Source organism: Platalea leucorodia (genome assembly GCF_965183815.1).
Source record: "Platalea leucorodia genome assembly, chromosome: Z".
NCBI classification, from domain to species: domain Eukaryota; kingdom Metazoa; phylum Chordata; class Aves; order Pelecaniformes; family Threskiornithidae; genus Platalea; species Platalea leucorodia.
The window spans coordinates 71129027-71415982 of NC_138858.1; the positions used below are offsets into that span (position 1 = coordinate 71129027).

Consider the following 286956-nt stretch of genomic DNA (forward strand, 5'->3'; position numbering starts at 1 on the left):
AGGCACAACCATCTCCCCGCCATGGAGAGGGTCCTGCTTTGTCACACCCTGTCGGGTGCAGAGACAAGTGCTGGAGGGGGCAAGGTTCTAGCTCATCCCAACTCCTTTCATTGAGCACCAGCGGAGAGCAGGGGTGATGCCCAGTTGGGTCCCCACTGGACCTGCAGCAAAACCAGCTTCCCTCCTGCCCGCTCTGTCCTCGAGGGGCTCCGGGAGCCCATGCCCGCGCCCCCGGTCAGGCTGGTGCCACCCAGAGTGGGGCGTGGGGAGCCGGGAGAGGCACCAGGGGAAGGGGGAGAAAGCAGCACCCAGAGACCATGTCAGGCAAAGAGCAATTTATTTCCTTTTTCTTGAATGAAGGCTTGCTGCAGCCCTGCTAGTGCCGCCGGCGGGGTGGCCGCTTGCAGGGCTGGGGAGAGTCCTGGGGGCCGGGGGCCCTCCTCTTTGGGGGTCGCCGAGGCACCCCACGCCAGCGGTCCCTGCCCCAGCCGGCAGCGGAGGGGCTGCGGCTGCAGCCCTGGGCAGAGGGACCTGCCGCCGCCGCCTGCCCCGGCTCCTCCTGGGGCTGCTCCTGCTCTGCAGGCACAGGTGCGGATGCGGGGCGGCCGGGACCCCCGCGGAGGGCGGCCTCCGACGTGCCGGCTTCTTCCTCCACGTCGGAGCCTGCAGGGCTGCTGGAGGAGGCCAGGCTGGAGTCGGGCGTCAGCCCCCGGGAGGCGCTGGCGCTGGGGCTGGCTGCAGGGCTGGCGTCCTCCCCGCCGGCAGCGCGGGGGTCCTGCTGGCCCAGGTGCCGGCGCAGCTCCCTGCCACACAGGCGCACGGCGGTGGCGATGAGCCGGCGGATGAATGTGCCTGTGTTTTCCGGCAGGCAGTTCTGCAGCTTCTGCACCAGCACCGCCTCGTCCAGCCCCCAGAGGCACAGGTGGCCCACAAAGATTCCCTCCATCACAGCCACCTGCCACCACTGGTCCTCGAAGAGCACCTCGAGCTCCTGTCGCAGCCACGGCAGCAGGGGCCTGATGCTATCTGGGTGGCTCTTGAAAAAGTCCGCCCAGACCTCGGGAGGGAAGTCGCCCACCTGAGCGCGGGGCACTGCCCCCACAGCCCCCTGCTCGTCCTGCTGGTCTCCAGCTGGTGCTGCTGCGGGGCCCGGGACGTCGAACGTCAAATAATCGTCCTCCGACCACACTGAGAACACGATGGCCGTCGTCCCCGACTTGCACAGGGGGCAGTTTGGCTTCTGCCGTGCCCAGCGCTGGGCACAGCCTAAGCAAAATTGGTGGAGGCAAGGTGACATGTAGGCGATGCCGTCTTGATCGTCGAGGCAGATGGGGCAGCTCCACTTGCTCTCGGCAGCCATGCTCTCTGCGCGCTGCAGCAAGCTGGGAAGCACCGACGATGAGCAGCTGCTCCCTCTCGCTGGCGCCACAGCAGCGGGTGTTGCACGCTGCAAAATGGAAAGAGGCCACGGTCACTCGCTGTCCCGGGGAGGGAAGGGGAGGGGAGGGGAGGAAGAAATGCTCACGTCCCTCGAGAAGGACACCCTCCCGGCTCCCCGAGCCCCATCGCCCACCCCACGGGCACCCCGGGGGGGACGTTCCCCCGCACGGCTCACCTCCGCTGCTGCAAGCACGCCCCGCGGTGCCCGGCTGCCTGAAGCAGGCAGGGCCGGGGAAACACAGGCGATGGCTCCGGGACAGGCACCGAGAGCTGACAACGGCAGCCCCCAAAGCACCAGCCGGCACCAGGAGAAGCCTCGCTCAACCTTCCACACCTCGCAGGCACGCTCGGCAGGAGTCCAGGCACGAGCCAGGCCGGTCCAGGCCATGCCGGTGCCCGAATATAAGCAGCGAGGGACATGAGGTCACAGTCCATCGCCCGCTGACGTCACAGTCCAACGCTTGGTGATGTCGCCCTCCACCACGCGGTGATGTCACAGCAGGCCTTCCGCCCCCACAGGCACATGGCATGAAGAGAAAAAAGAAAATAGCGTTTCTTGTTTTCCTCTCCTACATTTCTGTGTTGCTCCAGCTTGGTCACCTGCAACACGCGGCCGTGACTGTGTGTCTCGTCCCCACTCCTGGCGCCCTGCAGAGGTTTCCTGCGCGGGGGAGCGTGGTGAGACCAGTCAGCGTGGGCTGCCTGCGGCTGGATGATGCCTCCCCCGGCTGGCTGCCTTTCCCTGTGCAATGCCGGGATTTGCAGGGGAGCCTGGCTGGTCAGTGGCGAGCCCCGGCTGAGAGTCTCCCACCCTGCTGGGTCCTGCCCCCCGCCGGCAGGGAGAAGCCTGAAGGGCCATTTTGCTCTGGCCCCATCCACTCCCGCTGGCATTCACCCACAGTGCCAGGTCCCTCTCCACTTACCACGTTTGCCGTGTTTCTGGTAGCGGGTGCTGCAGGCCACCTTTTGCATTAGTGGTCCTCAAAAGCACCAGCCATGGAGGCTGATACTATATGCGCAGGAAGGAGTTGTAGTTGCTGTCCCTCATAGTCCCTATTCAGGAAACCACGCCTGATTAGGGACCATGCTTAGCCTTGTTTGCAAGCAGCAAACATCTGCTGTGTTGTGTTGGGGAATTTTCATGGTAAGGCTAATTAAACTCATGTTTGTGCTTTAATAGAAAAGAAAAATTGAGTGAACAGTGCATTGGGCAGAGTCCTACCAGCATGAGCAGTTCTACATGGAGTCTGCAAAGATGCATCTGGAGATGATTCCTTATGTATGCTTGCACCAGCAACCATCCTGAGAGCAGTTGCGTGGGGCACCTCAGCCCCGCCGTTGGTCCGTCCCCCAGCCCAGCTCTGCTGCCCAAAGGTGGCCCCTGAGCGCTCCCCTACCAGGATGGCCACAAGACAATGCTGCGGCTGTTTCTCATCACCGAGGGGAACTTCACTCCCTTGCAGGGAGTCCTTCTGTCTCTGGCATTCCTGCTTGCGGCCAGTTCAGGCCCTTCTGCAGCTGGGCCGCCTTGCCCTCTGTGCCAGATTGTGCCACTGCTGAGCACTTACTTACAATTTGAATTTCCCCTTCACCGTGAAAGACGACAGCAACATAAATGATGTGCAAGTGCAATTACTGCTGTAGAACTAGCACAGCAGAATGTGGTTTTAACTGTGTGACAACTTTAGTTGGGTAACTTGCAGTTTTAATGTCAAAAACGGTGATGGCTGGGGATGTCTTACGCTGTTAATGCACTTGGTGAAGTCAGACCTTAAAATTCAAGCAAAAAATGAATGGTAATCTTGGGACAAAGTTTTTTCAGATCTTTTGGTTCTTTTCATAAACAGAACCAGAACAGAGTTATCCTGGAGGCTGCTAAAGAAAAAAGAGAGAGAGAGAGAGAGAGAAAGAGCTAATGAGGAAGACGACTTGCCTATCTTTGAGTAGGAGAAACTATGGCCATAAGGGAAGAGCAACCTCATGAATTTTAGCAATTAATATACTATAAAATGCAAAAGCATTCTCTGAACAATGCACACACAGAATGATATCTAGGTGCGTAATGCCTTATTATGGGACCAGAAAGCTGCAGAGCTCTCTGTGTGCTAGAAGGCTGGTGGTTGAGATGGCAAAATGAGAGTATCGGAGCTGCAGAATGCACAAACGAAAAACATTTACACTTGAACATAACGTAGGCTAAAATTAAGACATCGATTCAAAGAGGATTAATACGACACACTGTAATATATATTCACTTTGCCTTTTTTACGATTTTGATGCAATCTGGTGTCATCTTTCTGGTTCAGAGGCATACCTAATACTCCAGGTGCTCTGCCTTGGACTGCCAGGGACCAGTGACAATGAGCAGCTCCTGGTCTTCGGAGGCTGTTGGAGAGGCACCCCTGGACATGCAGAGGAGCAGCTAATCCCAGGGAGAGAGAAATTCGGCCACTTTCTTCTTTCCTGAAGCCACAGCTCCAGCTTGCAGTGCTGGCAAGTGGGCTCGGGCGCAGTGCTGCTGGGGAATATTTTGCTATCTCATGGCAGTTCGCAGGAAAAGCAGCTCTGGGTGATCAGGAGCACTCAGCTACCCAGAAGGAACAAAGCTGGGATGTATGATTTCTGTTGCAGTAACTGCAAAATGGCACCTGGAAGGTTTGCAGCAGAACAGAGCAACCCAAACCCCTGCAGAAACCATTATCTGCCCACCTGCAGCTCCAGCATGGTCTCTGCATGCCAGTGGTGGCATCTGAGGTGAAGGCAGAGAAGCTGACCGTGATGTATTTGTGGGATGCTGGAGCTAACTTGGGATATGCTAAAAAAAAATCCCACAAATGGAATGGGCTGAGCCTCCTGCTGAGCTCCTTCCCCAAAGGGAAGTTGCTGCCGTGCCTGAGAGGGACTCCTCCCCAGCCCACGGCCTCGTGCTCCCAGCGTGTGCACAGCTGCCCCTCTCCAAGGCACCTGTAGCGGTCACCATCACAAACTGTGAGGGTTACCCAAGCTGTCCCACTGCGGTGGGAGGGTGGTGGTGCAAGTGACAGCCCTGTGTGTGGCACGCGGTGAGGAAAGGGCAGGAGTTTGGTGTGCAAATACATCCCGAAGTCATGTTTTGGGGAGCCAGGCAGCGATCTAGCCATCACCTCTTCCCTCCGTGCCGTGGACGCACGTTTTCCTCGCTCGGCTTAAGCAACAGCCGGTCCCGGGGACCGGGGAGGGCACTCCGGGCACTTCACACCAGGGGCTTCCCAAAACCCCGATCCCTCAACTGCTCCTTGGGACAGAGATGTTGAAGCCGGAGCATCCGTCAGTGCCTCGGCCGGCAAGGCAGAAGCGAGAGAGCTGTGGAAGAAGCTCTGAGCCTCAGGTCTTGCCTATGCTGAAGCCAGTCATTCCTGCATTCCTGAAAACACAGCAAGAAGCTGTTTCCCACGCAGTTCAGGGCACCGAGGGAGGGTGAGGATGCGTTCACGGGCAAATAGAGGACGACGTTAACAAAATCCTTCCTCTGTCAGAACCAATCCCATCCTCTTGATTTCAGGTCACCCCTCTCCTAAACTAAAGCATCTCAGAGACACAGGCAGAAAGCTGGCAAAGCGTTTCCCAGGTGCTAAACACCACTTCGCCTCGGGAACTGCTTCTCTGCACCGTGCTGGGATGAGACCTCTTCCCAGGCACGTTCTGTGCATTTCTGTCTGTTCTCCCACCTGCCGTGAAAGCAGCTGGGCTCCTCTGGATGCCAGGACACAGCCAAAGGAGGAAGGGATCTGTGTTCTACAGCAGTGTTCCAAATGCTGTTTTCTGGGAGAGAACCAACCAGAGGCGTACAAAGGAGCACGCTGCCGTGATTCCTGCTGCCACGTAACACGCCAGCTGCTGAAACCAGCAGTAGAAAGAGATCAGCTCTCTGCACCCTCTTGGGAAAGTTCTCCACAATTACACCGTCGCAAATCCACAGGCCATCTGCGGCAGGGAAAACGGCTGTGGTACTCGCTCCTCCAATCCCCTAGCACACCAGGCGCAAGCGCTGAAGAACTGGTGCTGTCAGCAGCTGTTGAACACGAGAAGCATTAGAAACAGGGGAACTCACTGGGGGATTGAGCCCGTTCCTTGGCAGGTCACTGCCTTCCACACCTGGCTTCTTCCCTGCTTCCAAAGACGCCTGAAACTGAGCTCTGCACGCACGTGCACGAACCCCCGGCACAGGCACAAACATCTCCCCGCCATGGAGAGGGTCCTGCTTTGTCACACCCTGTCGGGTGCAGAGACAAGTGCTGGAGGGGGCAAGGTTCTAGCTCATCCCAACTCCTTTCATTGAGCACCAGCGGAGAGCAGGGGTGATGCCCAGTTGGGTCCCCACTGGACCTGCAGCAAAACCAGCTTCCCTCCTGCCCGCTCTGTCCTCGAGGGGCTCCGGGAGCCCATGCCCGCGCCCCCGGTCAGGCTGGTGCCACCCAGAGTGGGGCGTGGGGAGCCGGGAGAGGCACCAGGGGAAGGGGGAGAAAGCAGCACCCAGAGACCATGTCAGGCAAAGAGCAATTTATTTCCTTTTTCTTGAATGAAGGCTTGCTGCAGCCCTGCTAGTGCCGCCGGCGGGGTGGCCGCTTGCAGGGCTGGGGAGAGTCCTGGGGGCCGGGGGCCCTCCTCTTTGGGGGTCGCCGAGGCACCCCACGCCAGCGGTCCCTGCCCCAGCCGGCAGCGGAGGGGCTGCGGCTGCAGCCCTGGGCAGAGGGACCTGCCGCCGCCGCCTGCCCCGGCTCCTCCTGGGGCTGCTCCTGCTCTGCAGGCACGGGTGCGGATGCGGGGCGGCCAGGACCCCCGCGGAGGGCGGCCTCCGACGTGCCGGCTTCTTCCTCCACGTCGGAGCCTGCAGGGCTGCTGGAGGAGGCCAGGCTGGAGTCGGGCGTCAGCCCCCGGGAGGCGCTGGCGCTGGGGCTGGCTGCAGGGCTGGCGTCCTCCCCGCCGGCAGCGCGGGGGTCCTGCTGGCCCAGGTGCCGGCGCAGCTCCCTGCCACACAGGCGCACGGCGGTGGCGATGAGCCGGCGGATGAATGTGCCTGTGTTTTCCGGCAGGCAGTTCTGCAGCTTCTGCACCAGCACCGCCTCGTCCAGCCCCCAGAGGCACAGGTGGCCCACAAAGATTCCCTCCATCACAGCCACCTGCCACCACTGGTCCTCGAAGAGCACCTCGAGCTCCTGTCGCAGCCACGGCAGCAGGGGCCTGATGCTATCTGGGTGGCTCTTGAAAAAGTCCGCCCAGACCTCGGGAGGGAAGTCGCCCACCTGAGCGCGGGGCACTGCCCCCACAGCCCCCTGCTCGTCCTGCTGGTCTCCAGCTGGTGCTGCTGCGGGGCCCGGGACGTCGAACGTCAAATAATCGTCCTCCGACCACACTGAGAACACGATGGCCGTCGTCCCCGACTTGCACAGGGGGCAGTTTGGCTTCTGCCGTGCCCAGCGCTGGGCACAGCCTAAGCAAAATTGGTGGAGGCAAGGTGACATGTAGGCGATGCCGTCTTGATCGTCGAGGCAGATGGGGCAGCTCCACTTGCTCTCGGCAGCCATGCTCTCTGCGCGCTGCAGCAAGCTGGGAAGCACCGACGATGAGCAGCTGCTCCCTCTCGCTGGCGCCACAGCAGCGGGTGTTGCACGCTGCAAAATGGAAAGAGGCCACGGTCACTCGCTGTCCCGGGGAGGGAAGGGAAAGGGAGGGGAGGAAGAAATGCTCACGTCCCTCGAGAAGGACACCCTCCCGGCTCCCCGAGCCCCATCGCCCACCCCACGGGCACCCCGGGGGGGACGTTCCCCCGCACGGCTCACCTCCGCTGCTGCAAGCACGCCCCGCGGTGCCCGGCTGCCTGAAGCAGGCAGGGCCGGGGAAACACAGGCGATGGCTCCGGGACAGGCACCGAGAGCTGACAACGGCAGCCCCCAAAGCACCAGCCGGCACCAGGAGAAGCCTCGCTCAACCTTCCACACCTCGCAGGCACGCTCGGCAGGAGTCCAGGCACGAGCCAGGCCGGTCCAGGCCATGCCGGTGCCCGAATATAAGCAGCGAGGGACATGAGGTCACAGTCCATCGCCCGCTGACGTCACAGTCCAACGCTTGGTGATGTCGCCCTCCACCACGCGGTGATGTCACAGCAGGCCTTCCGCCCCCACAGGCACATGGCATGAAGAGAAAAAAGAAAATAGCGTTTCTTGTTTTCCTCTCCTACATTTCTGTGTTGCTCCAGCTTGGTCACCTGCAACACGCGGCCGTGACTGTGTGTCTCGTCCCCACTCCTGGCGCCCTGCAGAGGTTTCCTGCGCGGGGGAGCGTGGTGAGACCAGTCAGCGTGGGCTGCCTGCGGCTGGATGATGCCTCCCCCGGCTGGCTGCCTTTCCCTGTGCAATGCCGGGATTTGCAGGGGAGCCTGGCTGGTCAGTGGCGAGCCCCGGCTGAGAGTCTCCCACCCTGCTGGGTCCTGCCCCCCGCCGGCAGGGAGAAGCCTGAAGGGCCATTTTGCTCTGGCCCCATCCACTCCCGCTGGCATTCACCCACAGTGCCAGGTCCCTCTCCACTTACCACGTTTGCCGTGTTTCTGGTAGCGGGTGCTGCAGGCCACCTTTTGCATTAGTGGTCCTCAAAAGCACCAGCCATGGAGGCTGATACTATATGCGCAGGAAGGAGTTGTAGTTGCTGTCCCTCATAGTCCCTATTCAGGAAACCACGCCTGATTAGGGACCATGCTTAGCCTTGTTTGCAAGCAGCAAACATCTGCTGTGTTGTGTTGGGGAATTTTCATGGTAAGGCTAATTAAACTCATGTTTGTGCTTTAATAGAAAAGAAAAATTGAGTGAACAGTGCATTGGGCAGAGTCCTACCAGCATGAGCAGTTCTACATGGAGTCTGCAAAGATGCATCTGGAGGTGATTCCTTATGTATGCTTGCACCAGCAACCATCCTGAGAGCAGTTGCGTGGGGCACCTCAGCCCCACCGTTGGTCCGTCCCCCAGCCCAGCTCTGCTGCCCAAAGGTGGCCCCTGAGCGCTCCCCTACCAGGATGGCCACAAGACAATGCTGCGGCTGTTTCTCATCACCGAGGGGAACTTCACTCCCTTGCAGGGAGTCCTTCTGTCTCTGGCATTCCTGCTTGCGGCCAGTTCAGGCCCTTCTGCAGCTGGGCCGCCTTGCCCTCTGTGCCAGATTGTGCCACTGCTGAGCACTTACTTACAATTTGAATTTCCCCTTCACCGTGAAAGACGACAGCAACATAAATGATGTGCAAGTGCAATTACTGCTGTAGAACTAGCACAGCAGAATGTGGTTTTAACTGTGTGACAACTTTAGTTGGGTAACTTGCAGTTTTAATGTCAAAAACGGTGATGGCTGGGGATGTCTTACGCTGTTAATGCACTTGGTGAAGTCAGACCTTAAAATTCAAGCAAAAAATGAATGGTAATCTTGGGACAAAGTTTTTTCAGATCTTTTGGTTCTTTTCATAAACAGAACCAGAACAGAGTTATCCTGGAGGCTGCTAAAGAAAAAAGAGAGAGAGAGAGAGAGAGAAAGAGCTAATGAGGAAGACGACTTGCCTATCTTTGAGTAGGAGAAACTATGGCCATAAGGGAAGAGCAACCTCATGAATTTTAGCAATTAATATACTATAAAATGCAAAAGCATTCTCTGAACAATGCACACACAGAATGATATCTAGGTGCGTAATGCCTTATTATGGGACCAGAAAGCTGCAGAGCTCTCTGTGTGCTAGAAGGCTGGTGGTTGAGATGGCAAAATGAGAGTATCGGAGCTGCAGAATGCACAAACGAAAAACATTTACACTTGAACATAACGTAGGCTAAAATTAAGACATCGATTCAAAGAGGATTAATACGACACACTGTAATATATATTCACTTTGCCTTTTTTACGATTTTGATGCAATCTGGTGTCATCTTTCTGGTTCAGAGGCATACCTAATACTCCAGGTGCTCTGCCTTGGACTGCCAGGGACCAGTGACAATGAGCAGCTCCTGGTCTTCGGAGGCTGTTGGAGAGGCACCCCTGGACATGCAGAGGAGCAGCTAATCCCAGGGAGAGAGAAATTCGGCCACTTTCTTCTTTCCTGAAGCCACAGCTCCAGCTTGCAGTGCTGGCAAGCGGGCTCGGGCGCAGTGCTGCTGGGGAATACTTTGCCATCTCATGGCAGTTCGCAGGAAAAGCAGCTCTGGGTGATGAGGAACACTCAGCTACCCAGAAGGAACAAAGCTGGGATGTATGATTTCTGTTGCAGTAACTGCAAAATGGCACTTGGAAGGTTTGCAGCAGAACAGAGCAACCCAAACCCCTGCAGAAACCATTATCTGCCCACCTGCAGCTCCAGCATGGTCTCTGCATGCCAGTGGTGGCATCTGAGGTGAAGGCAGAGAAGCTGACCGTGATGTATTTGTGGGATGCTGGAGCTAACTTGGGATATGCTAAAAAAAAATCCCACAAATGGAATGGGCTGAGCCTCCTGCTGAGCTCCTTCCCCAAAGGGAAGTTGCTGCCGTGCCTGAGAGGGACTCCTCCCCAGCCCACGGCCTCGTGCTCCCAGCGTGTGCACAGCTGCCCCTCTCCAAGGCACCTGTAGCGGTCACCATCACAAACTGTGAGGGTTACCCAAGCTGTCCCAGTGCGGTGGGAGGGTGGTGGTGCAAGTGACAGCCCTGTGTGTGGCACGCGGTGAGGAAAGGGCAGGAGTTTGGTGTGCAAATACATCCCGAAGTCATGTTTTGGGGAGCCAGGCAGCGATCTAGCCATCACCTCTTCCCTCCGTGCCGTGGACGCACGTTTTCCTCGCTCGGCTTAAGCAACAGCCGGTCCCGGGGACCGGGGAGGGCACTCCGGGCACTTCACACCAGGGGCTTCCCAAAACCCCGATCCCTCAACTGCTCCTTGGGACAGAGATGTTGAAGCCGGAGCATCCGTCAGTGCCTCGGCCGGCAAGGCAGAAGCGAGAGAGCTGTGGAAGAAGCTCTGAGCCTCAGGTCTTGCCTATGCTGAAGCCAGTCATTCCTGCATTCCTGAAAACACAGCAAGAAGCTGTTTCCCACGCAGTTCAGGGCACCGAGGGAGGGTGAGGATGCGTTCACGGGCAAATAGAGGACGACGTTAACAAAGTCCTTCCTCTGTCAGAACCAATCCCATCCTCTTGATTTCAGGTCACCCCTCTCCTAAACTAAAGCATCTCAGAGACACAGGCAGAAAGCTGGCAAAGCGTTTCCCAGGTGCTAAACACCACTTCGCCTCGGGAACTGCTTCTCTGCACCGTGCTGGGATGAGACCTCTTCCCAGGCACGTTCTGTGCATTTCTGTCTGTTCTCCCACCTGCCGTGAAAGCAGCTGGGCTCCTCTGGATGCCAGGACACAGCCAAAGGAGGAAGGGATCTGTGTTCTACAGCAGTGTTCCAAATGCTGTTTTCTGGGAGAGAACCAACCAGAGGCGTACAAAGGAGCACGCTGCCGTGATTCCTGCTGCCACGTAACACGCCAGCTGCTGAAACCAGCAGTAGAAAGAGATCAGCTCTCTGCACCCTCTTGGGAAAGTTCTCCACAATTACACCGTCGCAAATCCACAGGCCATCTGCGGCAGGGAAAATGGCTGTGGTACTCGCTCCTCCAATCCCCTAGCACACCAGGCGCAAGCGCTGAAGAACTGGTGCTGTCAGCAGCTGTTGAACACGAGAAGCATTAGAAACAGGGGAACTCACTGGGGGATTGAGCCCGTTCCTTGGCAGGTCACTGCCTTCCACACCTGGCTTCTTCCCTGCTTCCAAAGACGCCTGAAACTGAGCTCTGCACGCACGTGCACGAACCCCCGGCACAGGCACAAACATCTCCCCGCCATGGAGAGGGTCCTGCTTTGTCACACCCTGTCGGGTGCAGAGACAAGTGCTGGAGGGGGCAAGGTTCTAGCTCATCCCAACTCCTTTCATTGAGCACCAGCGGAGAGCAGGGGTGATGCCCAGTTGGGTCCCCACTGGACCTGCAGCAAAACCAGCTTCCCTCCTGCCCGCTCTGTCCTCGAGGGGCTCCGGGAGCCCATGCCCGCGCCCCCGGTCAGGCTGGTGCCACCCAGAGTGGGGCGTGGGGAGCCGGGAGAGGCACCAGGGGAAGGGGGAGAAAGCAGCACCCAGAGACCATGTCAGGCAAAGAGCAATTTATTTCCTTTTTCTTGAATGAAGGCTTGCTGCAGCCCTGCTAGTGCCGCCGGCGGGGTGGCCGCTTGCAGGGCTGGGGAGAGTCCTGGGGGCCGGGGGCCCTCCTCTTTGGGGGTCGCCGAGGCACCCCACGCCAGCGGTCCCTGCCCCAGCCGGCAGCGGAGGGGCTGCGGCTGCAGCCCTGGGCAGAGGGACCTGCCGCCGCCGCCTGCCCCGGCTCCTCCTGGGGCTGCTCCTGCTCTGCAGGCACGGGTGCGGATGCGGGGCGGCCAGGACCCCCGCGGAGGGCGGCCTCCGACGTGCCGGCTTCTTCCTCCACGTCGGAGCCTGCAGGGCTGCTGGAGGAGGCCAGGCTGGAGTCGGGCGTCAGCCCCCGGGAGGCGCTGGCGCTGGGGCTGGCTGCAGGGCTGGCGTCCTCCCCGCCGGCAGCGCGGGGGTCCTGCTGGCCCAGGTGCCGGCGCAGCTCCCTGCCACACAGGCGCACGGCGGTGGCGATGAGCCGGCGGATGAATGTGCCTGTGTTTTCCGGCAGGCAGTTCTGCAGCTTCTGCACCAGCACCGCCTCGTCCAGCCCCCAGAGGCACAGGTGGCCCACAAAGATTCCCTCCATCACAGCCACCTGCCACCACTGGTCCTCGAAGAGCACCTCGAGCTCCTGTCGCAGCCACGGCAGCAGGGGCCTGATGCTATCTGGGTGGCTCTTGAAAAAGTCCGCCCAGACCTCGGGAGGGAAGTCGCCCACCTGAGCGCGGGGCACTGCCCCCACAGCCCCCTGCTCGTCCTGCTGGTCTCCAGCTGGTGCTGCTGCGGGGCCCGGGACGTCGAACGTCAAATAATCGTCCTCCGACCACACTGAGAACACGATGGCCGTCGTCCCCGACTTGCACAGGGGGCAGTTTGGCTTCTGCCGTGCCCAGCGCTGGGCACAGCCTAAGCAAAATTGGTGGAGGCAAGGTGACATGTAGGCGATGCCGTCTTGATCGTCGAGGCAGATGGGGCAGCTCCACTTGCTCTCGGCAGCCATGCTCTCTGCGCGCTGCAGCAAGCTGGGAAGCACCGACGATGAGCAGCTGCTCCCTCTCGCTGGCGCCACAGCAGCGGGTGTTGCACGCTGCAAAATGGAAAGAGGCCACGGTCACTCGCTGTCCCGGGGAGGGAAGGGAAAGGGAGGGGAGGAAGAAATGCTCACGTCCCTCGAGAAGGACACCCTCCCGGCTCCCTGAGCCCCATCGCCCACCCCACGGGCACCCCGGGGGGGACGTTCCCCCGCACGGCTCACCTCCGCTGCTGCAAGCACGCCCCGCGGTGCCCGGCTGCCTGAAGCAGGCAGGGCCGGGGAAACACAGGCGATGGCTCCGGGACAGGCACCGAGAGCTGACAACGGCAGCCCCCAAAGCACCAGCCGGCACCAGGAGAAGCCTCGCTCAACCTTCCACACCTCGCAGGCACGCTCGGCAGGAGTCCAGGCACGAGCCAGGCCGGTCCAGGCCATGCCGGTGCCCGAATATAAGCAGCGAGGGACATGAGGTCACAGTCCATCGCCCGCTGACGTCACAGTCCAACGCTTGGTGATGTCGCCCTCCACCACGCGGTGATGTCACAGCAGGCCTTCCGCCCCCACAGGCACATGGCATGAAGAGAAAAAAGAAAATAGCGTTTCTTGTTTTCCTCTCCTACATTTCTGTGTTGCTCCAGCTTGGTCACCTGCAACACGCGGCCGTGACTGTGTGTCTCGTCCCCACTCCTGGCGCCCTGCAGAGGTTTCCTGCGCGGGGGAGCGTGGTGAGACCAGTCAGCGTGGGCTGCCTGCGGCTGGATGATGCCTCCCCCGGCTGGCTGCCTTTCCCTGTGCAATGCCGGGATTTGCAGGGGAGCCTGGCTGGTCAGTGGCGAGCCCCGGCTGAGAGTCTCCCACCCTGCTGGGTCCTGCCCCCCGCCGGCAGGGAGAAGCCTGAAGGGCCATTTTGCTCTGGCCCCATCCACTCCCGCTGGCATTCACCCACAGTGCCAGGTCCCTCTCCACTTACCACGTTTGCCGTGTTTCTGGTAGCGGGTGCTGCAGGCCACCTTTTGCATTAGTGGTCCTCAAAAGCACCAGCCATGGAGGCTGATACTATATGCGCAGGAAGGAGTTGTAGTTGCTGTCCCTCATAGTCCCTATTCAGGAAACCACGCCTGATTAGGGACCATGCTTAGCCTTGTTTGCAAGCAGCAAACATCTGCTGTGTTGTGTTGGGGAATTTTCATGGTAAGGCTAATTAAACTCATGTTTGTGCTTTAATAGAAAAGAAAAATTGAGTGAACAGTGCATTGGGCAGAGTCCTACCAGCATGAGCAGTTCTACATGGAGTCTGCAAAGATGCATCTGGAGGTGATTCCTTATGTATGCTTGCACCAGCAACCATCCTGAGAGCAGTTGCGTGGGGCACCTCAGCCCCGCCGTTGGTCCGTCCCCCAGCCCAGCTCTGCTGCCCAAAGGCGGCCCCTGAGCGCTCCCCTACCAGGATGGCCACAAGACAATGCTGCGGCTGTTTCTCATCACCGAGGGGAACTTCACTCCCTTGCAGGGAGTCCTTCTGTCTCTGGCATTCCTGCTTGCGGCCAGTTCAGGCCCTTCTGCAGCTGGGCCGCCTTGCCCTCTGTGCCAGATTGTGCCACTGCTGAGCACTTACTTACAATTTGAATTTCCCCTTCACCGTGAAAGACGACAGCAACATAAATGATGTGCAAGTGCAATTACTGCTGTAGAACTAGCACAGCAGAATGTGGTTTTAACTGTGTGACAACTTTAGTTGGGTAACTTGCAGTTTTAATGTCAAAAACGGTGATGGCTGGGGATGTCTTACGCTGTTAATGCACTTGGTGAAGTCAGACCTTAAAATTCAAGCAAAAAATGAATGGTAATCTTGGGACAAAGTTTTTTCAGATCTTTTGGTTCTTTTCATAAACAGAACCAGAACAGAGTTATCCTGGAGGCTGCTAAAGAAAAAAGAGAGAGAGAGAGAGAGAGAAAGAGCTAATGAGGAAGACGACTTGCCTATCTTTGAGTAGGAGAAACTATGGCCATAAGGGAAGAGCAACCTCATGAATTTTAGCAATTAATATACTATAAAATGCAAAAGCATTCTCTGAACAATGCACACACAGAATGATATCTAGGTGCGTAATGCCTTATTATGGGACCAGAAAGCTGCAGAGCTCTCTGTGTGCTAGAAGGCTGGTGGTTGAGATGGCAAAATGAGAGTATCGGAGCTGCAGAATGCACAAACGAAAAACATTTATACTTGAACATAACGTAGGCTAAAATTAAGACATCGATTCAAAGAGGATTAATACGACACACTGTAATATATATTCACTTTGCCTTTTTTACGATTTTGATGCAATCTGGTGTCATCTTTCTGGTTCAGAGGCATACCTAATACTCCAGGTGCTCTGCCTTGGACTGCCAGGGACCAGTGACAATGAGCAGCTCCTGGTCTTCGGAGGCTGTTGGAGAGGCACCCCTGGACATGCAGAGGAGCAGCTAATCCCAGGGAGAGAGAAATTCGGCCACTTTCTTCTTTCCTGAAGCCACAGCTCCAGCTTGCAGTGCTGGCAAGCGGGCTCGGGCGCAGTGCTGCTGGGGAATATTTTGCTATCTCATGGCAGTTCGCAGGAAAAGCAGCTCTGGGTGATCAGGAGCACTCAGCTACCCAGAAGGAACAAAGCTGGGATGTATGATTTCTGTTGCAGTAACTGCAAAATGGCACCTGGAAGGTTTGCAGCAGAACAGAGCAACCCAAACCCCTGCAGAAACCATTATCTGCCCACCTGCAGCTCCAGGATGGTCTCTGCATGCCAGTGGTGGCATCTGAGGTGAAGGCAGAGAAGCTGACCGTGATGTATTTGTGGGATGCTGGAGCTAACTTGGGATATGCTAAAAAAAAATCCCACAAATGGAATGGGCTGAGCCTCCTGCTGAGCTCCTTCCCCAAAGGGAAGTTGCTGCCGTGCCTGAGAGGGACTCCTCCCCAGCCCACGGCCTCGTGCTCCCAGCGTGTGCACAGCTGCCCCTCTCCAAGGCACCTGTAGCGGTCACCATCACAAACTGTGAGGGTTACCCAAGCTGTCCCAGTGCGGTGGGAGGGTGGTGGTGCAAGTGACAGCCCTGTGTGTGGCACGCGGTGAGGAAAGGGCAGGAGTTTGGTGTGCAAATACATCCCGAAGTCATGTTTTGGGGAGCCAGGCAGCGATCTAGCCATCACCTCTTCCCTCCGTGCCGTGGACGCACGTTTTCCTCGCTCGGCTTAAGCAACAGCTGGTCCCGGGGACCGGGGAGGGCACTCCGGGCACTTCACACCAGGGGCTTCCCAAAACCCCGATCCCTCAACTGCTCCTTGGGACAGAGATGTTGAAGCCGGAGCATCCGTCAGTGCCTCGGCCGGCAAGGCAGAAGCGAGAGAGCTGTGGAAGAAGCTCTGAGCCTCAGGTCTTGCCTATGCTGAAGCCAGTCATTCCTGCATTCCTGAAAACACAGCAAGAAGCTGTTTCCCACGCAGTTCAGGGCACCGAGGGAGGGTGAGGATGCGTTCACGGGCAAATAGAGGACGACGTTAACAAAGTCCTTCCTCTGTCAGAACCAATCCCATCCTCTTGATTTCAGGTCACCCCTCTCCTAAACTAAAGCATCTCAGAGACACAGGCAGAAAGCTGGCAAAGCGTTTCCCAGGTGCTAAACACCACTTCGCCTCGGGAACTGCTTCTCTGCACCGTGCTGGGATGAGACCTCTTCCCAGGCACGTTCTGTGCATTTCTGTCTGTTCTCCCACCTGCCGTGAAAGCAGCTGGGCTCCTCTGGATGCCAGGACACAGCCAAAGGAGGAAGGGATCTGTGTTCTACAGCAGTGTTCCAAATGCTGTTTTCTGGGAGAGAACCAACCAGAGGCGTACAAAGGAGCACGCTGCCGTGATTCCTGCTGCCACGTAACACGCCAGCTGCTGAAACCAGCAGTAGAAAGAGATCAGCTCTCTGCACCCTCTTGGGAAAGTTCTCCACAATTACACCGTCGCAAATCCACAGGCCATCTGCGGCAGGGAAAATGGCTGTGGTACTCGCTCCTCCAATCCCCTGGCACACCAGGCGCAAGCGCTGAAGAACTGGTGCTGTCAGCAGCTGTTGAACACGAGAAGCATTAGAAACAGGGGAACTCACTGGGGGATTGAGCCCGTTCCTTGGCAGGTCACTGCCTTCCACACCTGGCTTCTTCCCTGCTTCCAAAGACGCCTGAAACTGAGCTCTGCACGCACGTGCACGAACCCCCGGCACAGGCACAACCATCTCCCCGCCATGGAGAGGGTCCTGCTTTGTCACACCCTGTCGGGTGCAGAGACAAGTGCTGGAGGGGGCAAGGTTCTAGCTCATCCCAACTCCTTTCATTGAGCACCAGCGGAGAGCAGGGGTGATGCCCAGTTGGGTCCCCACTGGACCTGCAGCAAAACCAGCTTCCCTCCTGCCCGCTCTGTCCTCGAGGGGCTCCGGGAGCCCATGCCCGCGCCCCCGGTCAGGCTGGTGCCACCCAGAGTGGGGCGTGGGGAGCCGGGAGAGGCACCAGGGGAAGGGGGAGAAAGCAGCACCCAGAGACCATGTCAGGCAAAGAGCAATTTATTTCCTTTTTCTTGAATGAAGGCTTGCTGCAGCCCTGCTAGTGCCGCCGGCGGGGTGGCCGCTTGCAGGGCTGGGGAGAGTCCTGGGGGCCGGGGGCCCTCCTCTTTGGGGGTCGCCGAGGCACCCCACGCCAGCGGTCCCTGCCCCAGCCGGCAGCGGAGGGGCTGCGGCTGCAGCCCTGGGCAGAGGGACCTGCCGCCGCCGCCTGCCCCGGCTCCTCCTGGGGCTGCTCCTGCTCTGCAGGCACGGGTGCGGATGCGGGGCGGCCGGGACCCCCGCGGAGGGCGGCCTCCGACGTGCCGGCTTCTTCCTCCACGTCGGAGCCTGCAGGGCTGCTGGAGGAGGCCAGGCTGGAGTCGGGCGTCAGCCCCCGGGAGGCGCTGGCGCTGGGGCTGGCTGCAGGGCTGGCGTCCTCCCCGCCGGCAGCGCGGGGGTCCTGCTGGCCCAGGTGCCGGCGCAGCTCCCTGCCACACAGGCGCACGGCGGTGGCGATGAGCCGGCGGATGAATGTGCCTGTGTTTTCCGGCAGGCAGTTCTGCAGCTTCTGCACCAGCACCGCCTCGTCCAGCCCCCAGAGGCACAGGTGGCCCACAAAGATTCCCTCCATCACAGCCACCTGCCACCACTGGTCCTCGAAGAGCACCTCGAGCTCCTGTCGCAGCCACGGCAGCAGGGGCCTGATGCTATCTGGGTGGCTCTTGAAAAAGTCCGCCCAGACCTCGGGAGGGAAGTCGCCCACCTGAGCGCGGGGCACTGCCCCCACAGCCCCCTGCTCGTCCTGCTGGTCTCCAGCTGGTGCTGCTGCGGGGCCCGGGACGTCGAACGTCAAATAATCGTCCTCCGACCACACTGAGAACACGATGGCCGTCGTCCCCGACTTGCACAGGGGGCAGTTTGGCTTCTGCCGTGCCCAGCGCTGGGCACAGCCTAAGCAAAATTGGTGGAGGCAAGGTGACATGTAGGCGATGCCGTCTTGATCGTCGAGGCAGATGGGGCAGCTCCACTTGCTCTCGGCAGCCATGCTCTCTGCGCACTGCAGCAAGCTGGGAAGCACCGACGATGAGCAGCTGCTCCCTCTCGCTGGCGCCACAGCAGCGGGTGTTGCACGCTGCAAAATGGAAAGAGGCCACGGTCACTCGCTGTCCCGGGGAGGGAAGGGAAAGGGAGGGGAGGAAGAAATGCTCACGTCCCTCGAGAAGGACACCCTCCCGGCTCCCCGAGCCCCATCGCCCACCCCACGGGCACCCCGGGGGGGACGTTCCCCCGCACGGCTCACCTCCGCTGCTGCAAGCACGCCCCGCGGTGCCCGGCTGCCTGAAGCAGGCAGGGCCGGGGAAACACAGGCGATGGCTCCGGGACAGGCACCGAGAGCTGACAACGGCAGCCCCCAAAGCACCAGCCGGCACCAGGAGAAGCCTCGCTCAACCTTCCACACCTCGCAGGCACGCTCGGCAGGAGTCCAGGCACGAGCCAGGCCGGTCCAGGCCATGCCGGTGCCCGAATATAAGCAGCGAGGGACATGAGGTCACAGTCCATCGCCCGCTGACGTCACAGTCCAACGCTTGGTGATGTCGCCCTCCACCACGCGGTGATGTCACAGCAGGCCTTCCGCCCCCACAGGCACATGGCATGAAGAGAAAAAAGAAAATAGCGTTTCTTGTTTTCCTCTCCTACATTTCTGTGTTGCTCCAGCTTGGTCACCTGCAACACGCGGCCGTGACTGTGTGTCTCGTCCCCACTCCTGGCGCCCTGCAGAGGTTTCCTGCGCGGGGGAGCGTGGTGAGACCAGTCAGCGTGGGCTGCCTGCGGCTGGATGATGCCTCCCCCGGCTGGCTGCCTTTCCCTGTGCAATGCCGGGATTTGCAGGGGAGCCTGGCTGGTCAGTGGCGAGCCCCGGCTGAGAGTCTCCCACCCTGCTGGGTCCTGCCCCCCGCCGGCAGGGAGAAGCCTGAAGGGCCATTTTGCTCTGGCCCCATCCACTCCCGCTGGCATTCACCCACAGTGCCAGGTCCCTCTCCACTTACCACGTTTGCCGTGTTTCTGGTAGCGGGTGCTGCAGGCCACCTTTTGCATTAGTGGTCCTCAAAAGCACCAGCCATGGAGGCTGATACTATATGCGCAGGAAGGAGTTGTAGTTGCTGTCCCTCATAGTCCCTATTCAGGAAACCACGCCTGATTAGGGACCATGCTTAGCCTTGTTTGCAAGCAGCAAACATCTGCTGTGTTGTGTTGGGGAATTTTCATGGTAAGGCTAATTAAACTCATGTTTGTGCTTTAATAGAAAAGAAAAATTGAGTGAACAGTGCATTGGGCAGAGTCCTACCAGCATGAGCAGTTCTACATGGAGTCTGCAAAGATGCATCTGGAGGTGATTCCTTATGTATGCTTGCACCAGCAACCATCCTGAGAGCAGTTGCGTGGGGCACCTCAGCCCCGCCGTTGGTCCGTCCCCCAGCCCAGCTCTGCTGCCCAAAGGCGGCCCCTGAGCGCTCCCCTACCAGGATGGCCACAAGACAATGCTGCGGCTGTTTCTCATCACCGAGGGGAACTTCACTCCCTTGCAGGGAGTCCTTCTGTCTCTGGCATTCCTGCTTGCGGCCAGTTCAGGCCCTTCTGCAGCTGGGCCGCCTTGCCCTCTGTGCCAGATTGTGCCACTGCTGAGCACTTACTTACAATTTGAATTTCCCCTTCACCGTGAAAGACGACAGCAACATAAATGATGTGCAAGTGCAATTACTGCTGTAGAACTAGCACAGCAGAATGTGGTTTTAACTGTGTGACAACTTTAGTTGGGTAACTTGCAGTTTTAATGTCAAAAACGGTGATGGCTGGGGATGTCTTACGCTGTTAATGCACTTGGTGAAGTCAGACCTTAAAATTCAAGCAAAAAATGAATGGTAATCTTGGGACAAAGTTTTTTCAGATCTTTTGGTTCTTTTCATAAACAGAACCAGAACAGAGTTATCCTGGAGGCTGCTAAAGAAAAAAGAGAGAGAGAGAGAGAGAGAAAGAGCTAATGAGGAAGACGACTTGCCTATCTTTGAGTAGGAGAAACTATGGCCATAAGGGAAGAGCAACCTCATGAATTTTAGCAATTAATATACTATAAAATGCAAAAGCATTCTCTGAACAATGCACACACAGAATGATATCTAGGTGCGTAATGCCTTATTATGGGACCAGAAAGCTGCAGAGCTCTCTGTGTGCTAGAAGGCTGGTGGTTGAGATGGCAAAATGAGAGTATCGGAGCTGCAGAATGCACAAACGAAAAACATTTACACTTGAACATAACGTAGGCTAAAATTAAGACATCGATTCAAAGAGGATTAATACGACACACTGTAATATATATTCACTTTGCCTTTTTTACGATTTTGATGCAATCTGGTGTCATCTTTCTGGTTCAGAGGCATACCTAATACTCCAGGTGCTCTGCCTTGGACTGCCAGGGACCAGTGACAATGAGCAGCTCCTGGTCTTCGGAGGCTGTTGGAGAGGCACCCCTGGACATGCAGAGGAGCAGCTAATCCCAGGGAGAGAGAAATTCGGCCACTTTCTTCTTTCCTGAAGCCACAGCTCCAGCTTGCAGTGCTGGCAAGCGGGCTCGGGCGCAGTGCTGCTGGGGAATACTTTGCCATCTCATGGCAGTTCGCAGGAAAAGCAGCTCTGGGTGATGAGGAACACTCAGCTACCCAGAAGGAACAAAGCTGGGATGTATGATTTCTGTTGCAGTAACTGCAAAATGGCACCTGGAAGGTTTGCAGCAGAACAGAGCAACCCAAACCCCTGCAGAAACCATTATCTGCCCACCTGCAGCTCCAGGATGGTCTCTGCATGCCAGTGGTGGCATCTGAGGTGAAGGCAGAGAAGCTGACCGTGATGTATTTGTGGGATGCTGGAGCTAACTTGGGATATGCTAAAAAAAAATCCCACAAATGGAATGGGCTGAGCCTCCTGCTGAGCTCCTTCCCCAAAGGGAAGTTGCTGCCGTGCCTGAGAGGGACTCCTCCCCAGCCCACGGCCTCGTGCTCCCAGCGTGTGCACAGCTGCCCCTCTCCAAGGCACCTGTAGCGGTCACCATCACAAACTGTGAGGGTTACCCAAGCTGTCCCACTGCGGTGGGAGGGTGGTGGTGCAAGTGACAGCCCTGTGTGTGGCACGCGGTGAGGAAAGGGCAGGAGTTTGGTGTGCAAATACATCCCGAAGTCATGTTTTGGGGAGCCAGGCAGCGATCTAGCCATCACCTCTTCCCTCCGTGCCGTGGACGCACGTTTTCCTCGCTCGGCTTAAGCAACAGCCGGTCCCGGGGACCGGGGAGGGCACTCCGGGCACTTCACACCAGGGGCTTCCCAAAACCCCGATCCCTCAACTGCTCCTTGGGACAGAGATGTTGAAGCCGGAGCATCCGTCAGTGCCTCGGCCGGCAAGGCAGAAGCGAGAGAGCTGTGGAAGAAGCTCTGAGCCTCAGGTCTTGCCTATGCTGAAGCCAGTCATTCCTGCATTCCTGAAGACACAGCAAGAAGCTGTTTCCCACGCAGTTCAGGGCACCGAGGGAGGGTGAGGATGCGTTCACGGGCAAATAGAGGACGACGTTAACAAAGTCCTTCCTCTGTCAGAACCAATCCCATCCTCTTGATTTCAGGTCACCCCTCTCCTAAACTAAAGCATCTCAGAGGCACAGGCAGAGAGCTGGCAAAGCGTTTCCCAGGTGCTAAACACCACTTCGCCTCGGGAACTGCTTCTCTGCACCGTGCTGGGATGAGACCTCTTCCCAGGCACGTTCTGTGCATTTCTGTCTGTTCTCCCACCTGCCGTGAAAGCAGCTGGGCTCCTCTGGATGCCAGGACACAGCCAAAGGAGGAAGGGATCTGTGTTCTACAGCAGTGTTCCAAATGCTGTTTTCTGGGAGAGAACCAACCAGAGGCGTACAAAGGAGCACGCTGCCGTGATTCCTGCTGCCACGTAACACGCCAGCTGCTGAAACCAGCAGTAGAAAGAGATCAGCTCTCTGCACCCTCTTGGGAAAGTTCTCCACAATTACACCGTCGCAAATCCACAGGCCATCTGCGGCAGGGAAAATGGCTGTGGTACTCGCTCCTCCAATCCCCTAGCACACCAGGCGCAAGCGCTGAAGAACTGGTGCTGTCAGCAGCTGTTGAACACGAGAAGCATTAGAAACAGGGGAACTCACTGGGGGATTGAGCCCGTTCCTTGGCAGGTCACTGCCTTCCACACCTGGCTTCTTCCCTGCTTCCAAAGACGCCTGAAACTGAGCTCTGCACGCACGTGCACGAACCCCCGGCACAGGCACAAACATCTCCCCGCCATGGAGAGGGTCCTGCTTTGTCACACCCTGTCGGGTGCAGAGACAAGTGCTGGAGGGGGCAAGGTTCTAGCTCATCCCAACTCCTTTCATTGAGCACCAGCGGAGAGCAGGGGTGATGCCCAGTTGGGTCCCCACTGGACCTGCAGCAAAACCAGCTTCCCTCCTGCCCGCTCTGTCCTCGAGGGGCTCCGGGAGCCCATGCCCGCGCCCCCGGTCAGGCTGGTGCCACCCAGAGTGGGGCGTGGGGAGCCGGGAGAGGCACCAGGGGAAGGGGGAGAAAGCAGCACCCAGAGACCATGTCAGGCAAAGAGCAATTTATTTCCTTTTTCTTGAATGAAGGCTTGCTGCAGCCCTGCTAGTGCCGCCGGCGGGGTGGCCGCTTGCAGGGCTGGGGAGAGTCCTGGGGGCCGGGGGCCCTCCTCTTTGGGGGTCGCCGAGGCACCCCACGCCAGCGGTCCCTGCCCCAGCCGGGAGCGGAGGGGCTGCGGCTGCAGCCCTGGGCAGAGGGACCTGCCGCCGCCGCCGCCTGCCCCGGCTCCTCCTGGGGCTGCTCCTGCTCTGCAGGCACGGGTGCGGATGCGGGGCGGCCGGGACCCCCGCGGAGGGCGGCCTCCGACGTGCCGGCTTCTTCCTCCACGTCGGAGCCTGCAGGGCTGCTGGAGGAGGCCAGGCTGGAGTCGGGCGTCAGCCCCCGGGAGGCGCTGGCGCTGGGGCTGGCTGCAGGGCTGGCGTCCTCCCCGCCGGCAGCGCGGGGGTCCTGCTGGCCCAGGTGCCGGCGCAGCTCCCTGCCACACAGGCGCACGGCGGTGGCGATGAGCCGGCGGATGAATGTGCCTGTGTTTTCCGGCAGGCAGTTCTGCAGCTTCTGCACCAGCACCGCCTCGTCCAGCCCCCAGAGGCACAGGTGGCCCACAAAGATTCCCTCCATCACAGCCACCTGCCACCACTGGTCCTCGAAGAGCACCTCGAGCTCCTGTCGCAGCCACGGCAGCAGGGGCCTGATGCTATCTGGGTGGCTCTTGAAAAAGTCCGCCCAGACCTCGGGAGGGAAGTCGCCCACCTGAGCGCGGGGCACTGCCCCCACAGCCCCCTGCTCGTCCTGCTGGTCTCCAGCTGGTGCTGCTGCGGGGCCCGGGACGTCGAACGTCAAATAATCGTCCTCCGACCACACTGAGAACACGATGGCCGTCGTCCCCGACTTGCACAGGGGGCAGTTTGGCTTCTGCCGTGCCCAGCGCTGGGCACAGCCTAAGCAAAATTGGTGGAGGCAAGGTGACATGTAGGCGATGCCGTCTTGATCGTCGAGGCAGATGGGGCAGCTCCACTTGCTCTCGGCAGCCATGCTCTCTGCGCGCTGCAGCAAGCTGGGAAGCACCGACGATGAGCAGCTGCTCCCTCTCGCTGGCGCCACAGCAGCGGGTGTTGCACGCTGCAAAATGGAAAGAGGCCACGGTCACTCGCTGTCCCGGGGAGGGAAGGGAAAGGGAGGGGAGGAAGAAATGCTCACGTCCCTCGAGAAGGACACCCTCCCGGCTCCCCGAGCCCCATCGCCCACCCCACGGGCACCCCGGGGGGGACGTTCCCCCGCACGGCTCACCTCCGCTGCTGCAAGCACGCCCCGCGGTGCCCGGCTGCCTGAAGCAGGCAGGGCCGGGGAAACACAGGCGATGGCTCCGGGACAGGCACCGAGAGCTGACAACGGCAGCCCCCAAAGCACCAGCCGGCACCAGGAGAAGCCTCGCTCAACCTTCCACACCTCGCAGGCACGCTCGGCAGGAGTCCAGGCACGAGCCAGGCCGGTCCAGGCCATGCCGGTGCCCGAATATAAGCAGCGAGGGACATGAGGTCACAGTCCATCGCCCGCTGACGTCACAGTCCAACGCTTGGTGATGTCGCCCTCCACCACGCGGTGATGTCACAGCAGGCCTTCCGCCCCCACAGGCACATGGCATGAAGAGAAAAAAGAAAATAGCGTTTCTTGTTTTCCTCTCCTACATTTCTGTGTTGCTCCAGCTTGGTCACCTGCAACACGCGGCCGTGACTGTGTGTCTCGTCCCCACTCCTGGCGCCCTGCAGAGGTTTCCTGCGCGGGGGAGCGTGGTGAGACCAGTCAGCGTGGGCTGCCTGCGGCTGGATGATGCCTCCCCCGGCTGGCTGCCTTTCCCTGTGCAATGCCGGGATTTGCAGGGGAGCCTGGCTGGTCAGTGGCGAGCCCCGGCTGAGAGTCTCCCACCCTGCTGGGTCCTGCCCCCCGCCGGCAGGGAGAAGCCTGAAGGGCCATTTTGCTCTGGCCCCATCCACTCCCGCTGGCATTCACCCACAGTGCCAGGTCCCTCTCCACTTACCACGTTTGCCGTGTTTCTGGTAGCGGGTGCTGCAGGCCACCTTTTGCATTAGTGGTCCTCAAAAGCACCAGCCATGGAGGCTGATACTATATGCGCAGGAAGGAGTTGTAGTTGCTGTCCCTCATAGTCCCTATTCAGGAAACCACGCCTGATTAGGGACCATGCTTAGCCTTGTTTGCAAGCAGCAAACATCTGCTGTGTTGTGTTGGGGAATTTTCATGGTAAGGCTAATTAAACTCATGTTTGTGCTTTAATAGAAAAGAAAAATTGAGTGAACAGTGCATTGGGCAGAGTCCTACCAGCATGAGCAGTTCTACATGGAGTCTGCAAAGATGCATCTGGAGGTGATTCCTTATGTATGCTTGCACCAGCAACCATCCTGAGAGCAGTTGCGTGGGGCACCTCAGCCCCGCCGTTGGTCCGTCCCCCAGCCCAGCTCTGCTGCCCAAAGGCGGCCCCTGAGCGCTCCCCTACCAGGATGGCCACAAGACAATGCTGCGGCTGTTTCTCATCACCGAGGGGAACTTCACTCCCTTGCAGGGAGTCCTTCTGTCTCTGGCATTCCTGCTTGCGGCCAGTTCAGGCCCTTCTGCAGCTGGGCCGCCTTGCCCTCTGTGCCAGATTGTGCCACTGCTGAGCACTTACTTACAATTTGAATTTCCCCTTCACCGTGAAAGACGACAGCAACATAAATGATGTGCAAGTGCAATTACTGCTGTAGAACTAGCACAGCAGAATGTGGTTTTAACTGTGTGACAACTTTAGTTGGGTAACTTGCAGTTTTAATGTCAAAAACGGTGATGGCTGGGGATGTCTTACGCTGTTAATGCACTTGGTGAAGTCAGACCTTAAAATTCAAGCAAAAAATGAATGGGAATCTTGGGACAAAGTTTTTTCAGATCTTTTGGTTCTTTTCATAAACAGAACCAGAACAGAGTTATCCTGGAGGCTGCTAAAGAAAAAAGAGAGAGAGAGAGAGAGAGAAAGAGCTAATGAGGAAGACGACTTGCCTATCTTTGAGTAGGAGAAACTATGGCCATAAGGGAAGAGCAACCTCATGAATTTTAGCAATTAATATACTATAAAATGCAAAAGCATTCTCTGAACAATGCACACACAGAATGATATCTAGGTGCGTAATGCCTTATTATGGGACCAGAAAGCTGCAGAGCTCTCTGTGTGCTAGAAGGCTGGTGGTTGAGATGGCAAAATGAGAGTATCGGAGCTGCAGAATGCACAAACGAAAAACATTTACACTTGAACATAACGTAGGCTAAAATTAAGACATCGATTCAAAGAGGATTAATACGACACACTGTAATATATATTCACTTTGCCTTTTTTACGATTTTGATGCAATCTGGTGTCATCTTTCTGGTTCAGAGGCATACCTAATACTCCAGGTGCTCTGCCTTGGACTGCCAGGGACCAGTGACAATGAGCAGCTCCTGGTCTTCGGAGGCTGTTGGAGAGGCACCCCTGGACATGCAGAGGAGCAGCTAATCCCAGGGAGAGAGAAATTCGGCCACTTTCTTCTTTCCTGAAGCCACAGCTCCAGCTTGCAGTGCTGGCAAGCGGGCTCGGGCGCAGTGCTGCTGGGGAATACTTTGCCATCTCATGGCAGTTCGCAGGAAAAGCAGCTCTGGGTGATGAGGAACACTCAGCTACCCAGAAGGAACAAAGCTGGGATGTATGATTTCTGTTGCAGTAACTGCAAAATGGCACCTGGAAGGTTTGCAGCAGAACAGAGCAACCCAAACCCCTGCAGAAACCATTATCTGCCCACCTGCAGCTCCAGGATGGTCTCTGCATGCCAGTGGTGGCATCTGAGGTGAAGGCAGAGAAGCTGACCGTGATGTATTTGTGGGATGCTGGAGCTAACTTGGGATATGCTAAAAAAAAATCCCACAAATGGAATGGGCTGAGCCTCCTGCTGAGCTCCTTCCCCAAAGGGAAGTTGCTGCCGTGCCTGAGAGGGACTCCTCCCCAGCCCACGGCCTCGTGCTCCCAGCGTGTGCACAGCTGCCCCTCTCCAAGGCACCTGTAGCGGTCACCATCACAAACTGTGAGGGTTACCCAAGCTGTCCCACTGCGGTGGGAGGGTGGTGGTGCAAGTGACAGCCCTGTGTGTGGCACGCGGTGAGGAAAGGGCAGGAGTTTGGTGTGCAAATACATCCCGAAGTCATGTTTTGGGGAGCCAGGCAGCGATCTAGCCATCACCTCTTCCCTCCGTGCCGTGGACGCACGTTTTCCTCGCTCGGCTTAAGCAACAGCCGGTCCCGGGGACCGGGGAGGGCACTCCGGGCACTTCACACCAGGGGCTTCCCAAAACCCCGATCCCTCAACTGCTCCTTGGGACAGAGATGTTGAAGCCGGAGCATCCGTCAGTGCCTCGGCCGGCAAGGCAGAAGCGAGAGAGCTGTGGAAGAAGCTCTGAGCCTCAGGTCTTGCCTATGCTGAAGCCAGTCATTCCTGCATTCCTGAAGACACAGCAAGAAGCTGTTTCCCACGCAGTTCAGGGCACCGAGGGAGGGTGAGGATGCGTTCACGGGCAAATAGAGGACGATGTTAACAAAGTCCTTCCTCTGTCAGAACCAATCCCATCCTCTTGATTTCAGGTCACCCCTCTCCTAAACTAAAGCATCTCAGAGGCACAGGCAGAGAGCTGGCAAAGCGTTTCCCAGGTGCTAAACACCACTTCGCCTCGGGAACTGCTTCTCTGCACCGTGCTGGGATGAGACCTCTTCCCAGGCACGTTCTGTGCATTTCTGTCTGTTCTCCCACCTGCCGTGAAAGCAGCTGGGCTCCTCTGGATGCCAGGACACAGCCAAAGGAGGAAGGGATCTGTGTTCTACAGCAGTGTTCCAAATGCTGTTTTCTGGGAGAGAACCAACCAGAGGCGTACAAAGGAGCACGCTGCCGTGATTCCTGCTGCCACGTAACACGCCAGCTGCTGAAACCAGCAGTAGAAAGAGATCAGCTCTCTGCACCCTCTTGGGAAAGTTCTCCACAATTACACCGTCGCAAATCCACAGGCCATCTGCGGCAGGGAAAATGGCTGTGGTACTCGCTCCTCCAATCCCCTGGCACACCAGGCGCAAGCGCTGAAGAACTGGTGCTGTCAGCAGCTGTTGAACACGAGAAGCATTAGAAACAGGGGAACTCACTGGGGGATTGAGCCCGTTCCTTGGCAGGTCACTGCCTTCCACACCTGGCTTCTTCCCTGCTTCCAAAGACGCCTGAAACTGAGCTCTGCATGCACGTGCACGAACCCCCGGCACAGGCACAAACATCTCCCCGCCATGGAGAGGGTCCTGCTTTGTCACACCCTGTCGGGTGCAGAGACAAGTGCTGGAGGGGGCAAGGTTCTAGCTCATCCCAACTCCTTTCATTGAGCACCAGCGGAGAGCAGGGGTGATGCCCAGTTGGGTCCCCACTGGACCTGCAGCAAAACCAGCTTCCCTCCTGCCCGCTCTGTCCTCGAGGGGCTCCGGGAGCCCATGCCCGCGCCCCCGGTCAGGCTGGTGCCACCCAGAGTGGGGCGTGGGGAGCCGGGAGAGGCACCAGGGGAAGGGGGAGAAAGCAGCACCCAGAGACCATGTCAGGCAAAGAGCAATTTATTTCCTTTTTCTTGAATGAAGGCTTGCTGCAGCCCTGCTAGTGCCGCCGGCGGGGTGGCCGCTTGCAGGGCTGGGGAGAGTCCTGGGGGCCGGGGGCCCTCCTCTTTGGGGGTCGCCGAGGCACCCCACGCCAGCGGTCCCTGCCCCAGCCGGCAGCGGAGGGGCTGCGGCTGCAGCCCTGGGCAGAGGGACCTGCCGCCGCCGCCTGCCCCGGCTCCTCCTGGGGCTGCTCCTGCTCTGCAGGCACGGGTGCGGATGCGGGGCGGCCAGGACCCCCGCGGAGGGCGGCCTCCGACGTGCCGGCTTCTTCCTCCACGTCGGAGCCTGCAGGGCTGCTGGAGGAGGCCAGGCTGGAGTCGGGCGTCAGCCCCCGGGAGGCGCTGGCGCTGGGGCTGGCTGCAGGGCTGGCGTCCTCCCCGCCGGCAGCGCGGGGGTCCTGCTGGCCCAGGTGCCGGCGCAGCTCCCTGCCACACAGGCGCACGGCGGTGGCGATGAGCCGGCGGATGAATGTGCCTGTGTTTTCCGGCAGGCAGTTCTGCAGCTTCTGCACCAGCACCGCCTCGTCCAGCCCCCAGAGGCACAGGTGGCCCACAAAGATTCCCTCCATCACAGCCACCTGCCACCACTGGTCCTCGAAGAGCACCTCGAGCTCCTGTCGCAGCCACGGCAGCAGGGGCCTGATGCTATCTGGGTGGCTCTTGAAAAAGTCCGCCCAGACCTCGGGAGGGAAGTCGCCCACCTGAGCGCGGGGCACTGCCCCCACAGCCCCCTGCTCGTCCTGCTGGTCTCCAGCTGGTGCTGCTGCGGGGCCCGGGACGTCGAACGTCAAATAATCGTCCTCCGACCACACTGAGAACACGATGGCCGTCGTCCCCGACTTGCACAGGGGGCAGTTTGGCTTCTGCCGTGCCCAGCGCTGGGCACAGCCTAAGCAAAATTGGTGGAGGCAAGGTGACATGTAGGCGATGCCGTCTTGATCGTCGAGGCAGATGGGGCAGCTCCACTTGCTCTCGGCAGCCATGCTCTCTGCGCGCTGCAGCAAGCTGGGAAGCACCGACGATGAGCAGCTGCTCCCTCTCGCTGGCGCCACAGCAGCGGGTGTTGCACGCTGCAAAATGGAAAGAGGCCACGGTCACTCGCTGTCCCGGGGAGGGAAGGGAAAGGGAGGGGAGGAAGAAATGCTCACGTCCCTCGAGAAGGACACCCTCCCGGCTCCCCGAGCCCCATCGCCCACCCCACGGGCACCCCGGGGGGGACGTTCCCCCGCACGGCTCACCTCCGCTGCTGCAAGCACGCCCCGCGGTGCCCGGCTGCCTGAAGCAGGCAGGGCCGGGGAAACACAGGCGATGGCTCCGGGACAGGCACCGAGAGCTGACAACGGCAGCCCCCAAAGCACCAGCCGGCACCAGGAGAAGCCTCGCTCAACCTTCCACACCTCGCAGGCACGCTCGGCAGGAGTCCAGGCACGAGCCAGGCCGGTCCAGGCCATGCCGGTGCCCGAATATAAGCAGCGAGGGACATGAGGTCACAGTCCATCGCCCGCTGACGTCACAGTCCAACGCTTGGTGATGTCGCCCTCCACCACGCGGTGATGTCACAGCAGGCCTTCCGCCCCCACAGGCACATGGCATGAAGAGAAAAAAGAAAATAGCGTTTCTTGTTTTCCTCTCCTACATTTCTGTGTTGCTCCAGCTTGGTCACCTGCAACACGCGGCCGTGACTGTGTGTCTCGTCCCCACTCCTGGCGCCCTGCAGAGGTTTCCTGCGCGGGGGAGCGTGGTGAGACCAGTCAGCGTGGGCTGCCTGCGGCTGGATGATGCCTCCCCCGGCTGGCTGCCTTTCCCTGTGCAATGCCGGGATTTGCAGGGGAGCCTGGCTGGTCAGTGGCGAGCCCCGGCTGAGAGTCTCCCACCCTGCTGGGTCCTGCCCCCCGCCGGCAGGGAGAAGCCTGAAGGGCCATTTTGCTCTGGCCCCATCCACTCCCGCTGGCATTCACCCACAGTGCCAGGTCCCTCTCCACTTACCACGTTTGCCGTGTTTCTGGTAGCGGGTGCTGCAGGCCACCTTTTGCATTAGTGGTCCTCAAAAGCACCAGCCATGGAGGCTGATACTATATGCGCAGGAAGGAGTTGTAGTTGCTGTCCCTCATAGTCCCTATTCAGGAAACCACGCCTGATTAGGGACCATGCTTAGCCTTGTTTGCAAGCAGCAAACATCTGCTGTGTTGTGTTGGGGAATTTTCATGGTAAGGCTAATTAAACTCATGTTTGTGCTTTAATAGAAAAGAAAAATTGAGTGAACAGTGCATTGGGCAGAGTCCTACCAGCATGAGCAGTTCTACATGGAGTCTGCAAAGATGCATCTGGAGGTGATTCCTTATGTATGCTTGCACCAGCAACCATCCTGAGAGCAGTTGCGTGGGGCACCTCAGCCCCGCCGTTGGTCCGTCCCCCAGCCCAGCTCTGCTGCCCAAAGGCGGCCCCTGAGCGCTCCCCTACCAGGATGGCCACAAGACAATGCTGCGGCTGTTTCTCATCACCGAGGGGAACTTCACTCCCTTGCAGGGAGTCCTTCTGTCTCTGGCATTCCTGCTTGCGGCCAGTTCAGGCCCTTCTGCAGCTGGGCCGCCTTGCCCTCTGTGCCAGATTGTGCCACTGCTGAGCACTTACTTACAATTTGAATTTCCCCTTCACCGTGAAAGACGACAGCAACATAAATGATGTGCAAGTGCAATTACTGCTGTAGAACTAGCACAGCAGAATGTGGTTTTAACTGTGTGACAACTTTAGTTGGGTAACTTGCAGTTTTAATGTCAAAAACGGTGATGGCTGGGGATGTCTTACGCTGTTAATGCACTTGGTGAAGTCAGACCTTAAAATTCAAGCAAAAAATGAATGGGAATCTTGGGACAAAGTTTTTTCAGATCTTTTGGTTCTTTTCATAAACAGAACCAGAACAGAGTTATCCTGGAGGCTGCTAAAGAAAAAAGAGAGAGAGAGAGAGAGAGAAAGAGCTAATGAGGAAGACGACTTGCCTATCTTTGAGTAGGAGAAACTATGGCCATAAGGGAAGAGCAACCTCATGAATTTTAGCAATTAATATACTATAAAATGCAAAAGCATTCTCTGAACAATGCACACACAGAATGATATCTAGGTGCGTAATGCCTTATTATGGGACCAGAAAGCTGCAGAGCTCTCTGTGTGCTAGAAGGCTGGTGGTTGAGATGGCAAAATGAGAGTATCGGAGCTGCAGAATGCACAAACGAAAAACATTTACACTTGAACATAACGTAGGCTAAAATTAAGACATCGATTCAAAGAGGATTAATACGACACACTGTAATATATATTCACTTTGCCTTTTTTACGATTTTGATGCAATCTGGTGTCATCTTTCTGGTTCAGAGGCATACCTAATACTCCAGGTGCTCTGCCTTGGACTGCCAGGGACCAGTGACAATGAGCAGCTCCTGGTCTTCGGAGGCTGTTGGAGAGGCACCCCTGGACATGCAGAGGAGCAGCTAATCCCAGGGAGAGAGAAATTCGGCCACTTTCTTCTTTCCTGAAGCCACAGCTCCAGCTTGCAGTGCTGGCAAGCGGGCTCGGGCGCAGTGCTGCTGGGGAATACTTTGCCATCTCATGGCAGTTCGCAGGAAAAGCAGCTCTGGGTGATGAGGAACACTCAGCTACCCAGAAGGAACAAAGCTGGGATGTATGATTTCTGTTGCAGTAACTGCAAAATGGCACCTGGAAGGTTTGCAGCAGAACAGAGCAACCCAAAACCCTGCAGAAACCATTATCTGCCCACCTGCAGCTCCAGCATGGTCTCTGCATGCCAGTGGTGGCATCTGAGGTGAAGGCAGAGAAGCTGACCGTGATGTATTTGTGGGATGCTGGAGCTAACTTGGGATATGCTAAAAAAAAATCCCACAAATGGAATGGGCTGAGCCTCCTGCTGAGCTCCTTCCCCAAAGGGAAGTTGCTGCCGTGCCTGAGAGGGACTCCTCCCCAGCCCACGGCCTCGTGCTCCCAGCGTGTGCACAGCTGCCCCTCTCCAAGGCACCTGTAGCGGTCACCATCACAAACTGTGAGGGTTACCCAAGCTGTCCCACTGCGGTGGGAGGGTGGTGGTGCAAGTGACAGCCCTGTGTGTGGCACGCGGTGAGGAAAGGGCAGGAGTTTGGTGTGCAAATACATCCCGAAGTCATGTTTTGGGGAGCCAGGCAGCGATCTAGCCATCACCTCTTCCCTCCGTGCCGTGGACGCACGTTTTCCTCGCTCGGCTTAAGCAACAGCCGGTCCCGGGGACCGGGGAGGGCACTCCGGGCACTTCACACCAGGGGCTTCCCAAAACCCCGATCCCTCAACTGCTCCTTGGGACAGAGATGTTGAAGCCGGAGCATCCGTCAGTGCCTCGGCCGGCAAGGCAGAAGCGAGAGAGCTGTGGAAGAAGCTCTGAGCCTCAGGTCTTGCCTATGCTGAAGCCAGTCATTCCTGCATTCCTGAAGACACAGCAAGAAGCTGTTTCCCACGCAGTTCAGGGCACCGAGGGAGGGTGAGGATGCGTTCACGGGCAAATAGAGGACGACGTTAACAAAGTCCTTCCTCTGTCAGAACCAATCCCATCCTCTTGATTTCAGGTCACCCCTCTCCTAAACTAAAGCATCTCAGAGGCACAGGCAGAGAGCTGGCAAAGCGTTTCCCAGGTGCTAAACACCACTTCGCCTCGGGAACTGCTTCTCTGCACCGTGCTGGGATGAGACCTCTTCCCAGGCACGTTCTGTGCATTTCTGTCTGTTCTCCCACCTGCCGTGAAAGCAGCTGGGCTCCTCTGGATGCCAGGACACAGCCAAAGGAGGAAGGGATCTGTGTTCTACAGCAGTGTTCCAAATGCTGTTTTCTGGGAGAGAACCAACCAGAGGCGTACAAAGGAGCACGCTGCCGTGATTCCTGCTGCCACGTAACACGCCAGCTGCTGAAACCAGCAGTAGAAAGAGATCAGCTCTCTGCACCCTCTTGGGAAAGTTCTCCACAATTACACCGTCGCAAATCCACAGGCCATCTGCGGCAGGGAAAATGGCTGTGGTACTCGCTCCTCCAATTCCCTAGCACACCAGGCGCAAGCGCTGAAGAACTGGTGCTGTCAGCAGCTGTTGAACACGAGAAGCATTAGAAACAGGGGAACTCACTGGGGGATTGAGCCCGTTCCTTGGCAGGTCACTGCCTTCCACACCTGGCTTCTTCCCTGCTTCCAAAGACGCCTGAAACTGAGCTCTGCACGCACGTGCACGAACCCCCGGCACAGGCACAAACATCTCCCCGCCATGGAGAGGGTCCTGCTTTGTCACACCCTGTCGGGTGCAGAGACAAGTGCTGGAGGGGGCAAGGTTCTAGCTCATCCCAACTCCCTTCATTGAGCACCAGCGGAGAGCAGGGGTGATGCCCAGTTGGGTCCCCACTGGACCTGCAGCAAAACCAGCTTCCCTCCTGCCCGCTCTGTCCTCGGGGGGCTCCGGGAGCCCATGCCCGCGCCCCCCGTCAGGCTGGTGCCACCCAGAGTGGGGCGTGGGGAGCCGGGAGAGGCACCAGGGGAAGGGGGAGAAAGCAGCACCCAGAGACCATGTCAGGCAAAGAGCAATTTATTTCCTTTTTCTTGAATGAAGGCTTGCTGCAGCCCTGCTAGTGCCGCCGGCGGGGTGGCCGCTTGCAGGGCTGGGGAGAGTCCTGGGGGCCGGGGGCCCTCCTCTTTGGGGGTCGCCGAGGCACCCCACGCCAGCGGTCCCTGCCCCAGCCGGCAGCGGAGGGGCTGCGGCTGCAGCCCTGGGCAGAGGGACCTGCCGCCGCCGCCGCCTGCCCCGGCTCCTCCTGGGGCTGCTCCTGCTCTGCAGGCACGGGTGCGGATGCGGGGCGGCCGGGACCCCCGCGGAGGGCGGCCTCCGACGTGCCGGCTTCTTCCTCCACGTCGGAGCCTGCAGGGCTGCTGGAGGAGGCCAGGCTGGAGTCGGGCGTCAGCCCCCGGGAGGCGCTGGCGCTGGGGCTGGCTGCAGGGCTGGCGTCCTCCCCGCCGGCAGCGCGGGGGTCCTGCTGGCCCAGGTGCCGGCGCAGCTCCCTGCCACACAGGCGCACGGCGGTGGCGATGAGCCGGCGGATGAATGTGCCTGTGTTTTCCGGCAGGCAGTTCTGCAGCTTCTGCACCAGCACCGCCTCGTCCAGCCCCCAGAGGCACAGGTGGCCCACAAAGATTCCCTCCATCACAGCCACCTGCCACCACTGGTCCTCGAAGAGCACCTCGAGCTCCTGTCGCAGCCACGGCAGCAGGGGCCTGATGCTATCTGGGTGGCTCTTGAAAAAGTCCGCCCAGACCTCGGGAGGGAAGTCGCCCACCTGAGCGCGGGGCACTGCCCCCACAGCCCCCTGCTCGTCCTGCTGGTCTCCAGCTGGTGCTGCTGCGGGGCCCGGGACGTCGAACGTCAAATAATCGTCCTCCGACCACACTGAGAACACGATGGCCGTCGTCCCCGACTTGCACAGGGGGCAGTTTGGCTTCTGCCGTGCCCAGCGCTGGGCACAGCCTAAGCAAAATTGGTGGAGGCAAGGTGACATGTAGGCGATGCCGTCTTGATCGTCGAGGCAGATGGGGCAGCTCCACTTGCTCTCGGCAGCCATGCTCTCTGCGCGCTGCAGCAAGCTGGGAAGCACCGACGATGAGCAGCTGCTCCCTCTCGCTGGCGCCACAGCAGCGGGTGTTGCACGCTGCAAAATGGAAAGAGGCCACGGTCACTCGCTGTCCCGGGGAGGGAAGGGGAGGGGAGGGGAGGAAGAAATGCTCACGTCCCTCGAGAAGGACACCCTCCCGGCTCCCCGAGCCCCATCGCCCACCCCACGGGCACCCCGGGGGGGACGTTCCCCCGCACGGCTCACCTCCGCTGCTGCAAGCACGCCCCGCGGTGCCCGGCTGCCTGAAGCAGGCAGGGCCGGGGAAACACAGGCGATGGCTCCGGGACAGGCACCGAGAGCTGACAACGGCAGCCCCCAAAGCACCAGCCGGCACCAGGAGAAGCCTCGCTCAACCTTCCACACCTCGCAGGCACGCTCGGCAGGAGTCCAGGCACGAGCCAGGCTGGTCCAGGCCATGCCGGTGCCCGAATATAAGCAGCGAGGGACATGAGGTCACAGTCCATCGCCCGCTGACGTCACAGTCCAACGCTTGGTGATGTCGCCCTCCACCACGCGGTGATGTCACAGCAGGCCTTCCGCCCCCACAGGCACATGGCATGAAGAGAAAAAAGAAAATAGCGTTTCTTGTTTTCGTCTCCTACATTTCTGTGTTGCTCCAGCCTGGTCACCTGCAACACGCGGCCGTGACTGTGTGTCTCGTCCCCACTCCTGACGCCCTGCAGAGGTTTCCTGCGTGGGGGAGCGTGGTGAGACCAGTCAGCGTGGGCTGCCTGCGGCTGGATGATGCCTCCCCCGGCTGGCTGCCTTTCCCTGTGCAATGCCGGGATTTGCAGGGGAGCCTGGCTGGTCAGTGGCGAGCCCCGGCTGAGAGTCTCCCACCCTGCTGGGTCCTGCCCCCCGCCGGCAGGGAGAAGCCTGAAGGGCCATTTTGCTCTGGCCCCATCCACTCCCGCTGGCATTCACCCACAGTGCCAGGTCCCTCTCCACTTACCACGTTTGCCGTGTTTCTGGTAGCGGGTGCTGCAGGCCACCTTTTGCATTAGTGGTCCTCAAAAGCACCAGCCATGGAGGCTGATACTATATGCGCAGGAAGGAGTTGTAGTTGCTGTCCCTCATAGTCCCTATTCAGGAAACCACGCCTGATTAGGGACCATGCTTAGCCTTGTTTGCAAGCAGCAAACATCTGCTGTGTTGTGTTGGGGAATTTTCATGGTAAGGCTAATTAAACTCATGTTTGTGCTTTAATAGAAAAGAAAAATTGAGTGAACAGTGCATTGGGCAGAGTCCTACCACCATGAGCAGTTCTACATGGCGTCTGCAAAGATGCATCTGGAGGTGATTCCTTATGTATGCTTGCACCAGCAACCATCCTGAGAGCAGTTGCGTGGGGCACCTCAGCCCCGCCGTTGGTCCGTCCCCCAGCCCAGCTCTGCTGCCCAAAGGCGGCCCCTGAGCGCTCCCCTACCAGGATGGCCACAAGACAATGCTGCGGCTGTTTCTCATCACCGAGGGGAACTTCACTCCCTTGCAGGGAGTCCTTCTGTCTCTGGCATTCCTGCTTGCGGCCAGTTCAGGCCCTTCTGCAGCTGGGCCGCCTTGCCCTCTGTGCCAGATTGTGCCACTGCTGAGCACTTACTTACAATTTGAATTTCCCCTTCACCGTGAAAGACGACAGCAACATAAATGATGTGCAAGTGCAATTACTGCTGTAGAACTAGCACAGCAGAATGTGGTTTTAACTGTGTGACAACTTTAGTTGGGTAACTTGCAGTTTTAATGTCAAAAACGGTGATGGCTGGGGATGTCTTACGCTGTTAATGCACTTGGTGAAGTCAGACCTTAAAATTCAAGCAAAAAATGAATGGGAATCTTGGGACAAAGTTTTTTCAGATCTTTTGGTTCTTTTCATAAACAGAACCAGAACAGAGTTATCCTGGAGGCTGCTAAAGAAAAAAGAGAGAGAGAGAGAGAGAGAAAGAGCTAATGAGGAAGACGACTTGCCTATCTTTGAGTAGGAGAAACTATGGCCATAAGGGAAGAGCAACCTCATGAATTTTAGCAATTAATATACTATAAAATGCAAAAGCATTCTCTGAACAATGCACACACAGAATGATATCTAGGTGTGTAACGCTTTATGATGGGACCAGAAAGCTGCAGAGCTCTCTGTGTGCTAGAAGGCTGGTGGTTGAGATGGCAAAATGAGAGTATCGGAGCTGCAGAATGCACAAACGAAAAACATTTACACTTGAACATAACGTAGGCTAAAATTAAGACATCGATTCAAAGAGGATTAATACGACACACTGTAATATATATTCACTTTGCCTTTTTTACGATTTTGATGCAATCTGGTGTCATCTTTCTGGTTCAGAGGCATACCTAATACTCCAGGTGCTCTGCCTTGGACTGCCAGGGACCAGTGACAATGAGCAGCTCCTGGTCTTCGGAGGCTGTTGGAGAGGCACCCCTGGACATGCAGAGGAGCAGCTAATCCCAGGGAGAGAGAAATTCGGCCACTTTCTTCTTTCCTGAAGCCACAGCTCCAGCTTGCAGTGCTGGCAAGCAGGCTCGGGCGCAGTGCTGCTGGGGAATATTTTGCTATCTCATGGCAGTTCGCAGGAAAAGCAGCTCTGGGTGATGAGGAACACTCAGCTACCCAGAAGGAACAAAGCTGGGATGTATGATTTCTGTTGCAGTAACTGCAAAATGGCACTTGGAAGGTTTGCAGCAGAACAGAGCAACCCAAAACCCTGCAGAAACCATTATCTGCCCACCTGCAGCTCCAGGATGGTCTCTGCATGCCAGTGGTGGCATCTGAGGTGAAGGCAGAGAAGCTGACCGTGATGTATTTGTGGGATGCTGGAGCTAACTTGGGATATGCTAAAAAAAAATCCCACAAATGGAATGGGCTGAGCCTCCTGCTGAGCTCCTTCCCCAAAGGGAAGTTGCTGCCGTGCCTGAGAGGGACTCCTCCCCAGCCCACGGCCTCGTGCTCCCAGCGTGTGCACAGCTGCCCCTCTCCAAGGCACCTGTAGCGGTCACCATCACAAACTGTGAGGGTTACCCAAGCTGTGGGTGTGTAGAGATTGTGACCGTTGGGTTCTCAGGATTCTGCAATACACAAGGACATGGATATCTGGGTTTCTGAAAATGTCTTTATTGCAAATTAGTACAAAACCACTGTCAGTAAAAACGAATATATATATATATAAATATATATACACACAGACACACACAAAAATATATACTACAAGTCACTGCAAAATTATCACTAGGAAAGCAAGTGTATATATATATTTTACAACAGTAAAACAAATATATGTGATTACAAGTTATTACAGAATTCCAGCTAGGGAAGCAAGTATTTATTTATGAACACTTAACTGTGCATGTGCCTATAAATATATTATAGGAGGTGTTACTGATATGACACTCACCAAACCGCTGCCAGGAGTGGGGCTAGTTGCTCACAGAAAACGTCTCACTTCAAAGATGATCCACATCACAGAGTCCAGAGTCAGCCAGGCGTCCCCAGCGAGGGCCTGGCCTGTCCAGGAGAGCTCATGCAGAGAAGCTCTTGCAGAGCTGTTCTTGCAGGGAAGCTCATTTTGGGTGGGTAACAAGTTACTTTTATACCTGTTTGGTGTAGATACCTATGTGGGCACAGGACATCAGTTCCTGGAACAGTTGTTGCTGACTCTTGTTTTCTGGTAGAGTCACTTTGTTATCACAGTTTCTTTGACCTGCACTCATCAGGGTTTCTTTGTGCCGCCAACTACTCATCATCAAGGAGATTTCAGCTCCGAGAAGTCTGTGGGTGGAATGAGGTGGAGCAGGTCTGTGAAGTTTCTGGCAGAGGAGCCACAGGCTTCTACTCTTCCCCAGCTGTGTGGAAAAACAACACCCAGAAAGATCCCTTTAAGTTCCAGAATTGTTTCTTTTCAGCTCATGAATAAAAATACAGATAGCCAGTGTCGATCAGCTGCTCTTAGTAAGACTAAAGTTCAGGTCGTGTGTATCGGATTAGCTACTCCCCCGACATGACATCTGTGAGGAGATGCCACAGGTCCAAGTCCAGGCTGCCTGCAGCCACTGAAAACCCCAGGCTGCCTTTTGCTGGCCCTTTTGGGCTGACTGCTGCCTCAGGATTTATGTTTTTTCCTAGTAAAAGACTGAAGCTAACTAAGGGTATTCTTCAGTAGCTGATGCCTATTTGTGAGAGCACGTCTACAGGCGAGCAGCTGCAGAGAAAGAGCTCCTTGGACAGTGGCCCTGCCGCTGGGACGTGATGAAGAGCGTTGTGGAGGTCAGGCCCACCGAGGCCTGGGGAAAAGCCAGCCTATTTGCTGTTCCCCAGCTCCGTCGCCCTCCCCCAATTTGCTGTTCCCCAGCTGCGCTGCCTTCCCCTGCAGACCTTGGCTGTGTGTCAGCCCTCCTCCCGGTGCTCCAGCATCCGTCCTCTCATCCTGAATCGCAGTGGGATGCAAGACATGAGAACGGGATAAGAGGCCCAAATCACTGAAGTGCTGGTGAGTGCCCCATTAAAGCCAACAGCAAATTAACATTCAAACCCTTCCCCAGGCAAACTAAAGGGGAGCACAGATGTTACACTTGTGCAGCTGCAAGCAGGTGCAAGAAGAAATGCCAGTGCTACAGCCCACCCTCCTTCCTCTCTTCAGGGGGGAGAAGAGTCAGTTTTGGCTCTGTCAACAACGTTATCTCAAGTACAAGTATAGGAAGAAGAAAAGCACCCTTCAAATACAGCAAGTGACATATTTCCTTGGTTGTTGGATTTTTTAAATTATTTTAAACACAACTTTGAAATATTCTGTGGATATATTTAACATACAATGAGAATACCAGATGGCTTCATGAAATTACAGCTTCCAAACATTCCTCTGAGAAACCTTAAAAGTTACATACCAGCAATACTCTACCTTCTTCACTTTTCAGAAGCGCTCAGTGTAAAAGATGCTACTTTTTTTTTCTGGGGAGTCAAGCCAACATGACCTGTTGACCAGTCTCTTTGGTAGCATTAGTGTTGATGGTGGTGGTGGTGGTCTTTCTAGATGCTCTAGGAAGGATGTCCTGGGAGAAGGCAATTGACTGGAGGCTGCTGCTTGTTGTCCTTGACTGAGGCTGGTTACAGTTCCCATGTGAAGGGTGTTGCTGCTGGTATCCGCTATGGCTGGACTCTGGTCAGCTGCTGTTTCTTGAAGCCCAACATCAGCATTTCTAACGTCGCCACCTAAGTCCCATCTGCTGGTAGTAATACTATAATTTTTGGCTGCTCCTCCAGTTTCCTTGCTGGCTCTATAAAAATCTTTACATCCTATCATTCCCAGAAAAGAAGATGGAAACTTGTTTTCCCTCTCATTTATCTGAGCTGTGCCTATCCAAGTAATGCTGCTGTTGTACTCAGTACTCTGTCTCCTTGTCACTACTACTGTCAGTTTTAATCACCACTGGAGATAAATGTACTGAGTTATTCATGTGATGTTTCCAGTGTTTCTTCTGTTGCTTTTTCCTTTTGAGGGACCAACAACAGCCTTGTTGTGCTGATTACTTTTCCTTTACAGATTATCTCCACACTTGGACTCCTCATCCTTTTTTCTCACGCTTTGTTTCACTACTTGCTGGATAGCCTGAAAGGCTGTCTTCACCGGTGTAGCAGTCACTGAATTCTGGTTAAGTTTTCTCAGGGTTATTTTCTCTTGCTAGACTTGTATGCTACTCAACTGTGCTCTCCAGGTTCAGTTTTGTACTTTTTCCACCAAGCTTTTCACTTTTCCTTCTGTTCATCCCTCAAGAAGAGGTCCTTGGTCTGTTGCTTGATCAGCCTCTTGACCTGCATCTTTCGTAAGAGCAGTAGCACCTGCTGTGGGGTCTTGGCATCATCAGCAAAGTAGCAACTTTGCTCACTCTTCACCCCCTTTTGTCACAGGGTTACATTTAGGAATGTCCTGGGTGGCCCAGCTCCTAGTACTGATCTCTGCAGAACTGTATTGGCAACTTTCCTCCATCGCAGGAGTTAACTATTAACCCGTACTCCCCTCGCCCATCTCCTATCTGTTAATTATTTATCAGACTTTACTATTAAGTCATTCTTTTAGGCTTAAGGCTTCTTTTAAGGCTTAAGGTTTCTTTTAAAAGCGTTGAGGGGACTTGGTGAGAGGCCTTTTGGAAATCCTGTAGACTATATTAACTAGATCTTCATTGCTTACTGATCCCTTTAAAGTAACGCCAACAGACTCAAAAGGCTTTAATAAGCCTTTCCCAGATAAAGTAAACAAAACCAAAGCTTGCAGTGCATTTAAAAAATTTGTGTAACATGAGGCAATCCAGTAGCAGGTGGTTACTCTGTCTGGTATGTAATCCAAAAATCACTGTTCAGACAGCTGTGTCACCTATGCTATGTTAATTACTTCTAATAAAGGGTTTTATGACTTAACTAAGGCTTTACCACCTAGATTAATTAATTTTGCAGGCGATGTAATAATAAGTCTACATAATAAATACAGAGTTGATGGACAGTAGGGATTTATTGTTCTGTGGAGGCAATCTGTAAATATGTTATGGTAACGTGATAAACATTTCAAATATATATAAACTGTTTTGGTATCCAAAATAATGCAAATATATACAGGACCACTTAACTAAACTTATGAATTCTTTCTTTTCCAGTGTCTTTAATGCTATTGTGATCTACCCAACATGACGCTGCTAATAATTTTTCTCGGCTCTGATTGCTTTTATCCAAGATGTTCGGAAGCTACCACTGAAAAGATGTTTGGGGAGGTAAACTTGACATGTACTTTCTTTAAGAACACCTTCTTTCTTAATAAATTAAAGAAAAGAATACTTTCATACGGAAACATCTTTAGTGTACATTTCCCCTCACTTGCAGGCTTATAATTTCATATTTTGCCTCTTACAACTTTTTTCAGTTCAAATCTACTTAGAATTACAATGTTAGTAGAAACATTTGAACTACAATCTTGTTTTTAATCCTCAGGTAGCTTTCTCTTCCATTGGATCAAATATGAGTCCTCTGACCTAGGCATAGGTCTGTTTGTTCAGTGCATGATCTGAATAAAATCTTTGGTTTTGCAAACAAAAAGATTTAAGTGAGAATAAAATTGAACTGATACAAAGGGTGTGGTGTGCTTTGCCCGTTGTTTATCGTGACACAAAACATTCATCTGGAACTGTGATAGAATGTTCTCTATTTACATGTAGTGTTAGTGAGAGGTGTAATAAAGAAGGTACAGTGAGAGATTATTCTTCTTTCCTTTGAAGCAGTTGTACACCTATGGAACTACAAAAATATTTTAACGAGTGCTTCTTTGGAAATTAGATAGCAGCACTGATTTTTATTTTGTGGAATTTTTGCCCATCAGACTACTTAGAGTACAACTCTGTTTAGAATGAAGTTTTTTACAAAACTACAGCTACTGAAGTGCCCCTGTCCTAGACGTTAGAATGCTGAAAAAATACTAATTTTGTTCAGTTGAGAGGCTGGAGTGCTCTGCTTATGGACTGTGTAACGCTAATGGGGTGACACAGAATGACATGCTGTGCTGTGACTCTAGTGAGCCTTCTGAACCATCGGGATCGTTTATACCAGGAGAGCCTCAGTTACATTTCTGTAACCTTGATATCTCTGAAATCGAAAAAGAGACTTAATTGTGATGGTCTTTTCTAATAAAGGACTGTGATCACAATTAAGTGAAATGAGACTAACTTTTCCTTTTCTTAGCCAAGAGACAGAGTTTGTCAGGGCATCCGACAAAGTATTTCGCATTTATCACTGTACTATTGCCATCTGAGTTTAACTATGAAATACCAGCCTGTGAGGTTAATGCTGTATTACGCAAGAACCACCCTATTCCCCAGCAGATGTATTAAACGCCATTTTGGTTGCTAGTCAGGAAGAAAGGAAGGTATCCCAAACCGGTGTGTTTCTTTGCAATCTCCCTAGTCTAAGCCAAAATGTTTATAACTTTACAAATTAACTGTAGACTTCCTTAAGCCATTAATTTTGTGCGCAGCAGACATTTGAATCCCGGTAAACCTTTTGTATCTGCATTAGTAAGTTGGGTGTGTATCATTTCAAGTTTTATCTGAGAGGAATTTCAGTTGTTCTGAGGGTTCTCATGTAAGTTATGCAGTGTTGAGTTCTGGGGACAAATACCTATAATTGGAAGATGTGCACAGAGCCATAATACTCGTAATACTGACGGTAGCGAGGTAAGACAAGAATGTGTAAGGCTTGAATTAATGGTGGTGAATAGAGGTTATCACTGCCAGAAGATCTGAGAGAGGTTATTCACTGCCAGAAAATTTGAGCATCAGCGAAGGACAGAGACTTGTGTAGTGTGTGGGCAGTCCTTTACACTGCAGTTTCTCTGCCGAGAGAGCAGGAAACAATTTTTTTTCTGCAGTAACTTACCGTTGGTATGATAATTTTACAGGTTAAAGTCTGAAACACTTACTGATAACGATCGTGGCACGCCAGAATTATTTGTCAGTTACGAGGGGGACCCTGCTGATGTGAATGCTACGGAGATGGCTGTGCAGATGTGGAAAAGCAGAACAAATGAGAATGAATGGGATGGATTCCTTCTTACTTCCAGCCAATGCAGTGGAAATTAACTGCCTTGCAGTCAGCCTCTGCCTGCTGCAGCTCAAGCGAACATGGAGGAAGACAAATTAAAAGGAGAAGAATAGGATAGTGACTGAATGTAACAAAATATCAACCACTAACTCACCAGAATAGATTAATGTGCTACAAAGACCCTTGCTAAAGAGGGCACAGTCTGCACAGAAGTACTCCTTTAGCTATGCAGGTGGGCTAGAAGGCCAGGTCATCATCAAGACAAGTTTCCTCAGCTTCCCCTTAGCTTTGCAGGATCAGACCTGAGCTGAGTACTAAATCATAAGCCATTCCCTGGCTGGTCTGAGCCGCGAGAGTTATCCATATTTATAAAAAGAGGTAGCAATAAATTAAGACTAATAGAGTTAGACTAATAGGTAGTGTCACTCTTGTACAAACTGGATCCCCTTGGCCCCCTCCCAGTACAGGCTGGGCCCTGCCCCAGTACATAACTGGATCCCCTTGGCCCCATCCCAGTACAAACTGAGGATGACAGGGAGCGTGCTGGTGTTTGGTGTAGTGTTAGGCAGTGCTGCGAGGAGCGGGGAGTTGGACTCAATGATCCTTATGGGTCCCTCCTAACTCGAGATCTTCTTCTATGATTTTTATATATAACGCATTTTTATTTACTTTGCATTTGTACGGCGTGTTTCTGGAGTCTACATTTGATAAGTTGTCAGCATTTGAGTGTTTTATTAAAATGTATACCTTCAAAAAAATTTTTGTTTGGAAGGTTGAACCTTCTGAAGGAAGAGACTGTAGCGTGCATGTAAAAAGTTTAGTATCCCATACTGATGATGTATATAAAACTCCTACTGTATTAATGCTGTTTTGTACTTTGCCGATGAAATTCTACGTGAAGACAAAATATAAATAAAATGTAAATAACATATAAATAAAACATAAATAAAACATTAAAAAATATAAGTTGAGTACATGTTGTATGACAGATTACTATGGACTCCATGTTTGAAAATGCTTCCGTAATTTCCCAGGGGGAAAATCCAACCACCAAGCAGAGGTCCTCCTCCCCTTGGCACGCTGTAGGGGCTAGGGGCGTGGCGTGCCGGTTTTCTCTTTAACCGCAGTCGTGCGGGGGGAAGGAACGACCCCGCGCCCGGTAACCGACACGGGAGCGGCCCCTGCTCTGCCCGCACCGGCTGCTCGGCGCCGCCGCGGCCCAGCCCCGCTCTTCAGCCGCCCCGCCCACCGACGCCGCCGGCCCCCCGCTCCCCCGCCGACCCGCACCGGCGCTGCCCGGTCCCGGCTCGGGAAGGGCCGCCGCCGCCCGCCGCCGCCCCCCGGAAGCTCCCGCCTGCCCGGGCCACGGCGGCTCGGCCGCCGCAGGTGAGGCCGCCTGGGCGGGGCGGCGCAGGTGCAGGTGCCGAGGGCGGCCGGGCGCGGAGCGGGGCGCAGCGCCGGGTGCTGCCGGGCCCGGTCCTCACGCACTCTCCGGCGGGACCGTCCCTTTTCCTCCGCCCGGTGCCCGCCGCCCTTTGGACTGCGCGGCGGCTTCCTCCCGTCGGGTGAATGCCAGGCGGCCGAGCGCGGCCCGGGAGCTCCTGACGCCGGGCCGAGCGCCAGCCATGTCGCGGAGCGCCGGCTCGGAGGGCGGGCGGCCCGGCGGGTCCCTGCTGCCCCGTAGGGCCGGCCCGGGCTCCCCGCTCGCCGGGGACGCGCAGCCGGGGTCCGCCGCCCCCTTGCCGCCGCCCCCGCTCCCGCTGCAGCCCCCCTTCGGCCCCGAGGCCTGCCCCGGGGAGGGCAGCCCCGGCGCCAGCGGGCCGGCCGAACTCAAGCCGGTCCGGCGCTTCATCCCGGACTCGTGGAAGAACTTCTTCAGAGGGAGGCGCAACGACGGCTCCAGCTGGGACGGCACGGCCTCCGACATCAGGTACATCTCGGACGGGGTGGAGTGCTCGCCGCCGCCCTCCCCGGCCCCTCTGCGGCCGGGGCCCCGGTCGGTGCCCGGCTCCTACAAGGATCCTTACGGAGGCTCGGGCGGGAGCTACAACTCGCGGAAGGAGGCCGAAGCCATGCTGCCCGGGGACCCCCTCGGGTCGCTGGAGCGCCGCGCCGCCAGCGGCCAGACGTACGGCGAGCGGCTGGAGGCCTACAACCAGCGCTACGCCTACATGAAGTCCTGGGCCGGCCTGCTCAGGATCCTCTGCGCGGCCGAGCTGCTGCTGGGCGCCGCCGTCTTCGCCTGCGTCACGGCTTACGTGCACAAGGACAACGAGTGGTACAACATGTTCGGGTACTCGCAGCCCTACGGCTACGGGGTGGGCAGCGCCTACGGAGGCTACTCCTACAGCGGACCCAAAACACCGTTCATCCTGGTGGTGGCGGGCATGGCGTGGATAGTCACGATAGTGCTGCTGGTGCTGGGCATGTCGATGTACTACCGGACCATCCTCCTCGATTCCAGCTGGTGGCCTCTGACCGAGTTCGGAATTAACGTGGCCTTGTTCTTGCTGTACATGTCGGCTGCCATAGTGTACGTAAACGACACCAACCGCGGTGGGCTCTGCTATTACCCCTTGTTTAAGACGCCGATAAATGCATCCTTTTGCCGCGTAGAGGGAGGTCAGACAGCAGCGATCATCTTCTTGTTTGTCACAGTGATCATCTATCTAATTAGCGCGGTGGTTTCTCTAAAGTTATGGCGGCATGAAGGAGCTAGGAGGCACCGGGAATTAATGGAGCGAGAGGTAAGTCGTTAATTAGCGGTTTGTATCTACTGGGCATGGAGCGGTGGGGAGCAGCTGTAAGATCTCTCTGTGCCACAGATGGGGTCGGATCAGGTGTCCTCTCTGCAGCAGGTCCCTGGCCTTTGAGGGTGGACTTTCACCAGTCTTAACAGTATTTGAGATTGCCAAATGAAAGGCTTTTTTTTAAGATGTCTGATGCAAATTCTTGGAGGTTTTGGGGTTTGATTTTTTTAATTCGCTTTGGTAAGGAGCTGGCTCTGTTCTCCTTGTAATGCTCAGCTCTCTTCCTGCGTCAGCCGAGGAACTGCTTCCTGGTGTGTGTTTTCCAAACAAAGGAAGGAATGAACAATGTACTTGTTCAGCTCTTCAGCGGGGTTAGGCTTAAAGCCACCTCACATCTATATGAAGACTGTGCTTTCAGCAGGTTCAGTGCTAGCGTGAAGAACGTGAAATACTTACTTTTACTTTGCAAGCAAAACTCCAGGCTACTTCTTTATGTCTTTTCAGTTTTCCTTACAATAGGTATCGGAAAATAATAGTAATAACAGAGTTGGCGAGATTTTAATCAACTTCATCTTTTTCACATCAAGTATGTTGCGTTGCTGCACTTACCCTTACTAGATCGCATTCAGTACTCGCCTGGTTAATGATAAGATGTAATATAGAGACTTACCACTATCAACTAGAGAATTCAAAGTCATTTGTGTAAAACCTCTTTCCCGTGAAACCACCACCAAAGAAAACCTTTAAAAAATTAATAAAACTTAACATAGCATAAAAAAATTAATGTACGTGAAGCCTATGTAAGCCTAACTGAAGGAGGGGTCGCATTTTAGTGATCTTGGTAGGAGAGAGTGAGCTTAAAGTTGCTTTTCCTCTGCTCTGTGACTGCAGTCTCATTCGCAGCATTTTCATTTAATGCTGGTTTCCATTCCACCATCTTGCATAAAACTGAGACTCCCCGTTTGAAGAGTACATTGCAGCTCTTTGATAAAAGTTTTTTAACCAACTTGTAGTATGTCCTGCAAGAATGAGGTGGTGGCTGGAATGATACAGAAGGTGTTCAATCACTCTTCCCTGTGACTGTCCACGTTCTTTTATTCCTGTTGCTTAATACTTCTAAAGGGAATACTTTTATAATATAGGTTAGGCTTTAGAGAGTGCTGTGCAAAACAGCTGCTGGTTGAGCTACCAGTCAGTGCGCTGTCATGTTTTCTAGGCAATGAATTAGGCTGCAGAGTGTCAGTGAGTTAATACCAGCTGGAATGTGAAATAATAAAGGAGACTGGGAACTGGATGGAGTATTTCCTGCAAGCTGTTCCTTACAGCTATGCCCTGGGAGATCCTGTCATTGTTCTGGGTTTTGGGTGGTTGTTTTCATTCCACTGTTCTTAAACAGTCTCTAAATCAACTTATCTGAAAATATTGCTTATGATAAATTTCATCATACATAAATATAAATGTGATTCTCTGTACAGCGTGATTTTGAAAAAGTTTACATTTTAAGAGTCTGTGCTTTTGCGTACTATTTTTGCTGAAAATAAAACTTACAGTTCTTTCTGTTTTTTCATAGATGAAAACACAGTCCTCTTTTCCAGAAAAGAAGGTAGGAAATGGGAATTTATTCTTCTGTTTAGTGGTATTTCCAAATGGTTGTTCTTTTTCTTGTGACTATTTTGATTGACCTATCTTATTTACTCATTTGGCTTGGAAGAGGTTAGATTTAATGCTTTAAGGTAGTCTGGACAACATTCTCCTACCTAGAAGATTCGGAAGAAGCTTGTAAAGGAGTTACTCCTCGTTAGGCTGGGTTATAAAGTTTACTGTAAATAGCAAATCTGATGACTGCCTCTGTGTGTGCTTTTACCCTCTTTTGTGAAGTGACAAGTTCTGTAGCATTTATCACAGAGTTGGCAGGCGTGGCTAGAACAGTAGGTCATCAGATGGGTTGTAGGTTTTAGAGACTCTCTTTCCTCCTGGCTGGTTGCTTAATTTGGAGGATAGCCAGTGGAAGCACAGTGGTAGGTGCTCTGTGAGTTCCGCTTATTCCTGTGTCTCTGAGACTGCCCCAAGGACCTCCTTGCCGGTTTTGAAGTATCAGCAATTTTAGTGCTTCTGCCACACAAAGATGTGGTTGCATACACTACAAAGATTGTATAGGGTCTTAACAGCAGATGTTGATGATTTCCAGAGAATTTATAGTGTACTTATTTCAGTCTTAAATGTCTCCTGTTTAAGATACTGTGAATTTCCTACCACTGTTTTCTCTGTTGCTTCAGTACTGGATCAGGATCCTTTTTTATGTGTTCCAACAAGACTCCATGTGCTTTTATTTCTGGATCAAGGGATAAATTGTGCAATAGGAAACCGGGGAAAAAGGGAGCTCCAGAGAACTGAGTGATTCCTGTTCTTTCACAAATTAAGTGGATATCCAAGGAAACTTCCTTAAATTATTTTTTTAAGACATACAAGACAAATCTTTCCAAGCCCCGAGAAGTATTTATCTGTCACTGGTACCGCTGTTAGGACAAACTGAAGATGGATACTGTGTGAGAAATGTTACTGTAACTCTTTACTAATCTTCTAATTACAATAAGGGTTGTAAGAAATATCTATGATTTGCTTCCACTGCTGCTCAATACTTGTATCTCTGTCTTCAAATGAGTTGGGTGTTTTGTAGTTTATGCATATTGCATTTGAAGTAAAACTGACTTCATTAAGAACTACTTATTTTTCTTTTAAAACAGTATGAAAGTGATGACAGACCAAGAGAAGAGGTCACTTACAGGCAGCTTAAATCAGTGGAAAGAAAACCGGAACTACTTAATGGTCATATACCTGCAGGCCACATTCCTAAACCTATAGTGATGCCAGACTACCTAGCGTAAGTGACTTGACTTTGATGAACAGACTTAGTGGAAAATACTTGAATGATGTTTTTCACTCAGCATTTCTCATACGTACACTCATGGATTCTCTGCCGTGCATGTGCTATGGGAACTCATAATTCTTTATTAAGTTAATGTTAAAAATAGAGAGGATGGGGGCTGGTATCAATGATATAGAGCCACTAATACACATAAAGAATCTTAAATTTAAAAGAAACAACCGAAACCTCAAATATTAAAGCAGAACGTTATAATCTAGCAAGTACAATAACTGCCAAAGGAACAGAAGACCATCACACAGACAACTGGGGGGGAAAGGGGGGACCAAAACAAACCATGGGAAATTACTTGGCTTTTTAGGCCCTGAAATTTGACTACCCTTGTACTGTCTCAGTGCTAAATCTATAACATGCTCCCTTGTAAAGGGCAGGCCTTTTCATGGTGAAGCATGAGATCATGGATTAATTTTTATACTATTTGCCATAGACTAGGGCACAAACTGAAACACAGGAGGTTCCACCTGAATATTAGGAAAATCTGTTTCATTCTGAGGGTTAGCACAGGTTGCCCAGAGAGGTGATGGAGTCTCCGTCCTTGGAGATATTCAAAAGCTGTCTGGACATAGTCCTGGGCAACCAGTTCTAGGTGGCCCTGCTTGAGCAGGGGGCTTGGACCAGATGACCTCTGGACTTCCCTTCCAATCTCAACCATTCTGTCATTCTGTGATTTCAGTGCTTTACATACATGCAAATTGCGGCAGGTTATGAGATTAGCAAACAATACAGAAATACACTATCAAGGTGAAGGGTCCATGTGTTTGTCAAAGTCCTATCTCTAAAACTAGTCCTTGAATTATTTTTTTTTTAAGGAAATACCCAGCAATTCAAACAAATGAAATGCGAGACCGGTACAAAGCAGTATTCAATGACCAGTTTGCTGAGTATAAAGAACTGTCTGTGGAAGTACATGCTGTATTAAAAAAGTTTGATGAGCTGGATGCATTGATGAGACAGCTTCCTCACCATCCTGAAAGCATATATGTAAGTACCTATGAAATTGCATCATGGAAAACAGGTGTGGTATTAGGCGGTTTCTGACTGTCTTTAGCAAGGGCACCATGTCTTGTAATGCTGGCGGTGACCTGGTAGGAGACCAAGTTTCCCCAAATATGTTATTTCTTGTTTGGTCATCAGTCGAGGATACCAAGTTGCAATTAAGTTGTATACATGTTTTTCTGGGTTGTTTTTTTTCATGCTAGTAGCTTTCAAGTTCGAGTGAGTTACAGTTAATGTACTTTCACTAGTTCTCAAGTACAAGATTTGCAACTAAAATGTTACAACTAGAATGGATTGATCAAATGAGAATTTTACTTCTGACGAGTATTTTGTAGAATTTATACGAAGACATGGAGCACACTCCAAGTGTTTAAAAATGTGTGGTCTCTCTCCTTAGGAACAGGAAAGGATATCAAAAGTTCTGCAAGAATACAAGAAGAAGAAAAATGTGAGTGTTTTCAGCTTTACATTGCTAGTGAATCTAATGAATAGCAAAGAGAGTGTAAATAGCCAATATGTCTGATACTAGGTACAATTCAGTAGCTCAGGGTATTCGTAGCTACTACAGGGCTTTGTATATTTTGTCTTTTAAAACTTTGGCAAAGTTAGGACACAACCCACTCCACTCATGCCAACAACCTCTTTTGAGAATAATGGTTCCATTAGGCAGCTGTCAGAAAAACCCAACCACAACAATTAAGTGTTTTCATCTTCTGAGAGTATGTCTCATCTCTTAGCATTCTGCATTCAAAAGATTGGTTATTTTTTTGGGATCCAGTTCATTTATATTCACTGACTGACAGCCAACAGATGAGTTAACAACAGAAAACATAGTCTTACCCTTGAAAAGAAGTTTTGTCTAAGTTCCATGCCACAACAAAAATACAGACTTTCAAAGCGTAATTTTCAGTGTAATCCAAGAGGTTTCACTTTGTCATTTTTAAATGAAGGCAGTAAATGTGTACCTGTGTTCCCTTAAAAACATAATACATTACAAATACCTTCCCCCCTCCATGGAATTGAAATTTTGTGTCCATGTTAGTTAAACTTCATTGCTTTTTTGGGGGGAGGGGTTTATCAGACATACCACAACACACCTATAAAATCTAAATGATGTAGTAGGATATCATTTATATTTGCAGATTTCTGTTTAAAAACTGCTCTGTTTACTAAGTAACTACAGCATATAAAAGCAGAACCTATTTTTCCAGCCTTTCATGAAGGAAGGGGAAGCAGGAAATAAGAAATCATGGCCAAGGAAAAAGAGTGTGATTTTCAAGAATGTTTATATACTGTCCTTAATCAAGAACATAATTGATAACAGACTATTCTTGGAAAAGTCTGGAAGTGCAATATATTAATGTAAAGGTTTTTGTATTTTTGGCAGGATCCTGCATTTCTGGAGAAAAAGGAGCGTTGTGAATACCTAAAGAATAAGCTTTCTCACATAAAACAACGAATTCAGGACTATGATAAAGTTATGAATTGGAACGTAGAAACTTAGCTATGCCTTCATGTTGTGGATACTATTTTTTAAATCGATATATGTATTTTAAACTATTTATTTACTCTCAGAGGAGTACACCTATGGGGATTGCTTAATCACTTTGTCACTTATTTAGATGTTGTACATTACGTAGGTTTTGTATGGAGATCCAATTTTAAATCAATGTAAGGAAGTTATCAGATAAGTTTAGAAAGCCCGTGCTAACATTCTGCTTTTATTAGACAGTGCACAGCCTGGCCTCTTAAATATGAATACTGTATTTGAAAATACTGTATTAGCAAACTTGTGAAGCCCACCAGAGAAAGCAGTTCTAAATACCATGTCAAAAGTTTGCACAGAAATGCTGTTAACAATTTCAGATTTTATTTATAGGTGACATCTTAATGATATCAGAAAGAGTTGAGCCGTTCTTTCTGGCTGGGGTTTGGTGGAGTGCTTAATCATATTGAATAGTTTTGGCAGGTCAGAAATTAGTTTAATAAGACTTTTTGTACTGTATTTCCAAATGCTCTGCTGTATGTCAGAACTTACCTGGAATTTCACCCCAAAGATGCAAAATAACTTCCTATTTAAGCAACCACGGGGGGTGGGGGTGGGGAGTGGTGTAGGTTTTTTGTTTGGGTTTTTTTTTTTATTCCCCTCTTTAGAGGTGATGCAACAAATTTATACGTGGCCTTAAGGAATAGAGGTACAGGATAAGACTCATGTTAGTGTTCCATTAGTGTTGCTATAGGCCAGTATGCTCTGCATACCTTTTCTGGGTCATTTTAGTAGGAATCCATGGGTTTAAAGGCAAAATACTTCGTTCTTCATCAGCAAGTAACAGGACTTTTTGTCTAGGCAGCAGCTGCTTGTGAACTTGGCATTCAAAGAGCAAGCATGGCAAAATTAATCCTCATTCAAAGTATAAATTATTAGTATCCTTTATAAGGCCAGGTAAAACGTTTTAATAGACATGCTTTCCAGAGCACATCTGCATAAATTCAATATATATTTTTATATTTTATCTTGGGGATAACTTTGTATATGCAAATGTTTTCATAAGCCAGTAAATTTTCTCTTTGTATCCTTTTTCACATCTTTGTTTACTTTTTTAACTTACTAAAATTGTTAGAAGCATTGATAGTTTCTTTGTACAGTTTTCCACAACTGCAATTTGTCTGCTCTGAAATATATTTTAATTTGAAAACAAAACAAAACACCAGTGAAGCTATGTTATTCTATTGCTTATAAAGGCATTTTGTTAGAAAAAGGTGCTCTGGTTACGGTTATTTCAAATTTTTGTTAGCAATCGTTTTTTCTTTAAAAGAAAGTTTTCAACTTCTGCCTTAATTTAAAGGCAAGACATTACGAAAGCTGTTTCCAGTTAAGAACAGTGATGTTAGTACCACCTGTGTTCTTCAGTACTGGAAATGCATTAATATACCTCACTCTGGTAGTTATATCCCTTCTGAATTTTGAGGCCTTATCGTTCACACTGCAATCCTGATGGCTATACACCCACTTTCATATTTATAAAGTTGACATTCCAATTTTATCAGCCACTTCATTCCAAGAGTTTTAGTGGATGAAGTAAATAACACAAGACACCATGGGAACACAGAGAATTTGAAAACTTGGCACCTCTTCATTTAAAAGCCTTCAGTCTCATCTACCTGGAAGGTGTCCCAATACTTTCATCACTCTGAAATCAGATGCCAGTCAGTGCTATCCCTTGTTCTCCCTCTCTTTTCAGGTGCCTCTCTCTCTGGTTCAGGTTTCTAGTCTTTTCAAAGACGAGGAAGCCTCTCTACCTTATAAAGGAGCTGGGCCAAGTGTTTTATACCTATTGTGCTGTATACTTGTTAAACTTTTCTTTCTAAGAGAGGTCCTTGTCCAAGTCCCTGCAATCTAAATGACCTCTCACTGTTCACCCAGGTTTCTCATTTTTTCTCAGTGGAAGTTCTGGGCATTGCATCAGTACCAGGAGAAGAAGATTAATCCAATTTTAAGGATCAACTGATGTTTATAAGTGCTAAAAAGAAGCTGACTCTGATGTTTTCTTTGAAAGATGCACAGTCCATACCCTTAATAGGTCTTCCTCCCATAGGACACTGAGACCCAGCTCCTTGCTCCCTTTGGCAGTGGTCTGAGTTTCAGTCTCTGAGAAGCTGGCTCCTGGGCCCCCAGACAGTGCCTGTATAGCCTCTGCAGAACCATCGTGCTTCTCCTTTCCTGCAAAGTTTCCAACAAATGGGTTGTGAAAAGGGGATGCTGTGCCTGTGGCTGGAACGAGGAAATAAACCAAGCAGAGACAGCTGTGTGTGGATCGCTCCACCTTTCCCAGCAAGGTGCAGCCGAGTGGATTTTCCAAAAGCTGGGGAGACAAGATATGTAGGAATACTCCCTCCTGCCAGCCTTTTGGGTTTCAAATAGGATTAGTGCAGTGGATAGCAGTGGGGCATGCTAAGCACGGAGCCCTAGGAGGTGGCATTTACTTTGCGGCTTAGGAAGTCCAGCAGGGCAACACATCGCAACCGTTCCAGTAAATGACTTGCTCAGTCCTGGATCTGTTACAGACCTCAACACTGCTAAGCCGGCACTTCGGTGTGTACAACTGCTGAGGCAGTTTTGCTCTAGCCTATTGCAGGACTGAAAAGGGTCTTGTCGACAGTGCTCTGAATGTGCCAAAGAAAAAATACTAGTCTAGGAAACATTTTTATCGTTCAGAGAAACTGAGATTAATGAAATAAGAATTAATGGCTGGGAGTTGAAGCCAGTCAAATGCACGACAGAAGTTAGGAGGAAACTGAGTGAGAATTAGATACAATCAGAACTATCAGGGAAAGTGGTCTCTTGATATCCTTAAAGAATAGAAGGTATACTTCAGACAAAAATAAAGTTATTAGATGATTATCACCTCGGTCTCTCTATGCAGCCTCTCAAGTCTCAACTCTGTGAATTTACATTGTTGCATGCACATGTAAACCGCCTGCTATGTGATCTTACCCGTGTGACTGCGTTTTTGCAGAAGGTAGTTAACATTTATTTGAATCCTATCAAGTAATATTGCCCTACATCAATGGGCATACAGCATCCACTTTCAATTACAGCCTGCCCTCAGGCACTGAAGGGTACAAGTTCTTGTTATATATGCTCAGTCTTCCTCTTAGAAAATGCCTGTCTGGCTCCACAGATCTACAAAGGGAAATGTCCAAGAGACTACCAGTTTCCAGGAATAGAATAGTTTTCAAAGTGGACTTGAATGAATCAATGAAAGGGGTTTTTTTTTGTCTTAATAAACAGCTGGATATCCTTGATCAAGATAACTGTGGCATACTCTTTACTAATCGGTACATTTTTGCAGGGCAGATAAAGCAGTGCCTAACAAATGTAACCAAAAGTTTGTATCACGTAGTAGGGTGGACTAGCTTTCGTGACAGCATATCAATTAAAAATACTTGTGGCAATGAAAAACCTAATGGATTTGAAATTGTAGAAGAAGCTATCCAGTATTTAGCTAACTAATCTCAAAATTGTGGTGGGATTTGAAGTATTCGGACAATTATAATCTACAAAATGATTGTATATTGTGCATTCCCATCCAGCATTGAAATTCTTGGCCTTGACAATAAAAAATACTGTTTTTCTGAAAGAAGTCTCATTTCTCTCTTCTTCTATGAAAATTGTCAGCTTGCAGCCATTTTTCCATTTCAACGTTTTATAAATTGGATTTTTTCTTTCTTAAGAAAGGATGGCATGTGATCTAATGGGAGTAGATCAAACTACAACTTTATTTCAGTTCCTAGAAGCGAATCTTGACTTCGTAAACTAAAGAATTCCCCTTTTTCCATCTTCAGTAGTTTTCATTGCTTTCCTTCAAAATATCTTGGATTTTTCCCAGGTATGGTTTAATTGAAAGCGAATTCATTTCTCCTCTGTTTCCCCTATATTTATAAATTGCTCCTAATAAATGCAGCAGGCTGACGCATACCGAAGCAGTAAGCTTTTCCCCACTCCTATTTAAGGAAATGTTACTCCTGTTTAAATGTTTTCTTCCTCATTTATTGTCTTACTGGGATGCAGAGTGACACCCCTTAGAAACGGATGCTCGGCAACTTTCCTGTAATTCAAGAGGTCAAACCCAGTCTTGGCACACTTCCACTGTATCCAGTAAAGTTATGATTGCTCTGCAGAGAAATTGGCTAAAACTACCTCTAGCTTTATTGGGCTGATCCTCACTGTGATGCTTATGAAATGTAAACTCTTGGTGACATGAGAGGGATCAGTGCTGCTCGGAATTACTTTAGGTAGAAGCAAAACATAATCACGTAACATCAAAATACCTGAAACTAATTTGTTACCTCTTTTTGTATTTTGATGTTTATCTGAAAAGATCTCAGACTCTTTCTGTACGTGAAAGAGTATACTCTTGCGTAACTGCATTTTCTTTTTGCTTGTGTTGTGGGAAAGCAAACATTTGCAAGCTTTTAAAACGACATATGACTTTTCACCCTAACAAAATAAATAATTTGAGACATTTGTACAGTTCTAGAACCTGCCCTGTAATTCTGTTTAAATATAAAGACCCTGTGGAATTACCAGAACTTGTAAAATGGCTATGATGTATTCTTTCATCCTGAAAGATTGCTTATTGCCTACTATTCCTAAAATATATGCACTCTGTAGATGTCATTGAGTTTCTTCCTCTCTACCTATAATTGAGTAGTTACAGTAATTTTCCTTTTCTACCTCTGTGTGTAGTATTCTGTTCTGGAGCTACATGAAAATTATATGTATGCATGTGTAAATTATATGTAAGTATTTTTTTTCTTTTTTACAGCAGAATGTTTCATAGTTCTGATCCTGTTTTTCTGTTAGCGAGTTTGTTCTGCTAACAAATCTGTCCTTCTGTTCCCTTGTACTCTTGTATTTGTCTTTTTTCCCTGCTGCCTCATTCTCACAAAGGCCAATCCATCCTATAGCAACATCTTGTCACTGTGTCTTCTTCTCAAGTACTCTGACATTAATCCATACAACTGAAAATGCTTTTCTTGTATTTAAACAGACCATCCTCTAGATTTAACAACATGAACTAGTTGCTGTTGTAAACTCCTGAATGTAGGGACCACGCTGTGCTTCATTTGGCATCAACTGGTATGGTATTACTGCAGAATTGTTTGTCAATTTCTGGGCATAGCGAAGTAAGGGTAATAGAAGAAAGTTACGTTTCCATAGTTAAACGTAGCTTTATAATCTTTACTACAGTAGTTGTGAAAAGTGTTTAGTTAACATCTATAAATATAACAGTGCGTTTTCAGTGTGAGATGCACAACCTGTTTTCTGCCTGCATATGACGATAATCACTATAACAAGTGCTTCAGATTTCTTCTTTGGAGAGAACAATAAAAGCCCCCCCCGGACCTATGTACCAGCTGAAAAAACAGTTATTTCTACTGGGTATTAAAACTGTAACTGGTTTTCTTCTTGATACCTTCTTTTAGTGTCTAGTCAGAGTTTTCTGTGTGCAAACAAAACAGCCTGTTGCCCTATTTTGAAAAGCAAGTGAAAAGGAAAAGCTGTAGCTTCAGGAAGTTTTCATCTCTAAGAAATCCCTACATTACAACATCTTCTAGTCTAGACTTGTACTATTTTATAGACCAAAAGTAAACTTTTTCAAAGTTGCATTGGCATGTATGGTTAGAACTCATCCAGCCCAACCACTCTACTACATTAATCAATATTTCAAAATCTGTCTGCTGTAATTTGTAATGCCAAGAGCTGCTGGATATGAACTAGCGTCCTTCTTATATCTGTCTGCCTACCTTTAAAAGTAAATTGTATGCTTGCAAAGGAGACAAAACAGTAAATATAAAGGTATCTAAAAAATGGAACGTACACAACATTTAGTGAAAAATTACATTTCTTTTGGTCAGAGCAATTAGCACACTCACTCAATGGAATAGAAAGCATCCCAACCTACTTTTTAAATGCAATTGCCAGTTAACTGTTCACAGCTTTGTAGTGGTGGTTTATTAAAAGAAATCCCCAAAGAAAGCTATCGCACTGAAACAAGAACCCAGCCTGAAAGGGGTGATTCTGAATACGGTGAGATCGCTCTGCGTGTCTGCAAAAACTTGTGTTACTCCACTACTTAGTTTGCTCCTGTGAGCACACTAAAATCACAGAAAATATACCTAAACTTTGCAGCAATGAATGAATTCCAAGTTCTGTATTTTAGAATAGAGTTAAAGCAGTGCTTTTGCTACCGGGATAATAGGCAGCTATTTTCATTAAGTAACTGATGAGCGTAATTATGCATTAAAATTCAGTGCTACAGTATATGTAAATAACGGCCTTTTTTCCAGACTCTCGGATTCTTCTGTTAATTGCTGAAATCACTCCAGTTAATTACAGAAACACCGTGTAAACCCCGCCAGCGCCTTGATGCCGTTAACCGGCGGGTGAGAGGGGCGGGGGCCGGTTTGACCTGACAGAAACTCACCGCCGGCTGCGTGCCCACACGAGTGATGGATCCGCGACGCGTTTTCGCTACGCTACCGCCCTTTTAATAATTTAATTGGAGTATTTTGACGTTGTTGTGGAAAATATCCTGTATTTAACCGTAGCGGCAGCAATATTTTCGTCAGTTTGAGATGCCGAGGGTCGCCCGTTCACCGGAGCCGCTGAGAGGCCGGACGGCTTCGCTCCCGCCTTCCCCGAGGGTCCGTTTCCCGCCTGGCGGTAAGGCTGGGCTGGGCGGGTGCGGCCTCAGAGCATTTTGAAGCTCCGGGCAAGTTAAACCCGGCATCACCCGTGACAGCCACCGGCTCTCCCCTCACTCACTCCTGCGAGGTGCCGCCCCCGCTCCGGGGCCTCTCCTCCCCGGAACGATCGCTGCGCGGCCCGGGCGGCAGCCGGGAGGGGCTGGCGGTGCACCGAGGCGGAAGAAGGCGGGCGCTGGCGTTTCCGGTTCGGCGCGGTGGGGCGGCTGGGCCTGACGGTAGGCAGGGCCGGAGCGCGGGCCCGGTTCCCCTCAGCTCCCCGGGTGGCTCGCCTGGGGCCGGTCCCTCCTCGCAGCCCCTTCGCCCGCCGTGCGGCACCGTAACGGGGCTTCCCGTCAGGCGGGAGTTGCGCCTCTCCGGCCGGGGCCAGCGGCTCTCCGCCTGCCCCGAAGCGCGGCCGTCGTTGCCCTCCGCAGCGGCAGAGCGAAGTCGCGGAGATGGATGAGGAACCTGAACGGACCAAGCGCTGGGAAGGAGGCTACGAAAGAACATGGTAGGCTTTCCTTTTCCTTCCTCACCTCCTTGTTGGTGAAAGACGAGAAAAATCTCCCTTCGGCTCAATAACGATCTGTTTTGCGTAGGGAAATTCTTAAAGAAGATGAATCTGGATCGCTGAAAGCCACCATCGAGGACATTCTTTTCAAGGCAAAGAGGAAAAGGTATTATGTGTTGCCACCAGCCTGCTAATAATACCGGTTTGCTCAGTTAGAGGGACTTAACCATTCTGAAACTGGGTCCTTGAGGGTCAGCAATAGCTTTGTGTCCTTACCCCTGCAGAGCTCCAGATGTATGCTTCTTGCCTGCTACTTACTAATTGTGGCAGAAAAAATAGTACTATTTATTTTTATTTTTAATCTCAAGACTGAATGTATACAGGCTAGATAGCCCAGATGTATTCTAGCTAAAGAGGTAGGTCTTGGTCTGATGAAACACGGTGCAAAGCACTGCAATTGCAGATTGCACTGCTTAGAGAAAATTCTTCAACATTTTTTCAATATACAAATCGTGCTTCAAGCTGGGTTTTGGTATCATGGCACGAGAATTGTGTTTTAAATTGCCAGAAAAATTGCTGGATAAAATCTAGATTGGTTTTATTTCAGGTCATGTTAAAATATTCAAATTTGGATAAAATTTTAAAGTTCCATTAAACCTGATAATAAGAAATAGCTTTTGGGTTTTTGAGAGACATGAAATCTGTTTGTAACTGAATTGTCTTTTTTTCAGTGTAAATAAGTGCCTGTGGTTTGTTATTGCTTCAGATTTGCCAAAAGTCTAGTATTGGATTTGTTCCAGCCTTTTGTTTTAGGAACGATTCATTCATTTGCAACTTACTTAAATCCTTTTGTGTTTTGTTAGACTCTATGAACACCATGGACAAGTTCGACTGGGAATGGTATGTTAATTTCTTAACCCTTGTCTGTCCTGAGTCCAAGACTACTTGAATAGAGGTAGTATGCCTCATCTGAAATATACTTTTGCTAACTTAATGTGCTTGAGACCAAAGCCTGAGTTTTCCACCAAGCTTTTTTTTTTTTTTAAAAAAAAACCATTTTTTGTTCATTGGTGGTGTGGAATGTGAAGCACAAGTATTCAGAGGGGCAGGTTTGGCACGTTCACTGCATTGGGGAGTGTTTTGCATCAGCAGTCAGATCACATGCACTTGCACTGTTGATATTTCTTCATGTGAAAAATGGGCATAATTTAAATGAGTTGTAAATAATAACATACAACACTGAGCTTTTCGGATGAAGAGGTGAAGGTGCAAACTATGCGTATTTTGTAGTTTATCATGATAGGAAAAGAACAGTGTGCATTTTTCAATATAGTTTTTTTTTTTTTCATTTTGAAGGAAAAGTGGAAAAAATGCATTACTTTTCCAGTTGTTGTTGATTGCATAGGTCAGTATACTGAATTTTTGCTGTTTGAGGGAGGAAGTAGTTGCTTTTTTAACTAAATGGAATAATAAACAGTTCATTTAAATATCTGTTCTGTGAGTGATTATCACTTATGGTGAAAATGCAGATGCGTCACCTTTACGTGGTTGTTGATGGATCAAGAACTATGGAGGACCAAGATTTAAAACCGAATAGACTTACTTGCACTTTGAAGGTATTTCTGTACTCAAAAGTTTTCTCTTATTAATCCACTATTTTTCTGTAAACCAGTTCCATTTTGCATTTAAAAGAATGGCAGTCTCCTATGACTAAATTATGTGCGTAGTCTCGTCTCTTCTCTCATCCCAACTTTTTTTCCCTTGTTTCTGGTCTGTGATTATCCTGGCTTTTGAATAGTAAAATCTGTGTGACATTAGTTTGCCTTGCACGAGTACTTCTGTATGGTAAAAACACTTTGTAAGGACATATTGTGGAAAGACACATTATGAAAACTATGTGGAAATTAAGCTGAAGTGTTGCCTGTAATAAGGGATGAAAGAACAAACATGCTTTCATTGCACATCTAGAATTTTTTTTTTTTTTATAGTTGTGGTTTGATGAATTGTGGTTTGAATGGATGCTAGACAGGAGTTGAACTGGATTGCTGCTTCAGACTGTGGAGGACTTGAACTATACATCTTGTACTATATGGTCTTCTCTAACAACACTAAACATTGAAATCTTCGGGTTTCATGATTTTTGTATGGATTAGTGCTTTTTGGTGTATCGTAAACCTCCATTTGAAACAACAGTAATCCGGAACTTTAACATATGAAGTGAATAAAATAAGGGGTGGGTGGTTTCTGAAATTTATATTGTATGGGTAACGCGGAAGGAAGGAGAAGGACGGAAGGGCTAGGATGAAAGGAGAATGGAAAGGAACAGCTCATTCTCCCCCTTTTTTTTTTTTCCCCAACATTTTTTTAAGTGATAGTGGATGTTTTGCAAGTACCACCTACTTAATGCATGTGGAATAAAACTGTCTTTAGTTTTCAACGGTGTTAACTTTTCTTTGTAGTTACTGGAATATTTTGTTGAAGAGTACTTTGACCAAAATCCTATTAGTCAGGTATGTACAACCATGCAAGAAACAAGTAACTGAAAACTATTTTAAAGGTTAGTTTTAGTTTTAACACTAGCTAGTAAACTGTTCCTAATTGATGTGTTCCTTCCCTCCCTTCCTCATCAGTCTGGTGAAATTCTTGTTTCTGCCTGAACTAATGAAAATAAGAACCCATATATTCCCTTTTTCCTAAACATAAATTCTAACACAGAAGATCTGATTGTATTTTTTTTCAGGCATTTAGAATTTGAGATTTCTTTTTGTACCTTGTGGCAAAAGTACGGGAAATACAGGAATGTACGTTAACTGATGCATAGTGTTGTGCTGCTTTTGTTAAACTTACAAGAAAACTTGTATAGTTAAGTAATTCTGATCCATAAAGATGTGTTAGGCAAAACATAGCAAAAATGTAAATCAACTTATTTTTAAACTTGCTAAGAAAAGTTTTGCCTTTTTTTTTTTTCCCTTCTCCAGATTGGCTTAATTGTAACCAAGAGTAAAAGAGCTGAAAAAATGACAGAACTTTCAGGTAGGGAGGTAGTATATATTTTTTTTAATTGGAGACGTTTTCATCTCTTGTGTTGATGTTATGAGTTCTACCTGGATGACACTTCTGAAAGTGAAGTAGTGTTAACATAGTATTTTTGATTTAAAAGAGAGGTTATTGCAACTTATCCAAAACCAGAGTCTTTATTTTGATGTTTTGATCTAGAATTGTCATTGCGTGCTTGTTCAAGTCTTACCCAGGTTGCAACTAAAATATGCTTTGTTTCCCCTGTAGTTAATTTCTCCCGTTTGTTAATTTTGTATTTTATGACATCTGTGTGTTCTGTGAAATCTGATCAGATGTTAAGAAGCAAGGTTTCTTTCATTCCTGCCTTCTGTCACTAGGAATCCATGTGGCTTCAGAGATGATGTCTTATTTTTTTTCTCTTTGTTCACCTGTAAAACTGGAGCAACTTTATTGAAGAATTTGAGGATCAATCAATCCTTGAACAGTACTTTGAGGATAACAGAGGGAACTACACTCTGTTTCTGCTGACACTTTGTGAGACGTTTCACACTCATGTTAAGCGCTTAATGATCCACAACAGCGATTTTATTCCTTTTGACTTCTTAGTTTCTAACAATTGAGTGCCTGTAGGGTAAATGTTTTTCTGTTAATATATTGTTTTGTTGTTTTCTACATTCTGATCAAGAGGTCACTTTCTAAGGAGAAACGTAGAGTTACAAGTCACAGTTTGAAAACTGTTGTTGTGCAAGTAGACGTCATTAAATATATAGTTTAAATATTTCAATTCTTCTAGCTTGTTATTTCAGGTGAATTGTTTTTTTCACTTACAGGTAACTCAAAAAAGCACATAACTGCTCTGAAGAAAGCACTGGATATGAACTGTAGTGGAGAGCCATCTCTATATAATTCCCTAAATTTGGCCATGCAGACTTTAAAGTTAGTATATACGTGGAGTTTTTTTGTTTTCTTTGTTTTCTGTAATCAGTATAGTGCTGATTGCGAATTTTTGAGGGGCAGAGACAGTATTTTTTACAAGTAACGTCTTGCATCGTGCTGACCTGAGTCTTTAAAAGGCAGCTTTATGTCCTCTTACAATACAAACCATTAAGAAGTTAAATATGCTAGTAATGCAGAAGTTAATTTTCTAACACAAGATACTTATATTTAGAGGTGTGCTGCTTATAAAAAGCAACAATATTTTAAAAAGAGTAGGTGATTTTATGTTGTGTATGAATATGGCGACGAAAGACCTTGCAATTATTTTCTGCTAGAGGGCTAAGGTGTGAGAGAGGGCAGAGTTAGGGATTAATAACGGTAAGAGAACAGGAAAAGAAACAGCACTGAATCACAATAATCTCGTGGGAGTCTTGGCATACTTTAGAAAGGTAAATTTTTGGGTGGGATAGATTTAAAAAACTTTTTTGCTATGTGAGGTATTGAGATGGGGTAAACATTTGTGGAAGACTGTTTTAACAAATAATTATAGCTAGAAACACTGATAGGACAAAGCTGGGAGTCAATGTCATAAAAAATTATTTTAATGACTAGTTGGAAGAGAGTTTTCCATTTAGAACTGGAAGAGATTAGTTAAAAGTAATGGATTTACACCTATAAACTGATTAGAGATTTTTATTTTAAGAAGTCAGGAAGATTTACTGCAGTGCTGCTAGTTTGAAGGTGAATTTTACCTGTCAGAGTACTGATAAGGTACAGGAATAACTTAAGCATTAGAGCAAACAGTCAGATAACAGCTACACAATCAAAAACTGTATTTTAGATACTGGAAAGTTTTGGCTTTTAGAAGGTGAAATTCTGGTGCTCAGAGAAGGATCTTACCAGTCTTTTATAATTTGTAGGGGACTTCATATCATATATCATATATATCATATATCATATATATCATATATCATATATATCATATATCATATATATCATATATCATATATATCATATATCATATATATCATATATCATATATATCATATCATCTTCTGACTTTAGTACGTTTAAAGTCCTTGGAAGCTTTAGCATACACATAGCTTAGTGTATAGAAGTAAATTAACTATATACTTTCTTTAGGCACATGCCAGGACATACAAGCAGAGAGGTTTTGGTAGTCTTCAGCAGTCTGACGACATGTGATCCAGCCAACATCTATGATCTAATTAAGGTACAGACGTGAAGTTTGACTACTACATTGAACATCCGTGCTATTAGACTAAAAACAGACAGTTGCAGTGTCATTGCCACTTAATTTTCATTTAAAACTTTGAACCTCTTTACTGTTTTCTGTTCTGCATATGAATTTGAGTATGCTTTCTTTTTCCATTTGAAGTGTTTAAAAGCAGTTAAGATCAGAGTGTCTGTCATCGGCCTCAGTGCTGAAGTTCGAGTTTGTACAGTGCTTGCCCGAGAAACTGGTGGTATGTATCTGAAGTTCAGTAGATATCCTACTAATACAAGTTTAAAATCAAAAGCAACTAACTAATTTGTCATATATTCATTAATGTATTTTGATATTTAGACATGAATATTCTGTTGTGCTGGCAGAAAATTTAAGGGTTTCCCAAATCTACAAAATACACAGGATTTAGTGAAATTATTATCAGCTGGTAGCTGCATTTCTAGAGAGAAGTGATATATATATTTTAAAACCTAGTGTTCCACATAAAGAGCTGTGTGATGTGGAACTTAATTAATGTAACATGTTAATATCAGTTTCTACAGTGGTAACACTTACAGTATCATTACTACAGTATATATAGAGAAAAAAAGCTATGGGCCTTCATGTCTAATTAAACATTCTGGTGTTATTAATTTTAAAATTTGTCATTTTCAGTAGCATTAACAGGACTTTTTTAGGCACAGGGTTGGCTAATTTTTTTTTTTTTTTTTTACTTAAGGTGTTTTCTGTCATTTGGACAATATGTTTGTATTCTTATCTGCTCATAATCTGAGAGTAATGCATTTCTTTCTTCGTGACAGGAACATACCATGTTATTTTAGATGAAAGTCATTATAAGGAGCTGCTGATGCATCATGTTAGTCCTCCACCTGCCAGTTCAAGTTCTGAGTGCTCCCTTATTCGAATGGGTAGGATATTGTTTTCTTCAAGTCCTAGCACAAGATTGTGAATCTTGTCTTTTTTCTTTCTTTGCATCTTCTGTGTTAAAGCCATACAAATAGTTAGAAGCATAATAAAGACATTGCACAATTGTTTTTTATTTTAATTTTTATTTTGCTAGATAGATATCAATTTTCTTGATGTTGTTCCTGCAAAGTCGTCAACTTTTAAATGAAGTTAAGAATTAAATGAGACAAATTACTCAACTGCAGTTGGAAACAATGAAGTGGAATGATATTGCTTGTACAGTAATTGATATAAATGTAATACTTAGAAATGAAGGATAAAAAACGATTTTGTTTCTCCCTCTGTTTTTTTCCCTGCAGAAGGCAACTATTATACGCTAATTAACTATAAGAGCCATCTGTTTGGCCATATAGTACATGTTTCTTAGGGGCACTGTTGTGGTGTTCTTTCAACAAATGGATTAGGTACCTTTTCTTCCCCAGATGTATTTCTCAATAAATTTAAGCCTGGAGTTAAACCAGAATAGGAACTCTAATGCCACAAATTAGAGCATTGATTTCTCACTTTCATCCACCTGTTTTCACTGACAAGAATGTATGTATTTTTATGTGTAGATTTAAAGACTGAAGAGATTTACTTGTTATAGGTAAAGCCTGAGCAGCAGTCGGAAAAATTAACTGCCCACTTGACATGAGCTGTAAAAAAATAAGCAGTAGAAAGAATGGTATCTGTTACAGCCTCCGTAAAGTGCTATAGTCTCATCTGTCACATACTGCACTTGGAAGGTGAATATATGCTTGGTGTCTGCCTATAAAAATATTTTCCCCTTAATGAGAAACCATTGTTCAAGTGAATATTCATGTAGTTCTCTTTCTGCTTTCCTACCACTGCACATCATTTTCTTTTTAGTTGTTCTTCAAAAATGGGGTTCCAGTGAGCTTCAGTTAATATGAAGTCTATGAAAATATTTTTTTCAATTGGGGGAAATACAATAAGGCATTTGTTGGTAGATGTAGGCAGAGACCTTTAAGAAGAATTTGATACCTAGTAAGAGTGTATTACTTCTCCTGTAATAACAAACAAACAAAAAGAGAGATAGGCCTTAATGTTTAGAATAATCTTTGAGCTTCTGCATTGAAGTAAGAAACAGAAAGATTACTTGCATGTTTAAAATTGGTAATATGAGGTGTTTTTCTCTTCAGGTTTTCCTCAGCATACTATTGCTTCTCTATCTGATCAAGATGCAAAGCCATCCTTTAGCATGGCGTGAGTATAGTTGATTAGAATTCAATGAGCTGATTAGAATTCAATAATTAAAATTAGTCATATTTAGAAAATCTGCTTGTCAGTGAAAATCTTGCAGAATAACATGAAAAAATAGTAAGTCATGTGTTATGACTTCTCAGTAGAAATTTTGTTTCCATTTGCACATCCAGTATGTGGACATAGATACCTCTGTTGAATATGCTTTTTAAAATTTACATTTAAAATTTTTTGAAGGTAGTAAATGGCTTTTAGTTGTGTTGTGCAGTGATTAGAACACAAGGTATTAAAGTAATCACTACAAATTTTACTTGCATTTCTTGATTCAAGTATTTTTATCACTATAAAGCTAATGATGAGGATGAAGGGCATTATCTGGAATAAAGTATTTTAATGTGACTTTAAAGGGAAGTTTAAACTAGAGGCCTCATTTGATTAGTGTACCAGTGCTCTTCTCAATGAAAGGAATCATGGTTTTCAGGGGTGATAGAGGAGTCTGAATTTTCAGAAGGAAACAGTGTCTGCTGTTTGAAACAATAAATACTAACGTGCATCTTAAAGTCAATACAGAGTATTTGTGTGTCTGTAAGTAAAAATACTAATGCTGTTATCTTTCATAACTTTTTTTTTTTTGAAGATATATTGGCTCCTTTATGTGGGAAAATTTGGTCTTTGTTCTGGTTCTGTGGGAAAATGTGGTTACTGATATCTCACAGTATCAGTTGCTTTTGGATGCTTCCATGCACATGGAACTGTTGCATGGAAGCTACTGAAACTTTTTAAACCATCTGTTGTGAGAACTATGTAGTATTTGTAGTCATGTAGTATTATGTTGTTATCTCTCAGGTATTAAATTGTCTCTTGCTACTCTAGGCAATTGGAAAACAGCAGTGAGCCGGGTCTTACACTGGGTGGCTATTTCTGTCCCCAGTGCAGAGCCAAATACTGTGAACTTCCTGTGGAATGCAAAATCTGCGGTGAGTAGCAAGTAAAGGTGAGCAAATGAATTATGAGTTAGTGGTAAGAGTTAAGGGGTAGAAAAATTGTACTATACTCTAGGAATTAAAAGCCAACTCTGCTTTAAGAAGCCTGCATTCCTGTGTCCTAGGATGTCAGCTTTGTACAAGAGACTTTCAGGACTATACCTGCAACAGTAAAGCAGTATCATATTCCCCAGTATAACGTTATAAACTAAAAGCCCTAAAGCAAAGGGGGGAAGGAGGGTGATTCACATATGAATGGTAATAATTTCCTCAAGAATCCTGATTTAACAGATACACCAATGTTTCAGACTCCTCTGTGCAAGGCCATGAAATTAAAGAATGCTTTGGAGTAAAAGGACAGAAGTACCCCTTCACCTCCAGGAGTATGTTTCAAAGTTGAACCCAAGGGCAGGCTGCACAGTGACACTTGAACATGGAGTTATAAACGGAAGCCCTTCGGTCTCACAAATGTTAATGGACTGTGCAACCAATTGTGCCCCCCCCCCCCCCCCCCCCAATGAGGGTGGGAGGGAGGATTAGCATTTTTTAATGGTATTAATATTGTGTGAGCGACAGCTGTCCTCCTGTTAGCTTCTACAGGTATATGACTAAAACATAATAGGTGTTATCAAGATGCGTGTACTTGGGAAGAGGATGAAATAATTATAGTTTTGGGTTACCTTGTCCTAGTTTCATGTCAAGGTTTTCATGTCAGGATGAGTTTCGTTTCAGCAAGGTAATAGTGTAACTGGAGAAATCCTGTGTATCAGCAACAGATTCTCCACAGCTGCAGCTGTCAGCAGAACAAGAGCTTGGAAGTTTACACTGCATGTGAGTGAGCAATGAAGAAGTTTGTGCCAGCCCATGCCCCAGCTAACACTAGCCTGTTGTCGTGGTTTAACTCCAGCCGGCAACTAAGCACCACACAGCCACTCACTCACTCCCCCCTGGTGGGAAGGGGGAGAGAATCGGAAGAGTAAAAGCGAGAAAACTCATGGGTCTAGATAAGGAGTTTAATAGGTAAAGCAAAAGCCACACACACAAGCAAAGCAAAACAAGGAATTCATTCACTACTTCCCATCAGCCATCTCTAGGAAAGCAGGGCTCCATCATGCATAACAGTTACTTGAGAAGGCAGATGCCATAACTCTGAATGTCCTTCCCCTTCTGCCTTCTTCCCCCAGCTTTTATTGCAGAGAATGATGGAATATCCCTTTGGCCAATTGGGGTCAGCTGTCCCGGCTGTGTCCCCTCTCAGCTTCTTGTGCACCCCCAGCCTACTCGCTGGTGCGGTGGGGTGAGAAGCAGAAAAGGCCTTGACTCTGTGTAAGCACTGCTCAGCAGTAACTAAAACATCCCTGTGTTATCAACACTGTTTCCAGCACAAATCCAAAACATAGCCCCATGCTACCTACCGTGAAGAAAATTAACTATCCCAGCCAAACGCAGCAGACCTGTGTCAGCTGAAATAGGGCTACGGTGTGCCTTTGGCAGTATTATAGTAGGCTGCAGTAGAGCTTTTTAGTTGGGCACCATTTTAGCTGGTGATGTGAAACAGAACTGTCGTTGCCAAAGAGTTGTGCATTTATACATTTAATCAGAAGACTCTTCTATGGTTGCATTTTGTTTATGGCATGAGGATGAAAAACTTGTTAACTTTACAACTGTGCATTGTAAGTGTACTTCTAAAGACTGAGTTAAACATTTTAATTAGAAATTTGGGGAATTTGCTCGTTCTTTATATTTGGGAGTTAATTCTGGAAAGGATTACAGGTTTCAATTATGGAAGCTAACAATTTTATGGTTTTTAATTCTTAAAAGCTCTGAACTACTGCGTAATTAAAAAATTTTTTTTCCTTTTTGCTTTGTTTAATACAGAAAAGCTTTTCAGTAAGTTCTCTCTTATAGTAATGTTGATGTCTCTTTATTTGCAGGTCTTACGTTAGTATCTGCACCTCACCTGGCTCGGTCTTACCATCACTTGTTTCCTTTGGATGCCTTTCAGGAAGTTCCCTTGGAAGAATACCAGGGGGAACGGTATGCAAATCATATTTGTGATAATGAATGTACTTGCGGACCCCGTAATGTTTTTGTCACGAAAGTAAGAATAGCTGGCAGCAGCTTCTTTGCTGCTGAAGACACTGTTGAATGTTTGGGCATTTTGGGGCACCTCTGGCAATAAGAAATATTTGTAGTACCCATTAACAGTTATCCTGTATGTTCAGTTGAATAGCTGAAATAATTGCCATAAATTGTTACTATGTATGAGATGTTTTTTAAACACCATTTTACGCACTCTTGACTTCTTTTTCAGTTAAAATACACAATTTTGCTTTTAGGTATTGTCAAGGCTGCCAGGGAGAAATGAAAGATCAAAATGTAAGTATGTTGAACTGCATTGGAATTTGCATTGAGGGGTGTCAGAAGTAGAGATGATCCTTTAGTATAGTCTTCTAAAGACCAGAAAAATATTTGTGGAAGTTTATCTCATGGTTAACTAGAGTTCTCTGTTATAGAGTAATGTCTTTTAGACTGCAAAGTCTATAAAAGTGTGGGAAGGGATTTCCTAGAGAGTTGCATAAATAACCTTCCACTCTTAGCCATTTGGAAGCATCTACAGTGACTTGAACTCAGCCCTTTGGACATACTTGCCGTTAGAAACTTCAGTTGGTTTTCTGTGATGTTAGCAATGTAATCTATTTACACCATCTTGATAATGCAGCTGTTGCCCTCCTGTAGTGCTATGATGGTAATAATTTTTTTCTAATTTGACTTTTCTATCTTCTCCACACAGGTTTACATATGTAAAGTGTGTCAGAATGCATTTTGCGTGGAATGCGATTTGTTTGTTCATGATTCGCTGCACTGCTGTCCTGGCTGTATTCATGAGCACCCTGCTCCCATATCTGTATGATGTCATCTCTTTATAGAAATTGTCATATCTATGTCATTCTTGCATAAATCTATTTTGTTTATTCAGCCATAGCTTTCACTGAGGCACCTCAAAACAAGAAGGACCTAGGTGATCACAGAAAGGATGAACACTGGCTTGGGAGCAAACATTAATTTTTACCTAATGTATTAATGATTTTGTTACTTTTAATATATTCTTGAATTATCTGTATCCAGTTTATTTTCTTTGATCTTCTCTGAAAAGCTCTGGCTTTTCTGAATCTTATTGTTAGTAACATGTATATTTGTAAATGCGAAAGTGATAAAACTGGTTTGTATGATAATGTGGTGAATCATCTTTGTTTCATTATTTGTTAAAAAAAGGAGCCCTGAAAATGTATCTTACATATCGATTGTTATACACTCTTGGTTTTGGTGGATGGTGGAGTTCTATAGATCAAAATATTTTTAATAAGAATTTAACAAAGGTAGGTTTGAGCTATTAGTTGGGGGACATTTCAAATATCAATTTCAAGTATTGTGGCTATTCACCTTGGCCTTCACTAAGGTGACTCAAATACAGCTGCTATAAATGCGCTGAAATCACGTTTTAGGTTTTAATGATGCAGTTCAAAACTAACAATTCTATTACTGCTGTGCCTGTAGTTGTGTGGTTTAAGTTTCACGTTCTTGTAGGAGTGTAAGGTTACTGAAGGGCAATGAATTTGCAAAGGTGTAAGACTTGAGTTTATGCAAACTATTGTTTGATGGTCACAGTATTGAAGACAGCGATGCTATTTTGATTCTGAGGCTAGAACGAATTGCCAGAACTGCAAGTCGTCTTCTCTCCTTGGCTAAACTCCCAGGGCAACAGACAATAAGGTGGGGGGAGAAGGGGAAGCATGTGTCCTTATCTGAACATTGAAGAATGGAAATTGAGACAAATGCAAGACACTCTTTGCCATGGGGACCTTATTGTGGCCTTTCAGTACTTAAAGGGAGCTTATAAGAAAGATGGGGACAGACTTTTTAGCAGGCCTGTTGCAATAGGACAAGGGGTAATGGTTTGGAACTAAAAGAGGGTAGATTCAGACTAGATATAAGAAGGAATTTTTTACCATGAGGGTGGTGAAACACTGGAACAGCTTGCCCAGAGAGGTGGTAGATGCCCCATCCCTGGAAACATTCAAGGCCAGGCTGGATGGGGCTCTGAGCAACCTGATCTGGTTGTAGATGTCCCTGCCAATTGCAGGGGGGATGGACTAGATGACCTGTAAAGGTCCCTTCCATCCCAAAGCATTCTGTGATTCTGTGATTTTACAGTGTCTGTTCAAAGTTTGACTGCAATTTGAACTTTTGAGCATGTAACATGCTACATACACCTCAGTAAGAGCAGGTTGTGATGGTGCAGTGTCTAAAGCAGGACGTCACATTGGATTTTCTGAAGTCATCTTGTGATGTTTGTAATACATCCGTGACCTCTGGATGCATCTGACTTAATTTTTAAAATTGTAAGTTTTGTTGTCAGATTAGGAACAGCAACCACTGAATCTTGAAAGTGCAAACAAGCAAACAGGAAAAAGCAAACCCGTAAGTTAGTTCCCTGTTTTTCGCACTCGCCACATACAAACAATACATGCTACTTCTCACTTTTCACAGACAGTTTTCATTTCAAATCCTTTAAATACGCAAATTCTCAATTGTTAACGTAGTTCCTTCTGTGCTTTTTCTACTATTTATGCCTGCAGTCTGGCTGGAATGCAGTAATTCTACTGTGTTGGCAGAAAAATGACTGTTTCAGCATCTGTGTTTCATTTTGTGCTGAGTCAAACAATCCCTATAACCCCTTTGTGCTATCAGGTGATTGCAGTGCCTATTACTGTAAGGGTGTCCTAAAAACTAGCATAAAAATTACATATTCGTGGGTTTTGGTGTGGTCTAGTAGGGCTGCCCTAAGCATCTGGCTCTCAGATATTCTGATACTGGTGACAGGATCTTGATACGATGTTTTCTGATACTACTTTCATCTTCACAATCAGCATTTCCTAGTGGAAAAAAAAGGTTTTGTCAAAACACTTTAAATCTGTTCTAGCTTTTTCTCTTGCTAGACATGAAAATAACATACTTGGAAGTAGAAGCTGTGTAAAAGTTGTGGCCATATACTCCTTTATTTGCTTGTGGTCTGAGTAATAATTTGGCTTGTACTTTTCCACCCTTCTCGTCTGATAGGAAGAGCAGTTCAAACTAGGTCCTGAAAAATCACTGTCAGGGCAACATTTCTCTGATGTGTAAGGAATTTCAGCTGTGGCCTTTGTATTTAAAGCAGCATGGACGAAATGCCTCCTTCATCTGTACTCTTTGACTGGGATTCACCGGTTCTCAAGTCTCCTTTGCTTGTGGGAAACTCCAGCCTGCTTCGTTCTTGTATTTCCTCATTCACGGGATCTGACGCAAGATTAGTCAATTGGCGAGGTTACTAGCAGGCCTGTGAGAAATTCTTATACTTCCTGAAGATGTTGCGTAATATGCTTTGGACATAAAGGGTTGAGGGAAGAGAGAAAAAGACAAAAATATCCTGTGGTGGGGCTGAGGACACAACTGTGGCAAGAAGTTTGAGGCTGAAAGGCACCGTGAGACCAGAGAGCGCGCTACCGCGCGGAGTGAAGGGGATTTCGGAAAGGTGAGTGCCCTTGCTTTACTGTCCACTTTATACTTTCCTGGCAGGAATAAAAGTTACCATCTGTATTAATGCTCATAACTAATTTCCAAGAGTGAAAGTGCTGAAAATATATTAATTAAAATATGAGTAAAAGAAATGTCTGGTTTTAGTTTGCATAACAACCGCAACTCCTGAAGAACTTACATGGCATCCTGGTCTGTCTCATGCAATGTGAGGAACAGTTTTAATTCTAGATTGTGATGTAGCTTATGGGTGAAAAAATACCATAAAGTACTAACTCTGAAGCATTACTGGATTGTGCAGACTCCTGGCTGAAGGAATGAGAGTAGATGAATTTTATTTTAAAAGTCATCAAATTTGAACGAGAATCACGTTTCCATATTTAGGAAAAATAAACGTGGTGCCCATAGTGCAATTCATGAAAGTAACTTCTCAAAATATAGTAGAACTTGAAGACTTTTACAACTTTTGCAGCACTTTTTGCCTTGGGATTTGAAAGCATTTAAATGGTTTAGCGTACATTTTCCTGTGAGAGGAGAATGTGATTTTTATAACCAGTGAAAAACAGTTTTTACTCTCCAACAGGTTGGAGATTCTGGATTTAGAATCACTTTCTTAAGGATGAATTTGTTTGGTAAATGCTGTAAATCTCTTGAGATCCCTCAGTTATTTGAGAAAACAAAGCAAAGCTCTTTGGAGGTGGGGGGAGCAGAATTTGACTATATGGAGCTGAACTGTAGACATGTTTGATGTGTTCCGAACCATCACATAGCAAAATATTTCCTACACTTGTCTTACCACAGTACTAATAACAACAAAAAGTCATTAGTTCCACAAGATAAGCTACAGTTGAGAAGACTAGTGTAAATACCACACATTTAATAAAACCACTTTATTGGAGAGAAGTATTGACAGTATGAGTTTGGCAATAAATTTCATTGCCAAATTAATTTTGTTTTGTGGTGATGAATTCCCAGTTCCTTCTCACAAAGGATTATGCAATTCCTGATAGTCACTACTTATGTTGAAAACAGCTAACAATTAAAAATACTGCAATAAAACAGTTGGTTGCTTTGATTTTTTTTTTCTCTTTTTCACTTCTACTTCCCGTCTTCCATTTGGCATTGCATGTCTTGCCACCTTTTTTTTTTTTTTCCTAATTTAAGGAGAAATTCAAAATGTGCTAGCAACATTCAGTCATGGCTTTGAGATGGAAGAATTGAGATGATAGAGGTGTGTTGGTTTACTGAGGCCTTTCTAGGTTTTTAAGCTACAGGATGAAGCTCTTAGAATCTGCCAGCTTCCTGTGTCATCTTGCTCAAATCTCACCTGTTTATGTCTCTTTCTCCCCATTTTGGTTGTAAAGGCTTCAGGATACTTGCTGTTATTGTTATAAGGGCAGTGGTCAGTCAGAGTTTGCAGAAGTCTCAAATTGGCTAGTCAGATTTAATAATAACACCTGTTCATACCAACTCTACAGTTAACTTATTGCTTCTTAGTAAGGTGAAATCAAATATTTATAACCAGTAGAAACCGTGTTATTAACATAACAGAGGTGGTGACTGAATGTTATCTAAAGGATGCGCGTAATATAATTTGGTAGTCTTCCTTGTTTTTTCAGAAAATGTCTGCCAAAGAGGACCCTACAGCAGAGACAAATGACAATGAAATACATGAGCTGAATCCTGCTGCATTGCAAGCTCATTTCCCGCACGGAGCCTTTGATTTTCACAAGTTTGCCAAAGACTTGGAGGCAGAATTCCAAGAAGTCCGCAAGCAGCTGCAGAAGGGTTACAACCCTACCATGAGAAATGAACACAATAGATTAAAGTCCTTCTTGTCCTATACATGTTATTCATCATGGTCTTTCACAGAAATGGCAGCTGCTGGCTTTTATCACACGGGTGTTAAATCCAGCGTGCAGTGTTTTTGCTGTGGATTAGTTTTATTTGCCATGAAGCTTAGATGTACCCCGAATGAACAGCACAAGAAATTTTCTCCCACTTGTGAATTTGTCCTGGGCAAAGAGGTGGGTAATATTTCAAAGTACGATGTACGTGTTCAGAAGTTGGAGAAGAACCTAGCAGAGCACGCCTACAGGTACAGCGCGGAGGACGCAAGGCTGCAGTCCTTTGACGGATGGCCGTTCTATGCCAGAGGAACAGAGCCCGATTCACTGGCCAGAGCTGGGTTTTTCTTTACAGGTAATTGGAAGTGATGCTTGGAGGGATTTCTGTTTTGATTTATAAAACGATGTGAGTCTACTTACAAGACTTGAATCGGTACAACATTGTTTTTTTCATGCCGCTCATCATTTTGCGATGTATTGTATCCCCCATAAATGCTTTCTTTCCCAGGCTGAAAAACATAGGCAACTCAACTGTTCTTCATGTGGAAGGTGTTCCACATTTTTGATTATCCTTGCTGCTGTTCCCTGCACTTTTTCCTCTTCTAATACAGTATGTTTTGAGTTCAGGGGTCCTCAATCACATGCACTGTTTAAGATGTGGATTAATCGTGGGTTTGTACAGTGGCATAATTATACTTTTTTCTGCTTATTTGTCTCTAACAGATGCCAGGCTTATAGATCTGATGTCTCTTCCTCTCCCCCAAAGGTGCAGGCTGCTTTTTAAAGATTGGTATTATGTTCTCCCCAGTCAGCCATAATCTATTGCATAACTGCTTTGCTTTTGGATCCACCTTCTGCTTTATGGCCCCCCTGCTTTAGACAATGGGAATCTCCCTGACTTCTTCTGCAGCGAACATCAATGCAGATATTGCAGAGAATGTCACTTCAAGTCCTCTGCAATTGCACTGTCCCCTTTGAATGGTTCTTTTACAGCCTGGTTAGCAGTTAGCAGTTGGCTCTACCAGCTCTCTTCACTGGCTTTTTGTTCCTGCCATCTGGAAGAAGGTTTAGATTCCTTTAGCTTGTTACTCTTGGTCTTTTTTTTTTTTTCCCCAGCCTGCCTGATTTTATTTTCACACTTCATCTGTCAGAGCTTTTGAGCCTTCCATTTTCTTTGTTCAAAAGCTTCAGCTTTTTGAGTGATACCTTCTTAATTTTTGTAATTGGATTTGTTTTCCTATTGGTCATACTCCTTTCCTGTAACTTTTCATAAGTCTTTTCTAATAAATAGCCTATGCTGGTATTGCATTTCCAGTAAAACATATTTCAGGAAACTCTGAAATGCCTGTAAGAGAGTTGTTTGGGTTTTTGGTTTGGGTGTTTGGTTTTTTTTTCCATTGGTTTTATTTAGTCAGCCATTTCAACTTCCTTACCTTTACATAGTTCCTGTTTTTAAAGTTTAACACAGCCTTAGTAAGTTCCCTGTTTCTGTGGGCGATGTTGTACCTAAGTAAATTGCGATCAGGGTTACACAGTGACGCTTCCACTATGAGCCTTTGAGCTCTTCCCAGTGCATTTCTTAATACCAAGTCATGTCATCTTGTAGACTTGCTAACCAGCTGCCCCATGAGGTTACGCCTGATAGCATCTAAAAAAAAGTCATCTCTACTTTGCATCTCATGGTGGTATCTGTGCAGTCCACTTGGGGGATAACTGGAGTCACTGGGTACAATTGTTTCTTGCCCACAGTGCCTCTCTCATTTCTTTGAGCATTATGTACTCAGTTTTGTCACGCTGGTTGGTTGGCTGGTAACATGAACCAAGAACTGAGGCCTGAAATTCCAATCTGTAGAAAATCTTTGCTCTTTGTTGGTTAGTTTGATTTTGTTCTAAGATATCATTAAGATCTGATATTCCTTTTCCTTCTAGCACTGTTTACTCAGTTTTCCCTGAGTATTTTGTATACTGGCATTACAGCATTTGACTGACCTGTCTTTCTTCCATCACGTTTATGCTGACTATCAATATGTTAGCTTAGGGACGGAAATTCTAGTTGTCCCATCTTATTCCATTGGTTTCTAGAATTATTCATTTACTTAGCTTTTACAAATAAACTGACTAGCTAGAATGCAAAATTTAAAAAATAGCCAACAAAAAAGACAAGTTTATTCTATCAAGTCTCTACAATTTCTCAGATATTTCTGAAGTTTTATTTTGATGGAAAGATCTACCTTATATTTTCATTTTTGGATCTGCACTATGTTTAGAACCAGACTGACCTAACTGAAATTAAATGAAAATCTAAGCAGTTTTGTAAACCTTTTTAGTTTCAGTTGCGATAAGCTAAGAAAAAGGCTTCCCTTAGCTACAAATTTTGGACCAATGATATGCACTGCTATACTCGAGGTCGTGTGGCTAGAGTGCGAGCAAGTAAAACACACAAATGTGTGATTTATCTCTGAGATCTGTAACTCTCTACATGCAGGCAAGACAGATACAGTGCAGTGTTTTGCTTGTGGTGGATGTCTGGGAAATTGGGAAGATGGCGATGATCCTTGGAGAGAACATGCTAAATGGTTTCCTGAGTAAGTTGACTGTCTGTATTAGATTTCTGTATGTACAAAAAGGTTGATTTGTTTTGATATCTCTTTTTTTCCTCAGCAACAATGCTGGAAAGTAAAGAAAAAAAAAAAAAACCACACACATATTTGTCTTCAAGGTTGTTATGTTCAGACAATTGATTTCAGCAGATCTTTATTTCTGATAACTGAACTGTACAAGTCTACTATCCCTAACCTTGGAATTACTCTCTGTATATTGTTTTACATGCTTTCTAGAGATCTCCCATGGGCTTTTCACTGAGCAAAAGCCAGCTGATTATTCTCTCAGACTTTCTCTCTCACTATGTTGCATGAACGATGCTGACGGCACCAAAAAGTTTCCCTTTGTTCCATTGTCTTTCTGTTGTGAAAAATCCTGAGCATGCAACTCTTAATAACTGAAACACTGCTTCCAGAATTGTAATTGGAATTAATGCTTAGGAATAATGTTTTGGATTTTTTTATAGATGTGAATTCCTTCAAAGTAAGAAATCAAATGAGGAAATTAAAAAGTACATCGAAACCTACAGTGGATTTGTTGGAGTGGTGGTAATCTTCTAGTCTCTTTCAGTCTTCCTTTATCATGGAATACACCCCAAGGAGTTGCTATATGGGACTTGAAGACAGGCAAATTAGGCCTTGACCCTGATTTCCACCCTCTTCCTCCTAAAAAATACCCCAAAAACCCAGAAGCTGGATATAATTGCATATGTAATTAACACTGTGCACTCTAGGTGGAATTTGTTTCATGTAAGTTTATTTTGATTTGTGCATCCAAGCTGCTTGCCAAGGCAGTACCTAGGAAGTCCATTGATGAAAAGCAACATACCCCTAATTGGCATTTATCCTACTCAAAGGCAGATGGATTAATTAACTCCTCATGGCACCTATACATATATATTGACTATTAGGAAGATTGTAGGTGAAAATGCTAAACTAAGCACTTCTGCATGGCTGAAGTCAGGTTAGGTGAACTCTAACCCACTAGCTCTGGTACCACTTAATCTTTGTTTGGAGGACTTGTTTTCGTCAGAAGAAATATAATATATCTAAGATCTTTCATGATTAAAACCCCTATGCCTCAAAAATCTCAAAAAATCTGGAAGCTAAACCCATTAGCTGATGTAAGATGAGAGGGCTGCAAGTGTCGCTTGGAAAACACCATCTCAGATATCTTAAGAGCATCGGTGCTATCTTTCTTTCTTTAGAGCTGCTACTGCCTGAGGAGAGCCATTTCTCCTCATTAATAGTAACCTGTCGTTAGTCGATTCTGTTTCAGAAAATTCTCAAACTGAAAGCATTTAAAATGTTGACACTGAGTACTAGCCCTGTTTATATATGATAGTTATTTCTTTTGTTTAGCCAAAGGGTGAAATGAAAATAGAATGCATAATAGAAATAAGTATTCATTTTTAATTTTCCACTTAGGGAAGGCATTTCACATGTTCCCTTATCAAGGAGAATTTGTCTACTGCAACAGGTAAAAAAATAGAATACACTGACTATTCACTTTTCATTAGAAAATAATGCCTTCATATTTTTCTTGTACATCACCCTTAACAATGAAAGCTTGGTTCTGTATTTCTGAAGCTTTCACTACAAGTAAAATTTTGTTCTCTGTAGAAGCTAAACATAAAACATGCTGCTTGAGTAGATCTATCTCACTTGCACTTGCATTTGTAAGAGAGAGATGAAAAATAAATGAAACCTGAAGGCTTTGAAAGAAAAACAGGGATTTTCATCTGTACTATACATCAAGAATATACATTTATAATTGTCTGAAAGATACGGTTCTGTAGTCCTGGTTTTGCTTTGCTGTAAGCCTGGGATATATGCAATCTAGTTCTATTCCTGCTTTGGAGAATCTGATAGCAGGCTAAAGCTTTCCTAACTAACCAAATATCTTTGGTTGCAAAGGTGATCTCGTCTTGAACATCTTCGAGGATGAAGGAGTTCGACTGGACTCTTTTAAAACTTGGCCAGCAGAAGCCCATGTTGAAGCCACTGCTCTTGCTAAAGCCGGGTTCTTCTATACAGGTTTGAACCAAGTTTGTTAGCTGTATAAACACAGGACAAGTAAAAGATCCACTTTCCAATGCAGCTGGAAGAGAGGTTCAAGATAGTCCTGGTACCTAATTAAAATCTTTCTTTAGCTTTCAGTAAGGAGAGTAATGCAGCTGCAAAATCAGAATGGCTTTTGCAAAAGCTGGAGCAAGGGAATCGAAATGGAATGACTTTGTCTGAGGTGAAAGCCAGAGCAAAGACTTGCAAGGAGGATATGTTTTTAAAAAGGAGAAAGCATTTATCTGAGCACTCGTATATTCATTTGTCTGGTGTCACTAAAAGGACAATAATGGCACATCTCTTAATTCTGTGGCATCTTCTTTTCCTTGATTTAATTTTTCTTATTTGTGATCTAAAAAGCAGGTAATTCCAGGAACAGATAGACGTCACCGAAGTAAACTCAAGAAACAGCTGCATTGTTGCAGTTTTTATGCTGCTGGCATGTTAGTAAGGAAAAAATCATGTACATGACCATTTTTGAAGTGCATCATTTCTTGCTTGCAGGAGAAGGCGATAAGGTACAGTGCTTCAACTGTGCAGGTTGCTTACACAAATGGGAAGAAGGTGAAGATCCTAGGGAAGGACATGCAAAATGGTTCCCTGAGTGAGTGACAGAGTATCTTAAGACAATTTTCTGCTGTGTGATGAAAGTTGCCATACACTTTTGCTGTTGTTTTTTTAATACTACTTTAAATGTATATAAATAACTCTGTTTCTTGAGTGTATAGCACATCGTGCCTCTGTGAAAACCCTTTTTTTTAATTGATGTTTAGATGTAGAAATACAGTAAAAGTTTCCAAACAAAAGGAATGTCTGTGAAATAGCTGCATCTTTCTGCCAAATATAAGCAATAGAAGCCATGCATTACGCTAACTGCTGTGTGTTTTGAAAACATCATTCTAGTACCAACTGCTTGGAAGTACTTGGAAAGTCACTGGAAGAGCACCCAGAGAGCCCATCGGCATTACAGTCTGCACAGGTTTGCGCTAGTGTGCAGTATTTGCTGTTAGTGAAGCAATTTTCTTGCTTTGCAATTTTAGATGATACAGTTGCAGGGACCCTCTGCGCACGTGCGTGCAGAATGAGCAGCAACAGCAGCTTACTGCAGCCGTTCATCCCAGACAACCTTTTGAATTCACTGCGTTTCAGAGGCTGCTGAATGGGTGGGGGGTATGTGACCCGCCTCGGCACGGTGCCGGCAGCGGCAGCTCCCCTCTGCCTCTGTAAAGGTGTTTCTGAGCCCTTGTGGCTCAGGTACCTGCGGTGTTCAAACACGTACCCCCATACAGCAGCTGCCTGCCGGCAAGCGTTGACCCAAGTTGTGGAGAAAGCGTGTCTGCAGGGCAGCTACCGGCAATCAGCTTTTTAGTAATTAACAGTAGTCATCCTTTGCTGGCAAATTGTAATGTGTGCAACAGCGCCCAGGCCCCTGGGCTGCTCTGTCGGTAGCAAAGCAGGCCAGCCTGGGGTGCCGGGCACGGCCACAGGAACCACAGGGCTGTTGAGAGGCCGCTGCAGAGAGGCTGTTGGCAGGGGGAAAGCTGAGTCCCTGTTTGTGGGACTGCGGGAAGCTAGTGGAGAGGTTTTGTGCAGGACGTGTTATTGTGGGAGACCTCACAGCTCCTCTCTTGGGTCAGTTTGTTCAGGCACCTTGAGGATATACACAACTGAGAAGTACAAAGCGATTATTTATTTGCTAACTCATGCTAAAGATAGATGGGATGTTACGAGCTCTGAGGCTGAGCCGTAGCACGCTCACCACCCTGCTCAGGCAAACGAAGGGTCTTTGCTGGGCAGGCACACGGCAGAGTCCTCCGGCCATCAGCCGCCTGTCTCTCCCTGCTCCCTCTGCCTGTAGCGGTACCTTTCCTGCATCTCTGCAGACTGTCTCACAGCTTTCTCTCGGCAGTCTGCATCAAGGTTATGCATCTGTGTCATATCAGGCTGGGCCTCATATCCTTGGCAGGCAGGCAGAAAAACCCTGGGATGGAAGAAGCTTACAGGGGAGAGAGAGAGAGATGAACACAGAGGGGCATTATGGCTGAGGTCCTGCTTCTCAGAGGAGCAAAAGCATTTTGCTAGTGTTGCAAAATACAGAGCTAGTACTGCATCTGTTGTAAATTGCCCTTGCAGCTGCTGGTGCTTGCCAGTACCTAAGCAACTCAGTCTGAACTAAATAATAAATACGTAAGGGAGTATAACTGGATTTATTTTTGTTCTAGCAAACTCCCTGTAAAGCAAACCTTGAAGAGAAAGCAACCCTAAATTCTGTAAGAGCTGGTAAGTACTGTGCAGCCTCACTTGAATTTACGTTTTAGTTTGAGAAGTCTGTTAATGGTGTTCTGGTTTTGGCCCTTACTTAGTAAGACAAAATTTTCATTGAAGTAAGGACTGAGTGAGGATTTATGGATTGTCCATATATGGAGACAACAAATAGAGAATCTGTCAGCTACTGCTGCTTTTGTGATTATGAATGTAAACCAATCCCTTAGCAGGGGAAAGTCAGTTCTGTGCAGGTGAGGCATATAAGCAAACTAAATTATTTTGTCACAATATGGTATGGTTTTTTTTCATTCATGTTGAGGAAAATTGCAAATGTATATCAGCTGTGTACTACATATTACATGTACATACTTTTAGATACAAAAGAAACTAAGTTGGTATAACCTTCCAATATCTTTTGCTTCTGATGCTTCCTTTTTCCAAATACGATGGTCATTTCAAGGGAGCGGTATTGTTGATACATGTGTGGATTTCTGAAAGAAAAGTTCATACACAATGAGTTTGCACTGAGTTGCTGCAGAACAGTACTGATGTGCAAGCACTGAGTTTGTAATTCAAAAGTAAATTTGCTATGCTGGTACTGCCCAGATGCTTTCTTTAGCAGCCTTCTGTTAATCCACAAACCAGCTATTACTGCTTCCTAGAAATGCCAAAATTATTTGGGATATATGTGTCAGATGGAGCTGTTTTGTAATTTTTGAAGGCACTAAAAGCACATTTTAGAGCTCTGAAAGCATAATAATAGTTTTAAACCTCAAGGTACTGAAATGGCAGAGGGAACAATAAAAGTCATAGTTGTCAGTTTATTAATGAAGATGTTTGTTCATTCTTTGTATTCACCGACACGTACATCTCCATTTTACTGCAAGTGACTGGGGCTGTTTCTGATAAGTAAGTCCTAGTTCCCCAGGCTATGGCATAAATATACCCTACCTTGTCTGAAATTTAGCAAAGGAGCTCTCTGCTGTCATCTCTTAGTGAAGTGCAGGAAGGGCCAGTGAGCATTTTGGGGTTCATTGTACTTTTGTTGAATATGCAAAGAATAAAATGGTACTGCTTCATTTGATATAACAGATTACTGTGGGGGTTTTTGGCAATACTTATACTGCATATCTGTATAATTATATCGGTCTAAAAGTACATTTACTTTATTTCAGCTGTTCGGAAATACCAAAGTACAGCCCCCACACATTTATTTTAGGACGCATTTTCTGTTTTGTGGATAAACTGTACTATGGGCACAGGCAACACAGCTGGCTCTATCCAGAATCAATGCTCTGTACCAGAACTTAGAAACCCTGGCAGAGCAACAGCTTTACAGAGCGTGGTGCAGAGATGCAGTGGCTCTGTAGGAAGCTAATGTGGGTCCAGAAAGGATGTTTAGGTCAAGTTTAACACTACTTTGTCTGCATGGTGCCAACTGAACGTGTCTGCACCACTCTCTGAGCCTGCTTGCGAGACTGGCAAGTCAGTTGTTTATTGACACAGTGCTGCATCTGAGCTAATTATTCTTTTCAGACCATGGAAGGCTAGGGATCGTTGCACTGACATACCAGCATGCCTCTGCACAGAGCTAGGTCAGGTCCAGCAAAGCTTTTTAGCTCAATTTTATCACTTGATTACTTGCTACACACAAACTAAGCCCACATTAAACCAGACGGGTGGAAAGCCAACTGAGTAGGACAAAGAGAAACTGTGGGAACTCCATTTATCCAGAAGAAGTGATACCAGTTTTTTCCATTATCTAGAAAATCTCAGGTTCTTATTACTCCAATTTAATGCACAGCTGACTATATTGTCTTTTGTGTGCAGAATCAACTGTTCACTAGGTTTTATTATTTAATTTTATCCTTTTTGCAGACATGACACTTGTTGAAAGTCAGTGTCTTCAAGAAGCAAAGAACTTGACCGAACAACTTAAAAAGGCTTACAATGATAGCAGCTTCAGCAAATTGTCTTCCTTTGGGAACTCAAACCATTTGGCTATTGACTTGAAATTACTCTATGGGGACCCATCAGTTGTCTCAAAGGATATTAATGATCAGCCAATACAGCAGCTCTTTTTTCATGAAATCCTTGTGAACCTTAACTCCACTATCGTGCTGGAAGGTGAAGCAGGAAGTGGAAAAACCGCATTGCTCAGGAAAATAGCTCTTCTTTGGGCCTCAGGCTGCTGCCCCACTCTCAGCAGGTTTAAGTTTGTATTTTATCTCTCTCTGACTCATGCAAGATCAGATCAGAGCATGGCTGATATTATATGCAATCAACCAGTAGGATTTGTGGGACCATTAACAGAAACAACTCTAAGAGATGTAATCCAGCCACTGAAAAACCAGATCTTATTTCTTTTGGATGACTACAGTGAGACGAATTCAGTGCCCGAAGTTGTACAAGAACTTATACAAAGAAACCATCTCTACCAGCACTGTTTGGTTGTTGCTGTCCGTACTAACAGGACGAGAGAATTTCGCAAGTATGCAACCACCACTTTAAGCATTGCAGAGTTCCCTCTGTCCAGCACTCTGTATGTACTAAAGAAATTGTTCTCCTACAACATTGACCTTGTGGAGCAGCTTGTCTTTGAGCTGGTGTCTAAAAAGTCTATGCAGACCATTCTAAAGACACCACTTTTTATGGTGTCTCTTGCTGCGTATTGGATACAGCACCCAAAGGGTGACATAATCAGTGATAAGGCTATTTTTAAAGCCTATCTGCTCTATCACTTACTAAAATACAGTGAAGAAAGAGAACACGTACTAGCTATGTTTTCCTCATGTGGTGAGCTTGCCTTAACTGGTCTTTTCAAGCCATCCTTTGATTTCACTGAGTATGATCTATCTGAAGCAGGAGTTGACAGAGATGAAGCTGTTAGGCTGGGTTTACTGAGCAAATTTACTGCCCAAAGGCTTCATCCAGTTTATAAATTCTTTCACCCCTTGTTCCAGGAGTTTCTTGCAGGGAGAAGACTGAGTGAGCTCCTGGTTTCTGATGAAAAAGAAAAACTGGAGCGAGGGCTGCAGTACTTGCAGCAAATCAACACATTTAGAAAAGTTGCTGGGCGCTATAATTTTTTATTGGTTTATACTTGCAGCTTTTCTTCCAAAGCAGTCCCCCAAATTATATCCTATTTATTTAAATTGATTGACTGCAAGGAATCGTTGGAAAGCCAGTCAGAAGATGATGAACATCTGCAGCACCATTCAGACCTTCCAATAAGAATGTTGTTCATTGACCAGTTAAGTTCTCTTGATCCAAAACTGCTTCTTCCAGTTTTCATGCAGTATTTACTGGGCTTTGCTGCTTCTGTAGCTTATGAGAGTAATGCCATCTCTGTGTGTGCCCCAATCATTCTTCAGTTCCTAAGAGGCAGAGATATTTGCTTACATTCATTTTTATCACAACGAAAATCTGAGTTGCATTTTTTTCAGGATTACCCAGAATCGCTGTCCCTACCCAGTAGTTTTCAGATTGCAGTACAAGGAAGTGAACACAAACAAGAATTTGATATATCTGCAATAGGTTCTTGCTATTCTTCACTGGAGATGCCAACAATTGACCGGGATTACGCTCCTGCATTTACACTTTGTAATGACATGGCACAAAAAGTGAAAAAAGAAGAAAAAGACATTAATACCTTTCTTTCAATGATAAGAAGACATCTACCAGACTCCATCATGCGTCCTTTCGTACTTACCACAGGGAAGATGCCGCTTTTAAAATGCACATTCAGGAACATCAGTTCATTTCAGGAAGCTGACCTCAGAAATTTGATGACACTGTTTTCCGTTTCGGATTATATTGAACTTCAGCTGAATAACAGTCCTGGGTTCATAGAAGTTATCCGACCTGCTATTGAACAGTACAAAGAACGTTTTAAAAAATGTAGTCTATGTCATCTTAACTTGAACAAAACAGAGCAAGAACTACTTCTCTCAATGTCTTTTCTGGAATGTCTTGAGATAGAAGAAAAAGAAATACCAGGTACAGCAAACTGAATTTTGGCAGAATGTAATTTTTTTCTCTAGTTCCCTTTTTCTTCCTCTCCCCTTGGTGCCTGACAACTGAACAGCTCCATACTATGAATAATAAAGCTGTCTTCTACCATATGCATTTAAGGGGATAGGCAGCCATTCTGCATTAACAGATTTCCATCCTCGTCCCTAATTTCAGACAAAGACCTCAATACTGGTTTTTGATCTAAAAGAGGGGTATGTCACTAGAGAGGCAGAACTGCACTTCAGCAGAGGATAGTGCAGTACGGAGGACAAGCTAGCAGGCACCGACGGACGTGCATTTTCTGCTTGGGGCAATCTGAGTGGGCCTGCACTGGGCTTTCAAAATAGAAGAATATTGGGGAGTGCAGGTGCATTTATGGGGTCCTGCCAGGCATATGCTCAGGCTGCAAGCAGCAGAAGCCTCAGCAAAGGATGGGTTGGCAGGGAAGTGGAGTGGTACGAAGAGGATAGGAAGCAGCAGTCAAGAGAAGGAAAACCAAAGATGTTAGGATGTGAGATAGTGAAGTTCAGTTACAAAATCCTTGGCAAATTGTCAGAAGAACAGAGGGATTAAGCAGATCAACCCAGTTTCATTGTACATTTGTCTGGCTTCACGCAGAACTACTTTTTTCAAATTTGGACAAATTCATCTGCCTGGAGGAACTGTCAGTGAGTGGATGTGAGAACTGCAATGTATTTGATACAATACCTGATGGCTTCAAAAATGTCTGTAACATGAAGAAATTGTTGATGAGCAGAATGAAGCTTGAAAACAGCTCTAGATTGGGTAAGGTGCACTTTAAAACGTTAGGTACTGTATTCCACTAGAACTTGTTAATACTGAGTAGTAGTTTTAATTTCTTCTTTAACAGGCATGTAGCATCTCTGAGTTGTCTTCCCATTGTTTCTACCCTACAGCTTGAGTTTACCACTGCAACAAAAAGAGGAGCTGAACCTCTCACTGCTGTAACTTTATTGACTTCCCTAAGTTAGTATGGTAGAATGAGCAGGACCGTGCTCTTTGTTTTCCTGGAGTGGGTATTTTCCCTTCTCACCACTCACAGTCTGCTGGGAAGAAGAGGAGCGGCAGCACAATTGGCAACTGAGTCCCGATCATGTGCATCGTTGCTCTGACAAGCCAATGAGCAGGTCGTGACTTCTGTTTTAACTGCCTTATTCCAGGAAGAAGCTTACTTTTCACTCCAGTGCCCCTAGATTAAGCAATTATTTTTTGTACGCTATGATAATAGTTACCCAGTTCTGCTTCAGTATAAACATACAGTACAAACCAACAGCATTCAGAGAACTGAACCCTCAGTATCTGGCTATTGGATAGGGTTTTACAATGTACCTAAAACTAGTAACTTTAGGGGGAAGGTGTTTAAAGAGTTTCAGTCCTGCTAAATGTTGAAAAACTAGAGTATTTTTCACATGTGAAAGAGACCAGAAATGAATCTATAGCAAAACTTGCTTGCATTTTAAGGCCAGAATGATCCATCATTATTCTAGTTATAAAATAAAATACAGGCCATCTGATTTTGACATGTAAACAGAGAAATCAAGCCACTGCTCCCATTCATCTTTTTATCTGTCTTACTTGCTTTTGTTGTGGTAGAAGATGCTTCCCTCTACAGTAAAGTTCACATGTGGAGCTAAGAGAACCTTACTGATTTTTGACCTTTATTCACTATATAATGAATCTCCAGTATTGCAACTCTTTGTTTTGTAGTTGAATTTGTTAAGAGCTTCCAAGACCTCTCAGTTTTTCACCTGAACTGCTCCAGCTACTTCAATCCTGAATCCCTTCTGGCAGCAATTTCTTCATGCAAAAAATTAACAGAAATCAAGTTAACTGGGTCATTCTTGAGAGATCCATATTTACTTTCTTTAGGTAGGAAATTTTTTAAATACAGAAAATTTACTTTTTAAAACTTAATAATTGAGAGAAACTGCTAATTTTAAGTTCCAAGAATGACAGCGTATACTTTTTTTTCTTTCCTCCTAGCTGCTGCTCTGCCCAATTTTGTCTCTCTCAAAGTGTTGGATCTTAATAGCCAATCTTTTGATGACAAGGAAGCTTGTGAAATCTTTGGTTTGTACATATCTTTCCTTTCGGCTGATCTCATTTGTTGCACTTGACAGAATTATTTTGTTTCAGGTTCTTTTAGAGATCTTAAGAAATAACTTGAACTGCTTAAATGCCATTTGAGGTATTGGAGAGTATCTAGAACTAGAATGTTAAATCACATCTCACAAAGCAGTTTGTGATGAAGGGCACGTGTGCACGTCCTTCTGATAGGGCTGAGCCAGGTGAGATGGATGGCTGTCCTAAACTATGGAATCAGAGGTGCTCAGCACCTCTGAAAGCCAAGATCGTCCTCCTGCAAAAGCCATGTCTGTAGGGAACAGGGAAGGGTTGAAAAGGCTTGCATTTTGGGAAGGAAGGATGACCCTAATTTCTTTTTCTTTCCTGGGGGCCCCTTGAGTTTGGCAACATGGAAGATTCAATTTTATCTGTAGAGGACTCATGAGACCTCTTAGAGCCTTCCTGGAGAAGTAGTTCTGCCTTTTCTGTTGATGACCTTTTCAAGCTATCGAGTTACAGAGTGAAGTGACCTTCACAACAATGGCAGGGGCGAACCTGAGGAAAGCAAGCTGATAGTAACCTAGTGCCCAGAATCTAAATTGAAATGGTTTGGTTTTTTTTTTACTTAGCTCTGCTGCTGTCACTCATTGTCATTACAAGATTTAGGAAGTGTGTACTTGTTTAATCTTAACAGGAAAGGTCATCTTCTTATCTCTGCAGCATACAATTTAGGTGTTCTTCTTAACCTGGAGGAGCTCATCCTTCCTTCAGGGAAGGGAATAAATTCTGCAGCCAAACTGGTTATTCAGCAGTGTCTACGCCTGACACACCTCAGATGCTTCTCGTTTATCACATGTCTGGGTGATGACAGCCTGTTAGAAATAGGTAAGTTTAAAGGAGAGAACTTCAAACATGAAATAACATTTCTGAGTAGAGAAGATACTGCTTCAGGATAATTTAATCTCCTATTTGATACATTCCAACAATTCCAAATTATTTGTAATTTTTAATGGGTATCACTTCTTCTTGTTTGTACTACACACAGCCCAAAATATTTCTTGCTCATCCAAGTGTATTCAGACTGCTTATATACTAGACTTTGCTGAAACCTCTTTTGAAATGCCTCCTTAGTTCCCCTTGTCTTCTACAAAGCAATGTAAATTACAAGAAAAATAATCGGTGGAAAAAGACTGACTTATAATAAAGCTTTGTAACTTCATTGCTAGTTATATTAGCTTACATGCCCTAGCTGTTAAAAGTGTGTATTACCAAAATATTTCTTGAATTTAATACTTACTTAGTATAGTCTTAAAACTACTATCTCATATATAGGACAGGGAAAATGTCTTTTTTTGTAAGCAAATGCTAAGTCTGTCACATCATCTTCCTTTATTTTTGATGTACATTTTAGGATATATAGTGACTTGATGACAATCTTGCAGGTAGGCTGACCATAAGGCAAGACTGAAGAGCATATGTGATGGTACCCAGGCATTGTTAAACTCGGTATCTTGCACCTGTGCAAAGCTGATCTGGTCTCTGGCCTCCAGTGGTTGCATGAGTTGGCCTATTTGCTTTGCTCTGTAAGAGTGGTATTCGAACACTCGTGAACACACTGGTATCCTATTCTACTAGACACTAATGTGCCTGCTAAAGTATCCTCTATTTTGTCAGTCTCCTCAGTCTGAGGTATTAAAATGCTTAAATGAGTTGAGTTCCAAGTTTTAGCTTTTTTAACCTAATAGCAACAACTCTGTTTTATTTTTAATGTACAATACCTCAGCTTCACTGTATTTTTTTTTTTTTCATGTTTCATATGGGTTTGGAGCATTTCTAACTCCTTACTGATGTCTGTTTACTTTTGCAGCAAAGGTTGCAAACTGTGGAGGTTTCCAGAAGCTCGAAAAGCTCTTGCTGTCAGCAAATCATGATGTTACAGAAACTGGTTGGAGAAACTTCTTTAGAACACTTGATAACATGCCTGCTTTAAAAGAGCTGGACATTACCCGTCTGTTCACACATCAGATCAAAGCCAGTGCACCGACAGTGACGGCGTTTGTCCAGTGTGTTTCTCGATTGCCTGATCTTGTGACAATATTAATGCTGGGTTGGCTCCTTGATGCAGAGGACCTTAAAATGTTTGACATCATGAAGAAGGAGCATCCCCAGGCTAGGAGTTTAAAATTATCTTGGCAATGGGTCTTGCCGCTTTCACCAATTCTTCAAGACTAGAAAAGTTTCAAACTGTTAGGGTTTGGGTTTTTTTTCTCTTCCTTCTTGTATTATGAATTACACATCAGCATTGCAAATAAACACATATTGTAAAATTTTTACCAGGAGGAAACATGCCAGTCTCTGCTACAGCAGGGTTAGGTTAAAGGATCAAGGAGTAGAAGACAGGATTAATGTAACTCTAAAAACATTACTTGCTTTGCAAATATCGTTATAGATTGTACCTAAGTGATACCTTCCAAAGAAAAATGTAAAACTTTGCTCAAAGTCTATTTAAAATAAATTACTTCAGTTGTTTTGCTTGCAATGGAACAAATCACATGAATCGCTTATGAAATAAAAATCATAACACCTTTATGGTCAGGACTGCACTAAAAATAATATTGGATGCTAGATTTTACTAGTGTTAAAAACCGATGAAGGGCATGTTTTGTAACGTAATGCCAGCCACTAACACAGGACTAGCTGATGGAGGCAGATGGCAGTTGCCCCTCTTTAGCAGTGAACAGCTGCTGAACAGCTGATTCAGCAGCTTTGCATCACTGCAAGCAATCTTCATTTACTTCAGCTAGACAATTAAGAAAAAGCCTTCTAAGTGGCTTAGGGAAGTTAAGATTATGTCTTTCTCTTTTTGCTCAATTATTTGCGGGAAAACTGATTTTCTGACACTCGACCACAGCAGGAAAAAGAACCGAATGCAGCAAAGTTCAGGCCTGTATTTGGCTAGTTTCCCCAAAAAGCAAACCACTGGCATTAACTAAATCCCCGTCTAGTTTTGTGGCTGCAGCCTCTATTCTACAAGACTTAAGATTGTAAGGGCTGAAATCCAAGTCCATACTGACCATTACCTTTCCACAGTCTGCTTTTTCTGATTCGCTTTTAGTAATGGTACTCAGAAAAAGGCCACACAGCAAAAGCTTCTGCTGTATTTCAGCCTTCATCCAACAGCCATTCAGCTATTCATCCAACAGACATATGGCTACAGAAGCTAAAAATATAAACCACCCCAAAACAAACCACACCCCGAAATTCAAAGTTTGAAAGGCAGAACTTTATTAACAAGCACTTAAAACAAAAAACCGAGCCTTTCCGAATCCAGCTGTTGTATTCAGGATTCTAATCAGATCCATAAGGTATCTCTTTATATGAAGGTATAACATTTTCCAGGCCACTGCCACCAGTGGCCACTGTAACATACATTGCTGCCATAGCTGTCCCCTAAAAGAATATACTGTAATTGCTAGTTCTGGCATTGTCATTCAGATAAAAAGTCTGAGGAATACAAGAGGTGTTAAAACAACAGATAAACGAAATCTATCACGTGGAGTTAAAAGACTTAAATCTAATCTGTGGTAAAAAGACTTAAAATTGTTTCAGGGAAGTAAAAATATTTTATTGCTGCAGTGCTTTCTAAGTACATTTGACTACACGTTGCTCGTTTCAATGCACATATAATTACTAGTCTCAAGTTATTTGTTTACTTGTTATCAGGGGCAGCTCAATGTTAAGAAAATGTTAAGATTAATTGTCTTGATAAAATCCTGATCTTCACCATCAACCATCAGTGCATAAGTGATATACACCTCTCAGTGTACCTGGCTTTAAAAAAGAAGCAAAAATTAGTACACAAGAGCTTTTTGTTATTAAACAAACAAACAAGTATTACTTAACTGCACAGAAATTACATGTTGTCACAGAAAATCAGAAAAACAAGTCCCTAAGGGAATATGGTTTTATTCTGTAAGGAACTGAACAATATATCGAAGAATTCTAAACAAAGGATTTCAAATAAAAGCACAGGCACTGAAGTAACGAGAACAGAATTGCTCAACAATATCAAACCAAAATGTTCATCTTGTCCCAAAACCAAAGTTTAGCTATACATCCTGCTATGCCATCTGTATAAAGAAGCAGTTGCTTCTGAAGATGTGTACAGAGATGAAAAAAATGCATTTCACTTCACAACCTTTTATTTTCAAAATAACCCATAAACAAATAAGGTAAGTCTTAATAATTCAAGTAAGCTGCGCTGTTAATCCTGATGTAGAGAGATGATGTAGTTAAACCTCTCATCACAGCAATAAAATACTTCACTCTGGCCAAGAAAACACTATTCCACAGCTGCTAAGCAAAGAAGGGATTAATACTGGCAGAAGTGGTCTTTGTAGAGAGCCGTAAGCGTGGATGAAGCTCACAGTTTTTCCATGGAATTCAAAACTTGTTGAGAGCTTGTAAAATGAACAGTAGTTTCAAACAAATTTGTCAGGTAACACCGTATCTTCATTTAGCACAAAATTACAATACTTACAATCCTTCAAAACAATGGTGGATATTCAGTTATTTTGCATGTGTTTCTCTGTCCAGTGCTGCTTCCATTCGACTTTGTTTTAAACCCTACAGGATACAATTTAGTAAAATCTGGTTTTTACTAACATGGAAATAAAAACTTCAGTTGCAGAACAAAAACATTTTTGGACAATTTTTTTTTTAGTCCTTTACAAATCAAGAATACCTTTTAACTCTTCGGGGAAATTGGAATGGGCAGTTTAAACAGGACAAAGGCCAAACTACATGTCGTCTTTATAATCCGTGGCTCAACAGAATAATTTCAGATATGTATTTCTTGTTTCATTAAAAGTAAATTAAAGCAATCCACAATTATATATAATACGAAGCAGGAAATTCTAAAACTAGTCTTTCGAACATACCCTATGGCACCAAATCCCCCCTTTTCCAACTTCCCCAATGCAGAGTTTAATTCCTCCTGTAATTTTCTTTCTTCATAAGTGTACAAAGGAAAATAGAAATCAATACTCCATGTCACATATTTTTCACAACTATGCTGACAGCTCCTGCTGGACCTTCACAATCACCTGAAACAATTACTGATGAGCAGTCTCTGCAAAAATGCCAAATCTGATCCTAAATGTGATACTACCACTCATACTCAAAGAAAATATATAGAAGACTACTGAATCATAGAATCATAGAATCGTTAAGGTTGCGAAAGACCCTCAAGATCATTGAGTGCAACCGTTAACCTAGCACTGCCAAGTCCACCACTACACCATGTCCTCAAGCACCACGGCTACACGTCTTTTAAATATCTCCAGGGATGGAGACTCAACCACTTCCCTGGGCAGCCTCTTCCAGTGCCTGAACACCCTTTCAGGGAAGAAATTTTTCCTAGTATCCAACCTAAACTTCCCCTGGCGCAGCTTGAGGCCATTGCCTCTCGTCCTATCGCTTGTTACTTGGGAGAAGAGACCGACCCCCACCTCGCTACAGCCTCCTTTCAGGTACTTGTAGAGAGTGACAAGGTCTCCCCTCAGCCTCCTCTTCTCCAGACTAAACAACCCCAGCTCCCTCAGCTGCTCCTCATAAGACTTGTGCTCTAGACCCTTCACCAGCTTCATTGCCCTTCTTTGGACACGCTCCAGCACCTCGATGTCCTTCTTGTAGTGAGGGGCCCAAAACTGAGCACAGTACTGAAGGTGCGGCCTCATCAGTGCTGAGTGCAGGGGTAAAATAAACACATTCAGATTTACTCAACCTGTCTACAAAGACAGAATTGGTTGTTTCAGAATGGCTATAAAACACTGGCTATAAAAGTACATAATGGGACCCCTCCAGCAGAACAAAGAACTAAACCAACATTGACTATATATATATGCTGGCTGATGTGACCCTACTCAAGGTCAAGAATACTTATACAGTAGAAAATACCCTTAAATTTAGCTATCATGAATTAGTATAAGAGATCTAAAAAGCAGCCCTCCGTGTCTAATTTCTTGCTGAAAACAGCAGCAGCAATACAAAAGCAAAATTACAAAGACATTTCCAGACAAAAGTGGCACGTACCAGGTAATACCCAGTGTGATAACCACTCATGTACCAGGCTATCAACATGCTCCCCAGTGCTTCATCATCCTCAGGAGAGTCTGGCCTCATAGGTGGCGGAGGAGGAATCAACTACGAAATCAGAAATGACACGTCTGTGTTTCAATAGGGTATATCCCAGGTTAGCAACCAATTCTAAAAGATCAAAATATAAAACTGAAAAATAGGAACATATGCTCAATGCATTCTCTGAAAAGGAGTCAAATAAGGTATTTTCTGAAAACACGTAATTTCCAAAACCTAGGAGAAATACAATTCCTGTAGCTTGACTGTACCCAAAAGTTTTATTAGAGGAAAATGTTTATCTGCATCAGTAAAATGCTGTTAATCAAATGTAAGGTATAGTTTCTTCAAATAACTTTTCTCTTTACATTCTTATCAACAGCTTCACTGTCACAAAAATGAGTGCAAACTAGAACTTGTGTATTAGATTTTTGTAATATTTGTAACTAAATGTGTTATCAAATAGCTGGAAAATACAGACTCTAACAGATAAATGTATTCTAAAAACACAAGCGGTGAGCACATTCAGGTAGAAAACTTGAGACCACCAATACTCATCTCTGACGCTTTCTTCCTCATTCTCCTATCACTTACCGGTGGTCCTGCTGGGAAGGGTGGGGGCCAGCAAGATAAAAACGATGGAGGTACTCTGAATTTTGATCCAGGCTACATTGAAAAAATTGAATAGTGCAAATTAAAAAGAAATTTCAGGCATTAGGATTTTATTTAAGAGAATTACTTGAAGCAATTCACAAACCTTAAACTAAAAACAACACATCCCAGCAATTTAATGAAACTGCAATAACAACACACAGTAGCTATTTCCGTGGAGCACTCCATGACTGGAAAAGTAAAACTTACATTGCACGTGTCACTGAGGTAAGCAGTGCTGAAACAGGGTTCTAGTTAATACAAGTATTTTTTAATTTTTTTTCTAAATAGAAGTCAGTGGTTGCACTCCCACATGAAGAAACAGATCTAATATTGCCCACAGGCTAACAGATAATTTGTCTGCTCCTGTGTGGCTGGGGGCACATGCTGACTAAATTCCATTATGCTTGTCCATGTCTTTAAATTAAGCTTAGATACAAATCTATTGATATGAAAGAAAAAAGATAAAAGAAAACCTTAAACAGAAATCTTACACAAACAGTAATATTTAGAAAATGTAATGCTGCGTTCAACTGCATGATTATTTAGACTCCTACACAACAGGAAAACTGAACAGCATATCAATACCCCAGCCCTCATAATTCAATAGAGAAGCTACAGCTGAGAGCTTCTATGACATCTGGACATCACTTCTGCTGCCTTCAATGTCCCATGTAGTGAAACACATCAATTGGCTAGAAAAAGCGCAATCTTAAAACATCAACAGTGCTATCATTAACAGCACCATCATAGGTGCCCAGGGAACAACAACCCTCTTTTAAGCTACAAGGCAATTGCAAAGCAAGTGTTAGCTAGGGAGAAGGCTTTCCTCACTAGACAGCAGCACTGCAAAAGGGCTACACTGTGGCCAGACTATTATAAAATGACATACCAACAGGTTCTAACATGGATATCTGTACATCCATTCTCAAAATGCCGTTATTTGGTTTCTAGACAATGATAAACATCATCCTATTGTCTCAGAATTTATAATAATACCAGGCTTAACAGTGGTATCTCAATTATTTCAGATATGGCTGAGCTTACCCTTCCCAGTCCTGGGGCTGCTGGTGGTGCAGGAAAACGTAGGTTTTGAGGGGAGAATCTTGCTTTCGTACAGTTGTTTTTGTTGTGAGGTGACTGGGAAGATTTTTCACTTTCATCTGTTGAATATGGAGTCTCATTTTCATTCTAGAAGACCACGACATTTTTATGAGATGCACTGAACAGGAGTTTACAGCAAGCAATTTAGTGTGAAAAAGCTTGGAAAGCCCCATCCACATCCTGCCCTCTCTCTAGCCCTCCCAGACCTACTCAGGAAAGATCTTATAACCTCACAATGTTATCTACTCACCATTTGAGCCACGTTATATTTCACCCATTAATTTCTTGTTGTCCCCTCCCCTTCTTCCATGCTGAATTCAAGAACGGGACACTTCCGTTCCCTCCATCAGCTTGTGTCCGTTCACAATGGAATCGGGTATCAATTCTCACTCTGAACATGGCAGTGGTACCAGAAATACTGAAAAAGTCGATTCTCCCACTTTCTCTTTCCTTTTCAAAAGAATGAAAAAATGTCCCTCACCTCCCCAGAATTCCCCATCCCATTTACTGTTTCGTCGCTGGCTGCAGGAAGTAGATCAGACAGGCTCTGCTCCTCCTGATTTCCATATCCCGTGTAAGTGACGACACACGTGCCTCTCTTCTGATTGATGGAGGCAATAGTTGCTAGGTAGACATTACCATCCTCTGACCAAACAGCATTACAGCTGTCACCAACCTTCCACTGCAACAGAAGCAGCAGAGGCAAGTAAATACCTACACCAATGATCAGAAAGATGCCTTTTTATAAACTACTTTTTGTCCCAACCAGGAGAAAGATGACTCCCACCCAGAAGGTTTTTCCTTCGTATTTAGGGAAACTGCTCAACGTAACCTATAAATAAGGCTTATAACGTTATCATCCCCGCACCCCAGAATGTTACTGTCAGGGTGATGAAAAAGCTACTTTTGAGTACCACAGAGAAGTACAACATGCAGTACGAGCATCACTGGCATTTACGGGCGAGGTGACCTGTTTCAAAGGCACCGTGTTGCTCTTCTTTTTATTTCTGTTCTTTTTATTATTTTTTCTCTTCATCCCCAGGCGCTGCTCCTGTTTGTCCGAAGGCTCCGAGCACTCTCCATTCTTTAAAGCGTTCTGCGGGAAAAGAAAGGAGGAAAACAATAAAAGCCAATCCAGCGGCCGCAGCCCAGGGCCCGGCTCTGCCCGGCCGCCCCCCTTACCTTGAAGGAGGCCACCGCCTTGTCGTACGCCTTGATGAGGGCCGTGTCGTCCCACACGTCCGAGTCGTCGCTCTGCGGAGGCCACAGACCGCTTTACCGCCGATCCAAAGCCCCGCTCCCGCCGCCCCGCCCCCGCCCCCGCCCCCGGCCCCGGCCCGGCCCGGCGCCCACCTGCCCGGTCCCACGCCGGAACAGCACCCGATCCGCCATGGCCGGCCCCAGCCCCGCGCGGCCGCCTCCTGCGCACGCGCCGCCTCGTCACTTCCGGCGCGCCGCGGCCCCGCCCGGTGGCAGGGGAGGGCGGGCCTCAGCTGCCCGCCGCGCCCCGGCGGAGCAGGCCCCCGGGCGGCCCCAGCGCCTCCGCCGGCCTCCCGTAGAGCTCGTCCCCCCGCGCCGCCGAGCGCTGCCAGGCGCTTGATCTGTTTTAACGATGCCCATCAGTCGGGCTGCACCGCCCGCTCCTGACAGCGCTTGGCCCAACGGCGTGTGCGGGCCCTGGGCTCGCACCCGTGACCGGCCCTGCAGACGTGACAGCAGGAACCAACACCGAGCCAGCTAAGAGCAAGCGAAAAAAAAACCTGCTTCATTTCTCACCAACCGCAGGTATTGCGTTGCCAAAACCAGCTACGGTTTCTTCAGACTCCCCTCGAGCTGTGCCCGGGGCCTGTTAACAATAAACGCCCTTAGCTCCTGTAGAGTTCACACAACCAAAGGCTTCAAAGTTCTTCTCTCTCCAGAGATTTAAACCAGTTTCACCTCAGTGAGTACACAACATGCTCAAGCATGTCTGTGAAGCGAGCGCTGTGTTTTCTCATGCTAAATTTTATTCTTGCAGCTGGTTTAAGCAGCAATTTTAAATTTTAGTGACACAGCAATTTCACGATTGCTTACATCTGCAACTCATTAACTTCAAGCCTGCAGGTTCTCTAAAGTTATTATCAGTAGTAGATTCACAGTTATGTACAGCAGTGAAGTCTGCAACTCAACAGGCAACTTTTTCTATAGCGCAGACTTACCACTGCATATTATATTGCTTATAATATGCATTTCTTATAGTATATATTTTATTTATATTACTTATATTGCATTTCTCCACAATTCTATCTATTCTTTGCATTCTTAGTAACTTCTTAGAAATCAACTGATTATCAAGCATAACCATTTCAGACTAGACAGTATTTCATGCAACATTTTATTGTAAAAATAATTTAAGATGAGATTTACAGTTCAGACCTCTGTAAGGTTAAGCACATTTTACAAGTGTATTCCATTCTGAATGAAGCTGTGCTTCAAGAATTAAGACAAGAAAATCTGGTCTAACTGTAGATTCAGAAATTGTTACTGGAACCATTAAGTGAAACCAACTAATGCAGCAAAAGCTGGACTAAAGCCACTGCTCGGTAGTTTTATTCATATGCATGCAAAGAGTGTAGTCAGTTTTGAAATAGCACTCCAGGCAACTAAGCCTATGCTAACGAGAAAATACTCTAAACTAATGCTAGTTGAACAACTCTGCAAGATAGATGTTTAGTCATTTAATGGTCAGACACTTTTATGAATGATCTTCTAGGCCCCTCTCTTCATTGGTGCACTCTATCTTCTCCACACAGGCAGCTCATTTTGTGCCTGCCTGCAGAGACTTCCTCTCATTAGCCGCTTTTTGCTTTTGCTGCATAATTTCAGAGTCTCTGAAAAAAAAAAAAAAAAAGTTGGATTTCAGATACTGGCTCACTGTTTTTCTAAGTAGAGTCTCCTCCAGCTTGTTTTTGCCCTTTAGCAACACCCATTTCAAGAAGGAAAAAAGATTAGTATAAAACTTGTCAGTTAGCCAGGAGCACACTGTTTCTATTATCCTGTTTTTTTCAGTACAGTACCCCATGAGGTAGACAAGTTACTTGATTAGTAGACCTTATATAATTATTTTAGTTTTACAAGTAAAGGACACAATGGATCAAACATCTTCAAGAAAGTATTATACAATCTTTTCCTGTTCTTACCAGGCAAAAAGTTGCTCAAAAGAAAGAAAAACTTTACAAGTCTTACCAAAACCAAATCTGTTTAACAGCATCTACAGTAAAACCTACATCCAGGGTTTATGCTCTGGCATGTGAATGGACCGTGAATCAAGGCAAAGTACTTACATGCTGTTTTAGCTATGACACTGGATTCTTTCTGACCCATTTTCCCCTCCTATTTTGCACAACCGTGTCACTCAACTGTACTAGATCTTACCTCTGTTTTCTCTGAGAAGCAGACAAGCTATCCTCTTTCCTTTTCCCTTTGTGGATCTCCTGAGTCTTCTTCAGGTTCTTTTGGCGGGCAAGTTCACGCTGGTTCCCACCTGTAGGATAATACACAGTTTACACAGGGACTACCAGTTTTTACACACAGTTAGCCTGTGTAGAAGTCTGTTGTAAAGGTGGTAAAGTTTGGCTTAATCTGTAGAGTTGGTACAGCAGTATCTTTGCTAGTTGGCAGTATCTTCCATCACAGTCTCCCCCCCAGTGCACGATGGGAGGCGAGAAAGCCTGTTAGTTCTCACATTTACATTTCTACAGGTCACGTCCAAGAGGTCACCAAAACCCATTCCAACATTCCTTCCAGAAACACGATGCAGTTTCCCATAAGAGACTGAAGGCAGACCATCCCATCGATAGCCCAGGCAAAATGACAACAGTAACTCATCCAAGGAGGAGCCATCCTCTCTTATCTCAGATATGAGAATCCAATATAGCTTACAAATTAATTTTAGATGTTCTTAATTAATTAAGAACAGCATTAAAATGAGGGCAGCCTGAGAGAGTTTATAAGCTTCCTCAAACTCTTCCCAAGGCCCGTTAAGAAACTAAAAAGCAAATGGCTTTAAGTATTTGGAATGCAGAAACGTCCACCTGCTTTCACTGTGTAGTGCTGTCACACAAAATCACTGATGGATGCCATCACGTCCCATGGTCAAGCACCATGAACTTTTCAAGTCCTGCTCATGCTTAGTAATAGCAGTTAGGGCCCTCACATGTATTTGTAGAAAGGATACACTGCTTCAGATGCCACTTAGAAGATGACCAGTGTAGTTAATACATATGGGAACTCTGGCTTTACTTTTCTCTGGATAAAGTCCCCAAAACTACTTAACACAGGATTCATAATGTATTATTGGGCACTCATACCCCAGAAGCTCAGCTAGGGCTATCAAATGCTAAAGTTGCCTTACTCTGGGAACCACGAAAGCAGAGAAGAACACATAGCAGCCAAGCAGCTGTGTGCAGGTTTAATTTGTTTTTGCTCCAAGGCAGCTGAGATGTATGCACTATGAGGCTACGGCAGCTATGGAGCTTCAGCCCAAGGTTTTGTTTACCTACCGTACGCCACAGAGCCCTCTGCAGAAGAAGTGGGTCTGACAAAGCTCAAGTTAACACACAGCTAAAACTCTAGTTCTTCATCAAGACACCTTGTTTAGGTGTTGTTTAGAACTTTCCCCAAACAGGCACATGTGTATGTTCCTGCACAGGGTGGACAACCCTAATGCTGTTCACACGCGAGAGTATTTTCATGCTATTGAAGGCATTAGCAAACAAGCATTCAGGAAGGTTCCTTCCATGCACGACTATGGGCTTCTGTTTATAGCTTTCTTTCCCATGCATGCTTTTTAGATTTCATTGTAAACCAACATCTGTATTTTTCAATCCTCCTCATTTTATGGAGTTTCTCTATGTAGATGTTCCCTTACCTTGGCAGCAAGGACACAGTTATAGGTGTTCTACCTACTTTGCTTGTGATGGACTTTTAGTACATTCAACTAATTACACTCAAAGACTATTAAAGAGGTGACCTCAAAAAGATTTGTTATTTGAAATCAAGCGTAGCATTTAACCATGGCCTTAGCAAGTTAACCATGGCCTTAGCAAGTTAAGCCTCACTTTCAACAAAAGTGAGAAGAGTGACAGTACACACACACACCCCCCCACCCACACACACACCACCACATCATGCCAGTGTAGAGGACACCTCTTCAAGGGACAGTCGCTTTCCCCAGGACTACCAATCCCCTGAACTGCTGTCAAGTTAGGCATGCAATCTTTTTGATCAGACAACATTCCTGAGGGCATGATGTCGAAACCAGCACAACACAACTGCTGCTCAGAGAAGATGCAACTCTCCGTCTAAATACTCAGGGTCTCCCAGGCAGTGGCCACAGCCATCACAATTACAAACTCTTCTGCATTAGCTGACAATCTTTTCTTACTATCTACCTCCTTATGGCACTTCTAGTCTGCTCTAACCTGCCAGAGCTTGTTCGCTTCCTTGGTATTTCTTCTTGCCCTGCTTCTTTTGGACTCAAAGTGTTCCAGATACGCCATGCATAATCACTCGTGCTGTTGAACAAACATGATCACGTTTTTCTATGCTCAAAAATGAAAGCTCCAGCTCCCCATAATTTCTGTTGTGCCTCTCTTTGGCCTCAAGACTACCCATACTGTCTTTCAGTCTTGAAGAAATCTCTCTCCAGATCTCCAAAAGATCTCTCCAATCTTCAGATGCCTGCAATTTCAGGTCTACAGAAGCAGCTCAGGATGAGGTCAATTTTAAACAACAACCTGTTGATACAATGCACAGCTTTGTAGTCACCCCACTTCTGAGCTGATAAAGGTACCTGCCATGTCAACAAGTAGACAAGAGCAACCCTGCACAAGCAGGGGTTCTGTGCATTCTTCACACCAGTACGTGTACTGCCTGGCAAGAGGTGCCAGAAACCCAAATGAAAACAGCGTATTATGACTGCTGCTTCCTGAGGGCTGCTCCTGCCTTGGAAGATATACTTTATCTGTGACAGGGCATCAAGCATTACCTTCTGAAAAAGCTGAGAGAAGTCCTGCTCCATCCTCCTCACTAGCATTCAGTAAGATCCTGTCCCAAAAGTCCATGTAGAAGAAAGGCCACTATTTGTTCAGAAACGGAAGTAAAACAGCTATCTATCTCTGCTAGTACTGGTGTTGATTAGAACTCTATGACTCATGAGCAGATGATACATTCCAGGCTATAAATGGTTCTTGAGTTTTGTGGTGTGCAGGAGGCATGAATGTCATATGAACAAGGCGGCAGCAATGAAATCTCTTCGGTGGTGCTTAAAGAAGCAAAGTATCTTCTTTTATCATGAAGAAAGAGAGCCAGGAAGTCAAAACACACTGCTATAGTCAGAATTCACACAGCAGTTATCCTCCACCCTTAACTTTATGCACTTCCTTCCTTTCCAAGCAAACACTGTGCAGAGTTATTCCATACACATGGTAAGACTGTAAACTCAAGAACCAAACTGAACGGCATCACTGAAAAGCCTGGCTGCCACTTCTGCACAGCAAAGCAGAGCAGGTAGAAAAGTAGAGCAAGACAGTATGCACAGAAGGCATACAGAGCCAAACAACTATTTGAAAAGAAACTTACTTGTACTGTCCCTGCTTCCAAGTAAACATTGCCAAGGACTGTTTGGCCCCACTACTTCACCTGGGGTGCTGAATGCGTAACCCTAGCTCCAAGGGAGATGGTGCTGTTTTCTACATTCTGTTAACACCAACCTATATCTTCCATGAAGTGCGGTCCAGTGCTGACAAAAGACAATTCAGCTTCCTGTAATGTGAAATTCAAGCATGAACTGCCACATAAAGGCCAGTACACCCTTTCTGGTTATACCTATGCTTGAGCACCCCCATCCTTGCCTGCCTCTGCAAGACATACACCTTAGTTCAACCTGTGCCCGCTCTTCCAACTCTAAGATCCAAGTATTCTTGAGGAGAAAGATAAGCAAAAGACCTCTGAACAGCACTGGAACAAGCAGTAATCATCTCTACTGTAAGGAGGTCAAACAGAATGGCAATGAGGATTGGCAACTGAGGTCATTGTCCCTGGGGTTCTTTCCAAGCAGTAAGGGATCTAATTACACGTCAGAACTTAAAACAGAAGAAAAGCACCTGCCACCATATCCCAAAAATATAATGCAAAAGTAAACAGAGCAGTTTGATGCAGGCACAAAGCAATAATGGAAGACAAGTGACAAAAATTTTCCAATTCACCTAGTCATCACCATCTTCACAAATTTATTCAGTTTTCAGGTACCCTGAAATTTGGCAGTGCAACAAGTACCATGAATTTATGAGCTCAGAGACACAGTAAGCAGTTGTGAATAAGCAATCCATTCTTATTCTATTTTACTATATGTCCTTTTGAAATCACAGTGTCTAGTCCAGGTCTGATTGATAACAAAGTGCTGAACTCTGGAAATGTGTACTAAAGCTAAGACTAGACTTCATGGTAGCACACCACAACTTCTACACCTCTGGTATTTCAGACACTGTATTAAACTAAGCCATCCTAAAATGAAATGCTACAATTCTGCTCTGTTCAGGTGTGGGATGCTGTACCTCTTCTTAACTTTAAGCTATGTTTATTTTAGCATCATGCACAACAGGAAAAAAAAAATACCAACAAAAGCCATAAACCTGCCTCTTCCTCACATCCAAGGTCTGATCTGTGCAGAAGCTGTTTATGATCCAGGTCTTCATCTACACTTCCAGCAGTACAGTGGCTTTGAAGGTATATATTTTTAAGCACGAATGTAAAAGGACCTCCTCGATTGAAAACAGGTAGTTTTTGTAGTGCCAAGTATAACAGGCAGACACCAGAACAGCAGCCCCAGCAGTTAGGTGCATTCTAGGTTTGGCTCACAGTTCTCCGCCATTTTAGAGTAGATACACCAACGTTACTTTTGGATAAGGTGACAGTTAGCAAGTCCTGTTGCCCTTCCACGACAGCCGTAACAACCACCATTTAAGCAACGTAGTATTAAGTATTCGGCAGTGACATAAAAGCCCTTTAGTTACAGACTGGGCAGTAGCCAGGGCTGCAACTGAGCGTTGCTGTTGTTCCAGCAGACCACCATCTTCCCGCCCCCGCCCGGCCCGGCCCGGCCAGCCAGGGGCCGGCCTGACGATGTTCTCGCTTCCAGCCCAGGACGGCGGCAGGACGCGGGAAGCCTCAGCCCCAGCGGCCCGCGCGCTCGCCGCGGGATTTCGTCACGGGGACGCCAAGCCCGCAAGGGCCAAGACCCGACAGCGGCACCGCAGCGCGGCGCGGCCGACCCCCGCCCCCGGAGCGGCCGAAGGCCGGCCCGCCGCCCGCCTCCCGCTCCGCGCCCCGGCAGGGCCCCGGCGCGGCGCCGCCGGCACTCACGGGTCATGGCGAGTCGCTCCGGCCGCCCCGCACCGCTACCGCCGCCAGCCGCCTGAACCCGCCCCGCCGCCCGCGGCTGCCAGAACCTTCTGCCCCCCGCCCGCCGCCGCCGCCCCTAATAAACCCTGACCGCCCCCCACGTCACTGCGGCGCGCGGCAGGCGGCACGCCGCCGACGGGGCTCGCCCAATCAGCGCGTGGCGGGCGCGTCAGGAGGATCCCACTCCCGCGACGTGACGAGAGGCGGAAACGCCGCCGTACGCTAGCGTTCGCAGCGCCCTTGCGTAAGAGCACCTGGCTTTTTCGATCGACGATCGAGCGGCAAGAGAAATGGCGTCAGGCCGCTGCCGGCCAGCGCCACCGAGGAAAGTTAACAAAGAGCCGGCGAGGCGCGCGCCCCGCCGCTCTCCCGCGGCGCCGTTCCCCCCGAGGGCGCTTGCGGTTTAGCGCGGCCGCAGCCCCCCCGCGGGGAAACGGCTTCCCCGCCGCTGGAGCCGCTCTTCGTCGCTTAAAGTCGATCCCCGTCGGCACAACGAACGCCTGGAAAGCTGCGCACGAGGTGTCGGAATTGAGGCCAAAAAGAAGCCTTTCGGGCTGCCGAGGGGCCGCAGCCGCTTTCGTGCCGTTTCCCTCCTCGTTGTTGATTTTCCCGCGCAGGCTCCGCCCTCCCCCGCCCCCCTCCGCGCCGTGCCCGCTCCCGCCCCTCCTCTTCCTGCCGCCGCCCGCTGATGACGTCACGGGGCGCGCCGGGCGCGCAGGCGGGTGACATGCCGTGAGGCAAGCGAGCTCGCGGCGTTACCGGGCCGCGCGCCGCTGACGCCGAGCTCCCGGGCGGGCGCCTGCGTGGCTCTGCCGAGCGACCGGAGGGAGCCGCCGGCGCCATGTTCCGCCGGGCCCGCCTTAACGTGCGGCCCAACGTGCGGCCCGCGGGCAGGGGCGCCGGCGGCGCGGCGGACCCGGAGCCCCAGGGCTCGGTCTCCCCGGCGGCTGCCAGAGGAGAGGCTGCGGCGGGAGCGGCGGCCGAGCCCCCGCCGGCCGCGGGGCGGGACGAGAGGTGAGTCCCAGCGAGGCCCCGCGGTAGCCCAGGCTGTGGGGAGGGGGCCGTGCCGTGCTGCGCCGCGGGGCTTCCCCGGCGGGGTCTTGCCTGGGCCGCCGCTACCCCGTGGCCGTGGATCCCCGGGAGCGGGACGGGCCTGGGGAGGTGGCAGGGCCCGCCCCCGCCGCCCTGCAGAAGCCCCCGGGGGTGTCGCGGTGGCAGGCTCTCCAGCAGCCCTCGTTGTCGCAGCCTGTCACCTCCTGGCCGTCCCTGCGCTGGTCGGAGTTGTCTCGTCTTGAAGACCTCCTGAAATAGAGGTGCTGCGCTGCCCTCCCGTCGGTGGCTAGGGACAGCTGCCTGTGTGGTGATCGGACGACGACTTCTGGGTGTTCGACGCATTTGCAACCTAAGCAAAACCTGCATTTCTGTACCGCGGTTGAACTGCAGGTGCTTGAAATACTATATAAGTTAAGACTGCAAAGGAGGGGCCTCGTGTGGCCCGATACTCAGTTTTTCTGGCACTGCAGCAGCAGGGAGCTCCCGTTTGCTGGGTACAGCAAAAAGTCTTTGCACTCCATAACTGGATGACTTTGATTTTGCATTCTTACAGTGCTTCCTGTTTTGTGCTCACCTCTTCACGCATTAGCGAGGGAGAGCTTTCTGGCTTTTTCTTTTTTGATTGTTTATTTTTTTAAGTGCTTTTCAGTGCAATGGAAATGCATGGTAGGGTTGGTTGGAGGGCCGGTCCTTCAGGCCTCCCTGTTGTGGGTTAACCCCGGCTGGCTGCTAAGCCCCACACAGCTGCTTGCTCAGCACCCCCCCCCCCCCCCCCCCCCGCCCAGTGGGATGGGCAGAGAATCGGAAGGGCAAAAGTGCAAAAACTCATGGGTTGAGGTCAAGACAGTTCAATAGGTAAAGCAAAAGCCATGCACACAAGCAAAGCAAAATAGGGAATTCATTCACTACTTCCCATCAGCAGGCAGATGTTCAGCCATCCCCAGGAAAGCAGGGCTTCATGTATGTAGTGGTTACTTTGAAAGACAAACGCCGTAACTCCAAGTGTCCTCCTTTCTTCCTTCTTCCCTCAGCTTTACATGCCGAGCATGATGTCATATAGTATGGGATATGCCTTTTGTCAGTTGGGGTCAGCTGTCCCAGCCATGTCCCCTCCCAGCTTCTAGTGTACCCCCAGCCTACTTGCTGGGGCAGCATGAGAAAGACAAAAGGCCCTGATGCTGTGTAAGCACTGCTCCGCAATAGCTAAAACATGGCTGTGCTGTCTGCACTGTTTTCATAGAATCATAGAATGGTTTGGGTTGGAAGGGGCCTTAAAGATCATCTGGTTCCAACCCCTCTCCCATGCGCAGAGACAGTTTTCACTAGACCAGGTTGCTTACAGCCCCATCCAACCTGGCCTTGAACACTTTCAGGGAGTTTTGGTCACAAGTCTGGAACATAGCACCATATGAGCTACTGTGAGGAAAATTAACTCTATCCCCACCAGAAGCAGTACAGACCAGTTCTTCAGGACATTTCCCCAGTCTGGTAATTGGTCTTCAGAACAACCTTCTCACTTCTTTTAACCGGTTGGTTTTGCATCTTGCATGAATACCTCTGTTCTTTTAGTTGAAACTTGTCCTTTATGATATAATACAAGGTCTTCTTACAGTCTTCTGTTTCCTGTGACTAGAAATTCAGGTATCAGACTAGTTGGCATAACGTGTCTTTGGTAAACCCATGCTGTCTTTTATTCAACTTGTATCTTTCATCTTTTATACTTAAACTTGTTTTACAATGTGCTGTAAGGATATTTTTCTTTCACATTTTATTTATAAAATTTGTGTGTTACAGAGATCAGATTACTGGATCTTTTGTTATCCAGAACTTTTTTCTTAAATGAAGATATTGTTGCTATTTTTCAGTTCTGTGGTGCTGTTGCTGATTCAGCAGATTTATTAAAAATTTTTGTGTTTGTAATTTAATGGGTGCCCCAGTGTAATCTAATTGTAAGTTTCAAAACTAGACACCAATGCTATTCTGAAAGGGAGAATATTCTAAGGAACCTATTCAAGGGGCTTGAAAAATAAACCTTTGCCATGTAAGTAGCAGGGTCATAAAATATTTTCCTCAGTAACTGCGGAAAATGTTCGAGTGAACAAATCCGCAAAACCACATCCTGCTGTTTTAAAGAAAAAAGTAGAGCAGTTGTAAGAAATTTAAGACTCTCTGTGATGGAAGCTGTTCACACTGAATGTACTGTACAAACCTCTTTGGTTTGCCAATGCAGTGAAGTGTGTGGGATGTGGCTAGGAAAGAGCTTCTCTGGAGAAGCAGAGATTTGGAAAATGATGCGCTTTTTAGAAGAGGCACATGGACTGCTGGAGTGCTGTGGTGAGTTCCACAGCTCAGCTGGAGGGAGAAGGTAGTATCTAACATAAAATTGCTGGGAGACTCTCAGGGGAACTTTTAGTCCTGGGAGCAAGTAGAAAAGGCACAGGTGAGAGCTGCTCCCTTCTTTCCCCCGTTTGGTCACCCTAAATTCCACCAAATAGCTGGTTCTTAAAGTTTTTCATTGCTTTTGAAGGCTTATAGCAACCAAATAAGAGAAAGCAGGCCTAGGGATTTATTGCAGTTTAGGCATTATTAGCTTCTTGGCGAGCTCTCTCTCTAGATGATGCATTTTAAAGACTGGACACCTGGGTGTCTCTGAAGATTCAGGAAGAGTGGATTTGAGGGAGGTCACACAATTTGATTTCCTGAGTGCAATGATTGCTGACATACAGCACAATGTGTTTGTTTTGTGGTCTGCAAGAGAAGAAAAGGTAAACGTGAAAATATCTTGCATATTTATCCTTCGTTATGAAGGCATTCCTTCATAGCTGCTCAAACCTGTATCTGTACTGCCAGTTACTGTCCTTTCTTTTGTTTTCTAAATGCCGAATGGGTTTTGTTGAGTATCAGGGAAGTGAAAATTCTCTGAGCATAATTTTTTGGGTTTGAGGTTTTTTTTAAATACAGTTTCTGCTAACAGCTGGGGCTGTTAAATACAAAAAGATCATCTGCAGCATTTGCCTGAGTCACAGATAGTAGCTGGAGAGGATTTGGAAAAGTTTCACTGTATGTTCATGCTTTTCTTGTATTCCTTCAAAGGCATTTACTTCTGACTGTTTTTGAAGATAGCTAAGTGAACCATGGGTGTGGTTGTCCTTATGTACAGAAACAAGGCATAGTTCCAATGTAAAATTAAAAAACCTCTTTATGACTCAGTTGTAATTCTGCTGCAGTCTTACTGTGAGCAACAGCCAAGGAGCCAAACACTGGAGGAGCCTGCAGATTTAGGAAGATCATAATGGTTGGCAATTTTGCTTGCACTTCAAAAATTATTTCTGCATAAGGGATGGAAAAAATACTTGAATAGAAAGCTTTCCAGGGAAGCCAAAAGTTCTTGCCTCTATAAGGCAACTTTTGATGTTAAGTGTGAGTAGGAGAATAACAGCAGCCAGTTTTGCTGCTGAGGTTTTTTTGGAATTCACAGTTTACATATCATCTACCTGCAAACGTGTAAAAGGAACGTTCAGATTGATTGAAATAAAAATCATCAAACTACTTCTTGCATATAGCTTTATTAAAATGTTTTTAATGTGTCACCCATGTTGTGTGGGTTATTTCTTATAAAGCTTTATTGTATGATGATGTTTGGTATTCTCAGCTGAAAGTAGAGAGCCTTCCAAAAAAGCAGGGGGTGGGGAAGGAACATGTGAGTTTAGCATTATTGGTCAACTAGCTTGTAACAGTAACATTAATTAATAGTAATTAATACTAGAAAATAACATAACCATTCTTATAGCAGATTAGTTTATGAAGAATTACCAGCTACAGGTTGGTTCTAGTGTGGCTTCTTGTATATAACTGCATTTTTCTGTAGCACTATGTTTATACTGATTGGCGCATAAACATATCTTGAAAGTAAGGGTTACAGATCTGTCACTGTAAATATTTCAGAATACTCTCTTAAATTTTCCAGCGATGACAAGGCTGATAGCTCAAATGATGCCGGAGAAGCTAGTAAACCTGCAGAGATGCCTACACAGAGAAGAAAACGGATCTCCACCATGCCCAATCTTGTCAAACCCAGAGCTGGACCTTCATCTGCTCAGCGTTCTGCATCAAAACCACAGAGGCGAACATCACAGGCTCCTGACAGCAGTGCTTCACTTCAGAAGGATTCCTCTCCATCAGAAAAGAGTAACATTGAAAGCTCCTTAAAGTCTCCCATGCTGCCCGAAAAGAAAACACCTGTGCCACAAGTGCCACAGTTTTCCCCGCTAAAAAAATCGGTGAACAAAGAGCAAACTGTAGGTGTCGCCACTCAAAAAAATGATGATACCTTGCAGAAGAATGTACCCTCCCCACTCAAGGAGAGACCAACACAGGAAAGATCGGGAACACAAGAAGAAAAGCTACCTACAAAATCTGTTCCTGTAAAAGAGAAACGAGTATGTTCTGACCGTGAAAGGATCCTCAAAGCTCGGAAGTTAAGAGAAATGCTTAAAGAAGAGCTGAAGAAAGAGCGGATGGTAGGCCTCTGTGTTGAGCAGTGCTGATCTGTGAAGGGCAAAGACATGTGGTTCACCTAAGATAATTACCTCTTTGCAGTAGTGTTTTCTGATGATCATCAGCTGCTTACTGCTAATAGGCTGTGATACCTCATAACTCTGTATGGGTTTAGTCTGTTTATAAGCACTTACAATAGCACTGTCTTCTCTCATAATACAGATTTCAAGAGAAATTTTATATCTTTTCATTGGATTAGACCCACAAGCCTTTTTGACATAAGACTTGCTATTATGTTATAGTCAACATTCCAATTTTATAAGTTCCATGGGTGGTAATACAGTGGGGAAGTGTGCTGTAAGAAGCTTGGGACTTGGAGTTTCTTATATCTTTTCAACTTGATTGTTGCCCGAGTTCTGTGATTTTTTTAATAACTTTTCACTTCTACTTGTGCCAAGTATTGAATTTCTCTGAGAGGTTAAGTTGCTTAAGGGTCTGTGACATCCTCTCTGACAAAGGGACACTTTTAAGATAAACTTATTTCAGTTGTTGGGGGGGAACAACAGAATTCCCTGAATGGGGTACTTCGTAAATAAAGAAAAATATTAATTTGTGAAATACAAGGTACTTTCAGGGTGAATTTAAGGGGTTTGTTTGTTTGTTTTTGTATGGAAACAGTTGAAACACAGGCCTCCAGTAATTGAAGGACGTTCTCCACCAGATCGTTCTAAAATGACCATGAGGGACTTGATATACTATCTGCCAGAAAACAATCCTATGAAGTAAGTATGACTCTTTTCTCTCTCCTTAGGTTAAATGATTTGTCTTTTTCTACCAATTTAATAATTGTGAAAAGGAGAATTCTTAAATCTGGAGTATTAACACAGTTGCAGTATTGTTGCAATGGTAACAAAAGCTCCTAGGTATTTTCACATCTACTCAATGTTCATACAGAAATGAGAATGGAGATTAATGTACTTGTTGAAATATAAAAACACGAACCTGTCCCTAGTGTTCTACAAATGCAGAATAATAGAATTTTGGTTGGTTGTTTTTGTTTGTTTTGTTTTTGTTTTTTTTTTTTTTTTCTTTTTTTAACTTGCTGCTGTTACATTTTTAGTTATGCCTGCTAGGGATGTTATGACAGCCTGCCAAATCTAGTGGGCTACAGGAAGCTAAGCATTTCTCCTTCCTAGGTGCGGAAGAGCAAAACACACTGCAGGACCCACAAGGTCTCTGCATTCCAGCTGGATGGATGTAGCTGCTACTGTTCCCTTTACAGGTTTTGCCAGTAGCAAGGCTGAGTCAGCATGCCAGAGGTGCGCATACACAGGGAACACTAATGCAGCTGGCTGCACAGACTACCACAGACAGAGCAGGGCCTTTTTCCCCTGCAACTACCAAAACCAATCACATAAACATAAGTACAGCTATCTAAGTCCTGTTCTTCCTCTCAGTAGCAGATGCATTTTCTGTTACTGTCTGTTATCACCTGCTTGTTAATGTTTGTATGCTTTTGTGTTTTATTTATCACTTTCCTTGCTATTTTTTCATTCACACTGAGTAGTCCATAAGCAGGTAATGAACCAGATGCTCTCAGATTCCCTGTACCCTTACAATGGATTACTGCTTGAAATATCTTTTTTGTCCTTACTTATACAAAAAAAAGGCAAAATTCATTAAGTTGTTCAGTTGTACTCAAATCTAGATGTGGTACAAAGAATTGAAAAAAAACTTTATGAAGCAGAAATGTATCTGTACAAATGTTCATCTCTCGCTTTTTATAAAATTCTAGGTCTTCATTGGCAGAAGAAAAGAGAACAGAAAAAAATTCTGCACTGGGTCAAATGAAAGAGTAAGTCTTAGTGATGGAAGTACTTAGAGTAAAAAAAATTTCTGATGTTGGGAAAAAAACATGTTTCTGTGGTAATACTAACAGTGTGGGTCTTTTTTTTCACTGTTTCAATATCACAGCCCTTATTTATAATAAATTGTAATTTGGGAGGGGAGGGTTGTTAAAGAGCATTGTGCTTTCAATATTATGGTTTTGGATTTGTCCGTTTTACAATAGAATGAAAAGCAGTTTCCAGAGTTTATGTATTGACTAACTTGCTGGTGGGTTGCATTGTGGGGTGGTTCATTAAATTGTTGAATATCTGGCATAAAGAACAGCCATTCAAAACACTAACAAAAGTAATAATTTTTTTCTTCTCTTGCAATTTTTTCTTCTCTTGCAATTTTTTCTTCTCTTGCAATTGTAGACAGGAAGAGAAAAATACTCCTGATCACGAAGAGGAAGATGAGGAGGAAGAAGCAGAGAACGGGGAGGAGAGTCAGGACGGTCCACTTCTAGTTCCTCGTGTGAAAGTAGCAGAAGATGGTTCAATTATTCTGGATGAAGAAAGGTAACAAATTCTGTGCCTGACTCAAGGACAATATATACTACGTTGCTGCTTAGTTTGTGAATAGAGAGCAGTTACTTTGGACAGGGAGAAACATGAGTGTATGTATGTGTTGAGAGTTGAGCTATCCTAGCTTAGAAAACAGTGCAAATATGCGGCAAAATATGAGCAACAGTTATCTGCCTCTCAGCAGTGGCAGACTTTCTCTATGAGAAATGTTTTTGGAGAAGGAGATAGAGAGGAAGATGTTGTATTTTGTTACAGTGAATGAGTGCTGAATATTTGTCCGAATGTCTTCTATTTAGTTAACTGCTTTGTTTCTCACAGTTGCGTGTGTCTGCTTACTGTTACTCAGTTGTCAGTATGAATTGCTGCAGCTTTGCATCTTGCATGTTATTCATCTGTCAGTGTTTTCAGTAACTTTGCTTAGAATACAACTTTTTTAAAGTATCAGATTACCAAGTTATTGAGTTCCCCAAATGTATTATTAGCATGAGATTTAGGCCAAGGTGTAAGGCTAGAGCAGTCCTGGTAAAGGAATTTGAAAGTATTCTAAAAGGATACGGAGAGGCTCTTGTGGTTTTGCAAAATAATTTTCTTGAATGTTAAAAAGACGATTTTTTTTTTTAAGATATTTAATTATGTTTGTCTGTACTATATCTTATAAAAAGGGAAAAACAAATTTACTTGCACAGGATGAGTAGGTTAATGATTTCTTACTGCATTCTCCCATTAAAATACATGTTAATGTAATTATTACACCTGATTACAGTACAAACTCTGACTTATGGCAGGAAAAGTCTGAATAGCTGGCTTATAAACATCTACTGTGTGTCTTGTTAGCAGTATTTTCAGATGAGTCTCTTCGTGTGTTTGCTTTTCCAGTTTAACTGTAGAAGTTTTAAGAACAAAAGGTCCATGTGTTGTAGAAGAAAATGATCCCATCTTTGAGCGTGGCTCTACAACTACATATTCCAGCTTCAGGAAAAGTTTTTACACGAAACCATGGTCAAATAAAGGTTAGTATATTTTTGGTTTCAAGTTTTGAGTCTGCAGAAATGTCCTGGTTTCAGATGGGATAGGAAGAAAATTAACTCTATCCCACCCAAAATCAGGACAAGAAAAATCTTGGTTTTCCATCTATGCTTTGTACTCAGCAGTTTTTATTTCCAGTGGCGTAAATTGATCTACTTGTGTGTGACGTAGTCTCAACCCTCCAAACTCTTAAAACAAGCAGAGCTCTAATGTTTACTGTGAAAATTGGCATGTTTAAAAAACCCAGTGCCTTATGATATGCAGGCTACCTGTGAATTTTTTCTGTCATGGGTGTTCAGATGCTATGGAAATGCTAGTCTGCCTTATCAAAAGCGTAATTTTGGATTCTGGTGTCCAGGTATTTGAGCTCTATGTGGAACAATTAGCACTTCTTAACAGCTTCTTTACTTGGTTCTTCCAGCATGGGCAGGAATAAATTCTGTAAGCCATCTCTATGTGGGCTGATTTCAGTGCGCATGGACAGCTGTGCTTTTATGAGTGGGTGGGTTGGTTTTTTTGCTATGCCTGCTGTGAACTGGTTATTATCTCTAGGCTGACAACACTATGCAAGACTTCGTACAATTGGAAATGATTTTTTACAACCACATATGGAGAAATTAGCTTCAGGATTCACTGTGCTGCTTTTGGAATGCACTCTTTTCCTCTTAACAAATAAAAATGGAGATGGTATTTTTGCACATGATTTCTTCTGATTTCTGTTTGTGGTTGTGTTCATAATTCAAATTTCAAGTTGGTTAGCTTTGATTTACTAGCTTTACAAAACTTATTTCACATTCTGCTGTTTTATAATAGATTAGACAATTCTTTCAGTTAATATTTCATTCAGCAAATGTTATTAGAAGTACTTAAGTAAAATAACACACACACTCCGGCCCAGCTGAACTTGCAGCCACAGTAGATAACCTTAAAGTTATCTATCTCATTGTGTTAAGTTTGAAAGGTGTTTTTATTTTAGATAGCAAGAAGGATGGTTAACTAAATACTTAAGTGTCTGTATCTTTCTTTTTTTGTTTTTTTCCCCTCCCTTCCAGAAACAGACATGTTCTTTTTAGCTATCAGTATGGTAGGAACAGACTTCTCCTTGATTGGACGGCTGTTTCCTCATAGAGCCAGAGCAGAAATTAAGGTAAAAATTAAAGCACTTAATAAAGCAATTAAACGTCTAGTTTCAGTTTTCTGTTTCTCACTTGCTACTCCTATGCTTCCTCTATTAGTACTGATAATTTTGATCCTAACTGGCTCTGTAGCAATGCTTTTTTAATGCCTGTTTCCAAGAGGTAGCAAGTAGCTGAAACATTAATATGCTGGGTTGAATTCCGATCAGCATATCTAGTAAATCTAGTATATCTAGACACAGTTGTCTTGATTTTATTTTAATTGAAGAATGCTGCTAAGCATAAGTGGATGTTTGGTGAGGGTCTTCTGTGTTGCCTCTTTCATGGCATCCAGCTGGGAAAATCTTCAATATTTCAAACCCTGCTTAGACTGGAAGTAAGGACAAAGATGTTGAAAATAATAAAAAATTATGACTGGTGATATCTATTGGTGACAGATTTTATATTTAAAAATTAATTACAAACTTGTGTTCTGTGACTGTGCTTGTAAGTTTTAACAGCTTTAGTTGCTAGAAAATCTTGTTGCATTGAAGAAGCTTTATCTTGATCTGCCATTTTTTACAATATATTGTTGCATTTCTTGCTTACTGAAAAAGACAAATATACTTTTGCTTTTAGAACAAGTTCAAACGTGAGGAAAAAGCTAATGGATGGAGGATAGACAAAGCTTTCAGTAAGTAAAGTAGCTGTACCCCACCCTACAATGAGTCATTAAATGGTAGTCATCTTTTTTCATGGTGATTTTTGTGCTTTGCCTTGCTTGAATTAATTACAAGAGAAAGGTTTTGCTCCTAGGTGAGTTCAGAAGCTGGAGAATCTTAGGTTTTTATAACAAGCATCGTTCACAGTAAAGATCTTTAGGTTTAATATTTGGCTTTTCTATATGCCTGATGAATGAGATTAATATAAAATTTCATATATATATATGTATATTTATTCAGTTTAAGATTATTCTGATTCATGGGAATTTCTAGCACAGTTACTTATTGTAAACTGCTTTGAGAATCCTTAAAGGCTTTGTGTGTTATTTGAATGAGCTATGTAAGTCCTAGAGCAGCATGTTAATACATTTGATACCATGCTACAATTCGTGTATTTGTCACTTCTTAAATTTTCTAAACTACTAAGTACTGTAACGTTTTCACTATTTTTTTTGTAAAAACCAAGCTACCATAATCCATATATATGTCAACTCTAGTCCCTGCTCAAGTGATACAGAAAGTATTTTCAAAAACAATTCTCTGTTTAAATTTATATAGCCTTTGCTTTTTAATATCGTAACATGTACCACTGATTATTTTACAAAGCAGGAACTTGGAAAAATTATCAACTTTGAAATCTTTTCTATTTCTTCACTTTAATCTGATAGAAGAAAAGCGGCCTTTTGATTTTGAATTCTTTGCCCAGCTGCTTGAGAAGGTTTTAGCAGATGAGGAAAAGAGGAAGCAGAAGACTGTTAAAAGCCAGAAGCCAAAGGAAAAGAAGCCATCAAGGCCTCGGAAGAAGCCAAAAGGTACTATAGCCTTGATGCAGATTTGATTAAGTAAAATGTCCCACCTCTTAGGACTTACAGCTACATATAGAAATTCTGTTCATAGACTTCAATGGTAGATTAAAGGTACTTTATGTGTAAGGCAATGTGAGTATGCTTTTCTACTTCTCTTGCATTTTGGATTTCTTAATTACAGAGGAACAAAGTTTGTATAGGAATAATAGAAAGGACAGGGGAAGGTTCTTGGTGGTTCATGTTCGGCACAAATACAAGATCAAGACAAAACGTCCTGAAAAGGCGATGGAAGAGAGTTTTAGAAACTTCATTAAACCCAGAAGAGAATTTTAATTATTAGCTAGATATTAATTTGGCTTTTTTATGTAAATAAGAATGATTTACGACAATACATCTATTGATCAAAATTACTTTTTCACGGCATACTTTCTGCAACCATAATTACCTCTTTCTGCAGAGATATGATAATTCTTCTCAGGAATAGCAATGCCTATTTTTCCTGGATCCACAAGCGGCTGTGTAACCTGCTAAAAAGTACAGGAACAAGAACATTTACTAAATAGGCTTTATATCCTTTATTGACTTTACCCTGGTGAAGTGTTATCCCATGTACAGAATGTGTTTTGCATTTAGTGTTGAAGTTAATTTATGCTGAAGCTTTTCTGAAGTCAGTGACTAACTTCTCATGGTCCTGCTCATACGCCTGGCGGTATATGGGCAGTGATGTATGAATTCACAAGATGTTGCTAGTGGAAATACCGTTGTGATTTATGGTTCCTAATACTCCACCAGTCTAGTAACTAGGAACCATATTGTCTCAATAGCAAAAGCTGCCAGCACAGAAGCTGCTAACGATCAAGATGATCTTCAGGAAGCCAGAATTTCTGATGCAGAAACAGAAGCAGATGCTGTGACGGCTGAGAAAGAAAATGAGGAATCTTTAGGCATTTCTGAACAGGCAGAAGAACAGGTTGCATTAGAGCCAGCATTAGCAAAAAAGAAGAGAAAGAAGAAGAGAAAAGATGATATTGAACAGGAAGGGGAGAATCTTCCAGAAGAAATGGCTGTCCCTTCAAAAATTGCTGAAGAAGACAAATCCTCTAAAAAAAGTAAGCGGCAAAAATGCTCTCTTTCAAATGTTCAAATATAAATTTTATATAAAGACATTGTAAACTTAAAAATAAGAACTTGAGTTTTGATTGATATCACTGGTCTGCCGTGGGATGTTGTGGAACAATGCCTTTCAAAATCAGCTTTCATACTAAATCTAAACATTTTATTTTTGCTGGGAACAGTTCTCTTAAATCTTAATACTTAGGCATTTTCTACTGGTATTTTTTTGTTTTAAATTAACGCTTTCTTCGGTGTAGCTAGGATGTGACTATTGGAATTCTAAGATGTTGCCCAGAATGTCCAAATTGATTTAATCCTTATTCATTAGCAGAAAAAAAAATGGTACGTGATACAAACAATGATGGCCATACTACCTGTAGAGAAGAACTGGATAGTGTTACTGAAGGAAAACAAGATGAGTGTGCTGTTACAGAGGAAGAGAGATCAGAGTCCTGTTTATCAGTGGATGACATAATGCAGAGAGAAAGTGATGTCAATTTATGCAGGTAATGTTTACAATGGAAAGGGTAGCCAAAAGGAAAAATAGTTTAAAGTTTTAATATTGGTTTTATTTATTCATGCTTACCATCACATTAACTGGCACAGAATGGGCAGGTTTTTGGTTTCTGAGGACTGTCCTGGGTTTTAGAAAGCTGTTTTTAATTTACACTCTTGATGTATTCTCTGCCCTGATGGGCTGCCCTTGCAAAGTTAATTTACATTAATACTAAAATCCCATCCAAAACTGCTTTCACTTTTTTTTTAGGATTTTCCTGAAGGCTATTAGCTTATCCTAACTCCTACTATTTCTCTCAAAGCACTGCTTGGTAATGTTGTGAAGTAGTGTTGATATACACTTGGAATTTATATCTGTTTTTAATAAGATGGTTCTTGTGGGAAAGGAAAGTTGCTTGGACTTTATTTGTGCAGAACCTAGGTGGGAGGCAAGCTTTTGGTTTCAATTTTGGACATTCTTTTACCAGAAAGAAAATGAATGGGTTTTTTTATTAAACTTGTTATATAAGAAAGTGGTAAATCTAAAAAGTCATTATGAAGCTGTTAGTGCTACTTCAGAATTTTGCATGTTAAGTTTTGTATTTAGCTGTATTGTAATTGTTTGTTATTTCATACAGATTCTCGGAACTTTTATGTGCTTTAATACCTCATTGGAAGCATATGAAGGAACAGTATTTGTCTTTGAAGTCGACATAGATTGTTACAGAACATCAGGGGGAAAAAAAGCTTATGCATACAATGTTTATATTAGTAAAGTCTGTTTTAAGAAACTATCTAGTCTAGATTATTCACTTCTTGTAATAGCATTGCAAAAGTACAGAAGTTGTTTTAAAGCTCACATCCTGCAGATATCGCTAAAACTTGTAAGGTTGTCTGAAACACATGTAGTTATTTAATGTCAAAATTGCATAATTTTTCTGTGCAACTTGATCTGTCTGTAAACAATAATAACTTTTTTTTATTAAAATATACTAATGTTTTTGTGTGCTTTTATTGATCTCAGCTTTGAAGATAGCAATGATGTTATACTAGAAACGGAATCTGCTAAACTGAGAACCCTGCATATTAGTGATGATACATCACAGGAAAGCCAAATTTCAGAGTTACCAGTTTCAAAGATTAGAAGCAAAGAAAGACAATCTGAAGAAACTAGAGAAACAAAGGTATTTTTATTTTTTATGTAATTCTTACTTAAGATCTTCCTCTTTACGATTAAAAGTGTTTTTATAAATCAAAGCCATTTTTTGGTTGGTTTTGCAATATTTTTACCACTAGGTGGAAAAAAGGCAACAAGTCTGAGAACATCACCAAAACTTAAATACTATCAGTTTGGCTGGCATTGTCTGCATTGTCTGTTATACTAAATTTTTTCAGAGACTATGCTGTGCATGCCTGGCTTACCTCAATTTAAGACATTTTAAACCACTGAACAGTTTAATTATTCAAAAGTGGAGCAGTGCAATATCAACAGTTATACCTTGGAGCAAGATTTTGCTGGCGTACGCTTTCTAGCACAATGTTAGAAACTGATTTGAGCAGGATGAGCATTGGGTTGTTTGTGCTGCCTCAGAATGGAAACCGGTGTAAACTCTTGTCCTCTGGTACTGGCTGCCATGAGGTGTTTCAGGAAAGGTACAAGAAACTGGACCAAGACTGAATGATCTTTCTCCAGGTATGTTCTAATCAGGTCCAGCAGTTTAGAAACTTCCTGAGGTTGTGTCTGGCTTCTTCTGAGGTCTTCGATGCAGCTCTTACTCACTCATGAGTTTGTCTAGCTGCTTTTTTGCATCTATCTGTACCTTTGTCATGAATTGCATACTACAGCTGAGAGTTCATTACTTTAATTATTCACTTAATAAAAAATGTGTATCCTTTGGATTGTTTCAAGCCTGATGCCTGGTAGTTTAATATGCACTGTACTTCAGTTGTTATGTTCCTGTTCATCTTTATGATGTTCCTGTTCATCTTCTCCAAGTTATTCTTGTTCATAATGCCACTTTTTCCTCTCTCCAGCAATATTGTTTTCAAGCTGAAGAGTCCTAATCTTACGTTTCTCTTCATATAGAGAAAGTTCCATTCCTCTGATCATCCTTCTATCCTTGCATCGTCATTTTTGGAACTTAATATCATACTATTTAAAGGCTTGTGTTGAGGGGGGATGAATTACTGTCTCTTGTGCTTTCTAAGATGAAGAATGATCTTATGGCTAAAGTTTGTGGTGAGAGATTGGGAAATTCTTAAGTGTTAGTGTTTCCCTAACGTGACGGGCAAATTATTTGTCCTTTGGCCTTTATTTTAGACTCTGTTACCTAAAATAATGTCTTCATCTCAATAGAAAATCAGCTACTTAAGATCTTTGCAAATACAAAATTCCTGTAATTGGAAATGTTATACCAATACAATCTCCTGATATTAGTTGGAGTGATATTTATAAAAATCAATTAATTGAACAGGGCAATGTGCTATATACACCAGCCTGTTACAGTGGTGTCAGTTGCTAAGCTCTCTGGCTGGTTAATTATAGCTGTTTGACATGAGAAAAAGTCATAATAATCTCTAAAACTGACAATTTCAAAAGACTTTTTATGTCCACTCTAATTCTCTTGGCTTACTGTGGTTAATTTACTTTAAAAGTATATGAACATAATCACTGACCTAAAACTAGAAATACTCATCCAACCAGTGATGTGAAACATGATTCTATTAATACTATTAAAGAGGTAAATAAAGTAGAGAAATGATGTTTTTGTGCAGTAGGCTTTTACCTTAATTCACAAAATTGATTCCATAAAATCTTTGCTGTAATTGTGGCTAGTTTGCTACGTTGTCAAATTTTTTTTCATTTTCAGAGTGATGGTCAGTGGTCTCTAGGAAAATGATTTAAACACTAGACCTAGAAAGTTATGATAGCTGACACTGCCTAAGGATTCTGTTGTCGGCTTCATGCAATTAAAAGGCAAAGAAATGGGCTGACAGGAACCTCATGAAGTTCAACAATGGGAAGTGCATAGTCCTGCACCTGGGGAGGAACAACCCCAGGTACCAGTATGTGCTGGGGGCCACCCAGATGGAAAGCAGCTCTGCAGAAAAGGACCTGGGCATCCTGGTGGACACCAAGTTGAACATGAGACAGCAGTGTGCCCTGGCTGGAAAAAGGGCTCATGGTATCCTGGGGTGCATTAGGAGAAGCGTTGCCAGCGGGTTGAGGGAGGTGATCCTTCCCCCCCGTTGAGTGCTTGTGAGGCCACACCCAGAGTACTGTGACAAGTTCTGGGCTCCCTGGTATGAGAGACATGGCCCCTGTCAAAGGGCCATGGAGATGGTGAAGGGACAGAAGCATCTCTTCTGTGATGATTGAAAGAGCAGGGGCAGTACAGCCTGGAGAAGAGAAAGCTCAGGGGGAGCTCTTCAATATCTATATAAAAACCTAAAGCGGGGGGTGCAAAGAGGACAGAACTAAGCTTTTTCCAGTGGTGCCCAGTGACAGGACAAGAGGCAATGGGCACAAAATGAAACACAGGAGGTTCCTTCTGAACATCAGGAAATACTTTTTCACTGTGAGGGTGACCGAGCACTGGTACAGGTTACCCAGAGAGACCGTGGAGTCTCCATCCTTGGCAATATTCAAAAGCCGTCTGGCCATAGTATTGGGCAGCCAGCTCTAGGCAGCCCTGCTTGAGCAGGGGGTTGGACGAGAGGACCTCCAGAGGACCCCTCCAACCTCAGCCAATCTGCGAATCTTGTTCTTGTTTCTGCTTTTCTTTACATTACAGCGAAGAGTTCTTCTACATTTATAATTTCATTTCTACAACATTTTGTTTTACCTTACACAGAACAAAGACATACATGACTTACGTAGACCAGATAAAAAGCAGAGTGCATCAGAAAGTGATTCTCAGTCTGAAATCATGTAAGTATAATTATTTTACCTTGCAGTGGTACTTGAGCTAATCTTGCATTTACTTAATTTGGATATAATTCTGATTGACCACAGTAGGTTGGACTAGACAGTAGATCATGATAACTTTTTTCCATATTCAGTGAAGTTTTTTGATAGAAGTTTTGATCACTGAGGAGCAATGCTTTGACTCAGATTTAAAATGTTAAAATTCCCTCATGGGAATGAGGAGGAAGGCTTTAACTGAGCTTAGAAAAAAGCTAGCCCCCTTCTGCAGTCAGCAAGAATGAGAGATTTCTCTGAAGTTCTGCCATTTTGAGTGTGAACCTTGGTTGTGAAAGTTGGTTTGTTTGTGTTGGGTTTTGTGGGGGTTTTTTTGGTTGTTTTTTTTTTTTTCTGTAAAAGAGCCTCACTGTATTCTTTGAAATTCACAGTTGTCCATCAGAGATTATTAGCTGCACACATTGTGTATATGGCGTATTCATACCTTCATAATTGGAAGCTTGCTCTTTGGAACTCAGTGCAAGAGTCTAAGTTGAGACACATCTGTCTAGAAGACACTCCAAGCTGTCTCTGTCTTACCTGCCCTCCTTTATGAAGTTAACCTTTGTGACTATTTCTTACACTTATTGCTGTAACTGAGCAGTGGTGTTCAAACAAGTTTGTGCCTAAGGTTTCCATTTTTGTGTGATCAGCAACTTCCTATTCTATGATATAATTTTTTAAAGGTGATTTAGGGATGGGCTACCAGTTAATGCTAAATTGTTTTTCATGCTTCTGTCTTTCCCTTATTGAAGGGCAGCTCACTTTTATAATAAAGACTGTCAAAGGTTTATTTGTCCTGTTACAGGAAGAATATAAGAAAAGGTAGTAGTTCCCAATCTGAAGGTTATTAAAAGCTGTAGGGCTCTGTCAAACAGTGTGTGAATCCCAGGACACCCTATTGCTATGGTTAAGAACACAGAGATTCATGTATGTACCCCATTCTTCAGTGATGTATGGGTGTTGGCAGTAGGACAAGGTGTTTGAAAACAACAGTTCATAGTTCTGTGAGTGGGATAGCTTTGAAAGGGGTTGGAGGGGCAGGAGAGGCAGATGCAAAATTTTGTATATAAAATAAATCTGCTCTACTTTGGAGCAGATATCTGTTGTTTCTATTGAAATTAGTAAGCCTATTCACACAGACATCAATTGTGAATCCTTAGGAGAAGAGGTATTGCTATTTATTGAACAGCAAGAAACACTTCATAGAATCATAGAATCACTTAGGTTGGAAAAGTCCTTTAAGATCATCGAGTCCAACCGATGATATTTCCTTCAGATATTTGTAAGTAGATTCCACTGAAAGCCAGTAAAATTGTTAAGGCTTATTTGACATTCTTTGCATTAAGTAGTAGCATATCTTCTAATATCAGAAAGATGTAATATAATTTTTTTCAGTTTATTGTCTTGCTGCATTACCCATGCAGCCTGCGGTGCTCTTGAAGTACATCTTGGACTACATAAGACTTTAAGTTTCTCTTTGGTAATAATATATACCACCTCTTTTTATATCTCAAGGAAAACTGAAAAGCCAGCAGACAGAGGGCGCTTGCAAAGACCTAAACCCAATTTAGTGAGATCATCTGGAAAGAGAGAAGAGGCAACCCAAGAGAAAATGGAGGCTGAGACTTCCTCTCCAAGCCTTGTGAGCACAGATGAAAAGGTCAGAAAGAGGAACGTTGCTTAATATGCTATGCTCTTGATTCTGTATCCGTTTTGACCAATGCTCGTACTGTGGACCAGCTACAGTCTAATAAGTAGTATTCTGAGAACTGCTTCTGAGGTATCTGTACACATGTCCAAGAGTAATACTTATTGCCTTAATTCCAGTGCTCTGAGGAAGACAGTAGAAGAAACAGAAATGAAGCCACAGAAATAGAGAACGTGGATTTGGATGCTAAATCTGAGTAAGTATTGAGATTGCTTTTCCAGTCTCCTGGAACTAACTGACTATAATTGTTAATTTATTCTATATAATGCTGTTATGAAAAGACAACAGTAATTGTAAAGTTTTAATATAAATCTTAAATTTGGCTTTGGCATTTTCTTGGATGATATCAAGTGGTGCTATGGTAAGAGGTATGGACTTCTTTTCTGGGAAGCTGAGGAAAGCATTACTTTATGAAGTACCATCTATGCTTGGAACTTGGGAGGGGGAAGAGAGGGAAGTGATAACCACAGCTTTGCCTTCTTCCCACCCTCAGTTGCCAGCTAATGGCTCTGCTTCTGACCTTGCAGAAGCAGCTATGGTATGCAGTCTAGTTAGGTTCCTCCCCCGTGCGATAACTTCATGTCTTTTTAATAGGTAGATAAAGTTTCCACAGTTTGTAAGACTAAAAGTTTGGTTCTCATGTGAAGAAACTTGCATAAGTTTGTGCAAATCCTTCCGAAAGCAACACAATTCCAGTAAAGAAAGCTGTGCAAGTCATTGAATATTACATAGGCTTGAATATTATGGAGTAAATGTCACTGTTGTGGATACTTTGTGCAGAGAACCTGAAAAAACTGTAACTGCAAAGGCAATAGTTAGAGGATGTCGACAGAGATTTAAGCCTAATGTTACAAGAGCATCTGGAAGGAAAGAAGAGGCTGGAAAAGACGGAGGAAATGATAAAATGTCCCATCCACAGCCGAAGGGAGAAACTGAAAAGGTATTTAATCGAGTAAGGTAACTGGAGGTACGTGTGTGACCTAAAAAGCTGCTGGATGCAACAGCAATGTTATCTTTTTCTTTTCTTTTTTTGTCTTATCTTTTTTTCCCCTGAATATGACCAGGAGTCAGCTATTTACTTAACCTGCAGTGACAGCGTGACGTTGCTTAGAGGCCTCAGTTAAGCTGGGAGCTTGTCACACAAACAGTAGATGCCAATAATCTTTCATGTTCTACCGCAAATACAGCTTTAGTTGTTTGATCTAGATTTTGCTGCACCTTTCTGACTATGTGAGATGTACCCTGTAATTGCTTGTGTCTGTCATAAGCAATCCATTTTGTATCCTGTTATGGACAGTTACCTGGTCTGTCAGGTAATGCTGTACTTTATAAATGTAAGAGACTTAATGTCTTAATGTTCTATTTCTATTCAGAATACTGACCAAAGTAATACGTCTGATGCTACCAGTGAAGAAGCTGCAGAAAAAGATGGTAAAGTCCTGGAGACAGTGTCTCAGTAAGTATGTGAAAAATGAGAAGACATGCGGCTCTCCAGCAATTTGCCATCCCTCTCACTTCTGGTAGTATTACATAGCATGGGAATTATAGAAGTTTCTGAATAAACTTCTGCAATGAGACAGAAATTGAGGGAAGAATAGGAATCTTTTTGTTTTTTAAAGCATAAAACAAATAGATTGAACATTTTTGTTTTTAAGGCAGTGCTTTTAAATGAGATGTCAGTCATGATAAATGCAAAAAACCCTGAAAAGTTAGTCCCCTGAAAACTCAAACAAGCCTTCTCCACTAGCTTTAATACTGAAACACATCTGTTTCAGTGGTGGAAGGTATTAAGTATTTAAACAAGAGGAATAAGTGTTTGTTCTTAAAGTGTAGTTAAGTGTTAGGTGTCTGTTATTAGGGGAAAAAATTCCAATGTGTGGGCAATTTAATGCACATGTTAATTAAGAAGTGTTTCTTGTGTTTCTTTCAGTGGAGAAATGGCAGCTGTATTATGAGAGGAGGAATATGTTTTACAGGAGAGGTTATTAAAAAAAAAGAAAAAAAAAAAACAACATAAAACAACAGGAAAAGACCCCAAATTTTTGTTTTTAAGGAGGGATAGTTGAAGAGGATAGAGGGAGGTAAACTGGGTTTGATAATCTGGCAGAAAAATACTTTAGCACTTATTTCTTTCATTAACGTGCTATGTAACTTGGTGCTCAGGGTAAAAAGGCATAGAAGTATCTGATAGTTGTAATAATATGCATCTGATATTTTTATGTTAGTAAGATGATCAAGTTAGTTATGTATTTTCTGAATGTTTATGATTTCTAACCCTTCATTAAATTAGGTCCATCTGCCTGTAGACCAGATAGGAATACAAGAAGAGCCATTATGGTCAGAAAAAGGTCTGTCTAGTGTGGTATCCTGTCTGCAGTGGGAAAAGAAAAAGAACAGGGCAAACATAAGTTTAAACTTGTCAGGTATTTTTTCAGTCTCTAGCAGATAAACTTCTAACTTTGTTTCATGAAGTTAGTAATGCATAGCTCCATTTTAGATAAGTGTATGCTAATAACTGTTTAAAAAAAAGAAAAGAAAAAAAAAATACCACTTTTCAAAGACTCCTTCCACTTTCAGATGTGATATGTACTTATGGATCTTATATATTTTTCCAGGTCTAATGAAACAGCTGGTTTACAAGAAGACAGCAAACAGAGTGTGCTGAAACCAACACCTCTAAGGAGAGGCAGAGTGCAGAGACCAAAACCAAATCTCGGAAGAACTGTTGCAAGGCAAAAAGACCTGACAGATGAAAAAGATCCTGAAGAGAAGAAAACTGAAGGTAGAGAAGTAGAAAAAGGTGTAATACACCATTGGGATGAAAACAATGATCCATGCCTCAAAAATGTAAGTTTCTTGAGCAATTGCTTAGACACACTGTTTTGCTGGGGCCTAAGTAGAAGCCTTTAGTAAAAAAATCTAGGTACATACCACATAATTTGTAAGCATGCCCTTTGCATGCTTTGTTTATTCTTTCAGAGTGAACTGATTTGTTGTAGAAATATCTCATGCTTGCACTTGGGTTCTGTTTTCCATGGATAGATAGATTATATCTCACTTTGTTTTGTTATTTGTGATACCAGATCTGAAAAGAGAAGTGCGGAGAAAAAAAGTCTCTTGGAAGAGAGACCACTTCAGATAGAAAGTATATAGAAAAATAACAAATTTTTACTTTTAAAGTATCTACTGATATTAGTTGGACGCACAGGAAGCAAGAGAGATCTTTTTGAGTGTTTTTGTAAGAGATACTAAAATAAACTTCGTTTCCCCTTGCTCCTCTGAAAGAGAGGTTGAGCAAATATTTCATCATAGTAAAGTGAAACTTTTATTCCTTTTAGGATGTGACAGTTCATGAAGACGCTCAGCCATGCAATGTGATGTTAGAAAGGGATGTTTCTACAGATTCCGAGATGAACTCAATACATACAAGGCAGTGTTCCCACGAAAAGTCCTCAGAAGCAGAAAGCTATGAAAATGAAGAGGGATTGTCAGATGTCTTGAAACAGGTTTCAGATTTCAATACAGGGTAAGGTTATTTTTTAAATGGAGAGAAGGGATCGTTTGAAACCATCAATATCTTTAGGTATTCTACACTTCCACATTCAACTCCAGCATGAAAAACAAGTTTTATATCTATAATGAGATGTTTAATCAAGACAAGACTAGACTTAAACAAATAAACAAAACTCTAGGAGCTCAAAAGCACTAAATTTACGTGCTGTTGGGATGTTAATTTGATCTTTAGACTGTGAGCCCAGTTTTCAAATAAATACATTTTTCTGATGCTCAGTTCCTGTGGTTATCTTCTCCACGTTGGTCCTAACAGTGCATCCCTATGTGCTTATGTAAACCCTTGAGTATAGGGTTTGGTTTCCTATTAAAATGTCCTTTAAAAAAAAAAACAAACTGTGCTGTAAATCTACTGAGTAGTTTTAACCATGATTAGACAAAGAAAGGCATTTGTAAAATGTTTATATTCCTCTCAGAGTGTGACTGGAAGTTGTGGTTGTTCTGAAATGGCATATTTTTTTTAACTTATCTTTGCTCACCTATTTATAAGATACACAGGGTTTTGGTAATGTTCAATGTGCTTTTATTGGATCTTTTTTCGCAATGACAGTAACTTTGTTATTGCTCTAAGAAAGCTAAGGATTTTTATACTTCGCTACTGTACTGAAGAGAGCTACATACAAGTATGTTGTGCATGACGTGGAGAATCACTGTTGTCCCATGCCTTTAGTTGTTATTTTGTTTGTTTTTGTAGGGAATCTTGTCCTCAGAAGGAAGAGGAGAAAACTGTTGTATCATCAGCTCGCCTACTGAGGAGTCGATTCCAGAGACCAAAGCCAAATTTAAGAACAACAACTAGTAGAAAGGAAGTGCTGGATGTAAATAATAAAGGTGTATCACAAAAAGATACCAACAAGGAAGAAAGTTTGACACAGTGTGACCGTGAATGTAGCATCCTTCCTGATGCAGATGTAAGGCTTTTTTTTTTTCTTTAGTTATATTTGAGCTTTTGGGTTTGTGAAATGAAATACTGATGATTTTAAAAAAATGAAACGGTTTTTTTGAAAGCTAAAATTTTCTACGTGAAAACTCCTGTGCCTTCCACTTGGTTGTATGTGAGAACAAAAAGATTACATCCATTCTGTATCTCTTGTTATGTGTCCAAGTGGCTTTCTGACCCGAGGTGGCCTTGTAGAGTTGACAGTGAAGAAGGAAAAGTATTAATAGAATATGGCAAAGAAGAAATCTAGATTTCAAGCTATTTTGTTTAAAAGAAACAAATGTGTGTTTGTCCTGGAAAGACTGGGAAATAATTAGTGAGCAGTTACAGAGGCATTTCTGCAGGAAACACTTCAGAGAGTGATTAGTACTGAACTTTGTGGACATAGTAATGTCTCCTTTTGGTTTAGTATCATGACTTTTTCCGGTGTTTACATTTTTCAGAAAGCAGGAAAATATGAAGTCTTGCAACCATTAGAATCCTTAGGAAAGGAGAAGTCATTTGGCCCTCAGGAGGTTTCTGAGAGGCCAAGCTGTAAGTCCCCGAAGACACTTCCAAGATCAGAGGATGGTGAACTCAAGTTTTGTCTACCTGAAATTAACCAAGATGACACCTCAACTATTAATGCAGGGTAAGGGCTTAGCTACTTTTGTTTCTTGACTGTAACAGTGAAGGTATTTTAAAAAGAAATCATTGTGCCAACGGATTGCTAACTGGCAAAGAAAATCTAATAAAAATACTGAAGGAAATCTCAGTTCTCATAGTTTTGACACCGATTATACTAAAATTCCTGTAACTTCTATGCTAAGCATTAAATTAATGAGCATTCATTTTACAACTGTTTCCTCATCTGAAACACTAGATTCATTTCATGTAAGCAGAGGAATACTACTGTGCTTATCAGAGAAACAATATGAAAATTACTTTGGTTTTATAGTCATAAGCTGACAGTAAGTTCGTGCCTCCAGTGAGTTGGTTAATTCTGTTGTGGAAGTAGTTAGGAGACCAGTGCTTTGAAACTTCTACTGAAACAAAGTTTTGTGTTTGTAACTTAAACTCAGCAGAACTTTACGTTTACATGGTTTCTTTTAAAAACTCAGCTGTTTTTTATATGTAAATATAATGAACCTGTGTTTGTTAATGACATCTTTTGTATTAAGTTTCAGATTTTTATTTTTTCTGTCTGGCTTAGCATTGGTAGCAAAAATACCACTACAGAAGAAAGTAAACAAGCACCTCTTCAACCTGTCCAGTTAGTGCGGAGCAGATTCCAGAGGTACAAGCCAAACTTGGGAAGAGCTGTTGGAAAGAAGGAATTACAAATATCAGAAAATGAGAGGGAGAAAAAGCCTGAAGCAGAGCAGTTGGTATTGCAAAAAGATGGGTCTGCCAATACTGTCATGGTAAGTCTAAAAAGAATAAGCACTTTGCCTTCAAAAGTATGGTTCCAAGTTACATGTTCTATTTTATGAAGTTAAATTAGAACATTGCAGTTGCATTTCCTGAAGCTGAGATGCCATACTAGATGAAAAAAAATCCCCAAAACCCTGGTATGTTGAGGTATTGCAGGTATGAAATCAGTGAAGTCTACAACTTGTACTATTAATGTCTTCTGGAAAATGAGGATCTGATTTTGATTGGATTACATGATAGAAAAAAGGATTATGGACATTTAAGGTAAACGCTAGAATAAAAATGTTTTATATTGCAATACATAAAATGAGCAAAAAAGCTAATTTTTATCTTTCCTGTTTGGATGAATCAAATCTGTGTTGAGAAATCTAGTATAGAGTATCACGAGAAGGCAGAGGATAGCTATTTTTCTGTAAAAAATAAGCTCTCATTAATTTGGTAAGCTTTGACTGGCTTCACCACTACAGTGCCTGACGCTCCTCTACTTTACATAGGTAAATTTAGTCATTCACCTACACCGTGTATCCCCACAGCCACTTTACTAGGCGCTGTAAAAGGTTTTGAAATCCTTGAAAGCCATTATAGTATGATGGACTCTGTAACCATTTTGTGTGTTGCTCACGAATCATCTCATGGATGTGGGCGTGAATTGTCTCTGCATAGACTTGCCTTAGATCTCAAACATAGCTAAGCCTTGTAAGGGTGACTCATTTTTTGAAGTGGTTATAGCTGGTTTTGCTCTTGAACCTGTGTAGAGCTAGCTTGGAGTACTTGGTACTGCATATGTAGTCTTCCTCTCGGTGCCACAGTGTCAGCTCACCCCTAACCGAGACAGTCGCTTTCAGTTCAGCTTTGGCTATTCTAGACCTGTGGCCTGTGGACCGTGCATGTACATCTGCTCTGTGCTGTGCAAATCTGTAGAACCAGAGCAGGCCTGATGCTCCTCTGTACTAATAAAGCTGTCTCAGACCTGGAGTGCTGAGGGATGTGTTTGAGTGGCTTCTTTGTGGAACCAGTGTGGCAAATACAGAAGTAAAACTACCGAATCTGCGGTTATGTTATAGTGGCTTAGCTGTGCCTGTGCTGTGCTCTGCAGTGTCCAGTTTTCAAAGGTTTTTTCCATTTGCCGAAGTATTTTGTTTGCATAGTGCTCCATGTAATAGAGAGTTGATTGAATGCTAAATAGAGAAGTGTTACGCACAGTGCTTGGGTGTATACTAAGACCCTAACTCTAGGTAGCCCAGGACTAAAAAGACTTTTGTTTCTGCTTGCCTATAAATTGAATTATGTGCTCAGGCAGATTAGTGTTAATAAATATAACTTGATTCTTTTCTTGAGTTAGATTGGGAAAATAGCACAGAGTTCTGTAGTTTATAGGGTTTTTTTTACAAAATACACTTCTGTTTTAAAAACTTGCTTGATTCTCTTTCTTCATGCTTTTTTTATTGCAAATTAAAGGGTGAAAATGAAGCTGTATTGTGTGAAGCAGATGTATTGAGCAATGAGGAACAGCAAGAAGCGCCTCAGGTGCCCTGTATTTCTGAAAACATACTGTGTGAACAAAGCAGGTGAGGTTAGAGTTTAGAAAAATTGCATTTGAAAAGCTGTCATCTGGTGCATGAAACACTTCTGCAAGTGTTAATCCTTTTGTTCCTTGTCTTCCCCTAATGTTTAATTTTCAATGCCTACAGGCAACTTCTTCCCATGTTTTCAGAGCACGTTTTTAGTTGAGCTGAACTACTAATCATTGTTTATCTGGTACATACTTGATCTGTATGAGCTCATAGCTCTTTTTGACCAAGCTTTTCTTTTATTGGGTTTGTATTTGCATATACAGCGATCATACATGTAACAGATACAAACTTTGCAAAATGTCAGAGATCTGTCTTTCATTGATCCCAGTGTGCTGGGATATATGTTACTGCTCTTGTTAAAAGATGATCTTAAGCATGTATTAGACTGCAGATACTTCAATGTTGGAATGGTTAGCAACACAACTTTTTTCCTTGATGTTAAAAATGCCTAGATAAAGAAATCTTGTTATTCCTGCTCATGTTAACCATAAATGCCCCAAATGAGAAATACATATTTTAAAAGATAATTTTCTTTATTTTAAACAAAACAGTATATCAGTTTCTAACCCTCTTGTATGAGTGTTGAATCAAAACTTAATGAAAGCAGAACTGCTTTTTTCCCCTCCCAACCAAAGTCAAGTGACATCACTTTTTGGTTTTTTGTTTGTTTGCTTTAAATTCACTAGTGCTGAAAAATCCACTTCCCAAGAAAGCAAGCTGGATGCTCTGAAACCAGGACAGTTCATAAGGAATGGATCTCGGAGAACTAGACCAAACCTAGAAAGAGCATATAGCGAAAAAGAATCTCCAGTGGCACAAAAACTTGCTGCTCCAGTTGAGGAAGAAGCAAATAAAGGAGAGAATCTTCCTATGGCAGAAGAATCTGAAGAACCTCTTTCCTCAAAAGTGAGAATTTTGTTCATATACTTCTGACTATACTTTCTGATGCTTGGTACTGTACCAGCTGTTTTTAAGACATCTAAATAAGCTGGTTTAAATGCATAAATTAATTTTGGACTAGTAAGAATTACATTCTTGTGTAATATTTGCACCCTAATATGAGATCTTCTAAAATTCTGTTAATGACACATTGATAATATATAGAGTTCTGTTAACGAATCTGAAGACTTCACTTACACTTAGAAATTTCAGTCATGTTCATGATACATGAATGGTTACCTGCATGCCGTGTTTCTGTTGCTGGGCTGCTTCTGAACTCCTTGATGGTTGCTCATGAAAGACTATATTGGTTATAGTATCTGTTTTTGTTAGGTAAATGTCTTCTGTAAGGGAACAAGGAACAGTGATGGATGCCATAAACTACTTGAAACTTTTTAAGCAAAAAACTTGGTCTTGATCATAACTTGCAATGCTTTAATTTACAGGTGATGTATTTTGTGCTGATATTGTTGGTTTGGTTTTTTCCTCAAATCTAAGGATGACATGGAAGTATTGCTGTTTGTGGAGAATTTGTCCAAGAATGACAATCTAGACATAAATCCGAAAAGTGTGGAGTCAGAAACACACTGTTCCTCTGAAAAATCACCTAACTGCTACAGCAAGGGAGAACAAGCAGAACTTCTATCTACAGATGCTATGGGAAGCATTCAGGGTACCATAGAAAGGTAAAGTTCCCTGTTGACAGTGTAAAAAAGTTCTTTAAAAACTTTCTGTATTTGTCCAGTTGTTTTCATACAGCACTTGCTTTTTGAAGTGTGGGCTCTGAGCTGTACTAATTGATACATGCTACATGCAGTGAAGGTCACTAGGTGGCATCCTTAGGTAACAAAAGAGTTTTTAACAGACTTTTTCTCAAGGGTGTTTTCCTTTTTAGAAGGTGTTTTGCAGGTGATAGTAGGAGCAAGTAATCAGAGATTAGCTGTCTGAATTTCTCAGTAATATGTTCTTAGGGTACACTGCACTATAAATGTGGACCATTGAAAGGAAGACTGAGCAGTGCCATTTGCACTCACTTATAATGGAGAAGTGGTAGGTAGAGTAACATAAAATGAGCTTGCTGTCTAAGATGTATTCTGAGTCTCTTCACTTTTTCTTTCCAGCAGGAGAAGTTCATGCAACAACGTGCAGTGCCCTGGTTCTTTGGTGGAGGGGATGCTTTTTATGTATATGCAATATGAGGCAGAGAGTGCCATTTACATGTAACAGTTCCGGGTTATGTTATAAACTACCTTTTGCTCAATCTTAACTGATAGAGAGCAGCCTCAAATCAGTTTGTTTTTGCTGTTCTCTGAAAGTAGCTTCTGGTTCCTGTCTGTCTCTGAGCCTCTGCTTAAAATGTCTTCCATAACATGTTGAAATCATATCCCAGAGTCTTTGTGCTCACAAGACAGGGACCTTACCAGACAATCTTGGCTTCTGTGATGGTGGAATTTCACAGAATGGTTGAGGTTGGAAGGGTCCTCTGGAGGTCCTCTCGTCCAACCCCCTGCTCAAGCAGGGCTGCCTAGAGCTGGCTGCCCAATACTATGGCCAGACGGCTTTTGAATATTGCCAAGGATGGAGACTCCACGGTCTCTCTGGGTAACCTGTGCCAGTGCTCGGTCACCCTCACAGTGAAAAAGTATTTCCTGATGTTCAGAAGGAACCTCCTGTGTTTCATTTTGTGCCCATTGCCTCTTGTCCTGTCACTGGGCACCATGGGAAAGAGCCTGGCTCCATCTGTCTTTACACTTTCCCTTCAGGTATTTATACATATATTGATGAGGTTTCCCCACCCACTCCCACCAAGCCTTCTCTTTCTCCAGACTGAATTGTCCCTGCTCTTTTCAGCTTTTCATCATATGAGAGATGCTTCTGTCCCTTCACCTTTGATAGCCCTTTGCTGGACTCTATCCAGTATGTCCTTGTCTCTCATGTGACTAGTTCTGGGCACTCCAGTACAGTACTCCAGGTGTGGCATCACAAGTGCTAAATAGAGGGGAACGCTTCTCCTAATGCACCCCAGGATACCAGTAGCTTTCTTTCCTGCAAGGGCACACTGCTGTCTCATGTTCAACTTGGTGTCCACCAGGATGCCCAGGTCCTTTTCTGCAGAGCTGCTTTCCATCTGGGTGGCCCCCAGCACATACTGGTGCCCAGGGTTGTTCCTCCCCAGGTGCAGGACTTTGCACTTCCCATTGTTGAACTTCATGAGGTTCCTGTCAGCCCATTTCTCCAGCCTGTCCAGGTCCCTCTGGTTGGCAGCATGACCCTCTGGTGTATCAGCCACTCTTCCTAGTTCTGTGTCATTTGTAAACTTGCTGAGGGTACACCCTGCCCATCATCCAGATCATTAATGAAGATGTTGAACAGGATTGGACACGGTATTGACCCAAAGTATATACTCCTAGTTGCTGGCCTCCAACTAGGCTTTGTGCCACTGATCACCAACCTCTGAGCCTGGCCCTTCAATCAGTTTTCAGTGTACCTCCTTGTCTGCTCATCCAGCCCATACTTCATCAGCTCCTCCTCTATGAGGATGTTAGGGGTGATAGTGTTAGAAGCCTTACTGAAGTCGAGGTAGACGCTGTCTACTGCTCTCTCTTCATTTATTGAGCCAGTCATTTCATCATAAAAGGTTATCAAGTTCGTTAAGCATGACTTCTCCATTGTGAATCCATGTTGACTCCTCCAAGTCGCCTTCTTGTTTTTCACGTGCCTGGAAGTGGTTTCCAGGATTAGTTGTTCCATCACTGTCCCAGGGACTGAGGTGAGGCTGACTGGCCCGTAGTTCCCTGAATCCTCCTTCTTGCCCTTTCCTGAGACAGAAGTTTAAAAGCTCAAGATTTCTGTCTTACTGATCTGAATGTGCTTGAACAGATGTAAGAATTTCATCCTGTTTAAAAGCAGTAGTACCTTGAGCACTGGAATTAATGAATGTAACGTTCCTATGGTTGCTTAACTTTTGGGACCTATTGTGGTGTAGCTGAAACTTTCTGCTCTACCTGACTTCTTAATATTGTTTTCTTTCCAAAAGATTTTTCCAAAAGTAATCAGAAAGGTCCACTACTGCAGAAAAGCCAATTATGTCCTTTTTGCATTGTCTTTTTCTTCCCTTATTTTTTTAAACTTTACCAACTAACTAAATAAAAATGCAGAACACTTAAGTTCATTTCTAGCTGAAAGTACTAAATATTTGACAGTAAACGAAGCTTGTAGAGTGTATTTTGTAGTTCCTGAGAAGTAAAAGTTGAAAACTATTTTTGTAGGTCCAATGATAAATTAAGTTCTGGAGAAGAAAGTAAACAGAGTGATACAAAACCTTTGGATCAAGCAAGAAAACCCCTCTGGAACCCCAGGCCAAACCTAATGAGAGTTACTAGAAAAAGAGATTATCCTGAAGAAGGTGAAAACAGAGAAGAGGACAACACTGATAATAGAAATGCAGAAGTGTGTTTGGCGTTAGAAAAAGCCGGTGTATCAATGGTAAGTGCTGATCATGTCTTTTGAGCCAATTTATACCTCAATTCTTGTGTTTAAGTTCTTAGAACCATAGATGGCACAGAAATCCAGTACACAGCTGTGAAAGGTTAATGTGATTATTTCTTTTTTTTTTTTAATTCACTGTTGGAAATCATGCTGGATAAATGGGCTTAGAATCTAAAAACTGTGGCAATGTTTAATGTACACTGTTGTCTTAAGTTTTACAGCTTACACGGTCAGAAGTCTGCATTATCATAAATACAGGCTAATGCTGTTACCAATTAATGTCTGTTATTCATTGAACAATGGAAATTAAAGCAGCTGTCTTAACAATGAGATACTACTTAAAATCCATATAAGTATACTTATAAATCGAAATGTATGTGAACGAAGTTCAGACCGTGGTCTGCTTAAATTTGCTCAACAGGCCTAACCTAGCCCAGACTAGTTCCTTCTCTGTGTAAAGTTGCAATACCTGAATCAAGTTTATCTGGTGTTCCTTGCTTTCTAGATGGGTAAATAAAATCTTTCAGTACCATCTTATTTTAGCCAACCATCCATAGTTGACAGAATTGTGCTTACTGATGTTTTTATGTTCTGGGATACGTTTCTCTGTGTGTGTGTTTTGAATAATATTTAAACGCTGTTCTGTAAACTATGGTAGGTTTCTTTTTCTTCCTAGTTTGTTCCCAGGGCAGGAAAAAAAAATTTTCCTTCCCTCAAATTGTTCTTTAAATTAATAGGCAGTTTTAGAAAATGATTCATCTTTCCAGCTTCTGAAGAGTAGCTGCTCTTAATAAGTTGATCATGGCCTTGGCCTATTAACTAGCAGCGGCACTGGGAACTCAGGCATCATAGATAATACCATCTGATGACAGTTCTGCTATAGAGTCTGAAATTAAAGAGAATGGGGAAAAATCAGAGATGACAGCTGGGCATGTTTTCAAGAACCTCAAACTTAGTTCTTTAAATCTTTTTGTCACCAAAACCGGTTAAAAATGTTTGGTACTTAATATGGTAGTAATTGTCTCCTCTGTTCAGCAAAACTCCAGTAACATAGTGGAAGCTGCATCCTTCTCAGAGGCTACAAGGAAACACAATTTTACAGACTCTGTTGAAGAAACACCTTGTAAAAGAATCAGGCAGGATAGTAGACTCCAGTCTCCAGAGAGATCGTCAGAGAGTGAGAGTCAAGTAGAACAAGAAGATGATTCACAGCTTTCTACCTCTCAGGAGAAAAATTCAGACAGTCTCACAAGGTAAAACAAGTAATTTTGGCTTGTAAGCTCAACGGATTGGTTTTGGCTTTCATTTTAAAAACGTAATTATTAGCCATAGTTCTGCAGTGTTTTATGTGAGCACATGCAGGATGTCAGTCCAAGGAGTGACAGTTGCATCTGACTGAACTCTGCCAGATGCATGCAGGTATCCCCATGTCTCTTACCCTGTCTGCATTCTCATAGAATGAACACAGCCAGCACTCCCGCCAGCCCATCCCAGGGTCCACCTTTGCTTTCAGTGGGAATTCCTGATTTTAAAGGGGAGGACCTTGAGGTACCCATATTGGTAGCACAGGGATTGTGGGATTAACCTGAATAGAAACTCCATGCTGGAAGTGTCCTCTGCTGCTATTTGTTCCCCTCCCTACCAGTTTACCAAGGAGGATGTTTTTTGGGGGAATTTCGGAATCACTTTTGGTACCCTAAGTGGTCATGCCCATCATTTTGAGGAGGGAAACAGCAAGCAGCTGATTATTGAAGAGATTCCTGTCTGAGAAACTGGAGCAGATAATTAGTTATCTAACAGTTCTAGTTTCTAGACATTAATCAGATCAACTAAAGTATCATAGTTTGGGGCTCCTAGTAGAGCTTTAACAAAACAGAACTGGAAGTGTGCCCATGGTGTAAAAAGCATGTGACTTCCATGTCCCTCAAAATGAAAATTAATTCGCCCTTTTTTAATCAAAGAATTCTGTATTTTGTAAATTTAATTGTGCATCTTTCCAGCACTCTGAAACTACTTAATAGACATTCACAATCAGTACTTTGTGCATACATGAAGAAATCAGGTTTTCTTAGGATAAAATGGTATGTGGATGCATTTTTGTCACTATACATTAGGAAGTAAATAGATTGTATTGTTGGTCACAGTGATGCTTTTTTATTCATTGAGTTTGTTTTGATTTGTGGTACCCCCCCCCCTTTTTTTTTTTTTTTGGAATATCTTGGACTTAATTTTTTTTTTTAAACATGCTTTTGTTCTGTACTTTAGAAGGCAGTCCAGAAGGTCATCAAAAAGGACAGTGCTGCCAAAACATGTCTCGGAGCTAAGAACTGCTGCTGCTTCTGCCTCTGAATGTGAGGCTGATTGCAGTGAGAAGGGGAATCAAAGGCAAGAAGTTAAACTGAGTGTTACTAGAGGCAAAAGTTTGAAAACTACACATAGAAAGAAATCTGGGAAGGAGCACAGAAGTTCAAAGATAACCTTGGTGACCCTCCGGGCTTCTCAAGAGGAGGAGGAGGAGGAGGAGGAGGCAGATGACTTTGAGCCTGATGATGAAGATGAATGCTTTGCACCGGAAGAAGTAAACAAAGCTCCAGTGTTTGTTCCTATAGGTCTTCGATCTCCAAAACCTATTCCTGTTCAGATAGAGGAAACCGTGGAGGAGGTAACATGTACCTGGGTTCTGCATATGTACTTTTGTTTTGATTGTTTAAACAGCTTTTATGCTAATTGCATCTCCAAGTACTTCGGTTTTATCTCAATTTAGTTCAATGCGTTAAGAATGATGTTGAGTGTAGCAGGGATGTTACTTGGCACACGTACTTGGTTTTGAACAAAATACTACATCAGTCTAAGGTCCAGTTATGTTTACAAACTGTAAATAGGTCTGCAGGGTGCTCACCAGTTTGTTTATTGGGATTGAATGTAGGCACAGACTACCACACTTACTACATGTTTTGAGGCCCAAGGTGGAACAAACAGGGCATTTCAATTTTATATTTGAATGTTAGGAAATGATGGAGATGTTTCTGTATGTGGTGTCCCCCTTGCAAAGAAACTTTTACTGTATGGTGGTCTGACCCTGACCAGTAGCTAGGCACACACAGCTGCTTGCTCACTCCCCTCTCCTGTGGGACAAAGAGAAAATAGGAGGAAGGTAAGAAGACTTATGGATTGATATAAAGACAGTTCAATAGGTGAAACAAAAGCTGTATGTGAAAACAAAGCAAAATAAGGAATTTATTCACTAGTTGCTATTGGCAGGCCACTTCCTGGAAAGCAGGGCCTCAGCCTGCCTAAGAGTTACTCTGGAAGACAAACGCCATACCCACAAATGCCCTCCTCTTCCCTCTCCTTTCTCTGAGCTTTTATTGCTGAGCATGACATCATATGATATGGAATATCCCTTTGTTCAGTTTGGGTCAGCTGTCCCAGCTGGGTGCTCTCCTGACCTTTTGAAGGAAGAATAGGAAAACAACAGCTTTGACATTGTGCAAGCACTGTTCGGTAATAGCAAAAACACTGGTGTGTTATCAACACTGTTGTAGTTATAAATCGAAAACACAGCACCATGTGGGCTGCTATGAAGAAAAGTAACTTCATCCCAGCCATGCCCAGTACAATCTTCACCCTTTATTTCATACCATTTTTGTCATGCTCAGGTCCTACACTATCCAGTACATCCTTATTAACCACAACTTCTCTTCCTGTCCTTTGATACATACATGGCTATCATTCCCTTGGTCCACAGGCCACCCCCTTAAAATGTTCATCAAACGTCCTTTGAGTTATTTAGTCCATGCCTTGGGCTCCATGTATTATGTGGTTGCTCAGGAGAGGTGGCATGTCACGTTGAGTTTTTGGGCACCAAAGCCAGCTCAGGTTGGTCACCACTGCACTTGCCTGGTTTCTTGTGAGGCTTGTCTTCATTGTTCTTGTTCTTGCTATAGTACTTACTATAGCATACAGCTCAAATAATGGGTTAAAATGTTTAAACATGTATCCATTAAAATCTCCAGCCCTTGTCCCTTTGGTTCAGGCTGTAGAGTTTGACAGTGCAAGGGACTTCACTCCTTGCCCGTGCTCCAGCATGGATCCTCCGTGGGCTGCAGTCCATTCAGGGATGTTCCTGCTCTGTCTGGCATGGGCAGATCCGTGGGCCTTGGTCCCTGCTACTGTTAACGAGAGACCATCTACATCTTTGTCAATTTTTTTTTCAAAAGCTGTATGTTTTGACTCTTCCATGGACCATTTGTAGAGTTGGAAACTATAAGCCTAGAGTGCAGAGCAATGTTTTAGTTGTACTCTTAGACTAGAATAAAACTCGAGACTGTAGGACTCTAGCAAGACTTGGTATCATATCTGCTAAGACCAGTCACTAGAGAGGAAATGGCATTCTTTTTTGTCATCAGGGAACTGTTGAGGTTTGGGAACAGTGGACTATGTTCAAGGCCTTGAAAGGGATTGTGCTCAAAGGTTTAGATATTTTTCTGTTTTTTTCCCTATCATTCAATGTGGCTTCTTTGCTTTTTTTTGTCCTTTCTAGCCTGTCTTACCTCAGTGATGTGTCTTCACAGCTCTTTTTTTAATTTTTGCTCCATTCCAAATCTGTTTATCCGACCTGTTCCATTCATGCCTCAGATCTTCATCACTACTTCTTTCCATTCACTCCAATTATTTTTGCTTACTACTACTAGGCATCATCCTCTCTTCTCCCATTGAGATCTTGCTTTTTTTGTCTCCTGAATGAATTACACTGTTTCTTTCTCTGGGTGAAACAGCAAAAGAATTTAAAGCTCAGTCAAAACACCAAGGGAGACTCTAGAACAATAACGGACAGGAAGGCTGTTGCATGGAAAGTTTTGCTGAATCCTTTCATTTCAAAGATGTGGAATATATTATGTGTGGGGATGATGATCAAGTTTCCTGGTTTAACACACAGGAGCCATGAGTACTAGTAAGGGATATGATTAGATACCTGAGGACTCAGCTGCTGTAAAATTTAAATAGATCACTGGAAAGTACCCGTAAAAGCGCAAGCCTTTGGAAGCTACCCAGATTGACCAGTGTTTTTCATAGGAACCTCACTGGACATATTGTCCTCGTTTCTGAAATGGCAAATGTCTGAAGTTCTCAGTGAAAAGACAGTGTTAAAGAACAAGAAAAAAAAAATATATGTAAAATAGTGGGTGTGGGGGGGTGTATTCCCTAGTCTTACTTTGGAAAAAGGCTGAACTCTTTTTCTTTCCTGAAGACTTACAAAGCAGAAAAAGTGTGAAAACTAACAATACCCATTTGAGGTAAATAGCCACCATGTAAGATCTCAGCCGCATAACTTAGTTTGGTGGAGTAATAAGCAATCAGAAACAAGGTCTTAAGTTGTCTGATGCTTCCAGTTAGTTACAAGCAGCACTACCAGTTCTGCCTCCAGTTCATACAACTGCTGCCTTCTTAAATCAGGAGGTATGTAGTATAAGATTGGGATTGATTTTTGGGAAAGAACCCACTAAATGTTCAAGATCTGGTAAGTATATGTGGTTTATAAAAATTTGCATTTGACAGATTTTCTTTTGGGGCTGATGAACTGAAATACTTTTAAAATTATTTTTACAGCTGGAAATATCTGTGAATATACCAGATGTGCCGGTGGCTACTGATGTTGAAAGTCTCTCTCATGCATCTGTCCAGCCAGTGGTACAGAAGGAGGAAAAATTAAGTACCTCAACAGCTGTAAGAATGTCTTTTTGTCTGTTTATTTCCTCGCACATACAAAGCTATGTGGACAGTGTCTGGTTGCCCTGTCTGCTTGTAACACCATAGCTTAATAGACTCTTAACCTGTCCCGCACAGATATGAGGGACACAGCTATGGGAAAACTATGTAAGTAAATATTGTCAGCCTTTAAAATACTGTTTCAAAGCCAGGATAACCTATGGGCAGAGAATTTACCCATAGGCATTAAATTAAAATTGTGGACTCATTTTATGTAGAACTTTGATATTGTTTTTCTTTTTATTTAAGGAAACAACCGAACATGAAAACACAGAAGTGGAAAAAGGTAGATATGAAACAATCTTGTTCATATCTTTCCCGTTAACTTACTACTAATACGTAGTTATTTTTGCTGGAAGTTTGGAGGTTTATATATCTTACATAAAAACCTGCTCCTGAGATCCTGGATGCTTTTATGTTTTGGAGATTTAAACCATTTGCTTTCTTATTGTTCTCTATGAAGTAGGGGGACCAAACATTGCAAGGTTCTGTTTCCCAGGGTCAGAATGTGCCCTTCATGTGTCCTGTCTATCACTTTCCCATGCTGTGGCTAGTTGTACCAGGAGAAGAGGAAATTTTGCAAGTGGTTGCTTGATGTGTGACTGAGTGATACAAAGAATCATAGCTTTGTTATCTCTGTGGTCTTTGACTTTAATATCCTAAACTGGTAAAATAGCATGTGTGACAGACTGTGATCACAGTCTTCCAGAAGCAAATATTCTTTCCATGTGAGGTATGTTACAAACTCTTATGGATCTATTAATTTTTAGAATAGCTTTCACTTTTGAATTCATTCTCAATACATCTTGCTAGGAAGCACTGGAAATCAAGTGGGCTGCTGTCTTAGTTGAAGAAGGGGAAGCCTACTTTGTTCTTTCAATTTATTTCAGTACAGTAGCTTTGGAGGATGGAAATGTTTTGTCTGATGTGACCAGTTAGTGATAGGCAAAGGGATGTATTCTGGGTGGAGATTAGGCATTGGGAGTCTAAACTGGGATATGGATCAATAAGTTATGGATTTCTGTGATTAAACTGTTAACCTCTTTCTTTTCCATTTGTGGTGGGTTGACCTTGGCCAGCTGTGACATGCCCACCCAGCTGCTCTCCCACTCCTCCTCAACAGGATGAGGGGAGGAAATAAAATGGAAAAGCTCTTGGGTTGAGACGAAGACAAGGAGATCACTTACCAAAGCAGACTCAACTTGGGGAAAACTAATTTAATCTATTGCCAAATAAAATAGAGTAGGATGGTGAGAAACAAAGACAAAAAATAAAACACCTTCCCCTCCCCACCTTCTTAGGCTCAACTTCACACCTTCATTTCCCACTCCTCTGCCTCCTCCCCCCAAGCAGCACAGGGAGACAGGGAATGGGGGTTGCAGTCAGTTCCGAATGCTTCCTCTCTGCTGCTTCTTCCTCCTCACGCTCTTCCCCTGCTCCAGCATGGGGTCCTTCCTGTGGAATACAGTCCTTCAGGATACGTCTGCTCCACCATGGGTCCTCTACAGGGTGCGATTTCTTCAGGGTATATCTACCTGCTCCACCAAGGTCTCCTCCACAGGTGGCAGGGGAATCTCTGCTCCCACACATGGAGCACCTCCTCCCCCCCATTCCTTACCAACCTTGGTGTTCACAGGGTTGTTTCTGACACTTTTTCCCTCACCCTTCACTGCTGTGGAACATTTTTCGCTTTCTTAAATGTTTCCCAAAGGTGCCACCATCTTGGCTGACAGGCTCAGCTGTGTCAGTTGGAACCGGCTGTGTCCAGGGCAGACCCCTGCTGCCAGCACCTTGCCACCTGTACCCAATACACCACTAACGGCAATAATGTTGCTGCTCAGTGTTTTCACAATAGTTTAAATTTAGTGGGTGAGAATTGCTGTCTGTCTACAAGCATCTTGATCCATGAATGGCAACAATTTAAAAAATGCGTACTTCACTGTGTTGATGATAGTGTCAAATGTTTTTTGAATATGGATAAGTGGATTTCTGGTTAACGTGCTTATGACTTCTAACATATGTGAACAACTTCACAGGAATTAATGATGGAAGTGCTGAAGCTGCCATGACTTTACTTGCAATGGGTGATCCAATGTTCCAGTTAAAAACAAGTGCTGAAGGTATGATATGATTTATGGGACAAAGCCTTGCTTGTGCTTTCTGGTTCCACCTAAGGGGGGTGGAGCAGCGGCTGCAAAACTCTTCCACATGCTGCTGCATAGCAGGAGGTCAAGGGTCTTTTATGCTTTTAGTCCTGCTGAATTGTAATGCATAGTGAGACTAGGCAATGCAGTTTGGCTGGAAAAAGTAAAGCACCTTACTGGATACTGCCAACTGCATCACTCTGCTAGAGAGATGTTTTAGACCTGTTTTAGGGAGGATATGTTTGAATTAATCTGGTCACATAAACTGGACAAAAGAAGGGAATCGGACTTAAATGACTGTAACTATCAGTGGTCTTTTCAGGCCTTTAACCTGAAGCACAGCTTTTTCCACCTAAATAGCTACAACCTGAAATTACCTGGTTGTAGTCTAGTTTTTGATAGACTTTTATTTAGAATTTATTATCTGCTTTAATTGCTTGAACGTTAGTTCCTGCATTCTTACTACCAAAAGTGTGATCTTAGGACGGCATTTAGCTGGGATTTGAATTTGCATCTTTGGAGAATGCAAACTTTGTTAAATGAGATTTGAAGTTGAACATCTATAAAATAGCTTTTATGTACGTGCCAATCCTAAGTCTTTTAAATTATGCTTTTCTATTCTGTTTATTGTTTTAACCAGAATGGACACACATGGTACCCGCTCAAGATGAGTTGGACATGGCCAATAGCCTTGTAACCCACACCTACTCCAAACAAAATAGAGCTCCTAGTCAGTATTTACTTTCTTCAGACACTTCTACCAAGGAATTGGTCCCTTCTGAGGATGGAAGCAACATTAATGTAGAGGATCAAAGCACTGACACAAGAATAAGTGTCGAAGAATATTTTGAGAAAAATGCTACAGATACCAGGTTAAATTACTATTTCATTTTCTTTAGGGAGAGAGATCCTCTGACACTGCTTGCTTTTGCTAGATTCTTTCTGGCATTTTTATTGACTTGAATGCAGTCTTTCTTTAGCAAAGGTTTCTCAGTTTAAGTAATCTGGAAAGCCCCTCCTGTCTCTTTCTTACAACTTTTATGAGATGTTGGTATATAATTTTGGGGATGTAGAACTTGCTCTTCACTCCTGAAATTAAGTTTACCCTGGTGGGGGAGAAAAGAATATTTGAACTTAGTTGGTATGGATCACTGTTAATTACCAAGCTCATTTTCCCAAAGTACTTTACAGCTAATCAGGCCAAGGCAAATTTCTTAAGTGTCACTGCTGCTGTGGGATGTAGATCAAAGATTTAGAGCAAAGCCATGTCAAAGAACTGGTTGATCTTCTATCATTACATTTTTTTAATGTTGTCGTGGTTTAACCCCAGCCAGCAACTAAGCACCACGCAGCCGCTCGCTCACTCCCCCCCAGTGGGATGGGGGAGAGAATTGGAAGAGTAAAAGTGAGAAAACTCATGGGTTGAGATAAAGACAGTTTAATGGGTAAAGCAAAAGCCGCACGCACAAGCAAAGCAAAGCAAGCAATTCATTCACTACTTCCCAGCGGCAGGCAGGTGTTCAGCCATCCCCAGGAAAGCAGGGCTCCATCACGCGTAACGGTTACTTGGGAAGACAAACGCCATCATGCCCAATGTCCCCCCCTTCCTTCTTCTTCCCCCAGCTTATATACTGAGCATGATGTCATATGGTATGGAATAGCCCTTGGGCCAGTCTGGGTCAGCTGTCCTAGCTATGCTCCCTCCCAGCTTCTTATGCACCTGGCAGAGCACAAGAAGCTAAAAAGTCCTTGACCAGTGTAAACTCTACTCAGCAAGAACCAAAACATCAGTGTCTTATCAACATTATTCTCATCCTAAATCCAAAACACAGCGCTCTACCAGCTACTAAGAAGAAAATTAACTCTATCCCAACTGAAACCAGGACAAATGCTTTATGTTTTTTAATTTTATTCAAACATTTGTGAATGTTGAAATAGCTTGATGGAACACGTTTTCAGAAAAAATCTGCTGGTGATCACATTTTATTTGAAAGACAGTTTAACTTGTTGTCGTGGTTTAACCCCAGCCAGTAACTAAGCACCACACAGCCGCTCGCTCACTCCCCCCCAGTGGGATGGGGGAGAGAATCGGAAGAGTAAAAGTGAGAAAACTCATGGGTTGAGATAAAGACAGTTTAATGGGTAAAGCAAAAGCCGCGCGCGAAAGCAAAGCAAAGCAAAGCAAGGCATTCATTCGCTACTTCCTACGGGCAGGCAGGTGTTCAGCCATCCTCAGGAAAGCAGGGCTCCATCACGCGTAACGGTTACTTGGGAAGACAAACACCATCACTCAGAACGTCCCCCCCCCTTCCTTCTTCTCGCTCCGGCTTTATATGCTGAGCATGACGTCATATGGTATGGAACAGCCCTTTGGCCAGTCTGGGTCAGCTGTCCTAGCTATGCTCCCTCCCAGGTTCTTACGCACCTGGCAGAGCACAAGAAGCTGAAAAGTCCTTGCCTAGTGTAAACTCTGCTCAGCAAGAACCAAAACACCAGTGCGTTATCAACATTATTCTCATCCTAAATCCAAAACACAGCGCTCTACCAGCTACTAAGAAGAAAACTAACTTTATCCCAGCTGAAACCAGGACAGTATCCACCCCTTATTCCATACCTTTTATGTCATGCTCAGGTCCCACATTATCCAGTACATCCTCATTAACCACCACCCCACTTATTCTATGGACCACCCCTGTAAAATGTCTGTAAAACGTCCATAAGCATCCTCAAATGTCCACATAATGTCCATTGAGTTCATTTAGTCAGTGACTTTGGGCTCCATCTGTGATGGTGGTCGCTCAGGACAGGAGAGGTGGTGTGTTGCCTGGAGTTACTGGGCACCAAAGCCAGCTCAGGTCGGGTCACTGCTGCACTTGCACTGCTTCTTGTAAGGCTTCTCCTCCATTGGTTCAGGTGGTTCCTGCTATGGGAATTCCTATAACATGCAACTCTGATCATGGGTTACAACAATTTAAAGGTATTTCCATTACAGTCTCCACCCCTGGCCCCTTTGGGCCAGACCTTTGGGTTTAACATTGCAATGAACTCCTCCCCTTGCCGCTGCTCTGGCTTGGACTTATCCACAGACTGCAGTCCCTTAGGGGTTTACCTGCTCCAAGTGGAGCCTTGTCTATGAGCCACAGTCTCTCCAGGGGTATACCTGCTGCAGCATGGATTTATCCACAGCCACAGTCACTTAGAGGTGCAGCTGTTCCAGCATGGCCTTCTCCATGGGCCACAATGCTTTCAGAGATACACCTGCTTCAGCATGGCCTTGCCCGCAGCCACAGTCTCTTCAGAAGTAAACTTGCTCCACCATGGCCTTACCTATGGCCACATGCTTTGAGGTGCTCCAGCATGACCTCATGCACAGCCACTGATGCTTCAAGGTGTACCTGCTGCAGCACGGACTTAGCCACAGCCACAGATGCTTTGAGGTGTACCTTCTCCAGCGTGGACTTATCCTTGGGCCACAATCCCTTCAAGAGGTATACCTGCTGTGGCACAGACATAACCATGGCCACAGACGCTTCGAGACATACCTGCTCTGGCATGGGCTTATCCACGTCCACAGACACTTCGGGGTGTCCTGCTCCCGCATGGACTCATCCACAGGTCACAGTCCCTTTGACTCGAGTTCACACTGGAGTTCCAGCCTGTCCAGTACAGCAGCACAGAAACAGCAGCGATGCCCTGGCCATCGGCCAGCCCAGGCGCATGGCTGTTGTCGTTATCAAAATGTTCCCAGGCACAGCAGAGTAAGATGATCAGCAGTACAGCAAGCAGCAAAAGCAAAAAGCAGCCACTAACGAGCACTAGACTCTAATACACAGTAAGGCAAGCAAGCCCTGTGGCAAGTACAGAAGGCTGCCGATTAATACCTAAACAGCACTAACAGCTATAAATTCGATCTAGCACATTCCAATTAAATCTGTCATTATCTCGAACCCTTCGAGCCCCATGTTGGGCACCAAAAAGGACTGTCGTGGTTTAACCCCAGCCAGTAACTAAGCACCACACAGCCGCTCGCTCACTCCCCCCCAGTGGGATGGGGGAGAGAATCGGAAGAGTAAAAGTGAGAAAACTCATGGGTTGAGATGAAGACAGTTTAATGGGTAAAGCAAAAGCCGCGCGCGCAAGCAAAGCAAAGCAAGCAATTCATTCGCTACTTCCCATGGGCAGGCAGGTGTTAAGCCATCCTCAGGAAAGCAGGGCTCCATCACGCGTAACGGTTACTTGGGAAGACAAACTCCATCACTCAGAACGTCCCCCCCTTCCTTCTTCTCCCTCCGGCTTTATATGCTGAGCATGACGTCATATGGTATGGAACAGCCCTTTGGCCAGTCTGGGTCAGCTGTCCTAGCTATGCTCCCTCCCAGGTTCTTACGCACCTGGCAGAGCACAAGAAGCTGAAAAGTCCTTGCCTAGTGTAAACTCTGCTCAGCAAGAACCAAAACATCAGCGTCTTACCAACATTATTCTCATCCTAAATCCAAAACACAGCGCTCTACCAGCTACTAAGAAGAAAACTAACTCTATCCCAGCTGAAACCAGGACACTTGTCAATTGCTTGAACATACTATTGGATTATAGTCCTCTGAAAAATTGTAATCAAAGATATTTTACTTTAAGTGCAGTGGTTCTTTTATTATATTATTAACCAGAACTTGGTACCATGTGAACAGTGTTAGATTTCTGATCTTCTCATGTTTTTTAAGTATTTTAATTTTTCATTTTTTTTCTGTAGGTAGAGAACATCCTAGTTTGCAGTACACCTCTCTGCTCCGATTCCCAGATGATCTTTATTTTTTATTTTGCCAAATAGTCTTCTGTCTCCTCTGCCGGCTGCAGCCTGTATTTTAGCTCTTCATCATCTCATCTACTCCATCTCTCTTATCTCTTCTCTGCACAGTGGTCTTTCCTGGAAATACTTATTTCATCTCACAACTGTCAAAAATCAAGAACTATATTGATGGCATTTTTCCTTTTTACTTGCAGTGATAGCTCTTTCCCTGTGGTGAATAGTGTAACATTGGCAAGAGGCAGTCTGAAGCCTGAGCCAGATTTTGGAGTATTGAAGTCCAATGAAAACATCATTCATAAGTCACTTAATACAAATGTACTTGTGGAACAACTAGAGCAAGTTCAAAGTGGTAAGCCTGTTTCTTATCCTAGGGTTCTGAAAATTGTTTCTTCTGATGGATTCACATCTCTTTATGAAACAAAACGAAGCTGAAAGTAGTCTTCACTTTCTGTTCATGTTCACAGATGATGCATCACCCCTGTAATGCAGGGCATCCATTTATGGTATAGTGTTATACATAAGTATACCTCTCAGTATAAAATTAAATGAAATCTGAATAGCAGTTTTTCTGTGTAGGTCTTAAATGACCTGGAAAGCCCTTAAATTACTGAACTGCTGATTACAGAAATACAGTACAATACAGTGTACTTTTTTCCTATTATTACTGTCTTTCCCTTCTATTAAAACCGGAAGGGGAGATGTACAGAACTGTTTCGGTATTCTTAAAGCAGCTACAAAAAAAGGTGGTCTTCAAACTCTTAATTATCTTCATATCACCTGCAAAATGCACAACATACCAAAGGCAAGATGAGCTATGTATATATGTGTCATTTATATAAAATGTGTACATATACAGCAAAATTGTTAATAATTTTGTAGTGTGTTTATACATACACATATACATATATATACACATTCTAATATACAAAAGCTTATATGTAAAAATAATGCGCCTATATATATACACACACACGTGCGCACATACACAAAAAGTTATTTTAATTTTTATTCTTGATATATCTTAGAGCCTACAGCCCTGAGAGGTACTGCAGAAATGCAGAAGGTGGAACTAGAACAGGTCAGACCAGCTGCAGGTGATTCTTCAGTTCTTCATGATTTTGCAACTAGAAGCATGGAACTTACCAAGCAAGTGGACAAAAATGAGAGGTAGGAAGAATCATCAGTTAATATTGACTTTATTCCTAAAGTCTCTTAAAATAAGCAGCTGAAGTGCACGTGTATGCGTCTGTGGTGGAAACAGTGTACTTACAGATATTGTGTATGTTTATGCATGTAAGTGTACAGTTTAGACTTTTATTTTTAAGGTTTTTCTCTCCTGCATGTTGTCCTACAGCTTTTGTAGGAAAAACATTTACTTCTGTTTGCTGTTTTAAAACTTAATAATCACCTTGCTGCTTAACTGTCTCCCATGAAACGGTGTCTGAAAGGAAATGTTAAGGAGTTGATCAATTTGGAAATGTTAATGAGCTTGTAAGGCTTCCTGCTTGATGATGATTTTAGTAGTAAAGTCTCAATTAGTGATGTTAGGGAGGCTTTTTCTTGAAATACTTTATGTAGACTTGTTCAAAGATTATGCATTTTGTTTAGTAGAATAATGTAGCTTTTAAACAGGTGCCCTGTTTCTCTGTAACTACATAAGCTTCATATTAAATAAATAATTATACAGAATTTACCCCATGCACCGGGTATCTTCAGTTGGTTTCAAATTAACTAGATATATACCTTTCAGAACAGAGATGAGAGATGCTTGTGGAAATTCAGGAGATGTAAGACCTATAACTGCATCACCAAAACCAGAAAAATCTCCTCTTGTACTAGAGGATTATCCAAATCAAAGTTCTGTGGATGGACTTCCTGAGCAAAATCCTTGTCCTCCTGAGCACAATATATGCACAATCAACTTTACTCAGGTAAAGAACTTAATTAAATTACAGTCTAGAAGTGCACGGTTTCTGAAATTCTGTAAAGGAAGAGGTTTTCAGTGCAAATGTACTTGCCCATTTTAAAGACCTGGTACTTCAGCTGGTGAATGAAACTTTCTTTTTTGCAAAGGCATAACCAAACTTAATCTTTCAGACAAACTTAACCTTTGCAAGCCTCAGTTTATAGCATTTCAGCAATAAGTTATAAATATATTAGCAAAATTTTGAGCAATTTTTTAAAGAGTTCTGATGGAAGAAGTTACCTAGGACTCATGTATTCATTCAGTCTGACCTCTTACTGTTATATTTGTTTAAATTAAAATTAAGTTAAAATATCACTGCTGGACACAGCATTTTCATAGTCACCTTCATTTGCTTTGTTTAAAACACACTTCATCCTTTGCTATACTCTTTCCCATTTATTTCAAAACCCAATGAAGAGTTTTACATGCATATTATCATGGACAAACAGTATGTCTTTCACATCCATTTGTTTGCAGTAGTTTGCATATCCCTGTTCTAGTATAAACGAGAAGTATCTTGTTTCTTCATGAGAGAAACATTCATTCTCAGTACCCTTGGGTTTTCTAGTGTTGCCTGAGATCAGTGTACAGGCAGATATGGTGGAACAGCTGACGGGTAGTAGCTTGTTTCCCCAGTGCAACCTGTTGATGTGTCAAGGCTGATCTCATGTTAGAACAAGGTACAAGAACGATTTGGCTCTTGTAGGACTGGCAGAGAGTGTGAGAAGAGGCAACTTGCAGTGGAGTATTCCTGTTTTTAGCAAAAGTACATGCTATAAAAGGGAAGGGATAGATGAGTTGCAGAGCTTGGTGTTTTTCTTTGGCACTCAGTGGTTTTGTAATGGTTGGGGGAACTTGTGTTCTTAGTGCCACTGAGCAATTTATTATGTGAGTCATCTCTGACAGAGTTGTGCTGTAGGAAGTATAAATTTATTTTGACAAACCATCAATATAGACAACGAGCTGCATATAAATTTTATATTGCCCAAGTGTTTCTTGTCCTTGTCAGGCCTATATCCTTCAACTTAGAATAGCTAGAAGTGAAAGCTGACAAAATGCAATTATGGTGATGTCATTAGATTTTTTGGATCTTCAGCATTTGACATGCTTTGTTTCTTTCCTGTTTTCTAAAGATTTATTAACTTGTTTTATTTCAAATGTGTTATTTCTAGAAGGAAGCTTCTGCTCAGGATTCTCAACAACAATGCATAAGCAGCACAGAAGAGACTTCAGGTATAATGTGCTAGTATTATGAGTTAGCAAAAGCCTACACTTGTGTATCTTGTGGTTACACAAAGATTAATTAAAAAAATGTTTTCATTGACGTGATGAATCTATCTATTTCATTAACAAAAATAATGACCACAGCACAGTGCCATTCCCCTCCCTAGCCTCTTATTACATTTCATTAACACAAACTGGGCTTGGGAACTTTTTGAATGGCACTTACATTAAGTTTAAATATCAGTGGAAGGGAAACTTCTTGCTCTCTCCTCCCTGCTGTGAGCTCCTGCAGCTTACCTCGTGCTAGGTTTAGCAGTTGTTAGAGCCCTTTATGAGCCTCTGACTCACTTATCCATCAAAAACTGAATGTGACAGAGGGAGAGAACCTATGTAGTTTTCCACTGGCTTAGTGAGCTATGGTGGCTCATGAAGTTGTCAAGTGAATACCAGTGTCAGAGTTGTGTGAGTAGGAGGGCTGGACTGTGCAAGTGTGGAGCGGGAGAGAAAAAGGAAGAAAACAACCAGACTTCCCTCTTTAGCTGAAGTGAGTCAGCAGATTAACTCCTAACTGATCAGATGTGATGAAATGTATAAAGGCGATGGCTGCTTTTCCCTAAAACAAATTGAAATGGAGCTGGTTTGGAACCAATACTTGTTGAAGGTATAGGAAAATCACTGTGTCAGAAGCCCAGAATACTTACTTTACATGGAAACTGCAGTCCAAAGTTGTGACTCCTGAGCATGTGCAAAAGATAGGGCTAATACTTCTTCATAGACATCTGTTGTTACGGTCTGTTATTGCAAGGATCTTGGGATGGAGCATCTTAAATCATCTTTAATTAGATAAAGAACCAAAGTGAGTTGAAGTTGGAATAATAGCAGCCTTACATCATCAAGAATGAGAGCTGTCTTAAGTAATGGAGCAGCACTGTTGTTTTCCATCTTTTGAAAACTTAACAAATGTTCTCTCCTTAAATTCATTCTAATGGATGGCAGTTGACAATTCTCTGTTAATGTTCATCTGTTGACGAAATTATTTATATTTTTCATTTATTAAATTCAAGACTATACTTCTCGGGTCCTCTTCTGCAAGTCTGCAGTTAGGGGACCCATCCTTGTGTTTACCATCAAAACAGCAGACTCCTGCCACTTAAAGAAGTAACTCTTAATACCTGACAGTTGCAATTAAGGACCATTTGACCACCATTACACAAGTTTAATTAAATGACAAATTGTTCTTTAATGCTAGAACACCCATTTAAAAAGCTCCATCCCTCCTAGGCATTTTTAATAGTCTTCATTCTGAATGGTAATCAGGACTCCACTGCAATGAATAGGCTCCAGGGGGTGACAATGCATATCTCATGTAAGAAGAAAAGAAGCATATTGTCTCAAGAATATCCCCAGTGCCTTTTTCTATGGAGAAATCGGTGCCTAAAATTTAATTACTCAAGGTAGGGAGGGCATGAAGAGAACAGTGCAATTTCAAACTTGAATAATAGATTTTTGTTATTTCTTTATTTCCCTGAAAAAATTATAGTAGTGAATGATGATCATAGATGTCCAGAGGAGGAACAGACATTCATTTTAACATTGGTGGAAATCCCAGCTGACTCAAAAGAGTTTGATGCATCTGCTTTGCTGGAACAAACTTCAGAACCATTACTACCAGCCCCAATACTTATCAGCCCAATAAATGCAAGTGAAACAAACGTGACTGAAGTGGAGAGGTAAGTGCTTTATTTTTGAGCCAAGTGAAACAGTTTTTGTGAACGTTGATTGTTCCCTGAATGCGTATTACAGATTAGAACTTCCCCAAAGAGGAAATGCAAGAGGAAATAATTTTGGCAGACTGGTCAGAGAATTAAGAAAGTGAAAAGGGCTCTAATCAGATTTGAGAGAGATCTCATCAGTGGTTTAGAGTTAGTGTTTTAGTTAGCTGGGGTTTTGGTGTCAACCTTAATTCTGATTTATCCTTTAGAGCAAGTCTTCCTTTCTAGTAGAATTCATTTGTCCAGCCTGAGTCTATATACTTAGAATATAGTCAGATACTTAGAATAAAAAGTAATTGAAATGAAAAATCTAAGCATGTTTGCATTTTTATGGTACTTTAACAGTTTTGTAAAGTAGCTGTTTATTAATTGCTCTTCCAGATTTTTAGCATAGATGGTCTTCTGGAGAACATGATAAACGGTGGACATAAATTCAGATATTCTCTTGAGTTTGTGCCATATTCAAAAGGCAGAAGAGCTGAAAAAGCAAACAAATTAAATGCTCAACAGAATAATAGCTGGTTTGCAGTATTGTGATACAAAGGGTTTGAGTTTCTTTTACAAGGAGTACTCCTTAGTGCAGCGTAACAAAATCGTTATTTCAACATTAGAGTTGAACTAAATCTCCTGGTCAGTTTGGGAGGAAAAAAACTCCAACATCAAAGGAAAAAGACATTCTGAAGAATAGGAAGAATTGCAAAGTTGTAAAAAACCCTATTACCATATTAATGTAAGGCCTCAGGTCATAACTAGAGGTGCGATGCAATTCCACATCATTGTGGACCTTGCACCGTGACATCAGATGTTAATGTCATTCCCTTAGTTATTGAAAGGATACGTCTTTGAGTGAATTTTGGCGGCACAATGAATTTTGGCTACACAATGTAAGAATTCCAACTCCTGTGGAACTACTGAAGATAGACAGAATTGCTGACAGGCAGAGTTAGGGTCCATCTTCTGTCTCACTGTCCCTTACTGCTTTACCCTGTTTCCCTAGTCTCTGCTGCTTCCCTGGATGTCTTGCTGTCTTTTGAGATCTTACTGGGGAGGGGTGGGGGCATGGGGATGAAAATTTAACTATGCATATAAATAATACTGTATTTTAGGATTTTATAGGACTGTTAATCAGTTGTCGTATTTTTACATTTTATGAAAATATCAAGTGGAGTTCAAATAGAACAGCTTCTAAAGTAACTAGATTGAATTATGACTAGAAAAACTCAATTCTCTAACTCAAGATAGCACAGCAAAATGTTTCTTGGTAGTAAATAGTACATTTGAAGTTAATATTGACATTATGCACGAAAGAGTATCACCATAGATCCATTTGTAATTTCCATACGGAAATGTTATACAAGGTAAATTTTGGCTTCTTGTACAGTCATGATAATGATTTTATATATAAACAGCAGTGGATCCTTGACAACTGCAGCTGATGAATTTGCTGCGCCTTTAAACAGCAGTATGGAAACCAAACAACTAGGGAGTGCATCAGTAGAGCCAGTTCCAAATTTACAGACAACTCAAAAAAGGTCAGCTGCTGAGCTTGAAGAGAGTGATTTTCCTCCTGCCAAGAAAACTCTGTCTACTGTTGTAGTGGAAGGTAACTTGGAAACCACTTATAAGGTGAGATGGTAATTTGGTAAGTAAGTCTTTATGCATAGTGTAGGTGCATAACACATAATAGAGCATTTTAATTACGTTTATTGTTTAATGGTGTCACTTGCTTAAAGTGACACCCATAGATTGCTTTTCATTTTGAACTCTACAACAGTTTTTGGGCTGTTGATTTAGTATTAACTTTTTGGAGAATCTTCAGGCTCTCAGGTTTTTTTATTAGCCTTCCTAGTAGGCAGGCTGGTAGTATGTCTTATCTGGTTCATTCACTGCAGCCTTTCTGACAGTGACATGGCAGGAGGCGAAACTCTGGATGTATATTGGATGACTGGCAGACTGTCTAGGTTCACTGAATGATGTTATGATTCCTCATGGTGTCTATTATATGAAGAAGTTGTTAGATATGTTCCAACCATTTTTTTAACATAGCGGGTATTAGTTTAAAAGAACAAGCTGCAAATAAAAACTGGCCAGCATGTTTCCAGCTTCCCTCTGTGCTTTTAGAATAGGACCAAGCTTGTGGCAGTGACTACCATTCATTTTTGTGAGTAGGCTAAGATTGTGTAGTGTGTCTGGGTGAGGGAATGGGTGATAATTCCCCATATGATTCAGAGAGCTTTACTAGGAAGGACTGGGTAACAATCCTCTTCCTTCTTTGACCTCTCATCTTGACATCCTTGTCTTGAGTCATTTGTCATAAGAACACCTTGAAAAGCCTGCTCAGGAAATGAGTTAAGTCATGAATGATACTGTACTGAAGAAGTAGTCTTCTGTATCACTCCTATTCTTAGAACTGTGCACATGGGATATGAGTTTATCAATTTTCATTGTCTCTTCTATATTGAAAGAAATAAGAGAAATAACTTCTTTTTTTCTTTTTTAAATACAGGGTTATTCAATTAAATCCACAAATGCTACAATGATAGCTTCTGGTAGGTAAACTTAAACTCATAAAACAAAGTATAATGAAGGTAAATGCATAATACATCACAGTTTAATACTGGTTGTTGTGCTAAATAGTCCTGTCTGAGGCTATCTGACATAAAGGTAGAAACAAATTTTCCTGGTAATACCCTAATACCACCATTCCATGTTTTCTGCTATAAACTAGATGTGTTGGATTACATAACTGGCTGTTAATTTAATAATGGTTCTACAAACATTGCTGTAGCTAGTCTGTTTGTGAAATTTGGGAGTTTCCTTGGACTAAACATGATACCCTGTCTTAAATATTTCCACCTGTTGGAGAGTGCTAATAACCAAAGGTATTAACTAGTCTTTTAACCATACTATGCCAAAATAATTTTATTTTATTTTGTATTTATCTTTTTAAAAATACATGCACAATTTAACTGTTTGAAAGCTTAATCTGCCTCTGAAGAATGAGAGGGAAGGTAGAATTGCTGACAATGCAGTTTTCAGTGATCTGACCCTGTGAAGGGTTTGGAGAACTACTTTTTGGCCCTGAAACAGACTTTAAAGAGAAATTGTGGAAGCTTAAACAGCTAGATGACTTGAAAGTTCTATGGTATGCTGTAAAAGATGGGGGTGAAAAGGGGGTGGGGGCGTTGTGCTGTAAGACCACACTTGGACCAGCTTTTCCAGCTTTCCCCCATAACATCTGGAAGATCTTACAGACTTTAAAAGTAGGCCAAGAACTTTTAATTCTTAGTGGTGACTTAAAACAAAACAAAACAAAACAAAACAACCACAAAAGACAAAAAAACTGAACAAAAGTTCAGCCCTTCTCTTGTAATGGTGCAAGCCATTTGCAGATGACACCAAGCTGGGTGGAAGTGTTGATCTGCTGGAGGGTAGGAAGGCCCTACAGAGGGACCTGGGCAGGCTGGATCAATTGGCCAAGGTCAACTGTATGAGATTCCACAAGGCTCAGTGCCGGGTCCTGCACTTGGGTCACAACAACCCCAGGCAACGCTACAGGCTTGGGGAGGAGTGGCTGGAGAGCTGCCTGGCAGAAAAGGACCTGGGGGTGTTGGTTGACAGCCGCCTGAACATGAGGCAGCAGTGTGCTCAGGTGGCCAAGAGGGCCAACGGCATGCTGGCTTGTATCAGGAATAGCGTGGCCAGCAGGACCAGGGAGGTGATCGTGCCCCTGTACTCGGCACTGGTGAGGTCGCACCTCGAGTCCTGTGTTCAGTTTTGGGCCCCTCACTACAAGAAGGACATCGAGGTGCTGGAGCATGTCCAAAGAAGGGCAACGAAGTTGGTGAAGGGTCTGGAGCACAAGTGTTATGAGGAGTGGCTGAGGGAACTGGGGTTGTTTAGTTTGGAGAAGAGGAGGCTGAGGGTAGAGGCAGTAAGAGACCTTATTGCTCTCTACAGCTACCTGAAAGGAGGTTGTAGCGAGGTGGGGGTTGGTCTCTTCTCCCAAGTAACACGCAATAGGACAAGAGGAAAGGGCCTAAAGCTGCACCAGGGGAGGTTTAGGTGGGATATTAGGAAAAACTTCTTCCCTGAAAGGGTAGTCGGGCACTGGAACAGGCTGCCCAGGGAAATGGTGCAATCACAGTCCCTGGAAGTATTCAAAAAACGTGTGGAGGTAGTGCCTAGGGACATGGTTTAGAGGTGGACCAGGCAGTTAGGCTAACAGGTTGGACTCAATGATCTTGAGGGTCCTTTCCAACCTTAACGATTCTATTATTCTAAGCCATCTTAACATCACGCACGTCTTTTGGGCTGTTGTGTTATCACTGAAGTTAAGTACCTGAAGTCCTTGAATGACTCTCATCTCCTTTTACAGGGAATCCTTTTCAAAAAATAGAAGCTTCAGCAAAGGACAAAGTACTTACCTCTGTGTTGGTGTCTGAGTCTATGTCACCACTGGCTGAGAGAAGCCAGCTTGAGACTTTGGAGAACTTAGGGAAAGCACCACTTGAGAATTCAGCATCCAAAGAGGAAGAGGAGATGATGTCCAGAGTAACCTCTAACAGAAAAGCAGAAATAAGTGGACAAGGAAAGCAGGGGGATGTGCGTGAATCTGGACAGTTGGAACATACTGGAAGCCTAGCATCATCTTCAAAAACTCCATTACTCAGGTATTTATGCAACAATGTTTTGTCAGCCTTCTCTGTAAAAAAGACCTTGTTTCCATATTGAGGTTTTTATATCCTTTTTTCACTTAGTATTACAAGAAGGGCAGTACTATTGTTTGTGACCTATATGGCTAAGAGTTACAGTATCTGTCATCTTCAGCAAATTAGAAAGGATTGAACTGTCTGCTTTGAAATTTGAATTATTTTATTCATTAAATGAGCAAATTGACCAAGGGACACTACTGACGTATGTCTATTTAGACACTGACAGATGCCTCTTGTGAGGCAGACATCCGTTGGTGATGATACGGATTTAGGATAATTGTTGTTTTCCTTAGCTTGGTCTAATGTTGTGATATATACACCCATCCACTCGTTTTGATATTTGTCCTTCTGCCAATAAGATTTGTTACTGGTATAGTACTCAGCACACTGGATTTTTAGGACTAACAGAAGATGTGTCATTTCCCCAAAGGAGTTTCAATCTTGACAGCTCTGAGGATATTCCTCTTATTTATCCATCTGACTGTGGATTTTTTTCAGTGTACCTTTCTATAATGTTTAAGTGTTTGAGTTCCTGCTCTCTATTGCTCTTGCGCTCACTTACTTTGATTGTAGTTCTCCACTGGTCTCTTGTGATCCTGTCATTTATTCTTTCATTATGCTTGTGTGAGTACCAAAACCGGTTATTTGTACCTGGGACATCCACAGCAGTTGGGTAGTGATGCATTAACATCAAAATCCTTGCCTTAAAGTTTACGTTCTAAGTTGCAAACTCTTTAACAACATGAAAAGTTGATACTCTCTGTACCTCCCTCATCCCTGTGACTTCCGTAAGTTCACTGGTACTAGGTATGATGCTGTTAATAGGCTGAAACCCTGCAGCAGACAGTCGTCTTTCTGGTGTTTAAGACAGTCTGCTGTGGCCCCATCCTTGGGAATCAGGTTTCTTTTTCCATTGATTACATGAAGTATGCTCTTCTCTGTTTGTTCTTTACGCGTATGTCTCTGTTCCTCTTGGAATTACTTTCTGAACTTCTGGTAGCTCGTTACAGGCTCTGGTTTAGTAGCAAATAGTAAGTTTCTGTTCTCAGGGTTGGAGATTGTCAAGAGTCTTTGTAACTCTTCAAAAAACTCTTGTGCCAGAATATTCAGTAATACAAAAGCCTTTCTCAGAATTAATTTTGGTTTTTTTCTTGGAATTTTCATAGATCTTGGAGGTGTGTGTTTGTTTCCTGTGTACTGAATTGGGCTCCTGTAATACTATTTACATCTTCCTTTTATGGAACAATCCTATGACATCCTGACTGTATTTGTTTTGAACAGGGGTGGAAGAAAACCATTGGGATTTTTATCTTTAATTTGCAAAAAAAGTAGTTCTGAATCTGGAGAAGATACCAAAGGGAATAGAGGCAAGATCCAAAAACCTCGGTTTGTGACTCCAAAGCGAAGTCTAAAAAAACCCACTCCATCCACTAAGGAATCTTGTTCCCTTCCCTCTACAAGCACGTCATGTTCCGTGGAGTATGAGAATGTTGCTGCTGATGCTGCAGTTACGGTATGTGTGTACTTTTGAATGCCCTTGCATTTTTCAGATGTGAAGAACAGTGAATTAGTTGTTTCAGGAGTGGGTATGTGGGTATGTAGTGTTCATGTTTTGAGAGAGATATCTGCTCCAGTGAATAAATCCTGACTTGTGCATGTCTAGGAAACTTATAAGGGAACTAAGGTTTTTTTTTTCTCTGCACATATATCTACTTGTTTCCCATTTTCAGTAAGCTCTTAATTTTTTGCCTGAACTTTCTATCTAAATTGGAAGCTGAAGTGCATATATATATATAAAAAAAAATATATGTATATATACATGCACACACTTACACACAGAAACAGATTGAGACTGTTAAGAGCAGCCTTTCCTTTTTCTGTTAGGTTCCAAGTAACGAGCCGTCTGAGAAGCCACCCCTTTGTGCTAAAGATCAAGAGAAGGAAGAAGAGCCAACCAGAATCTCTGAGTATTTTTTCAGTGACATCTTTATGGAAGTGGATGATTCAGAATAGCAAACTGGCTTTATAAAAACCTGGGATCTGAGAGTATAATGCCACAAGGAAAGAGTATTTTTAAAAAGTTCTGATTTGTTCTGATGTTCGTTATGCCACCCTCACTGTCTGCCAGGCTGTTGTTAACAAATTCCATAAAGATGAAACGGATTGGTTCTGAAGTGACAAATGTTGACATCTAAACCACTACATTGATGTCATTGGACCAGACCAGCAGCTGCTGGCTTATAGTTTCACTTGCTTAGACACTGATAATGGATGCATGACTATCTTCCAGGAAAGTGCAATGAAAAAATGCTTAATCTTGTGACAAGTATCCCTTTCAATTTTAATGCTAAAGCTTGTGGTACTGGTTATACAAGTTCTTTACTTCTTTTTGTGAAGTATGTTATGTTAGTGTGTTAGAAGGAGGAATGAACCTTTTATGTATAGTGTAATCTCTGTAGATCAGGATGCAAATACTGGAAGTAGTATAGTAAATACATAGATACGTTCAGCACTGCAGGTATTTTTATTAGCATCTCCAAATGACGTATTTTTGTAAGAGTTTTTAATTACATAAATTAAAAGATCCTAACCTGAAAAGCCAAATGGGTTTAGTTCCTTGAAAATGTATTGAGAACAACCAGAAAAACACAATTTACTAGAAGATGCTACATAGTGTTATTCTTTGCAGCTGTCCTACTGGAGTGGGAGAAAGAGGTTAATGTTTACTAGTATAAATGTTAATTTCCTTCTAAATTTGAAAATAAGGGGATAGATACCATTTCTTTTCCTTGCTTTTCCGTGTAGGTGTGTGTATCTCTGCTGACTTCCTTGGTGTCCCTTTTGCAAAGTAGCACAAAGAGATTGGATTTAAACCATGACTGTATAATGTGGTTGCTTTGAGGATTTGCTACCTTGAAGCAGCTGAATTTGAATGGTTTTCCTCATGTTGCATGTCTACTTGTACTGTAACTTGCTATAAAATGCTGGTGTAGCTTTAGATTTTAGTCTAATTTTTTACTTGCCTCATCAAGAAGATTGTCTTGATGAGGTAACAAAGTTCATGCAGTCTCAAAGTCAGATGGTCACTGAAAGAGTCAATATTTATTCTGAAACTCCTTATTACACAAAAATGAGTGTGTAGATTTAAGTAGTCTAAATTTTTGTCCTGTTACTTAATACCAGCAGGTACTTTTGCAAAACAAATGATTTATTATGAAGGTGAACCTGATGTTTAAATGGTATTGTTAAGCTCTCAAGAAACTCGTCTTCAGCTTTGGACTGCATAATGATTTACTGGCAAATATTTTCATATAAGTATCTAGTTACTTTTGAAATACTAGATGAAGTTTGAGAATGTTTGCCTTTTCAGAAGTTATTGGCAAGACTTCTGAAGGAGCATTTAAAATTTTGTCAATAAGGAAAAATACACAAAAAAGCTACTGTTACTGCAAATTGCAATGTTGTCAGGCCTCTGTCAATCAAATGTTGCTAGCAGGAGTATCTTCTTGAGGTAAAGTAACTTACTTGAAAGCATACTGCCACCTCCACCTCCCCCCAAAAAAACCAAAACCAATAAAAACCCAACCCCTCCTCCCCACTAGTTTCTGTTCAGACAGTATCTTGTGCTCTGCCTAATCCATTTATTTTGAAATGTTTACCTAAATATTGTCTTACTGTAAACATTATGAAATAATTAATCTATACATAAAGCTACATGTATTGTATATCTTGTAGATATTATTTTATGTATGCAAGTGTTTAGCTCCTGACACATGTGGCATGTTTAAATCACTTGCACTGATAGAGCCTAAAAATAGATTTGTGGGGAGTGGCTATAAAGTAATTGCCCTAAGTACTTTCTGAGGTGATAACTATCCTACATTTAGTTGTGTAGATTTTAGCTTGCATTCATATTACAAGGAAAAAAAACCCCACAACTATTTCATTACTAAGATTTAAGGTGCCTTATCTACCTTGTTAATTGGGGCTACACATTTTTCCCCTGCAGTAAATCCATTGCACTTTGTTAGAGAATTTTTTTTAAAGAACATTTAATTTGAATAGCGATAAGACAACTGTGTGTTCTGTTTTGTGTATGAAAGTTTTATAGTGGCGAAAGATGTAAGAAAAGATCGGTGAAATCTCAATGCCTATTAGTTTAGCATTTTTACAAAGATGTGGCATAAGGCTGCTTTGCTTAGAGTTGTCCGACACCCTGTATAATCACATATAAGCTTTCTGTTTCAAAGAAAGTAGTCATATTCTGTATGTAAATTATGTGAATAAATTATTTTATATTACCTGTGTTTCCGTTTCTTGGAATATCAGCTGCCGTTTTCAAATGCTCGTAGGTATTGTAAGGTAACAAAAGCGTGGGCTAAATGAGTGGCTGAAGTTCTGGCTGCAGCACTGGGTTGCATACAGGCCCGCTGGGATGGTGGTAAGAGACCGAGTACACTTTAAAAGGGGTTTTGTTTTTGTTTTAGAAAAGAGCTTAATTTACTTGGTGTCTGACTTCCCAATGTTCTTCCTCTGTTCAGTACTACGGCCCTGTTTAAAAACAAAGTAAAACTGGAATGCTGGAAAACAGCAAAGCTTTCAACCGAGGAAGCAACTCAAGCAACGAGGTTAGGGTTTTGAAAAAATCGGCCACTGTTACTATAGCAGTTAATGGCAAAACCCCCCGATTTCTAAGAAGGGCAAGGGCTTTTCTGGGTTGCACAAGTATGTAATCCTGTCTGAAAAGTGACGCGTACAAACAAAAATCTTTCAAAAGGGGTTTTTGAGCACTATCTTGCACCCGGGGCCACGGGGACCGAACGGAGCCGGCGCCTGTGGTGTGCCGACGCCGACCTGTAAAGGGAAAGGCTTTCGCATTTTACCGGGTTTAATTCTCAAAGCAACAGCGGTGGGGCTGGCGGGGCCGGCGGCGCCGCACCCATCCCCTGAGGGCCGCCGCTGGGTGCGGGCAAGGACGCGGCGGCCCGGCCCGGCCCGGCCCGGCCCTGTCCCGCCGCCCGGGGCCGCCTCAGGGCCCCGCTCTGCCCATTGGCTGCGGCGGGGGGAGTGGCGGCGGCGGCGGCGGCGGGCCTGGGACGGCCGGCTCGGCTCGGCTCGGCAGCCATGCTGCGGGGCCCGCGGCGGCTGCTGGGCTCCTGGCGGCTGCTGCGCCGCCCGCCCGCCCGCGCCTACCGCGGCGAGGCGGTGGCGGCGGTGGGCTCCCGCCCGGACGCGGGCTCCGCGCTCTACCAGGTAGGCCGGGCCGAGCGGGCCCGGCTCCCTCTGCCCGCCGGGCCGCGGAGGGGAGGCTCCGGCGGGCGGGGGCCGCCTCCCCCTGCGGCGGGGGCTGGGGGCGGGCAGCGGCGCCGAGCCCCGGGGACGCGCGGGAGCCGGGGGTTGGCCTTGCCGCCGCCGGGCCGCGGCGGGACCGTGCCCGGCCCTGGGCGTCCCTCCCGGCCTGCCCCGGCCCGCGCCTCGGCCGCCCTCCGCCTCCGCGCCTTGGTCGTGACAAAGCGGCCGGTTGTCGAGGGGAGCCGCCGCCCGTGGGGCCCGGCCTGCTAGCGGGGCTGCGGGCCCTCGGGCTGCCTGTGCGCCCTGCGCCGGGCCTCCGCTGCCCGGGGCCGCCCGCGGGGGAGCAAAACCGAAGCGGGGAAGCGGGCTCTGAGTGAAAGCACGGCGGTGGCCACCGGATCGGTGGTGGTGTGGTGGCCGCTTGCCACGCCGGTACGCGGTAACCGTGTGAGTCAGCCCCAGGCCACCCTGCGCGCAGGCCGAGTTTTACCGTGCTGCTCCCCCCTTTCCTGTTTCTTAAATGCCAGGTTCTGTTTATTTTATTCAAGCCGCGTGTAAAGGTACCGTGTAAAAAGAACGTGGCTTCGTACCATCGCCTGCCTCATCATAGGTTTTTTGATACTTTCTTAATCAGGATGCCAGCTCTTGCTGCGTTTTCGGTGCTGAAGAGCTGGTCGATACCGTACTAACGAAGTGGAGACAGGGAGTTTGTAGGTGGCTGGAGGTGGTGTCTGATGATTTCAAAGTCGGAAATTTTCTTGTGTTTGCAAATTCATTCCCGAGTTGAAGACAGGTGAAACAGTTTTACAAAGTCATGGGCATGCCTCCAGAAAACAAGATAACCAGCAGAAAGAATCATCTGAGGAGGAGGAGGGATAGGTGCAATTCCCGTTGCCTTTACAAAGAGAACAGTACTTATATCTGGTGTAAATAGTTGTATGTTTAATGGGGCATTATTAAAGTCATCGTATTCAAGATAAAAATCATGGAAAAGCATCGTTTTGGATGTGGATCAAAACTAGTAGGAGGGCATGCATTTGTTTTCAAATTTGTTCCAAGTAAAATGTCAAACAGCAAGTGAAGCAACAACATGTATTCTTATTGAAATATTTCCTTTGGTTCTGTGTTTCGTTTTGCAGAAACTAAATTTTGGGACCGGAGTTAGGTGACTGAAACTTCTGTGAAATTGCAGTATGCATATATATATACACATGCACATACAAAGCTTGTGTATATGAAGTGTGTATGTATGTCTGTATGCATATTCATATTTTGCATACCATAAAAAGTAATATTTTTAATAAATGTGTTTACTCAGCTAAGCTGTCACTGGATTTGCATTTGTGTGTGTGTACCTTTCGATCTCAAAAGAAAAGCAAGGCTTGGTAACTTCTGTAGGACACATTTTTTACCTTTTTTTCAATATTCATGTATTTTGGCAGCAATTTCCAATGGGATATCAAGACAGGAAAAGTTTGCCTAACTATGCTAGGCAAGCCCACTTACTTGGATACATCTGGTACGTCATTCAAGCAGTAAAATAGCTAATAGTGTTAGTATTTGGTAGAAATAATTTATAGAGCACCGTAAATGCATGTAGTGCTTTACAGACGCAAAGAGCTGAGGTCCCTGCTGTGAGGCACTTAACCATCTGAAATAAAAGTAATACAGGGAATAACAGTGCAAACACAAGAAGGTCTTGCGATTTGTGATGAAGGTCTTGCCTCCCTTAGCTTATGTTTGCCTTTCTGGCTGTGAATTCAGCTAGACAGGCTGGCCTTCGTAATGTAAACTGTCTTTCAAACCCGACAGGTAAAAATGTAATTTAAAAATGAGTAAGTCTAAATTCTGGAAAATAAAGGAAAATCTGTGTAAAGATTCCAAGGATTAGCTCTTGCAGCCACTTTGCTTGTGTAGCAGTAATTCAGTTAGCTCATGCAATAACTGTAGGATTAGTCTGTTGGTTTTGCCTCTTGGTTTTGCTTTAACGTTCGTAGAGGCCCTCATATTAACAGCAGAATTTTATAGAACTTACTGGTGCGAGGGCCTGTTTCCAGAAAGATCTTGCGTCACTTCACTCCCTTTTTGTCATTAATTAATGAAGAGCCCACAGATATATGGTAGAACTAGCATGTTTGGTTCTGAGAGGAGCCTTCTCTGTGTGCATTCAAAACATTTCAAAGCATCTTTACTTTTCCTTTGTAAAGTATAATGATGTTGTGTTCTGGTTAAAAGCATGAAAGATAAGGATAGAAATTAAGTGAATTTAAGCAACTCAGATATTTGAGTACAGTATTTTTTATAGAGGATCTATAAAGTCCTTTCAGAATTTTTCACGTAGAGTAGCTAAAGTCGCTACAGTGAGGAGTTAATTCAGAATCTAATGAATATGCGTATGATTGTGTTTGCTGTGCCCCTTTTAATTCCCTCTGCCATTTTTAGCCGCTTTTTTTTCCTATGTTAAAGGTGAGTTTTTAAGCTCAGTACGGTGTGCAAAAGGTGAGCGTATTTAGAGAAAACAGCCTGACTGAACACGGAGAAGTGGGGAAAATACTTTATATGTAATGCTGCAAAATGAGCCAGACGGACAAGCCAAACACTCACACATACAATAAAATTGGGTGATGTGACAACTTCACGTTTTTAAGAGAGTGGAATTACAATGGCTGTTCTACAGATTTTTCACAGGGAAAAAAATTAACTTGTAAACAGAGTCTTCTGGAAAGGATTAAAAGCAGGTTTTGTTTTCTTCAGTGCTGCACGTAGTTGTGTAGCTGCAGTTACTGTCCATGGTCTCTCCTCGGAGCAGCGGAGTCAAATTAACAAGACGTGGCTTGTTTTGTTCTTGGTTTTTGGGATGGTGTGACAGTGGTAAGACTGCCAGTAGGTCATTGCAGTGTGATTTCACAGGTTAGGAAAAAAAACCAGTTGTAGAGGCAGATGTTGGAGCTGTGCTGTGGACGGGGCAGGGAGAGGGAGAATTAAAGTGTCAAAAGAAATGGACTGAAAAGGGAGTAATGTGGTGGACATACTGATATAGCCTTGCAAGGGAGGGGGGAGATGCAGAAGTCTGGTGACCTCCCGTGTCCTCGGTAGTCAGGGGGCTGCAGGGTGGCACCACACATCAGAGAGATTTCGTTAGCTGAGGCTGGGATCTTGAGATGCGTTAGGTGTTGGCTGGCGATGGGGTGGTACAAAATTCGTACAAGTGCAGGCTGTGGGCCGTATCGCAGATGGCACGTCGTTACAACATGGGGAGTCATTCCCAAGGGTCAGCAGAGGCTCCGGAGTTGGGCTTAGTGTTTCAGTATGTCACCTTGCGGGACGACCTCTAAATGCTGACCTTATGTATTAACTGTGTATATGAGCTGATAAAATTGCTAAGGCCTGTTGTCATCTGGTATGTTTTTACCTTTCAATAGAGTATTTTTAATCTATTTGTAGCGATTACAAAGGGGGAGAAATGCGTTCTTTTGAAAGTCTTAGTATGCAGCTAAAACAGTTTGAATGTGAGGTGCCTGTAGACGTGTTTTTATTTTCTTCCTGCTTTGCATCTTGGTGTCTTTCAGTGACTAAGACAGAGCTGAACAAACTTAACTGCAACACTTGTTGCTTCTAGGGGAAACCTTAATTCTGAGTGTCCAAGTCTGAATATAGAGTCACCAGCTTGTTTTTTATGTCAAAGTAGACTCTCTAATGAGAATTAGACAAGACAGTATGATTTTTTTTTTTTTTTTTTTAATTAAATGCAGCAGTTATTATGTTCCTTTATTGCAGGTACAGTTTTCAAAGAGGTAACATAGCTCTTAATATGTCTGGAAAAAAATGAGTTAAGCTTGACTAATACCTTTTAATTCCTAAGAAATGGTAAAAAACTGCTGTAATGAGCACACAGGGTTTTGGATAATTCTGATAGAAGTAGTGAGCTCAGTACTGGATCACTCATATTCAAAACTAAGAGTCTTTGTTTTTCTAAGAGGGATATTGTCAAGAAGACCAGACTTTTTGTTTTTTAAAAGCTTCATTTCATCTTTACATTCTACCTAAACAACAAGAATGTAAAAAGTGTTTACCAAATTCAGTTTGGTCTAGGTCATTAATCTTCTGGTACAAGAGACATAGCAGCACTTAATTTGAATCCTCGTGATGTTTTTTACAAAATTAGATTAAAAAGGCAAACAAACCTGCAACAAAAAATTAACAAAACCTGGAAAATAGCACTTCAACTCTGTAATGACTAATTCTATTTTTGTTTATTAAATTTGGAACTAGTCTCTTACAATCCTAATGCACTCAAACATTTTCATGAAGCATGTTTATTAAATTATTTGGGATGCTTGAGGAAAGCCAGTACATAGGTAGAAATGTTATTACTTCAAAAACAATACAGAGCCAGTATTTAATAAGGTAAAATGAAATTTGGAAGAGAAATAAATCTTGTACTTTCTGTGTTTGTTTATTAAAAAATAATACTGTCACTCGTGGTTAAACTTAAAATGCTGTTTTGTTCCCCACTTAGGAAAACTATGAACGAATGAAAGCACTGGTAACCGAACTCCAAGAGCAAGCAGAAAAAATCAGATTAGGTAAGCATGGTAGTCTAGATTTTAGAACACTTGTTTAATTTGGTCTAAAACCCAGTTTTGTTCTTTGGATTTTTTTCCCCATAGGCTGTACATTCATTAATCCATTCATTCAGATACAACATATTTGCTGGATTATTGTAGTCATGCTGAAATTTTAGTTCATCTGTTTAAATCTAGATTTACTGTCTTGTCATTTGAAAATCTTAAAAGGTTTACGTCCAAGCTAACTTGGTTCAAAATTTAGGACTTTTTTTAAGTAACTCAGGCTAGCTAAGAAAAACGCCCATGCCATTAGCACTTCTTTGTTTACCACAGTATCTAGTGTCTTAACACATTTTTTTGTTTGCCAGTTGAATATCAGAGCAATATGCTAATGCAAGCGTATCTATAAATTACTGGAAGCAGACATAAATGAAAGCAAGGCTGATTTAGTCAAACAGAAGATTACATTCTTTGCCAGAGAGGCAAAAAGTAAGCAAGTAGATAGTGAAAACTGGATATTTAGAGTCGGTTAATTTTTAATCAGTTAAGATCTTAGTAATCATTGGAATGTATGCTTCTAATAGCAAGATTTTTAAAAATAGATTGGATTATTAAAAAAAGGCTTTTACTGATAAACTTTCCACTTCACCTGCTTCCTTGCTTCATTCACTGCTGCCTGCTTTTATAACAGATTGGTTTGGCAAATGTGCTTCTGTTCGAGTTGCATGTTAGTCTCTTCACGTGCAAAGCGGATTTTCAAAGATCCTAGCTGTAGTTGTGCTGGCAAACAAAAGCAAGTCTGTAATAGTTTAAAAGATTGAAATCTGTGTTTCATCTTCTTGACTTGTATGACTACCTGAATTAATTACAGTTGGCTATAATTAATGGGGACGATAAAACGAAAATGGTTTATAAATGCTTAACTGTGCTGCCAGAGGTTGAGCATGCAGCTTTAATTCTCCCTTTCTTGTGTCCGTCATGATACTGTTTGTCTCTTCATATACTGTTTCTTATATAATCCAATTTCTTTTACAGCTTTGGAATGGAGCACAGTTAAGATTTTCTGCTTAGTGTTTGTTCTTGCTTGCTGTGAAACAAAGCTCTGGGAATTCCTGAGGAGATGCTGAAACCCATGGACTACCTCTGTCTTTTATGGGTGCAGAGACTGTTCAGCAATTCCCTATGTGGCTCATGAACTAATGATCACGGCCTTCTTCGCTGCTGCACGTTTTCCTGTTCTTGCCTGTTACATGATGACAGGACAAGAACATGGCCCTCATCTTTCCTCCGTCTCAGGGAGCTCTACCAGGATGTTAATACAGCATTTTGAGTGACATCGATTGAGATTGTTTTGGCTGTCGTTTAAGTATATGAGAAGAATTAGGTACTTATGTTGAATACTTTTGAAGGATAAGTGCAATATCTTTTTCTTTGTAAGAGCTGTCTGTCAGAGGATGAGCTTTTGCTAGATGTCTTTGTAATGAATGCTTTCATTCTTTATCTGTTACTTCAGCGGGTACGGCTTTTGTGAACCAATATCCCATTCTGCTGAGTAATCCCCAGCTGTGTAACAGGAACATGGTCCCTGCCCTGAAGAATTTACAGGCTATGATAAGTTACAAGAGATGGATTTCTGACAACAAGCACAAGAAGCAACTGAGATACTTTTAGTCTCCATGACTGGCAGGAATCATAGCACATCAGCAGTCACAGTGAAGTTTTTACAGACATTACTGTAAAGGAGAAATTAAAGAAGGGATTTCAAATTAAATGCCTCCGAGTTTGTTTCATTGTCAGGGACGCTGCTTCTCACAGTCTACAGAATAGAGGCTAGCATAGGGTAGAGCAGACATCTCGATCTTGGAAGAGAAAAGCTCAACAGAATGATTGTGGGGCCTGGAGGGCAACCATTTAGGATTAGTGCATGAAGAAGGGGAGTCCACAGAGATGACAAAAATCACAGGATGGAAAATTATTTTTGCAGCATCACTCTAGGTGTAAATGAGAAAGGCAAGGTGGAGGTCAGAGAAAATGTTGTAGTTATGATGTGGGATGTTGAGAACTTGGATGAGAGTATTAGCTCTGTGGGAGGATATGAGAGGCTGTATCTTAAGAAAGAGAAAGAATTTACAAGGTTTAGACTTAGGCTGGATATACAGATCTAATGAACAGTCTGATTCAGAAATAAATCGTGGGCTTTCTGGCATGCCTAACAGGTAGGAAATCATGTGCATAGTGATCAAGGAGGGAGGTAAGAGAAAGGGCTTGAAAGGTAGGCTTAAAAGCTCTGTTTCAGTGATGCTTAGCTGACAAAGAAATCTTGAAGTATCAGGAGAAATGTTAGCAAAATAGCACCTTCTTTGTTTTGGATGGGGGAGACAATTTTAGAGTGATGAGGTGGATCAGTGATCTGTCCACACAGACAATGTTTGTATAAGCTGTTGTTATAAAGAGGCTGAGGTGTGTCAACAGATCTTAAGTATCGAATGACATAAAGCTCTGGAGAGCAAAAGATGTGATTTAGGATGACCTCGCGTAAAGGGTTGAAATGAAGCAAAGATAAACTTGATATTAAATGCTGTGTGTCTGAACTCTGGTTACAGTTTTGGAGTGATCAAAGGAAATGAATCCAGATTGTGTTGGGTCTTTCAAGATTGGATTCAGCATGGCTATTTTGAACCAATTTGGGGGAATAGTGTTTTTGTAGTTCTTAGTGCTGTGTTTTTGTCCGTGTGTTTGGTGTTTTCAACCTTTCTGTTCCTTGCTAAGCAGTGGGGTAAAGTTTCAGACAACTGTGTTTATTGAAATTTTTACCTCAAGACTAACTATAAAAAATGAGGGGGGAAATGGAGTAGATTCTGAAAAGCAAGCATTTTTATCAATACCTTAAATCTGTTTGAAGTGAAAACCATTATGTATTAAATTCATTATTAAGGTCCACACTTCAAAAACTGGGAACTCATCAGTGCTTCCATTCTAAGTTTTAATATAAGTGGTGATTTATCTATCTGTGTCCATAGGAAATCTAACAATTTACTGTTGTGTCACAGGAGGTGGAGAAAAAGCTCGTAAGCTTCACACATCAAGAGGAAAGCTGTTACCCAGAGAGAGAATTGACAGGCTTATTGATCCCGGGTAGGTACTTTCTGCTTTTTAAAAACACTTCAGGTTCTCTTTTGTGGGTAAGTACCGCAACAGGCTTGTTTTCTCTTTAGTTTCCGTAAACGCTGGGAAATAACACAGTTGAAATTTTACAGAAGTGTTCTTTGCAATACTCATCTCTTCTAAAAAAAAAAAATATCATTTTTAAAAATTGAACCTTTTAAGTGAGATTCAGTGGCAAATATGGCCAATTCCTTTTTAAAATTGTGTTACATTTGTCATTATTCAGGTCTCCATTCTTGGAGTTCTCCCAGTTTGCAGGTTATCAGTTGTATGGTAATGAAGAGGTACCAGCAGGAGGCATTATCACCGGCATTGGACGAGTATCTGGGTGAGAGATACCAGTGATCTACATTATTGATGATATGAAAAGGAAGAAGGTATAATTTTGTTTAGTTTCCAGTATTAAGCTATTAGCATTTTTAGTGTTTTGTTTCTGACACCCAAAAAATCAACAAAGTTTGTATCTTAATTTGTTCAGTCTTAGCTAAAAGGGAGTGATTTTGTGGAGTTTTTTTAGTTAGCATATCCCATATTACAGCAGAACACACATAGAGTTTCTGGTGTTCAATGAAGGAAAGAGATTAGTGCATCAATAAGGCAATTTTCAAAAAATAGGGCAGTATTCTAGGCTAAGAAGTTTTGTTCACTAAAAGTACCTCCAAGACTATTGTTGAAATTAAGTATGAGGCTATACAGCATTATTTTAGGGAGTTAAGGGACTGTGAAACAGAATGTCATAGTGCTGAGACTGCTGTTACAATGTGCATTTGAGGGAATGCGGGTGAGGAGGGCTCTTTTTGAGCATCAGGGCTTCAAGACCACTTGGCATGTTGCAGTTCTTAACCAACATACATAGTTATTTATTAGAAATATTTTTCTCTCTCATAAACTTGTTTTATTTTTAGGGTGGAATGCTTGATTGTTGCTAATGATGCAACTGTCAAAGGTGGTACCTATTATCCCATCACTGTTAAGAAACATTTACGTGCTCAAGAAATCGCAATGCAAAATCATCTCCCTTGCCTATATTTGGGTAAGTCCCATTGCAGAAATAGAAAACGTCCTTTCTTAAGGGCAGCTCAGGATCTCTAGATAAGACACTATTACTTAAAGTAAATGTTGTTGAGACTGGTGTGTCCCCAGACTTGACTAACCAGGTATGTATTTTAGACGCACACGTTCAAATCTGTTTTCATCAATACTGTTACCTCTACAGATTGGTGGCAAATCTTAACTGGAGGGTACCCATAGCTTCTCAGCAGTATCTTCTGCACTGCTGTAGGGCTGGGTTTGTAAGATACAGATATAATTATGCCACTGTATCACTGCTTTCTTACTGCTTTCCCTTCTGTCATGCTTGAGCAATCTATCCTGTAGTCTCATCCAGTCTTAGTTCAAATTGCAGTTTAAAAAAAAAAAGTTACTTTGCCTTTTGGTGGAGCATGTAGCTGTATGAGAGAACATACCAAAGAAATAAAAAAAGTCTCAGTGCCAAAAGTGTCAGTAATAGTTTGGATCAACAGATTTTTACAATTTAGGATGAATTTTACTGAAGCAGAAATGTCATTGGATATTATTTTGCATTTTGAGTTTAGTCTATCAGTCTAATCAGTATTTAGCCAAACCTCCATTTAAGTTTTACTTATTTGTACTTCTATTTAAGATTAAGATCAGAGTGTCAAATGTCTTTAGTATATTACGGGTAGTATTTTCTTAGCCTGATTTGGTACAAATACAAGAGCTTCTGCCAATGTCTGTCTTTCAGTCTCAATTCCCAATCCAGTAACTTTAGAACCCATTACCCAATTTCAGCCAAATTTGACAGATTTAAGAGAGTGTGTATTCCTATGAATTTTGTGTAAGTCAGCATCAGAGGAGAAAGACCCTCCTCTGCCTCTGTTTAAAAAACAGGGTGGGTTAGTCCTTGTCTGTTCTGCTTGGCTTAGCAGTTTACATAGCAGCTGAGAGGCATTAATTGGTTTGCCAGTCGCGATGCTTGTACTAGTTAACTCTTTAACATATATGTAGGTCCTGGCCAGTGTAGTGTTTGTAACTTCTTGCTCTGCTGGTAGGCCAAACATGCAAAGAATACTGAGAGAAGGATTAGGAGAAATGTGAACTTGAAAGTATTGATGGGGTGGATACAGGGACAGCATGGGTGGGGACTGTGGGATTGTCATACTGCAATAGGAAGAGTCTTGGAGGCAAGGGGAGGGCTGAATTTTGTCTTAGTCATAAAAACCAGAAGAAACTTAACTTTGCTTCTTGCAAAACAACTGTATGATTGTTTAGTCTGAATTATCATTAAGTTCTATCTGTTCAGACAACTCTTATTTTTTTAGTGAGCAATTATGTGTGATTCTACCGTTTTAACATTTTACGGAATGAGGAACTGTGGGACATAGATATGCCTTTGAAACAAAAGTTTTCATTTTTTTACTCCACCTTTAAGATGTATAGTCCCTGTATATATACTGCTCGTAATTCAAACCTGGTGAATTATTCTACCTTTGCAATTTCTGTACCTGGGCTTGTTTCAGTTCATTTCAGTTGTGTGATCAAGAGGGAGTGCTTTGTAGTCAGCCAGCACTTTGCAGGCCATGCAATTTTCATGCCATTTGAAGTGCCTTTTCCCTCAGTGGTAGCTGCCTAGATGTTAAGTCTCTGATGTGGACGCCAGGTGCCGTTTGTCACTGAGTCAGTCACTGCTATGGGCATTTTCTTTTGTATTCAGCAATGGCCCATTTCACAACACTGGTATGTTGACCAGGTTGGAGTTTGTCTAGTTGCTGGAATTGATGCTGGTTTGGGAGAGCGGTTCTGCAAGGGCAGGTGAAAGAATTAAAACCCTGCTTCACGGTAAAGCTGAATGTAGGGCATTACTGGCTGCAGTCATACAACATGAGAATGTGCATGTGGTCTGTTGCTCGTAGGTAAAAATTAATTACCAGGAGCCAGAGTTCTCAGAGATGCTTGGCCTCCCTGTGCATTTCCTTCTAGTCTTCTATCCTTCTTTGAAGTCTTATGACATGTATTTTCATTATTTGTGAGTGGAGAGGTGGCTGCAGTTGGAGACCTGTAAGCTGGAGGGCACAGCATGAGGCAATGGCACATAATAAATGAAGGTTCTTAAAGACAGTATGAGGTCTTGGTATGTCTGTATAATCAGGGTATGAAGGTACACGTGCTATACCTTTTGAACTCAGTGGTTAGTCTGGAACTTGTGACAGAATTGCAGTAGACTAATTGAGTTAAAATTGTACATTGAAAGTGTTCTTAGTTTAAATGTTCTGTATTAAGATGAATTTATAAGTTTGTATAGGGAGTATCTCTAAGCATATCTGAATTTATCTTCCATTGGAATGATGGGGATGGATGTTATTTGGGGGGGGAGGGTGTTACTATTTTTCTTTTTTTTTTTTCAAAGAAGAATATCCTAATATACCTAGATTCATGGAAATACATATAGTGTTAGTAATTGCTGTGTATTTTAAGTAATGTGTGGATACTTTACCAACAACTTAAGTATATAACACTGTTCAAAGACATGTTACTGTATTTTCATTCACTCTAGTTGATTCAGGAGGAGCAAATTTACCTCGGCAAGCAGAAGTATTTCCAGATCGAGATCATTTTGGCCGTATTTTCTATAATCAAGCAGTCATGTCTTCACAAGGAATTCCACAGGTAGTTTGCTTTTACTTAAGAATGAAATGTACTAATCAGTTTTTAAGTTTGCTGCCTTTATCTGGTTTCAAGGCTTGTACCCATGCTTTGTTTTTGACAGCACTGTGTTGTGCTGACCTGATGGCCCAGTCTGGGGATTGGAAGCACGGTAAACACAGTAACTGTCCGCAGAAAGTCGTTATAGGTTCAAAGAAGCTGTCTTCTTTCTTGGCCTTAGTGTTAATGACATGACCTACCTGATCCTTTCTTGGAGTGGGAGAAAAAGGGACTTGATAATATGGTATGTAGGGCCATGTGAGGAAGCACTAGGAAATGTCTTGGAACAGTTGATTATTCTGTATCAACACTGTAAAGGTGAGGATCCCTTTGATGATGGCTAGTAAATGAGGCATACTTTCTACTAACAGGAGTATGCGTATATTTATATATCCATTTTATATGCTGATGTGCTGTATGATAAAACTGCCCTAATAATGAGGTTATTTTCTAATGTATTAATGATGCATAGAATTACTGTTAGTCACAGTTCCTGAATTTAGAAGTGGTTTTGTGTCATGGGTATTTCAGGAGTGCGTTGGGGTCAGTTTTTTGACGCAGGTGGCATTGTAGGGGAGGTGCACTTCTGGATCTGTTACTCATGAAGAATGTAGAACTGTTTGAGGATGTGATTGCTGATGGCAGCCTTGGCTGCAGTGAAGGCGGAGGGCAGAGTATAAGGTCCCGATGGAGGTGAGTAAGGCAGGTAGCAGGATGAAGACCCTGGACTTCAGGAGAGTAGTCTTGGGCTTGCTAAGGGAATTGTCAGCAGGGACCTGTGAGGCCGCCAGGGAGGACAGAGGAGTCCATGGTCTTTGAAGATAACGTTCTCCAAATAAAAGAATGCTCCAGGAAAGCAGATGACCAGTTCATTCCTACAGAGCTGCGGTCTAGTCAACTCCCAGCCCCTTTATTTGGTTGTGTATCCCTCTCATATATCTGCCTCTTACTCCCCTTTGCAGGCCAAAGAATTCAAGCTTACTTTTAGCTGTTCTTACTACAGAAAGTGTTCCATACCTTTGATGGTCCTAGTTTATCTTCTGTAAACCTTTTCCCAGGTCTTGTTATATCTTTTTTGAGATGAAGGAGCCAGACTGCACTACTCAATGTGTCAGCTAATGATGGAGAGATATATATAATAGCATAATGATATACACTATTCTCTTTTCTATTCCTTTGCCAGTAGTTCCTTACATCTTTGATTTTTTTTTTTTTTTTTTTTAACTGTTGACCAGTGAGCTGTGTTTTCACTGAATTATCCTAATTTCAAGAGCCTGCTCCTAGGTGTAGTTGTCAATTTGATGCCCTATCACTTTATATTGGCTGGATGAAAGAAGGTGAAGGAAATTTTCAGGGTATTGCACCTGAGAAGAGAAATTGTTTTAGAACATTAGGCTTAGAAATAGGTGTTGGAATCTCAAGCAGAGTAAATGTTTAGCTAACTTGCTGTTTCATCTTAGTACTGTCATGGAAATATTTCACCACCATGTTGTTTTGACATACTTGACTGTTGAACTCATCATTAGTGTAAAGTGGAAAGAGGGCTTTTCTTCATTCTTACCAACATCTGCCATTGAGAGTCATGGCTGGGCTGGAACATTTTTATTTATTCTCTGTGAGAAGCTGTGCTTGTTTGAATCTCCTAGTCCAAAAGGAGGAAGTAGAAGATAACACTTCCTTTCAGTGTGGAGCAGATGCACCAGTCAAGGGTACAGTATTCCATCTGACTCCTCCTTACATGGCAGACATTGACTTTGCATGATTTCTGAGGAAACTACATTTGTTACCTTGATACCTTTTTGGCACATTTTGGAAGCAAGTCAGACTTCAAATCTTCAACTATCTTTTCCTCTACCAAAGAATCTTGAAATCCATTGCCTCCAGAGAAATCCAAGGTTGAAGATTCCAGCAATACACTAAATCTCTTTAGAAAGTCTGACAAAATTTAACTTCTGAATTTCTTTCCCACAATAAAAGTGGAGCAACTGTAGTGATTAGCTAGGTCTCCAGAGGCAACGCGCTGTTTAGTTAGAACAAAAATATTTAGGAAAAAAGGCAGTTTACAAGCTGGCTGTTCTACAGTCACTGATAGGTCTAGGTTGTACTTTAGATTTATACATGTGATTAAAATTGGTCCCAGCATTTTTGTGGAACAGCAAGTGTCAAAGGAGACAAGTCACAGGGCTGCTTTGCTGAATTATCTTTTTTAGAAGTTTTGGTAAACCTTATTTTTGCTAGAGAACTCCAATCATTATCTGGTATGGGAGCAGTGATTTTTAGATGTTATGTCAAAGATGAACATGTAAACCCAGTTTGCAAGGCTGAAATTACTGACATTAGGCAGGACCTTTCTAGAAATGCCTGGCCATAAAGTCACACTAGTGTTTTCCTGAGTATCTTGAAACAACTTCAACGTATTTGTAAAGTTCCTTATAAAGTTAAATTTGTTTTCATTTTGATTACCATATAGTGTTGCATTAAGAGTAGCATTGTACTCCTGTACAATAAAAACTAAGTGTAGGAAAGATTTGCCTTTTAATAAAACACATTTCTGTTTGATATGGCACTGATGAAAGTTTAACTTTCTTAAAATATTTTATTTATAGAAGACTGGGAAAAATGTTTTACTGAAGTGCTTCCTTCATTTAAAGGATGTAATACACATGTGTCTTGTTTGAGGGGTGTTTCTATCCTTTGTTTAATTTCAAAAGGCACTATTAACATTTGTAAATTTGCTGTTGATTCTGTGCTAACAGACTGTGGTAGCTAGAATCATCTTCCCTGTCTGAGAGGATGCTTCATTAGGAAATGGTGTTAGGAAAATATGCTCCCTCTGATTTCCATTCTGGTTAATTCCTCTGACATGGGAGTCTGGATGTTGTTAGTTTTCTACCTGCTGTTCTTTGTTGTGGCCTGCCTGAAGGTCCGTTTCATCAGTTCAGCAGCCCTTCTCAATTTTGCCCTTAAAGTGCTTGGGTTTTTTTTTCCTTTTTTTCCCCCCATTTGCCTATGGTGCTTTTAATTTCCCCCTCCATTTTTACCTGTGACTAATTTATTACACTCCTACTGCAGCTTTAAATTGCAGTGATGTCTGTATGGCTGTGAATCAGAAAGCTGTGATTAGCTTCTCATTAGTTGCTTCCTAAGCACTCTCACAGTCATATGCTGCATGGATACAATGGGGAGCTGATCAGTGGGTATGAAATACTGTTTGTGCATTCAGAACTGTTGATTTTTTATTGTGCTAAGTAATTTCCTGTGCGATAATTCAAAGAATGAAGTCAGGAAGTAACAGATTAGTTGGGAATTTGAGGTTGTGCTATTTGACAAGTAGGTTTTGGTTTTACCAATATGTACATATTCCAAGTTACGTATTGGAAAAAGTAACATCTGAGTTAAAGTTTAAATGCAGGCACATTTTTCAGCATAAGCATGGTAAGATTAAGAGCAGGAAGAAACCACAAATCCTGGGGAAAAATCAAATTAACTTTTTCCCCAAGTTTCTCCCATTTTTAGAGGCTTATGTTCTCTTTGTATTTACCTGGAGGTATTTACTAAACGCACAACAGAAATACTGCAGATTAATCATGTGATTCTGAATATAGTTTAAGATACTGAAAACCATTTGCTGAAAAAGCTGTTTGATTTGATGATGGCAGGCTGACATAGCTCATCTACTCCTGCTTTAGATACAGGTAATGTGTTTTGGAAGTTTTATTTCTGTGTGCTGTTTTCTTTTAAGAGCAAACATTAAATTATCATTTAACACATAACACTACTTGATGTCACTTTAGAAATATTTCCAAACAAAGTTAACACAAAATAACATTATTTTGTGGTTTGTTTGGGGTTTTTTTTGTGCTTGTGAAAGAAAGTGTTAGATTAGACTATTACTTTCGTATTGTCTGCCTTTTCCATATGAGTATTCCATTTCTTCTGCTTTACAAGCTGTTTTGAAAGGGTCTTTGGAGGAGCTCCCCTGAAGGAGAAGTTAAGTGAGAGACTTCATTTTCATGATCATATGCTGCTACAGTATTCATCATGTCTGGGGTCAAGTCAGTTTTGTAAAAGTGTCACCAAGGTATTAGTGGTAGAAAATGTTCATTGGGTAGATGTTCATCTCAAAATCAGGCATAAGGATGAAGCAGGGATTATTTGTGCTAAAGCACGTGTTGAGTTACTCAGTAAGAATTGAAGGGGCAGAGTTGATTAGTTGATCCATTGAAGTATAGAAGTTACATACTAGTAGATGTGAAGAATTTTCTTCAAACGATGTTAACATTGGTGAAATTACACCAATAAGCAACAACTGAAGCTCTGACTTATACATAAATACCAGGAGCAACCTCTAGGTTTCAACCTTTCACTGTTCACCAGTAAAAACAAATTTCATGGTAGAACGTGCACCTCTTCAAACGTTTCGCATATGTAGCTCATGGTACTTCGTATATTAGTTTTTCTGCAGGTTGGCCTGAAGATCATAGTTTAAGAGACTGTTGAAAACTAGAGAGATTCCCTATTTTTTTTGAACAAAAGCTAAAACATAAATAAGAAGTTTGCTCTGTCAGGCAAAAATAATCTTGCGGTGCTGTCCCAGAACCTGTATTAAAGTCGGTACTGCATATAATAGTAGCATGTATGTTTCCTATTTTTAAGGGTTGAACAATGCATTAACTTGTGGTTTTTGTTTTCCCAATAGATAGCAGTGGTAATGGGATCCTGTACAGCAGGAGGAGCATACGTACCTGCAATGGCTGATGAAAGTATTATTGTCGGCAAACAGGGAACAATATTCTTGGGAGGGCCACCACTGGTAAGCATACAGAAGTTTCTAGTAACATAGTCCCAAAAAATTTGTGCTTCTGACAATTGTACAGCTTAAACTATTGAGACCTTTCTTGGTGAGATATTTCCAGATATCCTGCAGATTAGTTTGCATTTTTTAAGTATATCTGAATGTTTTTATCCTAAATTAAATCTTTTCTGTCTGTTAGAGGTGTATATATAAATCAGGCTTTGTTAGGGTGTTTTTATAGTACTGCTTTTACATTGCAGTGCACATTTTAAATGATAAAAATGGTTTCTGTATTCATTTATGTAGTCTCTAGGTTTGACTTGAAATAAAAAAAAAAAATACAAGTATGTGTATTATATCTCAGAGTCAAGATCAGAGGACTTCAGAAGCAGGACTGATCTGCTATATTTTATGTCAGTTTACAGACAAAGGAGATGCACTTATGATGGAGTTTTCATAATTTCCTTATTTTCCTGGTAAGGAAATTGCTTCTAAGGAAACTGACCTGAAGAACTCCTGTGAATTAAAACTTGCTTTATTGTGGAACTTAGAGTGGAATTTGTAACTGTGCAAAATATTGCAGCATAACACAGCTTTAAAATTATAGAAGCTTGGCTCCAACAGGAAAGGGAGTGTTTGAGTGGGGTTTATTTTTTTAAAAACAGTTGTATCAGTGTATATTCTAGTGTAGGCTCAGTTTTATACCGATAAAAATAATAATCTTTGCTAACAAAGATTATTTTACTTAACACTAGCTTTATGAGAGAAAAGGAATTTCCAGTAGTAAATGTTATGTTAGTGCTGGAGCTAACAGGTAGGGCAGCACCCAGCACAACTGTTGTAGTCTCAATGAAGTCTGACTGGACAAACTTGCTTTTTTGAAATAGTCAAATATTTGTCTCATTGAACAACCTGGTCTGAGGGAGCATGTTGCCTCTGTTTTGGTTATAGTCTTTTGGGAACTTCAGGCATGCTTCCTGTGACAAAGCCAAGTGCAAATCAAAAGTCTTTCAAAAGTCCTTCCAACTTGAGCAGGCCTAAATGGAGAAATCACTTTGTAACAGCATTGTTAATGAAGATACTGCTCCACTTAATTCCTGTAGTAATGGAGGAGGGCACATCGGCTGGAAGTCACGTCTTTCCACCACTTAAGATGCTGGGAAAATGTAGCAGGTCCCATAAACTATGGGAAGACAACCACTGACAGATTTTTTTGTTGTTGTTGACCAGTTCCTAAGGCATGATTGTGTTAATTTCCTTAAAAGCATGAAGAACTTACCTGTGATGTCATTTCGTGTTTACTTGTATAGCACTGCTCTCATTGCCACAGTATGTTTTTGCATTTCATTCTTTTCCTTTCCTTTAGGTTTTTTTTTCCCCACTGTGTCATCTTGATGCTAAAAGTTTTTTCTTCCAAAGTTCAATGTATAGATGGATTTTAAATTCTTGTGCAGCTTAAAAAAAACCCAAGGTCTCATCACTTATGCAGACAAACTTTTCTATGGCTGGTAAATGCTAATTACTGTTCCAGAACATCCTAAATAAATTCAGAATGTAACTGGCATATTAAAAGCAGCAGGGACACACACATGTATAAGTACAAGGATACTTCTTTGTCTACTATAATAAAATAACGCATTTAGCTTGAAGTATTTAATTATTTCAGTGGAGACTTTCCAAGTTGATGTGAAGAACAAAGTAATCAGCAAAAGCAGATGAAGTAGTTAATAGCAACTGTGTCATTTAACGCTAATTTATTTACTGCTCATTAGAATTTAGAATTCTAGAATTTCTTTGTCTGTTGGAATGTCTTTGGCAGTAATTGTTTCAAATGTCTTACTTAGGTCTCTGTTCCTTTTTATCCTGTATTAGTCTCTTCCAGCTTGTTGTTCATAAGTAAACAAAGACAAATCGTCCCTCAAAATTAAGCAATTTTCTGTAAATTTATCACTGTAATTTAGATATTAGGAGTTTCTTGGTGAACAGTGGCATAAATATGAATGAAGATATTAGCTGAGAATAATATTAGTTGAGTGAGTAACATTGGGTGATTCATACATCTTTTTATTGAGATAAGGAAATTAATACAATGAAAGAAATTAACTTTTACATCAGACTGTTATTAGCTTGGTTATTGTGTTACAAATAACTGCCCTGGTTGCAGGAACACCTGAGCTGTCTAAGTACAAACCCTTTCTATGTCCAGCGCAGTTCGTTAGCTTAGAGCCAATGGCATATAAAGTGGCAGTACTGTCTCTGTACTGCTTGCCTAGGTTCAGAGTAATTTGTTGCAGAGGCTCAGCTAGTAAATCTGAAAGACCTGAGCAAACTCCGCTCTTCTGACATGGCATTTCCATTGGCAAGAGTGCTGGGGAGGGCTCTGCACCTTGAGTGATTCTGCCTGGAGCTACGTTAGAGCTAGAAAGGTTCTTCAGACCCTGGGGGACCCCTTGGGTGCACTCAGTTATGTGTCTTGGAGAGCTTACTCAAAGCCAGTTTCTTTCGAGCTCTAGCATTAAGCAGGTACAAAATAAGACAGCTGATACCCAGGAAGCTGGCTAAGAAGCTGAAAAAAAGGGAACCAGACTCTTGTTCTAAGAGGATGGTAATCATTTAACATCGCACAGGAATTTAGGTCATACATGTGTATCACCAAGATGTAGCACAGGAGACTTTTGCTAGGACAGGCAGCTGAAAAAGGGTGACCTGAGTCAGGTCTCAAAGGGAAGAATTGGCTAGGCAAGTCAGTGACTGCAAGGATGTTGTGATGTTAGAAAGGACGAAAACTTTTCACCGCTTCCAGAGGAAGATTTCACGACTATCCTCCAATTTAATTTGTTCCTTAGCAACCTGCAGATGTAATGATCCTTATCTTTGTGCGTATAGATCAAACTTTAATATCACTACCTGTCGGCTTTTCTGTATGGTAGAGCTTTTCATATTCTCACTGAAAATATTGTGCCTGCCTTTCTCTAAGCATCAAAATTACTTCAAACTCCCATAGAAACTTCCATTCCATGTTGGAGCAGATACTGTAGCCATTATTGTGTACGCTCTGTTCCCCAAAATGTCTTTCCTATATGAAGAAAATTGGATTGGATTCTATCACTCACCTGCCTAAACCACAACATCCTAAGGATGTGAAAGAAAATCCCTCGTGTTAGTTATAATTAGTCTTGGGATGTGTATGCTAAAAAAAAGTATATTGCAGGTACAGTCCAAAGTCTAAAGTGCAAGTTTCCTTGGCCACCTTTTTAGAAAGGCGAGGAGTAGTGACTTCATGAACAGGTAGATCTCGATAGTAAGGGGAGTGTCACACTACTAGTAATATCTAGGGCCATTCTTCTGCACTCCCCCAAGCTGTGGAATCTATATCCTCACCTTTGGCAATACTGCGTGGTAGCTCAGGATCCCATGTTGACCTATAGGCTTCTCCATCCCATTCCAGAAACTTCCGATTCTTTCTTTCCCAGGGAAAATTTGCTACTTTCTGTGCTCAGTGGTGAAGGAAAGTCTGGTGAAAAAGGATAAGTTTGTCTAATTTGTGTGTATTTATGTACTGGGGACTCTTCTACACAGCAGCCTGATCTATTGTGGGAAATGCACGTTTTATCTAAAGTTTGTGTTCCTTTCTCCTGATGAACTTTCTAGCCGAAGTAGCTTGAACGGGGATTTCTTTGAAAATCCCCAGATATCTTGTCAAAGCTCTATTTGCGGTCCGTTAGAATGTAATGAACTTTAAGGAACTTAGTATTATTTAAACTACGGTTTGTGGAATGCTCTATTGCACTGCAGTACCTGGGAAGATGATGGAGCAAATAATCCTGGAAGCTATTTCCAAAACCACTACATACAAGAAGGTGACTGCGAGTAGTCAGCATAGATTTACAATGGGGAAATCAGACCTGACCAAATTGATATCCATCTATGCGGAGATGACTGGCTCAGTGGAAGCAGAGCGAGCAGTGGATGTTGTTTATGTTGACTTTGACAAGGCTTTTGACACTGTCTTCCATAACATCCTCAACAAACTGATGAAGTACGGACTGGGTAAATAGGCAGTGAGGTGGTCTGAGAACTGGCTGAACTGCTGGGCTCAAGCTGGAGGTCAGTCACTAGTGGGGTACCCCAGAGGTCACAACTGGGACCAATACTGTTTAACATCTTCATTGATGACCTGAACAATGGTCCAAAGTTCACCATCAGCAAATTTGCAGATGATAAAAGCCTGTGAGTAGTGGTTAATAGAGCAGATGATTGTGCTGCCTTTCAGAGGGGCCTCATCAGGCTGGAGAAGGGTGCTGAACAGAACCTTTTGAAGTTAAACACAACAGGCAAATGGTCCTTGGAAGGAATAATCCTGGGCACCAGAACAGGATAGGGACCAACCAGTTGGGAAGATGCTTGGCAGAAAAGGTATTGTAGGTCCTGGTGCACATCAAGTTGAAGATGAGCCAGCAATGTGCCCTTGTAGCAAAGGCAGCCAGCAACATCGTGGGTGTGCATTAGGGAGAGTGTTTCCAGCAAGTCAAGGGTCGTGATCCTTCCCATCTACTCAGCCCTCGTAAGACACATTTGGGGTGGTAGGTCCAGCTCTAGGCTTTCCAGACTAAGACAGACATGGACATACTTGAGTGAGTCAGTGAAGGTCCACAAGGATGATGAAGGGACTGGAGCATCTGTGATATGAGGAGAGTGTGAGAGAGCTGGGTATTTTCAGCCTGGTGAAGAGATGGCTCAGGGGGAATCTATCCATGTGTATGAATACCTTGCAAGGGGGAGTGAAGATAGTAGAGCCAGACTTCTCATTGGTGCCCAGTGACAGGTCAGGAGGCTACAGGGCACAAACTGAAATACAGGAAATTCTACTTAGATATAAGAAAACACTTTTCTACTGCAAGGGTGGTCATGCTGAACCAAGTGGTCCAGAGAGGTTGTGGAGTCTCCATCCTTGGAGATACTCAAAACTTGTCTGTACATGGTCATGAGCAACCTCCTCTGGTTGACCCTGCTTTGAGCAGGAGAGTTAAACTAGGCAGTCTCCAAGGGTGGCTGACAGACTCCACAGCTTGGATTCTGTGATTCGGAGGAGGAGAAATTCACCTCTGTGGAAGAGGAAAAAAGCCATTTTTGTAAAGTTTATTAAAATGAGTGTCTAGATTTCTGCACTAATGGAAATCAGTGCAGAGAGAGATGTATAGAATTATTTCATAGAATTACGGAATAGAATCATAGAATCATTTAGGTTGGAATAGACCCTTAAGGTCATTGAGTCCAATTGTAAACCTAGCACTGCCAAGTCCACCACTAAACCATGTCCCTAAGCGCCACATCTACACATCTTTTAAATACTTCCAGGGATGGGGACTCAACTACTTCCTGGGGCAGCCTGTTCCATTGCTTGGTAACCCTTTTGGTGAAGAATTTTTTATTGATTTCTCTTAAAAGTGTGTTCTTCTGTTTGTTGTTTAATGGAGACTCAAGTTAATTATGTCTCCAACAGAAACTTTTTATTAATTAGCATCAGAATGCCATGCCTTCATATTACATGGGTAGCCATTCAAATTTAAAAGCAAAAATCCTACTAGTGAAGAAATATCTATACTTAATTTTATGAACTTGATGGTTTGGGAGAGTGTGTGTGTGTATATATATATTTATATATTTAGTGTGCTTCGGTTTCAGACACGAAACTTGGAAACTGAAATCTGTTTTGGGTGTGATGATAGTTTTCTCTTCCCTTGTCTCTTACACTACCTCTGTACTCTGTGTGTGATGAACAATGGTTTCACCAGCTTGCAAGGAATCCTTTTCAAAGCAGTTATGGTAGAGTGGAAATGCATCCATAAGTTTGGTTGTTTTTTGGTTTTTTTTTTTACCATGCAGTAAACGATACTGCTTTGTTTTAAGAAGTTCACACTTGAATTATCCTGTCAGGTCTAAAATTTGACAGATCTAGGATTTAGATTGTGTATTCCGGGTATTTTTATGGAGGCATCATACGTGATCCAAACAGTTTTATGCCAGTAATATGCTTTTTTAAAGAAAACTATTCTTACTAAATTATTTTGTGTTTAATGGACTACTTAGAAAATAAAAACTGCTAATGATTGTTTGATGGTTAGTGTTAAATAAGTAAGTTAAAATTCACAGAAGAAGAGTTTGTGTAGAGAAACCAAAGTTGAAGAATGCTAAGTTTCAACTGAGGTATTGTTTGTTTGAAACAATGCAAGAAAGTATCACGTTTGAAATTACTTGTTAAGTGCTAAAAAAATTTTTGTGAAAATGCATGTTCATAAATCTAAAGGGTGTGTAAGTATACTCACACTAATAATGGACACAGCAATAAATACAACAGTAAGTGGAGAATCTTCCTCAATAAAAACTACGTATTAATGCTAGAGTAAGGATACAAAGTTAGAGAAATTAAGTGGTTTTGACAAGATTCTGTGTTGTCACATTTTAAATGCTCTGAGGGAGAGTAACTGAGGAAAGATTATTAATGAAGAAGCATTTTGCAAAGGTCTCTTTTATTGCTATAACTAAGCCAGTATAAATATTAATGCAAGACAAGTGTCAACTCTAAAGCTCATTTTCCTTTTCTTGTGGTAGGTTAAAGCAGCAACAGGTGAAGAGGTATCAGCAGAGGACCTTGGAGGGGCAGATCTTCACTGCAGGTTTAAAGAACTATTTTCCCAGAGTTAATTTCTTCTATTCTTTAGACTTTAGTAGGGTGTATTTTTTATTTATATTTAGATCTTTTTTAAACTATATTTAGATTTTGAAAATCAAGATTTTCTCTGTCCTTATCTGGTGCTGAAGAGTCATTTTATTGTTAGAGTAGCATAATTACCTTATGTTACTCTAGTTAGGATCTTGTTTCTTTCGTTTACTACTTTGAAATACTTACGTGTCTAATGTACTGCAGCATCACACATAATATGGAGGATTTTTCTATACTGTTTAATATTGATTGTTAATAGAATAATACACATTGAGAAAGATATTTTGCAGATTGTGTCTTTCTTGTTGTCAGTTAGAACTCACTACAAACAAGATGAAAATAGCTTGTGTTTTTTGTAAGAGAATACCTGTTATCAAAACAAAGAATTCTACGCACTTTCTAGTTCTAAAATGAATAGTAAACAAAGATAGGTATTACTGTACAATAAGTTAAGTATTATTGTACAATAAATGCTTAATTTTTACTTCAATTTACTGAAGTGAATAAAGAACTATTTTTAAGGCCAGTTCATAACATTTCTGTAAACGTATGTTTTCTTTATGATTTCAAAAGAATTTTAGTTTCCATTTGAACAATGTTTGTCATCTTTTATATTGTCATTTAGATTTTTTACTCCTAGAGTTGCTATTTGATGTCATGTCTGATAACTTGAATGTGCTGTTTCAAAGAGAAGTTCAGGCATGGGTTTTATTTTGAAAGTAATTTCATAACAAAACATGGAGAGCTGTATTGTAGTGTCTGTATTTTAAAGATAAATATAAAACTTTTAAGGTCTTAAAAGTTTTTAAAACCTCAAATTTTCATTGTCAGATTTTTATTTTTTTTAAGTCTTCACGTTGCTATTGTTATTTGTATACAGAAAATCTGGGGTAACAGATCATTATGCTTTGGATGACAATCATGCGCTTCATCTAGCAAGGAAAGCTGTAAGAAGTTTAAATCTCCAAAAGAAAGTAGACGTAAGTGTATAGCATCTGAAAACACTGCAGTGTTTAAATTAGGAATGCTTTTCTTTGCCTGATTTATACAACACATTTTTTGTCTCTTGAGTGTAGACACTGTGAAAATGGGAGTTATCGTTCCTGTCCTTAAAGATTTCTCTAATGTTTCATTTCTGAAATTACATTCTTGCTGCATTATTCCCAATAAAATCACTGGGATTACTTGCAAGAGTGAAGCAACTAGAGCAGTGCTGCAGAATCACAGAATTGTGCTTTAAGATTAACCCTGTCTTGCAAGGTGTTTAATTTAAGCCAACGTGATCATTCCCGTGGACTTAAAATTACATACCTGCTAAAGCATCTTTTTGAATACACATTTTCTATGATTATTAATGAAAGGTATAAAACTGAGGGGATAGACCTAAATCATGTCATTGTATTGTATTGATTTAAAAATTCCTTGTAGAAAACAGGATGGATAGCATATGGGGGAAGAATTGCCTTAACTTATTTTGGCAGGAGATGCGAGAGGATGAATTGAAGATTAAAGCTTAGCAGCTGAAGGAAGGCAAGATGTTGTACTCAGTTGCGTAGCAAAAATCTTCATCAGTTTTTCAGAATACTACCTGCCTAATAGGGCACAGGGGGAAAGTCAGCAAATGGGAGGACATACTTAATTTTTGATAACATGGAAGAAGTGGACCACGCATGGAGGTATACGCAGGAGTAGAAACAAAGGTAACAGTAAGTGAGAAAGTGCTATCAACCTTCAGTTTAAGAAAGTTTATCTTCATGCAAAATGAGGACAAGCCAGTACAGGCATTTTGATGTGGTTGATGAAGAGAAGACTGTGCTCAAAGCAGTTGGCAAATTAATTGTTGTTTGGTTTTTTTAAGTCATAATGTGGACTAATAATTCCTTTGTTGTGTAAATTGTTTTGTTAAATTGCTGCAGGTGACTATAGAACCATCAGAAGAGCCTTTATTTCCTGCTGATGAAATATATGGAATAGTTGGCGACCAGCTAAAAAGAAACTTTGATGTTAAAGAGGTATGAATATAAATGCAAGCTCCACATGCCCATACATGCATGAACTCAGTTTTCTTGCAGGAAATCACTCTTTATATCATCATAGTTTGTCTACAGAAATCTGATTTGGGGTATATAGTGAATATTTAACTTGCATAAAATCTTTTAACTTTAAATCTTTTATATTTTTGCCCAGCAGATCCATTGCAATGGCAATAACATGTTGACAATATAATGCTTTTTGGTTATACTTTTAAGAAGAATAAGCAAGGGAGAGATTGATAATGTTCTGAAAAAGCTGCCAGAAAATAGGGAACTTTGTGTTGGCAAAGCATTCTATAGACTTGCTGAGTGATGCGATAGCTTTTTCTGTTAATCCCGTGAAAATAAAGATCAAATATTTTAAGATTTATGGAGTATAGCGCCCCAAACAATTCAGTGCTCTCCCAGCCACTTATGGAGACCATTGTACTCTACTGCAGGTCTGGTGTAATTATCTGCCTTGGTATCTTCATCCAAGACCACATCCTTTCTCGTATTTTGTGTAAATCCCATATTCTGAGCCTTTTTCACTACCAACCGAGTATTTATTTTAGAAAGAGTCTAGTACGTACCTTTCTTAGAATACTTTGTCAGAAATTACTAGGACTTGCTTTGCATTAAGGGAAAAAAAGATGCTCTCGAAAGTTGTAATAGCTTGGATTTATGTTCTTTTAAATAAATATCTTCTGGCAAACGTCTTGCTAGCAATGGATCTATATTTATATAAAATGGCTCCTTTGCATGTCAGAGAAACCTCAGAACAGATCTTCATTATTTTTGTATGTCACAAACGTAAGCAAAGCTGAAAATAAACTTATCTCTAAGAAAGTGACTCATGGCTATATATGTTTTTCTCTTTATAAATGTGAGTCTATTGATTAATGTTTAATATAACCAGAGGTCGCCGTTTTTCTTTTAAATTTAACTAATGAGGAAAACTTTGTTCCTGTATAATTTAAACTGTTCAGTTAGAATATTCTTAATCTTGAAATTCCTTTTTTTATAAATGTAGATAAATCACACTTCAAAAAGTAAGTGGGCTTTGCTTGCCGTCCAGACTATTTACATGGTGGGCTGCTTGATGTTCTCTAAATGGAAAGCATTTATTTTAAGTTATATGTTGGCATGGTCTTTCTTTCTAAAAAAATTATAAACTGTGAAGGATTAGGAATCTAATTTTATTTTTCTATTTTTTTCTTAAGGTCATTGCTAGAATTGTAGACGGAAGTAAATTTGATGAATTCAAAGCCTTGTATGGGGATACTTTAATTACAGGTATTGAGAACTACATTATAATTATTCTGTATATGTTCCCAGTGGTTTCATAGTTGGATTCATTCTGTTTGGCTCACCCGTTGATATTTTTAATAACATTTTTCTTCAAAAGAATAGCAGTTTCTGTTACCAAGAGAAAGCATTATATTTATATGCTATGGTAAAATAAATATAAGTGAAAATTTACAAATTCATCTTTCTCCTTCAGGATTTGCAAGAATATTTGGTTATCCAGTAGGAATTATTGGAAACAATGGAGTTCTTTTTTCAGAGTCAGCAAAAAAGGTAAATAAATAGATTATTAGCCTCTTTGCCATTGAGAAACAAAACTTCTGGTGGACAACTTGCTCTTGAAATGAGGAACTTTTTTAAATAATGAAAGTGGACTGGCTCTATATTTTTCATGTAAGCAGGAAGTAGCTTATAAGCTGTAAAAATAATTTACCATATTTTAGAAACAGTGTTCCGTCAATTTTTCTGATACAAAGTAGATAGGTCAATAGGAAAATACAGTTAGAAAAACAGCATTTGAGTTTGTGTGACTACAGCACAGTTGAAATAGTCCTGAAACTTACAGCTATTTCAAGAAAAGTCTGTGCTGATTGCATAAAATACCCTATTAGTTATAATTCCTAACCTCTAAACTGTGAAGTACTACAATAGATGCCATCATTGTTTTTGTAATAATTGGAAAATTTTAAACCTGGATTCCAGTACTCAGTTCACTGGTTTACCAGAGATTTAATTGTTATACTTTGCTGCAGCAGCTCCTGGCTTAGACTAATGAGTGAAAACATGTGCATTCTCATAAAATCTGTGAACTAAGATACCTGTTTTGTGAATTAAAGGGCATCTTAGATGGAATATTGTGATTGCATTACAGTTAACAGTGCTTTACAGATTGGGCTTGGGGCATTGGTGGTGATAAAGCGTTTCTGGGTATGGCAGAGTGGTTACTTACCTTGTTCTATGTTGTTTGGTTTAGTTCTTTATTTTTTCAAGAAACTGTTGTCAGTTGAATTTTTTGTAATAGCAATTGTATATCTTAGTTTTGTTCTAGCAGGCTCCTCAAGCTAATGGTGAGGAAATCAATATTGAAAATCTATAGGAAAAAAGGAAGCCTTGATGAGAGATTTGGTGAAAGGAAGTAATTTTACTTGATGTATTGCTGTAATAAAATAATACATGAAATTGAGTTTCACGTACTGAAGGAATACTTTCAACTTGGAGCACTGCAGTGAGTGAGATTGTTTTCGGCTAGCATTTGTTTTAACAGAGTTATTTCCAAGCTGAAAACAATTCTTTCAGTATTCCTAATGCTTTCAGTATTTTTCTGTTAACGTAGTGCTGCAACTTTTTTCCTACCAGTGAAAAAATCTGCGGAGTCTTTGCTGGCTTTTGCTGGCATATCAGTCCTGTAAGAGGAGATGGTCTAGTTTCACTTGTGTTGCTTCTAAAGAGACCTTTGTTGATGATGTTGCTTCTGTAAGCATCATAATCTAACTATTCCTTTTTTTTTCTTTGCCATTTTTTGTAATGAGTTGTGACACATCTTTTTCCCATGATCATCACTATGCTTTTTGAGTCCTTCTCTGAAAAAAACTAGCTAAATATTATCTTTTATGATTTTTCTCTCTTTTTCGTTTTCTTTACGTAAATTTCGCTGGTTTTGTATTGTGAAGAGGTTAGTGGTTCTTCAGTTGCTGTGCTACATACCTTTTTTTTTTTTTTTTACTAACAGTGTGTAAATAACCTGAGGAACTTCATTGATTTAGATTGTATCTAGTTGAAACAGAGGCTTGGAATCTACTATTTGTGTCTTTGCTAGGAAAATGGTCTTTTTACTAGAAAATGGGGAGAGGGCATCTGCCCTGAGAAAAAGGAAAGAGTGTTACAGCAATTGGCAGGGCCATGAGCAAATAGTGTATGTGGGCCTTTCCCAGTTTCAGAGAATAATTTTCTTTTGTACAGGAAATGGGGAGGATTTTTTTTTTCTGACTGGCTGTCTTAATTTCCCTGACACAGTCTGACAAAACTTGATGTCATATGCCACACTGTGAAGCTGTCTGTGGTTTAACTACATATTGGCTGAGTCAAAACAATTGAGCTTTTCTATATTAGCAGTAATGCTTTTTAAGGATATTATTTCTGCTTTACCCTTGGACTCCCACAGTTTTGGCATTTTCTTACTTCTGCTAGAGTGAATGCTTGTTTTGCAGTTGACTTTGGATGAAGCAGTAGTACAGCACTTCATGATGCAAACACTCCCTTGGACTTCAGTGGAAGGAGGCTTGTCACAGACTTCAGAGTGCTGGTAGTGGTAGCTTCACTGATCCAACTTTTAATGGCTTACTTTTTTTTTTTTTTCTTCTCCTTTTCTCTCCACAGGGTACACATTTTATCCAGTTGTGTTGCCAGAGAAATATTCCCATTGTGTTTTTGCAGAATATTACAGGTGAATGAGCTCAATATTTTGAAGTTTCACTATGTTGTAGGCTTTGGTGTTAACTGTTGAGGCTATGACTTTTAGACAGCATCTTGTGTGCTTTGTTGTACCTACATCTCCAGCCTGTTCTGAAATCAGCCTGTCGGCAGCTGGTGAAGGCCTTGCCTTATGATTTGTTCTTCATTTTTTTCTGCATGTGCTATAAAGCACATAGTATGACATATAGCATACTATAATAATATAAAGTTAGTGAGCCTTTTTTTCATGTTGTAATTCTTTAGGTTTCATGGTTGGTAGAGAATATGAAGCTGGAGGGATAGCAAAAGATGGTGCAAAGATGGTAACTGCTGTAGCTTGTGCCAATGTACCTAAAATAACAGTGATTATTGGTGGTTCTTACGGAGCTGGAAACTATGGGATGTGTGGAAGAGCGTATAGGTAAGTGTTACTTCAAATTGTGACAGGAGATGTGACTAAGTTAAGAGCACATAACCTTGAAGTACCATTCTGAAAAGCTATCGAAATTCTTGCAGAAGTTGCGCTATTTGGAAAACAAAACAGTTTCCAGTGAATATGGTCATAAGTAAATAACAACCTGACAAACCTGTAGAGATTGATAGGCTCATGATTAACCTTGATTTAGGTGATGGAGGAGATCTTCTAATACGTAAAGGTGCTGACATGCTTGCCTCCCATTTTAGCTCTTGGAGGAAAAATTGTACAGTCCTAACCAATCATTAGGCAGTACATGCTGGTCCTTTATTCTGCATTCATATGAAGAGTACCAGGTTGTGTAAAAAACCCTTATTCACTTTAATGAGCCTGTTTTTATGAATAACGTTTGCAGAACCTCTAAGGATTTATTTTTTTTTACCCTTTGGACATGACTCACATAAATGTTTTTTTCATTTTTCAAGGTCCCTGATACTATTGAAGTTGTTGGTGATATTTTTAAATAGAAAAATTCCGGGGGGGGGGGGGGGGGGGGATATGAAGATACTCAAGAAAGAGAGAAATAAATTTTTAAGGTGCTTGAATATAGGAAATGAGCAGAGTTTTCACATTGAAATACATTAATTTGCATTCTTTAAAAACCAATACATTGTAAGATTGTCGTGCATGAAAATGAATTCTTAGCTGAGTGAGAATTAGTTCTTTACTAGGAAATAAGGCAATGTCTTATTTTAATATTTAATATGTATTTTTTCAGTCCAAGATTTCTTTATATGTGGCCAAATGCTCGCATATCAGTGATGGGAGGGGAGCAAGCTGCAACTGTTCTAGCTACAATAGCTAAGGACCAGAAAGCAAGGGAGGGAAAACAGGTACATCTTTCTTCTTTCATTTGCAGTAATGTCGTTATCATATCACTCTTTCACTGGAGTTGCTCACTTTATGAGCTAAAAAAGGATGTTACAGAATGAGACACCAATGAACTGTCATTCTCCCAGTGCCACCTACTGCACTGACAAACATGAAGCATTTGTGAAGTGTTATTGTTTGCATCTTCTAAATGTGAAGATCATTCATGGTGTTTGTTGTCTTTGCTTAAAAAGAGGAGTATTTCTCATATCATCATCTTTTTGTATTTTGTGCACCAGATTATTAGTTCTGCCCAAGATGAGCAGCCAGGGATCCTCCCTGGTTTGGGAGTATGAGGAGGAGTATGTGAGAATGAAGTATCTTTCCAGTTATTTTTGAAGTAGGCAATTTTATAGAAAGCTGATCTTCAAGTTATTCAGTCACTGAGAATTATGAAGCTTATAACAGCAGAAGTCTGTAGAGGTTTGGAAAAGGTTTTGACTCATTTCAACATTCTAATTGAAAATTACTGGTATTTTAATAATCTTTTCTAGTTTCTCTGTACACTCTCTTCTCCTGTGTTGTTTTTAAATTACATGGATTATGTTTATACTGGTGCCTTGGTCCCATAAGAAGTGATTTTATTGTGATGTCTTAAAATTGCTTGTATTTATCATGAGTAGTTATTCAGAACAATGAAACAGTATGTACATGTTATCTCAACAGTTCTTTTTTCTACACTTTACTTGGGCTTTCTGTGGATAGAATATATTCACCCTCATCTCTCTCTGTCTTAATTTCCCAAATCCCTAAGATGGAAAGGATGATACCCAGAAAGAAGTTTGAGAAACATAATTGTAGTTAATGTCAGTAAAATGTGTTAGAAACTTGAAAATTTTCTGAATTACAGTGGTGACCACTCTGGATCACAGAGAAGCCATGTTAGACTAGCACAGACTCGTTTTATTAAAAAAATCTTGCCAAAGGCAACTCAGAATAGCGTTTATTCAATACAGTAGCTTCAGTAATTTTTCAGATGCTAATCCCCAGTTATTCTTACACTCAGTTAAGTATATTTTCACTCTCCTTTTCCCACCCACCTATTTTGAAAAGTGGTATTCTAATTTCATTGTCAAATATGCTAAATTGATAATTGTTTGTAAAAGGGGGGAAAAACTTTGGGGAGATCATTTAGGCAGTTTCTTCAAGTTTGATGCTGCATATAAAGCTCTGCTGTCATTATGGAAGAAAATATTAAAGAATATCTTACCTGTGTTTGTTTATTTGCCTGGTTTTTTTTTAGTTATCTGAGGCAGATGAAGCAGCTTTGAAGGATCCAATAATTAGGAGGTTCGAGGAGGAAGGAAACCCTTATTATTCCAGTGCAAGGTAACATATAAATTACTTTTCCAAAACTTAATTGTAATCACAGGACATAATAATAACATCTAAATCTTGGTGTTGAAGAACAGCAGAACAGAGCAATCTGGAACAAAGATTGTGTTTGATGTGCAGGAGTACAGCACAACAAGCTTCAAATCAATGTTTTGTCTATCTTGTCTCGGAGACTTTGTAGCATGTACTGTTTCAGAAGAGGCAAGCACTTGCAGGAATTATTCTGCTGGGTCTGTAAGTAATGATATGGTAGCATGGAGTTTATATTCTATGCATTTTATTCTGGATAAGTTTTATGTCATTCTCCCCAGTGTAGTTTCTGGTCACCTTTCTAAAGCCCATTGAACAGTGTAATGAGTGGCTGCATGTGTGTTAGGAAGAATTCATTTTAGTGGGATTCTGCAAGCTGAAGAAGCCAGTGGTGAAGGGGAAGTTTCAGGAAGACCTGAAGCCATTTGCAAATCTCAGGTCATGATCTTGGTAGGTGACTGTACTGGCTGATAGCAATTTGGATAGGGCATTAGCTGATGGGTGCAGCATATTCACGTTTGTTGAGAAGTCCTTTGCAGCATTTTGTGCTCAGGTTAATAGAATATTAGTAAATGCCCAGCAAATAGTTAGGCTGATGAAGAAAGGTGGCATCCTGACTCTTACCTCTGGAAACTAGCTTGGAGACTTTCTTGGCCTCTGATTGTTACTCTACATTAGTTTCATCCTGCCTGTACTGATCTTCCTGGACATTTTTCTGATTGTGGTATCCAAAAGCTAATTCTCCACAGGCTCTCAGCTGCTAATCATGGTAGAGGGTAGCATATAATAATGGGGTTTTACTGTGCCTCTATGGCTTTTAATTTTGCAGAAATAATATTAGTCTCATACAACTGTGGAGTCTGCTGTATGGATGTTTTTCTGTAGCTGAAATTAGAATTACTGATGGTTTTCTTACCTCCAAGCTCGGAAGTCTGGAAACAAACTGAATACAGAGTTGTTGGGATATGATAAATTTTGACTGTGGGCATCACAGGCAGAAATTATGTGAACGGGTGGATGCAAGATACTCTGACAGTGTCATAGAGATGCCAATAAGAGAAGGAGTTTGGGGGCCTTTTTGTCTAGCTTGATACCTGCTTAATCTCATGTATGATAAATTTGATACAGCAGCAACAGCAGCAGCATAGCACCAGTGAGCTCCTTTATGAATTGTTTATCATGATCTGAAGGAAGATATAAAATTAATGGTAGCTTTTAGTCTGTTTTCTGTTGGGATAGTGTAATGAACTTAACTGAAATAATCGTACCTGGGGGATTGATATTCATTTTAACGTTTAACCAAATGAGTGCCTTCATCAAGTGGAAGCTCTTGCCATTTCGCCCTGGCTGGTGCTGTGATGGGATTCTCAGCAGGATATGTAGCACAGGGTTTGTGGTGTTCTCTGGGCAGATTTCAGAGGTGCAGTTGTATAGCATGCGGGTCATGGATTTAGGGAGGGTTTTAGTCTTGTCACTGTTCGGTCTTTGCTTCTGGCAGAGGCCTATGTGGTAGTGTTGCAAAGTCATAGGTGATTGTCAGCTTCTTGAAGTTTTATGCATGTGTACAACCCCCACTGCTACTAAGTTACAGCTTATTGGGGTTTTTACATATAATCAGTGAGGATACTTCTGTGAAATCCTGAATTGTTATTGACATGGACTTTCTGGCAGCACACTGGTTTTGATTTTTTTTTTTAATCTTTTTTAATTGATTTAAATTTCATAGGATTTTCCCCAAATTGAGAGATAGTGTTAACTGTTAAAAACTTTTGTGCTATCTCTTTTAGTACCCCCTTAAAGATCAAACCTAGTACCTGTGTCACAAAACCTTGTGCTCTGAGGCATGTAGGAAAAATGAAAACACATATTGTCATCTTTTATAACTACATTTTAAGGAAAAGAATTTTCCACTGATATAATAACATGAAAAAAATTAGTCAAACTGTATGTAAAATTAATGCCTACCATGGAGGAGGAGATGAATGGTTTGATCTTTTGCTTTTACATTTGCTTTTTTTTAATATGTTCACTGGAAACAGAGTCATAGTCTCTTTGTACTCATGATTGAAAATAATTGGCTTTATTTAACACTCAATGTATTCAGTGTATTAGCGATATAAAAACTTGTCCTTTCCCAAACGCCAATGGACCATTGTCAGTATTTACAACAGTAAGTTACTAATCTGCAAGAAAGTAGTTTTACATGTAAGATTAAGGTTAGAATTTTTAAAAGTCAGGTTCTAAATTTTTAATACTGTCCAGTGCTTTTTAGACATGAAACTTGGGTATTTAACACCAGCTTTATGCTCTCTACTGAGCAACTTTTACCAGTTTATGTTTCCAGAATATCTAGCCATTTTGTGAAGTTAGGTTGAAAATCCAGAAGGCACCTCAGTAAATAGCCTATGTTTGCCTAGCCTAGGGGTTAGGAAGTGCTCTGAATGCTAGGTGTCCTGTCCTTCATTTAAAAAAGCCAGGGTAGTTACGTACTTCTTATTGCGCCTGTAGCTTGGAAGGGAAGCTTAACGTGCACAGATGTGAGCTGGCTGAGAACTAGCGTGGGTCGGGGTTGCATGTGGTTGGTTGGGTTCATGTGATGCTGCACTCAAGCTAATAAGCCAAGCTGAGACATGAAGTCAAATGTCAGAGCTGAAATCCCGCTGAGGTTCATCTGGCTAAAAGCAATGAAAGTGAAATGCCCCTTTTCACGGAGGAGTGCTTCTGAGAGCAGTGTGTGACTGGCTCAGGTCAGGACAGTCCAGGCTGGTTTCTCTCTCTCTTCAATCCACGTAGGTACAGTCTGTATTGTCTAGGAGTTCTTAATTGCTCTCTGCTCTCTTGTAGAGATAATTGGGTATATCGGTAGATATTCTTATGTTTTCTGCCCTGATTTCATGCCTTCCTGACAATATTATGATGTGTGTGCCTTGTTCCTTCATTTATTGCTAATTCCTAAGCAAGATCTCAGACCCATAGCTCAAAAGTCCTCATTACTGTGGAGTAGACTGCTCAAGCAGAAACAATGAGATGAAGTAGGATTACAGTTTTTGCAGCAAATAATGTACCTGAGGGAGGGATTTAGCCACTGTATTCCTTGGAGCCAACCCATTTGTCAGCCAACATCAGCAGCTGCTTATTGGCAACCATTTGCCGTAGGTCAGGGAGAAGAAGTAACCTGTCCCCTTCGCTCTAAAGGATGCTTCCCTTCTGGTCCCAAGCACGGTAAAAAAAAAAAGTTGACCGTCAACCAAATATCAGGGTGCTGTATTGAAACTGAATCTGGACAGCCTTGGTTTTGTCAGATGCTAACTAGATCCCTCCACCAAAAAGACCAACAACAAAACTCCCACAAACAGCTTTGCGTTACTGAGAGGAAAGAATGATGGATAGGACGAGAGGAAATGGCCTCAGGTTGCACCAGGGGAGGTTTAGATTGGATACTAGGAAAAATTTCTTCACCGAAAGGGTAGTCAAGCACTGGACCAGGCTGCCCAGGGAAGTGGTTGAGTCCCCATTCCTGGAGGTATTTGAAAGACTTGTAGATGTGGTGCTTAGGGACATGGTTTAGTGGTGGACTTGGCAGTGCTAGGTTAATGGTTGGACTTGATCTTCAAGGTCTTTTCCAACCTAAACGATTGTATAATTCTGTAGATGGGCAGAAAACTTGCTGTCTGTATTACTGCTCAGGGGCAGCCAGTTTGGAGGCTCCCTCACACTGTCCTCTTGCTAAGATAATGGGGACCAGTCTGCCTCACCCCTAATGTCCATTGAGATTGATGTGACCCTTGCAGTTGACTTCATTAGGCTTTGAATCAAGCTTTTAGCAGTAATAATGAGAGGGAAGGAGAATGCCCTCATGATCTTAAAATACAAGCAAATTTCCCTATTTGCTTATATAATTTTGCTTGTAAATTATAACTTTTTATATGTACGGGACGTCAATACTGTTCCCTGCAGTTGTATTTTCTAATCAAACTTTAATCAATTATCTGATTAGAACCTTTCACAGTGAGCAGTCTTAATTAACAGGAGTCATTAGGCAGCACCCTTTCTAATGAGTTATATTAATCTGCTTACAGGTTTCTAAAAGGATTTCAGTAGTTTGCATCTGAACAAATTACACAAGACTTTTACTTTTGGGGACTTCATTTCTTCTACTCACAGTGTCTCGGTTACAAATACGAGTGTAGTTGTGACTCATGTTCTAGCAATGGGGTTTTAATAGATAGTTTAATTATTAATGTTACATCCCAGTAGAGAGTGTAGTTTTCTTTAAACAAAGAGAAGCAGAAGCCAGGGGTGACCGTATGAAAGCAGCTTGACTTCCATGCAACATAAAATCTTTGTGGTTGTCAATATAAGTTAATTGTGTTGTTACAAAAAAAACAAATCTGCCATTAAAATGTGCTTCATGTTTGGAAGTGTTTATTACAGTGGTAGTCACTATGAAGTTGCAGCTTGGAAGGTACTGCATTAAGTTGGTGATTCTTTTTGACTCAGTTCTTCCCTGCCCTCCCCAGGCTCTTAGCAGATTTATTAAACGCTTTTAAGAAGTATGAATTCCTTCATTCAGGTTCAGTGTGTTTCATAAATAAAAAAGTTAATTGCAAGTGTTCATTAAAAAAAGTTGATATGCAGAGCAAACAAACCTGTAAATCAAAAAAAAAAACCAAAATGGCTTAAAAATAAATTACTATATTTGAAATTGTTCTTACAGTTGGTTTTTTCACAGTCCTAAGAAAACAAAGAGATTGTGGTTGATTTGACCTCACAAAACTACTTTGCTTTTCACTATTAATAGGGATCTTCTTCATCCCTTCGGTGGATTAATCTGACTATATTCATCAAAACTAAATCAAGATCTAAAATACAAGAAGAAGGAAAGACAAGCAAATGCATTGAACTTTGATAACGCGTACTTCATGATGCTGAGAGTATAGGAAGTATTCTGTCTTGGCTATTCTGTCACACTAGATTATATGAACAGGTATAACCAGTATCTTGGGGAAAAACAAGAGAATTCAAAGGACTCTTAAGTCAGTCTCGGTAAAACCAAGTTATACTTGGTCCTTTGGTTATTTTGAACAAAAAAGCTTCTAATTGTTTTTGGTGTATGGTAAGAAGCACTTACTCCAAGTCTCTTTTCAATGGAGTATTGTTAAAATATGCCAAACTATTTTAGTGAGTTATTACCTAGAATTTAAAGCTACAGTTAGGAAAGGAATTGTTCACAGGAACCAGACTGCAAGAGCTTATATCATGCACTTCATCCAGAATATGATACAGACAATTCTTGTGTGTCTTCTGCAACAGATTTTGCTGTTAGTACCACTTCGGTGCAGATGCAAGTGTGGCTGTTAGAATATTCCAATGCATGGCTTACTAGCCCACTAGAAAGGAGATACTGAGAATCATAAAATGAGAACAGATTAGAGAGAGCTACAGTTTCCTTATATTTGTAATTTGGGTTTATAGCATTTTTTTTCCTTTAAAGGAGTTTTTTATTTTCCAGACTTCTTTCAGTGCTGGTTGGGACCTGTCAGCCAGGTCAGTGAGTGCCACAGTTACTGCGGTGTAAAATTTCTTTAATCAAGCTTTTGTTTTCAGTCCCAAAAAAGAAACAGTGTAATTTTGCCCAATTAACAGCAAAGTCTTCCCTTCTCCAAACCTCCTTCTCCTTTTGTACTTCAGCTTTGCTCTTGTGCTCTGTTTAGGGTAACAGTCTCCTCTACTTGGGGAGCAGCACCATGATAAGATTTATTTATAGCAGAACATTCTTTCCGAGTTGAGTATCTCTTTTCTTCTCTCTCTGCAAGTTGGAGAACAGGCTTCTAAGCTGAGTCTGAACCCTCATGCCCCATCTTGTTACAGGTGTCCTTTATTACAATTCCACTTTGTGCATCCTAGGATAGATACATGCATTTGTAGTGAAATGAAAAGCATACATTGTCACTCTCTTAATATTTGTATCTGATTTGATGAATATTACTGAAATAAGAAGGATGAAAACACTCAGAAGTGTCTGCTGCTGCCTTGAGCTTATCAGCATGTATTTATGTACAGTTTGCAGTCCTCTTTCTTTTGGGGGTGAGGTTGGCACATTTACTATTGAGAGAAGAGTGCAAAATACATAATTTCCTGTCTAATAGATCTTTTTCAATTAATCTTCAAACAACAGGGAATTTGTAGCTAGAAGTTTGCGGCTGGAAACTTCAGTTAGAAAGGAATGGCTATGCTTTCTCTTAGCTCCCTATTCATGACCCTTTCTTGTATTTCCAAATTTTCCACAGACAAAGAATTAAACATTAGACAACACTGAAGTAAGTTCAAAAAAGAATGCAAAATAAGTCTCTGTGGGGAAAGATGGGATGGAGGACGAGCATCCCTGTCTTAGCCAAAGATATGTGCATATGTTTTGCAGACCCTGATTAAAGTGCATGCTTATTTAAGCAAGACTGGGTTGCAATGAGCAGTGTGGTACCTTGTTTAAATATCTTGCTGGGGAGGTAAGAGTTATACAATATTTACAGGTTTGTGGCCTGCTGGGGGTTTTGACATGGATTTTATTTTGGGTAGGATCGAGCTGTCATTGAGAACTGATGCCACAAGTACTTCAATTTTTGGATAGTATCAAAGAGGCTATTTACAAGCGTTTGTGATCTTGGGGACTTGGGAATTTGGTAATCGCTCATTCATAATTTAATTGCCTTCAGGGCTGGGTTAAGGAGGGTATTATCTTACAGTTGTTTAGAAATGGACTTCAGAAAAAATAAATACAGCAAATACTGGAAATACTTGAAATTTACTCTGGTTCTATGATGAAAGAATAAACACTTGTATCATCCTCACCTGGCAGCTGTAAAGAAAAAATCCAGAATCTCATTTAAAATATGTAGACCTGACGTTCTTCATTTATCCAAAATTTATACTTTGTTCTAGAAGACAGATTCCACAGAGTAATACACACCAGTCCATCGGATTGATGGTTAAGGTGAATTAACTCCATGGCTTCAAGTATAATTTAGCTCTTTAGTCCGTGGTCTTTAGTGTAACTATTTCACCAGTTTCATGTGCTTGAAAATCTACCCACTGTATATGTTAATTTCCTTTCATTATTATTATTTGTTTTTTTTTTTTCCCCTAGATTATGGGATGACGGAATTATTGATCCAGCTGACACAAGACTGGTCTTGGGCCTCAGTCTCAGCGCAGCATTAAATGCACCTACGAAGAAGACAGAATTCGGGGTTTTCAGGATGTAAACTTAAATGTATGCTCATCAGAATTACCTCTGTATATTTTAATTGGGGCTGGGAAGCAAACTAACTACAATGTTGAGGTGATTAAAAAATAAAGATTTGTACAATGCTATTTTTAATGGAAATGTTGTAATTATTTATTTTCACTGAATAATCATCACACAGTGCTTCAGCGTTTTGATAGTGATTTGAGATCAGTCATTTACGGTGCTTGTATAACACTGCATTGCATGAATAAACTGCAACTTCTAGCATTATGTTTAATGTTTGACAAGAAACCATTGATACTGTCTCTTACCTAAATAAATCTGCAAAATAAGCTATATATTTGGTGCTTATCAGCTCCTTTATTTCTTTTAATTCTTCTTTGTATGTCTCCTATAAATGCAAATACTTTTGCAGTCCAACCAAAAAACAAATCCACATTTGCTAGTAAATAATTTTTGCAAAAGAGAAGTGCTGTGAGGGCAGCCAGGGAGTTCAACACAGCATGAAATTATAGATTTCACGCAGTTGTTGGCATTTTGGCCTTTCTCTGGCTTTCATCCAAAAAACATTGCTCTTCTGTACAGTTCCCTGAAGTCAAAACAACAAGAGAACCTGATGGATGCGTAGTGTTTTTGGGAAGAGCCAGGGAGCGTATGCCGATACCTGTGGGAGCTGCAGGTTGCTGGGAGCGCTTCTGAGGACAGGGGTTGGCTGCAACGGTGTTTCAGCGTCTTGTTGTGTGATCCTTCTGGCAATTCTAGTTTCACAAGGACAGAGTGTTCTCCCCACGTGGATCAATGCTTCACCCAGAGCACATGCCTGAATCCCACTGACTTTAGGGCTCTTGAGATGCTGGAGTGCTTTGGTTAATCTTATTTATTTATCGTAGTTTGTTGCAGTGTAATGTTTTTCAGGAATTCAGTCTCCCTCATTTCATTTGTTCTCTTTAGAAATACTGCATCTTGTAGAAATCAAGTGCTTGGCGTATGGTGTGCCTAGAATAAGGAGGGAAATACGGTGCTAGCTGGGACTAGGAAGGTGATTTTATCTGGCTTTGCCCTGCAGGTGCCCAGATAACCACTGGCAGAAACATTCTTGACTGACAATCAAATCCACGCAGAGTTAAGGTACACGGATGGAGGCCCTGTCCTGTGCTGGTGCGTGGGAAGAAGAAAGATTGCTAATAGGAGTAATCATCCTGGACAACGTGCTAGCTGTAGTCTTCCTAGGCTTGTGTGGCAGAGGAGTTCCCCCTGGGCCCAGGAGGGGGACGGGAGCTCTGCTGGCTACGAGCCCTCTCAGTTGTGTCTCAGGCAGATGCAAAAGTGAAAGTGAAATAATTCTTTGGGATGGGGATTTTCAGTGTAGGATACAGACAGCCCAGCGCATGTTGAGCTGTGAGGTCTCTGGTACGCCTCTACATTGCACTGAAAGAGCAGTTTTCTCTCTCATTTTACTAAGAAGAAATCTACCCAAAACCTGCTGTGTTCTGCACCGCTAGAAAGGTTACTTCTGTAAGTCTGCACACATGTAATCTCACTGTCGTGCTCACATGCATGTTCTTAGTCTATTAAATATATATTTACCGGAGAGGAGTAGTTTAAAATACTGCAGTAAATGGCAACTAGGCACAGAGCTCCGCTTTTGTGCCACTGATTCTTGTTCTTGTCTCACTATGCAAACTTGTAACTGTGTTGGGCATGGCCCTGGGATTTCTTTATCCTGAAAGTACAGTGACGTTATTTATGGTTGCTGGACTTCTGCAATGCCTTTAAAAATAACCTACTTTTAAATATGTATATATAAAATATAGCCAGGGAGAACAAAGGTTTCAGACCCTGAAATGATTGCTATTAATGGCTTCCAATAAAAAGAAACACTCCGTACTCTCTCCTACTACGGCTGAGTAATCAGTTCAGGCAGCTGTTGTCTTTCTGCTCGATATTATGGGGGTTGCTTCCCCCAGTCTGTTACTCCCAAAGCCATAAGGAGTACTGCCTTTTTCTGCTAAGAAAACTGATCACTTCAGAATAGTATTTTTGCTGTGAATATATTCTTTCAATGAGACTGGTAATTAAATCATTCTGAGTTGGAGGCAGTAACAGATAATCCTGGGATACAGGTAATGGAGGTAGATACGTTTGGGAGGATTCATGCTTCTGAGAATGATAACTCCCTATCGCTTGTTAGATCTGAAAGGACAGTTGTTTGCGGTTATAAAAATTTCTTCCTCTAAATATGTGTGCAAGCCAAGTTAAAACATGTCTCTGAATAAATAAGAATGTTCTGCCTTAATAATACTTATCTTTGGAAACTTGTTAAACAAATTAAATCAATCAACACGGGCTCAGCATCCTATCAGCATGTTCTGGTTACGGGAGGTTACAGAGCGGGACCTTCACTGCAGGCGAACGATTCAACGAATCACTAGTAATTATTACTCCCCCACTGCATAGCAGCCTATTTTGGAAAAGCTTTTGCAGGTTAACATGCTCTGCTTCGTACGTAGGCACTGACTGTACGCGACACACGTGGTGTGTGATGGCGCTCTGATGGCAGAGGTGGCCTCTTGCCACGCAGAGGTTTGCTGAAAAACCTTCTTCTCTCTGGACCCACCAGGAGTGAGGCGTTGGACCCCATGCTCGTACCACATTTGGGGATGCTGGTAGATATATTTATGCTGTCTCAAAACAGTCAGTGGCAGCTACCTTTTATTTAGCTTTATGGCATCCATTACATAGTCATTCTCACTTCCCATTGCCATTGCTCTAGAAGTAGGCTTTCTTTTGGATGTTTAATGAAAGGAAATGTTAAATAAACCTAAATAAAAGGTAGCTGCCACTGCAAGGGCGTAAGATTCCTGACAGCAGAGGCAACGTAAGAGCTGTGGGTGCCTATATCAAGACTCGTCCTACCCGTCTCTGGTATGTGTCACCTATCCAAGTCATTATCCCACTCTGCTCAGCGCTTGCCAGGCCACACCTGGAATACTGTGTACAGTTCTGGTCCCGGCTGTGCAAAAGAGATGTGGACAGGCTGGAGGGGGTCCAGAGAAGGGCCACCAAGATGATCAAGGGTCTGGCAAGCCTGCTGCATGAGGACAGGCTGAGAGAGCTGGGTTTGTTCAGCTTTGAGAAAAGGAGGCTTAGAGGTGATCTCATCACCTCGTACCAGTACTTAAAGGGTAGTTACAAAGAAGATGGAGACTCCCTTTTTACAAGGAGTCACATGGTGAGGACAAGGGGTAACGGGTACAAGTTACTCCCAGGGAGATTCCGACTGGACACGAGAGGTAAATTTTTCACAATGAGAACAGTCAATCATTGGAATAATCTCCCCAGGGAAGTGGTTGACTCCGCTACACTGGACACGTTTAAGACTCAGCTGGACATGGTGCTGGGTCATCTCGTCTAGATTGTGCTAGAAAGGTTGGACCAGATGATCCTTGAGGTCCCTTCCAACCTGGTATTCTATGATTCTATGATATTCACTGTAGTACTGGATCAGCTCACAACCATTAATCTCTTTACTTACGGAAAGGTTGATACTTAGGATGACACTGATTTTTCAGATGGAAGCTGAGGAAGAAGGGAAATGGCTTTGCAATACCAAGCACCCAAGCTGTGGTGGACCAGGACCTCGAACTGGGTGCTCTAGGCTTCCAGGGGACCTTTCTGCTCCCATCTGCTCTCGCCCTGGGGACTGCTCATCTCAGCTGTATGCCTCCCTCCTGCCTCAGTGCAGTGGCAAGGCCAAGAGGGTACCTGGTTCCAGCTCTCTTTGATAGCTGGACATGGCCTATTTAAGAGAGGTCAACACTGGAGTACAAGGAGTTTAAAAGGGCCGATACTGTGACCTTGAGGGTGTTTTCAAACGCCTCTGTAGAAGGAAGTGGAAAGCTGTGAATGAGGTGGGCGAAGCTGCTCGTCACGTCCCTAGGGACTGCTGCAGTAACCAAGGGCGCTCCTCTAATTGCCTGGGCTGCGATGGTGAATTCAGGATGGATCACAAAAACCTACCCATTGCCATTTTCCTTTTTATTCTCATGGCAACCAGGAAGGTGCTGGAAGCCACTGGGAGCTACAGTGTGGTCACCAACCAAAACGGTTAGCAGTTTGTATAACAAATGTCACAGGCGGAGCCTCTGGTACGCAATCATTGTGGGGCTTGCGTGCCTGCTTCCAAGGCTGAAACAAGATGTGACTAGTGCACAGCCTCCACGATAGCTCTGCCTGCAGAAACGGGGAGGCTATAAATGTGATTTCTGAGAAGCCCCTGGGTGCCTGTTCGCACCTCTCTTCCACCCATTTCAGGGTTAGTTTAATGGGGAGTTTGTAGCCTCGGTGTTTGTGTTGGCATTTGTATATCTGCTGTTCCTGCGAGAACCCATCTTTTATTTAGATGGCATTTTTCCAATCTGTTACTCATCAAGACGAATTGGTTATCTCCTGCTGAAACAGATGTTACCTTTCAAGTATGCCTCTGGACTCTATTATTGCTTCAAATGTGGCAGAACTCTAATTTATATTAGATTTTCCTCGCTGTTCCAGATTCCAGCCAAAGAAATGTCTTGATTCAGAAAAACAACAATGGTGTATTATATTAACTTTTTTTTTTTTTTTTAAACTGAGGTTTATAAATTCAACAAAGCACTTATAAAAGCCCGTTGCTTTTTAGCAAAGCCTTAAAGCATCCACTTAAAGCCAGATGTCCACTTTCATGGCTCTGATTCAGTGGAGTACTTGAACAAATGCTTCACACTAATCTCTACGGCCTAGTAGTCATAAAATCCATCCAACTCTGTGTCTATGTCAAGCCAAAACTTCAACACATAAATGAATCAGAACTCAATGGATACTCCATTATTTTGACACCAGTGTCAACAGAAACCTCCATTATTTTCCTGCTTTTAGAAGTACATTCAATTAATGGATAATGATGGAAGAGTGTGATTATGAAAAGCATACACCATGTACAACTTCAAAAATTATCCATTTGATATACAGATATTAATGCACATTGTCTGTGTCCTGTTTATACCTCATCTGCAATAACATTTGTATGGAGAAAGTAAGTTAACTTAGAGAAGTTTGAATTAATGCACAGCTACAACAGTCTGTCTCTGAGGTCTGATGGCATCTCGTGTAGATTATCTGGAGCTGAGCTCTGTAGTGCCACAGACAAGCCTAATTTCATAGCCAGTTGTCTTATGACTGGCTACTGATGCTGTTGAAAAGTACCTGCCTTTTTGCAGCTGTAAAGAAGTGGGTTTGCGTTTTTTTATCTTGACCCTGTTCTGCTCCTTGACATGCCCCTGTACTCGGCACTGGTGAGGCCGCACCTCGAGTCCTGTGTTCAGTTTTGGGTCCCTCACTACAAGAAGGACATCGAGGTGCTGGAGCGTGTCCAGAGGAGGGCAAGGAAGCTGGTGAAGGGTCTGGAGCACAAGTCTTATGAGGAGCGGCTGAGGGAGCTGGGGTTGTTTAGCCTGGAGAAGAGGAGGCTGAGGGGAGACCTTGTCGCTCTCCTCAACTGCCTGAAAGGAGGTTGTAGTGAGGTGGGGGTCGGTCTCTTCTCCCAAGTAACAAGTGACAGGACGAGAGGAAATGGCCTCAAGCTGCACCAGGGGAAGTTTAGGTTGGATACTAGGAAAAATTTCTTCCCTGAAAGGGTGGTCAGGCACTGGAACAGGCTGCCCAGGGAAGTGGTTGAGTCTCCATCCCTGGAGGTATTTAAAAGATGGGTAGACATGGTGCTTGAGGACATGGTGTAGTGGTGGACTTGGCAGTGCTAGGTTAATGGTTGGACTCGACGATCTTAAGGGTCTTTTCCAACCTTAACGATTCTATGATTCTATGGTAGCTTCTGACACTCTTATTTAATATTCAGCTACCCTGCGCCCTACAACTTTTTTTACCCCCTAGTGCTGGAGACAAAGTCTACACAAATAGCTGAATAGGGAGCAGGGTACAGTGACATTTGCAGAGACAGTGTGATACAGACAGCAACAGGCACAGAAATGTACACTTCTGTGGGTGTCTGTAGCCAGACAGACACAACAACTTTTGGAAACAGAAATTTCTAATTGCCTCCACATTCAACAACAATTTTACAGGGGGAACTTTTGCTGGAAGTGCAAGTCAGAAAGAAAACAGTGATGTTTTCTGAGCATCTCTGTGGTGGTTTCAACACTGCATGAGTAATCCTCGTACTATAAAATATGGCTTGAATTTTTGGTCAGGCTTCACAGACGCTGCTTTCAAAGCTGAATAGGCCATATATCTGCCTCTCCATATGAAGTGTTGTGTTTTTCTTAGCCTGTGTTATTTCTCTGCTTTAAGAAACTTTGCCTCGGCAGGCCCATCATTTCCAGTACTTCACGTAGCTGCATTTTTGCTCCAGCCCGAGACGTGGGATTTGCTATGAGTGGTTCACCGCCAGCCTGATGTCTGACATCTTAGCCTTCCCTGTGGCAAAAGGAGACTGGAGGATTCGTGCAAACAGAGAGAGGATCTCTACTCGGAACAGCAATTACAAACGAGACCTTTGCTGGATGTGATGATCAATAGGAGCGTGTGGGAGGAGGTAACAGCAAGAGGTGAACACGCAGCTCTGGAGGCAAGCTTGATGATGGTCGGAGAGATCAGAGTCTTTTTACTGCCTCAAACAAAATGGTGTTGTTGAAAATTACTTGTTAATCCACGCTCCTCCTTGTCCCTTTAAACACTGCCTTCCTGTTTGGAAAAATATGTCCCTGGCCCTGTTTAATTTTCTTTAAACGACTTTTTTTTTTTGCTCACATTGCTTTGTCTTTTCAGGCTGTTCCTAGCTCCTCAACAAACAACTGGCTAGGAGAGTTTTAACGAGGCTTTCCAAATTTCTCCTTCTCCAGATGATCCTCCCTCCACCCTAACCCAGCCCAGCATCCCTGTGCCACTGCAGAGCTGGGAGCTGGGAGCGGAGCCTCCTCGGAGGCAGACCCTGCTCGCTGCCTCCTTGTCCCCACAACCATCATGCCAGAGGGCCCAATGCCTCACCACGGCAAAGCTGCTGCTCAGCTCCCCCCCCCCCCCCCCCCGGTTTGCCCCAGCCTCGGCCCGGAGGCGTGAGCCTGGAGAGGGCTGAGCACTGCCCCTCATCTTGCACGCTCTCCTTGGCACGCCACTGCTTTTCTTAGTGGGGGAAGCTGCTCCTGTCTTCCTCCTGCCCCCACCATGACCATGAGGCTTGGGCAGGTTTGGGCCTGCCCGGGAGCTTTTCGACCGCGGTGTTGATGAACACGAGGCCACCGAGCCTGCAGAGCCAAGCGTCGGTGGGAAGGTCTGAATGGAGATGAGTGCACTGGTGCTAAGTCTCCTTTTGGTGACAGTGCTTCTTCTCTCCCCAAAAGGAGGTGGCCTCATGTCACACACAGGATGGGTGATGCTCACCAGGTTCACCAAGGCTCAGTGGTGTTTGGCCTCACGCGCCTTTCCACGGTTCTGCTCCAAGCACCAGCAGTCACTTTTATCCCCGGCCTTTTGGTGCTGCTTCTTACCCTGCTCTCCGTGGCCCTGAGCCTTCCCACCCTGTGGCAGTCCCACCGGTCCTCATTCAAGCATCCCATCCTCGTCAGCTGGTCGCTCACCATCGTTATCTTCGCCCCCGCCCCGACTCCTTCAGGTTAATCCTCTCATCCTGGCTCTTGCTCCCATCACACTGTACTTTTCCTTAGCCCACGGGCTACTAACCCGGCCTCCTCTCAGATCCCGGCGTTGATTTCCAAGCCCGGTCTCCCTGATGGCCCAATCTCCACTCGCTTCTCGGGCTGCCCACCGGCCTCCCTCTCCCTCCTCCTTCCCCGAGCCCAGGGGCGAGGGAAGAGCCTCCCACCCCTCTCCCACAAGGCGGGGGCCACCCGGCCCTGCGCCGCCGCCAAGCCGCCGGCTGTGCGGACGGGCGGGCCGCTCCCACAGACGGCTCCGCTGTTCGTGGCGAGCCCGGTTGGACGGAGGGCGAGCCGCGCCGGGGCGCAACTTCTGCGGGGCGGCCGGCTGTGGGGCAAACACTTGGGCGGGCGGGAAGTGGGGGGCGCCGAGCCGAGCCGAGCCGAGCCGAGCCGAGCCGAGCCGAGCCCAGCCCAGCCCAGCCGAGCCGAGCCGAGCCCAGCCCAGCCCAGCCGAGCCGAGCGGAGCCGAGCCCAGCCGAGCGGAGCCGAGGCGCGGCGCGGCGCGGCGGCGGGGGGCGCTGACGCGGGGCGGGGCGGGCGCGGCGCTATAAAGGCGGCGGCGGCGGCGGCGGCGGCGGCGGGGCGGCAGCACCATGGAGAGCGGCCGGGCGCTGGCGCTCTGCGCCGTGGCGGCCGCGCTGCTGCTGGGCGCCCTCGGGCAGGGCCCGACCCCGCCGCGCCGCGACCGCGACCTGGGGCCCCCCGGCGACGGCGGCGGCGGCGGCGGCGCCTCCCGAGAGAAGGAGCTGGTGGGGCGGGGGGCCGGGGCCGGGGCGGGGGGCGCCGCCGGCGGCCGGCGGGGCGCGGCCTGACGGGGGCTGTGGGGTCTCTCGGCAGATCGAGGCGCTGCAGGAGGTGCTGGAGAAGCTGAAGAGCAAGCGGGTCCCGCACTACGAGAAGAAGTTCGGGCAGGTGCCCATGGTGAGTGCCCCGGCGGGGCGGGACGGGGCGGCCGCCGGCGGAGCCCCCCTCACCGCCTGCCGCTGCCCCCCGCAGTGCGACGCCGGGGAGCAGTGCGCCGTGAGGAAGGGGGCCCGCATCGGGAAGCTCTGCGACTGCCCCCGGGGGACTTCGTGCAATTCCTTCCTCCTCAAGTGCCTGTAAGCGGGAGCGCCCGGGGCGAGCCGCCGGCAGCGCGGGCACCGGCGCCTCCCCGCCCCGACGTGCCGGCCCGGGGCGGCGGCGGCGGCCACTTCCCGCGGCTCGTCCGCCCGAGGAACCCAGCGAGAAGCCCCCGCCTCGCCCGTGTAACGCCGTCCGTGACATCCGACATCCGTGGAGCTGTCTTCTTTCTCTCCTCCCCGTCTCCGCTGCCCTCCCCCCCCCCCCCCCCCCCCCTTCCCCGTTTGATTTTGTCCGTCCAGGAAAAACCCAGCCCGTGCCTTGCCGAGTAGAGGCGCCGGTACCGGGAGCTGCAGTGCCGTACCAGCGCAGAGCCGAGCGGTGCCGAGCCGTGCCCGGGAGCGGGGCTGGCCCCGTGCCGTGCCCCGGGGTGCCCGGCTCCTTCCGAGGCGGGGAGCATCCCCCCGCTGCCGGCCGGAGGGGCCGGGGCAAGGGGATCCCCTGGGTGGTTATGAGGGGGGGGGGCGATGCATTCAAGGCACCGTGACCCCCTTTGTCTTGCCCCGCAGCTGAGAGGGCCCAACTCGGCACACCCCAGCGGGAGCGGGGAGCAGCCGGCGGTGGGGTTTCACCCGCACCGCCAGTTTCAGGCTGAGTCCAGCTGTGCTCACCCTGTGCTGGAGAAAGTCCCGCGTGAGATACCGGTGGCATTCGGGGGTCCAGCACTAGCCTGGCTGGCGGTGGGGCTGGGGGGAAATCGGTTGCTTTACCGGAGCCACCACGGAGAGAAAGCTGTCTGGATCCGTTGCAAACTACCAGGGGATATCCTAGTCATCTAGACCAAATTGCTCGCATTTCTACAATGAACTGATGTATGTAAATATGTCTGTTCTCCACAGGTACACTGTGCATTTCAGCAAACTCATAACATGTTTTAATCCTTTGTTTGTCTCTGTTAATAAAGTCACTGTTCTGATGACAGTGTTTTGGAAGTTTTAATTTCACGCACGGGAATCCCTAGCACTCAGAGGGAGAGGCTGAGGGTTACTCCAAAATTCCTGCAACCCCCTGCCTTACCGTGTGCTTTTGCCAGGCTGTCAGCCAGGTCAGGACAGGGCTGGAAACTGAGGTTCACGTCTCCTGGCGCTGGCTCGGCCGATGGCTGCTCCCTGCCCCACGGTGCCCAGAGGGACTGTGACGAGCACAGGCGCTTTGGACCCCAGGCTTCCCTTGGGAGAGGGCAGGCTCCATCCCGGCTGCAGGGACCGGGCCGGGGAGGCAATGCAGGGGGTCAGCCGCCGTGGGCTGGATCATCTTTGCTGCTTTGCGTTTTATTCGCATAAAGAGGGACCGCTGAAGGAACTTCTTGCCTCTCCCTGGGTCACAATCCATCTGTGGGTGTCTGTGCCAGAATCAGCTCTTATGTCTACTGGCACGGAGATGAGGGGCTGTGTGGGCCAAGGCAGACGTGGGGGGAAAAGCACTCCTCTGAACAGGCTTCATATTTGGTGCTGAAGAGAGCACAAATTTAGGTGAGAAACCCAGAGATTTGTGAAAAAAAAAGAAATTTCTGTAAGGCACTTGCTTTACCGCTGAAGAGTAAGAGCAAATAAGAAAGGCTGGCTGAAACAGGTACAGAAAAACTGACTGCAAAAAGAGACATGCCACTGTTTGTTTTATTATCATTATTACTATTTCTTTTTTTTCCCCAGGACAAGGATGAGTTCTTCTTAGTGCAGAGAAAGAGAAAACAAACGGCAGCTGGAAACATCCAGAGAGAGCGTGAAGGCCGGCGGAGCGGATGGGGCCACAGGGCTGGGGAATGCCATGCACAGGCAAGGTAGTACTGATCTGGGGGGCTGTCAGTGTTGCGGCGGGGCAGGAGAGGAGAGTTAAAGTGGGGCAGGAGCCATGATGCAAAGGGTGGGAACACCGCTCAGGGAGGAGACTTTGCAAAGAGAAAGAGGTATGAAGTGGGCAGGTGTGGAGCAGTGGGATTTTCCAGGCAGAGGTGGCGACCAGCTGTGACTGAGATTTTTGTGCCCGTGGGTGGGTGCTGGCCTGCGGGGGAGAGGTGTGATAGTGCATTCGCAGGGCTGGAGGCATGTGTTAGGTGTTGTAAACTGGTAACTGTGCTTCTGGATGTCTTTATGGTATTTCCCGGAGACACTGTAGAGGCATTTACTCTTGATTTCTTGTGGAATAATGAAATAATTTTTGTAGCATCTGGGTTTGATTCCCCCCAACCCCTACAATAAAAAGGGCTTATATTTAGGTGCTGGATGTTTTCAGACATGGAGCACGTCAGCTGGCTCTCCGGTGGTCCCCTCAGCACGGAGTCCAGCCCCAGGTACCACAGCCATCTCAATGAAACCTGTCCAGTGTTGATCATCTCAACATGTAACATTTTTACTGAAGGTTTATTTACACAAAATTGGACTGAAACATGAAATACTGGACTAAAATGTATCAAGAATGATTCAGCTTGCGTGTTAATTTTATAGTTCTTGTTTTGCCAGATCATAGTGCTCAAAATGATAAACGTGGTTTAAATAAAGATCAAAATTATAAGTCTAAAACCTAACTTAAGGAAACCAGGATTTATGCTTCACTTGCATGATGCTGTCATTATGAGAACACTCTCTGCAACAGTGTGTGCACCAGCCTGAGGGCTCTTACCACTTTGATTATGCTCATGACCACTTACATTAGCTTACAGTTATTTCTATTGTACAGATTGAAAACAGCAGGTGAGGAGGGAAATCTGTGCTGTAACAGTCAGGATAGAGTTGGCATTTGTATAGTTTTCACTCCAAAAATCAGTGACATGAGATGACACCATTTTATATTTAAAAGATCTCTTGATTTCACCTTTCCTTTGGAGGGGTTTGGGCACACTCTGACAGAGTGTTTTAGAAGCCTGTACCTCTGGGGGTCTCCAGTACCCTTTGGACAGGAGGTTGTAACATCCTCAAGGGCAACCATGGGCCTCAAGGGCCATTCCTGCCCCCCGCCCAGGGCTTCTCCCCACCCTGGCCATCGCCCAGGACCCCATCTCAGCCCTGCCCGGGGCCCTCCGCCCATGCCCCACTGATGCCATAGGATGCCGGCCTCCAGCTCCCCACAGCCCTGTCCTGCTCAGCCGTGGGCCCCCTGGGCTGACATGCCAGCCTGGCCTTGGCCCATCCCCATCCTCATCCCTGGGGAGGTGCCTGATGCCCCCATGGTCCCAGCCCCCAGCAGGCCCGGCAGAATGCACTCAGCACCTGGCAGGATGCACCCACAAGGTGCTGTGGGAGACAGACAGCTGGAGGCCAGTTGTCGGTGGTATACCCCAGGGCAACACCGGTGTCAGTACCGTTTAACATCTTCACTAATGACCTGGACGATCGTCCAAAGTGAACCATGCAGTTCAACACAGGGAAATGCCCTGGGGAGGAATAGCCCCACGCACCAGGACAGGCGCTCTTGGCCCAAGTGGGAGAGTTGGGTCCGACCGCACAGCTGAGGACCATGCAGCTCAACAGGAACTTAATGATGTGGCCTCATAGCAGTCTCAGCTTCACATCTTCTTTGCAAATGGTCTGGGTTCTGCAGGTATCACTTTTTTGCCCACCAAAATGAAAGGGAGAGGGGGCAGAGCAGCTCCTACCCAGTTCTCTGTGGGCATTGATCCAGAGTACAAGGTCAGTGATGAGATCAACCTCAAGGACACATTCCTCAACAGACTGCTGGATGAAACAGAAGGACAGTTTTGCAGACAGCAGAAAGGGGAACAGCCTCCCAAAGCAGCTTGTGGAGAGACCAAATGCTTATTGGCATGGTTCTGACCTGTCGTGGAATTTAGGAATAAACCCTTCTTGGACTATCCTGTGCATCTGCTGGCTCTACAGTCCGGAGAAAAGCTAACGGAGCCCTGTGGCTGGATTGGGGCACCAAACAGAAAGCGAGGCTGTCTTAGTCAACATCAGTGAGGGGGGCAGGGAACATCATACTAACACTTCCAAGGTGGGCCCTACACACCACCTGGCTGAGCGCCCCAAACAAGGACTGCAACTTTTGAAGGTTCACCTTGGGTTTAGACAGCAGAGAGTGCTGTAAGAAAGTTTGGACCCAATCCTCTGGTTCAAAAATAAAGTGTTCATTGAGTATGAAGTAAAAAAACCCAGCTGCCTCAAGCATCAGCCCCTTAGGACTCAACCATAGTAAATCTGCTTGCCTGCTGGCAACTCCATTTCAAGATCGCAATTTTCTTTTTGATTGGATCTTACAGCTGGAAAGAGCCGTGAAGAGAAAACTACCCTGACAGACTGGCTGGCAGGTCCCTTCTTTCTGTGGGGTGGGTTGACCAGCAGCTTCTGCTGACCCCACTGCCCAGGGGATCATTGCTGTGGGCCTGGGCTCCTCATCAGCGTCTGGGTCTTCTGGCAGCTCCCAGGCACCTGGGTCTGGCTAAATGCATTACACTCCTTCTCAACTACTGTACACACCAGGACTGAAACACAAAGAGACATCATGAAAAAGCATAGCAAAACATGTTAATTCAAGGTGGTGTTATTTATTACTGATGTCTAAATCTGTCTGAAGGAAATAAAAATGAAATATAATGCTAGAAATCAAGGAAATTATGCAGAAAACCCAGCTCTGTCATTAGTCTAACCCCAACCAAAGGAGCTAGTTGAATGGCAAGCAGCAGGACAAAGTGGCCCAGCCAGATTATGCTGTTTGTCTCTTCTCCCTGCTTTCTGTGGGCTTTCCCCATGTTGTACGTGTGATCCACCTTCTTCTGGTCCACCTTCTTCTAGGGCATGCTGAACCTCTCCCCAGAAACCACCTAGTCGGAAACCCAAAGATGATCGACTTATATTGCTCATCTCCAGCCAGCTCTTCTGCAGGAGGTTTCCACATAATTCACAGACTTGGTGTCCCTGGTGGAGGCAGAACAGGTGCTGCTCTTCATTAACCAGCATCAGGAAAATGTATGCCTTTGGGTGGCAGCCTTTGGGGTAGAAGATGGGGCAAGTACTGAGAGGACAACTGAGATTCACATCAGGAGAAGTCTCAGAGTTTGGAGATAACACTGCACCGGCACGGTGCATTTCACACTCTCTGGAAAAATCCCATGATATTTTCTGCTGGGGTGCGTTTTGCTGCTGCTTGGGTTCTGGTTTTTTTTTGTTGGTTTCTCTCCCCACCACCACCCCCTTTCTTTAGGTACCTCATTCTTTGAGCTACCAGAGAAAACAGTCAACGTACCAGTCAACACTGATATAACATGCTTGTGGATGTTTTCAGGCTTTCTACCCGTTTGTAACTTGTATGGAAGTACATGATGTTGCATCCACTCAGTTGCTATTCCTTCTAAGTTTTCACCGTAACAGAAGTAGTGGGGACTTTATGCTTTTGTGCTGGTGGTGGATCCACCGCAGGCTGGCGCTGGGCAAAATAAAACGTGCAGATGAACAAGAGGTGGCAGTGTTGTAATGGAATAAAATTCTCGGCAAGCCGCTGTCTCTCGTCTCAATGAGCATGGTTTAACTGTGATGAATGGGAGGCTGGATTATTCAATTTTGGGGACTGGATTTTTAGAGAGAGAGAGAGAGAGAGAGAGAGATAAAGTAAGTTAGAGCACACAGCTATACTTTGCCTAGCTAGAGGATCTGTGGCCCCTTACAACCCTCACCAAGTCACTTTTAAACCTAGATCTCTGCAAGGCGTGACGACACCCCGTGCTGGGAAGGGGCTGGGAAGGGCAGCTGCACAAAAAGGGACTCAGGGATCTGAGCGGCCTTACCTGGGGCCTTCACCCTCACCTCTCGATCCCTCACCCCACCTGTGTGAGCCCCATTTCAGCTCAGACATGGGCCTTCAGTCCCCAGCCCCGTCTCCTGGAGGCAGTTCAGACCTATGCTGTAGGCATCTTGTCTCCTGCATGGACCCCTTGTCTGTATGTTCTACCTTGTCTCCAGCCCCATCTCCAGCCCCATCTCCTCTGACTGCACTCCCTAGGTGGATCCTAGACCTGGTTCACCACTTGCCTTCTTGGGGACTGGTGATGGACCATGTTACCAGCACCCAGCTGTGCCCCATTGCTGAGGGCACTGCCTGTGTGTGGGTCCACCTTGGCTCCCAGCTCACCTTCCCTTAGGGAGCAGACAGCCCTTGCTGTGATGATGTTTGGGCACAGCACTTACGCGCAAATGGAAAAGCGGCCCTGCAGCCATGGGAGACTTAAGGCTGCTCAGCCTTAAGTCTCACTCCTGTTTGCTTGTGAGTAAGCAACAAGCTGCCCCCATGCTGTGGGAAGTAGGGGCTTGGGGACCCTGCTCTGCCACACCTGGTGGGGGTGACCACTTGCTGAGGAGCCAAAAGATGAGGCCATACATGCCCAGAGGAAGTTGGTGCTTCTCACCCACTGTCTTTACCTGGGAAATAACCTGGCAGTGCTGGGTAGACAGTTGGAGATGCTCATTCATGCCCTTCCTCTTGCAGCCAGCAGCTGTACCCATGATTTTGGCAAGACTGTGCAGAAGGGGTGTGGGACCTGCCTGGAGCCCTGCATTCAAGTATTGCCCTTTTAATTCCTCCCTAGTAAACGGCAAATACTGTTTTGTATGTGGTAATTGACTGGATGGGAGGCTGGAGATCCTGCCTGTTTTGCATGATGGGGGGAATGCCTTCTCCCCTGCAAGCACTACTGGGAGCAACAGAAGAACCAGGCAGCAGACAGACCTTGTCCCAGAAGTCCCTCCCCTCTTCTGGTCCACTGCGATTGGCTGGCAGGACCCTACGGGATTGCCAAAAAAGCCCACGCCAACCCAGCTGATGGGTCTGTGAACCACAAATTACATTTCAAGGTGTGGCACAGAGAGGGCAGATGGTGGTGGGGAGCTCCCTTTGCTGGTGGTTCTAGTGGATCTTACAGCAACCGCTAAGACCATGACAGGGCACAGGCTGGTGCTATACGGTCTTCCATATAGCTTGCTGCTTCCTATAAGGTCTATAAGGTCGGTGACCCTATTGAACATTTCAAAAAAACTCTGGCTGGCAGTCTGAATGTGGAGAAGTCAGAAGCATGCTGTGACCTGCTGGTGTTCCTGTCCAAGCCAGCAGCAGTCAAAGAAAAAGAATGGGTATGGAATTGACAGTGGTGCTCAATGGCAAAAAAGGAAAAAGCCTGGAGAACTCTGACTGGCAACCAACTCCCCTCACACCCTGTTAATAAACTTTCTCTGCATTTGTGTTAAAGTTATAGTCCAGTGTTATATTTTGTACATGTGTCTAGTAGTGGCATGTCAGTAGACATGTCTACACCACCACTTCTGTTGGAAGACATTTATGATGCTCCTGAGGAGGTGGGAAGCTCTGGGGTTAAAAATGCTCCTCTGAAGCTGCTGAAAGGTGAACTGCCGATGTGAAGAGAAGCCTGGCTTGCAAACCAGGATCTTACAGCTTACACAAGGTAGCAAGAAAACACTTCAAAAGCATTAAGGTGATTGTGGCAGAGGTGGAAGCACAGTGGCAGGCAGATTTGGTGGACATGCAACAGTCTTCCAAACACAATGACAGTGCAACTTAATGGTGAAAGACATATTAGCCAAGCATGCCCGGGGCATTGGTCTACAAAGCAAAACAGGTTCTGAAATAGCAGGGGCTTTTACAACAATTTTTATCAGGGAGCGCTAGCCCCAGAAATTACAGACCAACCCAACAAAGGAATTTTTAAATGAACCTTTAAACAAGCTGTTAAAGCAGCGTAATATTCACCATTTTTTTTTGCAAATAATGAAGTAAAAGCCTCTGTCACAGAATCTTTTAACAGGGCATTCAACAGCATGCATATTTTACAGCATGCAACACTTTTTGCTGTGTTGATGTGTTGTCGGCATTTATGAAGAACAACAGTCATAACTTCTGCAGAGTGATCAGAGCCCAACAGCTGGACGTGAACCTTCCAACCCTGTGAGGGTTTGGAAAATCCTATATGGGGGGTGTGTTTAAAAATAAAGAATCTGTACCTCTGCTTGAAAAGGGAGACCACATCAGGGTGTTGAGAACAAAAGAAAGACCTGAGAAAGGTTTTGACCCATCCATGTATGGGGATTATTATAGAGCCCAGGCTGGCAGTGGTCTCCCTGGTGTTCAAGGTGTCCCTGTGGTGTATGGTGCAGGTGTTGGAGGTATATTCTGTACCTTGTGTCAAAATTCTCAAAAATAACTTTGGGGTGCCCAAGAAGGTACTGTTTTGTTTTGTTTTGTTTTGTTTTGTTTTGTGGATGGAGGGAGAGAGGCTAGTAAAATGGCAGCAATATAGCTTTTCATTGGAGGGGCTGATTTATAATACAGACAAATGGCATTTATGCTGCTGCCAAAAAGCACATCTCTGGGGATCAAGAGTCTAGGCAGTCTGGTACTGGCTAAGCACTCTGCAAGTTCCCTAGCTCATTTTCTCATAGCGACCCACTCGTGTGCCCATAAATGTGTTAAAACACATTCTCTTTAGGTAGTCCTTTTCAGCAGTTTTGAAAAAAATGGATTAAATAACCTTTGCAGCTGTCAATACCCAAAGCACAGGGGAGACTGCCTGGTTTTGTGGGTAAAAAATTTAAAGACTCTATGAAACATATACGCAGGCTGGGTACATTTATACACATGAGTTTACCACCTTGGGTGATTAATGGCACATCCATTTTTTCATTCAGAAACTCACTAACAATAAAGTAGCCATCAAAACCCTTGGCATTGTGTGCTAGGAAAGCATGGCCCTGAACTCCGTGTCAATAAACTACCGAATAAAGTGCACGAGTTGTGTCCTCTTTAAACTTCCATTTTCTTTCCATTTTCTTTTCTGACCCTTCTTCAGCTGAAGGGTCATCCAGGGCTATCTCCATGTAAAAACATAGTTTGGGAAATGTGTCCCAGTTTCCTGCATATGTTCTATGTCATAGGCAATATAACCCTGCCCTGCTCCTGGATTTTTGATCATGGGCATGATTTTTGATCACTGGTGCTTGTTTACAGTCTCGATCTGTTCGTAGCTCATTGCACACTTTTAGCCTTTATATTCATGGTGGTTTTTTACAGACTTTACATATCTCACAGAAAATCATAGCCAAAAAATCAGCTGTTTGATTTTTAATAGCCAGGCCCTTGTGCCTCTGTAAAAACTCCCCAGACCTGCACAGCAGCCTGCAACCGGAGCACCTTATCTTTGTCTCCGAGTTAACTGCACAGTTGTGCGATGACAGAGCTGTAAATAATATTTACAGCTGTGGCCATAGTTATACAGTGTATGACAAAGCCCACAAAGGTTTCTTACCCCAAATGCCTTCCTGACATCCTTAACATGATAATAACGTTCATTGTGTAGAAGGAGGAAACTGCTCTTGGCATATCTAAGACTGTTGTTTGGCTTAGCGATCCCCCAGCCCTTTTTCCCCTTGGACACGGGGCGGGGGGGGGTGTGATGTATACATATATTAACTAACTCCTGAGGTCACCTTCTGCCCCAATGTGAGACATTCACTAGCCCATCATGTGGGCCAGTCTGCAGTTAAGTGCCCTTTTGTCCCTGTAATCCCTTGCCAACAAGACGCTTGAAGCAATGTAAAATTCATTTAGCTTTCCTAATTAGCACTTTGTTGTAACATTTTTTCCTGTTTTGGTGGCTTGTCAGCCAAGGCCCCAGAAGTAAAAGCCCCACCAGCTCCACTATCACCACCATCCTGCCTCCTGCTCCCCTGGGCCCCAAAATAATCACGGTCTGAGCTGAACAGCTCTGCAACAGCCCAGTGCTGATGATACTGGTCCACAGGGCCCCCTTGGTTGGCTCCTTGGAGGGGTCCATGCTGCCTCTCCTGGGGTCCCCTGGCCTGTTGGTGCTTCTTCTGCAGCCACACGGTGTGTGTGTGTCGGGGGAGGCAAACCTGCCTTTTACTTTTATTTAATTACTTTTTCATAGAGTCATAGAATCGTTTAGGTCGGAAAAGACCTTTAAGATCACCAGGTCCAACCGTTAACCGAGCACTTATTCATATTAAAACTTTATTATTCTGCTCATTAGCTGTTAGTAAAAGATGTTTTAACTACTTCATACCTATGTTTTTACAGATATAGATGTATTTAATTTCTTTATCTTTATAAATGCATACACATATACACATATACTGATACATAAGTATATAAAAGTAGATGTGTATATATACAAACTAGTGAATCCGTGTATAAATAAATAAAATATATATGTATACATATTTGTACACTTCTTTATATATCTACTTGCATATTCAAAGCATTGTATATGAATTTGTATATTTCCATATCTGAGCATTTCCTGGTCCAAAGGGAGCAAGGAGCCAATCAGAGGGACACCAAAGGGCACGTGGGTATGAGAGCAACCAGCCAATCGCAGGGCAAGACAGTGGCAGCTGCCTGCCATAAAATGGTGGCTAAAACAAAATGGCGGCTCCCTGTGCACAGAGGGGAGGGACTTCCTGTTCTGCCGTACCACTGGGTAACAGGGAAGGGTCCCGGCAGCCAATCAGAGCAGAGCATGGGAGTGGAGGCGGGAGGGGGTGGTGCCCGGGAAGGCCCAGCCGTGGCCTCGGGCGCGATTGCCAAGGGGAATGCTTCTCATTTCGGGCTGCGAGAGCTCCCTGCTAGGCTGCAGGGCCCGCTTCAGCGACTGGCTTCGACCTGGCCGGGAGCCCACACTAAAGCCACAGCGTAGCCAAATGCTGTTTCTCAGACTTAAAATTCCAAGTTTGGTGGTTTTCTTCTTTTGTCTCCTTTTCTGTTCCTCTTGTTCTGCCCCTGGGTTCTGGCATGCCCGTGGGAAATTCACTTCGTGCTCTTCCTGAGTGTTCTCCAGGAGGCACACTGAGATTTAGGGGAGAGCAGAGGGCAGAGAAGAGCGGGGAGTCCTGTTAGCAGGCCAGTGCAGGTTTGCTTGGCCCATACCCCGGCAGCTGCCTGCTCTGTCAGCACTGATCCCTAGCTCTGAGAGAAGCTCGCTGAAACCAACCTGCCTTCTCCAAGCCAGGGTCACTGGGATGTTCCCTGTGATGTCAGAAGGAGCATTCAAAGCCTTATCTGAAGCTCTTGGCATTGCAGGACTCATTCTGAAACATCCCCCTGAAACTCTTGCTGGCTGACCTCTGTCAAGGACTGGATGTGACCGTTGGAGAAGCTGAGCGAGGAGGAGAGATTGGAAGAACTGAATGAGTAAATTTTGCAACTAGTGCCACTGGTATGGAGGGACTGGTAGAGGCCTGGGACTTCCCTGCAAATTGACCGTTTTCTGTAAAATCCTGTCTGTTCTGACAGCTCTTCATTGCTGCTCTGGAGAGGGATTTAGGGGGGGGAAGTGGCACAGAAAAGTATTTCTTTAGTCAGAACACTTCCTTAAGTTACTTGAGATTGCTCCACAAAATGACGCTCATAAGAAGTGGTCAGCAGTTGCAGTGTCTTAGTGAAGGTAGTCCATCTGCTGTCAATCAGGCATGGACAACAAGTCTTCCTTTGAGGGAGCTTGAGTGAAACCAGAAGCTGGCAAACACCACCATGCTTCCTTCCTGAAAAGTAAATTTGAAAGCTGGCTTAGAGTACCTTGAAAGCTACACAACACAACTGCAGGCCTTCACCTGCCTTAGGAAAGCCTGCAGTGATTTCTCTTGACAGCATATGATTTATTAATGTCGTTCGTTGATTGCCTCAAAGACATGGGCTTCTGTAGTGCTAGCATGTCAGTGCAGATCTCACAGTTAAGCCATTACTGAGCTGCTTTTGGTGATTTTTGAATGGTAGTGCTGCTAAGTCACAGAAAAAGCATGTACTTTCCTCTCTTTAGAAGTCATGTCATTTTCACAAGTTTAACGAAATACATGCTTTTAAAGAAGTAGCAGCCACTGAAGTAGTGTTACGTTATGTTCGTGTTCCCTTCGGGTGGCTGACAAATTGCCTAGAGCCAGTCTCGTCATCCTCAAGCGATTGCTGTCTCTGCTGCACCGCATCAGGCAAAACTCATCAACAAGCAGGATGGACTCCAGCAATCTTGCCATCTGCATTGAACCAAATATGTTGAGTGAGGAGAACCTGCTCCCACTGGAGGTGCTGATAGAAGTAAAAGACAAGATAACGCTGAATTTACCAACCAGCTACAGCACTCTGGGCCAATCTGATCATTCCTTTTGAGAGGTACCTTGCTGTCTCCTCTCTTGAATGCTTGTGGAGAAGCTTTTTGTAAGAGCAGTGACATGGCTGCAGCTTTCTGCGGATAAGAAAGGGTCAGGAGTCAGAAAGGCTGTTTGATGCATTTTTCTGCCCCTTGGATTGAAATCAGTGATTTTATGTGTGCAGGTGAAAGTGCTGTTGGAGTTCCTTATTAACAACTGTATGGAAGTATTTGGAAAGGAGATAGCTTGCCTTCTAAATCCCTCAGTTGAGGAGTCACCAGTGCCCATAGGCAGCTCCACAGGTATGGAGGTGGACAGAGGATCATCACAGGCTGGGGCTGCTGATCCTTTTTCCTTAATGTGTTATTGCATCTGTGAAAAGCCAAAGAGTTTCTGAGTGCTCAAGATACTATGGTGGTGTTTTCCTACTGGAAGACTTCCCAAAAGTTCAATGACAAAATTCACAAAATAAAATTCACAGCAGATGTTTAACCATCTGCCCTCCACGCGCACATTAAGCACAGGCTCTACGAGCAATGCTCTTAGCTCAAGGGCATTTCTGGTGGGGCTGGAAACAGGACGTTGCTCTCTCAACCCAGCTCATCCCACAGTCTGTGTTTTGCCATGGCCTCTCAGGACAAACATGTAAAGAAAAATGCTTTTCAGTAACACCTGATAGTGGTAATGCCAGTTTTGTGCTTGTGTTGTCACAGTTAGCTCTATCCAGAACTGTTCACTCGTCGAGATGAGCTGAAACCTGATGATCTAGACTCTGATATCTGAAATATGCTGACTGAGATGTAATTTTCCAAAGCATTTCCAATCGGTGCAGCAGACATTACAGAGAACAGGGCATCAGAACAGGGCCTAGAAGAAAACTGGTACAGGGTTTAAGGTGGGCTTTGCTTCTGGTTTTATTACTTCTGAGAAATCACTTCACTGCACATGCTTTTGCTGTCTAGAGCTGTGTTCAGAGGAGTGTGGTGACCACAAAATAGAGGTAGATACAGAGTGTCCGCATTTCCAGATAGACCACTCTCTCTGCTCTTACTCCTCCTGGACTCAGGGGCAGATATGGTCATAGAAATGGAAAAAGGACAGGTATGTCAGGTCCACAAACACTGCAGTGAAGTGTGTCATGTATGATGGAGTGTCCTGATGCAAAACCAAGGCAAAAATGTGTAAGGTCATCTTCTCACAAGAAGGAGAGAATGAATCTCCAGTCTCTACTGTGAGGTTAACTGTGAAATGAAGGCAGGTGCTTGCTTCTCCATGAGCTGTGGTTCTCCTTCTTTCAGCTACTAATTTCAATGTTGAGAAATAACTCCCCACTGCAGACACAGTATCCACCCTGAGAGAGGTGGGGAGCATGGATGTGAGCAGTTACCCAGGGTCTGGGTAGCTGTTCTGCCTCTCCCTGGCAGGCCCCAACATGGCTGTGATGGGACTGTGCCATGAATGGGGCCATGGCCCCTGGTGGGCAGCGAGCTGAGCAGGGACCAGCCTTGTGCCCAGGCAGCAACAAGGGCCTGCAGCACCCGGGGTGGTGTGAATAGAGCTCAATCCAGAGAGTAAGAGGAGGGATTATCCCCCTCTGCCCAGTGTGTCAGACCTCACTTGGGAACTGACTTTGGGCCCTCCATACAGGAAAGACATTGACAAACGAGGGATTTCACAGGAGGCCATCAAGACAGTGGGGGCTGGAGATGAGCATCCCCAGTCACTAGGTAGGAATATGTCGGCTGAAGCCAGCCCAAGTCTGTTGTGTTCTTAAAAGTTAATTTTATTGGTTATCCAGTTTTTATACCTTTTGTTGGGCTGATCAACAGGTGCACACATATTGCTATTATAGTTTTGCTGTGTTATTATGTGGTTTCCCTCCTAACCCCTGCCTACCTTGTTAGGGGCCTGTAAATACCCCACTGTGGGGGTGTGTTTCAGGGACAGCCTGAGCTAAGTACTAATGGCTGGAAGGCCAGCGCCATCTCCCACCCATCTGAGCTCAACAGGAGAAGTAGAAGTGGGGCTTCCTCCTAAGCAGCATCTCGGCTTCAGCCGGGAAAAATTGTGCTCACACAGCCATACCAGCGCTATGGTCCAGCCTGCTCTCAGACACCATCTGCGTGTTTGGCCTGAATGCTCTAAAAGCTTGGGGGCTCTAGATTTCTGTCACTGCACTTCAGACCACAACAGGGCCTCCTGTATGTATGTTCTGAGGCTGTTTGCCTCTGGGTGAGGCATTTGCCAAGGAAGAGTTGCAGTTTCTTCTCATGCTGATTTCTGTGGATCCTGACCTCCTGCGTCTGGGCAGAGCCAGCTGTTGACAAGCATCCCTCTGCAAGCTTCCTGGCAAAAAGAGCCCTTCTTCTCGTTAGATCATACCTCTTGCCCACAGAAGTTGTTTTCTGTCTTTTGGTTCTTTAAACTACCTTTCTAAAGATACAGCATTATGAATGTATCCTTTGATTACTCAGTTTAGATTAACATATGCCAGTTGTGGGGTTTTTTTCTATACTGCTTTTTGACATATGAAAGCAGAATTTACTGTGCTAAATAAGAGGACTGGGGCACAAAGTAGGTACTTTGGAAGTCATCGCCTAATTACGGATTAACTTGAAGGAGTGAAAAAGGTGGGTTTTTTTCAGGTGTAGTTAATATAGCCAAGCATATTTTTTCCATGTCAGTAAAAAAAAAAATTATCACTGCCTTTAAACAAGAGACCGTGGCACTTTTAGATATGACACACAAAACTTGCTTTTAGCTGTATAAATCAGAGCTAAGAACTTCTGTGGACAAAATCCTAGATGTTGCAAATTTGTTAGAGATCCACTTAGTTCCTCTAAATTTATGTTGGCTTAGGTTCCGTAAAGGTTCTTTGGTTTGTTTTTTGGCCATGACTTGGTTTAATGGCAACAATGGTATTTTAGCAGCTTGGAGGAATACTTTTTTCTTGAACTGTCATCAGCTCTCTTGATCTCCAAATTAAGAAAGCAAACCACACTTCAAGGATGTCTGAAGTCGACAAATGAACCTGTGGCCTAGCAAAATGGGACCTCATGAGATGCATCCCAGAGTCCTGAGGGAACTGGCTGATGTAGTTGCCAAGCCACTCTCCATGATATTTGAAAAGTTGCGGCAGTCAGGTGAAGTCCCTGGTGACTGGAAAAAGGGAAACCTTGCACCCATTTTTAAAAAGGGTAGAAATGAGGACCCTGGGACCTACCGACCTGTCAGCCTCACCTCTGTGCCTGGGAAGATCGTGGAACAGATCTTCCTAGAAGCTATGCTAAGGCACATGGAGGACAGGGAGGCGATTCGAGACAGGCAGCACGGCTTCACCAAGTGCAAGTCTTGCCTGACCAACCTGGTGGCCTTCTATGATGGAGTGACTGCATCAGTAGACAAGGGAAGAGCTATGGATGTCATCTATCTGGACTTCTGTAAGGCTTTGACGTGGTCCCTCACAACGTCCTTCTCTCTAAATTGGAGAGGTATGGATTTGATGGATGGCCTGTTTGGTGGATAAGGAATTGGCTGGATGGATGCAGAGGGTAGTGGTCAATGCTGGATGGAGATTGGTGACAAGTGGTGTCCCTCAGGGGTCCAACCGTATCCTGGGCTGCATCAAAAGAAGCGTGGCCAGCAGGTTGAGGGAGGTGATTCTGCCCCTCTACTCTGCTCTGGTGAGACCCCACCTGGAGTACTGCGTCCAGCTCTGGGGTCCTCAGCACAGGAAGGACATGGACCTGTTGGAGAGGGTCCAGAGGAGGGCCACAAAAATGATCAGAGGAACGGAGCACCTCTGCTATGAGGAAAGCCTGAGAGAGGTGGGGCTGTTCAGCCTGCAGAAGAGAAGGCTGCTGGGAGACCTTATTGCAGCCTTTCAGTACTTAAAGGTGGCTTATAAGAAAGATGGGGACAAACTTTTTAATAGGGCCTATAGCAATAGGACAAAGGGTAATGGTTTTAACTAAAAGAGGGTAGATTCAGACCAGATACAAGGAAGACATTTTTTATGATGAGGGTGGTGAAACACTGGGAGCAGGTTGCCCAGAGGGGTGGTAGATGCTCCATCCCTGGGAACATTCAAGGCCAGGTTGGACAGGGCTCTGAGCAACCTCATCTAGTTGAAGATGTCCCTGCTCATTGCAGGGGAGTTGGACAAGATGACCTTTAAAGGTCCCTTCCAAACCAAACTATTGACTCTATGATTCTGTGAAAATACGTTATACCCTACCATTCTTCACCACAGTCTTACTCACACTAGATATCCTACTAGATGCACTGATTTTCCCCCTTCTGGAGCTAGAATTCTGGCATGAGTGTTTGCACTGATCTGGTCAAAGTACATTTCCCCTGACTGAATTTCCAGAGTATTTGGTGTTAATTATTGGCACACAATTTTCAGGTACACTATTCTGTGTTGTATCAGCTAGAAATTTATCTGCTTTTTCCAAAAAGATCTGTAGAGCAATTATTTATTTGTTCAGCTTTTTTTTTTTTTTTACCTTCAGAATAGTCAGTGAGTTTAGGAATATTTGTAACAAGATTTTAGAAGTCTTCTTTACAGGTTTGCCACCTTTTTTCTTTTTATCACCTTTTCATAACATCTATAAGGAATTAAAGAAACTACCCCATAGAGTCAATTGAGAAATGAAATAACTAAGCATTAAAAGGTCTGCTTCAGTATCTTCCAGGCCAAGATAAAGCCTTCTTTAATCTACAGAGTTGTTTAAATTATAATTGAATTCTGGTTGTGAATTTGGGAGACGACATTGGCATTTGTTGCCTGCTTTATCCATAAAACAGGTAACACTTCAGACCAATGTGCACGTCCTTGCCAAACAGAGATCAATGAAATGAGACTAATGATCACAATGGGCTGATGTATTGAACCAAATGCAATTCAAGCTAAGAGTATAATGAAAAGCGTAAGGGCAAATGAGAGAGTATAACTTTGTGTGCCATATCCATGGAGGATGCTGTACAAGCTGTAGTTTTATTATAACCTGACCTCTCGGTTGTATTAATGAAATTAACAGTCATCTTTACAAAGTCCAGCAGAGGGGGATATTTTTCTGCATTTGAGCACAGATTTTTTTTTTAAACCTCTATTACTAAACTCACCTGAAGAACACACCAATACAGTTATTCAAGCTACTTTTTGTAGGCAAAAGATGGCGATTCTAAGTCTTCTTAAAGTGCAGAATCGAAGATGGATTAGCTCATTTATTTGTAGCAATAGATATGACACCAAAAAAAAGTGGGACTTTTTTTCTCCTGACTGTATATTACAAACACTAGTGGTACAGACAGTGCTCCATAATGCACCAGTGGAGGCTAGTGGATGTGAAGGCACGCCACCTAAGCTGGGTGCGCTGTGGCCCACCGTAGGCTGCAAGAGCAGGCTGCCAGCTGCCATATCCCTTCATACCCATACATCGCTGTATTCCTGATACGCATTAGATGACAGAAATTTGGAATATGTCACGCCCTCATTTGAGCTGATCTAGCAGTTTTAAGTATGTAGTACTTCACCCTCATTACATACATAAGGAACACTGTGGTTCAGGACACAAAGCTGTTTTTTTGAGATGCTTTAATTACTTTTGATGGTAATTGTGCAACAGTGCCGGGCGCAGAAATTTCATTGAAGTCTTTTCGCTAGTGCCAAATTAATTACTGTGGCCAGAGGTATTTTTTTCTTTAAATATATCTTCATGAGTGCATGCAGCACTATTGTTGCTTCTCATATTCTTCAGAATGTATTTTATATGTATTCAACTCACCTACTACAAACTCTTGTATATCTTTTTATGTCTGGCACCTTGTGAATTTAAATTGCATTCAAATTTACCTAGTTTTACTAATATCCTTATGTGTAAAAGTTATTCAAGACTCAGCTAGCAAAGACGACAAAAATCTATGTAGATAAGCATTAATACAAACCTGATAAAATATGGTTATATTCATGTGCAAAATACTTGGACTGATTTCTTCATTCTTTGAGAAACCCATAGAATTAAACAGGAAATGGTGATCATACTGGAGGATTCTTGGAGAATCACTGCTGTCCAATAAGAACAGTATATGCTACATAATTCTGTAGGAGGATTTTGAAAAGCTGCAAAAATATGCAGTTCTCTGTTAAACTCTACAGCTGTTGAGTAGTTTCTACAGAGAACTGTTTACAAACTGCAATTCTGATTTTCTGTATGAAGTAACCTGAGCAGAAAAAAAAATCTTTAATTTATGGATAGTTTAGGGGCTGGCAGTCCTCTTCATTTTTGAAATAAGAGAACTGATCCACTGGTATTTGCATCAGTTGTGCTTTTATTCAGATACTAGTGCTGTACCCTAGCCGAACTGTGTATTTGTTCTCCTTTGGATCTACTTATGTGATTTCATTGCTATTGCACTGTTTCTCGTGGAATTTACAATGTGTTGGAGATCTGAAGAGCCCATTGAGGACTTTCTGCCTTATGTTGAAGACATGGTGAAAACTCTTTTTTGAGAAATTTCCATGCTTCCTGGAAAGGTGGTTGTATCTCCAAAGAAATACTGGGGCAAAAGTTGTTCAGATCAAAGATTTCTGATGGTGTTTGTGCAAATTAACATGTGAGGTACATATAGCTGTGTTAATTACTGCTTTCCTGTCTGGGCAATAGCCAGCCATTGGAGGAACACATGTGAACCTTCAGGTTCCTGCTGTCACGACAGATTTGGGGCAGGGGAAGGTGCACTGAGAAGTGAATGAGGTTTCAGAGTTACCCAGAGTTACCGGCACAGGGTTTTGCCTCTGTGCGCCATTAACACAAGAGGGTGCTGGTTACTCTGTGGAGACTTTTGCTTTTGGAAATAACTTTGTCCCAGTTTTGGAATGGAAAAGCTAGAGGGAGATATGCTACCCTGAAGAGCTATATGCTGGGAACTGAAGAGACATGATCAGGGTAAGCACTATGCATGAAATCACAGCTACTCAAATAAGCTTCCTTAACAGTACTGAAGTTGTGGATATTGTGTCTTTACTGTTTGCATCCTCCTCCATCCTTTCTTTACCCTGTGTGAAGTGAAAGATAGTAGTATTAAAAAAGGATGCAATCTTGTAGCATCATTACAGCAGGTCTGGACATTTGGATAAAGCAGCTGCAGAGCTCTCCCAGATGAGGCTTTTGCAGTCACCCCTGCTTAGAAGTAACACGGCACTGGAGACCTTTCATGCCACCCAAATTCTGGATGAGCTTTTCTACTCCCTTTTGACCTGCTTTATGACCTCATTATGAGAATATGCTCATCCAAGCACTGTTAAATATATATATACAGATGGATTCTTGCATCCTATTCTATAAACTCAGCAGAAGATGGAAGCAGTGGACTGTGCGTAGTGTTTTTTGGGATATTGTTGCAGAATATTTTAGCAACTGGTAGAGTAATGATCACATCAGTTTGCTGCATTATGTATATTATGCCTGAAAATGGGATGTCTGCATAAGTGAGTAGCCAGGAGCCCAGATCAGCAACCATCCAGCTGATGGTTACTTCAGTAAACCCAGTACATTGCCTGAAGAGGTACCACCTTAATTAAAATTAGTCCAGATGCACACTTTCAGAAGAACAATAAGCATCTGGAGATAAACATGAGCAATTTCTTGTGCTCTTAATGGTAATTTCTTATGAATCATATTAATTTATTTACCAGCTTTCTCCCTGTAAAACAGGGGTGTAAGGAATTGCACTGGTTTTGGCTGGGGTAGAATTAATTTTCTTCACGGTAGGTAGCATGGGGCTGTGTTCTGGATCTGTGCTGGAAACAGTGTTGATAACACAGGGATGTTTTCGTTACTGCTGAGCAGTGCTTACACAGAGTCAAGGCCTTTTCTGCTTCTCACCCCACCCCACTGGCGAGCAGGCTGGGGGTGCACAAGAAGTTGGGAGGGGACACAGCTGGGACAGCTGACCCCAACTGGCCAAAGGGCTACTCCATACCATATGACATCATGCTCCATGTGTGATGGAGCCCTGCTTTCCTGGAGATGGCTGAACACCTGCCTGCCAATGGGAAGTAGTGATTAAATTCCTTGTTCTGCTTTGCTTGCGCACAGAGCTTTTGCTTTCCCTATTGAACTGCCTTTATCTCAACCCCCAAGTTTTCTCACTTTTACTTTTCCATGAGCAAGCAGCTGTATGGTGCTTAGTTGCTGGCTGGGGTTAAACCATGACAGAAATGTTGACTTCATTCACAGAAATTGTAGCTATTCCTTTTTGTGCTGTGTAAGGGAATGAAAGAGATGTTTATTTGTGTTTGTGCTTTTTTGTGTTTATTGTGGTTCAAGAAGGACTGATTTTGAGGTGGGAAAGTTAACTAAAGAATGACTTGGTGCTGTGTTAATTTTAAAATACATTAAGTAGACCCTTACCAAGATATTTCAGAATTGCTACTATGCACACGCACACATACTTACTTACCTATGAATCAATCAATAAACCTTTCTGTATACACACATGCGCACAGGTCAGCAGCAGATACAAGCCATTTTCATCAGGTGATGGAAAAGGAGGGAAGAGCTTTGAAATAGTTTTCCTTTTGTACATGCCAACTTTCCTCCAGTTCCTTCCTGTTCTTGAGCAAACAACTACTTTCTTTAGTACCATTATTAACCTTGTCTTGTCTTTCCCAAGTAAGCCTACATTTCCCTCCTAGAATGGCAATAATTAGACAGTTTCATTCCATTTCCTACTCAGTTACATCCATTTTCCTCTTCCTTACTCTCCAGTTAGGCATGTGTTTCAGCACTGGAAAACTTTTCAGCTCTAAAAGAACACAAATGCAGCAGTGAATATAAGAAGTGAGCTCCCACAACTTAAATAAGTAACTAATCTTAATAATCAGTTAATAGTGTAGAAACCGTCTATGAGAAATAATGCAATTTGTCCCTGAATCCCTGAAGATCGAACAGGCTCTACAGAGCTGGCAGAAGCCATGAATGAAACTCCTTCTAAGTACATCCAAAATACTTACTGCTAAGGAACATTTGTCAACAGAGCTATTGAAAACTGAGTATTCTTCAAGTACAAGCACATGTATGCTCTTGGAAACAATCTAAAAAATGACTTGGTTATGAAAGAGAATATTTTAAGAAATTGTTACCAACAGCCAACATAGATTCAACCTGATTTATCTAATCAAGGTGTAACTTTGCCTTGTCATCTTCTACACTTCAAATTGCACTCATTATGGCAGGCCAGCAAAATCTTTGTCATTTACTGAAAAAATCTACAAGGTAAGAAGCAAACAATGGTTGACAAACGGCTTTCAGTAGAGTGCTTCATTTGAGGAACACTTCTTGTTTTGACTTATGCAGTAGGTCTGTGTGTGCTATGAGAGAACAGTTATAATCTCCCTCCGGAAAAGAAGTTTTGCAGTTGATCTGGGTGAGGATAGGCCTTTGTCTTCCAGAACAATTCTGACAGCTACTCTTCAGACAAGTCAACAGACTGAAACAAGAAGTTTGTTTTTATTTGTGCCATGATGACAGAAGTATAAAAGAACAGAAACCTTTGTTCTGTGCCTTTTCTTGCTTCACTGCATGTCTCAATTATCAAGTAGCAGGGGAGAGTAAAATCAATGCTATATACAACATGTAGTCATGTGAAACCAGACGAAAGTGCCAAATCCAGTCCAGAGGACAATGGGATCACTGGAGATACAAAGTCTCTTTGCTTACTCTTCCACTTATTTCTGAAGATACTTTGTGTTACTAGTTTTCAATTACCTTTCCCTTTTTTTTTCCTCCACGCCTATTTTCCTATTTTGGACAACCTTTGTGCTATATTTACAGTATATTTCCATGATTGCAGGAGCCGAGCAAGGCAACTGCTGCTGAATCTTCCCGACTAATGAAGGTCACCCACTGGTCTGCCTGGTGGAGCGCTTATGTGTTGCATTCCCCAGCTCCCTCCTGGACGAATTCTCTCCTCCTCCGGCAACACAAAGAGGCTTCTGAGTTCCCTCTACTGCTGCATCAAAGGGGGAGCAGAGTATATAAGTGCTAGTAACAAGGAATACCTGTTAGGATGGTAAGTGAAGCACAGTATCTGAGCATTTTTAAGGATTGTAGTTCATAAAAGAAGTTACAAAACAGACCTCCTTAACAGTGAACTGAATTCCATGGCTGTATCTAAACAAGGATGGAACAGTAGTTATGCTGACACCAGCAAGGTCAGAATCTCACCCCAGGCCCTTGCCTTCCCCTTCCTTATAATTCTGCCCAGTCTTGTATTTGGCAAGAAAGATACAGGTAATTTTCTTTGTTCTTGTTCAGCTCTTTTCTGCTCCGTTTATCATTCTTCTGAACATATCAGACCACCTTTAACATAAACTTTCAATCTATACACACACAAGTAAACTAGTTTTCCTTTACTTCAATTGCACTTATTGAGAATGTTTCTTATGATATAGTAGATATGATTAACAGGATCTATAGTATACTAGACATACTGTTTCAGTAGCGCAGTTGTTTCCTAGGAAATAGTAAGATTTTGAGGTAATTCATCTCTCTTCACAGAATGTGCCGATTTCTATGTAGATTGTTGAGGATAAGGCTCAGTATTTTTTAGGCTCTACAGGTGTATTACCAAACATTGCATTGTGTAAAGTTGGAGCCGAAACAAAGTTTCAGTGCAGCTGAAATGCAATTTTTCAGAAATACCAAGCCAAAACCTTCCAGAATGTTTAAAAAATTTCAACTTCTGGGCCCAGTCCAGCAAACCTCAGAAAATTCTGAATGCTTCGCAAGATGCGGCTTTGGGTTTCCAATCCATTCTTACTTGAATGAAATCCAGTTTAAAGTAGCAGACAAAAGGAAATGTTGAACACACTAAAATAAATACCTCAACAGTTGCATCTTCTGATAAACTCTGTGAATTTATAATATTATATAATGTCAGATTATCATCAAAAGCATCCTATAACATGTCTATTGTAATGAATGCTGCTACATTCCATCTAGTTAACTGGTTAAGGCTTTAGTCAGTTCAGTCAATACCCAGAGGAAAACATCTTCATGATCTGCTGTTGAAATGCCTTATTTTTCAGAGTGAAGGGCATAAGAAAACTATAGTCTGCATGTCAGTACAGATCCAAATATGTCTTACCCGGGTTATTTTACCTGGAATCATCTTTTTTAACATCTTGAAGTTATGAGGTAGGAGTAACATGTTTGCATGATGACAGTGACATTTATTTGGGAGGAGGGCCAGCCAAAGAGTATTTGATTCATGGAGTGTTTTGTTTTAAAAATGTGACCCCAAATTTGAAAAGAAGCTTACCTGTCTTTGGCCTGTTAGTAAACACTTGAGGAGTCTCAAGTGGAATTACTTTATTTTTTTCCTTTTAAATTTGGAGTTGCAGTTTTCTGGGTTTTTTGGGTTTGGTTGGGTTTTTTTGAGATCTATTCTAATTTAGTTGGTTTGTGAGGTGACACACAACAGACTTAAGGCTCTGAAGCAGTTCTGGGAAGAAAGAAGGCTGCCTGCCCACAACTGCAAGACTGTTCTGAGGGTCACCGCTCTATCATAATACAGACTATACAGTTCAGCAACATAATCGTAAACAGAGCTCAAAATGAAAGAGCTGCCGTGAAACATCTATGAAATATTAGTATGCAAATGTAAAAGAACTTCTTAATAAACAAAGGAAGGGGAAAAAACCAACTAAATAAAACAAAAAGGGAAAAAAGGCAACTACTTTCTTACATGGTGCTATGAGTTTTAAAGACTTTTATCTGTGCCTAAATTGAGACAAAAAATACAGAAACCATTCCAGTTTCACATGTTTAGTGAACGTAAGTTGAAAAAAATACAAATAGCTTTTGGAAATCTTGCAAGTTTAGAGAAGGGAAAGGAAAAATATTGTGATTATATGTCACACTTAAGAATTGTGACCAAAACTGTCTTAGGACTTGCAAACTATCCTTCAACTTTTATTTTGCAAGACCCAGGGCCTGTTATTTAGGTGGCTACTCAAAAACTGGGCATTTCTGGTACTTGTATTGCACTCTGCTTATTAGGAACAAAAGCTAAAAAGTATTGCCTAGAAACTCAGACAGTCATACCGTGGCTTAAGACAGGAGTCAACAGCACTGTGCTGGATTAGTACGCTACCCTTCTGAGCCGTAGCTGTCGTGGAAAGCACAGAAAAAGTGTCTTCTAAAAAGAGGAGCATTTGTTTTTGATGAATGCTGGAAAACTGAATTTATGTTTTAAATTTAAAAAGCTTAAGTTTTTAAACTTTAGCAAAGCTACCAAAAAGATCAGAATTTTTGGTTTTGATTATAAAATACCACACCTAAATTCTATTGAATTTATTGAAGACAGCAGGAGTGCAATTTTATTAAGTTCAAAGTGTACTATCTCTGATTAATAACCTTTTACATTTAGGATAATGCAATCTTCAAATGGGCATATTTTACCTGAACTTGAAAGAATTTCTGTAAAAAGTAGCACAACATGCAGACAGCAGGTCTGTGATACTGGATTTCTTGCCTACTTGCATCAGTAAGTACATAGTATGATCCATTCTGTTATTTTCAGAATTAAGATGATCCTGAGGCAATGAAAGAGAAATGCGGAACCACTTCCATTGCTAGCATTCAGGTATCACACTAGTGGTATAATTTGCTTAGGACTGGAGTATTGTGTACACATGCTTTAAAGTTGTTCCCTTGAAAGTAATGAACAATGGTGCTGTAGCAGGTTTCACTAAGCTCCAGCCAAAACACAGTATTTAAAAGCCAGTAATACAGAGGCCTCAGTTCTCTTTTGAGAAAGAAGCCTTGTTACTTTGCAGAAATAAGTGTTTTGTCATCTCTGCTTGTGAGGTGCTAGACAGAACACTGGTTCTACAGCAGTTACTTGAAGACTTGATTGCCACTAAAATGAAGACCAGATCATTGTCACTGTTTTCCTATATCAAACACCTTTCTCCATTTCTCTTTAATTCATTCTAGCAGGTTAGATAGATAGCCTCCCACCATTTTTCTCCTTTCAGAAAACCAAGTAGGATTTATTTTATTTTTAGAACAGTAGCACTGATAAAAGGTCCGGTGACAACAGGCTAGGCACTCACATAATGGGATGCTACTTGTTGGAGAGCAAGAAGTCATCTTGCCACAAGAAAGATGACAGGTGCTCTGTGGAGCCATGGGAGGCTTGGGGCAGGAGGGGAACTGAATTTTTAGTTGTGTCTGCACCCTGCTTTAAGAACAAAAGTAATGTAATGTGTTTTGGCCTTCAGACCTTGTGATTTTTATGCCAGATTAATTTCAACGTGGATCAGGAGAGGAGAATTCCGTATGTTTGCAAGAATGATTGAATTTTCTACAACTGTATTGAGTGCACTGCTCTACATTTGTGATCATGAGTTCATTAGAACACTAAAATGAGAAGTTCACAGACTACCTGCGTGACCTCCCACTGCAGATACATAGCTGAAGTGTAGAGATTAAATAAAATTGAATACTAGATAGCTGAAAGTGATAGGAACATTTAACTTGTAATCCTTTTGTTATGGTGGGTGCCGATAGTTAGCTTTGGCAATGACACAACATAGTCATAATCGATTTATGGTGGCTTTTTTTTTTTTTCATATACAGGTCAAACTCAATATTTAAGTGACAGGAAGAGCTGTGAGTGTAAAAGGACTACTGCAAATGTACACAACTTGCAATCAAGTTCTGCTTCATTATATTTTTTTTGAGAAGTGCTGCTACTCCTGATTAAGACTCTAATTTTGGATTCTAGTAACATCTTCTGTAGAATAAATACACATAGCAATTTCATCATTCATGTAATTTACATTTTTCTTGAGGTTCCCTGTACAGCAATCATGAGACTTTCAAGATCAAGTTTTACTGGGTTTTTTTTTATTCTTATTTAAGTATTGGAAACAGATCAGTGAGATGCAGCTACAATGTTTCTTTAGTGGGTGCTCATTCATTTTTTGACTACCACTGTATTCTCATTGCTCAAAACGCTTTACTAGATGGCTCTTAACAGAAAGTACAAACATTAAAAGTACATAGAGAAGGAGTATATAATCAGAATTAGGGCAACAATATGTAAACGGAATTACTGCTGTGCAGGCTGCTAACTGACAACTCAGGATCTCTCTGCAAACATGTACAGGTCAGGCAGTGAAACATTCAATTCTTGTCCTGTCCCCTGACAGCCTCCCCAAGCCTCCCCAGACCTTTCTCACTGCATCGCTACACTAACTTTTTCAGAGCAAGTTAAGCTGTTTGTCATTTGAGTAACAAAAAAAATCTTTGAAGTTCCATCCCTCCTTCAGTAGTTATACAACTAATAAACACTTGCCACATTGACTCAAAAGCGGGGCCAGAGAAATGGCATTTCAAGTTATCTATAAAGCCTAAAGCTGTTCCAAAGGCCCATTACAACGTAGAATTTCCCTCTGCCGCAAACAGACAGGAAAGATGACAATATGTTGGCATAGCAGGTTTTTAGGTCAACAGCTATGCCAACATCTTGCCTCCCCTCCAGCTCTGCATAAAGGAACTTCTTGGAAAGGCATCTGTGGGAATTGTATAATCTTTTACTGTGATTTGTTTGATCTGAAATAGAAACCCAAAATTTAGGTAGAAGCTTCTCACTGTTATGTAAAACATCTGAATATCAACCTCACAGTACAGTGTACAGTAACTCTAATGTGAGTTGGTTTTTACCCCTTAGGCTATGAGATCTAAAAAAAGAGCCCTGACAAAGGGACCAGTTTTTAATTCTGTGTCTGTAACAGTTGCAGAGCAGAAACAGCGTTGGCTTAACTATTTTTCATAAAGCAATAATGTATTCAGGACTTTCCTTACCAATGCATCAACAAAATCCAAGAGGAGGATGGTCAATCTAGAAATGTATCCTATATACCCTAGTAGAAGCATATTCTCAAGTGACTTTATTTCAAATACTCATTTTCTGGATTTGGTCAGTCTCTTTGTCCTAGATTCACCTAAACAAAAAAGTGATGCCAAAGGAAGAGATTTAAACCACAAACATTTGCTGTTATAAAAATATATCACCAGCTTCACTCATACTTAGAAATTACACTGGCACCTTCTTGTAATCTGCTTCCATTTGCACAAATATTTGCAGAGGTTTTTTTGGGGGCAGCAGATTTGCCAAGGAGACAGATTTTCAGGAGAAAAGCAGTAGTCATCACAAAACCGGAGACAGTCTCATGCAATTTACTTTGCCCACAGTGCCACACTTCTACTGTTTGCTGGTTGGTTTGTTTGGTTTTGGGTTTGGTTTTTTTTTTTTTAACAAAAGAGGCGGGGGGGGGAGATATTTCTGTTACCATGTACCTGGTGCTGTACAGTACCTAAAACGGCAAGACTGAAACATAAAGAGTCTAATTAAGCTTAAGGACATTTGATAACTGTATCTAGAACACAGTGACTAGGTCAGTCATTTGCAACACCAAACACATGCGTTACTGAACAGACAATGTTGTCACCTGTGGGAATTGTCAACTGTACCTTTAATTTTCATTTCCAAACTCTGTATTCAAACCTGACACCTTAATGCTATATCAGCATTGAGGCTTTTGTTTGTTTGTTTGTTTGCTTGTTTTAGATTACTACCGGATTTTTGGGGATGAGGAGAAAAGCAAATGAAAAGTTCATTTATTTACATTGGCTACAACATCTTTAACGAAAGACAAGTGCATTCATGGTCACCAGACACCCTGGCAGCATAACATTCTGTAAGTAATCTTTGAAGCTGTGTTCCAGGAAACCCTTTCAAAGCTGTGATTGTTGCACAATGTAGCCTCCTTCAGGTGTTACTGTGCTATCAATGACCACATCACTTAACAATACACAACCCAGAACTGTCCAAGAAGAGGAGTGAAGACAGGAAGGCACACTTTTCCATATTGCATAAATAGAATAGAAACCATTAGAACGAAGCACTTTACCACATTTCAAAATACCAGGAAGAGAGCACCTTTTGTTGTCCTTGTTAACACTTGTGTCTTTAATTAACATTACAATTAGCATGCAAGCTGTCGTTGTCTTACAGAATTGAAAGTCTGTTTTTCCACCAATTATCCTCTTGTAAGAAAACAGTGCAGAATTGAAGACATGTGAATGACACTACATTTTAAAGAGTCCCTTCGGAATTATTTTAAAATCCATTTTAAGAAAAAGCTCTTAAATCTACTATTTGGAAATATTATCAGTGAATTCCATTAGAATTTTCCATTCGGGTTACTGTATCTCAGGGTGGGAAAAAGTTTTAATTCCTCAAAACGGGAAGCCATTTGTAAGTTCAAATGCTTATTTCGTAAAAATTGTGGATATACAGAAAAAAGATGCTTAGTTGCCTAGTTTGTGTTTGCTAAGCCTTTCTGCCTTTAGAATTTAGGTTATAAATATATTTGAAGCAGGTATGTTCATATACAACTTTTCTTTACCATTACCTTATAAATGAGGATGGTTATGTTTAAACTTTTGCAATATCTCTGCATTTGCTTAAGCTAACAACTTTTCTAAGACTTTTTTGAATTGAAAACTGCCTGTATTTGGGATCTGATTCTGCAGAATGTTTGCGTGTAAGCGTACTCACATCAGTAGAGGGGTTTTGTACTCTGACATGACATATAATAAACAAGAATTAAACTGAACAGCAGTGTCAGCAGACAAGATCAGGGTGTGTTAACATTGATGTTCTCTGACCTGCCAATCTGATGTCTCACACAATCGCTTCTGTCCTAACAAAGCGTGTTGTTTTGGAGGACAGTGTATGAACTGCAGCTTAGTCTGGACTTAGGCCAAAGGAGGTGTTATTTCACAGCTGCATATCCTAGCTGTGCCACTAACCCAGAGAGTCTGGATTTCGCATGCTGTGACAACCCAAAATCTAATCAGTTCAAACTACCAGCAAGGCTACGCTTTGCAGCAGTAACGGGCTGCCTCCGGAAGTTAACACCCTATTTGAAAAATCCATCACTGAAAATGAAAGCAGAGCTGTGTAAAGCTTGCAGAACTACCATGAGCAGCTTTCAGGACAGTGCAATTCTGACAATCTGCTGATATGTACCATTGCTGCCACAGCTCATTTTAGAAAAAGTTTATTGTGAAAGAATAAAGGAAGCTGTAAATAATCTAATACAATTAATTTTTTTTTGCAGATTTTGTAGATTTCTCCACAGACTCTACTAGCTAACAAGACAAACAGGTTAACTACCTGGCAATACATCAAATGCTACCAAATGCACAAAGCAAACCAGCTGTTGAAAGAACCATTTTCTGATTAAGTAGAAAATTTAATTGTAACTGATAAAAACAGAGGTGGGATGGGGGAATGCAGACAGTGCATTTTTCTTAACGCCTTGCCAACTTCATCTGTTCTCTCCGTTAAAAAGTTCAGTAGCAGTATGCCACTTCTCTTCAGTATGGCCAGATCAGAACAGGAGAGGGGAAAGCAAACAGGCTACAGGCTGACTTCATTTGATGCATTAAAGCCTCTCCCACTCTCAGACTGCTCTTCACAGTTTTCAAACATGCTGTAACAGGGGAGGAGGGAAGAGAGACAGCAGAAGTGGTTGAATCAGATGAAGAATCAGCACCTCACAGAACCAAAGCCGTGGGTATAAAAGGATCTTGAAACAAAGGAAAAACTCCACATGAGCATTGCAGGCTAAGCTTTTGGGAGGGGAGAAAGGGAGAAATAACCATTGTCGACACTGATTCACTGGGAACCTTGCAGTAGAGAATGCAAAGATGCCTTCCAACCCCCAGCATCACCTGCTTATTGTGTATAGACCTGCTCTGAGCAGGTTTAGACAACCAATATTTGAAGTGCTGGCAGCTGCCTGGAGCTTCTTCTATGATAGGGCTCCCACTATCAGTACCAGTAGCTGCACTGGCGTTAGCAGTGTGTGTGTGTGAGGGAAAGCATCAGGAGAAAGCAGGCAGCCTTACGGGCACAGTTTAATCCCTGTAATTATGCAGGCTGGGTGATGTAAAGGTCTGCAAACAAATTCTGAAGCTCCATAAAACTGGGAGTTTGGGACATTCCCTGAAGGATCTTTGTTTAAAAAATGAGTATTTTGGCAGCCTCTGACATGCATTATCCATTTCAGTATATTTTCTCACTAATTATAGCGAAACTATGCCTAATTTCCTCAGAATAATAGCCTGAAATTTCTAAAGATAAGAGTCTGTCATAAATTGACTTAATTGCATTTTAATTAATTTTCATTTATTGCACTGGCTGAAGTATTTTTTTCCCATTAAATGCAGAATAAGCACATTTTTGAAGGAAAGAAATGCTTTACTTCAAAGAGACCAACCCAACACATGCATACTCAACACTGCTGAGGAGTCACACTCTTAATCCCACAGGACTGGTGAACAATCAGGAGGTGCTCCAAAGATGTGGCAGGTCTCCTGTGGACTGGGTTCCTAAAGAATGTTTGGTAGATTTCTGAAAATCTGAAAACATTCTGCACCAGGAAGAAGATGAAAGGAATGAGCAGGCAACCACTTTCTGGCAGATCCTGCAATCAGAGTTCGCATGGAAAGTTTTCAGCTGGGAACGCATCCACAATAAAAAAGCAGCAACTGGAAACAGAAAAACATACAGCGGATCTAAATACAAATTGAGGAAAAACTTGAGGGTTGTCATATTTCTTTTGAAAAGATTCATACATATTCCTCCCTCACAGCAAATTACTTGGCCATAGAGAATTTTATAAATTATTAATCCAGAAATATTTATTCACTTATTGCAGTATAAAACATTATTAGTTCTAATTAGATTTGACTGAATAGAACTGTCCTCTTCCTGCAATTGCAGGATTCTTCCACACTAAGTTTTTTCCATAGGTATTCTTCAGGCTAAATTAAAAAATTCCTGTTTTCTCTCCCCTGCTCCCAACACCTAGGAGATTACTCCAAAGCCTAATCCACATAATTTTCCTGCTCGGTCTCAAAAGACACACTAGATTACAAAGCCTGCTGAAAAGAGTCCAGTTAATTTCTGTGGGTTTTAAATTGAGCCCATTAGGTCTAAATGTGCCCCTTTTTTTTTTTTTTAAGGTATGTCTTGATTTTGCACCTATGAAATAAAAAAAAAACCCTGTACCAGTTTTTGTGGATCTTTACATCTCCATGTTGAAGTTTGCTAAGGTGTGACTGATTCTCATCTTCCCCCACAAAAGAATATATCCATTCCTCTGATAATTTGTTAGCTCAAGCTAAAAAAAAATTTAAAATTACTTTTAAAAAATTTAGCCTGAGCTCCTTTGGTTCTTTGCAATGGACACTATTTCAAGAGCTGAACTAATCTTTTTTAAATTGTAATTTTTGTCCTTAAAAATGTCTAACTTTTTGCAGGTGGCTGTGGGAATAACAGAGGTACATAGTATAGACTACGTCTTTTGAGAAATGTTGTATTATCTGTCTTTCTCTGGATACTGAAAAATGTGTAGTTTCAAAATGAGAGATTATTTGGAAGATCCCAGACTGAAGCATCCTATGGAGGCCTGGTTTCTCAGATTTTGCTGAACTCCCAGCCTCTGGCAGAATCAGCAATTTTAAAGGTGGCCCCAGAACCGAGGAACTGAGGTGTGTGAGTGGATGGGTTTGTCTGAGCATTTAACTACGCAGCACTGAACTTTGACAGGCCAGTACCCCTGACTTCACCTGATAATGAGTAAGCTGACCCTCACTCAGACGTCTGATTCTAACTATTCACTTTCAAAAACTACTGACCTGTGAGTTTGTTTAAAGACAGTGTAACTTTAGTTTAACGTCATTCACTTACATTCATATTTATGTAGACATAAATAAAATACACATTTTATTAATATTTGAATTAAGCAATACACTTGGCATGTTCCAATGGTAAAGTCTGCAACATGAAGAATAACTTTGAACCACATTGCTTATGAGTTAGATGGAAAGAAAAACAATTTCAATGGAATCAGCTAGAACTGGATAGCGTTACATACAACTAGCGAAAAAATCCGATGCTACCGACATACCAATACTTAGCAGTCCTTAATTATAAAAGAAATCTCTATGATTTTAATGTCAGCTCTTGCAATAAAAAAACTTGGAATAAACCCATAGGTTTTAAACTTCACTGCAGGTGATGGATGCAGCTCCTCAAATAACTTTTCAACTTATCTATGAAGTCCATTCATTATGTCAACTTTTAAAAGTTAAAAGTGATACTACACTTTCAGATATTTAATTTTGTTTAGCTAGAAAGTCATCATACCCGTTATCCAAAATTGAACTACAAACTTATAGAAGATACCAGTAAAGTAAGTCACAAGACTAAGCAGGAACATAGGCATAAAAATATTTTTCTAAAAAATTAAATCAGCCATTTTTTAAGATCAAACATAGTGATGACTGCCATCAGTAAATCTGGTAAAGATGTTTATCACAATTATGTTAAGCTTCTCACCTGTCTTTAAGATTAAAAAAACTGATACAGTAGGAAGAATTTTGGAATACAAGGTGCTTAGATTTTTCAACCCTATATTCGTTCCGAATCGGTGTTACGTGAACATCTCTCCTCCTTACTGGATGTGAAAACTCCAAACATCCAAATTATTTAGCAGCTGACAGCTCAGCCTTCTGGGTGAATAGGACTTTGCCACTGACTGGGTGGAAGCAGGGACAGACATGCTTATGTTCGGAAGTCAGAATGTGAATGAAACCAGAATCAGCTAACAGTATTCCACTGCCCTGTACGAATTCTGTCCTTCCAGCACACTGTGAGGCATTATTATATCATGGGAAATAATAGGTTGCCACAAAAAAAAAAAAAGAAATATGAAGTAGCTCAGATTCTCTGAGTATTTCTTTTTCTCCAGTGAGAACTGATTAAGTCAGTTAGCTAATGTGTAGCCAGATGCCATAAAACATATCTTAAATAAATTGCTAGAACTGAGGTCAGTGACGACGAGAAATTCTACAATCTTTAAAAAGGAACAGGGCATTCTATAAGCTCATATTAAATTTAGCTTTGTCCCTGGAAGACTCATTTTAATAGTATTTTAACAATGAAAATAACGGGTGTGGTTTTTTTTCTGGAGTATCTTGTATACTGCTAGTATATACTTCCCCAGTGAAGGGGATCTAATGGATAGCTTCTCTACCCATTGCTTGACAAGATAATCATCTTTCCTTTCAGCTCGGAACAAAGCTTGATATAAGTGACAGGCAACACTCTTAAGTGGAGCAAGTAAACGCTGTTTTGTGAAAATATCAGCTAACTACATACTTGTATATTCTCTATTGGCAAAGAAACAGCCTTGGCTACTTCCTTTATTTGTGCCAATAGACTAAGATGAAGCAGTTCTCAAAGCACAATGGAAAATTTCAAATGTGCTGTAGCAACATGGAAGCGTTACCCACTCCATCCTGTTCATCCAAACAACTTTGTTACTACTGCTGCCCTAAAAAGGAAATGCCCACTTCCTATGCCATGGTGTAGTACACATACGCTGAATGGCCATGGGCTATGGTGAGATACTTGACAATAGCTTTGGCGTGTAAAATTATATTTAACTGCACCACGATGTATCGCTGCTGAACTAAGGGCTCAGCTGGGCCTGAACAACAAATCAAACCTGTAACAAAACCACTCTCTCATCAATATGTTATGATAACTAACAAAAGACGTATAGAGCCAAGAGGCAGAACACAGTGATTTGTTAAGAATGTCTAAGTCTTTTGTTATTTCTACCGTGTGGGTTTCACTTGGACTGTACTGTAAGGCATTTATGAAAAAGACCTGCATGCATACAGTGGCATTAGTTATTGACCTTCTGCGCCTCCCCAGTTTAACTAATGAACTACTAAGTCTGGAAAGGTATATCAGGTACATCAGCATGGGGTATAAATTGTTCTGCAGCTCACAGGCTGTCTTCATCAGCCCGTTTTTTCCACTCAGTGTAGAAACCAGAAAGTGGTTCCTGAACATAGGAAAGCACTGAAGGTGTCAAGAAAGCTACTGCAGTGTAGTCCTCAGGGAGGTATACAATATACATCGTTACCTTTGCCTTATGATTGGTTCATATTAGCCATAACATTCATGAAAAATGTTTGTATTACCCGCCACATAAATGACTGTTGGCACCTTTTCTAGTTCACAGACTGGGACTTCCAGAACTGCACCCTGTTACAAATGAATGTAAAGATGGTGCAGACATCTATCTGTCTTATAACGAATCAGAGGTTTGAAAACACAGCATTATACATTATACGATTATATGATTATATGGTGATTTTGCAACCAACATTTTAAAAAAATTAATCTAGTTATGAAATCAATTATTCCATGTTCTTTGCTGTTTTGTTTTACTGTTCCTAACCCTATTTATTGAAAATTCTCTGTTGCACTTTGAAGAAAGGTGTTAATTACTATTCCTGGGTAACTTCTTACAGGGGCAGGTGTCTTGCAAATGTGTTCTTGCAATTTAAAATGTTCTTAAAATAGCTTGCTGTGGGCAGCATGTTCTTAAGTAGGTCTAAGAAACACTGATTAAGTAAAGCTCCCTACTGTGTCAGGAACATCTTTATTGGAAATAAATTTGCAAATTAACTGGGGTTGATCCGGATTTCTGATTTTTAAATATGGTTTAATCCTGCTCCAGGCCAATCCATGGAAGTTTTGCTTTTCAATTTTGGGCTCAGACCTTTTCAGGTCACTGCACAGAAAGCTGTCCAGCCTCTGCTGCAGCCCTGCCTTTCTCCCCACTCATCCCACAACCGATACATCGGACACTGCCAGTAGAGACAGTACTGGTTATTGGAAGTCTGGGTGAATCAGTGACGATATGCTGGGGACACAGAAATTGTTGCGGGAATTGTGCATTTTCTTGTATTTCCTGTTTCTTTAATGTGAAGTTTTTAAAGGAAATACTTTAATAACCTGGCAATTCTGAAGCAGAATTGTAGGGAAAAGGAAAGGCTTACCATGATCAGCCAAGAAAAAATGTTTGCTGCTGGAGGATACCCTGGGCAGCCACTGCTGGAGAAGACCCGCTGAACTGGCCTCTGAGAGGCAAGTGATGTCAAGACCAACACAGAAGAAAATTGATTCTTTTTTTCCTGTCCTGTTCAGAAACATGACAAGATTTTTACGCTCAATAAGTGTTTTCCAGATATCTGAGCATGAATAATTTTGCCAGAATGATGTTTTAGCATGAAGTCCATGCAGTTAATGAACTGCTTTATTTGTTGCACCCAGTAACAGAAAGATTCGCCTAAAACAGTATCTCCTTGGAGAAAGTCTACATAGCTACTGCCAGAGAATTTAACCTTTAAGTGGATTTTGAAAATAATCCCATGGCATTCTATTGCTTATATGGAGCTACTGTCTCTTTTTAGGTCTACTTGAGTAAATCTACAGAAAACATATTGACTTAGTCCTTGTTCGGTTCTCCGGAAATTAAGGCAGTTACCATTATCTGAATTTTTAAATTCTAAGTCAAAAGTATGAAACTTACAAAGGAGTCATTTTAGGCGTATATTTTACATTAAAAAGAAAGGATGATGGATTGAAATTTTCTCATTAATTCTATCATGTATTGAAGTGTGTTATATGCATGTACACAGTCACAGGAAGAAATAACTTTTTTTTTTTCTAAATCATACTAGTTAATTAAACCAGGACTTGGTGGTCCTCAGATCTCCACCAACAGATTTCTGAACACCCCTTTGCGTTGTATTCATGCATTCAAGAAAAAAAAGGCATCTTACTGGTAACCATCAATGCTATGTCTATTTAAAATAGCATAAATATTGACATTAGGCTCTGGTCTTGTAGATTTGATTTTTTCCTTTTTTACTCTTTTTTACTAATTTTAAGTGCCAATATAAGTTTGTTGGCTTGTGCAAAGAAGCTTTAAAACGCATTCAGAGAGTAATAGTTACTGCTCATTTTTTCCATATTAAAAATCTGACCTTACATATTTTACCCTATGTAATTATCATCTCCTGGTTATTTTGAAAATTTGTGAATACTATTTGTAAGAACAACTGCTTCTTGTATTTTACTGCATGAAGTATTGGCTCAAGTCCTCTGAATGTCAGGGCTCATTTTGATAACCAAGTCTATGGAAATGACTGGTGCATAGTACTTCACCAGATCAGATCTGAACGGATGATTATTTACCGCCAAATATGAACTTAGTTTTTTAATCCACTGACTTTCAGAAATAAATTTGCATTTGTATTAACAATAGTTCCTACCTATATGCTCATATAATATCCTTTCAAAAGTTTTCTACCTTGCACAGTCCATTCAAAAGACTCTGTTCTGGGAAATCAGTAAGCGTGGTACATGAAAGGACACACTTTGCTCTGCTTGTTGCAGAAGTTGCAGAGTACATGTGAATTAAGTATAAGGGTGGGAGAAAGGAAAGGAAAAGAGTGATCTTGCTGTACAGACATTGAAAGCACCCTTGGCAAACCGAATTCCTTCTCAAGTCTACGTTTCCTATGCAAAGCGGGGACTTGACTCCTTTCAAAGTTTTCGCAAATGCCTACTAATCGTTAGCACTTTGTTTTCTGAATAGCCAGGATGAAATACAGAGACAAACCAACAGATCTGAGGAGAAGCTCTCTGCTTTGCTGCAGAAACAGTCACTGAAAGGATTTCAAACCCAGCTAGCATACCCAGAACTAGCAGGCATCTGACCGTATTTGCCCTCATATCTACCCAAGATTTGCAGGTCTTGTGAAATTCAATTGGTTTGTTACAAGACACTCAGAAATCACACCCAACGCTTGTACTAAACGCACATTTAGGAAGAAATTTTTAAAATGGTCTTTGGTGCACAATGGATGAAATTAAATAAATCCAGGACCTGATTAAGTAAATCAGGTGAGGGATATAAACAAAGTAAAGAATAATTATTTCACCAAATGAAGGCAGGACTCTAACAGGAGGGAAAAAAGTCGATTTGTAGCAATGTCAAGCTTGCCAACACATACACAGGCTCATAATGCATGTACATGGATCCAGGCCAGGAAGAAAATGAGTCCGCCTGTGCCACCAATGCTGGTATTTGTTAACAGGAGTTCTTGCATTTGCAAGTTGTAAATTTCCTTTTTTTTTTTCCCCCACAACAGAGAGACATAATTTCTTCTAAAAGAGAACAGCATCTGACTTAACATTATTTTAAAACTTGTATCTACACATCTACTAACACTGACAACAGGTAGCAAGAGACAAAATCCAGAGAAGGAAGATTTCCTGACTGCAGAGTAGGACAGCACTATCCTATCTTTTAGCATCATGTCTCTCTTAAAAACAAATGGCAAACTTTAAGAACTCATTCATCTGCCCTGTTCTCAAACTTTGCATAGCTCCTTCCCATACAGACATTCCTCCTACCGCTAACCTTTCCTCTGATGGAAAGTTCTCACAGCATCTGTTCATCTGCCAACTGTGCAGCATCACTAACAAGTGAGGGAAGACCAACGTAGAAGAGACAGCCAGAGCTATTCTGAGCTCAGCCCAACATTAAATTCACCTATACTGCAAAGGCAAATTCCTTCGTCTTCTTCCCTCAACCCCCTCAGAGAACAACCAAACCCACAGTATTATTCTTCACTGAACTGTACTTTTATTGTGTGTTTTCAGTTGCCAAGAATAAAACTTTGCTTAGATTCCTTAATTCTGCCCATCCTATAACTCTTCCACCCTCCAGACGTGTTACTTCTTACATCATGGGAGGCGATGCAGTGCCTTGCTGTCCCGGCCAGAACTTGACTGTCCTCCCTACGGATTTTTAAGAAGCAGCACTGCTTAACTAGTGCTTTCCTGAGGAGACACAATGATAGCCACATGGATTGCTGAGATAAATGGAAATAACACAAGAAGAGGAACCCCTGACTAAGACAACAATTAGGATTTACACAAGCAATTATTTTTTACTCACAAATATAATTTCTTCCAGCCCTGTGCTTTCTCCTTCTGTTCACAGCTCCTTCATGCAATACTCTTGCACCAAGAAATAAAAAAATAAAATTGCACATACTACAACAAATATCATTCCCATGTATGAGATTTTAGAGTTGTAAGAAGCCTCCAAAAAGAGGACAGCTTGCTTCATTTCTTGGAATAATTTTGTTCAAACAGAAGGAGAAATTTCAAGACAAGGGACTGCTCAAAACCAAGAAGGGACAGTGCTGCTTCCCGTAGCTCAGGACAACACTGGCTCATTCTTTGCTGTGTGGCCAAGCATCCCAGTACACTAACACACACCACCTTACAGCAAAAATCCCAGGCTAGAAACTCTTCGGTAACTGCAGAGTGTGCTGAAGATATTTAAAGCAGCCAGTTTGATTTTCAAAGTTAAAAAAAAAAGCACAAAACCCTTGCCGCAACTACTTGCGCAAAGTTCAAAACCTGAGGTCAATTGTTCTGCTAATGCACTTCCTTTTAACTTTAAGGTTGCATCCAACCTTTACAGCTACAAAGATTTCTCTGTTTCTACATACTGTCATGCTATTGCCTACGAGGAGTGGACTACTGCCTTGAAAACACCACTTACCTTGTTTAACTCGATAGCGAAAATCCACTCTCTAAGACTTTAGGTGTAAAACTCATTCCCTATGAAGCAAAGTTTTATTTAAATTGAGGATTCAATCATAAACTGGGCTAATCATAATTGCCTATCTAACTTCTCTTTACTCCTCCCCAGACCAGATGCAGGAAGCATTAAAAAAAAAAAAAAAAAAAAAATCCATGGCTACACACAACCATCATGCCTGGTTTAGAGTCAACATGTCAAATACCGACGAATTAAAGATTATGTCTGTTCAGAAGAGACTTTAGCCAGGTGGTGTAGAAGTATGATTTTTTTTCTTCTGTTTATACCAAATCCTACCGCACATGGGCTCAGATGCTCCTCAGCGTTAAAAGTTACAGAAATATTTTCTTTTTAGAAACGTATTGAGAAGGTATTTTATTCACCACTAGTACAAGTTCTATCTTGAAATAATCTGTAAATAAATCTCCTCTTAAAAGTATGTGTCCCTGAGCACACGTGCAGGGCAAACACTTAATTCCGTCTTAGTGCTACTGTTTCATTTTAAGAAGTTCTCTGAAAAACTAAACAAAGTGGACTTAAACTGAGGTACTGTGAAAGGGAAGTTGGACAATGAGGTTACACTGCAATAGCCTTCAGGGGTTCCTTCTTAATACAAAAAATAGAAATCAGAGATTTCAGCAAACCACGGGCTGCAGGTCCATAGTCTCCACCGCCGTTTGGCTGAATTAAGAGATCTCATCTGATGAAGATGTCAGTGGCAGTCTGCATCAGAAATGTTTCAAACACACTAGCACAAAATAATTACTGGCTTGCAAAAAAAGGCACATTGAAAAAATATTACTAAAGTTGTTCATAAACAAGAAAGAAGTGTATATATAGAGAAGGAACAGCAGGGAAGTGCAAAATTTTGTAGTGTTTATAAGTTTTTGCTTAGTAGGAGCATAGCCTTCAGAATTTATTGTACTATGGCCTCAACTCCAGTCATAAGAATGCAAGGATCCAGTTAAACATGACGGAGGAGCCGTCGTGCGAGCGAAAAACATTATGTTTGACAGTTATCTATATGAAGATATTTCAGAGATCTGCACACGGCTAAACATAAGTAAGTATGAGATCAAACATTACGTCTTATGAGTAGTTAGCGGTAAAATGCGGTAGCTGGCCTATGAAAGCATTTACCTTAAGCGGCACCTGAGAACCACGGCAGGGTCTGGCTACGGCTTTATCCCTTTCCCCACTGCGCGGGTAAGAGAAATTCGTTCTTCAGTCCTTACCGTTCGCTCCTTACGCACACCCCAGCTAACCCGACGCCCGTTCACCTCGGCGCAACGACCGTCCATCAGCAGCGCTGCACTCTCCGGCCCACGGGAGGAACCAGCCCCGCGGCCGCGGCCGCCGGCCGGGGGGAGCCGAGTGCCGCGGCCGCCGGCGGGCCCGGGCAGACCCGCGCCCTTCCCCACGCACCTCCCGCCGCAGGAGCCGGTTATCGAGGCAGCGACCTTCCCGCCGGCTCCCCGCAGGAAACCTCCATCCGCGTCGCCTCCCGCCGCAGGTGTCGGCAAGGGGCGATCGGGTCTCGGCCGTCAGCGGCCCGCCGGGGCCTGTGTCCTGCTCCGGGGGACGCCGCGCTCCTCGCCCTCCGAACCAAAACGGCCCCCGGCCGGGCCGCCCGACGGGAGGGCTCCCCGCCACGGCTCGCCTGCGGCCGCCGAGAGCCAGCCCCGTCCCGCCCGGGGCGGCCGGGGGCTCCGCGCAGACCCCGGCCCCCTCAGGGGGGACCCCAACGGCCGCCCCGCGCGGGCGGCGCGGCCCCGTCCGTACCTGCGGCGGCGGGCGGGAGAGCTGGGCCGGCCGCGGCGCGGCGGGCGGCTGCCTGCGCCGCCACACACCTGCCGCCGCCGCCGCCGCCACCGGCCCCGCTCGCTGCCCGCGCCCGCGGGGGGACACGCCTCGCCCTGCCGGGGCGGGCGCCGCCGTCAGGCGGGAAGGGGCGGGGGCGCGGCGGGCCGCCCGGCCGGGGCTGGGCCGGGGGCCGCCGGGGACCCCCTCGGCCTCTGCCCCTCCGTCTCCCCCCGCTCTCCTCCGCTTCTCCCCCGTGCCCTGCGCCCCCGCCCCGCTCGGCCCCTCTCGTCGGTTTGTTCCCGTGTTCCTCTGCAGCCGCCCCGCGTCCCAGGTGTTCCCTCTCCCGCGCGGCGCCGAGCCGCCCCCAGGGCTCAAACGGGGTCCGCGGAGGAGGCTGGCCTTGGCAGCACCGCCGGGCACCCGGCTCCCCACCGGCCGCCTGTTCACCCCCGCGGACCCCGGCCGCAGACCTGGCCCCCGCGCCCAGACCTGGCGGCAGGGCCCCCGGGGCGCCCGGGGAGCAGCGGCCCTGCCGGCCCGCCGGCCGCCCGGGACCGCGGGCCTGCGCAGACGCCGCCGCCACAGCTGCTCCGGCTTCGGGGGTTGCGCCGGGGCCAGGTGTCGCACCCTGTCGCGACAGGAGCTGACAACAGGGAGAGCAGATTTCCTGGTGTGGGCTTACAGACTGGTCATACAGGCGGTATACACATGCTCAAGAAGATGTACACGGTCAGCTGTATGTACAATTTCAAATGCATCTCAAACGCGATCTTTCCAATGTTGAGTGGTCATCAGCTTTCGCCACTTTCAGTTTATTTTAGGGCAACCGGCAAGCAAGATATTGCAGCCTACATAGAATATCAACACGACCGGTCCTTTCTGCAGTTCCTGTGGTAGTAAAAGCAACCACATCTTAATTATTTTAACTTTTTTTTTTTTTTTAACTCAAATGTTTTAGTTTTCGTATGTGTAGAAAAAACATTGCTTGTCAGACCTGTGTCGTGGTTTAACCCCAGCCGGCAACTCAGCCCCACGCAGCCGCTCGCTCGCTCCCACCCTGGTGGGATGGGGGAGAGAATTGGAAAAGTAAAAGTGAGAAAACTCGTAGGTCGAGATAAGGACAGTTTAATAGCTAAAGCAAAAGCCATGCATGCAAGCAAAGCAAAACAAAGAATTCACTCACTGCTTCCCCTCGGCAGGCAGGTGTTCGGCCATCCCCAGGAAAGCAGGGCTCCATCACGCGTAATGGTTACTTGGGAAGACAAACGCCATCACTCCGAACATCCCTCCCTTCCTTCTTCTTCCCCCAGCTTATATACTGAGCATGATGTCACATGGTATGGAATAGCCCTTGGGCCAGTCTGGGTCAGCTGTCCCAGCCATGTCCCCTCCCAGCTTCTTGTGCACCCCCAGCCTGCTCGCTGGTGGGTTGGGGCGAGAAGCAGAAAAGGCCTTGACTCTGTGTAAGCGCTGCTCAGCAGTAAGGAAAACATCCCTGTGTTATCAACACTGTTTCCAGCACAAACCCAAAACACAGCCCCATGCTACCTACCGTGAAGAAAATTAACTCTATCGCAGCCAAAACCAGCACAACCTGCCAGTACAGTTGGGAAATGCAGACAGATTTTTGAACCTAGTTCCTTGTCATGGCTGAAAAGAGGTACCAAAACACAAGATTAAAAATAAAGAAAAGGTTAGATACAGTTGTTTAAGTATTCCGTTGGGCTGCTTGAGAGTAAGGGTAGCGAACACTTGTGGAGCGGAGCAGGGAGATAGGTGGGTTTTGTATCCTGTTACTCATGGAAAGGGAACCCTCATGATTTTTCCCCTTTGCCTTTTTACTCACAGTCTGAGTTGGAAAGTTTGGGCTAGGAGCTGCAATACATAAAAGCTAAAAAAAAAAAAATTAAAGTGTGACCTTTAAAGTAACACTTCCATATGAAATAGTCAACTCCGAGCTTTCGTTCCAAGAACACAGGCATACACCATAGAGAAGCATGCTGCTAATTAAAAATCATGCTAATTTCTAAATTTAACTACATTTACTTCCAATACATGCTATTATAAAACAGTGATTAGGCAAATATATTTTTCTTTATTCCAGTTCTGTTTTGTACTCTTATCAAATCTTTGTATATAGTAATTTTCAATATTTCCTTCTATGCTCAGTTAATTGCATAGTGCCATGCTCTTTTGTACAGTGTTCTCACAGCAATTTGAAACATTCTTTTGAAATTAAAAGAAGGCAATTGTAAACCCACAAAACTGACAGAGCAGTTAATGAGATAAAATCTTCAGGTAAGAGGATTTTCAGTTATGCCACATGTGGACTGCTTTTCCTTAATGCCCTCTGTAAGAGATGGCTCAATGGTCTTCGAGAAGAAAGTTTGCAGGCTCAGGATAGCCATTAGTTCCCTGTCTTGTGCCTTGCAAAACAACTGGCTGTAGATTTTCTGCCAACTGTAAAGTTACACCAGTTTTAACCACCTTCTGCCTGGTGAGGGAGGGAAGTGATACGTGCTACACAAGCAGTCCCTCACCAAATTACTCCATGACCAAGAAAGGCTTGGATAGACCTCTCAGCACATGCAAAATCCCTTTTTACCTGTGTCAGTGCATTACAACTCATTTCAGTCTGGTCTGAGACTACTGCTGACGTTTCTGGCTGTGGGAGCTGTTGCTCAGGTGTTTTCCATGGCGTGGGCAATATTCACATGTATTGAGCAGGCTTCCTCTTCTTCCAGTCACAATTAATGCAGCATAACTTTGTGAGAAACACAGCAATTGCTTGCTTTAAAAAATAGCATCATAGGAGTATTCTATAAATATCCTGGTCATGGATGTAGGGCTGCAACTGTGTTGTCCGTTGGCAAAATCTTTTTTTTTTTTTTTTTTATAATTAAGAGTAGGAACAGCTGAAGAGAACAGCTGGAGAAAGGGACCACCAAACCAGACCATCTTCTTGCCAGCTCTCTGCTGACTACCAAGCACTGTTCTGCAGTGCTTACTGGTGCCAAACAGGCTTCTAACCTTAAGGGTAGTTAGTTTCTGCAAAGACGGTTGAGTATACTCAGCTTATTGCAGAGTCAGGCCCCTAGCAGGAGTGGCATTGTAATTATTTTAATGATTAAGTTGTAGTCATACCTTTTAGATATCAATAGGATTATTCAGAAGAGAAAAGCAATGACAACACAAGGCTGAAAAATGGGGTGTATCCAGTTGATCTTATAATTTCCCACGGTTTTGTTTACGCTTAGTGAATTGGGAGACAATAGGAACTGACTGCAAATTCCATGGGTTTACAAAGTGGAGTGTGCATTAATTTTGCTGCTGTTTGTTAAAACACTTTATATTGTCACTTTATATTGTGATACTAATATCTACTTCAGTCAAACTTATTCCTTACCTTGTGGTAAAATTGGAGCTATACGTGCTTGTTGGTTCACAGGATATGATGATGTGTGAGAGATTATAAAGTGCTTTGCGGACATAAGCTAAATATTTCTTTTAAATAGTTATTCTGATATTTCTGTGTTCTGGATTTGTTTCAGAAGCTCATAACAGCACAGCTTTCTCACCTTTCAAATGTTTTAAAGATGTATCTTAAATGAAAGCCCAAACTAAAACTACACTCAGTTCTGTATGTCTTTCTCCCCATCTGGCAAAACATGAAAGGTTTCAGACTACTTAAAATTGTAAAAGAAATGAGAAAGAACAAAAGGAAAATACTAAAAGGATAACTGTATTTTTATGCTGAAAACCTGCATGTGATGTCAACAAATGTCAATGAACTGAACACCGTGTATGTCCACCTAATGTTTAAAACCGTAATTGTCCAAAGCACCTTATTTTTAGAAGCATCTACAAATCCACTGACAGAAACTTATCTTGCTATACTTTGCGTAGCTTGAAGTACTGCACATAGTTCCTTCTGCCTGCTTCTGTTGAATGTTAAAGCTCTAAAACTTAAATTCCAGTCTCTAGGTTTGGTGAGTCCGTATTAATGCAACTTTTTCGCACCCTTATAACTGTTTTTACTCAAGGACATAACCACTGAAGCAAACGTTTCTTTGAAATGTCACCCGCTACCTGTGTTTTGCAGGTAGGACAGAGGGCTCAGTGGGCTGGCTGAAGTCGTGTAACAGGTCAGAGGTGCAGCTGGGCAAGGAACTCCAAAAAGAAGATTCTGTCCTCGCTTGTCAGAGCAGCCCGGGAGAGCGGGACAGCTCAGCTCAGACCGCTGTGTTCCCTGTATGCTGACCTCCTTCAAAGACAGGAAAGTTCCCTGGCAGAATTTGGAAACTTCTGGGCACAACGCAAACGTTGAGGAGGTGGGAAAATTTCTCCAGTCACTTTTCTGGCAGTTAGTAAATAGTTATTTTACCAACATATTACACAAAGCAAACTTTTACTCCAACTGTATTTTATGCAGTCCCTTGAAAGAAAGAAGGCAGCCCAGAATGGCACAGAAAACTTATAAAAATTTAGCAGCTCCATGACACTGCCGTCTCTCACAGTTTTATCCCTTCTGGTCAGGGCTGACTTCCCCTTAAAATTTGATAGAAAATTCAGTATGTGATTAAATTCTGTTTTTCATTGAAATTATCTCTTTTTCTGGAACATTTGATTAATATTGTCAGAGAATCGAAAATTCCTGTTAGTTTAGAGTTTTAATTCAGGTTTTTTTCTTCTTCTTTTGACCTGAGAATTCTACCATTTTTATAGCCAACTGTGCTTCTATATTAAAGGACTTTTAAAACACTAATGCCTGGGAACTAAAAATTACTGAGAACTTTTCTTCAGAATGAAAAGACAGTGTTTGTTTAATCTTGTATGAGCTCTTTTAACCTAACCCCATGATTTGGAGGGGGAAAGAAAAACTGACGTAGGATTTTTGAAAGCCTTGGGTTAGCAAAAAAGTGTAGGAGACTCTATGTTTAGAGTTCTTGGCTTATGGAAATTAACTTTTTTCTTAGGTCACACTTTTTTTTCCATTTATTGGGAAGAGTAGTAAGTGATGAAAAGCATAGCATAGACAGGACATTAATAAGATGCAGAGACTCTCAAATCTATACCAGAAACCCTGAGTTCCGTGGAAAAGCTAGTCCAATTTGAGGCAATAGTAGGTCTTTTTGAGTGATAAGAAACAGCATGAAGCATCCTGTCTGCCAGCTTACCTGCCCTATTCCTTTGCCCCAAGCCACCTCCCTTCTTCACTACCTTCAACAGACCACTGAGGCTGCAGACATGCCAAAAAGGAGAAGAGAGGTCAAGAGAAAGTGAGTAACTTTCAAACTCCTGACCTTCATCAGGAAATCTAGAAGATCATGCAGAGATGCAGAGAGCATGAAAGAGCTACTCAACCTTGTATGGTCTGTATTGGTAAAATATTTGTTTGGCTGTGGCTCTTTGATACTCTTTTGTCCTTGCTTTCTGGGTAAAAGAGACCCAATTAATTGTGAAATTAATTCATTTATCTGTAAGATAAAGGCATGAATAGCACATACCAGCTACCTCTCAATGACCAATGTTCCAGTTGGTTAATTATCACAGTAACAATATCAAAACAATGAAAACTTGAAACGAATATGCTGCCAGTCTGCAGAGTGGCAGGTGATTTCTTAAAGGTTGCTTTTCAATAAAACCAAGAGCCTCTTACCTGAGGAACAGCTAGTTGAACCAATTTTCCACAGTGTCTCTTTAAGATGCAAGCAATTAATTAGGTTGCACATAGCATTTCACACAAGTTTAGGGTGGAACGGCACTTCCACTGTTCTCTCCAAGCTCAAAGTAAATTCTGCTTATTTCTTTTAAATACAAAACACAACCAAACAGCTTCACACTGAACTTGCTAAACACAGAGCACTTTGCTGCTGCTTTTTGCCCCCTCTTTAAATGTGTGTAAGGCAGTTCTCTTGTCAAGAGCTAAGTGCTGTTAACAGACTACTGAATTTTGCATTGCAGAAGAAATGCAGTGAAGCTTTTCCTTTCTTTTTTAGTGGATACCTGAAATAAAGAAAACTTCTAGTGCTCTACAATATCACAAGACCTAGAAAGCCATGTGGATAAAAGAACAGAAGTTGCTAAAATGAAAATATTTCCTTCATGAAGGAAATAAATTCCTAAAAAAAGCTCTCCAAACTTAATTAGCGACCTGTGGATTCTGGAATTTAGGGTCTTTGCAGAAGCACTGATGAATGCTGTGTTTGCTTTAAATGAGTTCTTGCTTGACACAGGAGGACAGATTTCAGCCCAGGCTGTGGTTCAAATGGACCTGTCTGGTCCCTCAGGTGGGTCACTAAGCTGCCCTGAACAGGTATCAGTGCTTTCCCCAGCGTGAGCAGGTCACTGGGTGGAACAGCTGCCAGCTCTGCCTCTGTAGCGATGGCCAAAGAGGGACACGTGCTTCTTTAGTGGGTAGCAATTCTGTCTCTAGTGTAGCTGGCAGGCACTGCTGGCTGATCCAAAGGAGGAGAGAGGCACCTGGTTTGGCACTTTTGACCTCTCTGAGGTCAAAAAATAACCATTTTCCAGTTGGGTTTTGTGGGAGGAATGGCGGTATTGGTTGTCTCGGGGAGCAGGACGCAAGGCCAGCAGGCAGGCTGGCTGCTTGTCTGCCCTTTTCACCCCTGCTTCTGTGTTCAGGGGGTAGCTGGAGACCTTGTGTCGTTTCAAGTCGAGATGAAATCCTATAGATATTACTCCAGTAATAATCATATTGATAAATGCCCTCCGTTAGGTGTTTTGCCTCTTCTAAGGGTTGCAGCGTTTAGCATTCATTGGTTTTACCCTGCTTTACATGAAAAGGTGAAGGACTTCAGTGAGATCAAAACAAGCTGTGCTATTATTCGTGTTAATAGTGGCAGGTGTTCTTCTTTCACAGCTACCAGCTAGTTGCTCATTAAGAGTTTAAAACCCTCACAAATACATATTTCATTGTACCCCTGCAGAAGCATTACAAGAGACTGCAGGTGTGTCAAATATAATAACAGTGTGTATGAGGCTGACTGCTAAAAAAGGAAATTCTCCCACAAAGCAAGACTAGAATATGTATTAACTTCCTCACAGGCTTCAGTGAGGAACTTGTGGGTTACTGTTTCCACAGGCTTACTTCATTAGAAGAGCCCCAGCTCTGCACTTACTCATTTCTTCAGACCATAGTTCGATAAATTCTTGGTATGTTGCATGTAGAACAGATATCATGAAAGAAAGATACATGATATGTACATGTACAAGTTTGTAAATATCTGTTCATATGGGCTTGACATGAATAGTTATTGAAGTGAAGTACTGGACTGATAATCAAACAGCTCCATCTACATAAGTTGTCATTATTCAGGTCTTTGTAAAATTCCAATACCAGTTTTCTGCAATTTTGGAAAATTGAGTTGCAGTAAGTTCCAGTGCCCAGAGTCTTAAGGCAGGAATCAGAAGGAAAAGCGCTTCTCTTTCACCTGTATTACTGACTGGCCTTAGTACTTTGCACTCACAAAGTGCTTGATAAGTGTCATTAAGTAGGTAGGTATTACGGCCTCATTTTACTGATGAGGGAGCTTAGGGTCAGAGAACACAGTTAATTTGGGTGAGGGGACACAGTGTCATAAAAATGTCTTTTCTGTTTTCCACATTAAAACAGAGATCCCAGTCTTGCTCTCTTAAGGGACAGAAGTTTTGGGGTGGGGTGAGTCATGCTTGACCCTGCTGTGAATAGTGTGATTTTCACAGCTGCTGTGAACTTCCATCTGCACCTGATGACCACTGAAGATGAGCAACAGGATAAGAACGGCGACTGAATAAGACTGATAGGTCCGTGATTTTTTATATTGCATGAAAGTGAAACTGAGGTTTAGAAAAGATGTCCCTTACTTGAGCGACATTTTTGTGTGGGTTACACACACAGAGGCAGTTTTAGGAGGCCCCTGCTGGTGTCAGGCAAACTGTAATACAGGAGATGTCTGGAATTCCTCTGACTTGAGCAAAAGAGACGATGCTAGATTTTGAGCCAAATCACTCGGTTTAACTGCATGGTCTTCATCAGCCTGTTAGCATCATTGATTTGGGAAGTCTTTTTCTTGTTTAATCAGGAAAAGACTTCCTAGAAGAACATCATGCATGATTCTCCTGTTTCTTCCACCAAATCAGTTACAGAGCAAAATTACCATCTGTGCTTATGTTAGGCTTTGTCTGCTTTTAAAGGCCTGAGCATAGTATCCATGCTTTATTGGTCTCCTTTTTCTCTCCAGACCTATGCAGTGAGTGTCTGACAGACGAAAAGCTGTTCATCTTTCTTTGCATCTCATGACTGACTCTCATTGGGGGCTTTATGCAGATGGGTTAGAGGAAGCAGCAAGGTCAGAAAGGAACGAAGAGAGCCAGGCTTTACACCACAGCTGCTACTGATCTGCTGGGATGATGGAGCTATGCAATGGCAGCTTGTCTTATATGGGATCCACATGTTGTAGAAAGAAGGGAGCAGAATGATAGCATGGCTATTGGATCTGGCAAATGGTTGCCTGTGGAGGCAGGGCTGCTTCCTTCTGGGGATCCCCAGGGTTTCTATAGCTGGCAATGTTTATCCCTTCCCTTTTAACTCTGTCCTCAAAGCAGCAATGAGAAGGGACGTCCATGAGAAGTAACACACAGGGCTGCATTTACCTCTGTGTTTTGTGGGTTGCGCAGAAGCAGGTGAGATATCTTGCAGCATTGGAGGAGAATTTTTGTTGCCTTTCTGCTATGTTTGAAGAACTGTTGTGTGCTTCTAGAGCTCTCCTTTTTCAGTCTGAGGTGAAAAGGATGTGTGATTTAAATTAAGAGCATGAAAGCTAATTAAGCATAAGTCAATTTGCTTTCTCTAGCTATCTCTGGTAGATTGGAGTAGTAATTTTTTCATCCCTAAACTTGTGTATTTCCTTGCCTTGTGTATTTCTACCTAGTTGCTTTTATGCTTAGATCTGTTTCTTTGGAACCCTTGCTTTAAGACATTGAGTTAACTCTCATCTTTTGATAAGGATTTTCTCTATCTAGCCAGGTATTAGCTATTCCTAGTGAAGCAGAGGTGTTTAACTGTGTCATGGAAAGGTTGTGCAAACAACAAGCATTCAATGAAAATGCATTTAGAAATTGCTATTTACTTTCCATGACTGAACTAAATTCGTACAGAGGGACATTTGAAGACCAGCTACTATAATAAACAAAATCCTCATTTTGTATACAGTTGGAATGTGCTCAATTTGTTATCTATCTTATAAATTTATTATATATTTGCACATTCAATTTATAAAGCTGTTTTTGAAAACTCAATCTAAATTGTATATGTCTGTTTAGTACAGGCATTGCATCTGATAAAACATGTTGAGATACATAATGTTGCTAATCAGATACATCTGAGGAATAGTTAAAACACACTTTTTGGAGAATAACACCCTGTAAGAGGCAAATCAGTTAAAAATAGTCGGAGTCTTCAGTACATGATATCTCTAGGCACTGGGGAGAGGTGTAGGAGAGGGGTGTTTTACTGTACTCTATTGTCGTCATGTGAAGCCAGCACAAAAGCACCATTTGAATTTAACTGAATACAGATTAGGCTTTCTGGAAGCAATTCACGACTGTTTACTAGTCAATTAATCATTTCAATTAATGTTAAGCTCCCCTTTCCCCCCAAGATTTTTTTCTTTATTGCTGTTGATAGAAATGATTAATTTCCAAATAGCTGAGGCATCTTCTCTTGGCCCTAGATGAAGAAAACGCAGCAGCTCTGTGAGGTCCCAGGCCTATTGTCAATAATGAAGTGCTCAGTCCCTAAATATCAGTTCTTGGGCAAACTCTATCAGACAGAAATGAAAGGGAGAAAACTTTCTATATGTTTGTACTAGATTTTCCTGGATAGTTTTTTAAAACAGAAGTAATATTTTCTTTTTATTTTGAAATTACTAATTATCTTGCATATTCTGAGCATTGAATAAAGCAACATGAAAAGGACAAAGAACTTGTTTGGTTGAGAAAATGATATTCACTTCAAACTATTGACAGGCTTGTCTCTAAGAATGAATAAAAGAAAAATAGTTTGAGAGCCCTGCACTATGACATCTAAAGCAGATCCTTTTTGTCAATGTCAAAATCTGGTGTCCATGAATGAACAGGATTATTCTCAACAGCATCTCCATGTATCTGTAGATTATATAAGGCCATATGTAAAGTATATATAAAATATGTATGAAGTATATATACATCACTCTTGCTTTAGCGACATTGCAAAGAATCACGGAGGCAAAGCTCTTGCTACAAGGAATAAAATGCTCACAGTTTAAAATGTGGCAGAATCTTTTTCTTCGGGCAGGTAGTGTTGTGTCAGATCACTTTACCTCATTTGCACTGGTTTAGAATTATCGTTTTGCTTTCTCTCCAGGGTGTTGGTGTTGTTTGAGTGCTCAGATTGTCTCATCTTGTTTACAGTACTCTTGGCCTGTTGTATTATTATTGTAGCCAACCAGTATTAAAAGAAAAGACAAGACAGGGCAGTTAGGATTGCATGCTTGAGCTAGAATTTCCCTTTCTTTTCTTTATGCCCTTTAAAGTTCTGTTCTTATAGCTGTGAATTTGTAAGTGATTGGTTCCTACCTTATCTCATATAATTTTAATAAGGGTATTAAGTCAGAGCTGAATAAAAACTTTGGAGTGCTGCTGACTGAAATAAGAATTTCAGATCTGACAGACAGGTTTTTAACTTGGACAATTGGCATTGGGGGAATTCAAATTTTACTATTAGTGCTGAGGGGTTCCTCAGATTTGTTCATGCTTCCTGGCCATGAATGACCTGATCTCAGGTGGCCCTGCTTTGAGCAGGGTGTCACAACAGATGTCTCCAAGCATCCCTGCCAATTTAAAGTATTCTGTGTTTGTACAGAAAGGGGAGAAGGCCACGGGTGGTAACAGCTTAAGTTCTGTGCAGGCAAACCTGAGACTTCTTGCAGAGGCTGAGGAAGCTCACTTAGCAGTCTGTTGTGCAGACGCGGCAGTCTGAGCTACCAGAATCAGCCCTACAACCATATTTACCCCTGCAGTAACCTCACAGACTTAAGCCGTGGTGATGTTGGATCAGCTTTGTTGGTTGCTTGTGTTTACTCATAGATTTCCTTATAGCATATTTATTAAAACCTGGTGTGTGTAACAGAACAAACATTGAATGAGACCCTGTTGTTGCTTGGAGAGTCGGAGAACTGGCATCCGAATGAAGAGGTACTTTCTGAAAGCCCTACAAAGGCACCGAGTTAGGAGGATTGTTTAGTCTTCTTGTTTTCACTCTCTAATCTTCAGTAACTTCAATAGGAACACAGTATCAAAAGTACAATGCTTTAAAAAGCAAGAAATTAGAAAGCAAGTTCAGCTTTTTTCATTTATTTTCATGAAATAGAAAACAGATTATTTACCTCTTCTTCATTTTACCTCCGTATATGCTTGTGGTTCTTGTCCTAAAAAATCTTTGTTTGGCATCTGGGGCAGCAGACCTTTACTGGTTCTGATACATTTATTTCTATGCATTTACTCTGTCTCTTCAGAGAGTTAGGATTTTGCCAAAGACTGTGGAGTTTATTACTCTACAGCAGTTTGGCTATACATTTAAGTTCTAATATGGGACTTTAAATGAGAGACTTTAAGGCAAAAAGACACAGAATATCAGCCCAGAGTCTCTTCATAACTTTACACTGTAAGGGACAGAGTTGTCTGGTACGGAAGGATTTCTGAACTATAGGATGGCATGAGATTAGACAGTATGACTATAATAAATTACTAATGACAGAGGTAGACAGGAAAGGATTAGTTCATATGAACTGATTTTTTTATTTTTTATTTATTTTTTTTTAATTTGATGCCGTAATAATATCCTGTATCTGGATGGTCAAGAACAGAACTAGTGCTGCAGTGTCTATTCATGCTATTCTAGGGTTCTTTTTATGGATCCTGTATTTCAGAATTGTACTGTCTAAGCACACATTTAATTTAATTGGACTATACATGTACATGTAGCTAGCCATATGCATAGTATTTTCTGGATTAGAGCCTTTAAGAAAACTTTAGAATAAGGTAATAAGAATGACCAGAATAAGATCTTTTTATTATAGTGGGGGAGCTTTTGCCATTATATGTGAAGGAAGGTTTTTGATTTCAGTGATGTAGCTTTGTTGGGAAATGAAGGCTCCGTTTATAAGGCAATATGGGTGCCATATCTGTTTAGCTTATTCTGTAAAGTCTTAAAGGAAGCAGATGTTTGGAAAAATGTCAATAGCATTTTCAAGGATATTGCCTTAATAAACTGTTTCTCTGTTTTTGAAAGCCTAGAAGAAAAAAGCAAGGCCTGAACATTGTGTGCGTATGCATGCAGAAAGCAGCTGCAACCAGCATCCTTAAGACAGCTGCCTAGCTTATAATAAATACAGTTGTCATATGCTTCAGCCTGCAATTCGGTTTGCGTCAGATTGAGCTTGTCAATTAGTTCAGTGAAAGTGGAATTTTTAGAAGGGCTGGTGGGTGTGTTTATACTGCAGTCACTGCAGCTCCCACGGACACACCAGAGTTAAGCTTCCTAACTGGATGCTGCTGGCAAAGTCACTGTTGCAGCACGGAGTGTGGTGCAGGCCACTGCGTGAATATTTACGCAGCTGTTGGAGAGCAGGATTTGCAGCCTGCTGAGTTTCATGCTACTGCTGCCACCGGTATGCAAATGTTTTAAGGGATGCGGATGTACAAACCCTGTCCAACAAAACTGTTCTTGGTCTTCTTTGGAGATTGTGGAGGTGCTGAAACAGTGCATTAAAATGGGTCGTAAAGATCCTCCACATGGCACTGAATGAGCAAGTTTCAGAACCTGCCCGGCATACAGCTACCTCCGTGGGGCACAGCACTTCTGACACTTACTCTGAGAGATGGAATCAATTAGCTGGACATAACAATAGCAAATGGAATAATATGGCTTCTGAGATCTGAGTTAGTGCCTAACCTCAAGAACTAATTATACTATTGAGCTGACCAGTTAGCTTGCTTCCTGTGACAGGCTGCTGTATAATTTTATGTAAGATACCCACAAACTACCTAGGCAGTCCTGAAAATGCTGCCTTTATAACTTTTTGAAAGTGGCTACTTTTCTGTAGTGGTAACATCTATCAAGCAGAATTTCAATCATAATGAAACCTACCAGATTTAAATTTTACAGTGAAGTTGATCAAAATTTCTACCACTTTCTCATAGTCTTCAACATGACTCTTAAAGACAGACAATAGTATTTTGCAATCTCTTTTAAAAGGCATCTACTAATCTCATGACATCCACACCCACTGTGGGAGCAAGTAATTCAATTTTTTGTTATCAATGTGGCTTCCACAGGTGAGTGCCAGAATAAACATTCATGGAACTTGTATCACTGAATGGAGAGATTACATCTGTAGGATTGTAACCACTCCTAAGTTTGATGGTAGAAATAATTATTAGTGTGCCATGTATGCACCTCGTATTCTTTGAATGGTTTTGGTTTTGTTTTTAAAGCGTTGTACAGGTGCAAGAAGAGCAGAACCACTTGTCATAGCGGGAAAGCCCCTGAATCACTGGTACTTAAATAAAGTGTATCCACTTTTTTTAATCAATAGTCCTTATGAAATCTGAGATCTGTTTCAACTGATTGAGGTATCACTTTATTCTGAAATACTCTTTTTGGATGTCCTTTTGTCTGTATTCTGTGTTGTCATTATACAGCTTTGGATTCTCAACTGTGGTATGGAAGAAATAAAAAAAACATGTTTACTGTGAAGTCCATTTACAAAGGTACATGCTGGATGAAGGTCTGGTGCATAAACATCAGCCAGCTTGCTTTCAGGGCCTGTTTCAAATAGTGGCACAGGTCTGACACAAAAGTGGGTGACATTCTAAGAACACAACAAAGAAATTAATTCAATAGTAGTCAAGGTGTATCTCAAATATGAGTATGTTGTATACACTTAGGCACATTTTATAAACTAGAAAATATTTTGTTTTACCTTCGTTTCATAGTAGCTATGAGAACTGAGTAGCTGGACTTCACAGATCGTTTGGAGAGATGATTGGAATATGCTATATATAAATGCAAGATAACTGCAGTGAACATACCCTTTTCCTTTATGAACTGTTTTTATTTGTAAATCTTGGAAGATAGGGGCATCTGGTGGCTTGATCCTTCTACAACTTGTCATACCTTTAGGAACCAAAGGACCCTTGGTTAAGATGCTCATGGTTTATTCTAGTTGAAGTAAACCTATGTGAATCTTCTAGTAAACACTGGAGTCTGACTGCATCCTATATATTTATTGCCACTGACCTGCTTTAATTTAAATGCAGATGAAAGGAGTCCATGCCAAGTCTCAGATTGCCCTTAGATAAGCAGAACTAAAGTAGCAAGGCTTTTATCTGGAGAATTATTGTAGCTTTATTTGCCATTCTTGCTTTAGTAGGTGTTCAGAGACAATTTGAGGTACACTGATCCATCATGAGCATTGTTTAACTGTAACGTAGTTTTGATGACAAATCAAACTCAGGGTTTCTTTTGTATTAATAAATAGAGAAAAGCCTGTGTGAAACAGCACATGAACTTCTTTAGTAAGAAAGCCTGTACAGTGTAGATGAAACTATTTCAAAGAAATGGAGCCAGAAGTATTATCTGAAAGCATGAAAGCCAATATTAATATATAAACATGGACTTAACATTATCCTAGTCATTTCTCCTGGTTCGTGTGACATGTTCTCTGTTTCCAAATAACCTGATTTTTCTGTCTTACCTCACTTTCTTGCCTTTTTAACCAACCACTAGCTCTGACACTAATCATAAATAGCCTTTTCTTCTTCATCCATGATCCCTGTGATCTCATTTTGGTTGAAAAGACTGAATACCCAGGTATGCCTCCTTCTGCCTGGCTTCTCCTTATTTTAAAGCTCCACTGGAAATTTCTAACCACATGTTGATTTATTCACAGTTTTATCTTCAAAGTGTCCCATGATCTCCCATTATTAGAGATCAAAATGAAAAGTAAACACAGTTTTGTATTATCAATAGCACTTAAGGTGTAATGAGTTGCAGATTAGAGAAATGAAAAGAATGAATTAATTCACGATTTATTGTAATGTATTAACTTGCTATGATAAGCAGTTACTGGATGCATTTGTGAGTGAGATCAGGGGTTGCAATAAATTGCTGATGTCTGCTATTGAATTTTGGCTATTTATTTCTTAATGTATTTCTAGGCTTGCAGTTTGCTAAAAAAAAAAAAAAAAACAGAATGTAACAAGAAAAATAGATTTTTATAGTTTTGGAGATTTACAGAGCTGAGTAATGCTACTCTGGGTCCTCTCCCTGTGTTTTCTAGGCATTCCTGCAATTTGAAGACAGTCAGTGATGGAAGGGGGGAAGAAGTGGTGAAACGGATTGATTGTCTGTAATCATTCTCATTAAGAGAGATCCTGGAAGACCACAGTGGGCATACCTGTGGTTCCTGTCACTCTGGCTTGTTTGCACTGTGCCTGTTGTCTGCTTACAAACCTCTGTGAGGAGATGGACAAAGATCAGAAACTGTTTTTTCCTTGAAAACCAGGGAGAAAAACCCTTAAAGCTTTTCTCCTTGTGCAATCGTAAAGGTACACAAAAAAGTTTAAACAAGTTTTGGAGTGCAAAGCCAAGAAGCAAAAGAAAGGAGTGAAGCGGGGCAGTCTGGAGCTGAAGAGGACTCTTGCATTTAGCAGCAGATACATTGCATGTGAGAAAGGCAGCTGGCTTCTTCAATCCTTTCCTTGGAGACTGCAAATTGGGGTAAATGGGGTCGGGGGTCTAGCTTTGAGCTTCTGCTATGGAATAGTTTTTCCTACTAGCTGTCCACAAGGGCACCCATCAATTTCCTATTATAAGCCCACCATAATGGTGGGCTGAGCTAAACCTTAATGAGACCTGTTCCGGAGTAAATTGGTAGGGAAACAATTTGACACGTACAGAGTGCACCCTGCTTTATTTTGTAATAAATATTTGCCCCGTGTAGGCAAGCTGTTACTTGGACTTCCAAAGAGCACACACAGCTCTAGGGTGACTTCAGCTGGTGGCAGTGTGCACGGTTTGTGCTCTTAACAATGTGGCTCTGCTCTCACGCTCTTCTGTATGGAGGAATGGAGTTGTCTCATTTACAATTTTTTGCTCTTTCTAGTTGGTGCTTTCTGACAGTAACTAATTAAAAAGTTCACTGTCTTTTTTCTTCTGGTAATACTGAACTATCAGACACAATTAGAGGTAACGAAGTGTTCTGTGCTTCCAGGGGGATAGATTTTCCTGTGGAACATTTTAAATACATATTTACAACTTATTTAAGTATTAGTTGTCCCCGCTCTCAGTTTGATTCTCATCTTCTGTAAAACATGGCAATCAGTAAGAAGATCGGACTATCTCTTCTACTTTAAGTCCTCACTTCTGTATTGTATAAAGTGAGTGTTACATATATACATGTATTTATCAGTTTTGTATTATATATGGGTTACAGCACAGCTTTCTTATTACAGGAAGACTGGTATAGTTCTTCCCTTACCTGAACTTGCTGCCATTTTTCCTTTATAACTCAGATTTTGTTGCTTTTTAGGGTAATAAATATGGTTCCAAGTTGTTTAAATACTGTTGAAGAACATAATCACTCTTCCATTTACGGCAGCTATGAGAAAAGGCTTGTTTAGACATGATTATTTTAATACATCTAGTTTATGCTTAGAATCTTCTGGAAAAGATTGATCTGCACATCTGTTGGTGTGTTTGCCCTTCATAATAGTAAACATCATATATTTGATAACTTATCAGAGGGACTTTCAGTTTGGGGTTTTCTGTTTCCTTCCTGCTTTCTCTAGAGTCAAGTTTTTCTGAGATTTAAGGTTATTGTTAATATCGTATCCCATAGGAAATATTCTTAAGGATGTTATCAGTAGTGTCTGTAAGATTTCTTCATTGGAGAAGCAGATCAAGTCCTGCATAGCTTTCCCCTGTAACTACTTATATACAGAGTCTCTAGAGCTGTCAATGCATGATAAGGAATATTCTCATAAAGACTGCAGAATTAGGATCTGTGTATTTTAAGCGTTGTAGATATCACTTCTAAGTGATTTAAATTACTTGAAGAAACTGGATGATTTTGTTCCCACCCATGTAACAGTAATGCATTTTCTTACTAATACAAATTATACAAGAAAGGACTTATTCTTGATGCTATTTTAATCCCTAGATTAATTTCTTTCTCGGAAAGACCTGGTTCAGCTTGGATGGCTTGTTATGGAGTGCTTGATTCAACTGTGTGCATATGTTATCCAACCAAAAGCTGTGTCTTAGGGCACTCCGATACAGCAGCCTTTATTTGCAGTTACTTTGCTGTCAAGTTTAATGAAATCCAACAGATTTAAAAATTAGGATCAGGCTCACAATTTAATAAAGTTGGTCTGTTATTTCTAAATATTTTTGTTATGAGCTGGCATTCATGGGTCTTTGTGGAAATGCATAAAGTTCAACCACCAGTTAAAATCCACTCTGCAGAGATGTGGTCCTCATCACTGTCTCTTGGTTATTAACAGTGTATTATGTACACCTGGGAAACGCTTTCATCACACAGTCTGTGAAATGGTGTCTAATGCTGAAAGATAATAGCTGCTTTTTGGCTGGATGTTGATCCTTAACAATTTTTGCAGGACAAAAGAATCATAGAATCGTTAAGGTTGGAAAAGATCCTCAAGATCATTGAGTCCAACCATTAACCTAGCACTGCCAAGTCCACCACTACACCATGTCCTCAAGCACCACGTCTACCCGTCTTTTAAATATCTCCAGGGATGGAGACTCAACCAGTTCCCTGGGCAGACTGTTCCAATGCCTGACTACCCTTTTGGTGAAGAAGTTTTTCCTAATATCCAACCTAAAGCTCCCCTGGCGCAGCTTGAGTCCGTTTCCTTTCGTCCTATCGCTTGTTACTTGGGAGAAGAGACCGACCCCCACCTCGCTACAACATCCTTTCCGGTAGTTGTAGAGAGCAACAAGGTCTCCCCTCAGCCTCCTTTTCTCCAGGCTAAACAACTTCAGCTCCCTCAGCCGCACCTCGTAAGACTTGTGATCTAGACCAACTTTGTTGCCCTTCCTTGGACACGCTCTAGTACCTCAATGTCCTTCTTGTAGTGAGGGGCCCAAAACTGAACACAGTACTCGAGGTGCAGCCTCACCAGTGCTGAAAAGGAGGCTTAGGGCCAACAGGAGATGCTTAATGTTTTACTTAATGTTTAAAGACTGAATCAATTAAAAATAAAAGAAATACCTTACATAAACTCACTTATGCATGCAATATCTCTTGGACTCATTTTGGTCTCTCTTTATTTAACAAACCCAAGAATGACAAACAAGTCAACTTTATGCCAGTATGAGTTGAGATCAATGGTTCCTGCGTTATTAGTTTGTTTTACTTGTGGCTAGAATTTATCCTGCATGTCAATAAATGTTTTGAGTTATACACTGTCAGTGCCATATCGTTTGTGTGTCCTGTAGAAATAATACAAGCCCTACATTGGAAATGGAGGTTAATGGATCAATAGTAAGGCTGCCTTTGCTGTTTGGTTTAGCTTTTACTCTCTATTATAATTCTCAGCAGTAAATTCCTTGATGTAGCACCTAACAAAATGGTTTAGTAGTGATTTTCAGATTATACTAGGAAGAGAGATTTTCAAATCTAGACACACTTTTGCACTAGAAATAATTAAGTCATTTAGTGTGTTTTTTTTAATTGAGTAGTGTGTCTAAATCACCTAGATTGCCCTGAAAATCGTATTAAATTTGCTGAATTGTTTGGCATCAAGGCTTTTTTTTTTGTTGTTTAGTCCTTACTTTGAGTTAGAAGTGGGTTTTGTTCTGTTTACAACAAAATTTCTTTTCACCTCTGTGAACACAGAAAAGGACCTTAAAGTAACAGTAAATGAATGTTGTGAAAACTCCCTTTAACTGCTAAGCATAACATGTGAAGCAGAATTGGATTTGTAGAGGATGCATAAAGCAGAATTGGATTCATAGAGGTCTTCGTGATTATACCCGAGAGTTCTTGTGTACAAAGATCTTTTCCAAAGTCTTTTGGGCATGTTTTGTGCTTTGCTGTCAAATAAATGGTTGGTCGAATCTGATATTTTAATAACGATATTAATCTTGTATTTAAGCGCCTCAACTTGTTAGACTTCTGCACAACGCTGCTCGGCACCTGTGGGATACGAATGAAGAAATTCTCTGCTTAGAAAAGCTAGGGAAAGTGTGGTCTTAGATAATTGAACTCTGAGAAAACTGTGTAGTCAAATGGAGGACTTAAAGCTTCAGAGGAAACACAGTGAATAGAGGGCTGTCAGTACTGTTACAGTCCTTCTGAAGAGAAATATTTGCCCCAAGACATTAACTAATGATGAATCCGTACTCAGGGAGTTTTTCACCATATTGAGCATGGAGAAGTAGTTTGCCAAAAATGTCGTTTTTTTTCCCTCGGAAAGCCTACACCAGATATTTGGACCATCCACACTTCGGAAGAGAGGTATCCTCTGGGAAATGCTCACTTTTTATTTGAGGAAAAAGTCCAGTGGTTTTCTCAAAATCAATCTCCTAAATGGGTCTTGTCTACTTGGAATAAAAGTGTGGAAAGTCATCTACCATGTGGGAACGCTGGCTGAGTTTTTAGGTATTTCTGTGCCATTAGAAATGCACTTTTCTGTACAGAAGGGGCATTCTAATGCCTTGCTTTTATGAACCTCTGGCTGAAAGCACGTTTAAGAGACAAAGTCATACGATTTAGGATACTAGATTACTAACATTTGTTGTTCCTCTGCCCTCCCAAAACACAGTGGGTTTTTGTTGTAAATAGCTAAGAGAACAAAAGTAGTATTTTACCATATAAATGTATCTCAGAAAGTGACTTGAGTGGCCAAATATTTTGAAAACATTAATTCTCATGTCAACAATCTGATAAAATTTGGACAGCTGTGGAGCTGCTGAGACTGATACGCTTCTACTAAAACACGTAAGTGAAGACACTGCTGACCAGTGAGACTCCTCATCCTAAATGGGTGCTGAGGTGCCTGTCTCTTCTGGTTCCTCCTAATGCTTCCAGTCTGATCACAGGCTGCACCTGAGTTTGCTCAGTGGAGCAGAGTTAAAATCAATGAATAAACTGCAGTTTGTAGTGCCTATTGTGCAAATGTGATACTAACTGGAATATTTTTGAAATTTTTAGCTGATTGTACTGTTATACAGGGCTCTGCTTTGTTTCTTCTTATTCTTAGCAGCAAGCCCTGGATTAAGCTATGTATTGCCTGCAAGTAATCTGACTAACATTTTCTTGCTTTAGCAGGGGAGGAAGCAAGGTTCCTGGTGTAGTCTGCTCTCTGCATTTATCAGTACACTTTCTCAAGATACTTGTGATGAAAGTCCCATCTGTCTTTAATTCTATTGCTGCAAGGCAGATGTCAACTCCTCCTGCTTTTCTTTCTTTTGTATTTTATTCATTTCCCTTTGATAAACCCCTCCGTGCTAGATAGGCAATAATCTTTATTGTACAGATGCTTCTCCTTTCATCCTGCAGCAGGAGAAAAGCACTTTAGAGGCAGTGGTGTCCTCAAGGTAGATTTTTCTTACTGCTAATATTTTAAGATTGTGCCTTTGGAGGAAATTTGGAAAGTACCACGTTCTTGGTGGGGCTGTAGGAGACGAGGGGGATTTCTCCCAACTTCACCTGCAGAATGATTGACACACATGCTGGAATAGCAATTACCACAGTGAGTTACCCTAGGGTTGAGCACCTGGACTGCTAAAAAAAAAGTCCTAAAAAATCTTCTGCTGATAGATGCAGGCTAGATTGGCCTATTTATCTATTTTTAAAATCTGAATGCTGTAGTTAACATATACTGCTCAGTTCCTGTTTTAAGCCTGCTTTGAACAGCAACTCATTGTGGCTTTCCTTTGGAGATATCTGCTGTGATTTCTGCATCTTCTGTAAAAGTTATTGTAGTCGATTCAGTAGACTGTCACCTACTTCCAATATCTGCCCATTCTGTAAGATTATATTTATTAAGGTCCAAGCAAAGCATCTGCAGAGTATTTTTAAAGACAAGAAGAGTAATGAGGTGTCCCTGTTCCAACTGACTTAAGACTTATTGCATTGACTTATGTACATGACTGTCATAAGAAAAGTCCCCTTAAGACTGGAGGTGACTATAGGCCATGTAGAGTCACTAAATATATCTTTTATTACATCTCTACTGGTTTCCTGATTGTTGCTATCTGGAGCATAATGACAGTGACCCAGCCTATCTGCTGTTTCACTGGTAAAGCCTGATGGAAGAGATCCATTACAAAAAGCAAAGAAAAGCTTATACTCCTAGATCTATTGTGCAGGCACTGTACGAGCAATTGTACGAACTCAGGCTTAATAGAGAAAGGTGACAATGTCCTGAAATTCAAAGGTAAAGCAGAGGTCTAAGGTAGTACCACTTACTGTAATTAGGTTACTTACATCTAAAATGTTGAATAAGAATATTTTTCAAGTTGCCTGGAGTATTTTGAAAAATACCACTTGCTAAACTGTTAAATCCGGGTGTAACTTAGCTCAAGTAAAAGCACTGCATTAGCAGAGAAAGAAATTTTGCTATTTTACTTACTGAAGTTCTAAAACAGCCTTGCAACTTTAAAAAATGTTTGCATTCTTTTGTGCTATTATTTTTGTGTTATTTTTGTAGAAAAAAAATTGCAATCTTTCATGTATTTAGAGTGTTAGTAGCTTTTCTAAAGACTGGTGTGAAGTTACGCTTTTCAGAACATGTGACATGCTGCAACATTTATTTCCTTTATGTGTACTAAAGAGTCTGTCCCAAACTTAAAGGTAAAAATTTATAAAAATGCAACACATGAACAGTTGTGCAGTTTTTCCTTTCATATTCTTTTTTCTCCAGAAAAGGAACCAACTGCTGGATTGGAAACTCTTGTGCTGCGCGTGTTGCTCAATGCAGAAAAAAAGAGTGGCTTTCTTCAGGTAAATTTTTCTTTCCTCAGGTGTTGCAGGTGGTTTCTCCTGGACTTTTAATGTTGGTTTATTTTGAAGCAGACTTTGACCATGGAAGGACTTCTGCAAGTGTTAACTTCATACATGTAAATACTCCAACGGATGTGGAACAATGTTCATGCTTAATGTAAAGCACTTAATTATTTTTAGAAAAAGGATTCAAAGAATCCGTAGTGGGTTTAAATGTACAAATTGGTGTTATTTCAAAGATAAATGCCAGAGTAATTTCCAAAGCCAGCAGTAAAATTGTAAAAGTCTCTGCTGGTGCATATACAGTCACCATCAGTGATATGAAGGCAAATGGAGCTGGAGCTGAATGAGCACAAAGTATATTGCACAATACACACAGGCATTTATTTGCACAAGTGAGTCATTTTTTTTGTTAAATTCAGTAGGATTTATCGTAGGTGGCCAACAGCAGTAAACAGTGCCTTTAAAAGCACCTATCTTAATTTGTCACCAGAATCACATTATACCCAAACCACAGAATATGCCTGAAGAAAGTTTTCAAAATACGGGGAGCCTTGTGTTAGAAGTGAGCTTACAAGCTAACTGTATAATCGGACCATATCACAAAAGCTAATATCCTACCTAAAAAGGAAATATTTCTAGTGTGCATTTTAGACTAAAGGGAGGGGGTGAAATAATGGGTAAAAAAATATATTGAATAATTCTGAACGTGTTTACAAATCTGATGTTTTCTGGATGACATCATGGCCTCTGGATGTAAACCTGGTTTAAGAGGTAAAGGACATAGGTCTTATATTCTGTAGTTGGCATGGGTGGGGAAGGGGAGGAAGTTGCTATCATCCTTTAAAAAAATAGTCAGGATCAAGGGTATTTGAATCATAGAATCATTAAGGTTGGAAAGGACCACTGAGATCATTGAGTCCAACCTGTTAGCTTAACTGCCAGGTCCACCTCTAAACCATGTCCTTAAGCACCACATCCACACGTTTTTTGAACACTTCCAGGGACTGTGATTGCACCACTTCGCTGGGCAGTCTGTTCCAGTGCCCGACTACTCTCTCCATGAAGAAATTTTTCCTAATATCTAATCTTTGCCGTCTGCTCAAGTGATATAAATTTTCACATTAACCTGTGGTTATTTTTTTAAATCTTTGCCGTTTAGTTGACCTGTTTGAAGTTCATAAGGACCCACTGGCCAGTAACCTAGGATGTTACATGAGGATAAAGTGAGAGTGGACTGGCCTATAGTACTGTATTTTAGAAAAACCCACTACAAAAGGCTTGGAAGGGAGGGTAAATTAATGGATCATTAGAAATTAATTCAAAGTTTATGTGTTTTCCCATGTCATAGAAGATTTGAAAGCGATACCATGATGTATATTAAATTTTCCTCAAGTAAAAACCAGTTTGTCCTAGCATGACTGTTATCTCAGAATATTTACTAGCACTGCCCAGAATCTTTCCATCACCAGTCATACATAAAGACAACAGTAATGCCCGCATGCAAATACATATGATATCAATATCAATATCTTAGAGTTGCACAGAATGCCCATCAGTGCTCCAGTTGGAAAAAAAAAAATTAAAAAATCACTGAAATGTTGCCCTTACCTTCTAGTGCCTGGCATCTGAATGTCCTTCAAGTTGATGGCATTATTAATGCTGGTAGTTCCTAAAACGTGCAATACACATATTCCTCAGCTTTGTTTCTCTTTTGTGCTCACATTTTGGCTCACCAGACCAATACAAACTACAGATAGATCTGTTCAGGTAGGTTTGAAATTGAGCAGAATGAGTCCTGCCATCCACAGGGAGAACTTTTGAGCCATGGTCTTTGGAGACACGTAATTCTTAGTCAACAAATTGTCCTCTCACTTGTGATTGATTTACTGTGATCCTTTCTCGCTAATCCTTTTTATGACTCTTCTAATTAATTGATGTGGGAGATTAGTCTGAATGTTTATGGACAAAGGGAAAACCCAACCTTAAGGGAATATATTTCCACCCTTTTCTGTTACACTTTCTTTTTTTCCTCTCTTTCATGTAATTACTACGTAGGAAGAAAATATTGCAAATATCAGCTAAAATGACTCATATCCTGTATGCCTGGCACACCTCGCTGTTGTGCTTTTTTACACCTACATCTAAATGCAATCTTAAGAATGACAAATTCTGAACCTGCTGTCTAAGGAAGCAGAAATGTTTTCATGTCAATGTGTCATTGGGTCCAGTTGAAACACAATCAAACAAAAACAAGCCCAATGCCTTTGGAAGTATTCATGAGCCTTTCTCCCTGTTCCAAGGTCCTTGGATGTAGTCCTATTATCATTCTAGAGTTGATCCAAATATTCTTGGGTATGCAACTGCATTTCTGTGGGATTGCTACTCATTACAGTGAGTATGTTAAAGATGATAAAAAAAGTTTTTACAAATATATCAGTGACAAAAGGAGGGCCAGGGAGAATCTCCCTCCTTTGTTGGATGCAGAGGGAAACATTGCCACGAAGGATGAGGAGAAAGCTGAGGTACTTCATGCCTTCTTTGCCTCAGTCTTTAATAGTCAGACTGGTCATCCTCAGGATTTTCAGGCCCCTGAGCTGGGAGATGGAGATAGGATGCAGAATGAAGCCCCAGTTGTCAAAAAGGTGGCAGTCACCGACCTGCTCCTCCACCTGGATGCCCACAAGTCCCTGGGGCCAGATGGGATCCACGCGAGGATACTGAGGGAGCTGGCAGAGGAGCTGGCCAAGCCACTCTCCATCATTTATCAGCAGTCCTGGTTGGCTGAGGGAACTGGGGTTGTTTAGTCTGGAGAAGAGGAGGCTGAGGGGAGACCTTGTCGCTCTCTACAACTGCCTGAAAGGAGGTTGTAGTGAGGTGGGGGTTGGTCTCTTCTCCCAAGTAACAAGTGACAGGACAAGAGGAAATGGCCTCAAGCTGCGCCAGGGGAGGTTTAGGTTGGATATTAGGAAAAACTTCTTCACCAAAAGGGTAGTCAGGCACTGGAACAGGCTGCCCAGGGAAGTGGTTGAGTCTCCATCCCTGGAGGTATTTAAAAGAAGGGTAGATGTGGTGCTTGAGGACATGGTGTAGTGGTGGACTTGGCAGTGCTAGGTTAATGGTTGGACTCAATGATCTTGAGGATCTTTTTCAACCTTAACGATTCTATGATTCTACGTCAGCTTTATGCATGATTGATGATGCTTGACCCCATATAAAATTAGAATTGTGCAGATTGACCACACTTGATGTTGACTGCAGTCTTTCATACAAAAGTAAAGCTTCAAAATTTTCTGAACTAATTTGAACCAGCAAAATGACTTTATACTAGATCAGCACTTTGCCACATGTGGCTAGAGTGTTTTTCATGTGGTAGGAGAAACCCTGAAGGCAAATTTATTTCTTTACAAAACCACAGTATTAAATGAAACTGTTGCATATGTTTTTTTCAAAGAGAGAAGCTTCGGCTTACAAGATATGGAGTTTATCACAGTTCTTACAGTGAGTCCACCTCCACAGTCTTTGAACACTTTACAGACTTACTACAGTGGTTACAAAAGCTCTTTTGATTCCTGTGAAGGTTTTATGTAATTTCCTGTATTTATAACTCCTTTATAAATTTTCTTATTTTGCAAGCTATAAATGGAATATTTTTAGAAATAAGTTAGCACAAGCTGTAGTTTTTAAAGGTAATATCCTAACTAGGCAAGGAGGAGAAGCCATTTTTTAATATTTACTTTCTATTAAGAAGTAACTTTCTATGGGTTGAAGTATCTCAGAGAAGTAGATCTACTCTCCTTAAAGCTGAAGAACATTTTCTGCTTAAGATAAGCCTTTTCTGCTTTTCAGCTCTTTGAAGGACTCTGGGATCTGCTGGTGCGCCTCATATGATTGTATGCTATTTTGCATATTCCAGATGCAAATATGAGCAAGGTGTCCCCACGAGCTGGTCTGTCTTCCCAAAATCAACATAGCAGGAACAAATTTTCCTAAAGTAAAATTTGCTACCATTTTGGCCTTTGCCTGGGGAGAAAAGTGCAGGCAGTGGCTTCAACAGCATGATGTTCAACTTGTTTGTGCCACCAAGAACCCCTTCAGTGAGAGGTAGATTGAAGATTCTGTCTAAAAATCACTAATTATTGAGTGTGGCTTTGAACCCCGTGTTCCCAAGCCCAGTAGATAAAGTGGTGGTGTATGTGTGGGCACCATTGCCAGACCAAGATTGAATGAAGGAAGGGGGTTGAATGACCTGGCTGGGATGAGGTTGTTGAACCTCAGTCTAGCAGGCAGGAGGAGGGAAACAGGAAAACATATCAGGACTGAACAAGACATCATTCCGAGCCCTTCCATTTTGAACTTTTTTTTGAGGGGTAAATGCTCAAAACCTTAACTTTTAAGCTGTCCTGACAACCTCTCTACAGCTTTTCCTGTCTAAGAGGAGGCTGAGTTGTTCATCCCTCTGAACTGATTTTATAAATTAATATAAATATATTATTAAATATAGCTGTATTCAAAAATGTAAAACTGTCATCTCATGTAAAGGACACAACGAGACTTCTGACTGTAAGTATTTCTGCTGCTTTATTACTTACGCCTTTATTATTTATACCTTTACAAAGCAAGCTATACATCTAACCTTGCAAGCAAAGGTAAAGATGGATTTGTTCTTGGTGTCGCTGGACGGAAAGCATGTAGTCACCTGAGAAGCAAATATCTTCAAGCGTAGCAATTTATGGTGAAATTATGATATTTTAACTGCTTCAGAGTAGATGAGAAACTGGTCAAGCAAAACCCGGGATACCAGATATTTTTCTGAAAGAATCAAGGTTGTAAATGATATATCCAACAACAGGGAAATAACAGAGAAATCAGACTTAGGTTCCTCAGTCACAGTCTTTATGCCTATGGCATGTCAGTGTCTTCAGAGCCAACCAACAGGATGACCATATCATGAAAGAGTCATCCAATTTACTTGTCCTTTTTACTGTGGGATAATCTGCATGGCTCTGTTTCTGACAGTCTTGACACTTTTTCTTATTTGACGATTATGGGGTTCAAACTGGATCTGGAAAGAGAGGCCTGGCAACCGACTGAGACATGCAACGAATCAAAATGCGCTGAATTTCCTAGGAAAGACAAGTTGGAATTAGTCTGAATCGGAGTTACTCCATATCAAGGTGTATGAAAGGAGAAGAATGCTGCCAAAGGAAGTGGTGCAAAGCTGGAAAGGCATGGATTCACTTTGCATACTGAACATTTGTCTTCCCTCCTCAAGGTAATGAATTGAAATTAATTTCCCACTCCTTTACACTTCATGTAGTCAGCGGTTCCTAGGCAAAGTGTTATCTCCTGTGATTTAGTGTTGTGAAATATACTAGTTAACATGCATTAATACAGGTGGTTACTCTGATTTTGTCACTGCCCTTAAGTGTTTGCCTTAAACCCCTGTTACATTCAAGTGGAAGCCTATCGCTTTTTAAGGGTGTTAATCATCCCTTAGTCAGATGTCCGGCTGTGTGTGCAGGTGAGCTGTGTTCGGGAGGTAGCACCCTCAGCGAATGAGGTATTGCCTCAGAAGTGTGTGCCAGTTGTGCCAGTGCTAGATTTGAAAGGAGCAGTTAAAGACAAGGCTTAAAACTGAGCCCTGCCTGGATTAAAGACTCTTTGGGTTAATGTAGGATTAGAATTAGGGAATTAGTTATTCAGCAAGGGATGATGTCTATCAGCAACTAGGGTGGAAATAGAGTTGTGTTATCCATACGAGGGCTAACATGCAATTGGGGTCTGTCTTCTCCCATGGAAGAACTGCTTGCCTTTTGGGTTTGATGTCTTTGTGAACCTCTTTATTTCTACTCTCAGACAATGTGTTACATAGCTATGACTTGCAGATGAGTTTTCATTCATGGACTGCTGTGTGAAGAATATTTTTATGTAGTCAGTGAGGGTGACTGACTCCTTGTAGGAAACTCCTTGTAAGGTATCTCTGTTGCCCTCTGGAAGAGGCTATCTGTGCCCATTTACTATGGATTAGTGGGGCAATTGCATTTCTAACTTTTGAAGAAGCATTAATACTTTTCAGTCCACTTCCATATTGTATTGGGGTGTTTTTGCTTTCTTTCATTCTACAATTTTTTTTTTTCTCATTTTGAAATAGTCCATATTTATTATTACAGGTATTATAATACAGATTTTAAATTTGCATCATGTTCTCTTTGGCCTCATCAGGAAAAAGATGTTTCAGCAGCAATGTTGTGGTCCTAGCAAAATCATGGTCCTGAAAAATTATTTTCAATAGGGCATGTGAGATGTGGGAAGTCAGAATCAGCAGAGACATAATACATCCTCAGCAAGAACAGTGCTCAACATTAAATACAGTGATCCTCAGAGCTTGATCATTGCTACTCATGATGTGGGAAGAACTGGATCAGACAAGTTCAGCTGTGGATCATGTCCTTTCAAAACATAAAGATTTTTGGGAGTTCCCTACCAAAATGTACAGTGGCCACAGAAAAATCAGACAGTTGTGTGAACAGCAGAAATCAGGAATCCTGTTTTCCTGTGAGTTTGTACCTCAAGACTGAGTCTTTTAAGGATTAAGCTCTAGCCCTGAAAGGCACAAATAGATTTTCTGGTTTTCTCCTGTCCTTGGCTACCTATTATGAAAACTGTGGGAATGTAGTGTTTCTGAGGCCTCTGTTCTTCTGTCCCCTTTGGTTTAATTTGGCCCACTGATTCAAATGTAGTTTGTCAAGGGAGTCAGACCTGTTCAACCCTTTGGCTCTCTTCCAGTATTCAACTTCCTCATGGTTTTCTCAGTGCCCTAATTTTACCACAAACTGCACTGAAAATTGGTGCAATGCTTTTAATCTCTCTGTGCATGCATCCTTCCTGTTTGGAAAATGAGAGGAATGGCTTTCTTTCATCATGAAGGATCATGAGATCATCATCCATGTTCATGAACCCTATTTGAGATCTTGGTAAATGAAAATTAAAGGGAATGTTTGTAAATTTTTTTCCAGCAACATTTCGTAGGCTGCATTACCACTGCACGTTAGGGTGAGATTCCACAGTGTGGTTTCTTGGTGATAGATCTTGTTTAAAGCTCTTCATCAGATTACCACCCTCAGTAACTTGTGGGGAGCGTGCTCTATGTCAGTGAGTAAAATGAACTGGGTTGCAAATAGCCTTCTAAAACATGGAACAGCAACCTTGGCAACTGAGTCTGTAATGTGTTCTTGATGAGTGACTTGCCGTGCATCACAGAGGGATTTTGTGGTGGTAAAGTGTGTTTTCTAAGCCATAAGATAGCTCCATTACTGTTTTTTGTTTGTTTGTTTTCTTTTTGCTCTGATTCAAGGCTTTTTGTGTATGAATTTTTTAGTCCCTTTAATTTCTGGACAGTTACAGTGTCCTGACCTTCTCTGGAAAAATACTTTAATTATTTGTGTATTATTTTGATGATTGCTTATTCTCCATATATAGTAACTTAATATATAAAATAACAAGCTACATCTGTAGGTGCTTTACAGGCTGCCGTCTAGACTGTAGTAGAAGGTAGTAGAAAATCTTACAAATCTTACAATTGTGCAGTCGTAACGTAAAAATCTTGCAAATATGGAATCTCATAAACTCATTATCTTTGCTCCCTTCCTTGTGGTCTTTCATCAGCGCTAGACAAAATGCAACATGGAAATTATGTAAATTATAGTCTTTGAAGCACTTAATAATAACTTAAGGACAGGAGTAAGATAATGGGATACACAAAGGTATGCAAGCTGGTCATCTTATACTAAATAAATAGTTGTGAGAAATGTATGATTTCCAGTTACTTTCATGATTCCTCCTCCATGTCTTCAAACTCTTTTCTCTTAAATGTTTTCAGTGCAAATGGCATGAAAGTAGAAAAAAAGAGAGGCAAACAGAACATTAGTGTCACAAAGAGAAAACACAAATTTGGCAATGGATGCCAGCTCTCCTCTATCAGAAGTGCCAGAGAGTCTCTGACAAATGACACCTGTGTGATATCTCCTCTGAGAGACCCATAGCAGATAATGCCATGGCAAAATGAAATCAGGAACTCTCCCTGCTAGAAAACTGCAGATCTGTTTCTTTATTTAAAAAGGATCCAGCCATCCTAGGTATACGGGTTTTCTGTAGGTGCTGTTGTCCTTGGGTTTGTTTGTGGGGAGAGGGATTTGGGAGGTTGCCACTGGATATAGCGAGAGCACAATGGTTCCTTTCTGTCCTTCACGTGTTGACTCATTTCACTGTGTAGCTTTGTATGAAGGGTTTGCAATGTTCAGAATGTCTTCCTTGTATTACAGGGACAAGCCTAAAGCAGAGGTTTCAAAACTGTATTCAGGGAGGGCCAGATAGGGAATGGGACATCGCACTAGGGAGTAGGCAGCAAAGACGGGGGATGGTGAAGATTTATGAAGTACCTTTCCAAGCCGCTTGCAAAAGTTTTGCAGGCCATGCTTGGGAATCCCTGCTCTCTGTCACCCTGAAGAAAGCAATTACCTTGCAACAGTTTTGACTCAAGGACATCTGTGTCAAAATCATTAATCAGATAAAACACTCATATGAATAGAGACTGCAGGATCAAGCACCGAATGTAATATAACTGTATCTTCTCACAACTGGAAAAAAGCATTCAAGTTTTAACATTGGATGGGTGTTGTCAATTTTTGACGGCAGCAGAGCTCTGGAATTTGTATTAATTGTAAAAAATGCAGTGACTGTACTGTTTTAACAGTTGGCATAAGGAAGACCTCATTGAGAACAAATGAGTCATAAAAAGAACTAGGTTTACACACAGTAATTAACTTCTCTTTGTCCTAGTGTATGATGCGTTAGATACTGGCACTGGGCCATCATGATAAAGGCGATCAAGATACCTGTTAAGAAAAACTGCCTACTTCTTTTTGATTCTTTACTTCTCTACAAAACAGAAATTCTTCATCTCCTTAAAATGCAAAGTTTGGAGATTTAGTAACAGGTTGTGTTAGTTACAAAACTATAATGAAGAGAATAAAAGAAACTCAATGCAGTATATATACAGGATCGTGCGTATGTGCTGATATGTATGCAGTTTTGTAAATCCTAACATATAAGCAAGTTCTGCAGTCTGTGATTATGTTGAGTCGCCCTCCTGGCAGCAATTTCATTGTCTTCTGTGAAATGTCTGTATATGCGAGAACTTAAAAAACTTGCAGAACTGCATTGGTAAATTAAAGTTTGCAAGATCAAGGCAGTAAAACATTAAAATTAGGCTTCATTATACTTACAGTTTGTTCTGTGTCCTTATGGTTTATTTTAGTTTTATGTACAGTGTAAATAATTTACAGAATCTCAAACCTTTGAAAGGTACAACACCAAAGAGATACAATGCTGAAGTTTTGTAGAGTGGTTGCTTTTTCTGATTGGTTGTCTTCATTTGAGTTGTACTTGTGCTTTTAAACATAAACTTTATTTATTAATGGATATCTTTGGTATTGTTTTTGAAACCAACATTTCTCATATGACTATATTTAGCAGAACTGGGGTGCTCTGTTGGGAAAGACAGAGAAAAGGAACATCTGTGAAATAGCCATGTAGGTTTTCATTTATGACTATAACATTAATGTATGTTTTCATACCAGTGAAATGCAAATACTTTAGAACTCCTGTTCATTGTTAGCAAGTGAAAACTAAATATGTATTAGCATTAAAATGATGAGAACTTATGTGACTGATATAATTTTGCTGTCGAAGACAACATCCAAAAGAAAACATAACATAAATTAAACTCATATTTCAATTGTAAACATTTGTCTTAATTTTATATGCTTAGTGCCAAGAGTAATATGTGTGTGTGCTCTAAAACACATTTTTACCCACATGGTGTACTGTTACGTTTTCCTTATACTTCTTTGTTGAGATCAAAAGAAATAACATGCTCCACTTAGTGATTTTTTTGAAAGCAAAATCACATCACTCTATTTTGATTTGTATTTGTGACCTATCTTAAAATGCTGGAAAGAGGCAGGGGAGGAAGGCCTGGGAGCATTCACTGGACTAGAAGAGTGTCCATGCTGGATCACTGGTTGACGTGTGACCCAAGCTGGCAGTAACTGTAGAAGTATCTGGTGAATAACCCTGTTCTAGATGAAATCAGATTAACCCTTCTCAGATCCTCCTGGCCAAATGAAGGACCATATTATGCAGTAACTGGGATTGCTGTAGCAATCTGAGACTTTAGGGCTTCCTGGCAGGTATCTCTTTGAAGCAGGTCCTGCTGCCAGCAGCCTTGGCAGGGAGCAGCAGCAGGCACTCACTGAGGACTGACCTCCTCAAAAATGAGCAGAGTTCTCAGGACAGGGCGTAAACTTAGTGCTTGGTTGGGAGAAAGCAGAAAGGTAGTAATGTCTTGTTCCCCCTCCAAGTGACAGTGCTTTGGGTTTAAAAATGGTCCCTACTGACTTTTTAAATAGGCGTTGATTTGTTTTCTATTTGTAATTGTTACTTTTTTCTTAACAAAGGTCTCTGCATAGGAGGGTTGTATAAAGAAATAAACGGCACAGTAGTTTTCTTTGTGGGTGTAAGTTTGTCAGTGTGTGACTGAAACGTGCCCAGCAAAGCCCTTAAGCATGTCCATAACTCTGCATATTGCTGCTGTGGTGAATTGTACTGCTGTTGTCCCTAAAGTTATGCAGACATTTAAGTGCTTCGCTGGATCAGGGCCTGATTTTAGAATAATTTTCAATTCTTTCAGCTCTCAGCAGACTAATGTTGATAATGCTGTCTGTGAAAAATAGCTCTACCATGAGTATGTTAAATGAGCCACACCACAGGCATGAACTTTTTGGAGTAGGCAGTACTCTTTTCTAGATGGCACTCTATATTCTGTCTTCTTACACACGTTCTCTTTTCCACTCAAAGTGGAAATAAAATGTTATTTCTTAGCATGAATACAGAAATCTCTTCCTCATCCCTGAATATACAAGTATGCTGTAGCAGCCTTAGACCTATCTAAGAGATTTCTCTTTCTTTTTTTATTAATTCTTTTTTATGAGCATTTCTGTTCCTGGGTTTGGATTCCCCCCCCTCCCCCCCCGCTTTGTTAGAAATATTCCTTTCTAACTATTAAAAATAATAAACTGCTTCTGGTTAATTCTTTACTTTCTGCTTCTCTCAGCTTGAATATTTAACTACCTAGACACCCAGTCTAAATTTTTATCTACAGTTTCTAAATTATTTTCATTGTCTTTTATGCATTTGTGGCAATATTTGAATTGTAAATGCTCTGAGAGAATATTTGCTTTTAGATCAGATTCTGCTTTAAACCACAAACAGATTTTTACTTGTCTTAGGCATTGTGAAATTTGTTTATATTAGCTGTCAGTTTTATACAAAGTCTTAACCAATTCTCCTTATTCAAGGATCACAGAAACAGAGCATTTTGGTTTTGGGGGTTGGCTGTTTTTTGCTTTCTCAAAGGAAAAAAACCCAAGAATGTAAGAAAAAATAATTTTTAACAGATTAGAAGGGAGAAATTTATACTGAAATGCATGTGAAATACATATAAAAAGGGTAAATTGGTAGAATTTGTGAACATAATTCATATGAGGTACAAATATAATTTTACAGTGAAAGCCAGTATATGCTTTTACATTTGTGCTCTAAATTTTGAGCACATGTAAGAAACTATGACCTCACCAAAGTCAAGGGCAAAACGGCTGCTGGCTTCACTGGACTCAGGGCTTCACCAACACAGGGAACCATTGTCTAGGAATTACTCTCTGGAGTGAAAAATTACCAGGTTGTCACAGAGAACCCACAGATTTGATGTATCCCCTTCACTTTAAGCATATGATGAATCTCACTGAAACTCATGTTGTAGAACAACCTTAATAGTATCTCCTTTATGTTTAAACTTAGGCCCACATATGAAGCTTTAAGCTTTAATCTGTGTATTATGTGGTATGCTTTCAAAAAAAAATAGAAGTAAGATTGGGTTTACTTGTTGTTTAGTGCTACTTATCCATACCTAGTAGTGTTAATAACTTGATGACAGTAAAGCCATCTTGTGACTGTTCTCTTCCCATAAAAATAGGTACCTGGCACCTAGTGCCAAGTCAGATATCCACTGCTTCCGAGCAGTTTGTATTCATCCCATGCTAAGCTAAGACATAAAAAATAGAAACTAGTCAGTGCAACACCTAAAGTGAGCCGCTTCTGCTATGCAGGCTACTATGTCTTACTGAGGATTTGCTGATTTGGTTAGCAGAACATTTATGTTCTTGACTAAAATATAGGCAAAAATATTTTTTTCCATACAAGCAGCCTGCAAGCAGAACGGGCACCGTCTTGCTGCGATGTTATTTCTCCTTGCTGACTCAAAGATTTACGTGGTAAACTGCTGTTGTGCAAATTGCAAAAGGAGGGAGAGAGTTGGACCTTGAGGTAACAATATTCATATGGACTACAGAATTCAGCGTTTTCTTTGAAGTTTGCCCTTGTGCAGAGCAGGCCTACTTAATATGTTATCCCACTTGTTGAAGGCGTATGTGGAAGTGCAAATATTGCATAAATGAAATGCTGGACCCTGCTCAGGCTTGTATTTTACTCACAGTTACTATTCCAGCACTGGAGTTTAATATTTGCTTTTCTTGAACATTTATGCCAAGAAAACACAACAGCTCAGAAGTGAATGTACAATTAAAAGATTTCTTAAATTCAAATGGGTTGAAGTGGTTGCTTTCACTGAGCCCTATTTCAATTCTTCTCTTTCTTCAGTGGAATTATTTCTTCTTTTGTGTAAAGCCAATTTTTTGTGACCAGACATAAATTCTTTCAGTGCTATTTTGCTGCACGTTCTTGCCAAGTAAATGTACTAGTAGCATTCCTTTTCATAATAGAGATCCTTGTTCCCAAATGCTACCTAGTCTGCTCAAGGAAAGCTATGGATCTATGCGTTTGACTTCAATTCCCTAGTCCTCTTCAGCCATTTTACTTCAGTAATACATTTCCATGAGGTAAATGAGAGTATGAACGATCTTCAAGGGCTGTTAATGTGCAATTTCTTTTTTTCTGTGCCTGTTCTTCAAGAAGCAAAGTGGAGATTCTTCCTTTTTGCAGGGTTGTATTGAACAGAAAGTGGTTACCTCTAAATGCATTGTATATATATGATAATACAGACTGTTGCACAACTATACTATTTTCTGCACTTTGCAATGTATCAGTTCAAAGGACTTGATTTCAGAGGTTGCCCTAACTACTTCAGATCATCAGTAATTAATTTCAGAAACCTCAGGAATCAATTGAGGGGTGGTGCCAGTTGAAAGCAGGGACACGATGGTTGTCCAGTGTTCTTCATGGGGAAGCCTCATGGGTGTGTTGTCCTTCCCATGGAAAACCCCCAGGACTCCTTTGCTTAGCAACTTGCAGGAGTGGATTCTTGATTATACTAAATAAAATGAATCACAGCATTGATGGCTTCTTGTGTCTCTCACTCTAAACCCCATATTTCCTGGATATAGAAAGATAGCATTTCCACACCACAGAAGGTTTTCTGATATTGATGGAAAACAACAAGAGCATTGAAAGTCAGGAAGAACTAAACATCAAGTGAACGATTTGATGCTATTATTCATCAAATGAGTCATCTAATAGTGCTTGAATACATAAATTAAAAACAGTAATATACCTCATTTTAACAGATGAAGAATATTCAAACACAAGTATTCAGTAAAATTCAGCTCTGAGTTAGGTTCCTTAAAGAGAGCTGGGGTTATCTCAGATTGCCATTCCAAAGTGTAAGAAGGGAATTTGTCTAG

At 43.1% G+C, this 286956-nt stretch overlaps 8 protein-coding genes across 32 annotated transcripts; 6 read left to right on the forward strand and 2 right to left on the reverse strand.

The window, feature by feature from the left end:
• Nucleotides 1-45487: 45487 nt before the first annotated feature.
• MARVELD2 (MARVEL domain containing 2) lies at nucleotides 45488-52056 on the forward strand (the record flags this gene model as incomplete). The annotated part of the gene is made up of 6 exons (XM_082336086.1): nucleotides 45488-46609; nucleotides 48183-48215; nucleotides 49357-49493; nucleotides 50366-50537; nucleotides 50950-51000; nucleotides 51940-52056. The coding sequence occupies 6 exons, from the start codon at nucleotides 45488-45490 to the stop codon at nucleotides 52054-52056; spliced, it is 1632 nt and encodes a 543-aa protein (XP_082192212.1).
• Nucleotides 52057-59004: 6948 nt separating this feature from the next.
• On the forward strand, nucleotides 59005-73016 carry GTF2H2 (general transcription factor IIH subunit 2). Of its 7 annotated transcripts, none has more exons than XM_082336307.1 (16): nucleotides 59005-59316; nucleotides 59405-59482; nucleotides 60180-60216; nucleotides 60846-60932; nucleotides 61776-61826; nucleotides 62295-62349; nucleotides 63165-63270; nucleotides 64414-64504; nucleotides 64670-64757; nucleotides 65320-65427; nucleotides 66628-66691; nucleotides 67562-67665; nucleotides 69606-69708; nucleotides 70011-70050; nucleotides 70466-70579; nucleotides 72887-73016. In XM_082336307.1, the coding sequence occupies exons 1-16, from the start codon at nucleotides 59261-59263 to the stop codon at nucleotides 72923-72925; spliced, it is 1221 nt and encodes a 406-aa protein (XP_082192433.1). In that variant the 5' UTR covers nucleotides 59005-59260; the 3' UTR covers nucleotides 72926-73016. The 7 variants fall into 7 exon arrangements, with proteins under 7 accessions (XP_082192433.1, XP_082192434.1, XP_082192437.1 ...); XM_082336308.1 differs by having other exon boundaries at nucleotides 72890-73016; XM_082336311.1 differs by lacking the exon at nucleotides 70466-70579.
• Nucleotides 73017-73160: 144 nt separating this feature from the next.
• Nucleotides 73161-90353, forward strand: NAIP (NLR family apoptosis inhibitory protein). Of its 7 annotated transcripts, none has more exons than XM_082336301.1 (15): nucleotides 73161-73243; nucleotides 74847-75447; nucleotides 77578-77677; nucleotides 78160-78241; nucleotides 79121-79172; nucleotides 79610-79729; nucleotides 80261-80360; nucleotides 80660-80735; nucleotides 81979-82036; nucleotides 83900-86020; nucleotides 86654-86821; nucleotides 87764-87925; nucleotides 88040-88126; nucleotides 88841-89005; nucleotides 89988-90353. In XM_082336301.1, exons 2-15 carry the CDS (start codon nucleotides 74868-74870, stop codon nucleotides 90350-90352), a joined length of 4236 nt encoding a protein of 1411 aa, XP_082192427.1. In that variant the 5' UTR covers nucleotides 73161-73243; nucleotides 74847-74867; the 3' UTR covers nucleotide 90353. The 7 variants fall into 7 exon arrangements, with proteins under 7 accessions (XP_082192427.1, XP_082192426.1, XP_082192428.1 ...); XM_082336300.1 differs by having other exon boundaries at nucleotides 74865-75447; XM_082336302.1 differs by lacking the exon at nucleotides 87764-87925 and having other exon boundaries at nucleotides 74865-75447.
• SMN2 (survival of motor neuron 2, centromeric) lies at nucleotides 88974-97436 on the reverse strand. 5 transcript variants are annotated; one of them, XM_082336318.1, is made up of 9 exons: nucleotides 97364-97436; nucleotides 97193-97264; nucleotides 96981-97106; nucleotides 96492-96692; nucleotides 95954-96097; nucleotides 94850-94921; nucleotides 94214-94324; nucleotides 92661-92746; nucleotides 88974-88992 (listed from the first exon to the last, which is right to left on the reverse strand). In XM_082336318.1, the coding sequence occupies exons 1-8, from the start codon at nucleotides 97400-97402 to the stop codon at nucleotides 92690-92692; spliced, it is 822 nt and encodes a 273-aa protein (XP_082192444.1). In that variant the 5' UTR covers nucleotides 97403-97436; the 3' UTR covers nucleotides 88974-88992; nucleotides 92661-92689. The 5 variants fall into 5 exon arrangements, with proteins under 5 accessions (XP_082192444.1, XP_082192445.1, XP_082192441.1 ...); XM_082336319.1 differs by lacking the exon at nucleotides 88974-88992 and adding an exon at nucleotides 91821-91951 and having other exon boundaries at nucleotides 96519-96692; XM_082336315.1 differs by lacking the exon at nucleotides 88974-88992 and adding an exon at nucleotides 91821-91951.
• Nucleotides 97437-98367: 931 nt separating this feature from the next.
• SERF1B (small EDRK-rich factor 1B) lies at nucleotides 98368-105052 on the reverse strand. The gene is made up of 3 exons (XM_082336967.1): nucleotides 104414-105052; nucleotides 99425-99533; nucleotides 98368-98880 (listed from the first exon to the last, which is right to left on the reverse strand). Exons 1-3 carry the CDS (start codon nucleotides 104418-104420, stop codon nucleotides 98808-98810), a joined length of 189 nt encoding a protein of 62 aa, XP_082193093.1. The 5' UTR covers nucleotides 104421-105052; the 3' UTR covers nucleotides 98368-98807.
• A 135-nt stretch (nucleotides 105053-105187) lies between these two features.
• On the forward strand, nucleotides 105188-161887 carry BDP1 (BDP1 general transcription factor IIIB subunit). 9 transcript variants are annotated; one of them, XM_082336665.1, is made up of 43 exons: nucleotides 105188-105466; nucleotides 109473-110025; nucleotides 110681-110784; nucleotides 111798-111857; nucleotides 112264-112407; nucleotides 113290-113423; nucleotides 114492-114586; nucleotides 115194-115248; nucleotides 115945-116088; nucleotides 116907-117191; nucleotides 117524-117701; nucleotides 118715-118874; nucleotides 121545-121621; nucleotides 123170-123314; nucleotides 123482-123558; nucleotides 124143-124314; nucleotides 124736-124818; nucleotides 125978-126209; nucleotides 126701-126888; nucleotides 127627-127843; nucleotides 128316-128503; nucleotides 129065-129275; nucleotides 130744-130853; nucleotides 131546-131765; nucleotides 132297-132484; nucleotides 132920-133018; nucleotides 135068-135284; nucleotides 136323-136540; nucleotides 137553-137949; nucleotides 140898-141014; nucleotides 141306-141342; nucleotides 143093-143176; nucleotides 143841-144072; nucleotides 148199-148353; nucleotides 149030-149171; nucleotides 149755-149935; nucleotides 151143-151203; nucleotides 152735-152924; nucleotides 154376-154592; nucleotides 155473-155515; nucleotides 157345-157639; nucleotides 158963-159194; nucleotides 159566-161887. In XM_082336665.1, the coding sequence occupies exons 1-43, from the start codon at nucleotides 105294-105296 to the stop codon at nucleotides 159692-159694; spliced, it is 7239 nt and encodes a 2412-aa protein (XP_082192791.1). In that variant the 5' UTR covers nucleotides 105188-105293; the 3' UTR covers nucleotides 159695-161887. The 9 variants fall into 9 exon arrangements, with proteins under 9 accessions (XP_082192791.1, XP_082192793.1, XP_082192794.1 ...); XM_082336667.1 differs by having other exon boundaries at nucleotides 154379-154592; XM_082336668.1 differs by having other exon boundaries at nucleotides 151146-151203.
• A 918-nt stretch (nucleotides 161888-162805) lies between these two features.
• Nucleotides 162806-201996, forward strand: MCCC2 (methylcrotonyl-CoA carboxylase subunit 2; the record flags this gene model as incomplete). The annotated part of the gene is made up of 17 exons (XM_082335425.1): nucleotides 162806-162934; nucleotides 167493-167559; nucleotides 170592-170676; nucleotides 170933-171034; nucleotides 171612-171739; nucleotides 174281-174393; nucleotides 179129-179242; nucleotides 185837-185901; nucleotides 186829-186928; nucleotides 187865-187960; nucleotides 189184-189256; nucleotides 189465-189541; nucleotides 191645-191711; nucleotides 191984-192140; nucleotides 192913-193027; nucleotides 194308-194393; nucleotides 201574-201996. 17 exons carry the CDS (start codon nucleotides 162806-162808, stop codon nucleotides 201689-201691), a joined length of 1692 nt encoding a protein of 563 aa, XP_082191551.1. The 3' UTR covers nucleotides 201692-201996.
• A 7981-nt stretch (nucleotides 201997-209977) lies between these two features.
• Nucleotides 209978-210488, forward strand: CARTPT (CART prepropeptide; the record flags this gene model as incomplete). The annotated part of the gene is made up of 3 exons (XM_082336634.1): nucleotides 209978-210133; nucleotides 210222-210305; nucleotides 210381-210488. 3 exons carry the CDS (start codon nucleotides 209978-209980, stop codon nucleotides 210486-210488), a joined length of 348 nt encoding a protein of 115 aa, XP_082192760.1.
• Nucleotides 210489-286956: the final 76468 nt, after the last annotated feature.

Bases quoted from the DNA above. Each gene is read 5' to 3' on its own strand.
- GTF2H2 (XM_082336307.1), top strand. From the start codon at position 59,261: ATGGATGAGGAACCTGAACGGACCAAGCGCTGGGAAGGAGGCTACGAA. The intron at 60,933-61,775 runs GTATTTCTGTAC...TTTTCTTTGTAG, and splicing joins GACTTACTTGCACTTTGAAG to TTACTGGAATATTTTGTTGA. The intron at 63,271-64,413 runs GTTAGTATATAC...TACTTTCTTTAG, and splicing joins TTGGCCATGCAGACTTTAAA to GCACATGCCAGGACATACAA.
- NAIP (XM_082336301.1), top strand. From the start codon at position 74,868: ATGTCTGCCAAAGAGGACCCTACAGCAGAGACAAATGACAATGAAATA. The intron at 77,678-78,159 runs GTAAGTTGACTG...ATTTTTTTATAG, and splicing joins CATGCTAAATGGTTTCCTGA to ATGTGAATTCCTTCAAAGTA. The intron at 89,006-89,987 runs GTAAGTTTAAAG...TTACTTTTGCAG, and splicing joins TGACAGCCTGTTAGAAATAG to CAAAGGTTGCAAACTGTGGA.
- SERF1B (XM_082336967.1), bottom strand. The intron at 98,881-99,424 runs GTAAGATCTAGT...TTTTTTTTTCAG, and splicing joins GCTTCTCAGAGAAAACAGAG to AGACTCTGAAATTATGCAGC.
- SMN2 (XM_082336318.1), bottom strand. From the start codon at position 97,402: ATGGCGGATCGGGTGCTGTTCCGGCGTGGGACCGGGCAG. The intron at 97,265-97,363 runs GTGGGCGCCGGG...TGGCCTCCGCAG, and splicing joins TCCGGCGTGGGACCGGGCAG to AGCGACGACTCGGACGTGTG. The intron at 92,747-94,213 runs GTACGTGCCACT...TGTATCCTGTAG, and splicing joins ATCACACTGGGTATTACCTG to GGTTTAAAACAAAGTCGAAT.
- BDP1 (XM_082336665.1), top strand. From the start codon at position 105,294: ATGTTCCGCCGGGCCCGCCTTAACGTGCGGCCCAACGTGCGGCCCGCG. The intron at 105,467-109,472 runs GTGAGTCCCAGC...TAAATTTTCCAG, and splicing joins GCCGCGGGGCGGGACGAGAG to CGATGACAAGGCTGATAGCT. The intron at 136,541-137,552 runs GTAAAACAAGTA...TCTGTACTTTAG, and splicing joins AATTCAGACAGTCTCACAAG to AAGGCAGTCCAGAAGGTCAT.